We start from the raw sequence: 230,183 nt of genomic DNA, 5'->3' as shown, positions 1-230,183 counted from the left end.
AGGAAACGAGGCAGGAGAAATGAAATCTGGTGAGGGTGCCAGGAAACACGAGCAGGCTGTTCCCTGCCAGCGGGAGGCTGGCGCAGCCCCAGGGGGGTGCGGGGAGGTGGCAGAGCCCCGAGCCCACCCAGCCCCTGGGCAGGCCCCAGCAGAAAGGAGTCTGGGACTTGCTTGGCACGGAGGAAAAGCTTTGGGGAAGTTGGTGGATGTTGCACTAGATAAACCCGCTGGTCTCTGGTGGGTGGAGCAGCTTTTTTCCTGGGGGGTGGCTGGGGAGGGGCTCTTGGATGCTGTGGTGGCTGCAGGGTGGCACAGTGGGAGATCCCATCCCATCCCTTTCCATTCTGTCATGTTCCATCATCTTCCATTCCCTTTTTTCCCATCTGTCCCCATCCCATCCCACTGTGTCCCATTTCATCCCATCCCATCCCACATCATCCAGTCTTCATCCATCCCATCCCCATCAGCATCTGACCTTACAAAGCCAAGGGGGAGGCTTTGCAGGCCCCAAGCCCCAGGTCAGGATCATCCCCGTGCCTCAGTTTCCCTGCTGGAGCAGCACAGCCTCAATCCATGCCCGTGGTGGAGGGGATTTTGGGAAAGGCTGAGCCTTGTGCTGGGGATTTCACTTCTCAGCTGGTGAAAGGGAGTTGGGATTCCCTGAGCCCCCAAAGCCCGGCCCAGCCTCTCCAGCATCATACCAGCCCTTGCCGTGGGAAGGGGCAGCTTTTGAAGCTTTTGTGTGTTGGGAACAGCCAGAGCAGCCTTAAAGCAATGAGCTTTGCATGAGTTTGAGTCTTTCCTTTGTATTCTTTTCACTCTGGGTTTTTATTTGTTGTTGTTGTTGTTGTCCTCATCATGATAAGGCCGAGTGTGGAGAGGTGAGCGTGGGTGAAGGAGAACAAAAGGCATTGTTCCCTAGAGAGGTTAGGACGTGGATTTCACCAGCTCACAGCACTCTTGCAAAAATCTGCTTCGATTGGGGTGATCTGTTTGTAATGCTTATTTTAACTCCTCGTTGGTGGGACAATCTTTAATTTTCTGAAGCTAGCACAAACACCAGCCTTTCAGCCACCTGCTGCACCCCTCGCTGCATGTTCCACCCACCCCTAACCCAATCCAGCACACCCCAAACCCTCCGTGGCAATGCCCAGCTTCCCTTGGCACTGGAACTGTCCAGGAGCGCCCTTGGGGCCGTTTGGGGCAGGTGGGTGTGGGAAACGCTGAGCCCTGCCCTTGCTGACCCCTCCCCTGCAACGGGGACAGCCCTGGGCTGGCCTGCTGACCCCAAAAGCAGGATGGGCTGATGGTCCCAAAAACAGGCTGGGCTGATGGTCCTAAAAGCAGGATGGGCTGCTGATCCCAAAGTAGGATGGGCTGCTGGTCCCAAAAGCAGGATGGGTTGATGGTCCCAAAAGCAGGATGGGCTGATGGTCCTAAAAGCAGGATGGGCTGCTGATCCCAAAGTAGGATGGGCTGCTGGTCCCAAAAGCAGGATGGGTTGATGGTCCCAAAAGCAGGATGGGCTGATGGTCCTAAAAGCAGGATGGGCTGATGGTCCTAAAAGCAGGATGGGCTGCTGGTCCCAAAAGCAGGATGGGTTGATGGTCCCAAAAGCAGGATGGGCTGCTGATCCCAAAAACAGGCTGGGCTGCTGATCCCAAAAACAGGCTGGGCTGATGGTCTGTCCCAAAAACAGGCTGGGCTGATGGTCCCAAAAGCAGGATGGGCTGCTGGTCCTTAAAAGCAGACTGGCTGCTGATCCCAAAAGCAGGATGGGCTGCTGGTCTGTCCCAAAAACAGGATGGGCTGATGGTCCTAAAAGCAGGAGGAGCTGCTGGTCCCAAAAGTAGGATGGGCTGCTGGTCCCAAAAATAGACTGGACTGCTGGTCCTTAAAAGCAGACTGGCTGCTGATCCCAAAATCAGGATGGGCTGATGGTCCCAAAAGCAGGCAGGGGAGCTGTGCTGACCCCAAAAGCAGGCAGGGGAGCTGTGCTGACCCCAAAAGCAGGCAGGGGAGCTGTGCTGACCCCGCAGGGGCTGGGGCTGTGCTGTGCCCATCAGGGCTGGCTCGGGGGTGTCTGTGTGTGTCCGTGTATGTACTGTAGATATCGACACTGTATAATACCCCACTCACATATACACGTAGAGAACTGTAGCAGTTACAGACTTTTCCTGGCTTTTTGTGGTTTAAGTCGATTCTTTTTTCTGTTTTTTTGTTTGTTTGTTTTTCCCCTCTCCTCACTTTTTTATTTTGGTTTTCTTTCCGTGTTTTGCTTCCATTGTATCTGAATCCCTTTCCGAATTGGCAGATGCCAAATCTGGATTTTTATTCCTCGAGACAAAGGAACTGCATCTATTTTAAGATGCCTTTTTGTTTTGTTTTTCTTCTTTTAGTTTTCTTTTTCTTCTTTTCTTTTGTTTTTCTTTCTTGTAAGCAGGTGGTTTGGAGTAAAGAATAGCTTTAGCAATTCCCAATACTTAGTGATGGATGCCTTGGCTATGGGATACATAGATTAAAAAAAAATGACATTAAAATTTAGAATGACAAAAAAAAGATAAAAGATAAGGAAAAAAATATCTAAAGCATCAATAAAGTTAAAAATCTATTTTTGTACAAATGTAATTTTATCCCTTACCATATCCTTGGATATTTTCTTTCCTGGATTGTTTTGTTTCTTCTACAGAGATTGTTATAAACTCTCTCTATTTTTTCTCTCTTTCTCTCTGTAAGTGTTCAGCCACAGGGATCTGGAGAAGAGGGAGAAACTTCTGACCGTGTTTTAAAGGCTTTATATGAAATCTCTTTTGAAATAATTTTTTTGAATGAACTTTTTATTTTTTTTCCCCCCCACTTCCAAAATCTTTTTGGGGATGGGAAGGGGGCGGGAGGGAGGGGGAGGGCTGGTCTGGGGGGTGTCTTTTGTCACGTATCTCTGGCGTTCCCGCAGGTCTGTTTTACTGTGAAATCACTACCGTATATTATTATTCACTTCAAAAACAACAAAAAAGGTTAAAAAAAAAAGAAAATTGAAAAAAAAAACCAAAAAGAAAGAACTGCTGCTGGAAACGCCAGTATTTTGAGAACAATTGTATTAGAATCGTGGAAAAAAAATGAGAAGAAAAAAAAAAGAGAAAAAGAAAAAAGGAGGAAAAAAAAAAAAGAAAATATATGAGCATTTTAAATATAACCCAGTCCAAGTCCTCGTTTATTCTTTTTGGTGTGTCTCGAGTTATTCACTGAGGGGGCTGTCCCCATCCCAGGGCCCTGCAAATCCAAGGAAATCCCGGCTGGCTGTAAGGCAGAGCAGCCCCAGCTCTCGCCAGGACTCTTTCCCTTTTCCCCGGCTATTTCCCACGCGGGATTTCCCCATCCCTGTGCCCCTGCCGCTGCCCAGGTGCCCGCAGTGGCTCCGGGGTGCCCAGCGATGGCATCTCAGTGCCAGCCCGTCCCTGCCCGGCTGGCACCGCGGTGACCGAGGCCACCCTGGGGGGCTGCGGGTGGCGCTGTGCCCGTGCCAGGGCTGGGCTCTGCGGGCACAGAGGGAATCCCCATTTCCCGAGGTCGGGATTGAAGGCTCTTGAGGTGGCATTCCCTGTCCAGACTTGGGTGTTGATTATTTCTTACCAGTGTCACAGCCTCACAACCATGAGTTCGGCAGCTTTTCATTAGCAGGGCACAAAATGGCTAACTAACTCTTGTTACAGGGTCTTCTAAAACTAAACTATCCAATTAAGAAAGGACACCTGGATTATTTTCACTTTTAACCCAATAACTGATCCCCCCAAGCCCGCAATGTGGATTTTTCTCTTCAGTCCCATCACCCAAACCCATGAAGAAGGAGGAAGGAGGAAGAAGAACAACCTGCCTCCACCCTAAAACCTCCGTCTTTCTTCATATTTATTTCTATATTCTAAAACCCCAAACTCTTAAGTTTTCCACCCTGTGATGCTACACACTTCTAACCAACTCCACACCCATAATCCCAGTGCTGTTAATCAATTTTAAAAGCCTGTTCCACGACCTCAGGTCAAATGCAGTGTTCTCCTGTGGGTCTGTGCCTTTCAGCACAGAAAGTTTAAAATTCTCAGCATCCAGGGTTCCAAAACTTGGGGGCACTTCCAGCACGGGATGATGGAGATGGATGATGGAGATGTTCGCTAGCCCAAATCCCTCCTGGAGTAGTCCCCGGAGCAGGAGCGGCGCTGGGAGCAGAGGGTGGGAGACCGGGAGCCTTTAGGCTGCGCTTAACCCGGATTTGTTGCCAGGTGTAAAGGAGGTAGAACTCGCTCTTCTCGGGTTTCCAGCCGGGATAAATCCTCCCCCGGCGGAGGGAGATGGAAAATCAGAGGCTCAGCTGGGTTAGCGCCGATCCGTGTTTTCTCATTTGGGAAAAACGAGGTTTTGTCGTTCGGGAAGCGCTGGCAGGAGGTTTGTGGAGGGAAAGGGAAGGGGCACAGGGATTTTTTTACCCAAAGCTGCCCATTCTCACTCCCTGCCCCGCTTCGGGAGCCCGCAGGGAGCCGGCAGCACCCGCCCGGCCACGCTCCCATCTCCAGCTGCACAGGCTGCTTGTGTGCCTCGTTAACCTCCGGGCAGCACTCGGTGTTTGGAGAGTAAATATTTACCTCCCTCCCGAGGGTTTTTGTCCCCTTCTCTCGGGTGGAGCGGGCTGGGATGTGCGGGGCAGCGCCGGGATGCTCCGTGGGCTGCCCGGGTCACTGCTGCCCGCTGGTTGGGAAACCGCATCTCCCTTTGAAAATATTTTATTTTTTTTTTTTCCCTTCTATTTTTAACGATGCTCAAAAGAGAAAAGAAAGCAAAGCCGAACTGGCCACTGATTTTTGGTGGGTTTTTCTTTAAATCTTGTGTTTGGTTCCTGCTGTGTTTTCTGCTTGGGGAGCACTCCCAGAGCCCCAAACCTGGGAAGGGCTCTGCTCTCCCTCGAGGAGGAGGAGGAGGTTTGCACCTTGGCCAAGTCGCTGCTGGTTTTCCAGCTTCTGCAGGGATCAAAGTGCCTGTTTTGACTCTCCTCCCGATTCCTTGATACCAGCAGATGATTGTAATGCAATTAAACCTCTCACCGGGCTTTTGTTGTGTCTCCGGGCTGGGCGTGCGCGGGATTCACCCTTGCCCTGGGAGCAGCGTGGAGACATCCGAGCTCAGCGACGGCACACGGAGAGCTCCGGGGCTCTCTCCTTTATCAGGAACACCACGATTCCTTAAATCCTGAGCTCTTGGAGACGTGGGGTCGGAGGGGACTGCAGCTTCCCCTGCGAAATGCCATTCTCTGTGCTCCGGGCGCTGGAGGGGATGGAGAGTGGGAGATGCTGAGCTGGGGGTGCAGGGCTCGCTCTTGGAAAGGCACGGCTTAATTTCTGAGCATTCCCAGTGCTGACAGAGATGGAGTGGGGGTGTCAGCAGAGTGTTTGGAAATCCTTAAGAGAAGGGCTGTGATCCCGGCCCTCCCCGTGCCTCAGGTTTGCGGCGAGGAGGGGACTCTCCAAACAAATCCAGAGAGACGAGCTCTTTCACTGGTAATTTGTCACTTCATAATTGCCGAAGAAAAGCAGGTTGGTTTTCTCCTCCTGACCTCTCTCAAGCAGCCTTTTCACCCCAGCTGGCCCCGGGGCCGGGGTCGGGGTCCTGCCGTGGCCTCTCGGGGCCTCCTCCCCCCACCCCGGGGCCACAGAGGGCACCTCGGCCTTCTGCAGCGCATTTCCCGAGTGACATTTCCATGGATGTCCCCATGGCACCAGCGAGCCGGAGAGACACCCAGCCCCAGGCTCGCCCCTGAGCGGGTGGGAATGGAGCAGCTGGGAGCACCGGGAGAGCTCAGAGCACCTGGATTTCAGCTTCAGACTCTGCTCCAAATCAAATTCGGGAGCTCAGCTGATGCTCTGCCATGCCCCAGCGCTTCCCCCTCCATCCCCAGCCGCCCAGGGCGGGGTGGGAATTGCGCTCCAGACGTTTCCAGGTGGGACTTGGGGCTGGGAAGTGCCGGGCGCTTCTTGTCGTGGGAGCTGAGCGCGGCTCAGCAGGGCCGGGCTTGCGGAGGCGGCTGCGGGCCAAGAGGCTCCCGGAGCGGAGCTGATCCCACCGGGACTGGGGGGAGCCCCCGGGGGCCGGCCTGGCCCGTCCGAGCAAAGAGCAAAGTGCTGCTGCCATCTCCCGACCGCAGCGAGCCGGGCTCGGGATGCCCTTCCCCGGCCCGGGATCCCGCTCCTTTTGCCGGGATCCCGCTCCTTTTGCCGGGATCCCGCTCCTTTTGCCGGGATCCCGCTCCTTTCCCCGGGATCCCACTCCTTTGATTGGAATCCCACTCCTTTTCCCGGAATCCCACTCCTTTGCTTGGAATCCCACTCCTTTTCCCGGGATCCCACTCCTTTGCTTGGAATCCCACTCCTTTTCCCGAGATCCCACTCCTTTGCTTGGAATCCCACTCCTTTTCCCGAGATCCCACTCCTTTGCTTGGAATCTCACTCCTTTTCCCGAGATCCCACTCCCCTGCCCGATTCCCTCTCCCCCTACCCAGCTCCCGTTCCCTGGGGCTGGAATGAAACAATCTGTAGGAAAAACAAAAAATAATTGTGAGGTTTGTTTTGGTGGGTTTTAAGAGGGTTTTTTTTTGTTTGTTTTGTTTGTTTATTCTCTTTTGACCTCACCCTGCGAGGCTGCGGAGATGAGGAAGTGAAGCTGTGCCTCTCTCACTCCACAGTGCCCCAGTCAGGTCCTTCTGAGCAGTTTTCTGCCCCTAAAAGATGTTTTGCTCTCAATGACTTCCAGCTCCTTTCCTCCTCCTTGCCCCGGCTCTGGAATTCCTGTCCTGACCCTAAAATTCCTGTCCTGACTCTCAAATTTCCTGCTGAGGCGAGTTGCACAGACCAACAGCCCAAACACTGAATCTTGACCCATTTTAACTCATTTTCCATCCCCGGGATGCCCGTGCCAGCTCTTCCCTCGCAGCCTGACCAAGGGTTAACAAATTCTCATTTGAAGCATCCCCTAAACCGAGGCTCTTTCGTTTCCAAAGAGCCCCAGATCCCAAGGCACGGGCGAGAAATATCAGCCACAAAAATTTTGCATCTCTCTGCCTTACAACACTGGCAGTGAAACCTTGTTTGGCTTTGGAGGCAAGATTTTCCATCGCGGGCTCCAGGGCTGCTCAATTGCTCTGAGCCCACATCTTGTTTTTCTTCTGACAGAGTGAGGTATGATTCTTGGCTCGGTGAGCCTCTGCTAAATGAAAAGATGCTTTAAAAGCTCATTCACTCAACACTCACCCCAAAACCCAAGGGGAGGGTCAAATGGAAATTCGCTGAAGTTATCAGCCAGGCTTTCTGCTGGATTTCTTTTGTGGTGGGTATTAGGCTGAAGAGCATTAAATGAAGGCACAAGTGTTTGCTGGGGTGATGGTAAAGGTAGAAAAGCCCGATGATTAAAGCAGCCAGGGCATTGAATTTATTTTCTTGTGAAAAGCTCGTGTTTGAGTCATTGTGATTCCTGGGGACTCAGCTCTCAGGGTTCATTTTGTCTGGATCTTTTAATTTACAACATAAAAGCCTCCTGCTTTTAAGGAGAGCAGTCCCATCCTTGTGTGAGTTCACAGGGGAGCTGAGGGATGGAGGGGGAATTTCCTGGCCACCGAGTCAAGAGCAGACTGGGAAGGGTTGGACTCGACGGTCTCAAAGTTCTTTTGCAGCCTGGGTGATTCTGTGACTCGCTGGGGTGTTCCTGCTTTGCTGCTGGGGAGCTTTGCAGGCTGGAGTCTCTTCCTGGGGCTCCCAGCTCCTTCCTGCCCTCTCGGGGGGCTGCTTTCTGCTCATCCTGGTTGTGGTGGAGAGGGATTGGCATTCCTGCCCCATCCCAACCCACTTTTCCCATCCTTATTCCTCTACCACGGCATGTTCTGACAGCCAGAGGTTTCCAGAGGTGGAGGAGGGTGAGGATTGCTGAGATGAGAGGGGAACCAGCACTGGGCAGGCACAGGGCTCTCCTTCCTAGCCAGAGTGTGGGCTGTATTTTCTTGATTAAAAATGGGATTTTCACCTCTATGAAATGTTCTTGACTACTCAGGATATTTTCCTGCTTGCAAGGGAGAGGGGAAGGGATACAGCACATCACTGGAGAGTGGTGTGGCAATCAGGGCTCTGTGTCACCAGGAGGGGCTGCAGGAGCTGCAGCTTCATCTCCACAGCAGGGAAGCAGTTCCAGGCTCCTGGAAGAGCCTGGCAGGGCTCACACCACGCTGCAGGCAGAGGAAGCCTTTGTCCCTGCAATGTCCCAGTCCAGAGCGAGGGAAAAGCCTTTCCTCAGGCTGGCAGTGAAACGAATTCTGATCCCAAAATGCCACAGGAAGAGCAGAGAGGGATGGCACCGCCCTGCTCCCCCTCTTGGACTCCGTCAGCCCCCAGCCAGAGTCCTTCATCCCTGCCCTGTGCTCATTCAATCCCTGCCCCAACCCTGCTTCATCCTTGTCCCAGTCCTGCTCCAGCACTGCCTGATCCCAGTCCCATCCCAGTCCCATTCCTCTCCCAACCCTGCTTCACCCTTTTCCCAACCCTGCTCTATCCCAGTCCCATCCCTGTCCTGTCCCTGCCCCAATCTTTCTCCAGCCCTGTGCCATCCCTGTCCCATCCTTTCTCTGTCCCATCCCTGCCCCAACCCTGCTCTATCCCTGTCCCATCCTTGCCCTAGCCCAGTCCCATCTGTACCCCATCCCCATTCCATCCCTGTCCCACCCCTGTCCCAACCCCTCTCCACCCCTGCCCCGTCCCTGTCTCATCCCTGCCCCAACGCTGCTGTATCCCAGTCCCATCCCTGTCCAATCCCTGCCCCATCCTTGCCCTATCCCTGTCTCCCTGTCCCTTCCCTGTCCCGTCCCACGCTCTCCGGGTGACAGGGAGGTGGCGGGGCCGGGGTGGCTCGGCTGCTCCCGGGTGTCCTTCACCCTCTGCATCCCCTCCCAGCCTCTGCCCGAGGAGCCTCCCCGGCCCGTGGCTCCCCGGGACGTTGCCTAATCCTGAAACTGGATCCTCCCGTCAGGCTCCGCTCGGATGAGAAAAGCTTGCTCTGGCCTGTCTGCTCCTGCTGCGGGATTGTTTCCCTCCTTATGGCAAAGAAGAGAATTTCCTGCTGTCTGCAGGGTGGGGGTGGCTCCCCAGAGCCCCCCAGGATTAACCCCTGCCTGGAAGGCTCTGGTCGTTATGTGCTGAGGAATTTCCTTCTTTCTTTTTAGGGGACCACCTGCCCGTAGCACCTTGCCCTGCTGGACGTTCCCACCTCTCCTCTGCCTTCCCAAGCTCTCTGCTTGGCCCCTCTGCAAGAGGATCATTGACAGGAGATTCCTTCCAGCCCATGGATGTGCCCCCCCGAGTTTCAAAGCCACGACAGCTCAGTGCAGCCAGTTTAAACTCTGTTCTGACACAGCCCCACGTCCCCAGGCACAAATCAGATTTTCTGGAGACAGCAGAGACACTTGGGGACCAACTTGTGGCAGTGAAAGGATCAGCCCCAGGAAATATTCTGCAATTCCAGAGCCATTTGTACATCCAGCCAGCTGTGGATTCACTGGGCTCTGATACAGGATGCTCCAAGAGAAGCAAAATCTGTAGTGGAGTAAGTGAGAGGGTGAATTAGGGCCAGCTGCACAGGGCATCCTCACCCTGGGCTTTAGGAATTCCCTCTGGATTGCTTGGTATTTTGTGGCCAGCCCACCCCAGCATCATTGCAGGGTTCTGGAGGCTCCCTGAGCCCCTCAGCCTGCACACAAGCAGCAGCAAGGCTGGCAGCAGACACAATTTGTGGCTGGCTATTTGCTGTTGTCACTCCAACCATTCCACCTGCCGAGGCAATAAAGATGAAAGCCAATAATAAGCAGGCAGGCATCATTTGAGGGGGGGAAGGCTGTAATTTACTGTGCCAGGGCTGCAGGGAGTCCATCTGAGGCTGGGTTATTGACAGCAAGTCTATATGGGTTTGTTTCTTATGGTACTTACGTGTGCTCGGAGCACTTGAGGGTGACATTTTTAAAATCTAAAAATATATAGCCGGTAGCAAACTTCCAGCAGCATGGAAGGGAGGGGAAGGATTTATGCCCAGAACATTGTGAACTTTAAGGAAAGTGTGTTTGTGGAAAAGGTTTTGAAGGAGAGGGGCAAGCTGCAGACTCTGCTGCTGGCTGGTGGTGTCACTGGGGGTGCTGGGTTTTGCTGAGGGGCTTTATCCAGGGAAAACTCTCATATCTTCCCAGGGATGTAGATCAGGAATGCTGCTGGAGCCAGGGAAGGTACAGGCAAATCAGACAAAGGAACCAGGTGCTTTTGTACTGGCCTGGGTTGTCACCACTGAGGCAGGTTCTAGGCAGAGCCCCGGGGGGGTCTGTGCTCCCAGAGGGTCATTCCCAGGAATGGGAATCAGCTGGGAGCTGATCCTGCCCCATGGTTTCTATTCTGGACCAGGCCAGCCCGAGGCTGAGGGCAAACCAGGCTGTGCTGAGAGCTGTGTCTCCTCTCATCTGCCCCAGAGCTCTGTGTAAAGAAGGGGTTTAACCTCAAAGCAAGAGGATTTGGATTTTATTTTTCTTTTTTCTGCCCTAAACAAGCTGTAACCTTGCTGAAAGCATCACTTTCCCTGGGACTACAATGACTTGATCCTGCAAATCTGGGGACCCCATGATGAAGAGATGTCACCGACCCTTTCCTGAGGAGATTCAATCCATCCTTCCCTTCCCGTGGGGGAGGGAGGAGGTGGATCCAGGAAACACAAGGAATGAGTAATCTCTCTCCTGCCTCTGCCAAGGGACCAGAACCAGCCCCACGAGCATCCCTGCTGCTTGTGAGAGCTCTGGGGTGTCAACAGGGTTATGATTTATGGCAATCAATCCGTCAACCTTATTTATAGCAGCAGCTCCATGTGGGATTTCACACATGAAGATTGGCTTGCTCTGTGGCCTCCCTCCTGCCAAAATCATCCCTGGGCTTCCCAACCTTCCTGGAGGCTTTTGTCTTGTCTCTAGCCTGCCCATGTGGGGAGCTGGCATTCCTGCCCCATCCCAACCCACTTTTCCCATCCTTATTCCTCTACCAGGGCATGTTCTGACATCCAGAGGTTTCCAGAGGTGGAGGAGGGTGAGGATTGCTGAGATGAGAGGGGAGCCAGCACTGGGCAGGCACAGGGCTCTCCTTCCTGAGAGCGTGGGCTGTATTTTCTTGATTAAAAATGGGATTTTCACCTCTGTGAAATGTTCTTGACTATTCAGGATATTTTCCTGCTTGCCAACTGTTCTTGTCAGAGCCCTTTCCTACCCTGCTGGGATTTTGCCTGCTCGTTCTGCTGCTCGTGGGTGTCTCGGTGTCCTCTGGTCCATCCAGGCTGTCCCAGCTTTCCAGGACCTTGGGGCATTCCAGGTGTCTGGAAAACACTGTTTTCCTCTGGGGGACTTTGAAATACACAGATATTTTCAGATACAACCCTGAAATTTCAGAAAACACACGGCAAAGAAAAGGAATGAGGAGACAGGAATGAACCCCTGATCCTGTGACAGGAGAAACGAGTGGGGGTCTCGGGGATTGTAATCATGTTTTCCCTCTGATTAACTGGGAATGGGCACCTTGGAAACCCTTCTCCCTGCCACGAGAAGTGGTGGCAGCGAGGGAAAGTGTTGCGGACTGTGTTTAAAGCTGAACCTGCTGCCGGTGCTCGGGTCAGCCCCGCTGATGGATGGAGCCCTGGGACCCGCTGCCTGTAAGAGCCAAATCACTTACCTTGGAAATGCAAACCTTCTGGAAAGGGAATCAATAATTTCTGGAGCCTGGCTCGTGCTGACACGCGGCCCCAGTCCATGGGAAAGGAACCCTTTGTTAATCTTCCTCGAGAGGCACACGCAGCTCCTATAAAAAGCTTCTGAAGTCAGTAACTAATTACAGCCTGCACCAGGCTCCAGCCTGTCACCCCCGACAGCTCAGGGGGAGCAGGGGCTGCTCTGCTGCTGCTGCTGCCCGGGATGATGGACGAGCCCGCACCAGCTCCTGCCTTGGCTCTGAAAGAGGAAGAATGAATGGGCAAATAAATTACAAATCAATTATTAAACCTTAGTGGCGTGCGGGGCCCTGCTCAGCCCTGGTATCAAATATACATTTCTAATTAACTCAACAACTCTTGGCTAATGGGCACTGGGTGCTGCCTGCTGCTGGAAATAAGGATTTTTGGCACGTGCTCTAAACTGAGTATTTTATGTCTCCCTCCATGCCCAGGGACGCAGCGAGGCCACGAGCGTGTGAGGACCCTTTTGATGCACAGACAGCACTGAGAGACCCCAAAGCTTCATGCTGGGACTCAGGACAGCCCTGGGCAAGCTGCAGCGTGGTGCAGAACAAATCCAACGTGTCCTGAGGGATCCTCAGGCACTCGCTGAGCCCCAAATCCCTGGGGAAGAGGGAATGCAGGGTGTTTTCCTCCCCTCCCTGCTTGCTGGGACTGTCTGTCAGCACTGGGAGCTCTTGCCATGAGAATCCCCACGCACGGCCTGGGACCTGCCTGCAGTGTCTAGACAGATCCCAGGCCAGAAGTTCTTCCTGGAGCACGGAGAAAATCAAAGGACTTGGCAGATGGATGGCTGCACTCACACCCACCCCTGCGATCCTCGGATGCGTCGTGTCCTCCAGCTCTCAGGATGATTCCAGAATCACTGCAAGGTGGGACAGGGCTGAGAAGCCCCCCAGGGCATTTGGCTGCCACCAGGGTGAGGATGGAGGGTGATTTTTGGGTTGGAATGGGTGCCAGGCCCCTCGGGGGAGCAGAACCTCGGGGGGATTCGGCGTCTGCACCACGGCAATATTTCTGCAGCTCACTAATCAATTATGATTCTCAGACAAGCTCCCATATGGTGCCTTTATAAATCACTCTCTCCACTTATCAAGCCTGTCTTGTTTGCCTGACATGAGCTGTAAGGAGGGTGGTTTTTAGGCTAATGTTAACTCAAGCACGCAGAATGGGATTTATTTATAGAGTTTTAGAAAAGTGGTTTCTGAAGAGCCAAAATCTGGGTCCTAAGGAAATAACCAAGGGGCTGGGGACTGCTTCTGCCTGAGCACCAGCACGGCAAGGCCTGGGCTGGGAATAGATGAACTCAGCTCAGAGATCTGGGCAGGGCAGCTCTGTCCCCCTGGAGCAGTTCTCCATCCCTGTGAGGGCCTGTGGGACCCTGGGGACAGGCAGGACACCTGGGCAGGACACTGAAGGTGAGGACTTGGAGGGGCTGAGCAGAGAGCTGGGACAAAGGGTCTGAGTGGGGACAGGGCAGAGAGAGGAGCTTTTCACCTCCCAGTGTGAGCAGAAAACAGCACAAGGGCTTTGGGGGCTGAGCTGAGCACAGGGGAGAGTCCTGGGGGGTGGCAGGGCCATGTCCCCTGGGGGGTGGCAGGGCCATGTCCCTTGTGCCGGGCCGGAGGGAGCAAAGGCCAGCCCGGAGCGGGTCTGGGGCTGGGTTTGTCGCACACCTGAGCTGTTCCCGGCTCCCTTCCTCCCTCACTCCGGCTCTCTTGCTCCCCCCAGTGCGCTCACCCGGCTCTGGAGCATCCCCTGCTCTTCCACTCATCTCCAGGACCTTACCGAGCCCAGGATGTTTCCTCCAGACATGAGGAAATCCCTCTTTTCCCAGAGCCCCCCTCCTACTCTGCAAACTCAACTCTTCAGCTCGAGAATCACTTTTTCTGGTCTCATTTTTTCCCCCAGGTATGTAAATCCCCATTTTTCCTGCCCTGAGCAATCTATGGCACAGGAGCAGCCTCCTAATCCGTGGCTCTGTCTCTTGGCTCTTTTTTAGTTGCATCACTCAGGATATTCTGCTTTATTTTATCAAAACACACAACCCCCCTGCTCTGTTTGCAGATTGGCTTCTGCTTGAGAGCTCCAAAATTTGCCATTCCTCTCCTATTAATACACACCCAGTTCTTTCCCCACTGGTGAGATTCTACAATTCCAGCTGTGTTTTTTTTTGCCTACAGCAGCTCTGAACTGCCCAAATCCTCTCTACTTTGCTGAGAGATTTCATTTTGGTGCCTGGTGCTGCAGGGAGCCCCTCTCCCACACTTCTGGTTCCAGTATCCTCGATGCCAGGAGCGTGTGTAGGGATTCTATGCTGAATAAAGATAATTTCCCTCTTTCCCATGGGAAAAATCCAACCTGAAAGGAAAATCCAGCACATCAACTTAGGAACCTCCCTGGGCCTGCTGCATTCATGGGATTTGCATGATCTGACAGGGATAAGCTTATGGAAACCAGTGTTAGGAAGCAGGATCAGAAGGCAGTGGGGTGGACAGGTTTCTCAGGAAGCCTCAGGAAGTTCCCAGTGACCACCCAATGGGAAGATCCTTTGTCTATTATAAAATAGTTATTTTTACCTTTTCTATAAAAATTACCTCTAGTCTTTTTTGATTAATTGCTGAAATTATTATTAAAGCTCATAAAAGATGTGTTGAATTGACCAGTCGAGATCCTGAAAAAAATTGTTTTAGCTGTTCAAAATTAATATTTCGAGTAGTATCTTGCCAACAGTTATCAATTACAAACTACTATAGCTGCTTTTACAAGGCAAGTGTCTTATCATTTACCAAGTCACCCTTTATTAAAAAAAATCAAGAAATACCTCAAAAAATAAAAACTAGTAATAGATCTTGTTATGCATCTCAAAATTCCCTTCCTAGTGCCAACAAGCCCTAGCTTGCCCCTATTGAAGCAGATTTGGGGCAGGATGGGGGAAGGCTGTGGCTTGTTAACCTGACATCAGGACCACGTCAGGAAGGAAGATTTTAAATCTGGCTCTGCAGAGGTCAAGAACGGGAAAGAATTCCCTCAATTCTGGTGCTCTGCTCTTGCCCTGGCTGGGGAAGCGGCTGCCGTGAAATCCCAGCTTGCAAATGGCGGGGTCTGGGATTCCGTGGGGTTCCCTCGGGGTTTTTTTTGGGGTTCCCTCGGGGTTTTTTTGGGGTTCCCTCGGGGTTTTGTGGGGTTCCCTCGTCCCGGGGTCCCGCGGATCCATTCCCGGGGCGTTCGGGATTTTGGGGGCTGCGATGTCCTCGCGCCGCCACCGGGTGGCGCCCGAACCCCGCGCATCCCCAGCGTCTCCATGGCAACGGCGGCCGTGGGTACCGCCCCTGCATCCTCATCCTGCATCCCGCATTTCCTAGCTCAAATCCCGCACCCTGCATCCCGCATCCCCTAGCTCAAATCCCGCACCCTGCATCCCGCATCCCCTAGCTCAAATCCCGCATCCCGAACCCTGTATCTGCATCCCCTAGCTCAAATCCCGCATCCTCATCCTGTATCTCCCATCTCACATTGCCCATCCTTCATCCCAACTTCCCCATCCCGCATTCCCCCATCCCGCATCCCCTTCCTGCATTCCCACATCCCCAATCTCTCATTCCCCCATCCCACATCCCCCATCCCCCATTTCCCCATCCTGCATTCCCACATTCCTCATCCTCCATCCCCCCCCCATCCTGCAACCTCCATCCCGCCTCTTCCATCCCGCATTCCCACATCCCTCATTCCCACATTCCCCCATCCCGCTTTCCCCCATTCCCACATCCCGCATCCCCCATCCCACGGGGTTGCAGGAAGCCCTTCCTGGCTCTGGAATTGCCCCAGGTGTGGAGGCTGGCTGTGCCCGGGGCATGTGCTGGTGCTCAGCCCGCCTCGCTCTGCTCCTTCCCTGGGCCGTGGCGAGGCTGGGACAGCTCCCGGTGGGGTTGGGATGGGATGAGGGCGAGTGTCCAGCCAGATCTCCGTGCCCCAGCAGCCTCAGGCTGCGCCTCCCGGCACTCCCCTCCTCTGGCTGGGAAGCTCCTGCTGCCACGTGGCCTTTTCCACTCCAGCATCCTGCTCTGGGCCTCGCTCTGCCTCTTGTTCTCCTTTTTTTCCTCAGGAAACATCTGGAAGCTGAGCGAGAAACATTAAAAGGGGGGAGGGGGAAGAAAAGAAAAGAAGAGGAAAAAAGCAAAGGGGGAGGGGATCTTGGGAGCACCATGTGATTTCACTTTCCTAAGACAACTGCAATTATGCTTTTGAGGCTTTACCAGTCACTGTAGATTCAAACCATGCTGAGTGATGTCAGTGGGAAAATATGAAGGCCCTACTGGCTGCTCAAAAAAAAAAAAAAAAAAAAAAGAGAAAAACCTCCTTTTCTGGCATTTTATTTCCCATTCTGAATCAGAAGAAGGGTGTTGTCCAGATGGATTTCTTCTTTATTGCTTTCCTGGGCTTGGTTATGTCTTGCTGATCCTGTGGGAGAGGGGAAATGCCTCCTGGATCCCTCCAAATGATCTCCTCCTCTGTCCTGCTGCTGTCTGCATCTGCCACAAGTCCCAAAATCCTCACAGACTGTGATGGGAATGGATTTCCCCCAGCTCAGACACATCCCAGGCTGGGCTCTTCTTGCCCATACTGAGCAGGGGCCATTAAATTTTGGAAGCTGGTGAACGGGATGAGCAGGAGATGTCGATCCCAGCTTAGCAGCCATGAGAACTCCTGTGTTCAGGCAAGTTCCAGCTAACCTGTCTGCCTGACACTGGGCAGTCTGGGGAGTTTGGGAAGTGGTGAATGTGGTAGGTACATTCCTCTTCAAGATTTTTTTCATAGAGGAGCACAGAAGAAAGAAAGAGAAAACAATTTCTATTTCTACTCCTTGTTTTTCTTATGTAGAATGTGTTTAGAAAATTGTTTACTTAGGGTAATTGCTTAATTAGAGTCTAGTGAAAATTGTTTAAGCCTAATAACCAATCAAATCCACCTGTGTCTAGACTCAAGAAAAGGTCGGGAGTTGTGAGTTAGTTAAATAAAAGACTTAGAAAAAGTAAGTATGTAGTTTTAGTATTTCATTTAAATAGTCTATTAATGTATTATAGTATAGTTATAATAAAGAAATCATTCAGCCTTCTGACCTGGAGTCAGACATCAGCAATTCTTCCCACCAAGTTCACCTACATTTACAGTAGGTGAATCCATGGGGAGCCTGGCACTGCAGAGCCAGAGCCAGCCCAGCTCCAGCACAGAAAGGTTTTGCCAAAAGCTGATCCCCAAACCTGCTGGAAACACCAAAACCACAAATGTTCCTGGGGAGCAAAAGCAGCAGGGTTGCAAGTGTGGACACAGGGACAGTTGTGGGTTTGAGCAAAAGCAGACACAAAAACCTCTGGCAGGGAGAGAGGGATGTGAAGAGCACCCTCGGGTGGGGAGCCAAGGAACAGAACTCCTGCAGAGGAGGAGGATGAGCCCAGCAGCTGGGTGTGGTCATGTGGAGCCTCGGACTGGCCTGGCAGAGCCCTCAGAAGCAGGAGGAGAGCTCAGCTCAGCAGGTGCCAGGTCGTGAGCTGTCCCTGGAGCACGACAAGCATAGAAACACAGAGGAACTTTGGAAATGCCTTTTAATCCTGTTTAAAGATGATCTGGGACATGAAACCACGTGCTGAGGGCTCCTCTAGGCTAAATCAGAGAGTCAGAGCACCAAGGAATATCCTGAGCTGGAAGGGACACCCCAGCAATCCCACCCTGTGCCTCAGAGCTCCTTCAATTCTGCCAGCCTTTGTGCTGTGCCCATCCCCTGGGCATCCACGGAATTCACAGAGGCCGTCTCCATTCTCCAGCTGGGGCAAGGCAGGAGAGGAAAGGTTTGAGTTTGTCCAGTATTTGCCAGAACAGACGTGGTTCCAGGTGTCACTGGGATCAAATTTCTTGATTCCTGTGGCTCTTGTGCCTGCTGTGTCCTGTTGAGGGGACAGTGCTCCATGAGCTCCCCGATTCTGCATTCAATCCACGCAATCACTCCCAGCCCAGCTGTCCTGGGAATGTGTGTTTTCCCCGCCCTGACCTTTCCAAGCTGTTTACACTGCTCAGGAGCGATGTCCTGAACCTGCTACAAGATTTTTCAGTGGTGAGAGCAAAGAGCATCCCCTGACATGTGTGCGGAGCTGCAGGTCAGGCCTTTGGACAATGCACCGCAAGCACCCTGCCCAGGCTGCTCTCAGCATCCTGAAAGCCTTTGCTGGCTCTTCGCAGGCCCCCAGGGGGAGGCAGGAGTGCAAATGAGAATTCCAATGCTCTCCAGCTCCTCCTTGCAAGGGATTCTCCTGTCCAAGCACCCTTTGTGCCACACAGACAGCACTGAAATTTTATTGAGGCACCTGAGTCCCGGCAGTTCCCATCAGCTGGGTGTTGAACAGGAGGTACCCAACCCCTCAAACCCCCTCCAACCCCCCGTCTTTGCTTTCTGAATCACCACATGAAGAAAATGTTATTCCTTCAGTGCTGCTCTTGATGCAGGCTCTTGCCCTGTGCTATTGCAGCTCGGGTTACAGCTCCAGCCCCCCTGGCTGGAGCCAAAATTCATCCTAAACCGTGGATGGAGACGAGGCAGGTGAGGTGAGGGTGAGGGCACTGCAGCCCAGGCCTGGCTGAGCACGCAGAGCAGCCCTGGCAGGGCTGGGAGCTGGAGGTGCCCACCAGCCCCATGCCCAGTGCTGCTCCTGTGCCTCCTCCTCATCCCCTCCCTCCTGAATCTCCTCCCTCGGGGCTCAGCCCCAGCACAGCACCCATGGGTGCTCAAGCTCAAGGTTTTTGGCTCCAAAAGTGCTTTAAAACACTGAATTCCCCTTTGCAACCTAATCAAAATGTTCTCCAGGACTCGGATTACAGCAATTAACTCATTTCCATGTCCCCAGGCACATCCTGCTCACTTGCTCGGGCAAATTTAGGAGAAGCATTTGGATTTCTGTCTAACTCCCCATCTCCAGCTCTGCCTTTGGTGGCTGGGAACTGAGCCTAGACATGAAATAATGAACTCAAACCCTTCCATGCATTGACCAAAGAAAACAAGCTGTCAACTAGAAATATTCCCTCTCTTCTTTTGCAGGCACACCAAATCTCCTTCCCATCTGCAGGCATCGCTCTGGCGGGGAGGCAGCAGGAGTAACTCAGCATGAAATTGTCAGCGACAGCATGTGATGCTGTTTGGAGAGCATAAATCAGTCTAGGAAATGAAAAGCATGATCTTCTCTCTCTTTCCCCCAGGTTTGCTCAGCGTTTTATCCCTCTGCAGGGATGTTAGGAAGGAGATTTTTTTTGGCAGCTTAAACCCAAGTCCAACATTTGTCGTTAGGGCCTTAATTATGTTCAGTCTTCTCAGTGCTGTTTGCATTAGGCCATAATATCTCCCTCTCCTGAGCTCCAGTGACTCCACTCGAGCATGAAAGTGCTGCTGGAGAGGCTGAACCTCTCCAGGTTTTTCAGCTCTCAGCTCCTGGCTCAGCCTGGAGAACGACAGGAGCTGGGAAACTTCACCTCCTTTCCCACCACAGAGTCTGGGGTGGGGGATAATGTCACAAACTGGGCTGAGATCTCTGGGTGTTGAGAACTGAATGAAGGTTTGGGAAGGGCAGGTTTGGGCAGAGGCTCCCTGCAGGTGCCAGGGGTCTCAGAAGCAGGAGGAGCAGAGCTCAGGCACGGCTCTGCAGCAGCATTCACAGCCTGATAGGACTGATACTCACTGTGAAACAGAGGAACTCTGGAAATGCCTTTTAATCCTGTTTAAAGGTGATCTGGGACATGAAACCACATGCTAAGGGCTCCTCTAGGCTAAATCAGAGCACCAAGGAATATCCTGAGCTGGAAGGGACACCCCAACAATCCCACCCTGTGCCTCAGAGCTCCTTCAATTCTGCCAGTCTTTGTGCTGTGCCCATCCCCTGGGCATCCACGGAATTCACAGAGGCCGTCTCCATTCTCCAGCTGGGGCAAGGCAGGAGAGGAAAGGTTTGAGTTTGTCCAGTATTTGCCAGAACAGACGTGGTTCCAGGTGTCACTGGGATCAAATTTCTCAAATCTTCCCACCAAGAAGCACCTGGGTGGTGTGGTTGGGTCACCACAGGCTCTTCAGCCTCCTTGTGCCCTGGCATTGCCACTCTTAGGGTTCAAATCATTGCCACTTTTAGGGTTCAACTCATCCCCCTCAGCCTCTTTTCCTTCCCCTAACCCAAACCAGAGCTGATCCCCTCACTCCTGGGAGCTCTCCCTGCTCCAGGAGCTGCTTGGAGCCGAGGCTGTGAATTCTCCAGCAAAGCACCAATTAGTACCAATTTTCCCAGACAGCTGCTCCCATCTGCTCCGGGGGTTGTTTGTGTTTGTGTTGTGCAGGGAGCAGATTTTTTTTGCTGAACTCACATGGTTCTTGCAGTTGAGTTTGTCACAGTGAGATGAGCCATTTAATTTGAGCAAGTCCCTTCTTTATTTTATTTTATTTGTGCAAAGAGCCTCCCTGAGAGTTTGGGCTTTGAGTGGGTGATGCTGCTACATCCACCAGAAGTGGCTGCCCCATGCCTGGAAGTGTTCAAGCCCAGGCTGGATGGGGTTTGGAACAACCTGGTTTAGGGGAAGGTGGTGTTGCACCTCGCTGGGGAGCAGGATGAACCAAAAAATCAGTGGAGAGGCCTCAAATAGAAATATCCCCCAAATTCCAACCTTTCTGACCAGTGAAGGGTTATCCTGAGCTCCTGCTCCAGCAGCCCCACAAGGCTGGACCTTCTGGACTCTCCCATCATCTGGGTTGCATTTGGGATCAGCCTTTGGGATCCCAATGTGGGATCAGCCTTGCATACTGAGGTCATGGCCCAGAGAGCCACGAGGCCTGGAGGGGGTGATGGGATGGGTGGGGAGGGCCAGGAGGAGGAGATCCCCATCAAACCTGCTGGCTCCTGCAGGGAATTCTTGTGAGGGCAATGGGAGGTTGAAGTGTGAGCTGGAAATGATAATGATAATAAGTAAATAATCAGATTTTCATATAACATTGATGCTCTTCAGGACCAGGTTGCTCCAAGCCCATCCATGTCCTGGTGCATGTTTGTGACATTCACTTTCTCTGGACAGAGAGACATCATTCTCTCTCTCAGGAGAAGCACAGAAGAGAAAACAATCTTTCTCTCTGCCCCTTTGTTTTCCCCATGTGGAATGTGGTGTGGAGATTGTTCACCTGCAGTGGTTGCTGGGTTGGATCCTGGTGAAGGTTGTTTGGGTCAGTGACCAATGGGATCCAGCTGTGGCTCGGGCTCTCAGCAGAGTCACGAGTTTGAGTGAGTGAGATAGGTAAGAAATAAGTATGTAAAATAAAATAATCTCTCTTTAAATAGTATATTAATGTAATATAGTAGAGTTTTAATAAAGTACATGTTCAGCATTCCAAAGCCTTCTGATCTGGAGCCAGACATCATAATTTCTTCCCTGAGCTGGGGCCCGCCGCATTTTTTAACTCTACACGCTCATTTGGTGACACAGAGTTGGCTGCTGTGACATTTCTGTCCCCACCGAGTGCAGGGTGCAGCACCTGAGCCCACAGAGGGATCCCACATCATTCCAGGGTGGACAGCACAGGCAAAGCATCCCATCCCAAAAGATCTGTGCCAGCCTCACCTGGGAGCCTCTGTCCACACCAACCCCAGAGTGCGCTTGATGAGTAGTTGCATCTCTCAAACAAAGAGCTGGGGAAAAAAAACCCTAAACCCAAAAAAGGACACTAGTATTACAGACAAATCAACTCCCTCTTCTTGATCCTCATGAGGAAGTCTCAAAATTCTGGATTCTGGAAGGGATTGAGCTGACAGGGAATGAGCAGGGAATGAATGGAGCTTCTGTTGGGTGGGAAGGGCTTGGATTTCAGCGCCGGGAGGGGCCCTGGTGTACAAAACAAACAAACCACTGTGGCTCCTGAGCACAAGCAGTCTGCTGCTCCAAAAGGGCCGGGGGAATTCAGCACCTGATGTCAAACTCGTCTCTGTTTGGAGAGGGAATTTAATTTAACAAATGGAACCTCAGAGACGGGCAAGGCTGAGCCCAAAGCTGTTGTGTTTTGGAGCTGCTTAGGCCAGGCTGGTGAAGCCCAGATGGGACTGAAGGTGGCCACAGCTTGTCCCCGAGACCAGGCAGGACATTGGGTGCCACCCCAGCTCTGTGCATCCCACCTGGACTGGGGGTGACCCCTCTGCCCAGTGCCTCCAGTCCCCTTTCTCCCAGCTCCAGCGGGACATGGAGGATGCATCCCGAGATGTCACCTGCATCTGCTCAGGGGCCAAACCCTGGAATTCTCAAAGGAATTTAAAACATTTGAAATTTGAAATTTCAAATTCAAATTGAATCAAATTTCAAATTCAATTCAAATTCCTTTTTGAATTTTCAAATTCTCACAAAATTTTCAAGCTTGAGAATTCGAAAATTCTCAAATTCAAAAAGGAATTCTCAAATTTGGAATTCACAAATTTCTTTCTCAAAGAAAGTTATTTTCTTTTCTAAACAAAAGAAATGACCTTATTGTTGTCTTTGGCAGCTCCATCTGACTGCCAACAAGCCCTGTGACCACCCCTTCCCTGTTTATGTGACACCATCCCAGCTCGGTCTGCCGTGATTAGAGCGGCCCTTTTTTGTTTGGACTGCCTTAATCTTGCCGGTTTTTGAATTGCTGATTTTTATAAACACTTTAAAGCCCTGGATGCTCTGTTTCCTCGGAATATGGCACTAACCCAGCAGAGCTAAAATCCGATCTGGACAATTCCATAACCTCGATGGCTGCAGTTCCTGGTGCTGGGAGCCAGCACCCCCCTCCTGCCCTGCTGCTCTCGGGGTCCAGTTGGAGCTGCAGCCAAACCCAGCTCCGGGCTGCTTTTCCCTGGCTCTGGCAGCAGGATCCATGTGGAAAACACTAGATGGCAGCTTGAGGCCACGTGTGACCATCCCCGTGCCCAGCCCCAGAGCAGGGCTGTGTGTGTGGCATCGCTGCTGGCACTGTTGGCACTGCCAGGGTGCTCTCGGGATGCTCCCGCCTTTCTCCAGCTCCACTTCTGCCTGGAACTTCTTCAAAACTCTTCCCCTGGGGCCTCTGAACCTCAGCCAGCTTTGGCAGGAGTTGGCAGAGGTTTGGGAGGAGGTTTGGCAGCTCTGCAGGCGAGGGGTAGCCTCGACACTGGGTTTGCAGAAATTCGGGGATGGCCTGAACACGGCAGATTTAGGGAGAGGGTTTTGGTAACCCTTGTGCTCTTTGTCACTTCTGAGCTGCTCAACACGACCTGGAAAGAGCCCAGGGAGCGGAGCAGGTCCCACGCCCCCAGGGCAGAGGGAACTGCATCCCAAAATGCAGCCAGGCATCCTCCAGTGCCCCCATGAGCCGTGCCAGAGCACCCCAAGCAAGGCGCCCCACAAACCAGGACAAACTGGGATTTCTGTCCCACAAAGGGCCACTGTTGAGGAACAGTTTTTCCTTCCTCCTTTTAGGACACCTGTGCAAACTGGATTGCTAGATTTCTTACTCTCCAGGGATCCAGCTGGCACATGGGGAGCTGATTAGAGACATTCCAGGGCTTTTTAAAGACAGGGACAAGAGGTAAGGCACAACACAGGCAGTGACCAGGGTGTTGTGCACCTGCAATGACCTTTGTAACTGCTCTGTGTCTCCAAAGGCTGCCAGGAGCTGTGGAAACTGGGGAGCAAAGCAGGGAAGTGGGATACAAAGGTCTAGGCTTTAGGTCAGCGTGTGATAGTAAATATCCCTGCAGCTCTTGGATTTTGGGAGCAAAACATCACTAAAATAGAGGAGGTGGGAGCTGTGGGGTGCTGGGTCTCAGCTCAGAGCTGAATTCAGTGCAAACTCTCCAGGAGATCGGCTGGATCTGAGGTTTTTATCTGCTCTTGGGATTTTGACTTTCAAGAGCAGCCAGGGGTTGGGATGTGGCTTTTCCAGGCTGATTTTGCAGCTTGGAGACGTTTCACAGCCAGGGCTGAACTCCTGAACTCCTCCACGCTTCCAGAGCTGCAGCCCAGCCCTGGGCTGGCCCTGGCTCCTGTCCTTGGGGACACTGGGGACGTGGCTCCTCAGGGGTGGCTTTTTCCACCCGTGCAAGGGCTTGGACCTCACAATTTTGGGTGCCAAGAGCTGGGGGAGGCAACCAACACTGGGACATTATCCAAACAACCAACAATGATGGCAAAACGTGTGTTCAGCCTGGGCATCCAGAGTAGCTGATCCAGGGATGTTCAGACAATATTTAGTGCAAGATCCCCAGGGAAAAAGGGAAATCCCTGGGTTTTTTGAGCAGTGGAAAGGGGCTGTGATGAGATCTTGCAGCTGTGGGGGATTTAGGTTGGAAGGGACCTTAAAGATCTTGTTCTAATGGGCAGGGACACCTTCCACTAGAGCAGGTTGCTCAAAATTCCATCCAACGTGGCTTTGAGCACATCCAGGGGTGGGACAGTCCTTCCAGGGCTCTTCCCCATGGATCTGGAAGCCCTGTAGGTGCTCAGGTCCTTGTGGGGCCCTGGGGTGTCTGTCAGGAGCTGCCGTGGCCGTGTGTCAGCAGAAGGGAATGTTCTTCTCCAGCATTTTCAAGGCAGTCTGACAGTCAGGATCCAGATCTCATGAGTCTCCTCCCCTGCACATGTGGGCTCCACCACGGCCAACATCCATCCCCCGGTGCCAACAGCAACACGGCGTCTCCTAGCAATGGGAGCAACCCCACCACAATAAACCAGTGGGACCAGTGCCCCGACAGCAAACCTGCATCCACTCAGCCTGCCTGATGAGGATTTTCCAGCTCTGTCCTGCAGGGAAAGCAGAGGGAAATCATTTGTCTGAGGCTGCCTCGAGGTCAGGGCTGCGTCTGCCTGTGCCTCTCACACCTCCTCCATCCTAATTGTCTTTCCCTGTTCTTCCCCCGTTTATTTTTCCATTAAAGATTTTTTTTTTCCTAATGGTCAGGGTGGGTACATCCCACACACAAGCTCCTCCTTGAAAAATTTGAATAAATGGATGATCCTGGATGCCCTCCTTTGGCACAGGATGGATCCTCTGCCACAGCCAGGGCAGCTCTCTGCCCTCAGGAAAATATTTCATCTGCACTAAGGTGACTTTCCCAGCTCTGGTCATTTCTGCTGTCTTTCAGCTTAAAAAACACTCACAATTTCCAAGGATTTAACGTCTCCACCTGCCTTTAATGGGACTATTCTCACAGCTATTGCTGTAGGTAAAGACTTCAAGTCAGCCAATAATTACTCCCACGAAAGAAACGCTGTTTTCTTGTCATGTTCCATTAAACTGGTCACAGCAGGAGCCAAAGAATTAACGGCCTTATTATCTGGCCTACAAAATAAATCATATTAGCGAGGAGAGGAGCACAGAAGACACCAGGGGTGCTAGTGCTTAATGTGTTTTAAGGGATGAAGGTGGCTTTGGGAAAGGAAAGGATCAGGGGAAGATGCTGGGCAGGGATGTCCCCTCCCCGCTGGGATGTGCTGGGGTTTATTTTCCAGCCTGGGTAACTTCCCTCAGCTCCGCGCAGGCCTGGCTGGGGTGGGTGTGTTGTGGGAGGTATTTTTGCTGTGGGAGATGTTCCTGGGCTGGAATGCCCCTGATTTTCCCTGATTTTTTCCCCAGCTGAGAGCTGGGGAAGTGGATGTGTGGCAGCCACGTGCTGGCAGCAGCAACCCGAGGCTAGTTGGATTAACGAGCGTTGTTGTTGCTGCTTCCCCTCGAGCTGCAGAACCTGGCAGCCTCAGGATGGCTTGGAAGAACATCAAATCCCCCAAAGAGGAGAGACAGAGCTCCAGCCCTCCCCCAGCACTTCAGGGCTGGTGCTGGAGAGGGTTTGGAAGAGCAGTTCCTCTTCCAGACACCTGCAGACACTCAGGAGTGAGCACATCGCGGGGGGCTGAGCTCCTCCTGCCCACGGGGCTGATGTTCCTCCTTCCTGGGGCTGATGTTCCTCCTGCCCACGGGGCTGATGTTCCTCCTTCCTGGGGCTGATGTTCCTCCTTCCAGGGGATGATGCTCCTCCTGCCCTCAGGGCTGATGTTCCTCCTTCCTGGGGCTGATGTTTCACCTTCCTGGGGCTGATGTTCCTCCTGCCCTCAGGGCTGATGTTCCTCCTTCCTGGGGCTGAGCTCCTCCAGCCCACAGGGCTGATGTTCCACCTTTCTGGAGCTCATGTTCCACCTTCCAGGGCCTTAGGATGAAGAGATTTGCTCAGTGGAACAATGCTCAGCTCCCGAGCTTCCCCAGTACACGAGGGATTTGGCTCACATGGGGACACTGGATCAGGGCTGTGTCTGCACCAGGCACTGGGAGGCCACCATGAGCCAAATCCAGGCCAGCTCTGCCTTGGATTTGGTGCCACACTTCCCTGGGACACAGCTTTAGCTGGGAAAGCAAAGTCAGGGCTGACTCCATCTGTATTTCCCTCCTGGCCTGAGAAGTTTCTCTCTGGCTCACACGTCTCCCTGGAATCCCAAATGTGTCAGGCAGCCCAGGAGAGCACAGAACAGAAAGGGAATAAATCTTCCTTAAATTGCTTCAAGTTTTGAATTTTTTTATTTATTTGTTTTAGGTCCTTGCAGACCAAATGTTCTCCCTCCTTTGTGGATGCTCAGAGTAGCTGTGACATTTGGAACAGCACCTTCCTCTTCTAAGCACCAGCCTGGCAGGTTCATGTTTACACACCTGGGTCTGCATTGATTTCTTTACCTGTTTCAGGGCTGATATTGCTGAAAAACTTCAGCTTTGAAGACCAAGGGCCTCTGCTGATTTCTTTGCAGCTGCAGCCTGATGGCTTTCAGCTGCTTTGAGTGATTCTTTAATTAAGGGGTCGAGGCCTAATGGCACTTCAGGGTTGAAAAATGTCCCTTGACACTTGCAGGGTACTCCCAGCATGTGGTCCTGGTCCTGTAAATGTTATTTCACTGGAGGAATGACCTCAGGTAAGGACAGGGGGACACTTTGGAGTGACACCAGACAGGCCTGAGCACGGCTGCTGTTCGGGTAGGAAATATCTCCATGAAATCCAGGCTCAGGAGGAATCCCTGGATCCCAGCAAACCCCCTAAACCTACTTCCTTTGCCATTTTTAAAAGTTTATTTAATATTTATTCAATTTCTTTCATGTCCATTCAATTACTGCAGGCACTGGAAATGTTGTGGCTTGAGTTTGTTTGTGGGGTTTTTTTGGTTTTTTTCAAAATGTTCTGCTTTTCCCACTCCCTGCCTTTCCTCTTATTCCATAGAGGCAACAAAAAGCCAAATTGCAGGAATGAAAAGGAAGCCAAGCCGCCTTGTTAAGGCTTTAGGATTCACTAAATATTCCCACAGTCCTACCTGGGCACTGGGAAATGGAGTAGGATTGAGGAAATATCTTGGATTTCTTTGGACAGGGAAAAATTACAAATCTAATGCCCTCTTGTAGTTCCTGACAGAGCGGTGGCAGGGCTGGCTCATCTTTGGGTTGTTTTGGGGTAGGAAAGGTAATGTTAGGAATTTAGGGCTCATAAAATTGCTGAGAAAATCTGAAATCAACCCAGTGGTCCCCATTACTCAACATCCCACCCCAGCAGTGACTTCCCACTGGGAATTTCCCAGGGGAAGTTCTCATCTGTTAGAGAAAGTGTCCTAAAATTAGGGAACCACAGCTCCCCCCTGCTTTTGTTTCAGTCCTTCTTCTTGGAGGGGGAAAATCTCTCATTCCAAAGAAATCCTGAGCAGATCAAGCCCTGTGAGCCTCTTGTGGTGCTGCAGGATCAGCATCACTGCTGGGATGGCTCTTCAATATTTTCTTTTTTTTCCCATGAGAAACTTTAACAGCGCCAACTTTTCTGTCAAAATAATGACTGCAGGATTTCTACAGAGATTTTTTTGATTTGAAGTTTTCATCTGAATGCCAAAAATCAGTAAAAAATTTAACTTTAAACAATGAGGGTGTTTTTTTTTTTTAATTTATTTTTTTATTTACAGCTTTTTGGTGGGGAGCCAAACTTATTTTCTTTGGGAAAAGTGTGAGCTGAGTGAGGGCAGAGTTCCTTTGGTGATCTCTTCACACCCCAGGAGGAGGATGCTTGCAAAAATAACACTCAAGGGTTGAGACTGCAGAAGTGGGATCAGCTCTGCAAACATCCCCCAGAGGGAGCATCCACAGGGATCCTTCCTGCTGGGATCAGCCTTTCCTGCTCCTTCTGTGGTCATGGCCACAAGAAAAGGGATTTATATGGACGCAGCACAGAATCCCAGACTGGTTTGGACTGGGAGGGATCTTAAAGCTCATCCCATTCCACCGGCAGGGTCATCTTCTTTATCCCAGCTTGCCCCAAGCCCTGTCCAACCTGGACTTGGCCACTTCCCCATTTGCAGCAGAAAAAGTAGAAAATGTGACCTCACACCCCGAGGAGCCCCTGGAAGATTTCCTCAAGCTGGGATGCAGGGGAAGGAGCGAGCGGAGATTTTGGCAGGAAGGCCCCACACATCTGCAGGCCCAGCACTCTCTGCTTATGTCTCACTTTTTCCTTTCTCAGTGTCCACTTCAGGCAGAGAAATGGCTGAGAAAAGAAGAACCAGCAGCTTTTTTGGCTGCAGGCCTGGAGAGGATCTGCCTGGTGGCTCTGGGTGCTGTGGGGGGGCTTCCCGAGCTTTCTTTTCTCCTGGTTCGTGGTTGGGAGTGGGATGGAAGGCAAACATGGACAGCAGTGCCTGACAGCTGCTGCTGGGACTGAGGGCTCAGATGCCGTGACAAGGGAAGGGCTGCAGAGGGGATCTGGCAGCTTCTCCTCATGTTTTTGGGAGATTTTCCCTCCTTATTCCAGGCTCTGCTCAAACCAGGGTGCTGCTTTTGGCCTTGAGAGCAGAGGCTCCTTAGAGGGGCTTTTCTTCCTCCCAACCAAACACGGATCTATGAAAAAGCACAGCTCTGCTCTGTGCCAGGAGCTCCATTTCCTCCAGGATTTCAGTAACTCCATTTCCTGGGAATCTCTTTCCAAGGGCTTTGTGCTGATCCTTCCTCCCTTCGCTGTGGGTGTTTGGGGCGAGCGCTGAGACTCCTGGGCTGGAACCACATCCAAGCTGTGCCTCCACACAGTGCTTCCTCCAGGCCCTGCCACTTCTGCTGAGGTAAAACAAAACCTGGAGAGGAAAAACAAATCCTGGAGGGGACTGGGAGCATTTTCCCCTGGGTGATTTCCACTGGGATGTGCACATCCAGCTCCCATTTCCATAACCACGGAGCAGGTGAGTGTCAGGACGCAGTGGGAGCATCCCCTGGTCCAACACCCAGCCAGGCTGACAGAGGTCTGGGCGGTGTTACCACACTTTGCACAGGTCAGGGCTTCTAGAGAGAGAGACAGGAAGGTGCTGCAGGCAGGGAATGGGAATTTTGACTTGTTGCTGCTGCTTAGACCAAAAAAAAAAGATGGAAAAGCCTCAGTCCTCAGGCTTTTTTTGTGGCCTGGACAATGTGAGTTGTGCTGAGTGCCTGGAGGCTGCTGCCTTGCATTCCAGGTGGGAATGCAGAAGGACACATAGGAGAGGATGGAGGGACAACAAGCCCACAGAGCTTGGAGCAGAGCTGCCGTGTGGCAGAGGGCTCCAGCAGGAGCGTTCCCAAGCCCTGGGATCAGCAGTGGGACAGAGGAGTAAATTCAACACATATTTTCCATTCTCAGCTCTCCACTCTGCCCCTAACCTGATCCCAGTTAGAGACACACAGGCAGCTGCCAAGGAACTTTTATGACTCACTGGAAAGGGAGCGTGCAGCAGAACGGGCGCGCTCGGATCCAGCTGTCTCCTCTCTGGTGTTGTTTAGGGAGGACATTTGTGCTTGCTGAGCTCACCTAGGAAAGGGCCAGCGGGCCTCTGGATACAGGGAAAACTGGTCCTCAGCCCAGTCTGGGAACAGGCTGTGTATTCCTTAAAAACAGGGAGAGATGGAGCTGGGCTGACAGGGAGCACAGCTCAGGATTTGGGGAGTGGGCAGCAGCCCTGCTCTGGGGGAGCCTCCCTGGCACATTCCCTTCACCTTCACAGGCTTGAACGGAGCCATTCTCCATTCTCCACTGTCCCCAGACCACCTGGGAAGTGGAAATCCCTGGATTTGGCAGCTGTCCTTTCAAAGCCCTCACCTCTCGCAGAGGGAGAAGCTGAGGGCATCGGATGCACCCTAAAAACGGGCTGGTGTTCAGCAGCAGGGCTGAGTGACACAACCGAACCTTGCCCAGGAAATCCAGGTTAAATGAGACCTTAAGCGCATCTGGGTCTCTGGCAGCAGCCAGATTCTGCTGCTCTGTGTTCCTGCCCCTATTGAGTCTCATCCCTGTCTTTAGGAACAACAGATCCACCTAAACCCTGCAGAGTGAGACTGAAAATCCCTTCCCAAATGCTTCCTGTTATTTTAACTCCAGTGATCCGTGCTATAGCCACGATCCACAAATTGCCTGCCTGTCCCCTGGTGTGCTTTAGTATGTGGGACAAGGTGTGTGGCATGTCCTTAGCTGGAATTGGGAAAAAAATCCAGGAATGTGGTGAATATTTTGTGTTAGGAGATCAGAGCCTGTCAAACGAGGCTTTGTTAGCGAAATGCATCACTTCTGATTCCAGGGTGGTAGCAGAAAGCAGGAGGTTTTTCTTTAAAGCCGTGACTTTAAAACAAAATAAACCAACAACCCTACTCCTCGTGAGGGAGAAAAGCAAGTTTTTGGTGTCTCTGCATTGCTCAAAATGTGGTTCTACAAAATGTGGTCCTGGGAGAAGCCCCAGGACCAGAAATCCCTGTCCCAGGCAGGGTTGATTTTTTTTAGGCAAACCCCTGACTTCTAAACATTCTACTTTCATTGTGTAACAGGCCACATTTTCCCTCAGTACCCTGAAAATTTTCACGGAGTGGAATTGTGCTTTTCCCTCTCATCCCTCAGATTCAGTATCTGCAGCACAACTTGGACTTGGCTTTTCCACTTTCTGAATCCTGCCACTCTCTTAGCTCATACTTTCACAAGATTCAAATGAATACTGTGAAAAAAAAAACAAACTGAAATTTCTCTGCATTTAAACGGTGGTGGAAAATGGATCATTAGGAAAATGTGACAGCAAGACCCTTCCTAGAGGAAATGCCATCGTGTCCCCTGACAGGCTCAGGCAGGATCTTGCTGCCACCTGCCTCCTCTGTAGTTCCAGGGCAGGGATTTCCAGCACCCTGCAGAGTTCCCCATCCTCTGCTGCAAAAAGGGTGCTGGAAGCCCTGGGATGAGCTCCTGGAAGGGTTGTGCCAGAGGCTGATGTGAGGGAGTGGGAAGGGATGGGTGAAGAGCTGCATTGCTGATCTGGAGAGCTTGGACCACCCAGGATCTACCCAGGGATAGGATTCCCTAATTTCCCTGCTGCTAGTGATGCCTCAGGTTTAGCTTTTATATTTTTCACATTCTGTGCTGCTTTATTGTGTGGGTCTGAGATTCATATCAGGGGATGGTGAGCTCTCTTCACAGAGCAGGGAGACAAAACAATTCCTTCTCTAGCTGGAGACCAAGGACAGAGGATCCAAATCTCAGGCCCAAGAGCAGAAACAACGTCGGCTGAAGAGAGAAAACAAGAAGGATGGGACTTCATAGGCTAAAGCTGTAACTGGACAATTAATTCCAATATGCAAATGGAGCAGAACTTAAAAAAGTGAGAGCCCCCATGAGCGGTTGAGCATTTTGTGGCCATTTTGGGTTGTGCTGCCCAAGGTGGATCCAGTGAGGCCTTTTAATAAATCCCTACTTTATCCTTTAGCTCAGTCTAGTCTCTGTTCTAGGTCAGCCTTCCCACGGCATCACCAGCACTCCTCCCATCCCTCCCTGGGGGTGGAGTGCCACTCACAGCACCCAGCAGAGCGGTACCCAACCCATCACGGGAGCCGAACGCGGCTCGGTGGTACCGAACCGAGCACAGCCCTGCACAGCCCGGTTCGTGTCGGGCTCTTGGGTTAGGGTGGGGTCCCCGCGGAGGGGACAGCCCCGGGCCCGCCGCCGGCATCACTAGATGGTGCTCACGGCTGCCTTTTCCCGAGCTCCCGGAGCAGCGGAGCCGCGCCCGAGGATGCTCAGGGGGCTCCTGGGTGTCGCCGGAGCCTTGGGAGTCGTTGCCATTAATGACAACATGAGGAAGATGTTTCCCCTCTCTCCGCTTGTCCCCAGGCTGTCATGGGGGAGGGATAGGGTCGAGGTGCTGTAGGATGTGACCCTGGGGTGTTCACGGAGTTTTGCTGCTCCTCCCAAGGGTCAGCCCCTCTCCCCAGACTCCTGGGGCTCCGTGAGTCAGTGCAGACAGCCCTGCACCACATCCTGCGGGACAAACCCACACAGGAGCAGGACACGCTCAGGGCACTCACAAGGAATTGCTTCCTCATGACTAAACATCGACGCACAGGAAAAAAAAATGAACCATGAGCATCAATTTAATTCAAAGCCATCAGCGAGGCCCCAGCCCAGAGGAAAGGCTGCTGTGGGTGTCGTGGTGTGAAGCAGATGCAGGGAGAGGGGCTGGGTTTGTTGGTGAGGGTGCCCCAAAGCAGCTCCTTTCTAAGAGCTGATGACCTGGGTGGCAGGGAGCTCGCTGAGGTGGCCTCTGCTGGGACAGCTTCTTGGCTTTATTTTTATAAATAATGAGCTATTCCTCAGCAGCTCGTTGGGGCACAAGGGAGAGGAGCAGCTGGGACTGCACTGACATGCAAAACTGGGGGGGAAGTTCCAAACCCGCTCTGGCTCCCGGCAAGTCCCCAAGTCCCCTTCCCTGGGCACAGTAGAGCACGAGTGGCTGCCAGCCCACAGGCTGCAGCTAATTAAAAATCCATTCCAGCCTCAACTGGGACCTTCATTTTGCTTTATCATACCCTTCCTCCTTGGCTTTGAGGTTAGAAAAGCACCAGCACCACACAACATCCAGAGCTCTGGTGGGCAAGGCTGGGTGTCAGCCACCCTTGGAATTTTGTTAGTGGATGAATTGAGGAGCAAATGAAGCTATTTAGGTACAATTGTCACTACACAGTCCTGCCATGGTCAGGAAAAAATTCAGGCTACATCACCAGCAAAGTTCCTGCTGTGGGATCTGATTTGTCCTTGGTTATGCCAGGACTGGGCTGGTGTTGGGAGTGTTTTCAATCCCTCCATAAAAATGTCTGGGCAAAGCAAAGCCTGCCATGCAGAGCAGAAAGAGAAGGAGTGGGAAGGACAGAGAGTGCTGGCCATGGGGACACGCTGGCCTGGAGTGAGCTGGGAGGGGAAGGACACAGCTCCAGGAGAAATCTGAGGGAAAACCTAAGGGAGCAGAAGGGATGAGCCAGGGTGAGTTAAATACCCGGCTTTTCACGCTTTCACCCAGGACTGGAGCAGATCTGGCCCAATTGCAGGAGCATTTGGGATGGTTTTGGGGAGTGCAATGCCCATGGGATGGGTATCCCAAAGGGTCCCTGTGCTCTGTGGGCACTGAGAGCTGCCTGACCTCCTGCTCTGCCCTGGGAATCCAGGGAGAGAGGGAAAAGGAGCGGGAGCAACATGAGTGAACCCAAATGTGTTTCCACTTAGCTGCTCCTCCGAGGCCAAATGATGTAACTCCCGTGAAGCCCTGCAAGATGTTGGCAGGAGGAGCCCAGTGACAACTCCAACTGTAAGTTCCTGAGCTAATGAGCACAAAAGTTGAATAAAAATAATAATAATAAAGGGCTTTTTTTTTTTTTTTTTTTTTTTTTGGCCTAACACAGTGATCCTCTCCGGGACTGTTTTCTGAGCAGAGAACAGTGCAGTGAAGGGAAAATTCCAGCCCCAAAAACTCCTCTCCTCTGGGTCTAATGGGGCAAAGCCAAGAGGCCACCACCCATCAGGACGAGCTTTTCAAACCAATGGAGTTGGGTTTTCCTCATCCTGAGGAGATGCTGAGGCACATACCTGCTGCAGAGGAACCTCCCTGCCATCCCCTTCTCCAGCCTTTATGGAGTTAACCCCAACCATTCCTCCTGAGGCTGGGTTTTTCTCTGTGTGTGTGTGTGTTACCAGCGAGGAATGTTTTACTACAGCTCTCCACACAGCCACCAGCCTCCAAATGGACCATGTTACAGGAGAGCTAAATATTGTGTCAGGGACCATGTGTTTCTTGTAAGACGGGCTTGAGCCACAACTGTGTAGGAAATTGTTTATCTCTCCCCCTTCTCCCTCTGCCTGCCTTTATCCTCCCACGGATTGCGTGGATGGCCGGGGCGCTGGCGATGGGAACTGGTGATGTCTTGGGGATGCTGGCGGGATTTTTTTACAGCTGGGACTGTAGGGAGGGCAACTGCAGGCCATGAAATGTCCCTTTCTGCTGGTGGCATGTCCCTTTCTGCTGATGGCATGTCCCCTTTTGCTGGTGGCTTGTCCCCTTCTGCTGGAGACATGCCCCTTTCTGCTGGTCACTTCTCAATTCTGCCCAGTGACACAGAAGTCCTGCTCCCAAGGGCCACAGGTGGCTCTGTCCCTAAATTTGGGTGCCATGAGGGACACTGGGAATGGCCAACACCCAGATGGGATGTGGCTCAGCACCACAACTGCCTGGGGAACCTCTGTTAGGGGGTTTGGATGGGGCTGCTCCAGGTGTGCACAGGGAAATTTGGCCACAGAAGATGTTGCAGCCCCAGGCTCAAGGTGGAGATGAACCTCCTCTGCTTTGCTGGAGATCTTGATGGCTGCAGGGTGGGCTACAGAGCCAGAGGTTGATGCAGAAGTAGAGCAAAGTGTCTGAAAATTTATTTATTGCTGCTGCAACCAACAGGGAGCAGAGCAGGGGCTGCTGCCCGTGCCATGGGTGGGACACGGATGCCACCATGGGGGGGGTGAGGGCTGGACTTGCACTTCCACTCCTGACTGGCAACTCAGCAGAGGCAGCACAGCAAAACCCCCTTTGCCTTCCCTGAGGCAGAGTCAGCAGATTTGAGATTTGTTTGTTCCCTGCACTGCTCTGCCAGAGGGATGTGAGGGAAACCTGAGCCCCTGGTGCCTTCTCTCCTTGTCCTTATCCATCCATCTCGACGCCGTCCCCAAATGGAAAAAGGCACTTTTCCTTTTTACTGTCTCTGCTCTCTCCTGGCCACGGCTCTGTACAAAAGCATAATTGTACATAAACATCTGATTTCTTTTATTTTGCCTCAGTAATAGCTTGTAGCAACCCTTTCCAACATCTATTAATGCTGTGCTGTGTATTAGATCCAGACTGCAGAGCCCCAAATGTGACTGTCTTCCAATAAAGTGGGGGAAAGGCTGAACCCAGATCAAACATTTGCTCCCTGGTCAGTTTTAGATACAGTAAAATCTGCATCTCTATAAATTTAGCAAAGGATCTTGCTTTTAAACACCTTGGACTTTTCTCTGGGTGAGATATTGGAGATGAAGCCCAGCTGGAGGAGACTGATGATCCCTAAATTTCAGTATCCCAAGTTTCAGGCAGCTGAACCAAATGCAGAGCTCAGAAAAGGGGCAGCACTTCCATTGGGAAATTGTCTTTCTCTGGCCAAACCCAAAAATCCACCCAGGTTCTAATGACATAAAGGCATGGTAACCCTGACTGCATCTCTGGGAATGGGAAAACCAGCCAGAGTTCAAACGTTCAGCTGGTTATAAAAGTTGGGAAGTGCCCTCTGCCCTTCCTTGTTCGGACACCATCAGGGTACTGCCCCAGATTTTTAAAATATGAGGTTCTTCTGCATAAATAAACCATAAATCTTCATTCTCAGCTCTGTTTTCTTCCCTTGGAGCATGACAGCATCACTGGCAGTGGCTGGTGTGAGATGACAGTGGCAGCTCTGGACATCCCACTGCTCCCTCAGAGTGATCCAACAGATGATCCTTAATGAGAAAAGGACACTGAAGAGTTTGGCTTGGAGAGAAGAACTGTCTGGGAAATCTGCTGGGGCTGTCTTGAGGTATTCAGGCTTTGTAGGGCTGCTAAAAGCCATCAGATTGCTTTTCTTCTCCAGCAGGAGCAGCAATTTGGGGATTTCCCTGGCTCTGCTTTGCTTCTTGCTGCTGTCACTGGTCTAAACTGGGCTGGGTGAAGGAAAGTGGCTCCTGATGCTTGGGACTGTTAAAAAGCCTGACCTGAGCCATGAGCTGGACCAGCCTTTCAGATGCCAACCTGCTTAACCACCAGCCAAATTTATTGGGCTGCAGCAGGGAATCTTCCCCTTTGTTCCACCTTTGCTATTAAACAGCTTCAGAAAAAAACCACTGAGCTCATTTCTAGGAAAGAGAACAACCCAAATCTTGGAGCTGAGCAGCAGCAGCAGGGAGCCCATCTTCAAACTGCATCTCCTCAGCAGCTTCAGAAGCAGAGCAGCTCATTTTTAACACCCTACATAGCTTTTCAGCAATGATTAAAGCCCCTTAAACGTGCACCTTTTTCATCGCAGGCCCCGCTGCTGACAGGGTGCCAAGTACAACAAACCCCATCAGAAGCGCCGTCCCTGTGATGGATTTAATTGTCCTTCTCTTGTTTTCTGAGTGAGGAGAGCTGGAGGAGGAATAAAATCTGGAGAAAAATGTCCATCCTTGTGCAGAAATAAACCACTGAAAGGCTGTGGAGGAGCCGGCCCGCAGGCACAGGCACTAAAAGGAACACGGGGAAATAATGCCTTCAAATCCTTCCGAGGCCATTCATCACCATGGCTGCAGTGATCATCCCAGCAATAAATTCCCTTATCATCTGATTGGAATCTGACATGAATGCCCTGCCTGTTGTTTCAGAGGGAGATTGGCTGGAACTGGTGGGTAATTGGTAGGAAAAATCGCTGGCTCTATCAAAGATCCGATACCAGTGGAGGAGTTACACCACGAGAGAGGGGGATTAGACAAATCTGTATACCCCAAGGGGTTTATTCATCCTGAATAAAGGTGTTCCCTTCCCAGAGCCTTCCCCTCACACTCTGATTCCCCTTCAGTGGCATCTTAACATCAGAATTAACACTGGCTTTTTCCCAGTCAGGAAAACGAGCTGCTGTCTGTGCACAGCTGTCTGTAAAAATGATTAAAACCTTCTCATCAAACTCCCATTAATTTATGCATTTATCTCTAAGTTGTCTCAGCAAAGACAACTCTAATTTCTTAATCATTCACATTACTCCCAGTGCTTCTGCAAACACCTCTGCTCTGCAAAATTTTTCACAGACAAATGGTGCCTGATTCACGTTTTGTTTCTGTTTCTCTGCTGGAGAGACACGATTGGTTTATTAACATTTTTCTTTGCACTTGCAGGTCAACTTCCTGCCTGCTGTACCCAAATAATTGAGCCCAGGTTTGCAGGGAGAGCCTGCAGCCTAAACCAAAAATAGGACAACTGGAGTTCTCTGGAGAGTGTTGGGGCAGAGCCAGCAGCAAATCCAGAGGTAAGATCCTGGCTTTGCTGCAACAAACAATCCCTGTGCCCTGACTCGATGGATCTTTGCCTTTCTCAAAGGTCTCTCCTGCTTTTTCCTTCCACTTCCCAGCTCGCAGGAGACAGAATTTTGGTGAGCACTCCTGCTTTTTAAATGAGCTCCCCAGAGGATTTTCAAGAGCAAAGCTGCAAGGCAAGGCCGCAGGAGGACTGAGGCTGCTGCAGGAGCACCAGCACAGATTCCTAATAAACCATCTGCATTCCTTGCACGGCTCTGACTGCAACTCCCCAGTGTGTCCTTCACCTTTCTGGGAAAGCAGAACTGGTGAGGGTGGTGGGAAAATTGCTTCACTGGAGCCAAAAGGGGTTTTGCAATCAGTTTTAGTGGAGCCAGGGCTGCTTTTAACCCTGTGTGTTCCCATCTCTCTGGACCACCCTGTGGGCTGCCAGCACTTTAAGAGTGATGGAGGAAAAATAAATTATTCCTTTTTCATACAGATTCTCCCTGGGTGGTAGGGATGGCCCCAAAGCCTCCCTCTTCAAAAGCCTGGCTTTCTCTGCAAGGATCCTGACAAAATCCACCTTCCAGACTTGTGAGCCCTGGAATGTGCCAGGCTGGGTGTGAGCACAGGATGATCATCCTTGTATCCTCTGTCCTTGGCTGGGAACAATCTGTTTCCTGCCCATGGCATCCCACAGGATGCCAGGATTTGGTGACAAAACACCCGGCAGCAAAATCCTTCCAAACCCAGAAAATTACCCGGGGAGAAAATCTGGCTGGAGCTTTTCTCAATATTCTGTAAACCAGAGGTTTGACATTGGGCTTGGGGCAGGGACAGAGCGTGAGTCCCCGAAACAGTGAGCAGAGCTTGGAGGGACGGATGGAAAATTTGAGCTCTGCATGAGCAGCATCTGAGACAGGAGGCTGGAACAGCTGCCCCGGCGCTAAACCGTCCCCTCTGATGGCTTTAGCAGCGGCTGGGACGTGATTCCTACATGCCTGGTGCTGATTCCCGCATCCCTGGTGCTGATTCCCGCATCCCTGGTGCCGACTCCCACATGCCTGGTGCCAATTCCCGCATGCCTGGTGCCGATTCCTGCATCCCTGGTGCCGATTCCCGCATGCCTGGTGCCAATTTCTACATTCCTGGTGCCGATTCCCGCATCCCTAGTGCCGATTCCCGCATGCCTGGTGCCGATTCCCGCATTCCTGGTGCCAATTCCCGCATCCCTGGTGCTGATTCCCGCATGCCTGGTGCCAATTCCTGCATCCCTGGTGCCAATTCCCGCATCCCTGGTGCTGATTCCTGCATCCCTAGTGCTGATTCCCGCATGCCTGGTGCTGGCAGAGGGAGGGGAAGGCGCAGGTACCGAGCTGCGGCTGTGCCTCTCCTGCAGGGCTGCAACCTGGAGCTTGGATTCCTTCCTTCCAGCCGTGGAAAAGTTGTTCCCTACCCCAGCAGGGATGGAGCCTGCACATCCCGACGCTGCTCTGCTTTTTATGAAAGGCTTTCCATGCAAAAAAAGCATCCCCAGAATGAATTAAAGGCCGTTGTGGTGGCCACGTTCCCGCGTGCTCCTGGTGCTCTTCACTTGACTCACCAACGAGGAAGCCAAGATATTTTGTGGAGGGTGTTTTGAAAACACTTTAATTGATCTAATTCATAGCCAGAGCCCATGCTGGACTTGTCCCCAGGATGGTGTTCAATCCCTGGTTGCCTTGAGCCCATGGAGATTGTGTCTTGTTCTCTCTTGGCTGCAGCCCTGTGCCTACCCGGGGACTGGGTATTCTCTGCTGGTCTTTGAGGCCATCAGAAGAATGAAAACATTTGTGACAGCCTGACCCAAGCTTCAGTTTCTCCTGGCTTTGTTGAAAGGCACGTTGTCCACCGCAGGCAAACCCAAGATGAGCACACTGCAAAGAGGCCAGAGAGTTCATAAATTAAACCTGGAATAATTGCAATATCCCTGCAAGAACAGTTTTCTTATCTTGATTTTCTCCTTTTTTTTTTCCTCTCTATCTCCCCTCCTCCACCTTGGATTAATCACTCCCAGACCAGGAACCTTCAAAAAGATTTGTTTGGAGATTTGGCTGGAGCTCGTAGTGGATGAAGCCTTCTTGCTTTCCCTACAAAAAGCAGAGCCCGTTTAGAGAGGAGAGAGAGGCCCAGCACTAAAATCAGAACCCAAACAAGATGAGAAGTAGAAAGTTCCCTAAACCATCTCTGGCTCCAGCACATTTCCAGTGGATCCTCTTCCCAGAGGCTAGAGTGGTGGAAATTGGGGATTTAATGTCTTTCTCAGCTGGAAATTCTAATGGAAAATGACCCCAAAAAAGACCAGAGTCCCATCCCAAGATGCTGTCACACTAAGCAGGGGCAGAGATGGTGCCTGGGAAGGAAATATCTCATTTTTTTGATGGTTTGAGTCATCCTGGTTGTGAAAATCACACAAGTGTTGGCTCACATGTACATGAGGACACAGAGCAAAGTTCTCCTGAACCCTTCTCTCCACCTCTCTGTGCCAACCTACAAACACTCTGAGGGGGTGGCACAGCAAATGAAATGTTTTAGCAAAAAATAAACACCACAGAAATGAGATTTACATATGTTTTCTAGGAAAAATACCAAATTTTCTCTGTTAAAAAATGAAGGCGTTGGAAACCAGTTTGTAAAAGGGATTTGCCATGGGATTTGCCTGTACTGGCTGCTCTGGAGAACTCCTCAACTTTCTGTCCCAAAGGGAAGGTTCCTGTGGATATTTGATTGAGGGATTTGTGCAGGAACAAATCCTGGTCAGGGAAGTAACTGGAGCCTTCCCTGAATCCAGCAGTGGGAGAGGAAAGTTTGTGGAATGCAGAATTCCCCTCAGCTTGTTCCCAAGGAAATGGGAGGCATGGTGATAAATGAATTTCAGGAAGCCTGGGGGTCCAGCCTGGCTGAGGGAAAAGCGGCTGGTGTCCATCCCAGCACTGCAAAGGCGATTTTCCACTCGCACACCCGACTATAAATCAGCTCTAAATGTACTTCTGCTGACATGCCAAGCTTTGCCTTGGATGTCATTCCACAGGCACATGCTCCTTGGACCGCAGGTGATTTGGTTTGATGAAGGAACCTCCAAGAGGGGAGCTTTGGTAGATATCAGTGGGAGATCTGTTGGATTAGACACCTCAAATGGATGCCAGCAGAGACTCCAACCCACCCAATGGGAATCTCTGCCTCTGAAGCAACCTGAGTCTGGAAAAACCACGTTGGAAATCTCTTAAGAGGTTTTTGATTAATGCAAATTGATCTTTTAATTTTTTTATTTTTTTTTTTTTTTTGCAGCAAAGTAAAGCTTTGGTTTCTATTCACCTCCCCCTGAGGCTTGTTGAGTCTGAGGTTTCTTTGCTGAAACAAGCACAGCTTTTCTTTTAGATAGGACAAAAAGTATCCCATTCCTGTATTCCCAAAGAATTCCAGTCACCAAAACACAACCAAAGACGTGAGAACAAGTCAGGCACTCCAGGCTCCTGTGGGCGGCAGGAAAGGAGAAACTGGGGCAAAAGTTGAACCAGGATTTAATTTTATCTGGATTGATTCATCTGTCCCTAATTAGTGACAGCTTCCCAGGGCATGACGTAAGAATATGCAGAGGTTTTTAAGGAATAACTCTGGGCTAAGATGAAGTGTAGCTGTTCTCAGAGAGTTATTTTTTACGCCAGCAGAGATTTGGGCAGTCAAAGATGAAAAATAGATGAAATTCCACAATCACACATGTTGGAGACTAAAATCTTTTAGCGTACAATTCTGCCTTCTTGCCAATTTATTGTGGAAAAACGAGTAATTTTTCCATATCCTCTGGTTTAATATCTGTATTTAGTTCTACTCCTAAAACTGCACAATTCATGGCACTGTGCGGAGGGCCGCTGTACAAAAACCCTGTATGATTGTTCTGGAAGTTCCAAAACCAGCTGGAAAAAAGTGGTGATGTTTAATGGCACTTCAACAAAATAAATGAAGCAGTTAGCTAAATTAATAATCTCTATTTTCTGGCTTTTCATGGCAACAATATGAGACTGGGCCAGAGGCTGATCTTGCTCACTTTGTGCTGCACCTTCCCTCTCCCCTGTGTCTCCTGTGTTCCCAGGCACACCTGCAAGACCAATTCCACATATTCCACCTCAGGTCTCCATGCTCATACCCTTGGAATCCTTCCAAGCTGCTTTTCTGCCCACTCCTCCCCCTCCCCGAGCCAAGCTGGAGATCCAAGCTCTAATTCCCCCCTACAAACGGATCCCTCTGGTGCCCTGACCATGTTCTGCTATTTCCACGAGCTGTGCAACATGGGAGCTCCTTCTCCTGCTTCTGACATCCATAAACCCCCAGAATCTTTCCCCAGAGTAGGGGAAAATCAGGATTTTGGGCTCCTTCGGGCTCAGGGATGCTGCGCACGGCTGCGGCGCAGCGGTGCGGGACCAGGCCGGGACACGTTGAGCAGATGGTGGTTCTGGCCTGCAGCTGAGGCCTGAATTACTGTGCTCAAATCCCATCTTTGATACACTTCCAGCTTTTATCAGATGGTTCCACTCAAGGTTTGGCACGGCTGATGTGAGGGGAAGGCCAGGAGAGCACTCGAACAGCGAGAGCAGCTGAAGGGCCCAGCACAGGAGAAGGGCCCTGTCCCCGAGGTGCTGCCACCACACTGAAGGGGGGACTTCCCTGACTCCTCCAGCACTTCAATATTCACCCCTCTGTGCAAAAAAAACCAAAAAAACCCCAAAAACAACAACAACAAAAAAAAAACCCAAAAAAACAACACCAAACCTCCAGCACGGCAGTGCTTACACAGCCTCTTCTCCCCCCTGCCACATCACACTGCACGCAGCCTGCCCGGGCGATGTAAATCAAAGTTTCTGGGAGGATTGAGAGCATGTGAGTGTTTTCTGGGAGTTAAAAGCATTTCTTGCCTGGGTTTTGGCTCTGGATGACCCCTGCTCCTAATGCACTCCTCACTTCATTCACCCCTGCCAGTGCCAATGCTCTTATTTATGACTTCAGTAATGGCTTTCTATCAGCAGGCCCTGGAAAGCTGCTCCTTCCACAGAACATTCCTCCAAGTAAATCCTGCCCCGGGAGTATTCCCAGTCCGAGCTCAGTCCGGGGCCTGCTCAGGGCAGAGGAGAGGACTTTCAAAGGACTCCCACTGAGTTCAGCTGGCTCAGACCCCGAAAGAGCACACATCCACACCCACAAAGCTCTAATAAAGGGCCTGATGGAAGCTCACAAGGAGGAATCCAAACCTCTCCCAAAGTGTTCAGGAGGCTCCGTGGTTGTTTTGCCATCCTTTTGCTGCTTCACATGGACCACAGGGTTTTACCCCTCAGGAGGGATCTCAGGCAGCCCCACAAAGCTGACTTAAAATCCTTCCACAACACTGAGCCTGGGCTCTTTTTTCTCCCTTAACTTAAAAGCCACAAAAACATCGAGAAATGCCTGTGCAGGAGAATCAATCACACACACAGGAACCTTGTGGGTCCGGTGAAACTGCCTGTGCTTTCAGCCTTGGCAGTTTGTTCTCCCTCCTTTTGGGAGGCAGCACAGACATGTTTTCCATTTGGAATATCCCAGGGGTCTTGCAGCTCATGCTGAGCCCTCAGAAGCAAACAAGCCACTTTTCCCAGCAGCAATCCCAGCTACAGCTGAGAAATGATGCTTTTTTTCGCCATACCCAGACTGACACTTGGTTCAAGCCACTGGAAAGTAGAGACAGAGGGTCCAGCCCAGAGCAGGCCCAACAAAAAGAGAAATCAGAACATCTTTAGCTCAGTTCTTCACCATCTCCCTCAGCTGTTCTACAGGCCAAGCCCAGCCCTTTATTGGTGTCATTTACTCAGCTGTCGAGTGGGGGTTAGGCTTAGGGTTAGTTTTAGGCTTAGGCTTAGGGTTGGGTTAGGGTTAGGATTTGGGTTATGGTTAGGAAAAGTGTGATATCCTTCAGATGCCTTAGCCCCAGCCAGGTGTGTGAACATGAAGGTGGCAAAAACCTCCCAGTTCTGCTACCTCAAGCTTCCAATTACCACCAGTCCCACTAGCACACATAAAATGTGTTTAATTTAAATGAAAAATTTAAAACCATATTTTTTCTGATTTTTTCCTTATTTTTTTGTGCTCATTTTAGCCTTCTCCATTCAGGTTGCTCAGGTCCAGCCCCTGCAAAAGCCAGCACTGAGGATGGAAATTCCTCAGGGAGGAGGAAAACCCAGCAACCAGGAGGGGAAGGAATTTGCTCCCTCCTGAAGGACACACTCCGAAGAATTGTGTCAGCCAAGTGTGCCCAAAAGTCCTCATGGGAATCATTCAACATGTGGGGGATTTTTTTAGGCTGAAGTCTGATTATATCTAGTTGCTGTTTGATTTTGGTCCTGTTTCTGTAGCTATTAAAGGAATTGTTAAAATGCCTCTGCTAAAAGCCTTTCTTCTTTTTTTTTCTTTTCATCTTTTTCTTAAATCATCCTGGAAAAAAAAAAAAAAAAAAAAAAAAAAAAGGGGTCATGTTGCAACACTGGGAGTTCATGAATGGCCATTAGCTTCCAATGATCCTACAACAAAGACCCATGGGAAGCATGATGTTCTCCCAGAGCTGGTAACTGACGGCCCTCGAATTTTGCAGAACTGAGGAGAATTCTGCTGGTTGTTAATGAAACCCTTCCGGGCACGAGGCTCAATTCCTGGGGGGAGATGGGAGCATTGGAGAGGTTTGCAAACAGGAGGGAAGGTGCCCTGGTTTGGAGGGAGAAAGAAGTGATATTTTTTGTATGTTCCCTAGGGTACAAAAATAGCCCTGGTTTTGGAGTTCCTCATTATTTTCCTTTCCCTTGCCCACGTTAATTTTATATTTTGCCCATCTCATAGAACCAGCAGAGAGAGAACTCTGGCATGGCACTGGTGAGTCCAGGAATCCACTGGGAGCTTCCCTTGGCCCAGCTGGTACCAGAATCATCACCAGAAGGTGTCCTGGTCTGGGGAGATAAAGAAATGATATTTTTTGTGTGTTCCCTAGGGTACAAAAATAGCCCTGGTTTTGGAGTTCCTCATTATTTTCCTTTCCCTCGCCCACGTTAATTTTATATTTTGTCCATCTCATAGAACCAGCGGAGAGAGAACTCTCAGGGCACTGGTGAGTCCATGACTCCACTGGGAGATTCCCTTGTTACCTGGATCATCATTAATTATTTTTCTCGCCCCAGTTTTTATCACAGCTGTCCCAGGAGAGAATTAAACATCCTGTGTGCTCCAAATCTAGCAAGTTCTCATGTTCTGATGGCCTGCAGCAAGGCCAAAGGCCTCCTTTATCAGCTCCTCAGAATCCATACACACACCTTTGAGCCATCCCTCCCAATGGCTTTTCCAGGGTTTGTTTTTCTATCGGAAAATTGACTTTATGTTAAGGTGTTCATCAGGCTTAGGGAGAAAAGAGTAAAGATTTCCTGTCCTGGGAGATTCCTCCATTCCCCTGTTTCATTTGGAATGAAGAGCTGGATATGGGATTGATGCTGAAAGGTGGAAATATTTTTTAATATGTCCACAGAAATACTTTGGGTTTATTCAACATTTGGTAAATACAAATCCCCAAAAAAAAAACAAAAAAAAACCCAAAACAAAACAAAAAAACCCACCAAAAAAAACCACCACCACACACAAAAAAATAATTTAAAAATGTTTCTTTCTGGGCTTTGCTATTTCAGCATAATTTTCCCAGGAGCTTCTCCCTTTTCTCCCTTCCCATGGGATTTTTTGGGGGTTGGAGCATTTGGAAGAAGCTCCTGGATATGAAGTGGGTGGAAAAAGCAGTGGAAGGACTGGAGAGGGGCTTTTATGGCTTCTTTACACACATCCTGGAAGAGATGCCAGGGGAGATTCCCAGGCTCTCCCAGCTCACCCAATGCGACGTCCCTATGGAGAATGGAGGCAGGAGAGGCCTCCCAGAGCTGCAATATTCCCATTCCTGAGTTTTGTGTCCTCCAGAGGGGACCAGGACCACATGAAAAGTGTCCTAAGCATGGCGAGCCACAAACGGAAAGCTCAGAGCAGGGAGTGATCCCAAAAAATACAGGATTGCAACGCCAAAGGGACAGGATAGAACAGGAGCTGGTGCCATCCCAGCCCTTGGAAAACAGGGAGCTTGTTTGCTCTGTATTTTTTTCCTTTTCCCCACCTCCTTTTTCTCTTTGGCTTCTGCCTCTGCTCCAAGAAGCCAAATGAGCTCATGGTCTGAGGCTCCCGAGCTGAACATGAGCAGAAGGAAGATGACATTGGCTGGAAAGAGGAGCAGGAATGGAGCTGTTAGACATCCTCCTTCCCTCTGGCACTGGGAGGGAGCAGGAACAACCTCGGGGCATGGACACACGCACAACAGCCCCCAAAACCACCTCTGGAATTGTGGGATCATGGAGTGGTTTGGGTTGGGAAGAACTTTAAAGCTCATCCAATCCCACCCTCTGGGCAGAGACACCTTCCACTATCCCAGGTTGCTCCAATGTGGCCTTGGACAATTCCAGGGATGGGGCAGCCACAGATTCTCTGGGCAATGTTTTCCATGTGGTTTCGTGGCTGCTGCTCATTCCCACTCCAAAAACACATCACCTCCTTCACCTGGAACATCCCACCCCATCCAGTGGGCTTTGAGATGATTCCCCAGACCAGAAGATGGGAGCTCAAATCTCAGCCAGGAATCCACAACAGAGATTTGAAAGCCACAGTATTCCAGCTGATTGCTTATCCCAAATTAAAATCCCTTTGAGCTGGTGGCTGCTGCCCCTCTGGCCACTGAAGCCAGCATGGATATTTTTATCCAGGCTCTTTGGAGCAGGATAATGATATGGTGGTGCCTCCTCCCTGCAATTCCATGAGGTCTCTCCTGCATTTGGAAGACGATTCCAGCCATGGCACTTCCATGCTAAATAGCAGGAGGGAAAAGAACGAGCTCTTGATTAAAATCTGTCTAGACAGTGACAGCCTCCTCTGTTTTTAGGTCTCAATTTAGATGACCAAGGTATGGAGGGATTGACATCACTTCCCAAAAATCTGATCAGGTGATGCTGATGGATGCAGTTCTCATGGCCACTCCTCAATTTATCAGCAGTCTTGGGATATTTGGTGCTTTCCTGGTGGCCCCCAGTGGCTCCCAGAGCAAATGGGACCTGTAGAGGTGGAATTTAATCATGGAATCATAGAAGAGTTGGAGTTGGGAGCTAGAAGCTTTTCAAGGTGGGACAACACTGATATTAAATGGGATATTTTGAGACATCTCATGACTTTTGAAGGCTGGGGGTTGCTGTTCCCACAGAAAAGACCCTGCTGACTTTCAGACCATTTGTGTAGCTTAAAACTCCCCGAGCCCAGAACTTCCAGCTGCCTGTGGAATTTCTTCCCCAACATCCACCCAGCTCTCTGAAGGGAAAGGCTTCACACAGGACTGATGCCCCAGGGGACTCCATGTGGCAACTGAGCCTTTCCACTTGCAGCTCAGCTTTTCCAAATCCCAGCCATCCTAAGGATAAACCCAGTTTGCAGCCTGGCCTTGAACTGCTGCTGGCAGGACACATTTTTTAGGCTTAGCCGAAGAGTAATTTACTCTGCCTGTGGAAAAGCATCAGGATCCCAATCAGCTGTGTTCCAGGTGGCTGTGACAGCACAAAAACCCTGATCTGGGGACACTTTGAGGCCACATCTCCAGTGCAATTCTCACTGGTACTCACTGTGATTGGAAAATTAAGTCACTTAATTGCCCCATTATTTAAAGTTGTTGAGCAGAGGTGAGTTGAGGCTGCGTTTTCCATCCCCTGACAATCCTGGTGAGTGGTTCTGCAGCTCTCAGCCCTGGCTTTGGTTACAAACTCCACAATTATTGGCCTCTCAACCACTCCTTCGATCTCCACGGTTAATCTGACTGAAATTCTTTGGGCTCCACGAAAAACAAACAGTGGCATGTGAGTAGGTGTAGAGAAAAGCAGGGTCTGGAGTGTTTGGCTATGGAATTGCTTCTGCCACAATCAATTTCTCCTGCAGGAGATCCTGATTTGGCCAGGCAGGGGCTGCTGGGGGTTGCTCAGCACTGTAAAAAGCAGTTTATTGAATGGTGACTCTCTGATCTGGTGAACTAAACAAAGGGAATTAAAGTGAGACACTAATTGAGATGTAATTGAATTTATATTAATTCCTAAAAGGGTTAGAAGGAGAAAATCAGAGCTTTTTGGTCCTGGTAGAAGAGTTGATTTGCAATTGCTCTACTGACCAGTGGCATTAAAAAATGACAGGATAAGAGGAAAAATGAGGAATGCTGTTCTTTTTCAATTCTTCTGTTCAGTTGGCCTTCGTGGCTGTTTCTTTTTGAGAAGTGCTCCATCCCGTGAGTGTGGAAGCAGCAGCAGGCTGGCACTGCTCGTCTGGAATAAAGCTTCCTGAGCTCTGTGGAGGTGGTGGGACTGCAAAACCTTAATGAGAATCCCAAGCTTTCCAAAAGTGGCTGGGAAGAGGGGTAAGGAGGCAGCACAAAGTGCTTTTCATCCAGAGCTCAGGAGCATGGAATGACTCAGTGTGTGCTGACTTTTGTGCCTGAGATGTCTTCAAGCCCTTAATGATTCCTCCATCCACAGGCCCACGGAGAAGGGTTTAATGTGCTTTAGATATGAGTCACAGTTCCAGCCCTTCCAAGGCAGAGAAACCCAGAGAAAAAGAAGGAAAAAGAAGAAATGGATCTTTATTCTGCCTGGGGATGAGTAACCCCAGGCACCCTCTAACTTTCATCTCAAGTGTATCATTCAAAGCCAGCCTGGGGACCCTCCCAGTGCCACACCACGCTGGAGCCACAAGGCCAGGGTTATTTTGGGAGCTGTGTCTGGCTTTCCAAGGCCATGATCCCTGCTCCCTTTCCCTGTCATCATCCCAGGCTTCTCCTAGCCCGGGACCATCCCAGTGCCTTGGATGACAGCTCATTTCAAAGGCAGACAAGGCTTCCCACAGCTATTGTCCTGTGGCTGTCTGCATATTTGAGCCCTTCCCTATTCCTGCTCCCATTGGAAGCTCTGAACTTCAGCTGAAGGCACACAAATTAAACTTTGAACTAAATAAAAGACACCCTACTCCCCCCTCCCCATCCAACCTTTACTGAAATACTCTTTAAAAACAAATCCTGATAAATTCTAAACTCAAAACCATCTGGGTTTCCAAGACTCAGGAAATTACAACTCCCATTCTGGAAATAAAATACATGTTTGTCCATAGATTGTATTAATTAAACCCTATAATATGGAGAGAGACCAGGGAAATGCTTTCCTGCTGGCTGGCAGATTTGCATAGTAATTTATTATCTCACCAACTGTTATTATATTATTATTATCATTATCATCATCATCATCTTTTCCTTCATGTCTGCTGTGACAGACACAGTGTCCTATGCTGATCAAGAGAGCGAAGTAACTGGTTTCAAAGTGATCTAATTATTATTGATCTGCCCCATTTCCTGCTGGGGAATCCCAAATCCTTGTAGATGTGCTGACTTATTGATTGTAGGGTTTGAGCTTAGCAAGGAAAAGGTTTAAGACTGAGTGATAAGCCTGGAAATTTAGAAAAAAAATTATAAAATACTTAAAAAAACAAGCAGTGGCTGGGCTGCCTGAAGGTGCCAGATCTGCCCTCCAGGGCTGTGGTTGTGTCCCCCTACTCCTGTCCCATGGATAATTTCCCATCTGTGAAGCACTGGATGGAGAATTCCCTCATGGATAGAGCCTGCCCAGCGCCACCGTCCCTGCTCCTGAGCCGGGTTCCTGCAGCTGCCAGCCCAACAGCATGGTAGGAAATGCCACATCAGAAACATTCCAGCCACTGGGCAAAATACTCTGGGGATTGGGAAAAGTGCAGACTTCAGTTGTTCTTGGTGGGGTTTGCATTTTTTCCTGCTGAGGTGAAGGGCACGGAAAAACCACGGTGCTCTCTGTGGTCGGAGTTATTCCCAAAAACCAGAGCAGTTTCTGGTTGTTAAATCACTCTGAGCTCAGGGAAGGTGGGGTCAGTTCGTCCAGCAATAAACCCAGCACCCAGTGGGTGCAGGAGCTCCTGGAGCTGCCCTGTCCCAGACCCCAACCCTTCCTCAGAGGAGAGGACTCTGAGCAGCCTCGGCAGCAGGAATTATTTGCAAAGACAAGGCTTGAACTTGTGGATTCTGAGCAGAGGCCAAATTGTCTCAGACTTCAATCCATGCCTTCATTCCCCAGTTGTGTCAGCCCATCCTAAGTTGGAGAAGTCACTGCCAAAGGAAATCTGGACACTGATTTTGAATTCCAAACCCTGGAGCTGGTGACAGTTGTATCAAGAACTATGAAAAAATGTAGGGAAGATTTTCACAGCCAATTTTTTCTGCCAGGATGCAGGTCATGGTGTTCAGGTGCTCCAACACCAATACTGATTTTGTGAGGTATTTTTATGGCATTTTGCTGTGCCTATACAATGGGGAAAGGAGCATTATTTATTCAGGAGTGATCTGTAGGAAGAGCACGTAGCAAATCCAACTTCTCATCCTCATCCAAGGGGCATCAAAACAACGTTTGGAGCAGGAGCAGCTGTGAGCTGGATGTGGAGTGCCCATCCCGGTGTTTTTAGGGAAGGAGGATTTCGGGAGGCAGCCAAGAAACGTGGCAGTCTGCAGCTGTCACCGCCCTGCCACGGGAGCAGCCCCAGCTGGCCGCAGTGTGTTCAGTTGCCCGGGATGGGAACGTGGCTGGCATCCCACCCCAGCTCCCTGCCCTCCCCACACCTCAGCCTGGCTTCACCCAGGCTTCCCCTCCCTCAGAGCCCAGGCGGGATCCCTTCCCTGCAATTAACGGCCCAGGAACTGCAGATTCCATGTGGAACAAGCTGGAATCTGGTGAGAGCTCCCTCCTCTCCCCGAGCAGGGCGTGTTGAGCGAGACAAAACATCCCACTCCCTCTCGTCCCTTGTTCAAATAAATGTCAGCTCCTCTGATCAGCCTCTGTGTACAAGCACACAGCCAGCAGGAGAAAATCAAACATCAAAAGGAAGGAAAAGCCCCGAACAGGATATTGCCATCAATAGGAGCTCTGGGGATGGAGATGAAATGGAAAATTGAGGCTCAATCCGGCTGAGAGAAGTTAAAGGCTCCCTTAACCCTTGAGCTGACATGAAAGGCAGGAGAGCTGGGAAAAGCTCAGGGTTACTTCTTGTTCCACAGGCATCTGGGCCATGCTTTTCTCAGGAATTTGAGGGAATTTGGCACTTAAATTCCTTGGAAAGTAATGCCACAAGTGCTTTGGGAATTGCCGCTTTAATTGCTGCCACAGATCCAACATGGCATTGGGGAGAAACCAAATTTCCTTCATTTTTCTCTGGCCATGATTTTTCCGTTGTTCTTTTCCTGGTGGAAAGAGCTCTTTGTTGCAGTGAGGAGGGGGAAAAAATAAAGGATTACAAAGATGAAAGGAGCAAAGGTACAGGACAAAATTTTCTGCCAGAATTTTTACTTTGGGCTGATAAATAAAGAAAGAACTAAAAGAAGTCCCTGATGGAGAATTCCTGGCAGCTTTAATGTCACAACCTCTGACCTTTGGCCACATCAGCCAAAAGGCTCCTGCAGACAGCTCGACCTATTCCCAACTCTGTGCTCTGGGCACTGGGTCAGGATTAATCCACCCTTGACTGGGAAATCAGAGCCCAAACCCAGTCCTGGGGGTCAGCAATCCCACCCCATTCCCACTGAGCTGGACACCCCAAGCAAAGACCTTGCCCAAAAGGGCCTTGACCCCCAGCTGCCACCTGAAATGCACAAGAGGTTCAGATTCATCCTTAGAAAACTCAATTTATTTTTCCTAACATCTCTTTTTTGTTTATTTTAAGGAATAATCAGCCATTGAGTTTGTATTAAGGACTGTCTCTTCTGGCACATTTTTATCTGACAGAACAAAGGGATTTATTTCTGCAGTGAAGAAAGAGAAAAAGAACTCGTAAAGGCGACTGTAATTCTGTCTATTTGAAGTTGTTTCGAGCTCTGAGCAGCCTCAGATAACTGCAGGAGTTGTAAGTGTGGAAGGGACTTTTATCTCACTGCCTGGATAAGCATCTCCTTGACTTTATCGGGGATTTCTCAACATGAGGCTCTTGTTTAATAACAGGAAGCAACATCATAGAATGATTAATGTTGGAAAAGACATCTGAGATCATAAAGTCCAAATTCCCAGGTCCAAATTCTCCCCAGGATTTGGGATGAAAACCTGGCTGGCTGGTGGGGGACCCCTCTCCCCAGAACAGATCCATCCCATGGGATGGATTTGGGAGCACAAACCCATTTTTTTTGCTGGCTCTGGATATTCCCAGCACTCCAGGGAACCTCAGCACAGAGAAAGAGGAATAAAAGAAGAGAAGAAAGAGGAATAACTCCGTGCTGAGGCTTCCTGGAGCAGGGCAGGGTGAGCAGATTCCATTCCGACCCAGACAGGCACGTTCCCACCAGGAATTGGGTCTGGCTGTCCCTCGCTCCGGCTGCTCGGACCGTGCCAGTTCTTAACCAGCACCACTTGCTTGGCCTGAGCTGACCCCGCCAGTACCTGGAAGCAATGAAACAGAGAAGCCACGGAGGCAAAGGGGTTGTTATTTAACAGGTTTGATCATCAGGGAAAAGGGAATCTGGACCCTCACTCTGAGATTCCCGAGGTGCTGGAGCTCGCGATGCTGGGACTGCAGGAACACAACCCTGTCCCTGTGCTGCACCCACAGCCCCCTTCAGTGTTTGTGGTCCTTAATTTCAGGTGTTCCACTGGCATTGCTTCCCCGGTTTTGTTGGAATAGCCTGAATTATTCCCTGTTGCAGCAGGATTAGGACAGAGTTGATGAACTACAGGTTTTCCTCAGGCATAAATTCCCATCTGTGCCTCGCTGCCATCACAGGCAGAGCAGTTGGGATTGCACTGGGAATTTTGGGCTAAAACACCCCAGAGGGGCAGGAGGAGGGTGGGGGTGCTCAGGATGAGCAGTGGACACATTCCCAGTCCTGCTGTGCCTTTTGGGGTGCCAGCCATGCATCTCAAAGGTGGTGACACAGGACATATGGAGCTCCAGGTTCCAACATACATTTTCCAAGAGCTGTTTAAAACATTCCTGTGCTGCGAGTAATGTGCTGGAAAGGAGCCAGCCCCAGGGATGTTTCTCTAAACACGTCATCCCTCACTGCTCTCCCACCTCTGAAGGATGTGGTGTTTCCCTCTCCTGCTGTGGAAAGCCTGGATGTCACTTCAGATTTCGCCGAGCCATTAAAGCCCAATTTTTCATTTTTATCCAACCTTCAGATTCAGCACAGTCCACGTCAGGAAACCTCTAGAGCTTTTCCATATCGCTGGTGCCTTGAGGAGATTATTTCCTAGAAAAAGCCTTGGATTTCTCCAGCTATGCAAACATTCCCTGGACATCCTGTGTGTGGATGTGATTAAATCACAGCACACACACCCATTGCATTGGGGGCTTCTGCTTTTATTTGTTAGAATTGTCACATTTCCTCCTTCCAGCCTGATTCCAAAATAGCTGAGTGCCTTAAAAATGGGCATTGAACCCCTAAATCCATCCTTTAGGAAAAAAATAAACACCCAAAGTTGTTCAGGAATAGCAAATAGTTAGGAACAAGCTCTAGATTTCTATTTCTCTAGAAGCAGCAGGATTTGTGGATGCTGCCCTAAAGGAGGGGATAAATGAGAACATGGACAGAGGGGTTGGGGTTTCTTGAAGGAGATGTGCAACCTGGGGCTCTGCTCTGGTGAAAGGTGTGGGAGTTTTAATCCCTATTTCCCTGCCCTGCAGCATCCATAGGTTTCACAGGTGGTTCTTTCTCCCCAAATCCTGGGGGACCAGAGGGGACAGAGTCATTTTCTAGGTAGCCCAACAAGCAAAGAGCTACACAAACCCTGCTCATTGCTTATCAGGGTGTGTTCAATTAGAGTCACAAGGCAATAATTTAGGACTAATTTATATTTTATCCTAAAATGTCATTAAATTCTTTACATCCAAGCAGAGACCAGCAGCTTCTGCTGTGCTTTGCTCTCCTGTTGCAAGCATGAAACTTCCCTTTTAATAGATGTTTTCCCTCAGAAATCCAGAGTGAACCGATGGAATTAGAGCAGGACTCACGTGTCTGTGAGGAAAGGAATATCATTAAATCCAGTTTGCATTCAGAGCAGGCTGGAATTAAATCTAGGGGTGGAGCCAAATATTCCAGTTTTATTCTAAATGCTAATTCGAGTCTGGGGCTTCTTTGATTGAGGGAACAAGGGAAAAAAAAACAACGTGCAGTTTCCACAGACAAAGAGAATTTGTTTAATTTGTTGTGAGAATCCCTCTCTGCAAAATTTCCAGCTCTTCTTGACAGAGCTGGAGCGTCCTTCCCTGTGTTCTGGTGGGAAGCAGCTGTAAATCCACCGTGCTCCTGGGATGATTGCAAAACTTCCATGAAACCTGACTCACAGTCTAAAAATGTGCCTGTGGAATGGTGATTGCATCATGTAGGTGCTGCAAAGCCACCAGAAATTCAGGAATCTCCTGTCCTCATCCACACTCCTTCCTGCCACGAGTTTCCTCCTCCTCCAAGGGACTGGGAAACACTGGAAGTGCATCTCCAGGAATCTGCAGTCTCTGCTTCCCCTGCGGCTCAGCAGCAAAAGGATCTGGGATCCAAGAGCTCAGTTCCAGCTCTTGAGCTTATTCCTGCAGTGGAGCAGAATGTGGGAGAAGGGAAGGGAGAGGAGAAACATCTGGAGGTTGGTTGGTGGCAGCTCGGCCCTCGCTTGCAGGGAGAGGAAACTGCCTTGTGGATAACTGATAGGAGAGTTTGCTCAGTGGGGTGCAAAGGGGAATTCCTGAATGCCAAGAAAAACACAGGGATTCCGCAAGAAATAACACCCAGTGGAGAAAGGCAGCCAGCTGCTTTCCAGGGATGGGCACCCTCCATGGGGATGTCCTGGAGCATGTCCTGGTGTGCTGGCATCCTGCATTCCATCCCTGGGCTCCACGCAGCCCTTGGGAATGTGAGCATGGCATGGCCAGCTGCAATTTCTCACATTTTGTCCATTTTTGGAGCCATCTTGCAGCATCTCCCAGCTCCTTTGTGACGTGGAACCAACAGTGAGGGGGAAAGAAAGGAAAAAGGAGAAAGGAGAAAAAAAAAAAAAGCAGCAAAACAACACCATTTTCTGTGACCCTCCTCTGGCTTCTGCCTCCAAAAAATCCATCCATAAGGATCAGGTCTCTGAGTGAGTGACACTGTAATTTGGGTTGTATTAAAGCAGCATGTTTTCCATGGACAGCATAGAAAGGGATGAGAACCAAGAACCTCTTCAGCTCCCAACGTGTGCCCCAGATGCCATCACAACATCTGTGACAGGCAGGCCAGGGGACTGAAAAGGGGGCAGGAGGGCTCAGCTAATTGAAACCATCATTTTATGATAACCAAATGTCCCACGTCTTGTGCATCTCCCTGAGATGGCAACACAGACTGGAAAAAAAAAAAAAAAGAAAATGAGAAATAATAATAAAGCTCTGTCCGAGATCAAAGGAGCTCCTGGAAAGAAGAGCCCAGTTGTCCCTTGAGTGCATCTGGGCTGCAGACAGCCTCTGGAAAAGCCTTTTCCTTCATCCACGAGGCTGAGGAATGCTGTCTGGGTGCTTGGAAAGTGCAGGGGCTGCTTGGAGGAGGCTCTGTGTGAAGGGAGCTGAGGCACCTCAGCGTGGCTTTTGTCACCTGTCCTGCCATTGCAGTGGGGTCCTCTGCTCTGGAATTTTCAGCAGGAGACACAGCTGGTGCTGTGGTACTTGGAATGCTGATTGGGCTGGGATGGGATATAATGGACAATTGGGGAGTGGCATAAAATGGGCAGTTGGGGAGTGGCATAAAATGGACAATTGGGCAGTGGGATATAAGTGACCACTGGGGAGAGGGACATAGTGGAAAATTAAGGAGTGGGATAAAATGGACAATTGGGGAGTGGCATAAAATGGATAAATGAGCAGTGGCCTAAAATGGATAAATGAGCAGTGGGATAAAATGGATAATTAAGCAGTGGGATATAAGTGACAGTTGCAGAGAAGGAGATCCAGTGTGGCCCTGGTGCTGGAAACCACAGCTCCCTGTCACTCCTGGGATGCTCTGAGGTGAGCAGCCTTCTCCAAACTAATCCCTGTTAAGACAATGTGCTCCTTGAAAGCTTCTTGGCAGGAGCATTCCTTCATCCATGTCCTGGGAGCCCACAGCTCTGCCCACACCTGCTCCCAGCCTGGATCTGCTCCAGCAGTGCTGGGTGCAGCGAAGCTTTCCCTGCGGAGCAGGAGGTGCTGTCCACACGAATCAGGATCATCCCAGCCCTGCTCAAAGCAGATGTTCCTCTTGGGATGGCCCTGACACGTTCCTGTGCAGAACATCTGCTCCCGCACACCCAGCTGCTGCTGCTGCTGCTGGGGCCACCCTCACCTTCCTGCTCCCAACAGCTCCAAGTGCCCAGGAACCACTCAAAAAATGGCTTTGCCTCTTCAAAAGGGAGCTATTTCCCTTTGTGTTTAAGCTATCAGTGCTCTGCAGAAGGGAACAGGTGGTCTGAGGATCAGGTGGTCTGAAGGAACCCTTAAAGGCTTTAAACTGACAGAGATTTGGGTTAGATGGGATCTTGGGGAGAAATCCTTCTCTGTGAGGTTGGGCACAGGTTGGCCAGATTTGCTGTGACTGCGTCACCCCTGGCAGTGTCCAAGGCCAGGCTGGACAAGGCTTGGAGCAGCCTGGAATAGTGGAAGTTGTCCCTGCCCCTGGAACTGGTTGGAACTGGATGATCTTTAAGGTCCCTCCCAACCCAAAACATTCTGGGATTCCATGAACTTTGCTGTGCCCAAAAGGGATTGACCTGATTTGTCCCCAGAAAGGCAAAAGGTCACCAGTGTGCCCTAAAACACAGCCCAGACGAGCCCTCGTTCCCTGAGGAAAAGGACCAGCCCATTTCCTCATGACAGGCTGAATCCCGACACAGGAGAAATTAAAAATAACATGTACATGATTAGTGGAAATGAGAAACAGAATATGGAGGGGAAAGGAGAGACTTGTTCCTCCAAATTTGTCCTTGATTTGGCCCTGCGCTGGCAGCCTCCAAGGATGCATCTGTCCCTTGCTCATGAAGATATTTCCGAGGAAAATGGGAAGGCTTGGATGATTTTGGAAGGCGTCTGATTGCACCAGATGGTAAATATATATTTTTTCAGTCTCCTGGGTGGCTGCCCTGTGAATCACCTAACAAGGTTTTATTGCTTTCTCCTGCATCCCTTGGCAAATTTCTGAGTGCAAAAACTTGGTTTTGTTTGCATTTATAACGAGGCCTTTGGAAACATCTGCCAAGAGCTCAGCTTCTCAACCAGACAGAAAACCCACTTTCCTTTATGATATTTCAAACAGCAATTAAAGTGACAGACCATCTTCTCCTCCTTCCACGGGCAGAAATTGGGGAATGGCCTCTAGAAATGCAGAGTAACTGGAAGCAGAGCCTGCTCCTATGCGAGCATTGCTGTGAATACAGAGCATGACCAAAACCCCTTTATTAAATGCACAATGAGTTCAGCAAAACCGTTCTGAGATATTGGAAAATTCAAGTCCAGCCCTTGCGTTTCATCAGCTGCAGCTAGAGTGCCTCAGCACAGATGGACAGGACCCAGATGGCAACCTCAGCTCTGGAATTTGTCCCTGCTGCTCCAAAGGGAAGGGAAGGGAAGGGGATGCAGGGCTGGCTTTGAAGCCGTGGGAGCTCAGTGCCACATGGACACTGTGAGCTCCTCATCTGCATGTGACCGAGGCACGACCCGAGCCCTGGTGACATGGCAGGGACAGGGTGCTGGCAGTGCCATGGGAGTGTCCCTTTGGGATTTGTGATGCCACTGTGGGATGGGGAATGACACAAATGGGGGTGTCACCAGAGCCAGACCAGCTTTGAGGATGGAGTTTGAAGAGGGAGAAAGCTCTGGGAAAGTGGGATGAGCCCTTCCCTAAAATCAGGCAGTTTTTTCTTTCAGCAGGAGGTTAAAGGTGGTGAAGCAGCTTCACCAAGAGCCCTTACAGGTCTGCAGCTGAGTTTTGTCTCCCTCCCAATGTGCTTCTGCTCTGAATGCAGGAATCAAGGCCACCTTGGTGCCTTCCACATTCCCATGACAGATTCCCTTCCAGGTGCCAAGCTTGGGATGAGTAACATTCTCCGAGTGTGCATCAGTTTTATCACGTCCTGGTGAGCCAGTGTGTGAGGAGGAGGAGGAGGAGGAGGAAGAGGAGAGCTCTAAACTCGTGCCTTATTCCTAACTTTTCATCCTCAAGCCTGCTGGGTCTGGCTTGGCACTCAGTGGCAAATTGGGGACAAGGCTGCACAGAGGGACACCTTTAATGAGCCCCTGGCAGAGTCCCCAGACCAGAGACAGGATTTGGGGATGACAAGGTGCAAGTGTCAGGCCAGAGAGGCACTAAAGGCTGTTGGAGAAGCCACAAGAGGGGGAACAAACAGATTTCACCCAGCCCTGTTTGCTCACCTCTGTTCAACCTTTTATCCTGGGTGCAGCTCATGGCAAACTCCTGGAGACTTTTCCAGCCCTTTTCCAGGGAAAGTTGAGTGCAGAGCAGCCGGGTGGGCTCCATCCCACCCTGCCCTGCAATTCCCAGCTCCCTTCCCTGGGCAGGGACCTTCAGAAAGCCCTGTGCAGTGCTTGTGTTTCACAGACATATGTTTGTAAAGCGAGCAGATGTTGGGAATGCTGTCTGCCAATTCTCTCTGGTTTTACCACTGCTCTGGGAGCTTTCTTCTTATTTATTACCTTGGAAAAGCAGGAGCATGGCATCAGCCTTCACAGAGATGCATTTTACCGATCCCACCTTCTCCTCCTCCCCTTGCCCTGCACAACAGTTTCTCCTTTCCCAACCCCCTGGCATCACCATGGGCACTCAGATCTGGGCACTGAGGGAAGATTTGCATCCTCCCTCTTCTATTTCCCCCTCTCCTGCTCCCCATGTCACATTTTGGCAGGGCTCTACCAGAGAAGGAGGGAGGCATTTTTATTGCACACGCAGCTCTGTGTATCCTTTCCTTAGCATTTGTTTTTCCTAGATATACATGTGTTTATCCCCAGCCATTTCTGCAGGCAGAGATGTTAATTTGGCGTCCTACGTGGAAAGTCTGAGGCATCTGATCAGAATCAGCACAAGCTTCTGGGAGCTGCTTGCCAGCTGAAGGAGAAAGAAAAGGCCAATATTAAAAAGAAGCCTTTCCTTAATCAACTTAAGCACTGCAAGCATAAACATTTTAAAACACTATTAACTGCATTTGGAAAGTCCTGGCGAATCAATAAAGTGTGGAGGTGAAAGAGTGAGGCAGAGGCAATGAAACACCAACTTCGTGTTGTTTTCTTCGAGTGCCCTGGCAGATCCAAGCTTTAAAAATCCTCACCCTACCCTCCATGGCTGATTTCCTTCGTGCAACCTCCAGTGTTTGCTTGGGCCATGACCCAGAGTCCCTCAGAGTCCTGGGGCTGGGCTGCAGTGGGGCTTTCCCCCAGCACTGGGTGCTGCAGATGCTGCAGGAGCTGCAGCTGCTCTGCCCTGAGGCAAAGGATGTCTTCAGTGTCACCCACAGAGTGTCACCACCAGCTGAGGGCTTGGCAGCTGCTCTTCAACAATTCCTGTCCAGGACAGAGGTGGAAACCTCAGAGTCAGCCCTCTCTGCACTCCTTCTTTAGGTTTATCCTAAACCACTTGGGCCAGATGGGGAGTGTCACATCTAGTCTGGTTTAAATTGGATATTGGGAAGAAATTCTTCCCTGGCAGTGTCCAAGGCCAGGTTGGACAGCGATGGGAGCAACCAGGGATAGTGGAAGGTGTCCCTGCCCACGGCAGGGGGTGAAGTGGGATAAATTTTAAGGTCTTTTCCATCCCAAAGCAGTCTGGGATCCCATGATCCCACTCCACCCTTACTCCCACTGGTTTTAGAAGTCACGGAGGCAGAAACTGGATTCAGAAATTCTGGGTTCAGAAACTCTGGGTTCAGGCAGCTCACCCTCCTGCTAAGGAGATATTAGTGACCCTGTGGGCTCTTCCTTTTTTCAATCCTCTGGATTTTTTTCCCCTCACAAACGCAGGTTTGTCAGATCCAGAGCTGCAGGTGCGAAACGCAGAGGAAGCCAGGCTGGGAAAAGATCACCATCTTTCCAGAGGGAATTGGAGTGTCTCAAGGAGGACTTTCCTGATCATGCAAAAAGCAAATCCTCCCCAAATCCCCAGCAAATGCTCCAGGGACATCCAGAACCCTCCTGGCTGCTGCCATCCCAGAGCAAACCCTGCCTGTCCCCAGTCCCCACCCACCGCAGCCCCAGCGTGGTGCCCTCCCTGCAGGGCATGTGTCAAAAAGCCACCTTCATTTTCCTGACATGCTTTTCCTCCTCCCAGGGCTGAATTAACACCAAATGAGGCCCAGATTCCTCTGTAATTAAGGGCCTCTGTTCCACATCAAGCTGTCCCTGAAGATCCTCCTGTCTCAGGGGAACTTGCCCGCTGCTTCTCCTTCTCCTCCAACCCCATCATCCCGAACTTCCTCTTTCTCTTTCCATCTCCTTGTCCAATTCCCGTGGGACCCAACCTCATCTCCCCCCTGTGCTGTCAGCAGGGATGGGAGCACACAGAGCTGATGGATTTCTCCCACCACTTCCCCTGTTCCCTGAACCGAGGAGGGAGCACATGTTTTTCATGAATGAGAAAGCAATTGGAAGCCATGCAAATAAAAATAGCAGCACCAACCAAATCTAACAGGAAAAATCATGCCTGGGAAGGCTCAGAAAATCCTTGTTCTCTCTTTTCCCATGCAAGCTTTATTTCTTTCCTGCCTTTCCATTTTCCAGCCACCAAACTTTGAGGAATCTCAAGAAAGGCTTGGCCCATGGTGTCCTAAAGAGAAGGGGGAAAACCTCTGCAAAGAGCTCATTTGCGAGGATGTGCTTTTATATCCATGTGATTTTGCAGGTTGCGGTAGGATTAGGGCTTGTCTCCTCCACTTAAGCTCCAGCACATGTTCCTGGCTCCCTTGGAGGCACCGCTGGACAGCCCATGCCAGAGAGAGCTCCAGAAACTCGACCTTCTCCTGAACTTTGGGGCTATTTTCTCCTCTGCGCCCAACTCCGTGCAGGCAGCGCTGTCTGGCCAGTGCATCCTGGCCCTTTTGGATGGAAAATGTGTCAGCCTGCAGGGGACTTTGCCAGCTGTGTCCCCGACAGCGCTTCCCAGCCTGCTCCTGCTGCTGCCTCGCTCCACGAGTGGCCCTTTGCAATCCCTGCTCTGAGGGATCATCCTTTGGCATCTGGGGCCAGCTGGCCCATGCCCAGCTGTGGCAGGCACGTTCTTCTCTCTCTCAGGATTTTTTCATAGAGGAGCACAGAGGAAAGAAAGAGAAAACTATTTCTGTTTCTGCTCCTTGTTTTTCCCATGTGGAATGTGTTTGGAGAATTGTTTACCTGGGGTGATTGCTTGGCTGGATTCTGGTGAGGATTGTTTGAGCCTGGTGGCAAATCCAATCCACCTGTGGCTGGACTGCTCAGAGAGGGTCACAAGTGGTGAGGTAGATATGGTAGTTAGAAAAAGTAGGTTTGTATCTTTAGTATCTCATTTTAATAATATATTAATGTATTATAGCATAGTTATAATGAAGATCTCATTCAGCCTTAAAACAAGAGTCAGACATCAGCATTTCCTCCCACTGGGTTCACCTGCATTTACAATGCCCAGCTTTCCCCCTGCAGCCACCAGGATTCTCCTCCACGCAGCAGAACTTCATGGGGGACTTTTCCTTTTCTTCCCCTGGCAGAGCTGCTCGATGTTTTAGTGGTGTTTTCACCCATCTCCCCGGGTTTTCGTGCAGGGTTTGGGGTGATCCTTCTCCCTCCCCTGGCAGCAACTGGGGTTGGATTGCTGGCTGTGCTCCAGCTTGGGCTGGAGATCAACCCAGCAACACTTCCAGCTCAAACCAGCGGGATCTACCCCAGCCTAAGGCGCTTTGTGCTGATATTTCAAATTCCAGCACTGAGGATCTGAACGAAGCTGTAATTGAATTTCACAGCAACCTCAGCTTTGTTCCTGGGGTCACCAGCACTCACAGGGGATCCCAAATCTCACCAGGCAAACCCCACTACGGAATCCCTTCCTGGAAGGTCAGGGACAGCCTCAGTTCTCCCAGGCCACTTCCCTGTTTGTTCTGTGCTTGCTGCCTCAAAGGGAGAACTCTGCCTAAGTGGTGCTTGCAGTAACCCCATTAACGAGCCTTTTAATTAGTGTCCTCTTTTTTTGCTAAGTAATTGCTGCAGCGTGAGATCCACTTGGGAGATGCAAATGAGCTGGAAGGAGGAGGATGCTGAGAGGCACTGGAGGAGCTGAGTGTTGCTGTTAATGCCTTCTGACAGCCCTGGGAGGAGCAGCACAGGCAGGAACCTGCTGGATTTGGAGGGTTTTCCTTGCCCTCACCTGCCCCCGGTGCCAGCAGGGCCTGGGCAGCTGCCACCCACCTGCCAATGGCCACTGGTGCTGCAGACATGTCACAGTTGGAGTGCAGAAGGGGTTTGAGTGGCAAAATTAATTCTGCAGAGAATCTGGGGTGTGGGACAGGGAGAGGTCTCCGGGCAGCAGTTGGAATCACTGGGTTGAGCAGCCTGGTATTGTTAATCCTGCTAAAATTCCCAAGGAAAAGATGGGAGAAGGGTCTGGAACCCCACTGTGGGGCTGGGGCTGGTAATGCTGCCCCAGGTAAAAACGTCTTTGGGATATTCCCAGCTTGGCTGAGCTCTGCTGATGCACAGCAGTGCTGTGCAGAGCTCCCAGCAGCAGGAGCAGCGTTTCCTCTGCCAATCCAGTGGGTTTTCCATGAATTCACCTCTCACTGCTCTCCTGGAGGCTGCACCCACATGTGCCTCAGCTCTGCTGCTGCTGCCTTTTATCCTCTGCATCCCTGAGCAGAGCTCACAAGTGATGCTTTGTGCCAGAGCTGGACAAATATGAAAGCCCCGTGCTCTGCCACACAAAAGGAAAAAGCCTCATCTCACCTCCCGTGTTTTTCCTGGAAGTGGCAGTGCCTTTAATGCATCCAATAATTGGAATCACTTCTCCCCCTCTGTTTGCCTTGGCCCTCGCAGCTCACGTGCAGCAGGCCAACACAAACCTGTGTGCACCACAGGAATTCCGGGCACAGCCTCTGCCACGGGCTCAGGGTGGGGAATGACTCCCAACATCCACGGCCTGGCTCTGCTCTGTGGGTCTGAGCAGCTCCAGGTGCAGAGGAGCCAGGACCCCACTGGCCAGTCCTGCTCCATCCAAAATCTGGGAATATTCACTCCCAGGGACTCACCTCCAGGGAACCCCTCAGCTGTGACATCAGGAATGAGAGAATCAGGAATGGAGTTTGGATTTGTGGGATATTTTGCCAGGAATGAGCCAAGGCTGAGGAGCACGTGCTGGACTTGGAGCTGTAAGGGATGTTCAGGACAGGAGTGGGATGATCCAGCCCCCAGCAAAGCCAGCTCCTGTTCTCCTCTGCCTGCCACTGGTGCTGCTGCTTCATTGATTTTATTGTCTTTTTCCTCTGTGCAGGTCAGGACAGAGTTTGGGATACCCAGGGCCAGGAATTCCCTCGGGATGGCACTTGGGAGTGAAGGACCCATGGGGAGGTGCCTGGTGCTGATGCTGGGGAGGAGGAGGAGCAGCCAGTGCCCATTTTGGTACCAGAATTGACCTGGTGTCCACGTGGAAGGTCTGAGAGTGGCCCGTGGTCCAGAGGGGTGGGTGTGTCCCTGAATTCCTGATGGGATATGGAACAAGGAACTTCATTTCTGAAACTGGGATGTGCAGGCAGATCCTTTCTCCCCTCTGACATGGGAGAACAGATCTTTGCCAGGCACTGGAAAAGCTGCTGTCCTGGGCAAGGTGGGTGCTGGACCACAAACCCAAGTTATTAAATAAATATTTATTTTTCTATTCAGTGAAATGTATAGACATTTATTTATTGAGGATTGGCTGGGCTATAGGCACAGCCCCCTCACAGATTTGCTGCGTTTCAGCTGGTATGGTTTCAATAATTGGCTAATATTTTTAAGAAATCTATAAAACCTCTGCTATTAAATCCAGTCCTTGGTTTATTAGAAGACATTCAGAAAGCAGATGTCTCTAATGCCTGAAGAAAAAATAATCTATGAGGGATCTCTTCTTAAACTTGAATCCACGAATGTATAAAATCATAGTGACAATTATTATCTGTCATCAAGCACACAGTAATGACACAGAGAAACCATAATTTGTAACTTTATAACACACATCATTCAGAAATGAAGACAAATAAGGGAATTTCCCTGAGAGCAGTTTAAGATTTCGCCAGACCAACATGTTTAGGTGTCTGTGCATTTTGAGGAGATTTTCAGACAAACTGGTGGATTTCTCAAGAAATTGTGCAGTTGTGGAAGCCAGCCTTACTCATGATTGCTGGTGATTATATTCCTAAAATTGGGGAAGCCCCTTGCTGCTGTCCCAGCCTGGATTTGTGCAGAAATTCATCCCCTGGCTGATTTATTTACAGACACACCAACATCACCTTTCTCCCAGGCAGGAAATTATTGTCCAAATTCTTGCTGGAGAAGAACCACGTGGTTTTCAGATGATTTTTTTTGTCTGAGAATGCAACCAGCTGAGGTCAGCCCTGCTCTCAGAGACCTGAGCAAAGCTCCTAAATATTCCTCAGGGAATTATTTTGGTATCAAAGGGAAGAAATCAGCCCTGGCTGTGAGCACATTCCTAATGATCGTCCCAGCACCTGATCCAGCTCCTCCTCCTCTGTGCAAAACACATCCACAGGAAATAAAAAAGGGAAAATAGGCCATGCTTTCCTTGCAGGGAGTGTGATTAAGCTTGGAAGTGATTCCCCAGGGATAGAAAGTACCCACAGCTCTGGAGAATTGAGATGCAGAAGGGAGGAGATGCTTTGCTCACAGCAGCTCTGCCCTACACGGGAGTCTGGGGTCTCTGCACCAGCTCTCAGTGGGATTTTGGACAAGAAGAGACTCAGTTTGTCCCAGTTCAGCTTCCAGTGATCCCAGTTCAGCTTCCAGTGTGACAACTTTTTTTTTATAGGGCCAAATCAGTGAGATTTGACCACGAATGCAGGTAACCAAATCCACCTGCAGCCTTTCCTGGCGTGTTTAGTGGCATCTGTGTGGGATTGGGAGTCTGGAGGCAGCCCAGGTTCCCCTCCAGCAGCTCCAGCAGCACAGGGGGTGTGGGGGGCACTGCTGTGGATTTTTTTTAAACCCTTGATGTGAATAAAATAATTTCAAATCCCTTTAGAACAGCGTGAGGAGACACCACCTGATCTTCCCTACTTCAGTTTCATCGTCCCTCAGAACTCCCAAGCCCATGGACAGCACCCAGCTCCACAGCCCCAGCATTGCTGTCACCAGCTGAGGCTCTGCCCACAGCAATTTTGCTTTCTTGCTTTGCTCCTAGGCTGGTGCTGGAGCTTTTTTGGCTCGCAGGCAGATTTCCCTTCCAAGATTTCCATGTTGGAGGACTGTTTCCCTAATCCCCAATAGTTGCAGATTATCTCCAGCCAACTATTAATCAAAATCAGGATCTAGCACTGCCTGCTTGTGCTGGTGCACTTGAGCACGTAAAAAAAGAACTCTTTTTCCTCTGAAGAAGCACAGTTGTAGTTTTTTTCATCTGTCCCTGATTCCTTCAGCAGCTCCTCATCCCCAGAGCAGCCACATTTCTCCTTCAAAGCTGAATATTGTACTAAGATGCCAGCAGGACCAAGGGGGGCTTTAAAAACACGGGGAAAACAAGCAAACACCAGTTCAGGGAAGGCTTCAAAAAAGCCAGAAAACAACAAAGAAACTTTCTTATATTTTCTCCTTCCCCAGCCTGCTCCTTCGAGTGCAGGAGAAGGAATTGCCCTGTAAAACCCTGGCATATTGATGGGCAATTAACTCGTGCACTGACAGGGGTTATGGAGCAGGAGATGGATTTTTACAGCCCCTTCCATATGCCAGGGTTCCAAAAGCCTTCCTGGAGAAGTGAATTAGATGCCACTGATTTTTTAGGGTCGCTGGCTGGAACAGCCCCTTCTGCTTCAATCGTGTTTCAAGGTTGGTTGGCACAGAAGAGGAATCCCACGGGAACAAGAAATCCACTTTAGAAGAGTCTGGCTCCTCCACTGACCTGGGAACAAATTCCACACACAGGGCTTGTCCTGGGGTAGGGATTTCTCAGGTTTCCCTTCCTCTGCTTGGTAATTAAATCCATTCTGGACAGGCATGGCCACAGACTGGCACCCAGGGACCTGACACTGGGGAGTTCCCCTAAAAAAGATTAATTTTGGGTGCACAAAATGCCAGGAGGAGCTCTCTGGGTGCTGCATCCTGGAGAAACATTAAAATGCAATCCCAATTGCTACAGGAAACAAGAATCTTTCCTCCCATGGCAGCACCTCACTGGGACTGACTGGCAGATGGAAATGCTCCATGACCCCACTTTGGACTCCACCAACCCCAAATCCTCAGGCAGGAATTCCTGCTCTGGGTGACCCAGCTGCATCCAACCTTTTCCACCACTGCAGACCCTGTACAGGGGTTTATTTCTCAATCCCACAGTTTTCTGCTGGGACTCCCACCAGCCCAAGCTGCCTCTCTATTTCCATCTCCCCAGGCTAAAAAGAAAACCCTTCCCCAGCACCCCAAACTGGAGGAATTTCTGCTGCTTTGTCAGATTTAATCCCAAACAACTCTTTTCCTCCAGCTGGTCATGAACAAGTGAGGATAAAGCAGCACAAAAATAATTTCCATAATGATTCTCCCTGGGATGGGATTTGCATTTGTCCTGCTCATCCTGAGAGCTGCCCCAGGGAAGGTGCTGCTGTCAGGCTGGCACTGGATACCTGTGAGGAACCCACTGCTGTCCTCTCCCAGGCTGGGTGCTCTGCAGAGCTGCCAGCTCGCTCCAAAAAGCCAGCAGGAGACAAAACCCCAGCCTGGGCCCAAAGCTGTGCTTTGAGTTTTATTCCTGGAGAACTGGATGCTCCTCTCCCTGTGCCAGCCTGACTGGGGGCAGCTGCATCCTCCTCCCAAAGCCAGCAGTGATCCAGAGCCTGGGGAGCAGTCACTGGCACCAGAGGCTTCTGGAGCAGCCCTGAGGATACTGCTCAGGCTCTGGCTCTGTCCCTGAAGCTCCTGGCAGGAATTTCACACCCTCCCAGCCCTGCTTTGAAGTCAAGGTGTGCTGGGATCATCTCCTGGGGAGGTTTTAACAAGGTTTTGCACGAAACCCAGCTGAAAATGGGAAGTTCCCATAACATCATCATATAATAACCATGAAGGGCTCAATTTGTAAAGGCTGGAATGGTTCTACCTCCTCTATTTACCAGCCAGCAATTATCCTCACTCGAGTTACTTCTTATTTAGCTGCTCCCAAATTGGAATGAGCAGGAATGGCATTTCCTTGCTAAAGCATGGAATGGAAATCCTGTCTTAGCTGAGGAAGCACCAGACAAGCCCCAGCTCTGGCTGCACCCTCCACTTCCAGCAGAGACCTGACCTGGGCACAGGCTGAAGAGAGGGGGATGATTTTAGGGAATGTTGTTATTTTTTTTTGTCACACCGGAGACACAAAATCCCGCTGGGCTGAGCAAGCTGAGCTGCTCCAGAGAGGGCAAATCTTCTCCTGCAGCTGATCCATCCATTCCCATCCTTTAATAAGGGATTTTTGGGGATTCCTTGTGGGCTCCCAGCAGGGTCAGAAGGAGCTGCCAGAGGGGACTCACCCAGCTGAGGTCAGGGCTGGTAGAACAGAGCCATTTGCTCATTTTTAGCCCAAGCACAGAGCAGTGAGAGCCTGCCAAAGGTCATGTGAAGAGCAGAGAGCAGAGCTGAGATGAAATCCAGGCCTATGGGTTTCTCAAGGTCGGGACTGAAGGCACTTGAGGTGGCATTCCCTGTTCAGACTCGGGTGTTGATTATTTCTTACCAGTGTCACAGCCTCACAACCATGAGTTCAGCAGCTTTTCATTAGCAGGGCACAAAATGGCTAACTAACTCTTGTTACAGGGTCTTCTAAAACTAAACTATCCAATTAAGAAAGGACACCTGAATTATTTTCACTTTCAACCCAATAACTGATCCCCCCAAGCCCGCAATGTGGATTTTTCTGTCCAATCACAAAACATCACCCAAACCCAGAAGAAGGAGGAAGAAGAAGGTGAAGAAGGAGGAAGAAGAAGGTGAAGAAGGAGGAAGAAGAAGGTGAAGAAGAAGGAAGAAGAAGGTGAAGAACAGCAACCTGCCTCTGCCCTAAAACCTCCATCTTGCTTGATATTTATTTCTATATTCTAAAACCCCAAACTCTAAGTTTTCCACCCTGTGATGTTACACACTTCTAACCAACTCCACACCCGTAATCCCAGTGCTGTTTATCAATTTTTAAAGTGCTTTCCACAGCCTCAGGTCAAATGCAGTGTTCTCTTGTGGGTCTGTGCCTTTCAGCACAGGAAGTCTAAAATTCTCAGCATCCAGGATTCCAGCAAGACCTCAAGCCTTGACCCAAAGGCTGCTCTCCCACGAGTCAGCATCCAAGGGAAAGCACCAGAGCTGCTGGGTGAGGGTTGTGCCCCAGGCCTGCAGGGGACTCTGCCAGCAGGGCTGAGCCTTCCCCTGCCCTCCTCTTCCAGGGTGGCTCCTGATGTGTGGGAATCAGAAAGACAGAAACTTCCACAGACCCTGAAGGGTTTGATCTGCAGCCTTGGAAGAGGCTTCGATTGATGTAAAAATACAACACACAGCTATTAAGCAGAAAAATCATAAACTTATATTTTATATACAACTATACTTCAACTTTTACGTACAACTATACTTCAGCTTCCAAAATATACAACTTTCAGTTGTGTATTTTATATACAACTATATTTCTATAGTTGTAAGTAAGAATATGCCTTAAGTAAGTGAGAAACTGTGCTGATAAAGTAGTGAGGGGTTTATAATGTAAGGCTGGGGTTGTATGGAATTAGCTGGGAGTTTAGAAGTTATAACAGAAGCCAATGTGTGCGAGTTAGAAACCCATTAGATAATCCTCAGTGCAGTAGAAGTAAAGGTGATAGGCTAGAAAAGCAAAATAAACCCTGTAACAACTGTCCATTGCTTTAGAAAGTTCTGTATTGCCTTGCAACAGAGAAACTTGCGACTGCTCTTGAGCTATGGCCGGATTCTTGCTCCTCTAAAATCTCACAGCCTCTGAGGCTGATGTTTATCTGAGCAAGAAATTGTTCTTAGCTTGAAAACAGTCCCATCCCTTCATTTCTAGTGCTGACACTGATGTCCTGAGGGATGAGCTCCAGGGGGAAACATCCTGATGGGATGGGACTGGGGGGGCTGCAGGGCAGAGGGGACCATTGCAGTGTTTGCTGTGGCTGCAGCAGAGCCAGGGAGGCCCTGAACCCTCCTGCAAGGACAAGCTCCACCTTCACCTCTCACCTACGTCAGAATTACCTCATGTTCATAACCCCAGGAATTTCCAGCTGGCTCAGCCAAGCCTTTGCACTGCTAAATTAAAGTTTCTACCTCTGCCTGGAGAGTTATTTCCCCTTTATAAATTTTTTTTTTTTAATTAACAAATTACTAATAAAGCATTGTGCTGTAGACACGTGGTGGGTTTGGCTCCGAGCATGGCGGAGCAGAACAAGCACAAACATCAGCTCGTGAGCACATCTGGCTGCAGGTCTGGCTACCAAATCCTGCCCTCAGCACTTGCCAGAGCCACTGGAAGGGCTGAGGGATGTTTTTACAGGAGACAATCCTCCTTCTTTCTGCCCACAGCTGCTCCAGCCAGGCCCTGCTCCGTGGTAGGATGATGGGTGCTCCCTTCCTCTCCTAAAACTGGGATTTCCTCAGGAAACTCCTCTGGAAAGTGACTGCCTCTGTTCAGGGGTGTTTGGGGAAGTGTGGGATCAGCTCCTCGTTCAGAGGGTGCTGCAGCAGCAGGGGAGGGCTCCAGCCTGGGAATGAAGGCAAAAGGAGAATTTTCTTTCTTAAAGCTCCCCTAAATAATTTCCTGCCCAGGACAAACCCTGAGCCAGCCCCGTGCTGCGAGGCAGGAGGCACAGAGACCTCCCAGCTTTGGAAAGAAAGGAAAAAAGGCACCAGCAGGGTTTGAAAAACCATTTCTAATCCTGAAAATGTGTCACCTTGTAGAGTTTAGCCAAGAGAGGCATGTCCTGGAGCTCTGTTCCCTCCGTGTCAGCTCTTTCCACCCTGTGTGGGGGGATTTTGGGATGCGTGTGTCCCTCCCCTGCCAGCTCCCTGTGAGAATGAATCCATCTGTCCTGCCCTGCCTGTTGAATGTTTCTCTTCTGCGGAGAAGTGAGACACTGACTTACACTTTCCAGCACGCTGGGACAGTCTTTTGGCCTCCAAACACTCCAGAAGAATGAAAAGGTCTATTTACAGTAGCAAAAGCTCCATCTGTTCCCTCCTGGGATGGATTTCCTGCCCTGGGATTTCTGAGCAGGCTGCTTTCTGTCTCACAGTCAGTGTCTTGGCAGCTCCATCCTCATGCCAGGTATTACATTTTTGCATCATTACCATGGGATTTATTTCTCCAAGGTTTGTGGGACCTTTGTTTTGAGGGGGAAGGGAGGGAGGCACTGCTCATCCCCCATTCCCAAGGCCTTGGGAAGCTGTGCTGCATCCCAAGCACAGCAGATTTCCCATTGTTGGAGTAATTCTGCTCATGGATTTACAATCTCTGAGCTAAAACTGGGCTTGGAGCTGAAGCTTGGATTCCCAAAACTCCAGGCTCGTGTTGCTGGAGGTAGTAAAGGGATAATAAAAGCCCAGAAGAAATGCAAATCCCAGCTGGGAGTGGGATATTCCAGGTCACAACTGGGATGTCACTTCTGTCTCATGGTGCCACTTGTGGAACATCAATCCCTGAGGCGTTCAGGGTTTCTTCCTTGCAGCTTACAGATCCTGCAGAACACAAATTTTCCATGACTGAGATCCCTCTGGATCCCAGAGTCCCTGAACTTAATGATTCCTAAGGCTGAGCAGCTCATAAATTTCCCAGTCCATTAAATGGATTGCCCTTGTTAAAAACCCAAACAACATCCCAGCTGTTCCCTGTGTCCATCCCAGCTCTAACAAGGGGAAAAAGAGAGCTTTGTCCAAGAGCCTGGAGGGCTGGGGCTTTTTCCATAGGATATCTTGGAGGGCTGCTGGATTCATTATGGTGTTTTGGAGCTGCAGGATGTGTTTGGCAAGGCAAAAATTCCCTTTTTCTCTCCTTGCGTCAAAAGCTGTGAGAAATGCAAACCTCTTGGATTGTTCTGGAAGGCAGGGAAGAGGATGGGGTCTATTCCACAGGGTGGGATTGAGCCTGGCCCTGGCTCTTCCCCGTTGTGTGTTGTCAGCTGGAGCTGCACTGTTGTCAAACCTCTGGAAGGAGCCGTGATGGAAATGGCAAAGCCAAGAGTAATTCAGCTCTTGGAGGAGGCTGATGTGCTGTGCTGTTTTTTCCTTGGAAAAAATTTAATTAAACCTTCCTAAATATCCTGAAAATGCTCATGTTTGGCTCTTCCACAGATGTGGAACAGAAATATTTGTATTTTTTTAAATCCATATTCATGCTGCCTGCTCTCCAGAAGTTCCAAATTTTTATGCAGGATTTTAACAAGCTCCGGAGAAAAACATTTTTTATGGCACTCGCCTTGTCTTTCCACCTTCCCCTGAAGTGTGGCAGGAATCTTGTCTCTCACCTCTGAATGTGGGGATTTTTCCAGACTAAATCCAGGGAAGAGACACTTCCAAAACCCTGGGAAGAGACGGTGGCAGTGCCACGAGGCAAAGCCACGGCAGGGTGACAAATCTGAATGATTTCAGCATCTGTGGCAGCAAGGGTTGGGGTGCTGCTCTTCCCCTGGCACAGATGTGATTCTCAATTTCCCCTGCACCCCAAAAGCTGCTGCAGTCACTATGACAGCTGGGAAAGGGGGGACACTGCAGAAATCCCTGCTTTTTTTTGGGAACAAACACGTGCTGAGTGCCCAGCAGAGGCTATTTGACAGTGCTGCTGGCGAGGGATGCCCACGGAATTATCAAAATCTGGACTTTTCAGCCCCTCCTGCTGCTAACAAAGGCCACAGATTATCTCCTGCTCATATTCCTGAGCTTTAATGGGAGTGATGCTATGGAGAGCAGCTCTTTTCCTCCTCCCCAGGGTTCTGGTGCCAGCAGAGCACTTGGGGAACAACAGAGCTGCTGTTGGGAGTAATAATATTAACAGGCTGCCACGGCAGGGCTGCCAGGGCTGAGCTCACCCTGGTAATTGCCACTTGGCTTCAGCACAGCCCTGGAGATGCTCTGCCTGCTTTGGGGCACCTTTACTGGGCAGGAGGGATGGCACTGGCAGTGCTGGGCTGGGAGGGAGGGCTGGAGCCTTGGGAGGGAAGGGAGAGCTCCTGGCTGGGAGAAAAGCCGCCACGAGAGGGGTGAGGTGGCTCCAGAAGGGTTTGCAGCCCAATTCCAGCTGGGGAGAGAGGTGGGAAATCAGTGAGAGAGGCTCTGCTGGGCTGCTGAGGTGCTCCATGGACATGGAGAGCTCCACATCCATGTGGAATCCCTGGAGACAGCATTTGTGGGATGCTGGGCTCATCCCTCTTCTCTTCAGGACTTTCTCTTCGTGCCCATGCTCTCATCACACACCACTTCTCCCCAGCTGCTGAGATAAATCCTGGGAATAATCTGCCCCAATGGCTCAAACTTCACCCCAAACTTTCTCTTGATTACTGTGCTTGATTCCAGATGCATTTTTTATCCTTGGTGCTGATTCTGCTCTGTTGTTTGCATAATTCCCAGCAAAGTTTTGTTTTGGGCATGAATTTCCAGGATCTGCAGGAGAAACCAACTTGAGTCCCACTGAATGGACATTTTGAACAGCAAATGTTGGTCTCAACCCTGCTAGAAAAACTGAAATTCTGAATTTCTGAAATTCTGAAGTGCTCGGTGCCTCTGAAGGCCACAATTTCTTACAAAATCTTATCCTGCTGTATCCATGGGGTTTCAGGGAATGGAAATGATGAGGGAGACACAGACATGGTTTATCAGATGCTGGCAGCAGCTAAAACAGCCCCAGCCACGTTTCTATGGCATCCCAGGGGGTGATGGGGGCGGTGAAATGAATCACAGGGCAAAAATGAGCAAACAGAGGCACTGCTGGGATCTTGAGGGAGCTGCTTTGGGATGCCAGAGGTTCCCCTGGGACACTGGAATTCCTGCAGTGTCAGGGTTTGGGATGTAGCAAGGAGAGTGCAGGGCTGGGCTGGCTTAATTCCCACCAAGGGCATTTGTGGGATAATGATTTTACAGGGGAGCACAGGCTGAGGTTTTGGTGGATTTCTTTCCAACCTGAGTGAGGAATTTGCTCTGGCTGTGCTTGAGGAATACAAAGATTCAGAGGTTTTGAGTTATTCGCTGGGGGATGCAAAAATGCAGGTGCTGGAGAGGACCAGCATGTTGGGAAAGGGTTGGACCAGCACATCTGGGATGTTCCTCACACTAAAACACAGCTCAGCTACCACAGAATGTGCCAAAAATCCCTAAATTCTGAATGATGTGACTGAGCAATTTCAATTCAACACTACCCAGGCACCCAAATCCTGCACCCCAAAATTAGCACTGAATTAAAGCCCTCCATGCCTGAAAAAAAAAAAAAAGCCACTCCTGAGTTTTCCCTGCCTTGGATTGGATCAAGTGAAAAGCCACAGGTGGAAGATTTGCAGGATATTTTTCAGAGCTGTCTGAGAATGATTTTGACGTGTTTGCTTCCTTTGGGGTTGGCAAGCTCTGCTTCTCTGGGACTGAACTCTGTGGAAACTTCTCATTTCTCTTCGCTGCCTGGGGAAGGGGGAAGCCAGGTGTAAATCTGTGCTCTGAATCAGTTCTGCAGCTCCACATACCCCAATTCAGGGCTTTTCTCCACAGAACTTCTGCAGCCAGCACAGAAAGTGCTGCTCAGCTTCGGGGGTTGATTCACTGAGAGCCAGTGGGAGAGCTGGGAAATGCTCTCAGTTTGTTCCCCAGGCCAGTGGCTCAGTGAGATGCTTTTCCCTGGGTTTCCATGGCCAGCTCCCACTCCGGGCAGGAATCCTGCACATCTCATTGCTGGAAATTCTCATCCCAGTCCCCGCTGCTGTCTCCTGCTATCTCCCAGGCTAGACTGCTTCCTGCTGCATGGAGACAAATCAGCAGAGCCTGTGGGAGCCTTGGAGTGCCTGCCCCTGCTCCAGAGGGTTTTTTTGGGAGAAAACCTCGGGATCCAGCAGGACAGGTGCTGCTCCCGCGGGCTCCGTGCTTCCTTTCCTTGTCTCCTGCAAACCCGATTTCCTCCCCTCTCACATCTGCTTTCCACATTTGCTGCCTCATGCTCCATCCTGGGGTCTTTCAGAGGAGACTTGACGTTTTTTTTTAAAGTTTAAAAGGTTTGTTTTCGACTTACTCTACTTCGGAATCACAATTTCTCACGGGGTGCATCAGATTGAAGTGGTCCTGAAGAGCTCAGAGGGGAAAAAACCAGCAAATTCCCCATGGAGTCACTCTGTGGAGTTTGCAATCCCCAAGGATGTATTAAAAACCAATCAGATTAGAAAAAAAAATTAGGTTTTTGGGTGCTTAACCCAGCAGAACCCTCCTGCAGGTTCCTCAGTGCTGAGCAGAGGCAGGAGAAAGAGTCCTGATGAAAAGTGAAGCTATCTGGAAATGGAGGGGCCTTTGCAGTGGAAGCAGCTGAGAAAATGGTTTGTTTAAATCATTTTTTCCTCAGGAATTGAGCACAATTTCTAAGCATAAAGAGGCTGTTGATGTGTAACAGTGAGGAGTTTGGAGTAAAAGCTGTTTTACTGCAGTGCTGCAGCACTGGGTGGAACAAACACAAGGATGGGCACAGCCCGAAGGCTTTCCTGAGTTATTGGTGGTGGAAGCATGGCCAGGAAAAAAGGAAAATGTGGCATCTGAGTCTCTGCAGCCAGGGAATCAATCCCTGCTTGTGGAATTTGTTAAAAGCTGGAGTCACCTGCAGGAATTCTGTGTAAGGCGTTTTATTCCAAGCAGGAGGCCGCCCCAAAATCGGTGGGACACAGAAGGATTTAAAGACAGATTAACTTTTGTTATTCCAATATTGTGGAGCCTGAACTAGGATTAGTCTCCTCCCAACATCTTTAAATGTCAAAGGAAAGCTTCAGCTCCCTTTGGAGGGGGAAATGCCATCCCAGAGGTGTGAGAAAAGCAAGGAAAATCAGGAAAATTGTAACGCCTGTGACGGGATTTGCCAGGCCTTGATGGTGCCAGGAGCTCTGTCCTGGAGAAGGAAATGCTGAGACAGATCCCCAAAAACCTCCCGCAGCTGATCCTCATGGGACAAACCCTTCCCACAGGACAGAGAGCCCACGGGAGCTCTGCTTGCCCCTAACTGCATTTCGGGGTCTGTGCGGAGCCCCTGCACGAGCTCAGCTGCCTCTCCTTGCTGACCCACACACACCAGCTTGCAGGGGGAGATTTATGAGCAGCATGAAATTGCCATCCTGGAAAAGCCCAAATCTGGGCTATAAATAGGGAGGGGGCTGGAATATGCACAGGAATAGGGAACATCCCCTGGGAACAGGGCCTGGCTCGGTGCAGGACAGCCCTGCTGACCCAGCTTGAGCAATCCAGCACTCTGAATGATTTTATTTTATTTTTTTTTAAGCTGGCAGGATGCCACCAAACCTTCCCCTAATCCCTCTCCTTGCAAGGATGGGAATAACATCTGGCCAGGCTGACAGTAGTCAGGCTTTGGAGGAGCTGAGAGCTCTGAAAACTGAACCTCCTCGAGCCTGGTGTGCATTTATCTTCCTTTGCAGGACATTAGCAGGCAGAGTTTGTTTTCAGTGAGTTATTTAGCAGAAAGAGGGATTAGACCTTGGGCTAGCATTGATTAACCCCTGCATGTTGAGTTGTTTAACAGCATAATGGATTAGTCATGTTTGCTGCTGACCTTTGTCAATTGAATCCTTCAGCTGGAGCTCCTCGTCTGGCTTTTTAAAATACACAGCTCCTTAAAAAAAAAAAAAAAGAAAAGACAAAAAATATGGGATATGTGCTAAAATATCCCTGGAGTGAAGAGCTGAGCACAGAACTGGGGTAAAGAGTCCCAGAATTTCTGGTCTTGAGTTGGACATGGCAGGAGTGGAGCCCCGTTTATGGCACTGGCAGGAACAGGTCCTGAGGGCTCTGCAGGAGCGGGGCATGGATCAGATGGAAAAGCATTCCTGGAAAGGAATTGGGTTTTCTGTGGGTCTTGGAGGCTGTAGAGTGGAAATCCAGTTAGCAATGGGATTTATGGTCATCCTGGCAGTGAAATCTGTCATGTTTGGTGATGAGGAGTTGACTTTTTAAAGGAAGGGATGGGGCAGAGGTGCTGAGAGCAGAAACGGCTGAAGTGTTATGGCCTTTGATGGAAGCAAATTAAATCAGCTGAGCATCTTAGCTCATCTCAGCTCTGGCTAAAATATAATAAAAAATTCCCATATAATCCTGCTGCTGAGGCCAGGGACCCAAAGGAGAGGAAAAACTGCTCAGTGGGACCAAACATGACACCAAGAAAAGCATCTTAAAGTGCAAAATGGCAATTGAAGGGCTGCCAGGATTGTATAAAGAGCTCTCACAGAGATCACATTTGGACCCAGGAGAATGTCTGAGCTGAGGGTGTCTCCTCAGACCTTCCATTCCCTCAGCAGTGCCACAAGAAGCTGTTTCACTTGACTTTTTTTAACAAAATACCTTCCTGCTGCAGCCAGGAGCTCTTTCTGGGCTCGTCCTGCTGCAGTACAAGTCGGGTCAAGGAGTTTGTTTGGTTTACTAAAAACGATCCTCCAGTTCAAACAAAACTTAATTTGTGGAAGCCCCGTGTCCTCTGTGAAACACGAGCCCCTCTGGCCTCCTGATTTATGAACCCAGAGCCATGGGGAAGCCTGGCCAGAGGAAAACGAGCTGGGGACAGGGACAGGAAAGGCACTGGGGCAGGAAACGGGGGAAAAGCACCCAGAAAAGAGGACCCACAGGGATGGGAGGTGGAACGAGCTGGCAAAGGCTCTGCTGGCTTTGCTTCTGTGCAAAGGGAGAGTCTGGAGTTTAGCAGAGGGCTTAGGGCAGGTCTAAGGTAACCCCGGGCTTTGGATTTGTCTCTGAATGTGGAGAGGTGGGGAAGGATAATAAATCTCCAGCAGCGTTTTGAGGGTGTTTTGGGGTGTCCAGAGGTGGAAGGCACTCAGCAGAAGCTCCTCTCCTTTGACTTTGGAAGGCACTGGGAGGGAACTTCCCTAGTTTGGGTCCTGGGAAGGAGCAGGTGCCAGCTGGGTGTCCCAGCCTCTGTCCCATTCCTCTTGGGGGAGCTCCAGTGCCAAATTCCTGTTGCTGGGATCACCAGTGGTGAAAACCCAAACACCTGGTCCTGATCAGGAGCACGAGAACCCATCCCTGTGCCAGCTTCACTGTGCTGGTCTCTATTCCTTAACATTTAGGATTTGGATACCTGGGGGTTCTCTCTAGAAATCTGCCGAACCCCTTAATGACACCAGTGCTGCTTCCCAGGCTTAATTAAATCCCCCCAAAAATGAAATTATAACATCCAGGGGGAGCTTCAGTCTTTTTAGAGCTCTCCAACCCTTTGAGGAGGGGGCTGCAGGTAAAAAGAAAAAGCAAATCAATGTTTGCCTGTTCCCTGATGCTGTTACCCCAGGAAAGAAGGATTAGGGCTGGTTTTTCATTGGATCAGCGACTCAAAGGGATGGGAAATGCTGGTGGATAATCTGCACTGCTGCTCTTGAAGATGTGTGGCCCCTAACCACCTTGGACTTCTCAGAGAAATGCAGAAATATATTTCAAAAGAAGTAAAGGTGAGGTTTCAAGGTGCTGATGTGGTCTGGGAACAAAACAAGGGCTAGATTTAAAAAATAATTCAGCAACAGGTGAGCAGCCCATCGGTGGGTTCAGCTGGTAACGACCTCAGTGGATACGTGGGTGCTGGATCCTGGAATTCCAGCTGAAATAATGGATTTTGGGTGCTGGATGCTGGAATTCCAGCTGAAATAGGGGATAGTGGGTGCTGCATCACAAAATTCCAGCTGAAATAATGGATATGTGTTGCTGGATCCTGGAATTCCTGCTGAAATAAGGGATAGTGGGTGCTGGATGCTGGAATTCCAGCTGAAATAATGGATATGTGCCGCTGGATCCTGGAATTCCTGCTGAAATAAGAGATAGTGGGTGCTGGATGCTGGAATTCCAGCTGAAATCATGGATATGGGGATGCTGGATCCTGGAATTCCTGCTGAAATAAGGGATAGTGGGTGCTGGATCACAAAATTCCAGCTGAAATAATGGATATAGGGATGCTGGATCCTGGAATTCCAGCTAAAATAATGGATATGTGCTGCTGTATCACAAAGCCCCAGGTGGAATAATGGGTTTGGGGTGCTGGATCACACAATCCCAGCTGGAATAATGGATTTGGGGTGCTGGATCACACAATCCCAGCTGGAATAATGAGTTTGGGGTGCTGGATCACACAATCCCAGCTGGAATAATGTGTTTGGGGTGCTGGATCACACAGTCCCAGCTGGAATAATGGGTTTGGGGTGCTGGATCACACAATCCCAGCTGGAATAATGTGTTTGGGGTGCTGGATCACACAGTCCCAGCTGGAATAATGGATTTGGGGTGCTGGATCACACAGTCCCAGCTGGAATAATGGGTTTGGGGTGCTGGATCACACAAAGCCAGCTGGAATAATGGGTTTGGGGTGCTGGATCACACAATCCCAGCTGGAATAATGTGTTTGGGGTGCTGGATCACACAGTCCCAGCTGGAATAATGGATTTGGGGTGCTGGATCACACAATCCCAGCTGGAATAATGGGTTTGGGGTGCTGGATCACACAGTCCCAGCTGGAACGAGAGGCTGAGGGCCGGGAGCAGGAGCAGAGCTGGCAGGGGTGCCCTGAGCTGCTGTTTTGGGTGAATGTGGGTGGATGAGCTTTGTGTGACCAGGGGGAAAAAACGTCCCTGACTTGGAACCTGGTTCTGGCTCTTCCCAGAGCTCCCCAAACTGGAAAACTCCATGGGGAGAGCAGGGATCTATGGAAAGGTGATGTGGCTGAAGGTGCCTGACTGGAAACACTGGGCTGGGAAATGAAAATGAGTCAGGGCAGAGCCCACTCTGAGCTGGACTGGGTTCCTCGAGTGATTCATCCCCAAAAATGATGGCATTTTTTTTCCCTTTCTGTATTTAGGGAGCAGCTGAGCCTGGGAAAGGCTGTGGCCTCTTGTCTGGAGTGCTTTAGCACAGCTGGGTGGTGCTCCCTGAATTCTCCTCTCCTCGTTTCTGAGCCACTGCTCCAGGTACGGAGGAAAAGCCACCAAATGGAAGGGTTTGTCACTCCAGAAGAGTGAAATGAACCTGGAATCCTGGGAAATCAAAGGGGAAATCAATGGGCCTCTCTTTTTTTTTTTTTTTTTTTTTTTTTTTTTTCTGGAAGTTTTGTGATGTGGTTAATTGACAGGAATATTAGAGACGGGGAAAATGGGGATGAAAATTGGTTGCTAAAGGGAAATCTGTAGTCATTAAGTTGATTTTTTTTTTTAAGGGCAACTAGAGGATGATGCAATGATGCTTTAATCCAGTCCTATACCTGGGAATAATCCCCAAATTATGGTGGTTGGGGGTGTGCTTGGATGACCGTTTTCCTTGGTTTTTCTTTGGTTATTGATGTATTTAAAGAAGCTCTTTTTGCTGTTCTTGACCAGATTTAATTCCAGCTAGGCCTTGCCCTTCCTGATCTCATTTTTCTTATTCTCTTAACATTTCTCATCAATCAAAATGAACACCCCAGGGGTGTAGAGGAAAATTTTGGGATCAGGCACCCAAGCTGAACCTCTGGAGCTGCTGCTGGGCAATTTGGCTCCGTAAATTTGTGACCTTTAATCTTCAGTCACGATTCTGATGGACAAAGTGGGGCTGGAAAATGAAGTTTGTGGTGTTCAATGAAGCCCTTGTGGGGTCAGGGGGAGTTTAGGAACTTCTTCAGTGCTTGACCCTTGTGGGGATCAGAGGGAGGTGGCAGCTCCTGGTTTCACACAACACTTTGTGTATCCCCAGGGATTATCTCCTGGAGTCCAGACAGATTATCTGGGTTTAGCCTGAGCCACTGCCTGCAGAGCAGAGGGAGAGGGGGAATTCAGCCCCGGGATGGGAGCAGGGAATGGCAGCTCCTCCCTGGCCCCAGAGGGCAAGGACAGCTGAGTTCAGCCTCCTCACGGAGCAATTTATCCCGAATTTCACGGCTTGGGATGGCTCAAGCACATCCAAGGCTTGGCCTCATCACGGTGGAGCTGGAGAGGAGGCAACAAGGCTGGAAAAAGAGGAGGAGTGGAAAGTCTGTCCCCTTTATAAAGCTATTTCCTCTCTTCAGCAGAGCTGTGAAACATCCAAACATGCACAAAAACAAACCCCACCTTGTGCTGCCTGCTCCTTCCACGGACAGGGCTGGTCCTGGTGCCACCTCATGGCAAAAAATCCCATTTGAATTCCCACTGGAGCAGCTGGGATTTGGGAGAATTGGCTGCCCAGCTCCTGCTTTTTGGCCTGCAAAGCCCCAGAAGGTGCTCAGCCTCAGGGGAGTGGGAGTTTGACTTTCTGTGTGTTGTGATTTTTCTTTCTGGGGGAAAATATAACTCTTGAAAGAGTTTTCCCCCTTTTTTTTTTTAATTTTTTTTTTTTGTTTGTTTGTTTGGGATGTACCTGCTGAATGTTTTAATTGTGCCTGGGTTCTAATTAGAGCATTAATTATCTGTTCTACCTGAAAACCTGTGGCATTCTGCTGTCAGTGATGATGGGCTGCCCATCACCACCCTGTAAAAATGTGGATTTGGGATTCAAAACAGCATTTTCAGGAAGGTTTTGGGGGAAAATGCTGCCGCTCTGCATGGTGGGAATGGGTGTGAACAGCCCTGGATAATGCACTGAACTCCTTGTTCAAATTAAAGACCACCCAGAGCTCTGACTTTGGGGCAGTGTTAGGATTCCAGATGTGAAGTTTCCTCTGTGGATAAATGGAGTTTCATTTGCCAAGCCTCTCCATCCAAAATGTCTCTTTAGGGTTAAATCCTTGATTTTTTAAAGCTGAATTTGGGAGCAGTCCTTTCCAGGCCAGCAGGTGTGGGATTATAAATCAGGGTTGGGATTTGGGATCTCATTTGGGCACAGAACAATTGATAAAAATTGAATTAATGGCAGAGAAGCAATTGTGTTTATAAACTTGCAAGGAGTAAAGGCTGGCATTAAGACTGTGGAGGGAAAAATGTGTATTTTATAGATGTGTTCTCCTCATAAATGGTATTGGAAATCATTCCTGAGAGCAGCTGCCTGTCCTAATTATTTATACAACAGCTCAGGTCATTTTAACTCCTCATTTCAGCCTCTTCCCCTCAGCAGGCCATGGGATATATGACATCCATCATATTATTGATAACTGGTTATCAATAGTTCTTTCAAACTTATCCCAATCCTTTCAGACTGCACAACAATGGCGTTTTGGCCGTGCTGCTGCTGATTTCATGGCATATCAATGATTTTTTTGTTTTTTACATTACCTATATCCCTTAAGCCTTCTTCTTTCTTTTGAAAGCTCACAGACCTCTCCTCCATCCTACAAACACCACCCAGCTGGTGGTGTTTGGGCAGGAAAACACTTCCACAAACTGCTGTCCCTAAAAGAAATTTGGCCCCCAGCCCCTGCTGTGTTCCTTTGGCTGCTCAGCCATGACCCTGGCTGCCTGCTGGAGGGATTTGGGGTTGGGATTTGGGGTTGCCATCAGCCCCCCCAGCTCGTGTGACCCCTCCTGGGGCTCCCCCCAGCTGATCTGCTCCTCTCCCACTGCAGGGTTGGCTCCCAAAACTTGGCACGTGCCTGCTGGAATTTTCCAGTTTGCCACCAGGAGCTGATTTCTGCATTTCTGTTGCTGTTGAGGAGGAGCAAACAGGTCTGTACACGCTCCCAAATCACCTGGGAACTGAGACTTCCTGCTCAGCAAAAGCTCCTGGGCCAGGTTTTCTGCTTTGCATCTGATCCGGGTCCAGGTTTGGATGTTTTGGTGTCAGTCTGGAGCAGGAAAAAGGGAGCTGTGGGAGTTCACTGCTCTGGGCTGCTTTAATTTCCTTGTCTGCCATGTTTTGGTGCTTTAGGTACCCCCTTCCCATGGCTGAGTGCCTCTGGAAGGGCAGGGAATGGCTGGGAGTGGTGTCCAGGGGCTTGGGATTTTCTCACTGCTGGAGAAGACAGTCCAGGTGCTCATTCCCAAACACTGAGCTGCTTGTAGGGCCAGGAATCTGGGAGGGGAAGTTGCAGAATCCTGGGGGCATTTGGGGCAGAAATGGGACCCCACACCTGGCAGGGTGAGCAGGCATCCAGGGAAATCCTGGACTGGGTGATTTCCTTGGTGCCATAATCAGGGATGATTTGGAATCACAGGATTAGAGAATGGTTTGGGTAGAAAGGGACCTTAAAGATCATCAAATTCCAACCCCAAGGGACAAGGGAGGGGATTTGCAATCCACAGGCTCTGCTGGTGCTTTCACCACCCTGGTTCCAAGTCCAAATTCTTGGGATACTTCACAGTCTGAACACATGGAGGGGAGAGAAAGGATCTCCATGGTGGTATGAAACAGCTTCTGCTCCATGGAGGCACTGGGAGCCTGCGGGAAAGCCCAGCTGGGAATACCGGGATATTTTGGAGCAGGAGAGAGGATAGATGATGTCAACCCCAGGATACTGGGATATTTTGGAACAGGAGGGAAGATGGATGGTGTCAATGCTGGGATATTGGGGTATTTTGGAGCAGGAGACAGGATGGATAGAGTCAATCCCACAATATTGGGATATTTTGGAGTAGAAGAGAGGATGGACTGATTCAATCCCACAATATTGGGATATTTTGGAGCAGGAGAGAGGATGGACAGTGTCAATCCTGGGATATTGGGATATTTTAGAGCAGCAGAGAGGATGGACAGTGTCAATCCCGGGGTATTGGGATATTTTGGAGCAGGAGGGAGGATGGAAAGTTTCAATCCTGGGATATTTAGAGCAGGAGGGAGGATGGACAGTGTCAATGCTGGAATATTTTGGAGCAGGAGGGAGGATGGACAGTGTCAATGCCGGGATATTGGGATATTTTGGAGCAGGAGGGAGGATGGACAGTGTCAATCCCGGGATATTGGGATATTTTGGAGCAGGAGGGAGGATGGACAGTGTCAATGCCGGGATATTGGGATATTTTGGAGCAGGAGGGAGGATGGACAGTGTCAATGCCAAGATATTGGGATATTTTGGAGCAGGAGGGAGGATGGACAGTGTCAATGCCGGGATATTGGGATATTTTGGAGCAGGAGGGAGGATGGACAGTGTCAATGCCAAGATATTGGGATATTTTGGAGCAGGAGGGAGGATGGACAGTGTCAATGCCGGGATATTGGGATATTTTGGAGCAGGAGGGAGGATGGACAGTGTCAATCCCGGGATATTGGGATATTTTGGAGCAGGAGGGAGGATGGACAGTGTCAATGCCGGGATATTGGGATATTTTGGAGCAGGAGGGGGGACAGATGGTGTCAGCCCGGGCTCCACCCCGTGGGTGCTCAGCACAGGTGCCTGTAGGGCTGTGCAGGTGCTGCCCTGGAAGATCTCACCTCCAGGCTCCTCCTGGAGAAGGAGCACGGTGTGATTTGCCTGCCAGCCTCCAGTCACCTAGTAACTCACAAAAGGCAGGCCTGGAAGGGGTTTTCATCCCGGGATTTGCCCGGGAGTGCCGCTGGCACCGTCCCCACGCGTGCTGCGCTGCCTCTCCCCGCCCTGCCCCGGGGCTCGCAGGCTCTGCCTCTCACCTCCGCCCGCTGAAAAGCTCTTTCAGCAGGGAATCTCTTCCTGCGTGTGGCTCACTCCAGCTTTTCCAGTTTCACAGCGAGCCTGGGAGCTGGGGGAAGGTATCTCAGCAGGGAAAGGGAGGGATTTCCTGCAGCTCTTCCCCACTGAATCCTTCGGAAATGTTCCCTGAGTGGAGTGGGAGCATCCCTTTCCCATCACTTGATCCGGGGGGTTTGGCCTCCTTTTCTCTTAGGTTTTGGTGTGTTTGGTATTGATTATCCATCCAAATAACTCTCAGTCCACCAGGTCAAAGATTTGGGGCTAAAACTCCTCGTGGTGCCGGGTTCTTCCATCACACAGCCAAAATGAGGGACAGGATGAGCCGTCCCAAACTCCTTCACTGTCCCTGCACGGGACATTGTCCTTCATGTCCTTGCCTTGAGTGCTGGGTGACCAAACCCCCAAAAAATTGGAGTCCAGGGTAGGCAGAGGATGGGAATTCAGCTCATGGAAGTGTTTTTTTTCCCGGTGGATGGTGAGGGCCTTAATTCTGCTGCTGTGCAGGGAGAGTGTGGAGGGCTGGGACGCTCTGGTGTGGCCCAGGGTGTGGGGTAGGGGTGACATCAGTGCTCTGGGGAAAATGAGCTCCAAAGGAGCTGGGACTGTCACCTGGATGTGACATCAGTGGTGCCAGCAGTGGTGTTCAGGTCTTTGATGGCACTGACAGAGAAATTGTTGACACCAGCAAGCATCTTCAAGGCATCTATTTAAGGGAAGGGGCTGGATTTTGTTGTTTTTCCTTCTCTGGTCTCCATTTAATCGGATTTTGGTTTTGTAGAGGAGTCTGCAGCATTGTGGGCCAGCAGTGTGATCTGTCCTCTCCTGGGACCTGAGGGATGGGGAAGTGCAGGAAAGGAATTGGAGCTTTTATTTTTCTATAGAATCAGAGAACGACTTGGGTGGGAAGGAACCATAAAGATGATCCAGCTCCAACCCCGAGCACTGCTCTGATCTTGCAGTGCCAGAACACTGAAAGTTGGTGTTTTACCAGCATGGCTTATCAGTTGTCACTGGTGTGGGAAGGGTGGGGACTGAGTGACAGTGACAAAAAGAGCCCCAGGACCAGCAGCTCTCTGTCCCTTCCATCCCTTCCCTGCCAGAGGTGGATTTTGCCACCCCAGCAATCCTGGGAGGGAAACCCCTTCCCTTTCCACTCCTTGTTTGCACTTTTACCCTTTGCACACAGTTCTTTTTGTGCCAATTCCTTGCATTTCCCACAGCTCCCCGTGCCCCATCTGATGGGATCACGGAATATCCTGAGCTGGAAGGGACCCACGAGGATTGAGCCCGATCCTGACTCCAGAATCCCACCCCGTGCGGGAGTCATTGAGGTTTGGGGCTGGGACCACTGCCTGGCCACCTTCTGGGCATTCTGCTGTGCCACCCCAACCTCCTGTCACAGCTCCAGCCATTCCCTGCCACCAGGCAGCCGGGGGGACGGGGATTCTTCATTTCTTTTTTCTGCCAAGGTCGGGATTAAATGTGTGAAATGGTATTTCTTGTTGGGACTCAGATGTTTATTAGTTTTCATCTACATTACAGTCTCACAAAGTGTGAGTTCTACAGCACTTCTTTCTAACAAGTTAAAAATTGGAGCCGTCTCTCTCTCTCTCTACAAGGTCTTTTAAGGATAAACTGTCTAATTAAGAAATGACACTTCAATTATTTTTACTTTTAACCCAATAACCAACCGCTCGTGGCCCACAATGCGGATTTTCTTAACCAATTGCACAATATCACTCAAACTCATGGAGAAGAAGGTGAAGCAGAAGGACCAGTTTTTGCCCTAAAACTCCCACTTTGCCTTATGTATATTACTATATTCTAAAACTTTCAGTTTTCTACCATGTGATATTACACACTCCTATTCAAATATACTCATAATTCTAAAACTTTCCATTTTCTACCATGTGATATTACACACTTCTATTCAAATATACTCATAATTCTAAAACTTTCTGTTTTCTACCATGTGATATTACGCACTTCCATTCAAATATAATTCTAAAACTTTCAGTTTTCTACCATGTGATTTTACCATGATATTACACATTTCTATTCCAATATACTCATAATTCTACAACTTTCAGTTTTCTACCACGTGATCTATTCAAATATACTCATAATCTCAGTTCTATCATTCCATTTTGGAACTTTTCACCACAGCTTCAGGTCAAATGCAGTGTTCTCCTGGGGGTCAGTGCCTGTCAGCACAGAAAATCTGAAATTCTCAGTTTCCAGGCTTCCAACAAGGGGACATCAACGCTGCCCCTCCCGAAAAACGCAGGGAAAAGCGCGGAGACGGGGAAGAGGCGGAAAAACTCCGTCTGCTGCTATTCCAGCGGGGGAAAAAAGCGAGGAAAAATTCGCTTTTGGGGGCCGGGACATCCCGCTGGAAGCGGCGGCGGGGGCGGGCGCTGGCCGGGCTGGGGGGGCCGCTCCGCCCGGCCCTGATTTGCTGCGCTGCTCCGAGATTGACAAACTCCTGCCTCGGGTTTAAAAGAAGGGGGGAAAAAGGGCGGTGTGGGGAGAGAAGGGAGAACTTTTCCGGCAGCCCGGGAGGAGCAGGCAGGGCCGGAGCTGAGCGCGGCGGAGCCCCCGCACCCTCCGCCCGCCCCATGGCTTTATAAAGGGCTGCTCCCCGGGGGGGGCTGCCGGGGGGGCTGAGCGCCTGCTCTGCGCTTCTAGAGACAGCTTGGATTTGGGTTTTTTATTTTTTTTTTCTTTTTTTATTATTTTGATATTTTTTTTAATCCCCTCCTCGAGCTGTCCCGAGCTGGTGCCCCGTTTTTTTGGGGAGCATGGATACGCACACGCGGTGGAAAAGGCGCAGTTGGATACGGAGCTGCTCGGTGCCCGCTGCGCTGGTGCTGTTGGGTGCCCTGTCCCTCGGCCGGGCAGGTAAGGGGGGTCCCCGAGCCCCCCCAAACCGCGTGGGAGATGCTGCGGGGTCGTGGGGGAGCGGGCAATGGGGGGGATTTGGTGCGGGGCAAAACTCTTGGCTTTCCTTCCTCCCGTGCATTCCAGCAAAAATGGAAAAAAAAAAAAAAAAAAAAAAAGAAAGAAAGAAAAGAAAAAGGAAAAACCACCCAACAAAACCCACCCAACCTCCTTTAGCTGCCCGAGTCTCTGAATGCCATTTGTCAGGGGGCCCGTAAAAGGGGAAAAAACTTAAAACAATTCTTTATTCGCCTTCCTTGGAGCAAGAGCTGCCTCTTGCCGGGCTGCTTTTTCCGGAGGAAAAGTCGGGGATGAGTTTCTGGAGGCTCTGGTTCTTTCTGTCTCGCTGTGGATATATATGTGAATGTATATTTAGTCCCCTGGAAACCTCCGGGCTTGCGTAGTTCCTCCTCCTTGAGGAGCAGAAAGTTTTTTTGTCCCGCAGGAATCTGCTCTCCCTCCGCACATCAAAGCTCGGGACACAAAAGCTTTGGAGCTGCTCGGGGACCCCAAAGCTCGCTGCCCCCTGGCCAACCCCAATCCCGCAGGGTTTCTCCCTAAAACCGGGGCTGAGTGCCGCAGGAGGAAGCTCTGAACTTCCAGATGTGCAGCAGCACAGAAAACCACTGGAATGTCATTTTTTTCCTCCCCCCTAATCATGCAGAAGAGGGACTGAACACATTTCTGCTTCCCTTTGGGGTCGTGCAGTTTGTTTCCAGAGCTCTGCTCCCCACATTTCTGCCTCCTGGGAAACGCCAGAGCGGAGGGAGATTTTGGTGGGGCTGCTGGAGGAGTTTTCTGGGTGTTTGCAGAGCCTTTTCCCGGCTTGTGGTGGACACTTGGAGGCATCGGCGCTGCCGAGCTCTGCTCGGGTTGGATTTCAGGGCAACGACTGCGGAGCGGGATTTGTTGGCCGAGCCGAGTTTTGAAATCTGCAAAATTAAACTCGAGTTCTTCAGGGTAACTTGAGAAGCCGAGAAGTGCCCTGAAGAGCTGGGCTGTCTGGGCTCCAGCCTCTCTGCCCGAATTTAGTGTTCTCGGGCTGTTTTCTGCAGGCTTTGTTGGGTGTTAGCAGCACGAACAGCAGCGGGATTCTCTGTGTAAAGCAGGGATTGCCAATTATTTTCATTTCTGGCCTCTTCAAATGACCTTAAGGAAGAAGAGGTGGGCGTTGGAGGAATGCTTCCACTAAGGCTTCGCTTGTGGAGGCTGAGCAGGGTGGGAAACTCGATGAATAAAATGTCCTGAACATCCCTACAGGGAAATTAGGGGCCAGTGGGAGATCCCTGAGTTTGTCCTGCAGAGGAATTGGGATGTTGGAGCACTGGAGTGACACCAGCTCCTCTTGTCAGGCCGCCCGCTCGGGTGCTTTGTATCAGCTGAAAGTTGAATTATCACCAGACCGCTCGGTTTCGAAGAAAAAACAATTTATTCCTTTCACTTGTGCTTGTGCTGAGGCTGTAACTCTCCCAGAGCATCCTCAGGCACTTCCCTGTCTGTGTTTATCCTCCCAAAGCGCTTTTTGAAGTTACCAGGTGACTTTGGAAGCAGCTTTTGGGGGCAGCTGCCGGAGCAGAGGATGGCTGGGAGCTTTAGTGGGGCCAGCGTGCAGCTCTGAGGAATGACTCTTGTGGTGAAAGGCTTTGAGTTTTCCTAATGAGCCGCCTAATAGGACATCAAATCATTTGGGTGAGGGAGGAGCCAGACTGGGGCTGCTGATGGCATTGACTAATGGTCTTGATGGCTTTTTTTTTTTTTTTTTTAAATTTTTCCACGTTGTCTTTGGTTTTGTTGCAGCTCAGTGTGTTTTAGTTTCAGGATAGCTGGTTTCTCTGTGTAGAGAGGTGAAATTTTCCCTGTGATCTGTGGGATGGCATCTGGCACAGAGGACTTCCAGCAAATAACAGGGAAATAACAATGTCAAAGCTGCCTCCCACCACTGCCCATCCAGCTCAGATTTTCCCATATTTGCACAGATGATGTCACACCAAAATCAAACCCACAGACAAAGCTGGAACCCCTCTCTGCTCTTACAAATCCCTGTAAAAACCGAATCGGGTTTCTGGGTGAGACTTTTTTGGATGCAGCAGTTTCCTTTAGTGGCAAAGAGCAGTGAGGATCCAAACTAAAATAAAAATGCTGGAAATTATGTTGTATCCTGTTACCTTGGCTCTTCCCCAGTCACCTAAACGAGCTAAAAAAATCTTTATCCAGCCAGTTAAAAGAGAGGCTTATTCAAATACTTTGCCAATCAAAAGTGTTGATATTGTTTTACAAGAAGAAATCTGACTTTATAAGTCTGGAATGGGTGGCAGTTCCAATTTCCCCTGTAAAAGCTGGGTCAGTGCACTGCCAGGTTGCAATGGGAATTTGGAAGTTAAAAGCACCCAGCTGTGGGACAAGCCCTGGCCAGGGGCAGCAGAGGTCTTGTCTTGCTCTTCCAGGGGCAAGGAGGAAAACTCCGTGCTGAGCATTTCAGGGAATTCCTTCAGATTTGGGAATGGGAGGAGTCCCATTTCCAGTCCCATTTCATTTCCAGTCCCATTTCCAGTCCCATTTCATTTCCAGTCCCATTTCATCTCTTTGGGGTAACTCTAAGGTAAAACCCACTGGGGAGTCACTGATTTTTGGTGTGCACACAGGGACAGCAGCGAGGACTCACCTGGCTCTGACCAAAATGTGGTTTTAATGGCAAGTTTAAATAAAAAAGCTGCCTTGGTGTTGTTTCTAATGTTTATTGTGTGCCCTAGGAGAAATCAGGAGAGGCTGGAAGGGGGTTGGGAATCCTTATTTTGAATGGATGCTGTCCCTGCCCTTTAGGATTTGGAATTGGAGATGGATTTTCCAGGTTTTCAGCACTGCAGGGCTTGTGCTGATGTCTCTCAGAACTGAGGAGGGACTCAAATATCTGCTCTCCCCCTCTCTGAGTGCTGCAGGTGTGGAGGTGGGACACCCCTGACTTAATTTGAGTTAATTTGAGTTAATTTGGGTTCCTTTGCCCTGAGTGTGGCTGCAGCAAGGGGTTCAGCACGGAATCCCTGGGGTTGGAAAAGATTCCCAAATCACTGTACTCAACCTGGTGCTCAAAGGGTGCTCAATTAAAACCCAGCAAAGCACAGCTTTAATTCTGAAGGAGATTTTCCATTTTCCCCGTTTTGTTGCTGTCCCAGAGGCCCTGAGTGGCATAGACATGGCCCCATCAGCCTTGGCAGTGCCTGGCTGCTTTTTGCTCTGCCGTGGAGCTGTGCTCAGCTCCTGATGCTGTCTGTCCATCCCTGTCCCCAGCCTGTCCCCAGGGTTGGCATTCACGCCTGCTTGGAGTTAGGATTTGATTTCTAACAACCAGGAGGAATTGCTGTGGGCCATGCCCCGTGTCAAGCGGCATTTAGAGATGTTTTGAGTTTTGCCTGGACTTCAGGAAAAATCTGGCAGTGCTTTCCAGGAAAATGCTCTTCACTCTGAAGGGTTTATCTGCTGGGCAGTTAAAACTGGCCTTTAATTCTCTCATTAATCACTTTTTGTCTCATGTCCTGATTCCTGGACCTGCTGGACCTGGCTGCTGGGGATGCCCTTCCCAGAGGGGTGGTGGATGGAGGGATGGATGAGGGATGGATGGAGGGATGGATGGATGATGGATGGATGGAGGGATGGATGGATGATGGATGGATGGAGGGATGGATGAGGGATGGATGGAGGGATGGGTGGAGGGATAGATGATGGATGAGGGATGGAGGGATGGATGGATGGATGGATGGATGGATGGATGATGGATGGAGGGTGGAATGGATGATGGATGGAGGGATGGATGATGGATGGATGGAGGGAGAGATGGAGGGATGGATGGATGGATGGATGATGGATGGATGATGGATGGATGGATGGAGGGAGAGATGGAGGGATGGATGGAGGATGGATGGATGGAGGGATGGATGATGGATGGATGATGGATGAGGGATGGATGGATGGATGGAGGGAGAGATGGATGGATGATGGATGGATGGGAGGATGGATGGGTGGATGATGGATGGAGGGATGGATGATGGATGGATGGAGGGATGGATGGGTGGATGATGGATGGAGGGATGGATGATGGATGGATGGAGGGATGGATGGAAATTTCCTGTGGAAATGTGGAAGCCTGCAGGGAGCAAAGAGCTGGGAATGCTTCCACAGAAATTTAGGGGCTTTCTGGCCCTTTCAAACCTGGCCTGGGCAACTTCCAAGGATGCAGGGGCAGCCACGGCTGTGCCAGGTCCTCCTCACCCTCACAGCCAGGAATTCCTTCCCAATATTCCATCCGAACCCATTTTCTATCAGTTTAAAGCCATTCCCCCTCATCCAAAGCCCCTCACAAATTTTCTTCTCAACACTTGAAGGGGCTCTGAGGGCTCTCTGGGAAGAGCAGCTCCATTTCAAGCTGGTGCTCTGCTGTCATGGGAATTAACTTTCAAGTGACAGGGGAAATCAGGATACCAGGATAAATCTGGCATTTCGTCCCCTCTGTCCCCACTCGCCCACCTCTCCTTTGGCCTGCTGAGTGTAGCTGGAGTTTGATCCCCAGGGTGCAGCAATTGTTCTAGAAAATGGGTCATTTGGCAGAGAAAAGTATAAAATACTGCGTAAAGAGTATAAAACATTACATAGCTGGGTATAAAATATTGTTTGGGTCCTGTGCAAAACGTAGGTGTCAGTTTTAGTACCCAGATTTTGGTAAATGGGAGGCGCTGGTTAAAGTGAGAAGAATTCTCTGGGAAATAAAGTGAATTCCCCTTCCTTTTCCCTCCTCTCTTCCATGGGAGAAGTTTCTTCACTTCCAGCCTGGCCTCACTTTATATCAAATATTTTGCTCTTCCTACTAAATTTGATGTGATTGGGACTGAATTTTCAGTCCTTTAAAACACAATAAAACCTTTGTGTGAAACAAAGCAACACCAAGGAGGGGAAGAATGAGCAAAATCAGGGGAACAAAAAAGAAATAAAAAATTTAAAAAAGGTTGAGACATGAAAGAATGGAAACATTTTGTTGAAATCTAAAGTTATGTGGAAAAAATTGGGTTGGCAACATGGTATAATTAACCACTGGTTACTGTTGGCAAGTCCCAAGGCTCTTGAAATTCAGCCTAGCACTGGCTGAAGCATCCAAATGATGTCGTGGTTTCTCTGTGGACGTGTCTGGAAAATCTGTGGAACTAAAATAAATAAATGAAGGAACTACACAAAAGGCATTTTTGAGGTTGGTTGCTCCAAGTCTGGGCTCTACTTTTTTTTTTTTTCCAGAAGCCAAGAGGATTCTTAACATCATCTGGAAGCTTTCACAATGTTGAGATGTCATTTTTTTTAAAGGAGGAAAGTTGTATTAATGTATTTACAACAGAGTTTTTCTTCGAGTTTGTGTAATAAGCCTGAGAGAAAACAGAGAGTGTGGGGATGAGTGAGTGGAAAAGCTGCATCAGGGCTCATTCCTAAACTCTGCTTTGGATTTTCTCCCAGTCCTCAGGCAAACCCCTGGATTTCCCATGTCCTGGGGGCTGATTCTGCAGCCCTGTGTGGAGCCTGGCCCTGAGGGGTTGCTTGAGCACGATTTTATTGCTGATGTGCCAATAAAATCTGTGTTTTCAAGCAGCTCCAGGAGTCTCTTCCCATCCCTGAGCCACAGGTTGTGTTGGTGATTGGTTCTTTCTATTTTAAAAATGCTTTTCCTCCTTGGGATATTTTTTTTTCCTGTTGGGCAGCACCAGAGCCCCTCACCCAGGAAATCCAAGAGGTTGTTTGGATTTTGTATTTAGATTTGGGCAGGATTTTTACAGACTGTATCAAGAGCACTGTGCTGTTCTGTTGGCTACTCTCAGAATCCTTTGAATTAGATCTGTGAAGGAAATTTGGAGCTGTTTTCCTAAAGAGGGATGTGCTGGATGTTTGGTGCCCTCTTCTTCTCCATCAGCACGATGAAGACTGGAATTATCTTACCTTCAATTTCTATTTTATGCATTTATTATTAAATTCATTTCTTATACAGATTTTTAATACATATTAGCCTAAATCTCCCTGCCAGCTGGGAGTGACCCCGTGTGCCACCCCTGCCTGGATCCAGCTGTGCATCTGCAGCCAGGGCCAGGGGAATCCTTTCAGAATAAATACAGCAAAAAGTCTTTCCTGGGCTCAGCTTTTCAGCAAACTGCTTCGAGGCTTTTTTTTTTTTTTTTCTTTTCCCTTCTCTTTCTGCTCCAGCTTGCAGAGGAGGAGAGTTTGGAGTGCTCAGGAAGGAGCTGAATGGGAAAAGGGAGGTGACTGAGGGGTCTGCTGGAGTCCCTGCTCATCACTGTCAGGTTTAGGGGCTGGATTTTGTGTTCCTTGTGCCTGTCAGCTGGAGCTGCTGGTTCTGAGTGAGGAAATCCAGCAAGGAGCCACGCTCATGAGCCTGGCTGGCCTCTCCTCCTCTGCTTTTCCTCCCTCCACCCCCTTTTTTGTTTCCAAGACAATACTGGAGTAAGAATTCACTGCAGCCGAATTCCTGGAGATGACACTGCCAGTTTCCCAGGATCTCTCATCCTTCTGCAGCGTTTTACACAGGGATTTTTTTTTTTTGGTGCAGCTCATTCAACTCTCAAATATGAATTAAGCAGTTTGTTGGATTTGTTTTTATTTTATTTTTCATGCTGGATGTGTGCAGTGAGATACCTACTGTGTGTGCTCTTGTGTGCTGCAGGGCTGAGATCTGCTCCGAGGGCCGTGGTTCACCAGCTGAATAATGCAAGCATTGTTTGGGTGCCCTTATTTCCAGCTTGCACCATTAAAAGTGAATAGAAAGGTCAAGGAGATGAGTCACAGTGAACACAAGTGTCATTCTGCTCAGGAGAAACGGGGAAAAGGAGCTTCCAAGCGAGGTGTTTCAGCTGGTGCCAGCTCTGCTTCGCTGGACTCGCAGGGAAAATGAGAGGGAATATCAAAATAGTGACTTTTGAAGGAGGAATAACGTGCTCTGACTCTGTGTTGCAGAAGGCAGAATAAATTGCTTTTATTAAGTTAAATTATATTACATTATTACTATACTATATTAGAATTAAGTTATACTAAAATGATACTAAAGAAAAACTCATGGCTGTCTCCAGACAGTCACGACACAGCTTTGACCTAATTGGTCAATTAATCTAAACAACTATTACTGGTGTCTAATTAACAAATTACTCTTTGGCAAACAATCTCTATAACACATTTTACATGTGCTAAACACCAGGAGCAGCCAATGGAGATAAGAATGGTTTCCTCCTTTTCTCTGAGCTTTCTCACTGCGTCTCACAACTTCTTAGGAAAAATCTTGGGAGAGAGAATCGTGTCTCTCTCTCTGTTCAGAGAATGTGAATGCCACAAGGAAATCTTGGCTGGGATCTGCTGGAGTGGCCAAGCACCTAAAAACCCCAGCGAGGGGCTGGAGCTGGGCTCTGGCAGATGCAGCGGGCTCTGCTCGGAAAATCCGGGCGATGCTCTGGAGAAGCTGGGCTTGGAAAGCAAAGAGCTGCCCTGGGGAGGGTGGGCAACTCTGCTCCCCTTGGGCAGCCACTGGCACCCAGGAGGAAGCATTTGAGATCCCCCCAAGTGCACAGGACGTGGTAATGTGCTCGCAAGCCCTGCTGAGAGAACATTCCTCGCAGCTTTCCGATGGGATCCCGAGTGCCAGAGGGAGAAATGCGCTCCCCTGCCCTGCCCTGCTGCCTCTCTTGGAGCACGGGCACCCCCGGGGGGCTCCCCGGGACCTGTCCCCCTGTCACAGCGGGCAGCACACGCCGGGGGAAGCAGGAAAACATCAGGATGAGCGTTTGGAAGGCAGCGAGAGCAGCGCTGATCCTTCAGGGAATGCCCTGAATTTGGGGACTCCTCCAAATCCACCTGGGAATTCCTGATGCTCAGCCAGAATCACCTTTCCTCGGCTTTCCCAGCCAGGTGGGGTGAAGGTGCTCTTGGAGAGGGACCTGGGACAGGGACACCGGGAAAGGACGAGGGGGAAGGGATTGAAACTGCCAGAGGGACATTGGGAAGGAATTGTTCCCTGGGAGGATGTTTCAGCCCTGGCACAGGTGCCCAGAGAAGCTGTGGCTGCCCCTGGATCCCTGGAGGTGTCCAGGGCCAGCTTGGAGTGACCTGGGCTAGTGGAAGGTGTCCCTGGATGAGCCTTAAGGTTCCTCCCAACCCAAACCATTGTGTGATTCCATGATTTTCCCTGAAATTCTGGTGGGATTTGGAGTGGTGGGGTCCCCATCTCTCCCTGCAGCATCCCAGGGAAGGAGTGGAGCAGGAAAACATCAGGATGAGCGTTTGGAAGGCAGCGAGAGCAGCGCTGATCCTTCAGGGAATGCCCTGAGCAGCCCCCAGGCAGCAGATCCTGTGTTCGAGGCATGGTATTTTCCAGGGAAAACCCTCCAAGGGGCATTTCCAGGGAGGTTGGTTCCCTGCTTCAAGGCTTCTCCCATGGATTGCAGCACAGCTCTGCTCCCAGCATCTCCAACCCCCTCATCCCTCTGCAGAAATCCTAAATTTCCACGGAATACCAGCACAATCCCAATGTTTCACCCACAAGGGTAAAACAAGGCTCAGCTCGCCAAAATCAGCTCCAGCCCTCAGTCAGCTCTGCTCCCACCATCTCCCTGAGGGACTTCTCATCCCTCTGCAGAAATCCTGAATTTCCACGGAATACCAGCACAATCCCAGTGTTTCATCCCAAACCAGGCACAGCCCCCCAAAATCAGCTCCAGCCCCAGTCAGCTCTGCTCCCAGCATCTCCACCCCTCTCATCCCTCTGCAGAAATCCTAAATTTCCATGGAATACCAGCACAGTCCCAATGTTTCACCCCAAACCAGGCACAGCCCCCCAAAATCAGCTCCAGCCCGAGTCAGCTCTGCTCCCAGCATCTCCAACCCCCTCATCCCTCTGCAGAAATCCTAAATTTCTGTGGAATACCAGCACAATCCCAATGTTTCACCCACAAGGGTAAAACAAGGCTCAGCTCGCCAAAATCAGCTCCAGCCCTCAGTCAGCTCTGCTCCCACCATCTCCCTGAGGGACTTCTCATCCCTCTGCAGAAATCCTGAATTTCCACGGAATACCAGCACAGTCCCAGTGTTTCACCCCAAACCAGGCACAGCCCCCCAAAATCAGCTCCAGCCCCAGTCAGCTCTGCTCCCAGCATCTCCACCCCTCTCATCCCTCTGCAGAAATCCTAAATTTCCAAGGAATACCAGCACAATCCCAGTGTTTCACCCCAAACCAGGCTCAGCCCCCCAAAATCAGCTCCAGCCCTCGGTCAGCAGCACTCCCCTTGCCCTTCCAGCCCAAACCATTCCCTGTGATTCTGTTGCCTCAGCAGCAAACCCGTCCCAGTTCCCAGACATTTGATATCCACTGGAATTCTGGTGGAATTTTTGGCCACCTCGGATCAAAGCCGAACTGGCAAATTCATTTGCAAAGTTGTTTATGGAAATTAGCCCCGATTAGAAGGACAGGGGAAAGGGTTGGCTTTGGTTCCCTGGTGAAGGTGTGTTTTGAATGTGCAGAATAAATCAGGATTCTGAAGCTTTCTCTCTTTTTCAGAGGAATATCTATTTCATACCAGCAGTGTGATTTCAGAACTGAAAAATCCAATGGCTAGAAATCAAAAATTTCAATATTCCTCTGTACTTTCAGGGCTCAAATGCTGCCAAAACCCCAAAGGAGTGCTGGACAGTGTGCAGGGGAGTCCGTGGCAGCACACCACGATCCCAAATGCGCTGGGGCCGTTTCCTTGCCAGCACGGGGAAAAGCAAAGAGCCCAATTGATAAACCCAGAGGAGGGTGTAAAAAAGGAAACCCACAGGTAGAGGAGGCCAGGATTTAAACTCCACCCTCTTAAAAAGCCATGAACAAGCCCTGAATTCCTGCTGTGCCCTGGCCACTGCTGCTGTTCCAGTGCAATTCCCTTTTTCTGGCCTGGTCCCCAGCTCATCCCACCCACTTGGCACAGCCCCCCCAGCTCCTCAGCCCTTGCACACGTGCAGCCCACGAGCCACATTCCCCTTGCCAGGCTCTGCCAGTGCTTCCCCAGCTGCCCGGGGCAGGATTTGGGCAGGAAATTCAAAAAGCTTCGTTTACAAAGGGGCATTTGCAGAGGGGTGGGCTGTGCTCAGCTCCAGGTGCCCTCAGATCCAGGAATCTCTGCTCCACTCCTTCCCTGGGATGCTGCAGGGAGAGATGGGGACCCCACCACTCCAAATCCCACCAGAATTTCAGGGAAAATCATGGAATCACACAATGGTTTGGGTTGGGAGGAACCTTAAGGCTCATCCAGGGACACCTTCCACTAGCCCAAGTCACTCCAAGCTGGCCCTGGACACCTCCAGGGATCCAGGGGCAGCCACAGCTTCTCTGGGCACCTGTGCCAGGGCTGAATCATCCTCACAGGGAACAATTCCTTCCCAATGTCCCTCTGGCAGTTTCAATCCCTTCCCCCTCGTCCTTTCCCTGTGTCCTTGTCCCAGGTCCCTCTCCAAGAGCACCTTCACCCCACCTGGCTGGGAAAGCCGAGGAAAGGTGATTCTGGCTGAGCATCAGGAATTCCCAGGTGGATTTGGAGGAGTCCCCAAATTCAGGGCATTCCCTGAAGGATCAGCGCTGCTCTCGCTGCCTTCCAAACGCTCATCCTGATGTTTTCCTGCTTCCCCCGGCGTGTGCTGCCCGCTGTGACAGGGGGGCAGGTCCCGGGGAGCCCCCCGGGGGTGCCCGTGCTCCAAGAGAGGCAGCAGGGCAGGGCAGGGGAGCGCATTTCTCCCTCTGGCACTCGGGATCCCATCGGAAAGCTGCGAGGAATGTTCTCTCAGCAGGGCTGGCCGGGACCGGGAGAGGCACATTATCACGTCCTGTGCACTTGGGGGGAGAAAGTCCCTCACTCTGCCTCTCTCAAATGTTTAAATTAAAACAAGCTGGCTTTTCTGCAACTCTTGGATGCTTTCCCTGCTGACCTCAGGAGCTGGGATGGGAGGAGGAGCCAACAGACCCGAACTGCCTCTGGGTTTTTTTGTAATTCTGGGTGTTTTTTTTTTTTTTTTTTTTTTTTTTTTTTTTTTTTTTGGTAGGGGGGTCTTTTTGATATTTTTTTGGGGGGTTGGGGTTTTTTTTCTTTTTTTTCTTTCTTTTTTTTTTTTTTTGGTTTTTTTGGATTTTTTTTAATCCCCCCACCAAGTCCTGAATCCCTGCAGGATGCAGAAGAGCAGAACAGCGAGGGCCATATCTGCTCTGCAAACATCCATTTTCCCCTGTGCTCTGCAATGGAGGAGCTGTGTCAGGAAGCTGTGAGGCTGGAGGCAGCAGGCACACGCTTTTCCAAGCACAGACATTCCCACAGCACACTGGGAGAGGCTGGGCAGGATCAGCCTCTCACCCCTAAAGCAGGACAGCAAAGCCAACGTGCTCCAGAGCCTTTGACCCCATCCCTGAGGATGCTGGATCCTTCATCCCCAAAATTCCCAACGTGCTCTCTGTGCTGGGAGTTCTGCTTGGACTTGCTGATCCTTAAGATCTTTTCCAACTTCAGTGACTCTGAAAGTCATCCCAGGGTTCTGCTCTGACCCTCTGACACTCAGGCTGAGTTTTGTCCTGGCCCAGGGCCCCTGGCTGGGCAGAAATGGGATTTTGTTTTGGCTCCCTGGCTGTGCTCAGGCTCTTGCAGCACTGCCCTGGTCTACGTGGAGCTGGGGGTGGATCCAGGGCTGGGAGCAGCCTCTGGTGTTTTTGGGAATTTGGGCAGGGAAGAAGCACAGCAGCATCGCTCCCCAGTTACAAAACTTGCTTCATCTCTTCCTGCTGCTGCTCTTTGTGCTGCTATTCCATGGAATTTTAGGATTTCTGCAGAAATCCTCCCTGTGCTGCCCACGGGAGTTTTGGGGAATTTTCCCAGGATTTTACAGCCCTGGGTGGGATTCAGAGTAGGAAAACACAGTGGGATTTCTTATGGCAACAGGGACAACACCAAACTGATCCAGACTTTTCCTGTGAAATAGGAACCAGAGCCAAACCCAGAGCTTGGTTTGGGTGTGGAAATACCCATAAAGAACTTTGGGCTCCTCGCTTGAAGGGTTATCAAAATCCACACCAATAAACCCCGGGATGCTCTGAGGCAGAGGCAGGGCACAAGTTAAAGGTGTTCTGCACAGCATCATCACTCCCCAATTACAAAACTTCCTTCATCTCTTCCTGCTGCTGCCTTTGCTGCCCACGAGAGTTTTGGGAGTTTTGGGGAATTTTACAGCCCTGGGTGGGATTCAGGGTAGGAAAGCACAGTGGGATTTCTTATGGCAACGGGGATAACACCAAACTGATCCAGATTTTTCCTGTGAAATAGGAACCAGAGCCAAACCCAGAGCTTGGTTTGGGTGTGGAAATACCCATAAAGAACTTTGGGCTCCTCACTTGAGGGGAATCAAAACCCACACCAATAAAATGCTCTGAGGCAGAGCCTGAGTTCAGGATGGGATGTTCTGAGGGGTGCTGAGAGCCCAGCAGGGTTTCCCTGCCTGCAGCTCCCTTCTCCAAAGCCTTGGCCAGACAAGCCGGGGCCCTCCTTGCCCCGGGGACGCCGATCCCAAGCCCTGCACAAACAGTGAACTCCTTTTAGCAGCACGCTGCAAATAGCTGAGCCTCTGCTGCTGCCCCATTCTTGTGGCCTGGGATGAAGCTTTTTATGGATTAAGCTGAAACATCTGCTTTTGGGGGAGTGAAATCTGCCCCGGACTTTGCTTCAGCTCAGGAACCCAGGGTGGGATTTGGGGCTTTGCTGGGGTAGTGTTGATGATTTTTTTCTGACGGTGGCAAAAGGCCCAAACTCAATTTTAGTCAATGGGAAGTCTAAAAATAGATGTGGGAGATGAGAGGGAGCTTCTGTGAAACTGGACTTGGGTTCTCTGATGCTGAGTATCAAAAATGCCCCAAGAAATTCATGTTGGGGGAATTTCCTTCCTGTTTTATTGAGCCAGGGATGACAGTGGAGGGAGTGCTGGTGCAGACAGGTAAGGCAGGCCTGTGCAGTGTCAGCTGACACAGGAAAATGTGGAACATTCTTCTGGGAAGTCAGGCCTGGTTGGGAATAATCATTGGGGAGTGCTGGAGGTGAAATATCCCAGAGTTATTAACCCAGAGTTAAGGGATGGGTGTGAGGAAGGACCTGCTTTGAATTTGACCTGTAATATCCTGGGGTTTATATTAAATTATTCCATTCTTTGTGCATGACAGTGATGGGCTTACAGCTGGACCTTTTCTGTATCCATGTCCTGGTGGGTTTGGGCAGGAGGAACCAGGAAAAGGGCAGAGTCCTTTCCAAACTCCCAGAGTTTGGAGTGCTGCATGCAGCTGATGTTGTATTTTCTAGGAAGATTTCTCCTTTCTCCTTGCTCTGGAATAACCTCTCAGCATGCTCACGGAGGGATCACTCTGAGTGACCTCTTTGCATTTTAAGGACAACATTACTTTTCCTGTAGCTGTGGAAAATCTCCCTTCCCTCTGGGTTCAAAATGAGGGCACAGAAAAATGTACTCAGATCAATGTTAAGCCCAGTACTAAGTTGTTTATGTGCTGTTTATTTAGTGATGAGGAGAACATAAGAAATGCCATAAGAAATCCACAAGAAAATGCCATAAGAAATCCCACTGTGTTTTCCTACCCTGAATCCCACCCAGGGCTGTAAAATCTTGAAAAACTCCTGTGGGCAGCAAAGGCAACAGCAGGAAGAGATGAAGGAGGTTTTGTAATTGGGGAGTGATGATGCTGTGCAGAACACCTTTAACTTGTGCCCTGCCTCTGCCTCAGAGCATCCCAGGGTTTATTGGTGTGGATTTTGATTCCCTTCAAGCGAGGAGCCCAAAGTTCTTTATGGGTATTTCCACACTGGGTTTGGGTCTGGTTCCTATTTCACAGGAAAAGTCTGGATCAGTTTGGTGTTATCCCTGTTGCCATAAGAAATCCCACTGTGCTTTCCTACCCTGAATCCCACCCAGGGCTGTAAACTGCTCCTTGTAGGAATCAATCTTCCTAAAATACAGGATAAAATACCCTGATAACTCAGCATCTACCTTGTCTCCAGGATCCTGAATATTTCCTTCCCTCATTTCTCTCCCAGTGCCTTTATCTCCTCAGTGTGCAGGGATTGGTGTAAAAACACCAACCACGACTTCTCCCCAGAAATGGTTGGAATTGTCACCCGTGCTTTTCCCGATGCTGGAATTGTGCTCCTTCCCTCATTTCTCCCAAGTGTCAAAGCCAGTGGAAGGAATGGCTCCCGGAGCTGAAGGGGCAGAGGAATTCTTGTCTCAGTTTCACCACAAGCAGAGCTGGAGGTGAAAGGCAAACTCTAAAGTGTGACCCCAAAGATTGGGATTTGCAGCAGGATGGACCAGGTGTTAAAGGGGAAAAATGGGGTTAGGCTTGGCAGGGAGGGAATGTCTGGCAGGGAAGGATGGACTGGGGAGTCAAAGATGAATTTTATCTTGGATTTCTTCCCAGCTGTGCATGGCAGGGATGCAGCAGCTGTCCTGCTTGTTCCTGACATCCCACTGCTCTCCAGGGAGTTCTGTACCCACCCCAAATCCCCTTCCTTATCTGCAAGGAAATGATGTTGTGGGGCTTTTTATTAATACTCATGTCCTGATGAATCCTCAGGCTCTTTGGGGGTAGGAATCACCCAAATAAAGCTTGGACCTGATGATCCTTGAACCTGATCTTCCATAATTCTATGATGATAATTCTGTAATTTAAAGCTGATCTTACATAATTCTGAGATGATAATTCTGTAATTTAAACCTGATACTCCATAATTCAGTATCTGCAGAAGTTGGGCAGGGTTGTAGGGAAGCTGTTCTGGTCAGAAGCTGGCAAAACTCCAGGGATAAAAGCTGGATTTGAGTGCCCAGGTCAGGCCAGGGGAGGACTGAATTTCAGCTTAAACAGCTCTGAAGGAGAGCTCTGAGTTCCTGGCACACCTGGAATTCAGGTGGGTGAGTCTCCTGGGGCAGTGGAAGCAGTCACAGTGAATTCCTGCTCCCTGCTGTCCTGCTCCTGGTTCTGGGAATTCTGCAGAGCCCCGGGGAGTTTCCTGGCATTTTGTGCAGCCTCTGGGTGAGAGGCAGAGCTGAGAGAATTCCCAGGAACAAGAACCCTGATTGTGCTTTCACGTGGTTATTTTGCACCCTGCTTTTGCCTCATTCCATGTCCTTGGAAGGGCTTTCCTGGAGAATTCCTCACAATGAACCTGTGCATTTCTCAGGCACATTTATCCCTCTTTTCTGATGATATCTTACAGCATTATTTAGGGAGATGCTCAGTTTGCCATGCACCTGGCGGAAATGCCAGCAGAGAATTTGTGCCTAATTTTTCACCATTTCTAACCTCATTTTAACCATTTTAAACCCCATTCCCAATATTCTCTGGGCTGATCCTTCTCCTTCCTCAGTGACCATTTTTATATTATCCCAACATCATCCCAGCCCTGCCTTGCTTTACCACCCCCCCAAAAATAAGCAGCCCCATCTCCTTTTGCCCTCTATTGTTCCTCTCTTTTGTGCTAGGTACAGTAATGCCTCTGAGCCACCCCAGGGCTCCCTGCTTCCCATCCCTCTCACAAAGACCCTCTTTTCTCCTCCTCTGGGGGCTTTGGGGCTCTGCAAAGGACCCTTTGCTCCAGAGGAAAAGAGCCCCTGCTTTTTTGTAGCTGCCACTTTTCCCTACTCCTTTAATTAGACTTTATCCCACTCATCTTTTTGTTTCCCTTTGACCCTGCTTTTGGGTTTTTTTTTCCTGCAGGGAGGGAAGTTTTGGAGGAGTTTGGCAGCTCCTTTCCTGCCTGGCTCACATGAGTCTTCTCCTTCTTGGGTTAGGTTGGGAGGAACTTTAATTCCAAGGCTCCAAACTCTCCCAAATATTGCCTGTTTGTGGGGTTGCACACTTGGAGTTCAGTTTGGGAGGAACTTTTAATTCCAAGTTTCCAGACTCTCCCAGATATTTCCTTTTTTTTTGGGCATTGCATATTTGGAGTTCAGGTTGGGAAGAACTTTATTGCCAGGCTCCAAACTCTCACAATATTTCCTATTTTTGGCATTGCACACTTGGATTTCAGGTTGGGAGGAACTTTAATTCCAAGTCTCCAAACTCTCCCAGATATTTCCTGTTTGTGGCACTGAACAGTTGGAATCCAGGATTTCTTTTCAGCTCTTTGAGTGGCTCCCCCAAATTTTTGCCTCCCTGGATGTGTTGATGCTGCTGTCCCCAATGAAAGTGAAATACACATAAATATTCATGCTGGTGGCACCTTCCCTCCTCCTGCTTTTCCAAACACAGGCCCTGACACCTCCTCATGCACCCCCTGCCATGTCTGAGACCTTTCTCCAGGTGAGGGATCTGTGCCTGTGATGATTCCTGCTCCTGCTGGCATTCCAGGGGTTGATGATTTACCCCCATCAGCATCGCTGGTACAGCTGAGCTGTTTTCCCACCTCATCACCATCTCATTCCTCAGAACCCCCCAGCTCAGAGCCCTGGCACAGATTTGGGTGGGAAATCACTGCCAGCTCTGTTGGCAGTGCCCAGGCTGGGGCAGCCTCTCTCAGCCACCCATTCCTGCTTGTCCTGCCAGCCAGGTTCTTTGGGATATCTCTGCAGATCCTCCTTCAACCCCTGCCAAAGTCAAAGCCTCTCCTCCCTCTTCCTGTGCTGCTGCCTTGGTGTGGCACCTGTGACACTCCTGGGGTGGTTTTGGGCTGGCTGCATTTCCAAAATCACCTTGGAGTCAGCTGCCATAGGACAGAACTATTTAGGCTGGGAAAAAACCTCCCAATCCCAGCACTAAACCACGTCCCAAAGAGCTCTGTCCTTCCAGACCAGCCTTGCCAGCACTGGGAGGGGTTTTGTGGTCCTGCTGCCTTCCCCTGGCTGATGTTTTGTTGGTCTGAGTGTCAGGCTGTGCTTGGCACACGAGAACAGTGTCTGGATCTTGTTTCACCTCGGTGTCTTCCAAAGCCAAGCCCCACTCTGGGGTGCTGGAGGAGAAAACCTGGAGGTGAGTTTGGCACAGCCAGCTCTAGGCAGGACAACAGCTTTGTGTGGATTTTTGGACAGATTCCTGCCCCTTGTCACCCCCGCAAGCCTGGGGTCCTGTCAGAAACTGTCCCAGGGCCATGGGGACATTGGTGGCTGCCCCCAGGGAATGACAGGGTCATCCCAGGGCTCCTCTGGGAAGCTGAGGCAGGTTCTGGTGCCTGGGGTGGAGTTGATGATGCTTTTGGGGTGAGAAAACTCCCAGTTTCAGGTTTATAAAGCATGTGTTTAATTAAGCCTTAATGAGGCATGTGGGTGATTAAGGAGAGCTCTTCTGGTTGCTCAGGTCAGCAGGGCTGGTGCTCAGAGCTGCTCAGGAGCTCTCTCTTCACTCTCCCTGGCTCCTGTGACCCTGCTCAGGGCCTTTGTGTTATCACCCAGCTTATCAGAGCAGAGGAAAGGAAATTTAGCAGGAAACTTTGGGAGCCTTTGAAGCATTTAAAGGGGTAATGCCCAGGTGAATGCCCTGTGCTGTGGAGAGAGCACCTGAAGAAGGGGTTGATGTATCAGGTATTGAATTCTTTGCTACTTTTTACTCCTCTGTTTTCAACCTGCTGCTTTTTTTTTGCACCCTTTGGAAGGGTGAGAATGATGTGAGCACTGCTTGTTCTGTAGCCAAGGCATGGGCAGAGAACAAATCAACCCCACCCTGCTCAGTCCAGAGATGTGGGATTGATCCTTTGGAGCTAAACACCTCCTGTGGGGCTGCAGAATTCAGTGCAGGAGCAAAATCTCTCAGCCCTGGAGCTTGGGGCACTGATTTTGCTGCTGGGGTGCCCAAGGTGGCTGTGTTGGATCTTGTTTGTGATTTCACTGCTCAGCACCCTGTCAATGAATGGTTTTGTGCTGTGTTCTTAGAGAAATGTGATTTTTTTTTTTAATTGCCCATCTCTTATAGCCAGGTTCTGCCAGCCTCATTAAGGAAACTGCCACGGAGCAAATTGGGATTGTTGGAAAGCAAAGCCACATATTCTTCCTCAGTGGGATTTAGGGTCTGGAAGAGTTCTGTGGGGAGCATCTGGCTGGGCTGGGCTTCTGCACAAAACCTCCCCTCTAAAAGCAGATTTATTTCCAAAGCTGGGCTCTGTTTGTTTCCCTTTTGAGAATTCAGTTGTCTGATGGCAAACTGGCTCTTCAGCGTTACCAAAAAGCAAAATAAAATCAAAATGTGGTTGCTGGTCCTTCCCTGCGAGACAGTAATGGGAATATTGAGTTTTATCTCTTTTTAAATACATTTCACAAAATTGGAAGGGGTTTAGGAGCCAGCACCTGAAGCAGCGATAGGAATACTGACTTTTATCTCTTTTTTAATAGATTCCAAAAAAAAAAAAAAAGGGAGGGATTTAGGAACCAGCACCTGAAGCAATGATGGGAATGTTCAGTTTGATTAGCTCAGCGATGGAAATGTTGAGTTTGATCACTTTTTTAATAGATTTGAGACAATTGGAGGGGATTTAGGAACAAGCACCTGAAGCAATGATGGGAATGTCGAGTTTTATCAACTCAGTGTTGGGAATGTTGAGTTTTATCATCTCAGCAATGGGACTGTTGATTTTGATCACTTTTTTAATAGATTTGAGACAATTGGAGGGGATTTAGGAACAAGCACCTGAAGCAATGATGGGAATGTTGAGTTTTTATCTCTTTTTAAATACATTTCACAAAACTGGAAGGGATTTAGGAACGAGCATCTGTAGCAATGTTGGGAATGTTGAGTTTTATCAACTCAGTGATGGGAATATTGAATTTGTTCAACTCAGTGTTGGGAATGTTGAGTTTGATCACTTTTTTAATAGCTTTGAGACAATTGGAGGGGATTTAGGCACGAGCACCTGAAGCAGTGATGGGGATTGGAGGCTGGAATGAGTTAGGAAGGGAAAGTCCCCTCTGGAGACTCAGCACGAAGGGATTTAAGTGTTGAAGATTTGCTCAGATTGGTGAATTTAATCTCATTTTGTGTAGGACTGGAGAGCCCAGGGCTGCTTTGGGTGCCCTGCAGGAATTCTGGGAAAGGCTCATCCCAAAAGCTGCTGTGTGAAGCAGAGAGGCCTAAAAATGCCAGTTCCAGGGTTTCAGCCTGGACCAGCAATGAGTAGGAATTTCTGACCTTTTTCTCATCAATTTTCCATTTCCCAGAGGAGACAGAGCCCTCCCTGCTCCATCCCCTTGTCCCAGTCCCATCGGGATTTTCCCAGGGCAGGGACATCAGCCCCAGCAGCACTGACAAGCAGAGCTCCGTGATTTTTATAACTGTCATTGGCCCCTAATTAGATGTTTGATGCCAAAGTAATGATCATAAAAGGCTCTTTATTTCAAACAAACCCATGTGAATAATTCTGTAAATATTTGTCTGGGCCAGCCTTGGGCTGAGTCCTGGGAAAGCTTTTTGGATGAGGCTCTTGGCTATTTCTTGTTGGCTTTTCTAGGAGCATATTTCAATTTTTTAGATGCTATCTTTGGGTTTGAGTCCTCCTGCACAGAGAATGGAAGACCTGAAATGACATCTCAGCTCTTAAATGCAGCAGATATTTCCAATGTCACCTTGTAATGAGTTTAATAGGGAATATCTGAAAGGAGGGAAGGGAAAGAACACGCAGCTGTGACCCAGATTTCCTAAAATCACCCCTTGGAACCCCGTTGTGGAAGCTGTGGCTTCCAGGCAAATGGAGCCAGTGTTTTATAGGAATATTGGTGAGGAAAGTTCCAGCAGCTCTTGGATTGGTAGTGAGGCATGGGTTTTGGGGTGGCTTTGCAACCTGGGAGGAGTTTTGATCCCCATGAAGGGGTTTGGATCCCTGTTTTGGAGGTTTTTATCCCCATGGAGGGTTTGTCTCCCATGGAGAATTTTGGATCCCTGTTTTGGGAGTTTGGATCCCGGTTTTGGAGGTTTTTATCCGCATGGAGAAGTTTGGATTCCGGTTTTGGGGGTTTGGATCCCCTGGAGGGATTTGGATCCCTGTTTTGGGGGTTTGTATCCCATGGAGAAGTCTGGATCCCAGTTTTGGGGGTTTGGATCCCATGGAGAAGTCTGGATCCCAGTTTTGGGGGTTTGGATCCCATGGAGAAGTTTGGATCCCTGTTTTGGGGGTTTGAATCCCTGTTTGGGGGTTTGTATCCCCATGCAGAGGTTTCTATCCCTATGGAGAGGTTCCTATCCCACGGCAGGTGGGATGGGGAGGGAGGAGCTGGCTAATTAGCTCAGTGATTGGGCTCCTGAGGGCTGTTTGTAATGCAGATGCCGCTCGGGGCGGTTAATGGGGTCGCCTTTCTCCCCTAATGACCGAGGAGCAGAGATCACAAATTTCTGTCAAAGCTGGGCAGGAGTTTCCCGGCGCTGCCCTAATCCCTCTGGATGGGCTCATTTGATGGGAACAAACCCTCTCCCTGAACCAAGGGGAGGAATCCCGGGATTTTAACGCAAAAAAACAAACAAACAAACAAAAAAAACCCCGAACAAACAAAACAAACAAACAAAACAAACAAACAAAAAAAAACCCACCCAAAATGTGCCATTTCTGAGCTCAGGCAGCAAGGAAATGCACCCGTGTTTTATTTATAATAAAGGAAAGGAATAGGAGCTGGATGTTGTGCTTGGATGAGCTTCTGCTGCATGCTTGGGATCACCAGATTCTATATTATCATAAAAACCTCCCCTGGCCTACAGTAAAATAACATTCCCTGGCGATGTTCACAAGGAAATCCATCCAAACACCTAATTGGGAGCAGGACCTGCTGGATAAATGCGGATTAGAAGTGAGAAAACCACTCGGAAGGAGGAATTGGAGTGGCGAATTTCTCCCTGCTCTCCAAGACATCCCTTGAGGGCATCTCAGCTCCTTGGGGGCTGAGCAGGGATGAAATTCAGTTAATTCTGGGCTTTTTTTCCTCCTGCTCTTCCCCTGAAAGCAGCACCTGTGTGGTGCAGTGTGGGTTATATAAACTCGGGATTTAATGCCCTGGAGAAAACTTTGGGAAACAAGCTTCAGAAACACTTCTCGTGAAGTCAGGCAGGTATTAATTTGAAATTTGCCTGCTGGCTGTATTTTTTGAGGAGAATCAGATATGAACTAAATGCACCGAGTTGGTTGGTTTAAGCATCTGCAGGAAATAATTGGTTTTACATTTCTGTCCCCGTGTCGAAATAGTGGAGTGTAGAGCGGGGCTGGAAATAATTCAAGGTTGGGCTTTATATTTTTTTTTTTTTTAATCAGCCAATGAAATATTTAAAAATGAAATTACTTCTGCCTGCTCCCATTAACTTTGCAGACAACTGAAAAACCTGCAGTGCATGAAAATGAATCCCTGTATTTTTGGGAGCATCCCAGCCGAGTTTACCTGGGCGTGGGGCAGTGCCCGCCGGGGGATTCGCTGCCTTTGAAGTGGTGATGTGATGTGCGAGGCTGAGCCTCAGCCGGGGTTTAGCGGGCTGGAAGTGATGCTAATTCTGCAGGTGCTTGTGTTAATGTGCTTAATTAAGCCCAGGGCTGGCCCATCCACTCAGCACGGCCCTGGGAAGGCTGGAGAAAGAGGTTTATTCTGGTTGTTTCCACCAAATTTGCCCGTTTTGGCTGCGTTTTCCAGATATCTTGGTTGAGAAAAAAACTGCTCCTCGCCCTTCTTGTGTCCTGTTTCCTCACAGGACGTCCTGATCCCATTTCTCCAGCATCTCCCACTTCCCCTGAGTGCTGCTGGAAGATGCTGAGAGGGAACAGAATCCTTTGTTGTGGTTTCTTCCTGGGCACAAAATTCCATTTAAAAGTGGCTTTATGATCCTTTTTGATGCCCCTGAAGTGTTGAGAGATGTATTTTGGGTTGTCCTACAAGGTGTGTGCTGGAGCATCCTGCTGCGCTTCCACCGGCTCAAGATGGGGGGAAAAACCCCCAAATTGTTGCTCACTCTGTTCCCAAAGTGCCCTGACACCCACGGAGGCTGCTGGCTGCATAGGAATCCCATAGGAATCCCATAGGAATCCCATAGGAATCCCATAGGAATCCCATAGGAATCCCATAGGCACGGGCTGGGATTTCCTGGGTGGAGGACACCACTGTGAGTGTGTGGGATGGCTCCAGCCTGCTGCAATAATTCCCACTCCAGTGACACCCTTGGGATGCAGGGAGACCATCACCCACATAAAACAACCCAGAGGGCTGCAGGGATTTGGTTTTACAGGGAAAATCCCAGTTTAGCTGCTGATTTTTGTTCCTTTTTGGGAGGTTTTGAGAGAGGCCATGAGGAGGAGGCTGCTGCTCACACTCTGACACGGCTCTTAGGCCAAGTCCCTTTTATTCCTTCCCCTTTCCCAGATGATCCTGCCAGCTTGGGATGCTTTCTTGCAGGAATAACTGTTCTGCACCCCATTAAAACTGGCTGCAAAGCTTCTCGTTGATTTTAATGTGCTGCAAGCCCTAATCAAGCCTTGCAGGGCTTTAAGTGGTTGATTATTACAAATTGCTTTGAAAATGCAGCTCCTGTCCCAGTGCCAGATTGTCTGGGAGCACTGGGACTCTTCAGAGCAAAGAGAAAAGGTTGAAATTTCCTTTTCCACCTTCAAGTGCACCTGTGTGAGAGCTGCAGGAGGCCCTGTGCTCAGGAATGAATCCCATGGCAGGGGAGAGAAACTGGAAAGGGAAGAATGAATTCCTAATATCCCATCTAACCCTGCCCTCGGTGGGTTCTAAGCCATCCCCCTTGTCCAAAGTCCTGGAAAATGCTCCACCTGCAGAGGAGGTGCCAAGGTTTCCCCAGGAAGCATGGCAGACTCCTTGGATGTGATTTACATCTCTTGGAAATCTCTTTTTCCATCTCCAGGTGCTCCCTGAGAGCTGAGGCAATCCAGGGACCTTGCAATGATGTTAAAATGGGATTTTATGAAAAAAAAAAACAAAAAACCAGAGCCTGGGGGTGAGTGGGACAAAATTTTCATCCCTTTAGGGCTGGTTTTAAGGAGCTGCTCCTAAACCCGTCTGTGGATGTGCTGAGGGTGTGAGTCTGGGGCTTTCACAGCTCCCAAAATTCCAGCCTCCGTTCACCCTCAGTGGTTCAGAGGGCAAAGCTCCTGCCAGGAACGAAACTGGGGCTGGAGCACTTCCCAAAATGTCACAGTGACCCAGAAATTCCTGCTCCATGTGGAGGGGGCAGCTTGGAAAGCTCTGCTGGATGGGGGCGGGATGGGAGGAGAGCAAGGACAGCCCCTGGAGCTGCTGATTCACCTCGTTCCTCTGATCCCACTGTCAGGATGAACTCCTAAAAAATCCTGGGCACGGAGCTGTCAGTGGTGTGGGTCAGAGGGTGGCTCAGGCTCTGCCCTGAAAGGTTTTGTGTTTCTTGCTCCATTGGATGGGGTTTTTCCCTCAAAAAGGAAGAATTTGTCCCCTAGACCTGCCTTGGGGGCATTTGGGGACAGCCAGGGAGGATCCCACTGATCCCTGCCGGGGTGTGGAGCTGCCCAGGAGCAGGGAAAGGGAAATGCTGTGACATTGACATTCTCGGGACAGGGAGACACAGTTCTGTCTCTCAGGAATTCTTGGAGAAGCACAGAGACAAGAAGAGAGAACAAGCTTTATCTCTGCTCCTCTGCTTTCCCCATGTAAGATGTGGTACAGAAATTGTTTACCTGAAGTAATTACTTAATTAGATTCTAGTAAAAGTTATTAAATTTCAATAACCAATCAAATCCAACTGTATCTCAGACTCTCAGCAGAGAGTCACAAGTTTATTAGTTAGATAGGTAAGAAGTAAATCTATATATAATATATTATGTATCTATTATAATATATATTTTATCTATATAATAAATATAAAATATATATTTATATATAAAATAATATAGGTTAGATAGGTAAGAAGTAAATATATATATAATATATTATATATCTATTATAATATATTTTTATATATAATAAATATATACATTCATACAAATATATATTTATATATAAAATAATATAGGTTAGATAGGTAAGAAGTAAATATATATTTAAAATGTATATATATTTATATATGTAATAAATATAAAAAATCTAAATATATATTTAGATATAAAACAATGTAACATATATTTAAATAGCTTTTTAAATAGCTATATTTAAATAGCTGTAATTACATATAATGTAATTACATTACATTATATGCTATAACCTTCTAATGTAGAACCAGACATCATCATTTCTTCCCAGATCTGGGGTTCACCACATTTTACTATAAAATGCTGTGCCTTGCACCCTCAGAGCTGCCCTTTTAGGGACCCCACCACCCCCTCTCCCTCTTCCCTGGGGGTTTTCATCGCTTTTTCCCCGGATTTGTGGTGGTGTGGGGGGAACGGCTCCTTGGAAGAGGAGAAATCCCCAGTGTGGCTGCTGGGCTGGGTCCAGGGGTGGGTTTGTCCTGCAGGGTCATGTCCTGGCTCCCAGGCTGGCATGGGACAGGGATTGTCCTGGAAAAGCTCATCCTCGTCCTCAGAGCCATCCCTTCACTGCTGGGTTCTCCCTCCCCCTTCCCAAGGGAGAATCCCAAACCCTCAGCTCTTAAAACAAGCAGGATTCTTGCAGCCCTTGAGCAGGGCTGGGATTTCCCCTCCAATCCTGGGCGTTCGCCTGATTTCTGGGCGTTGTGTCTGTATGTTTTGCATGGAATTTGCAGCAGATTGTTCCATGATATTCCATGAAGGATAACCTTGCTCTTTGCTCACTGTTAGCTGCTCACACCATGGCCTTGCTACAAACACAAATGATTGATTATTAAAAAAAAAAAAAAGCATTTCTGCTCAAAGGAACAGGGATTTTTTTGATTCTTTGAATTTCATGGAGGCTCTGAGCTGCTCCAGTGTCAGTTCTGGGTTTCTTTCTTTTCCTTTTGGGATTTTTGTAGGATCGTTCCAATCTGACTCTGCATAATGGTTTCCTTTGTTCCCAGTTGGGACTATTTGGGCTTTTTTTAAAGGAAAAATAAATAAATAACGGGATGTCATGAGTCATTGGTGAAGTATTCTGCAATCTGGAGCAGTGTGAATTGACACAGCTCTGTGGTAGCTCTTGGGAGGAGCAGATCAGTTCTGGCCCCTTCCATAGCTGCCTTTTATGTTTTAATTCCCTCTATTCTACCCCTTCCTAAGGAACAACCTTGAATATCTTCAGTCCTGCAGCTCGCATTCTTCAGTTCTTCTCCTTAAAATGCCTTTTCTCTTTGCCCAGATAAATAATTGTGTTTTACTGGGCTGCTGGGATGCTGAGGAATTTAAGAGGCTCTGTTAAGCTCATCCAAAGGATGCTGGAGCAACACCAGCTGGGGCCTGATATCCTTCTTTTAGGCTCTGTTTTATTTTAGCCTCTGCCACCCTGTTTTAGTCAGTTGTCCCAGGGCTGCAGCCAGGCCAGCTGCGGTGAAAAGTGTTTAGATAAAGAGTCAAAATTGTTGAAATCCCAGAAGCCTGAAAAGGAGACTCCCAGCTCCATTAAAAAAAGCATCACTAAGGGGAAGCAGCTTTCAGTCCTCACTTGCTTTTATTTCTTCTGGATCTGACACAGGAACTCTAGGAATAATAGAATATCCCTAAATTAGGATGTATTATATAAATACCTCTTGGTTTTAATTCCAAATCTAAGCCCAGATGTTCAAGGCAACCTCTGGGGAGTGAGAAACCCGGAGCCCAGGGAAAGGGCTCTGCCCTGCCCGGGCTGGACCCTGCAAAGGCAATAATTGAGTGTTTATTTAGGGCTAAAAATATCTTGGAAAAGGACTTGAAGGCTGGTAAAACTGGAAGGGGAAGGGTTTTTTTGGAGCAAAGTGGAGCACCAGTCCCTGTGCCATGGGGATTCTCTGCTTCTTCCTGGAGGGACCCCGACCTTGGATGGGTTTTGCAGGTTGGGATTGAAGCTTTGAGGTCACCAATGGCTGCTCTGACCCCTCATGGCTTGGGCTTCTGCTGGAAAACATTCCTTTCCCCTTAAAAATATGGAACAGCTTCTGTGGGAGGGTGGGGAGGTCCTGGCTCAGGTTGTCCAGAGAAATTGTGGATTCCCCGTCCCTGGCAGTGTCCAAGGCCAGGCTGGACAGCGCTTGGAGCGAGCTGGGACAGTGGGAGGTGTCCTGAAATTCTTTTCACTGCTCCTGAAATGGAAGATCCTTATTGGCTTTACTTGCTGGCAGATAAATTACAATTTTCTCATGTTGTTCATAGACAGCAAAAACCAAAGCTTTACTTAGAGCAAATCTGCATCCCTGGGATGCAAATCCCCAGCCTGGTGGGACTGCTGGGAAATGGTGAGGAAGTTGCAGAGGGCACCTGGAATGAGCTGGGAATGCTTTTTCATTCTTCACCTTACGGCCTCAAACCATTGCACACAAACCACAACGTGGTAAGAGCTGCCTCACAAAGCCCTGGAGGTTTTGGGATCTCCTTTGCCTGCTCCAAATCTGAATGTGGAAGAAAATTCTCCTGTTGCAGGCTGCCCACCCCTCCTGCAGACCCCCAGATGCCTCAGAAACAACAACAGGGCAGCTGTGAACAGTAAATTTGTGTCTCCGGATGAATTTTTTTCCACTTTGAAGGGAGGTGGAAGGCAAAAAGTTGAGGAAAGATTCCAGGAAATCCCCTGAGTTTTGTCACAGAAACCCAGACTGGTTTGGATTGGGAGGGACCTTCAAGCTCATCTCATTCTACCCCTGCCATGGGCAGGGAATTTTCCCTAGACCAGGCTGGGCAGAGCTCAGCTTTAGAATTCCCTGCAATCCAGACACTGTTTAAAAGCCTTTTAAAAAGTTTTTTTAAAGAAAAAACCTTTAAAAGGCTTTTCCTTTTGTCCAGTGCTGCCCAGTTCCCTGCACTGGGAGAACTGGGCCAGCACTGGGAATGTCTGTTCCCAGCACCGGTGATGCTCAGTGATGAGTTTAAACTCTGTGGGATCGGGATTTAATTAAAGACCTTGAAAGATGAGATTTGTTTTGAGGTCTGTTGCTTGCAATTTGTAATTTTTCAGGCCCTGGGAGCACGGATATGCACAAGGAACACAACAGTGACTTATGGCAGTGTTTTGGGGTTGTTCAAGGTGTTAAAAATGATTATTTCAGGCATAAACATGGCTTGGATTGATGACTTCTGGCTGAGGCTGGGATTTTCAGTGTGCTCTGCAGGAGCTGCAGCTCCCGTCCTGCACTGAATTTCCAGAGCAACATTTCCACTGGGTTGTTGGGGTTTTCTGTAGGGGTTTTTTGTTGTTGTTTTGTTTTGTTTGGGGTTGTTCAGTTTGGTTTGATGTTGTTTTGTTGTTTTTTTGTTTGGTTTTTTTTTTTTTTTTTTTTGAGGGGAGAATAATAGTTAATTCTTTTTCCTTATTTTCCCTTGGCCAGGGAAGATGGATTTAGGAGGGGAAAGCAAAAATTAGGATGGGGAAATGAAACTTTGGGTAATGATTGAGTGGAGAAAACATTTCCCTGACCTGCAGTGGCTGAAGCAGGGCTGGTTGTGCTGAGCTCTGTGACTGACAGGTGTAATGGATTGAAATAAAATCCTTGTTTGTTATTGCACATATCCTGAAGGATCAGCAGGGTTTAAGGCATCTTTTCCTCTAAAAATTTGTCTTAAAGAACAGTCAGAGGAAGGAGAGTTGGGAATGAGGTTTGCCCCCAGGCACAGGGGGGTTTGGTGGGCTCAGATATTCACTGGTGAGTGTTAATAATGGCTTAAATTCTGATTTCCTTTGGAGTTCTGGGGGGTTTTTGGACCCTGGCTGAGTCCAAGAGGGTGGTTTGGCCGTGGTGGTGGTGGCAGGTGGATGTCCAGCCCAAAGCCAGGGTTTTATTTCAAAGAATCCTGCTTGGTTTGCTCTAATATTGAAGTGGGAGAAAGAATAAAATTTCTGTTGGCCACTGCTGGGTGAGGGTGGAGTTACAAACTTCACACCAGCAGCCTCTGATGCAGGTTTTAAAGGGTGTTGAAAGAATTAGGAGTCAGGTGATCACAGAAATATGGTGACTAACTGTGGTGATGGAGGAATTGGGGATTTAATTCCTCTTTTTGCCACTGTTGGTTCATCCTCAAGTCATTCACGGAATGGACTGGTGAAGGTGCCATGGGCAGGGACACCTTCCCTCACCTTCCCTGCTCCAAGCCCTGTCCAGCCTGGCCTTGGATACTCCCAGGGATGGGACAATCCCTTTGTTCCACATTTCCCTGGACATGAAGAAAAAGCCAAACTTCTGGCACTAATTTTTATCTCCCTGTCCCTTCCTCCAGTGCTCTGCCCTGTTGTTTCCTCTCTGGGCATTGCAGAGCACATTTAAGCCCTGCCACCTCTGCTGAGTTAAAATGAGAAGTCAAACTCCTTTTCAGTTTTATTCCAGGGCTTTGCAGGTTTTTGGTGCAGCCTCTGGCCTGATTTAGGTCTCATTTGGGGCGTTTGGGGTTTGTCTCTCTGTGTGCTGGGCACGCTGAGCCGGCAGGGACCGAGCTGCTCCCTCTGGGGAGCCCTGTGCACCTCGAGCAGAGAATGCTCCTGTGTGTGATGCTGCACAGGGATGTTATTCATCACCCAGAGAGTTAAAAGGAAGCTTTCATAAAGCACCAGCTCCTTCAGCTCTCTCAGATGGAGGCCAAGCCCAGAGCACAGCTGTGAGAGATCCCCTGGAACTGGCTCAGTCAGGTCTCTGTCCTCCTGTGCACGGTGCCCTCTCAGCTCCTACACGAGCTTGATTTGGATTGCAAAGCCAGGCTGAGCTTGGATTTGGCTGCAAAACCCCGAGGAAATAACTGAACTGCCTGGCTGGGCAGGAATGAGAGCTGCTCCTGTGTGCAGCTCGTCTTTGTGGGCAGAGCTGGGCTTCTCCTGCTGCTGAGATCCTGCTCAGTGACCAGGGTGCTGTGGGGCTTTGGTTCTTCAGCTGCTCTCTGATTTCCAGCAGAGCTGGGACACTGGTAGAATGCAAGCATCTCTGAGCTCCTCAGAGAGAGAGATGAATGCAGGGCTTGAATTAAAGCCTTTAGAGAAATTAAGGTATATTAAGCCACGTAGACATGAAGTAGAAGTGTAGGTTGAAGTTTTAAGTAAGTGGAAGTGTAAGTTATAGTTTTAAGTAAGTAAAAATACATTTTAAGTGCCTTAAGAAACTGCATTAGCTAGTAGAGGCCCCAAGGCCTGGTTTAAAGTTCAGTAACTTACCTCCAGGCATAACAAAAATGAACAGAGGTGCTTCCCTCCCCTGCCTGGTTTCCAGTTGCTCTGGGCAGCACCAGATTGGTTTTCTGCTTGAATATCTCACTCTGACCTAATTCATCATGGTCTGGGGGGCACAGAGGGTGTTCTGGGGAGTGGGGATGAGCTGCAGTATTTGGAGGCAGTGCAGGTGCTTGGATCATCCTTTAGAGACACAGAATGCCCCACCAGGGCACTGGGGATGGGTTGGGGTGGCTCAGAGGAGCTGGTGGCTCCTGGAGAGGGTCCAGCCCCCCTGAAGCTCCACCAGTTCCCACTGCAGAGGCACTTTTGTCCCCAGAGATGAATCCATGCTGAGGGTGTATCGCTCTGCAGATGCTCCTGTTCCTGCAGGCACCTCTGGCTGGCTGATGTGCACACAGAGCTCCAACCTCCCACACCTGGCATGGGGACCTAGCTGATGTCAGGAGTCTGGAATTCACATCCCTTCCCCCTTTTCCCCCCCCTCTCCACCCTAAATAAAAGTTGGAGGCAGCTTAGGAGCTGGCTGCTCTGCAGTTCTTGGAGCACAGGGACGTGGCTGGAAGCAGGGATGGAGATTTATTGCATTTTGGTTGCTCGGACACAGCTTGGGCTGTAGATGTGCAGATATTTTGCGTGGACTAAAACGTGGTTGAAGGCAGGGGGAAGATCCAAGTGGCAAGGACAGCTTAGACAAACGTGTCATCCATGCAGTGCCTGATGAGGATGAGGGATGAGGAAATATTGCAGCTGTTTGCTGCTCAGGCCAGGCTCCCTCTGCTCCTTTGTTATCTGTACCGTTCCCTTGGCTTTGCCATGTGTTAGTAATCTCTCATTGAGAGCCCAATTTTTTAGGATTGTGGAACATTTTAAGAGCTGCCTAACAATGGACATCCATTTTTCTGTGCAAACATTGGGCTGAGCTTCTTGATAACCAAAATCTCTGATATTATAAAAGCTCTGTTCGTGTTCGCTCTTCCAGCTGCTGTTGGTGCTGATGGACAGGATGCAGCCAGGTGGGATGGGGTAGAGAATGAGAAAAAGTGTTAAAAAAATATATAATTGTGGATTGAGATAAAGATAATTTAATAGGTAAAGCAAGAGAATCAGAAAAAAATGTTAAAAAATAATTGTGGGTTGAAATAAAGATAATTTAATAGGTAAAACAAGAGAATTGTAAAAAGTGGGGGGGAAAATAATTTTAGGTTGAGATAAAGGTGGTTTAATAGGTAAAGCAAGGAATTCTTCCCCCCATGGGCATGCAAAGCAGGGCTTTATGACAGGTGATGATTTTTTGGGGAACACAAACACCACCACTTCAAGTGTACCCCTCTTTTTCCCACTTCCCACCACACTGGGCATGATTCCATAGGGCATGGAATATCCCTTGTGTCAGTGGCCCCTCCCAGCTCCTTGTGCACCCCTAGGCTGAGGAAAGGGGAGCAGAAAATCCTCTGAGTCTGTGCAAGCCCTCCCCAGCAGTGATGAAAACATCCCGGTGTTTTCAGCCCTGTGTTCAGCCCAGATCCCAAATGCAGCCCCATATCAGCTGCTGGGGGGAGATTTAACCCTCCCCCAGCCAAAACCAGCACAGCCCAGTTTGCTTTGGGCGCTGCTGGGCTGGTTCATGATTCTGACACCTTTTGGCTCCAACTACTGAGTGAAAATTCAGAATAATTTCATTTAAAGGTTTAAAGTCAGGTCTGGCTGTTCCCCTTCTGGAGCCTCCACCTCTGCTGAACAGATTAGGAAGTGAATGAGATGCAGATTAGGAAGTGAATGAAATGCAGATTAGGAAGTGAATGAGATGCAGATTAGGAAGTGAATGAGATGCATCACTTGCATGGCCTAATTGATGTCCCAGAGCACTGAACGTGTGGAGGTGAAGCTGCTCTGCCTGTGCTGGTGTGGGATGTCAGGCAAGGTCTCTTCATTAATTAGAGCCTCAGGAAAGGAGCCTTTTGCTGACTGCCTTTAGTCAAAAATTCAGATTTTCCCCATTTTCTGTGAAGCATACGTGGATTTTTGGCCATCCAGCTGCAGGTTTGGGTGCAGGAATTTTGCTGAATATCATGGAATACCTGGGGGATGATGTGGTGGGAATTGCCTGGACTCGAGCTGCCTGAGGATGGCTTGTGCAGCATCTTTGCCTCCTCACCTCACTTCATATCCCAAAACATTCCCTGGAGGTTTTCCTGTCATCCCAGGCACCCTGGTTTATTTATTTATTTATGATTATTTATTATTTTGCACCGTCTCTCTCCCTCAGTGAAGCTTGCTTAGATGCTTGTTTCCAAATAACTTTTTGCCTCAACTGAAGAATGGGAAGGTTTGTATTGGTGTGGTGGGAAATTCCTGATTTTACACCTTTCCCTCAGATCAGGAATTTCCTGCCTAGTGCTTATCTCCAGGATGTCATGAGAGATGGATGCTGGCTGAAGACATCCAGGAAAACCCAGCTCCTGGGACAAGCAGGGCAGTGCATTCTGCCCCGTGCCCTGGTGCAGAGAGCTGATGTGCTGCTGCTCTCTGCCCTGAACCTTTGACCATGTCCTGCTCTGAAGCTGCCATTAACCTTGGACTGAAAGCACATTTCAGCTGGGTTTAAGGTTCTGATGGTTGATTTGTGTGTTGCAAGCCTGATTTGGAGCCCAGCAGTGCTGCTCCTGTTCTCTCCTAATTCTTCTCTCTCCTTTTCTCTTTGCAGCTGAACCTGCAGACCTCTTGAAGGTGTTAGATTTTCATAATTTACCTGATGGTATCACAAAAACCACGGGGTTTTGCACAAGCAGAAGATCTTCAAAAGAAGCAGATGTTGCTTACAGAGTAACAAAAGATGCTCAGCTCAGTGCCCCGACAAAGCAGCTGTATCCTGGTGAGTACAGCTCTTTATTTGTCCCATGGAAATGTCTGATTCCTTCCTTTCCCCAGTGTGCTTGCAGTGGTTCTGCTGTTTCAGGGGGCTGCCATCAAAAAATATCCTTTTATCCCTGTGTTTGCACGAGGTGGTGGCTGTCACTGCAGAGGAGGTGGCCAGTGCCAACTCTGCTCCCTCCCAGAATGGAAAATTCCTCCTCTCTCATTCTCAGAGGGTGGCACCCAGCTGGGGGCAGAGGCAGAGGAGCCCAGGCTGGGTTTTGTTCTGTGCCTGGGGAGTGCCAAGCACAGTGGGGTCTGGTTCTGTCTCTCCTAACACAAATAATCACCAGACAGAAATAACAGGCTGGCCCACAGGAACAGATTTCCTGAGAAAAGTTGTTTGAAGGGATGGGATGGGAGGCTCATCAGAGGAAGGCACAAAGCCCTTGAAGAGCACTGCCCATTTTATTGCTGCCTGAGCTGAATTTTTCAGGCCAAGGCCATTATCACTACGTGTTTGTAAGAAGAAGACATGGACCCAAACTCCTCCCTTGCACCACCAGAATTCTTCCTTCCCAAGCCACCCAGGTGTCCCTGTTTCACCTGGGGGAAGGCTGGGATGGGGCATGGAAGGGCTGGAATGAGAAAAGTGCCTTTGCTGAGGCAGGCTTGGCAGGATAGGAAGGAAGCTGCTTGTGCCGGTGTGGGAGGCACACACGTCCTCCCTCAGGGCTTGGGAGGGGATGAATGGATTGGCTAAATCAGAGCTAATGGGCTGTGCCACCATCAATGCTTCTTAATTAACCCAGGCAGCCCTCAGCCCCAGCCTGGCAGAGGCATAAATGAAGACTTTGAGGCTGGGCTGAGGATGTGCTTCCAACCCTCCCCTCCTGTGCTTCCCTTGTTGTTGAGGTTATTTCCAACCTTCATCATTATCCTGCTGTGACAATAATTGTATTTAATCCACGGTGAGCAGGAGCACAGGCTGTGTCTCACCTAGAAACTGAGCCTGATGTGAGGACACCTGAGAGCAGCATGTGACAGGCTGGACATCATGGCATGGGCAGCCCTTAGCAAAGGAGCTACTCAGTCTGGCCTAAAGCTGGGTTTAAATGTCTGCAGAAGGGCAAACCAGACCCTGAATTTGTCTTTATTGGTGCCCAGGGCAGGAAAGTTCTTTCTGATCACAGACAAAGTCATTGTGTGCCCAGCTGGACAGGCTGGGCCTTCCTGTCCCTTCGTGTCATGTTCCTGAAATGACTTAAAGCTTTAGGCCTGGTGTCCACAAGCTCAAAAGTGTTCAAAGGAAAGGTTCCAGTTTGGAATATTCAGCTGGAGTGGATTTGGGAGCTCGCCAGTGGTTTCTGTAGCCACTGTGAAGTCTTGCCTGGTCACTGTTATGTAACAGAAACCAGCAAACCGAGGTGAACTGAAGGAGTAAAAACAAGGCTGCAACATTCTGGCTGATTGTTTAACAAGGGGATTGGATCACAGCAGGTCTGCCATAGGCAACACAAGCACAGAGAGCTGGATCCTGGTCCCTGGAGAGAGCTGAGTCCTGGAGAAAGCTGAATCCTGGTCCCTGGAGAGAGCTGAGTCCTGGTGCCAGCAGAGAACTGAATCCTGGTCCCTGGAGAGAACTCAGTGTTGAAGATTTTCTTGGTTGCCTCTTTTATACCTTATCACTTTTATTTCCTCGCCCTCACTGAGTTCTTGGTCTGCATCTTCCTCGGGAGAGAAGATCTGGATGGAGTTATGGAGCAACTTTTCCATCATTTCATCTCCTGGACAACCATGGGGTGTTTGGAGCAGCTCAGTCCCACATTGAAAACTTCCAGAGTCCTTGAGGCTCCTCTGCTGCTTGCTCAGGAAATAGAGAAGAGCCAAGTGAAGAACTCCCAGTGTTTCCCAGCAGATCCACAGATGTTTCCTCATCTCTTTAACAAGATTTGACTTCAGCTCCCATCCCCAAATGAGAGAGGGGATAAAGATAACAAAGTAATTGCAGGGCAGCATCCCAGGGGAATGTGGTTTTAGGGCTTTTGTGTCACCAGGAGGGTGAGTTGGAGCAGAGCTTTCCCTCTCTGCTCCACAGCACCCTTGGCAAACATGCTCTGCACAGAATATTTTGTGCTAATTAGAAGTTGGTGCTTTTCTAAGAGGTAATTTCACAGGCTTTGCATTCTGCTGCCACAGCCAGCAAAGCAAGATATGTGTGTGTGTATATATATATATATATATATATATACACACATACAAAACTTGTTTTTTCATGCTCAAAAGAGTGAAAAAAATCTGCTGAGATGCTTTTTGTCCTGGCTCCCTGAAGAAGTCCTGCTTCCCAACAAAATCTGTGCTTTTCCAGAAAGAAAAACAAGAGAAAAAGAAGCAAGAAAGACAAGTGTTTCAGTGGCAGCCAGCAAAATGTCACTTGTGTGCTTCCATCAAATTTGCAGTTGTCATTTGCCTTCTCAGGAATCTCTGTTAGAGCTTGAATAGTCACCCCTGAGAAAAACAAGTCATTGCACAGCTGAGAGTCTCCTCAGATGAAGGAAAAGGCCAGAAATTGGTGACACCACTGGAAACCAGCTTTGCTTTGAAGAGGAAAAGTGTAAAGGCTCAGGAAATGCCACCTCTCTCTTTGTGTTTGTGTCAGGAACAGGATCAGCTCACTGCTTGTCTGACTTTGCAGTTCAGCAGCTTCAGCTTTCCTGCCCTTCTCAGGTCAGGAGCAGGACTCTGGTTTAGGCTGTGTTTGGCTACACCTGGGTTAGGAAGAAGGCCTCAGGAGTAGGACTCTGCTTTAGGTTGTTTGGCTACACCTGGGTTAGGAAGAAGGTCCAAACTTGCCCCGTTTTGAAGACCACGAGGTTCTACAACAGCCTTTATTCACCGTGCTCAAGCAAGAAGATGCTCAGCCTGACTCAGGCTCATCCATTGGAGCATCCCATGGATTCAGCCATGCCCACCCTGGAGCTCCTGCAGCTTCAGCATGACTGGGGGCTCCCCTCTGTGCTGTGGGAGGTCCCACAGGGCGAGTTTGGGAGGCTTTGACCACGGGGTGGGAGGAGGATGCCAGCCAGACCCAGTCGTGGATGCACAGCATGTCCCAGCGTGAGCTCGTTTGAGGAGTGAATCCAAGAGGAGGACTCCATCCCAAAGCCTTTGTTGGGGGGGTGTCTCCATTGTTTTGGAGGGATTTGGGTCAATTTCTCCCTGCTTGGTGTATTTATGGCCGTGTATTTATCAGTATTGGTGTGTGTGGGGATGTGTTTTCATCCCTCGTTCAGCAGCCCGGGTCATTTCTGCCTCTGACAGTGCAGGCATTGTTATTTTGCCAGGACAGCAGAGCAGTAACAGAGTAATGTCAGCTATAATTCATCCATTATGATTATTTGGGTTGAGAAACTCGCATCACCATGGAGACATTTTGATAATAATGAAAAAAAAAATTAAAAGCAGCTTTTTAATGAGTTGGCAGCTTGGCCAAGTTGAAAGGTACTGTATTGTGGGTTCATAATGAAATTTTGGACATGAACTATTTTACATAAAAGGCCCAAATCTGTAGGCTGTAATTGGAGCCAGGAAGGCGTATGGTCCTGCCTCAGTCCTCCAGGAGGGTTTGTGCACAGGGGAGGGAGATAAAGCTCAGGCCATCCTGTGGGAGGCACCAAAATCAGAGCTGCTTTTGCCAAATATCTGGGGCTGAGTCCTGGGGATAAATCAGAATATAATGGCATTTAATTCCTGACTGGAAGGCCTCTCTGCTGCTTTCCTGCTGCTAACCAAATGTTATTTACCCAAAGTGAGGGGGATTAACTTGGCACAAAGTGTTTCTCCATAGGTATCCTCAGTTATCCCCTTGGAATTCTCCCTTTGCTCTGCAGCAGTTCCAGTTTTGATGCAGCTCCTTCCTCATCCCCTTCCCTGCTGTAGGCAGATAAATACATTAAAAGCACTCTGTTCCCTAAAATGAAAGCACCTCCCAGTCAGAAGAGGAAGAGGATGAGCTCAGGGCTTCTGTGTTTGAACTCCAGCTTTGCTTGGTGCCAAGAACTCCCCACTGCCACGTTCCTCATCCCCTCCCTGGGTGAAAACCCCCTCTAGGAAAAACCTAAAGTAGTGAAGAAAATCTATTTGAAGCTTCTGGGCACTGTGCTTGTTGGTTTTTGTGGTTTATCTGGCTGCACATCTGCAGTTTAAACAGGATCTCTGGGTTCCCTGGGTGCCACCAGGGCCACACGTGTCACAAACCCCACGGTGGGGCTTCTGCCCTGCTGTGGTGGAGGATTTCTGCAGAGGTACAAAGCAATCCTTGGTTTGGAGAGCCTGGACATCCAAAGGGAGACTCCCTGCAAGCCCCACACTCTGAAATGCAGCATCAGGGGGGTTGTGTGTATAATTTGATCAAGAAATCTTCTTTATGAATGCTCTGGTGGTTTTCAAGCTGCCCTGTTTGGGATGTGCATGCAGGCTTTTCCGTTTGGGCTCATTGTTTTTCAGTCTGAAGGGCAGAGAAAGCCAAAGAGGGGGGAGGAATTTGGGTTTCTGCAAGAGGGTGATGCTCAGATTGAAACTTCAAATGTGTTTGCCTGGCTTTGCAGGTTGACCCTGTACTGACAGACTTTAATCCTCCAAACCTTGCAGAAATAAAGACAGAAATCACCTGTGATCAGACACAGCTCCTTCCTGAGAGGAGGAACAGACAGGAAATGAGATGCTGTTTAATAAGCAGACAAATTAGCATTTTCTGTTGATTGCCAGATTTATTTCCTTTTTCAGATTTTTTTTTTTTTGGTGTGTGTCTGCAGCAACCCTGAAAGCCAAAACCACCAAATTCTCTGTTCTCATCTGGAATGAACAAATCCTGATGCAGTTCTCTGCTCCCTTAAATAAAAAACCCTTCAAGATTGTATTGATGCTCGATTTTCTCTGTCCCTTCAACAACTTAAATTTATTTGGAGCACCCCATGGAAGTTTTTACCTTGTGTCCTAAAATGCTTTAGGGGAGCTTCTTTTGGAAGGGTTGGGTGCAAATAATACAAATTTAAGCCAACGACTTTTGTAGAACTTTTGTTTCCCCAGCACAGGGGTTTCACCCCAGAGTATTTAGGGAAAAGTCACATCTTCACCTGGCCCTATATAAAGGTTAAGGGCTGCTGATGTGCACACATCTGGAGACAAACCAGCCATGGCTTCTCAGACAACAGGACTGTTGGTGTAGGGATTATTTCTGAGGAAACCTCACTAACCTCTTTGCTTTTCCACTCCAGCTTCCCCCTTCCCAGAGGACTTCTCCATTCTAACCACTGTAAAAGCGAAGAAAGGAGGTCAGTCCTTCTTGATCTCAATTTACAATGAGCAAGGGATCCAGCAAATTGGTGTGGAGTTGGGTAGATCTCCTGTATTCCTGTATGAAGACCATACAGGAAAGCCAGGCCCAGAAGACTATCCTCTCTTTAGAGGCATTAACCTAGCAGATGGCAAGTAAGTGACATTTTGTGCACCAAGGAAAAAACAGTTCATTGTTTGTATCGATGCCAGCATGTTGAACATTGTATAAAATAGGAATCGTGCCTGTTGAAATGTATTTGCACGCCCCTGGCAGCTGACAGGTGCCCCAGTCTGTCATTTTGGCCTTTGGTGAATGAATTTGACATCTGTAAGAATTGTAAATGGGCAGTCAGTGCTGCTTTCTGGTACTTGTGGGGATAGGAACATTGATTTTCCTGCAAAGGGCCTTAAAAAAAAATCAGTTTGTCTTGCAAAATCCACGCTGAGGCTTGTGCAGGGCTTAAAAAGAGGGTGGAAAAGGGAGACAACGGTGTGGTTTTATCCCTGCTTCTTGTTGAAGCCAGAGCTGGCCCTCTCCTGCCTGATTTGGAGGGATGAAAGCTGTCAATCAGCACTTCTCTTGCCAACAACCCTTTAGGCTCTGCCCAGGGAGGATTTCCACGAAGGTTCGCAGAGCATCAATTCCTGAAAGTTCATTTTTTGTGCAATCATTGCCTTGTCCTGCAAAGCCCGGGGCTGTGCCTGACACGTCTGTGGGCTGTGTTCTCGCAGGTGGCACCGAGTGGCTCTGAGTGTACAGAAGAAAAACGTCACCTTGGTTCTGGACTGTAAAAAGAAAATCACCAAGTTCCTGGACCGGAGCGAGCATCCCATCATTGACGTCAACGGCATCATCGTGTTCGGCACCAGGATATTGGATGAGGAGGTCTTTGAGGTGAGCCACAGCAAGGAGCATCTCTGGAGCTGTTCCACAGGGATGATGAGACCCTTCCAGCTCGTTTTTGAAATTTTTGGGGGGATTTTTTCCATAGTAGAATGCTGTTGTTTGTGATTTTTAAGTTTTTATTTCGACTTTTCGTAGTATTGATGAAAACTGGGGGCCAGGTGGCCTTGGTGGAGTGAGCTCCTCTGGTTGTCTGGTTTCAAGCCCTTGCTGGGGTTCTGGACCATCTCTACGCTGGGATTTCGGAGCTCTTGGCACATTTTAACTGGGAAGGGCTCACAAGGTTTTCATTCATCCCCGTGCTGGGATTTAGAGCTGCAGGGGCAGTGAATGAAGGCTGAGGGAAGCAGCTCCCTCCCAAGTCCCAGCTCACCCTGGGACTGTAGGAATTTGCTCTTTTTCCATTCATTGGCCACGGATTCCTGGTTCTTTTGCTCCATGACATGAGGGGACTCTCCTTGACAGCTTGGTTGGCTTGGTTGTCACCTCCCACACTCTACTTCCAAAGGCAAAGCAAATTCCTGAGGGGTGGGACGTTCCCGTGAGCTCCTGTGATGGAAGCAGAGAGGCAGAGCATTATTTATAGACAAGGTACAGATGGGAGAAGCTTCTTCCCATAGTTCTGCATGTTTAATGTCTGCATTTCCCTGGCAAAATCAACCTTTGTGCTCTGCTGCACTTGTGAGGCTTTCCTGGGGATGAGAATCCCGTTCCTGATCTTTCTTGTGAGCTGGAATTGCTTCCTAAAACCAACACCAAGTGCAATGGGGTGTAAACCAAGCCCTGTTGATCTCTTGCTCTTTATTTTTATGGAATTTATTTAGAGGAAGAGCTGGATCTCCTGGGCCTCCCCAGCCCAGCAAACGGATGGGAATATCTCCTATCCCTGGCTAATCAGAGCCATAGCAAAGCCAGTTCTTGCCTGCATTTTGCTGTCACTCAGAGGGAAAGTTCCAGTCTGTTTAATATTACCAACATCTGGGAGCTGCTCTGCTGTAAACAGAGCGGGAATACCTGGGCTGAAAATATCTGCCAAAATCCCAGTTACAGAGTGAGGCCTGGATCTTGAAACGGTATTAAATTAAGAGACATTCCCTGGGAAGTTGAACAATTAAAATGGAAAGTAAAATCTGGGTTTAATGGACATTGGAGTGTCTTTGGCAAGTGTTGGGTGTTCTGCCGAATATTTCAGCACTGGATGCTGTGTTTTGACTTGTTGTATAAAAGTGGCGAGTTCTTCTCCAGCTCAGGTCTGGGAGATCCACTGGAAGGACTTGGTGTCACAAGCAGGCTGGATGAAAAACCTGCACTTTCATTTTCTGAAATAACAGGATTTCCATAACTGCCCCTGAAAGCTGGGGGATTCCCAGGTGACTTTTAGGGCTCACCTGATTTTGGGACAGCTGATTCCTCTGCCAGGGAGGGAACTGAATCCAGGAGTTCATGGGTGCTCCCTGCTCCTCTTTTAGCCCTTTCTGTGGCCATGGCTCCCTTGCTGAAAAGACTTTAATCCCTGAGGGGCTGTGGGACTGATGCCTCAGGGTTTAGCTTTTCTATTTTTCACATTCTGTGCTGCTTTAGTGTGTGGGTCTGAGATTCATATCAGGGGATGGTGAGCTCTCTTCACAGAGCAGGGAGACAAAACAATTCCTTCTCCAGCTGGGGACCAAGGACAAATGATCCAAATCTCAGCCCAAGAGCACAAACAACATGGGCTGGAGAGAGAAAAACAAGCAGGATGGGGCTCCATAACCTAAAACTGTAATTGAACAATTAACTCCAATATGCAAATGGTCCAGAACTTATAAAAGTGAGAGACCTTACGGCCATTTTGGCTCATTTTGGGTGTAGCCCTGGCTGGGCTCTTGTGCTGCCCAGGGTGGATCCAGTGAGGCCTCCTAATAAATCCCTGCTTTATCCTTTAGCTCAGTCTAGTCTCTGTTCTAAGTCAGCCTTCCCAAGGCATCAGAACCTCCTCAATTTTGGGGTAGAAAGGAGCCTCCTTGCTTGTTCTGGCTGTGAGCTGCAGCTACAAGATCTTGCTGGAACTTATGAGAACTGGTAATTAGAAAATACCTTTTTTTCCTTTGTCTTATATGTGCTGATATTACACAAGATGGATAGAAACCCCCTCTAGTTCTGATATTTATCCTTTTTTTTTTTTTTTTTTTTGGTCACCTCCTCACGCACCACTGCAACCACCAGCAGCTTTAACTGGGGTGGAAGAAGCTTTTCTGAAGGCAGTGGACTAGAACCTAATTTCCTTCATATCTCAGCAACTCCATTTCCTTTGGCCCCTCCTGTCTCCTTTCTGCAAGGCTAAGCAGAAAGTGTGCAGGCTCAGAACAATGGGTTCCATTTCTGTGTTCCTGGAAAGCTGAGGATTTCTGGAGCACGTGCAGGAGATGAAGCTGCTGCTGTCCCACCCAGTCTGCAAACCCCAGCTGAGGAGGTTTTCTGCTCTGATGTGTTTGTCACTTTGGCTGGAAATTAAAATAACCCAGTGAGGTGGGGGTGGGATTGGAGTCAGGGCTGGGATTGCTCTGTCTCACCCAGGAGCTGGGAATTCATATCCTCCTTGTCAGGACTGAAATCAACCCCAAACCCTTTTTGTTTTGGAAGCTGTAATAATTGAAAGGCTGAGGTTCTGAGGGGAGCAGCTCAAGAGCCTGGATGGGAACTTCCTCACTCGTGTTCTGCTGCAAAAAAAACAAACCAAAAAAAACCCAAAAACCCCACCAACAACCCCAAAAAAAAAAAAAACCCCACTTTTAAAAAGCCTAGCAGGAAAGGTTAGAGCAGTTTCAAAATATTTCTCTAGCAAAACATTCTTCCAGTGGAAAAATGACTTCCTCTCATTAAAATTCAATTAGCTGGGAGGCTCTGAGGGTCTCTGTACGGGACTGGGAAGGGTTGAAAAGGGGCCAAGCCCCTGAGCCCAGGTACAAGTTGAGTTTTGTGCTGGGGTTGTTGTAAACAGGACTTTACAAATGTAGGATGGGTTCTTGCAGGGCTGGGAGGTTTCAAGCTGTGTCTGAGGGGATGAGACTGCAAAGGGTTTTGTTTTTTTTGGGTTTGTTTTTTTTTTTTTTTTCAGGGAGAGAGGGAAGGACAAAAATCCAGCCCGTGGTGGGGGATAAACTTTCTGTGCTGCAGTCAGAGGTGCTCCTGTGGTGCAGCAGCACTGGGGGGAGTGAAGTCATGTGAATGTGTCTCAGTTTTAGAGGGAAAAACTCCTTTTCACTTGCTTTCCTTTAAATATAAATTAGAAACCAAGCCCTGGTGGTTGAGTGTAGGAATAGAGAGAGGGGGAAACTTGGGGAAGGCTCTTTTGCAGAAAAAAAAAAAAAGGCATTTTTCAGCCTAGAAGCCAGAGAGACTTCCCAAACCATCCTGGGGATGCCCATTTTCTGCCCATGCTCTGTCAGCCCTGGATCCCAGCAGGGAACAGGGGAATCCCATATCCCACAGCTGGGGGATCTCTGTGGGGGGAAAGAGCTGCCCAAAGTCTGGGGCAGGGAAATGTTTCCATTCCTGGGCTGGATGGGCTGAATTTAACCCCTTTGTGGGGCTGTCTGGGGGCTGGATGGGCTGAATTTAACCCCTTTGTGGGGCTGTCAGGGAAGAAGTTCAATGAGAAATTTGGTTTCTGCAGCAGGGAGGGGCCCAGCCCTGTTTTTCAGCTCTGTGTTACTGCAGTGATGAGCAAAATGAGCTTTGTTCAGACCTTGCTGTTTCATTTTCCTGCTGGATTTCCCATTTTGTCCCCTGATTTTCCAGCCAGGGACTATTGTGTGCTGATGAAAGTCTTGTACAGCCCCTGGCTCCAGAGCTGGAGTTGGCATCATTAAATTGTGGTGTGGACATGGGCAAAAAATTGAGTAGGTTTTGGCAAAATTGCTGAGGGCAGCCTAGGAACGAGTGACTGCTTTTGCTGCCAATTTTTTTTGGTTCATCTGTGTAAAATTTTGCAGCCTTGGCCCACAAGTTAAGTGGGGTTTTGACCCTCTTGGTTTGCAGCAGTGCCTGGAGTGGCTGAACTGACTTTTCCCATGTGTGGAAAAGCTCAGGGCATGAATATATTGCTTTTTAAGGTCATTTATGGCTCCTTTAGAAGACAAGAGGAGTTAATTTCGTGCAGCTGAGTGCCATAACTGTGTCTCAGTGGTGTAGTTGGTGCTGTAAAACCTAAAAAAGTGGATTCGTCAGATCTCAGCACCTGTGGCCAGAAGGGGCTGACAAAAATTGTGCCAAAGCCTGTCCTGGGATGGGACACAGCACCCTGGAGGGTGCTGAAAGATGCTGCTTTTGATTTCCTCTTCTCCTTTGTGATTTTTTTTTTTGTTTGTTTGTTTTTCTGAAGACCACGAGTGAAATCAAGCCATCAGAAATGGAGGGAAAGCAATTTGGGATGAGCCAGAGAGGCCGGGCAGGGTGCCAGAGGTGCTCTTAGGGCTGCTGAGAGTTCCAAGGCAGCACAGGACAAAGCAGGACAGACACATCAATGCTCCCAGCCCAGACATTGGGGCCCTTCAGCTGCTCTTGGGGTTCAAATGCCACCTCTCTTTTCATCTTGGGCCTTGTTTACACTTAAAAAACCAATTATCCCTGAGGTTGATCATCCCAGATTTTATTTCACTCTCATCAGGGTGTCCTCCTTCCCTCCCCAGCTCTTGGCTGTGGTGTTTTCATCTCTGGGAAGTGCTCTTATTTTCAAAGTTGTGTAGGTTATTTTACTCTGAACTTGTAAGGTTGGATCAAAAGCTTTTCCTTTAGTGGCAGGGGTAGAAATGAAAGTACATTTTTGTGCATGTGCGTGCATTTTAAGGTGTGTTTTACTGGTTTGGGGGATGGAGAAGTTTCAGAACCTCCTCTTGCAGGCAGATCTGCTGTTAACACATCAAACAGCTCTGTCTACTCCAGGAGGAGATTCACTCTGCCTCTCCTCCCAGGACTGATGTGCTGGGGTGCAGTGAACTTGGAAAAATTGGTGGTAATTTAAGTTAGACTTTTTCAGCTCCCAGGGACAAATCAGTCAGGTCTAAATCCACATCTAATTCACATTTAGACCCAATTTTGCTTCAGCACCTCTGTCTTGGCTGTTCCTGGTGGCAGGAGGGTCCTGTGCAAACATCAACAGGAGTGCCAAGGTGTGGGGGAGCACTTTTGATAGAGGAGAAGCAAGAAATTCCCTGATTCAGGAGGAATTTCTTCATGGAAAGGGTGGTCTGGCATTGGGAATGGGCTGACCAGGGAGGTTTGGAGTCCCCATCCCTGGAGGTGTGCAGGAAACACCCGAATGTGGCACTCAGGGCCCTGGTTTGTGACAAGGTGGGGGTGAGGCACAGGTTGAACTCTGTTTTGGAGCCTCTTCCCACCTAAATAATCCTGGGATTCTGGGATCTTCAAAGCAGCAGCATCCCCACAGCTCCCCTGAGCTCAGAGCTGGACCCATCACATCCTGCAAGACCTGAGCCCAACCCAGAGGCTCAGGAAGGACCGGGGAAAGCCCAGATTAATGAAGTTTTCGTTAAACTTCAGAAAAACATTTTTAAAAATGAGTGGTTTTTACTAACCTGGATTTGTCTGTCAGGATGCACCACGGATCCATGCTCCCATTTCTCTCTCCCTGCCTTGGCAGGCTGCTGAAAGCAGGTAATTTACAGAGCTGGCTGCCTGCTCTGCTGGCCCTGCCAAATCTGATTTCACCTCCTTTGCTGCGCAGTCTTTCAGGGAGTGCAAAGAGGGGATGTTTTACACCACCACCATATACCACGGTGTGAGAGGATGGAAAATAAAACCTCCTGAGCCAGCATTTAGGGATCTTTATTGAAGATGTCTGTAGCTTTCCTCAGCCTCCTAATAATTCTCATTTTGCTTGCTGTTTTTCTCGTCATTCCTTCTGCTTTGCCTTTTTTTTTTTTTTTTTTTTTTTTTTTAATTTTGGGTTTTTTTTTTCCAAAGGATCCTCTTTAAAATGGTGCACTTGAGACATATGGATTAAATCACAGCTCTGGGCTCTTCCAGGAGAGCAGTGCTGCCTAGAAAATGTCTGCAATTATTGAGGATTATGCCTCTGGATGGGTTTGCAATTAACGGGGAGGTTTTTGGGGCCGCAGTCCAAGCGATGCAGTCGATCTGATCAAAAATGTGAAATTTGGCCCCGTTTGGCAACACCTCAGCCACAGCATCACCTTACACAGGTGCCTAGGGACGTCATCTGGTTTTATCAGGGAGGGAGGGGCAGCACCTGGGCCAGAATAAGAATTGCAAACCAGCTTGTAAAAGCGACTCTGTGCTTTCATGTCCACCCCAAAGTGGCGCTGGCTCCTCTGACCCCTCAGTGCCAGGTGCCAGCGAGGAAAGTGAGAGCCTGGCTGGAAACATCAGCTGGATTGTTTGCATACACTCTGCTGAAACTCTTGTTTTCCATTTCCATTCGCTGGGTAATTGCAGGTTCAGCCATCTGGCCCGCACTCAAGCTTGGTGACTGGGTCAGCCTTGCCTGTAATGATGGAGCCTCGTTAGTCATGATTACAAAATACACTTTTTTTTTTTTTTTTTTTTTCACGGAGATTTTTTTGGGTTGGTTTTTCTGTGGGCTGTTTGTTTTTTATGGTTTGGTCAGTGGTAAATTCCATTTCATAAACTGTCAAAGCAACTGTGTTGGCCTGTGTGGATAATTAGTGCAGTTTGCTGGTATCGAATGCCTGTGGGCCTCTGATAGCTTACAAAGCACTTTATTGTTCAAACAGATCATAAAAGTGCTTTTATTGATGTTTCAAACACTCCTGCAGCCTATCATTTATCTTTTCAGAGTGCCAAGTGAAACATCAGCCTTAGGAAGCTGCGTGGTCTTAGAGCTTGTCCAGATTTAAGGCCCAGTTTTAGGAGGTGCCACCACCACCACTGGGGGTGGAAAAGATGAATTTTTAATGTTCTTCCCGCCCCAAACCAGTCTGGGATTTGGTGATTTGGGCAGTTTTGGGGTCAGGATGGCACTGTTGAGGGTTGTGTTGGGTAAGGGTGGGAAATGCTGAGGAAATGGAGCGCTTAGGCCTGACAATCCCGGATTAATCCCCTCTGGGAATTCCTGGTGGAGGACATGGGACCTCATCCCTGTCTGAAGAAACACTGGCACCCTGCTGCTCCTGGGCACTGCAGCTGGGATGTGCCAGTGGAAAATCAACACTTTTTTGGATATTATCCCTCAAATAAGCAGTTTGTAGCCTGATGGTTGGGTACCAGGGGCTCCCGCAGAGGAGCTGGTTTGGAGGAGCATTTTCCAAAGGGATGCTGAGGGGAAATTGGGATATGCCACGGGCAGGGATGCTGCAGGGCTCTCCATCCCTGCTGGCCTGGAGGGGACAGGCAGCTTGTGTCCCCTTTCCCTGGCCTGAGGTCCCTCCTGCAGAAGGGGGCATAAAAACCGGAGGAAAACCGAGCGATCTCTGGGAGGCAAAAACTCATCCTTTGGAGCAATTTCCACCCCCCGGGGACTCTGTGGGATTTGGGGAGCTGTGGCTGGTTGTTCCTGACATCCCCTTGTCAGAGCTGTGTGTTTCAGTGCTGGCAGGCAGCAGCTCCAGGCTCGTTTGGGATGATGGATGCTCCGAGGTGCGGGGTCATTGCTCTTCCAGCCCTGGCTCCGTTTGGAGTTTGTTTCCCCCCTCCTTGGATGGGAGGAGGGGGATGAATTTCTTCCATGGAAAGTCTGAGGAGCAGGAGGCTGATTGCTGAGCCCAGACAGGCTGATGTAATGCTGGAAAGTTGCTCCTCTCTCCAGTGACATCATTGCAAGGCTTGCAGGGCTGCTGTGGACAGGGGGATCTGCAGGGACAAGGATGGAGTTTCAGGGGCAGGAAAAGCACCACAAAGGGATTTGGGAAGGAGCAGCAAATGGATGTGTTTGGGAAGGATGATTTTCCTCAGCTTGAGCAGTGGGGAAAAGCCAAACCCTTGTGCTTTGGGGGAGAAGTTTCCAGCTGAACGTTTTTGGCAGCATCCCTGAGTGAGATGGAAGAGGGATTTTTGGGAGCAGAGCGTGACAGGGAGCCCTGGCCCAAACCAGGGCACATTCCCCTTCCCTGCTCACTTGGGAACCTCGTTCTATGTGGGAGGTTATTCACCAATTAGTCCTATTTGCATTAAAGTTAATTTTTTTTTCAGCAGAAGCCCGTAAATATGAAAAAAAATCCTTTCTTATTTACAAAAGGGTGGGTGGGTTTGGATTGTTGCAGTGGATTTGGAGGAAGTAAAGGCTCATCTGAGCCAAACCCCAGGATCTGGAGGAAGAGGGTGATGAGGCTGATTAGGGTTTGTGCCCTTGTCAACCTGGTGGTGCTCAAGCTGCTGCTTCTCTGTAATTTCAATCTCTTTTGCTATTTTCCTCCCTTTTTTCCACTGTTCTGAGGCAAGGACAGAGTAAAAACCCTTCCCAACCTACAGAGCTCTGGGCTGACTCCGTGTTCACCCCTTCCCTCGTCACTCAGGCCCGAACAAATGAAACACATGTTCCTCACACATGGTGAGGTTTTTCTAGTCCTTTTTTTTTTTTTTTTTTTTTCTTTTTGGAGGCGGTCTGGGCTGCCTGCCAGAACCCAGAGGAAAATCCAAGCCCACTCCAGACATCCCCAGCGTGCAGGTGTAGTCCTCACCCTGAGCAGGCTGAGATGGAAATGTTCCCAATAAACACATCCCCCCGGGATGGGAGCTGGAAGAAGGGATTCCTAATGATTTCTGCAGAAGATTGGATGAGGATTGGGGTGTCTGGGAGTTTTCTATCCCCTGTAAGAACATGGAAAAAAGTCCCTGACAGTGGGCTCGTTGTTCTGCTCACGCAGCCAGCGCTGGCTGGGGTTCAGGAGGTCAGACCTGCTTGAACAAGCAGAGCTTTGGCCACTGCAGGGAAAAGTGTGGGGAAAATCAGTGCTGAAAGTGACTTTTGGGTGCTGTTCTCTGCTCTGGAATGGCTGCAAACACTGCAAGGTTCTCCTGAGGCTTTGATGCCTCGCAGGAGCAAGTTTATCTGCAGGTTTTGTTTGCCCTTCTCCCAGCTTGCTGCTCGGAGAGGTGAAATCTGGTCTGGGGATGCTCAGAAGGGTGAAATCCAAGGGTGAAATCTGAGCTGGGGATGCTCAGAACGGTGAAATCTGAGCTGGGGATATTCAGAAGAGTGAGATCTGAGGGTGAAATCTGGGCTGGGGATGCTCAGAAAGGTCAAATCTGAGCTCTGGGGATGCTCAGCCTGCACTGCACCCAGTCCTGTTCCTTCATGGGTTTGTTTTGGAAAACCTCATTTCTGGGATGAATTTCACTCCTGCTTTTCAGGCCCCAGGGTGCACAAATGCAGCTCCCTTCCTTGGGATGAAAATTTGGGGCACTATTTCATGGAACTATGCAGGTTTTATGCTTTTAAAAAATCACAGAAATATCAGCTTTCTCCAAAGATCATCCAAGTCCAACTCCAAGGCAAGATTTCTTATTTTTTTTTAATGGTGAATTTGAGGTGGCAGATGCTGCATGGAATAAATGAAACCCAAATCATTTTTCATGGCCAAAAATTAAAAACCCAATTGAAAAAATACTTTGGGGTGTGAGCATTGGCAAAGGGCACATTTGAGTTTCCTGGAAAAAGAGAGAGGAAGGTGTGTGGACGAGAGGTGTCGCACCTATGTTTGCACACCAGCTCAGTTTTCCATTCCCAGCTCTTTCCCTAGCAGCCAAATTTCCAGCAGTGGTGGGAATTAGCAACAGGAACCTGCACAAAGCCTCCTCCTCGGGTGGTCCCAGCAGGTCCCTGTTCCATGGTTGGGTGATTGTTGCCAGCCAGATGCAGGAAAATCCTTTTCCAACCAAAAGTTGGTGTTGAGTTGCATTTTCTGAGTGTGTCAGCAGATCTCCCCAAGCTGAGGGGTGTAATCCCATTTTTATCCCCAGATAACTTTGGCAGCCAGGTCTATTTTCCCCCTATTGCCTTTAATCCATAAAACCTGGATTCTGTGTTCACCTCCTGGGGCAGAAAATGTTCCAAGTGCTGATTAAAAGCCTCTGTGCACACAAAACCCCCTTGATCCTGAGCCACCTTGGTGTGGAGGAAAGCTCAGCGTGGATCTTGGGGGTGGAAATCCTGTCTGTGGGGCCGAGGAAACAGCAGCTCCACTTCCAGAATAATTTGGCTCTGAGAGGGGAAAAAAATTGAGTAAAAGCAAGTTTTGGGTACCTCAGGAGGCTCCAGCTGCTGTGGGGTGGCAGCTGGAAGCCCTGATGTGCTCTGGAGTCCAAGAGCCACCCTCTGGCACTGGGAGTGAACCCAGGTGGAACTGGATCATCTTAAAGGTCCCTTCCATCCCAATCCATGCTGGGACCTCAGGATTTCTTTCCTGCCCTCTCCCTTTCTGTCTGAAGAGCAGCTGCTCCTCCAGCCTCTCTTGTTCCCCACCTCCCCCAATTCCTCTCTTTCCCTTTGCATCCCCGACCTCCACTGTGGCCAGAGGTGGGCATGAAACCCTCTGGATCTTTGGGATCAACACCTCCCAGGCAGACTCTGTGACCCTTTTTTTACACTAAAACCCGAGCAAGTGCCTCCACTTTGGCTCAGTGAGTTCTCAAATGAGTAAATCAATCCCAAAGCTTTGCTTTGCTCCGTATTTTCCACTGTGAGAGACCCCCTCACAATCCATCCTCCTGTGGGCAGCAGAATTCCTAATTTTCCAGAGATGAAAGGGAAATAAATCAACGTGAAACCAGAGCCAGGGAACGGTGCAGAGGGGGAAGACACAAAGGAGCAGCTTTGTGCTGGCCTTGTAATGAGGGGGAATCTGTTTTTAAACCATCCCTGATGGCTCACACATATGTCATGGAAAAAGAACTCCTCCAGGAAAGCTCTGGGTTATTGGCTGATTATTTGATTTGGAGGAAGAGGGGAGACTTGGAACAGTGTGAGCAGGGCCCGGGTGAGGAGGTGACATCAGGGGGACGGAGTTTGGGGTGGGAGAAAGGCAGCACTCAACGGGAGGGTGAGGGGGAGTGGGGTCAGGTCTGCAGGAACAAGGAGCCAAGGGAAGGCTGGGCAGCCTCGAATTTGGGATTGTGGGGAGTTTTTGCAGACTGTGCCTCCTCTCCAAGGAAAACTCTGCCCTTTCCTGTGGGCAGCCTGGCTAACAGGGCCCTGCTCAGATGCTGGGCTGTGCGTGGGGACAGCAGCCAGGCTGTGGGGCTGTTGGAGCCCTGCTGGGCTGGGATGTCACCTCTGCAAGGTGACAGCAGAGTGGTGCCACACTGCTGCCCACCTGGTGCTCACAGAGCAGTGGAGGACAAGGGGAAACTGGGCCTTGGGTTTCTTCCAGGGCTCCCTAATGAGTGGGATGAGGAAAAGGGAGAAAAATGTCTTTTTGCGGCTGGCCTGTGGAGCAGAGGGTATTGAGTGTCAGTCGGGGTACCCCACACACAAAACCAGGGGATTCTTTCAGAATCGCTTCTGGCCCCATCCTCTCCCCAGCCCAGCATTATTCAGTGCCAGTTCCAGGGCTGGCACGGCAGGGCACACAATGCCAGCCATTCATTTGGCCCCATTCAGTTTGCACAGGCCTGGGCTGGGCTTTTGTGGGATTTTTCTTTTCTTTTTCTTTTTTTTTTTTTTTTTTTTTTTAATTTCCATGCTGGACACTGAAGGTCAAGCTGACCCTCTCCTCCTTTATGTAAATGCCTCCCACAATGTGCAGGCCATGATTTAATGCAGCTTTCCAGAGGGTCTAAATGAGGTTTTTGGGATGCTGTCCGTGGGATTGAGCCTTGCTTGGCACATGGGACACTCAGGGTGGCTCTCAGGGACAGCACCGCTGTGTCACCCTGTCCCACTGCTTTGTCCTTGCATGGAAATTTCTTTTTCTGACTGTCAAGATGAGGCTAAAATTGCAAAATGCCATTTTTAGGAGCTCTCTGAGTTATTCTTCATAAGCATATCCAGGCAAGCAAACGTTTTGAGCAAGGATAAAGAGATTTCTTTTGGTGAATAGTCTCATTTGCTGCTTCAGAAGCATAATCTGACTTGATGCTTCAATTAGGGAACAAAACCACTCCGTGTGAATGTACCTGAGCCAAATCAGTTCCTGTTGGAAAAGAATGGGAAGGAACTGCTGGAAAAGACTGCAGCTGAGGGGTTTTATCACACTGGTGGTTTGTTAAAGCTCTGGAATAGAGAATAACTAAAAGAAAGGGTAAAAAACCCTCCATGTTTGAATTCTGGAGAGGTATCTGAGGGATAGATTTGGGGGTTTTGAGGGATCTCTTGCTATGAAGCCCCTCTCAGGGGGTGGGATTAATATTATAAACAGATGGAGGCTGCCTTGATTATAAAAAAAAAAAAAAAAAACACCCTGAAAACTCACTTTTGAGCAGCTTTTCAAGGATTCCTTTCAGAGGTATCTTCTGGATTTCCACTAGGAATTTATCCTCTGGAGGGGGAGAAGTAAAAACCAGCTGTGCAGGGACCACACCATAAAGGTCTGGATGTAAAAGCAGTGACAGCACAGCACATGGTGATTGTGGGACCTCTATTCTGAGGGCTGTAATTTGTGTGTAGAATGACATAAATGCTGATTTGGAGCCACCAAATGAGGAGTTTGAAGGCAGAAATCACAGAGTGCCAGGCTGCTGTGTGGTCATAGAGGGGGAAAAAATAACTCCAAGGAGTGTTTGGAGGGGCAGGAATGATTCCAAGTGTGTTGGGCAGATGGAGCAGCCACTGGAAGGGCTCATCTGAGGTCACCTGGGTGGCAGTGCCAGCCTGGATCTGCTGACAGGTATCCACAAAGCCTTGGATCTGCTGTATCCCATGAAATCCCTCTGGAATCTGCCTTGGCTGGGACCTGGACATGCTCCCTTTCCTCCTCCATCTGTCTTGGGGCTGGAAAATTGAGGAGAACGGGGTTTTTTTTTTCTATGGATAGGCACAAAGGCAAGGAAAACTGCTCATTTTGTGGTGCCTCAGCCCATCTTTTTCCAGTGGCTGTGGGAATTGGGAAGCTCAGAGATGCTCTGGGATTAGCCAGGCCTAGATTCCTTCTAATTTGTGTCTCGTGGTTGCCTCAGCTGCTGGTAGGGACATGAAAGGGGTGGTGGGGACATTAAAGAGATGTTTGGTGCGTGCCTGGGTCTGATCAGATGGGAGCTCACCACAGACAAAGCTCCGGGATGATTTCTTTTCCTGAGCTGTCTGTTTCCATGACATTTATAGCAGTTTAATTATCCCAAGCCTCTTTTCCCTGTCAGAAGTGATTGAGATCAGCCATCAGACAGGAGAGTTATTGGGAGAGACAGCCACACCTGCGGCTGCACAGAAGGATCACCCAGGGCTTGATTTTGGGGGGAAAGCAGCCAAAAAAATGCAGTGTTATCCTAATGAATTAATGAGAAGAGAGAGCTTCCTCATGGCTGGCTCTAAACCTTCAGCTGAAATCACTCCACCGGGTTTCTGGTGCCCACGAGGTGAATATTTAGGGACGAACAGTTGTAAACACAGAGTGGGTTGCTCCTCTGGTGAAGGGGTTTCCCTCTAGGAAATATCTACAACAGCTCTACTCCAAGTCTTTCCTCTGAGTAGGATCCTCGTAGGGAGACATCCAGCCCTGCCTGAACTCCTTGTAGGGGTTAAAAATGAGCTGGTTGGGACTGGAGGCCCCATTAAGGCCCCACACAGGAGAGGTCTGCACCTACCCCAGGTGTGAGCGCAACATCCCCTTCCCTGGGGCATGGTGTGGCTGTGCCAAGCACACCCCAAACCTGCCTTCCTCTCCTTCCAGCTCTTCTCAGAACCCAGTTTCCTCTTTTCCAGTCCAAACTGGACAGGGGGAACAGCAGCTCAGACTCTTTGCAGGTCAGACTCTCCCAGGGTTCCTGGGAGTTTGGGAGCAGCCAAAGGAAACTGAGGCACCTTGGGAGGGTTTACTGCAGGCAGGTTTTTTACCTTTTTTTTTTTTTTTTTTCCCTTCTCCCCCTGAAATGGAAGGGACAGCTTGCCCAGCAGCTCTGGACTAAGGCAGCAGAGGAGTTCTTTCTTCCAATCAAGCCTGGTTTGTGCATGGGTTAATTAGATCCAAATGAGATCCGGCGTGAGGTTTCCATCCCAGGGCAGTGAGAAGCTCAGCCCCAGCTCCTGTCCTGCAGGAGTGACAGAAACCTCCCAGAATTACCCAAATCTGGGTGTTTTTCCCTCTCTCAGTGGAGGAGCTGGTTGAAGTCAGCGCTGCTTGACATCTGGAGGTGTCACAAGGACGAATATCCAGGCTTAGAAAGCCAAAATCAGCCTCAGCCACGCACTCATGGCATCACTGAGATCCCTCAGGGTTATCAGCACCCAGGGGCATATATAAAAATAGACATGTTTAAATATAAATTAAAAATAAATAAATCTATTTATTAAATCTAAATTATTAAATAAATCTATTTATTAAATAAATATATATTTAAATATAAATTTAAAATAAATATAAATTAAATATATATATTTAAATATAAATATATTTATAAATAAAATCTATTTATATTTTATAAATATAAACCACCTCTGAGGGTGACCCACCACGCAGCTGCTGCTTTAGAGGGAAAATATTCACTTCAATGGGATGAAATTTGAACTAGAGTTTAATAAAAACCTGTGGTTCAGGTTCCTGGTTCTTCACATGTGTTTCTGATCTGCTGGGGGTGGGGGGGGGGTCAGGCCATCTGCTCAGAGCACACAATTAAAAAAGAAAAGTTTAAAACTGCTCATTTTGCAAATATAAAGACTGACTTTGCTCTCCAGTTTCATTTTCCTATTGTGATGTTCTCTCTTTATTGGGGTGGAGAGAAGTGGGACGTCTTCTTTCCTTTCTTTCTATTCTTTGCCCTTTAAAAACCTGAACTATGCCATTATTTTCCCCCCTCTTTGCAAAAGAGCTGCAGAAACCTCCCTTATTATTTTTGCCTCCCTTATTATTTTTGCCTCTCATATGATTTTTTCCTGTACCTGGCCAGGGTGGGGAGAAGGAGGGAATATAAAGCAGCCTTTTGTCCCAGCAGCCCCTCTCCCAGTCCAGCTCCCTTCCAGACTGGGACTGCAGCCCCATCCTGCTTTCCGTGGCCAGAACTGATTGTTGTGCACCCAAAAACCCCGGGAGATAAATTGTGGTTTGTTCAGCAGACATAAATATATAAAAATAGCCAAGCAGAGTGGCTGAGCAGGTTGTTGATTTAAGGGTATCTTTCTCTGGGTGTTTTTAGCAGCTTTATTGTTTTTTTAAAGCACCTTGGCTGCCTTTTCCCTTTCCTGCAGTCCCCACTGCCTGGCTGCTTTTCTCTGGCTGCACCTCCTCATCCCACAGAGGTCGGTGGGGAGAAATGCAGAGAAATCCAGTTCTAAGAAGGACATGGAAAAAGGGAGAAGTCAAAAGCAGGGGAAAAAGAAAAGTGAAAATCAGGGAAAGTGAAGTGGAAGTGAAAACCCAAATCTTGCCAATATTTGGTCCCAGAGGGCTGCAGTGGTGATGCCACCAGGATCTCAGGGCTGATGTCAGGCAGGAGGAAAACCAGAAGCCACAGCATCATTTTTCCTCAGGGTGGGTCCTGCTCTCTGGTGGAATTCCCTGCAGCAAACACTAAAAAACCACTAAAAAGCCACTTGTGTGCTCTGAAGGGGAGCACACAGCCCACGTCTGGTGGATTGGAGCCCCAGACATGAGTCAGGGGACAGCTGGACACGTGCCCTGCCTGGGAGGGACCTGCCTGGCCCGGGATGCAGGGACAGGACATTCAAACCTCACTCCACTTTTTCGTGCTTGTGTTCCCTACCTTAAATCTTCCCATTTTCTACAGGAAATCCCAGCTGTGGCTCTCGTGCAGCCTGGCTCTGTCCCCTCCACGCCAGGCTGGAGGAGGGCTGGGTAGGACAGCCCTGCTGAGGGATGCTGTGCCCTTCCCTCAGTGCCTTTTCCAGCTTGGAAAACCAAAAAAAAAAAAAAAAAACCCTGGAGAAATGCACTGCTAGGGTGCTCAGAGTTGCTCGTGGTTGTGCTTGCTAGGGAGTGTTTGCTTTAGGGTCATTGCCTCTGGGGGTTATCTGGGATTGGGATGGGAAGTATCCACCTGGAAGTGAACCTTGTGTTGGTGCCTCCTGCCCTGCCGTGGAGCCCTTGACTGGTATTTGGGTGTTGGCAGAGCGACAGCTTCTTCAGGAGCTTTCCAGAATTAGCAAAGCCATCTGGCTTTTGTTCCCCTCTGAGGGAATGGCTTGTCCTTCCCTTGCAGTGAGGAGTCCTTGCTAAACTGCTCCACCGTTGGATTTGGAATGGCACACAGACAGACCTAAAGTGTTCTGTGGCCTTTGCTCCAAAAAAACTCTTCATTTTAAGTCATAAGTCTTAATTTAATTTTAAACAACAGCCAGGAGGCTGCTGATCCAAGCATGCAGCAGTTATGGGTGGGAGAAATAGGATTTGGTCTTGTGTTGGGGCAGGGCTGGGTGCTGGGGACAGCATGGAGAAATCCCAGGGTTCAGGGAAGGGGACAAGGAGGGGACAGCACTACCCTGTCCCTTCAAATCCAGCAGCCAGGAGGAACAGCGAGTTCATGGACCCTCACATGATGGGAAATTGCCTCCCTCCCTGGGATTGTAAACCAGCAAGGTTGAGAAATTACCAGAGAGGTTAATCACCACTGAGCCAGAGGGCTGCTGCTCCTCTTGCTGCTGTGGCCAGGGGCAGAGGCTCGTGGGCTGTGATAACTGCTGTGTTTGTGCTCTGCAAGCCCAGCCTCAGGGATGCTCCTGGCTGGGCAGGGGCTGGGGCTGCAGGACTGGGCTCAGGGTTTCATTGGAGTCCCCACACAGAGATGCAGTGAAAAAGAGAAACTTTCCCCAGCCCTCAAGAGGGTTTGGAGCCACATTTCATGCTGGTGACACTTTTCTCCCTGCTCTGCTTAATGAAACCTGTTTTTCCCAAAGAGGGCTCCTGAGTGCCCAAAGCAGCAGGAGCTGTTCTTGTGGCAACCCCAGAGCAGCCCCATCCAACCCTGAGCAGGATGGGGACACAAACATCCAGCTGGATTTAGCCAAACCACCAGGAATTTGTAGCTGAGTCACGGCTGTGTGCAAGGCAGGCCTTTTTTCTTTTTTAAAATTTATTATTGTTTAGGCAAACTTTCAATGATTGCCTTCCCATTTTGCAGTGCCCAAAGGAGGCTCTTTAGGCACCAGCTGCTCTGTCTGGTGGGGTCACTCCTGTCTATGGCTGGCCAGGAGAGGGCTCAGGACATGGAGACAGGGACTGGGGGGATGGTGGGGCTTTGTTTGACCCCCTTGCTGCAGTTTTGCTGCTCTTCTGGAGCTGCTGTGTTTAAAGGAGAGACTCTGGGATGCTCTGAGCACCTCCAGCACCTCTGATTTTTTGGGGTTTCCATGTGGCAGAACTGTGGTGATTCCTGGGCCTTTGCTGATGTCTCCAACACCACTTTCACTCCAGGCTGGAGCTGGGCTGTGAGAATCCATGGGAAGTGCTGGTGACAGGATTTATCAAGTGGAACATCTGAGGGCTGCCAGGCTGGCTCCAAGACAGGGATTAGGGGTTTTGGAGGCTGAGCTTCCACTTCATCCTGGAGCTGCATCCCTGCCCCTCTTCAGCCTCTGACTGGGTTTGGGGATATGGAGTCAGGGAGTTTGTCAGGATAAATCTCAGTGATTCCCAGTAATTGGGAAGATTTTACATTATCATTGCTCACCTTGGGCCTGTGTTAATCCAGTTGAAATGCAGGAGTTTCCAGAAGCCCATCCAGCGGGATTTACTCTTAGGGATGCTGCATCTCAGACTTTTGGGGTGATGCCCTAACCCGAGTCCAGTTAATGATCAGTGGGAGCCCTGAAGAATCCCAGGATTTGGGGAGCTGCTGCCAGTGCCAGATGAAGTCACTCTGCCCCTCCTCTCCAGCTGGTTTTTTTTCATTGAACCACAACGATTCCTCTGAGTTCCTGAAGTTGATGTCATTGGAAGTGATGTGACATTTTTTGCACACATACAGAATAACTGTTAAAAAATGCTCCAGAAAGAGCTTTTCCAGCCTTGTCTGGGAGCTGGCTGGGGAGTTGAGTTAAACTGGCTTTGATGGAACTTAATCCATAAAGCAAATGAGTCATCAGGCATAAATGGCTTTACCATAAATGTCAGGCAGATCCTTACTAGTCCTGACAGTTAGCACTTCCATCTGTCTGGTGGAGCAAATGAAACCCTCACAACTCACAGTCCTGTTCAGAAATGTGCTGTCCTGCCTCTTCCTCTTCACCAGAAGTTTTAGGAATAAAGGCCAAAGTGTGATTTATCCCCTTTTTTAAACACTGCCTCTCCTAACCTAAAAAAAAATGGGGTTATTTGCAGGCAAAAAAAATTTATATTTTTATTCTCTGCTTCAATTTTTTTTTTTTTTGCTAAACCAGCAAAAGATAACTGAGCTCAGCCTCTGGATGCTACCAAGTGCTCCAGTCACTGCAGAACTTCCTTGAGCTTTGTGCCCAACTCATTGCCAGGCCAAAAAAGAACTTTACCCACTGTATGAGTGGCTGGAGGACACTGCTGGTGACTTCTACAAAGCAACACCAGAGTGTTTCCATCTTGCTCCCTGCCTGAAATAACTCATTACTTGAGAATAAGTCTTGGATTTGGCTGGTCAGGCCTTTAAATCACTTTACTGGTGCATTTTTAAGTTGTCTCTCTTGGAAAACCCTGTCCCACACAGAGCTGTGCGTGTGGATTAATGGGATCTTCGTTAGCGCTGCAAAAATCCATCAGGGAAGGGGATTTTGGGGTGGTTTGTGACCAAAACAGGGAAACAAATGGACACTTGAGGGAGGAATGGGAGCAGGGCTGGCTCCCCTTTGCCAGCCAGGATCCCTGGGCACAATTTATTAGCAGCAACACACTCGAGAGGACACAAAAGGCTCCCGAACCTCCCAGCGCGGCTCGCTCTATTTAAAGTCGGCTTTTTAAATCACAGAAATGGGGCTCTTGACAGCAGAGCTTTGTGCAGCTTTTGTGAGGTGCAGATAGTGGGGCTTTTTATTGTGGCCTAAATTAGCCCATTTTATTGTTTGGCGCTGAGGGATGAGGTCAATTGACTGGGAATCTTGCTAACAAGGTTTTTACTCCTGTCTGCTTTTTACAAGTGTTAGCACGGGCTATCCCCCAGTGCTGGGTGCTTGCTGGGAATGAAACAAAGATGAATGGGCTGAGCTCTCCTCCTTCCCCCTCCCCTGAGCTGCTCAGCCTCTGTGCTGGGGCTTAGCTGCTCCCTGGGGCTCTCAGTTGTCCCAAATTCAGTTCTCCTGGATTTTGCATTGGTTCAGCCTTGGTTCTCCTGGATTTTGCATTGGTTCAGCGTTGGTTCTCCTGGATTTTGCAGGCTGGAACAGGACAAGGATGAACTCTGGGCAGGGTGATTGATTGGGTTTGAAAAGGAGAGGGGAAATAGCAGCCTGTGGAGCGATGCTGCTGGAGCGTGGTGAGCTCTGACGGAGCCGTCTGATGCTTTTTCCTGGCGCTCCCCACATCCCAAATTTATTCAGTTACGCACTGATTTCCCCAAGTTCTTGACCCAGAATGAGCAGGAAGCTTCCCCTGCTCAGCCTCCCCCTCTCACTCAGCAGAAACTGTGGGGCCCACGCTGTCCTTTGAGGTCCAGTTTTCTGCTGTGGCCGCAGGGATTTGCAGGTGGTTTTTTTCCATATCCTCCAAGGCTGAGCATGCCCAAACTCCTGCAGGGAAGCAGGGTGGGATGAAGGATTTCTCCCCATGCATAGCTCAGGAGCTGCCATCAGCTGAGACTAAAAACAAACCCAGCTTTAGCAAATTCTCTTCTGCTTAACCTTTGGCACTGCGTTTAGCCAAGATGCCTTTCCTTGCTTTATCTGTTCCTTGAGGAAACGCAGTTCCAGCCCTGGTCACTTATGGGATGCAGCCTATCAGCTCTCCATGAGGTGTAAATCCAACCTTATCAGGGAGAAAAAGCTTTTTCAGCCTCCCCTGCCTCTTGGAGACAAGTCCCAGGTCTGCTTTGGGGCTGGTTTATTTCAGCTTATCCCAACAATGCCAGGCACTTCCCATCTTCCCATGGAAAACGGGGAGCTTTAAGCACCTGAGGGAGAGAAGGGCCCAAATGGCTTAGCTGGGGTGTCAGGGAGGGGTGGCCAAGGTCCTGGGGGCAGAAATAGCAGCTGGAAGGGTTTTCACATCAGCCACAGATTTCCCTAGCCGGGTTGGGTATTCCCTACTGGAGAGAATTCCAAAGGAACGCGTTTGGAGCTCTGGAGTGCCTTTGGAGACAGGAATGGTTATATAATTTATGGCCTGAATAAGCCCATAACACCCCCATTACCCCCACCTCAGGGCTGGGGGGTGTCCTGGAGGTCCCACCATGGCCCAGTTCCCCCGTGTGTCCCATGGGCAGGTGGTGGCCAGAGCTGCTTGGAAAAGGGAAATGTTCTACAAGGCAAAAAAACTTGGAATTTTTTTATTTTCCCAATACTCTCAGCCCAGTTTTGGTGGTTACATTGCAAAAGAAAAAGCTGGAATAGTAATGGCAGGACTGGATTTATATTAGCAGAAAAAAAAATAAAAAGGGAAAGGGAAGGAAAGATGTTTCTTGTTTTAAAAATGGAAAATTGAAAGCCACTTTGCAGACATTTCTGTTAATTTTGTAAAGGTTATTCACTGGAAACAATGACTAATGAGCTTCAATAAATGCTCTTTGAAGGGTGACTCGGGTAGGTCTGAGAGGTGCCCAGATGTTCATGAGCTGCTGCAGGGAGGGAAGTGACAACCTGGGAATGGAGGAGGGAGCTCCAGGCAGCTCTAAGCTGCTCCTTCCCCCCAGTGCTAATGTGTCCAGGAACCTCCTTCCCCAGTGGATCTGTGCCCAAAATGTGAACAGCATTCCCTTTTTTGGGGGGAAGTCAGTGGGACACATCCATGATCCAGCGACACCAAGGCAGATTTGGCCCAAAATTTCAAAAATATCCTTTTCCACAGGGCTGTTTGCCAGTCTGGCCAGGCTCCCTTTGGAGCTTCTGGTTGCTATTACTGCCCAAATCATCCTCCCAGTTTTGTTGTAACGCTCCTGCTTTTCCCCCTGATGCTTTAGCCATGTTTGTCTATTATTAAATAAGAATTTTTTTCCCTCCCCTAATTAAAGTATCAGCTCTAAGCATCCAAGTAGTAAAGTCTTATGTAACTGTCTGCTGAATGAACTGGATTTTGGCATCGTGGTTGAGCAGTGTGGTGGCTCTTAGGAAACTCAAGAGCAATTTCTGCTCTGACCTTCTGGCTGTGGCTGTGTCGGGCTTCAGGGAGCAGCTGCTCCATTAACCAGCCCTGGTGCCTAATGAGCTTCCTCTGCACCTGGTTTTTAGTATAAAAAAGCCTCCCTTTGGCTCTTTTCTGGGTTTATCAGATGCATTTCCAATCTCTTGCTGTGTCTGTTGTGGGTAGAACATCGAGGTGAGGCAAGATGTAAAAAAAAGGGGGTGATGTGAGACCAGCTGGTGGGCTGGGAGAGGCAGAGAAGTTTTGAGGCCAATAAGCAGCTTTTGGGAGTGGCCAGGGTGACTCTGCAGCCCTGCACAGGACCAGGTGGAAAGGAGTTGTTTTATTGCTGATTTGGGGGATAGAAAGCTCTTTTCTCTTTGTTTTTCCTGCACCTGCCTTGCTTGGGGCTGTCAGTGCTGTCGTACTGGGTGATTTCTCTTTTGGAGAGGTGGATTTGGGGCTGGGGATGAAGCACAGTGGGTTCACACCTTGTGGAGCAGCCCAAGAGAAGCTGCTGCTCCCTGGACATGGAGCTTTTCCCCTGGCTCATCTCAGGGGATGTGCCCATGTCAGGAAGGTGGCCCTGCCATGTCTTTTGCTATTCATTTCTTTGTGTTTCTGGCTTTGATTGCAGCCTCGGGCTGGTGTCTCCAGGAGCACCACCCATCACTGACCCTCTGTGCTCCCCTCCCTGCAGGGTGACATCCAGCAGCTCCTGATCGTGGCGGACCCGCGGGCAGCCCTGGAGTACTGTGAGCACTACAGCCCCGACTGTGACACCGCCATCCCCGACTCCCCCCAGTCCCAGGACCCCAACCAGGATGAATACGTGAGTCTCTCAGGATGGTTTGGGGTGTAATCGTCAATATTTGTGTTTATTTCACCCTTGCAAACACGTGGCTCCTTCCTCCCGCTCAGCTTCCCCACGACTCGTCTCCAACATCCGCGACGGAGATTGATTTTAGGATTTGCAGGTTCAGGGTTTGGCTCTAGGGAGTTTCCCTTCTTTCTGAGCTCCTTCGATTTCCAGAGACGGAAAGGAACATCCTCTTGGAGCTCAGAAACACAGGAGAGACAACGTGAGCCAAGTGTGGATTAATGACCTTCCCTGGCAGCTCCAGTCCTGTCCAGACCAGCACCTGTTTCTAAATTTCCAGTTATGCTGTTGGACTTGTAAAAGGATTAAACAGTTCTTTCTCAATATTCGGTGAAACAACAGGTGTTAAAGGAGGGAGAACCTCCCTTCTTTTTCCCCTGGACTTGCTTTGAATCTCATTTTGGCAGAAATGCTCCCAAGTCATCCCTAGGAGCTGCTGTGCCCAATAATTTTTGTGCAAAGGGTTCACCCCAGGCCTTTTCCATAAGAAAAGGGAACACAATAAAAAAGGCTGGTGCAGGATGCATTTGTATGTTTGCTGCCCAATCAGAAATGTCTGGGTGTGGCTGAATTTAATGAGCATCACCTGAATGTTGCCCTTTTTAAAGAGGTCTCAGCTCGCTGCTGTTGCTGTCTGGCATGCTGAGCCACTCTCTTAGGCTGATTTGCTTTCAGCTGAGCCCAGACCTGCAGGGTCAGGGAATCCCTATGAACCAGTAATGCCATCAGCCTTCCCAGTTTATCTTTGGGATTAAATTAATCCAGCACCTAAGCAAGGCTTTGGGATGCTCACGGTGAGGCGCAGCCCCAGGGAAGCACCGCGACCGCTCTGCCAGCACTTCTGGAGAAACAATAAATAAGACAAATAAAACAGCACTTTGGTGGAAATCTGTGGCAGCAGGAAAATAAAACATCTCTTTTGGAGCCAGCAGTCCAACAAGAGCTGGCTTGTCCCGAGGCTGTGTTGCTCCATGTAGGAATAACTCCTCCACGCGCCGGCGGCCGCTGCCAGGGAGAGCTGGGCTGGCGAGGAGCGGGGCCGTGCCCGCTGGAACCAGCTTTTGTTTGGGTTTCTTGCTGAGGAATGACTGATGCCTTGTGGGAAAGGCTGCGAGGATCTGCTTTTCCAAGGCCTCCAGCCTGCAGGCCTGGGGCGGGCGGGAAGTCACAGGGATGCTGTTAGTGCTGGAACAGTGCCGGAGCGGCTGCGGGGCTCGAGGGCTTTGTGCCCCTCTCTCAGGGTGTCAGATCTGGGAGGTTTCAGCAATCCAAGGTTAAAAAAATACCACAGAGTTACTGGTTTGGGTTGGAGGGATCTTAAAGCTTATCAAATTCTGTCCCCTTGCCAGGGCAGGGTCGCCTTCCGTGATCCCAGGTTGCTCCACATCCAACCTGGCTCTGGGCACTTCCAGGGACGGAGCAGCCACAGCTGCTCTGAGTGACCCATTCCAAGGGCTCCTCACCTTCCCGGGGAGGAATTTCTCCTAAATATCCCATCTAAACTTGCAGTGTGAAGCTGGGATGTCCAAAGGAGCTGGCAGGGACACGCTGGGTGCTCCCACCCCATTTCCTGCTTCTCCTCCTCTCCTTGCAGTACACAGACGGGGAGGGAGAAGGTGACACTTACTACTACGAGTACCCCTACTACGAGGATGTGGATGAAGCTGTCAAACCAGAAAGCCCCACCACCAAACCCGGCCCTCCTGAAGTGGCTGCTGGAGAGAAACCCGAAACCAAGCAGGTACCGAGGCGGGTCCTGGCAGGGGTGTAGGTGCTGAACCTTTGTAAAAGGGGAGGATGATGCAGAATGATTTTGTTCCTCTGATCGTGGTGTTTTATTTCCTACGTGTGACAGGATTTTCCAGCTCCCACAGCACCCCCTGAGAGGGGGAACCCCGGGAAGCAGCCCAAGGAGGACGGAGCAGTGGATGATCCCCTGGTTGATGAGTACAACTACGAGACCATCAACGAGGAGTATTTTACCCCAATGCCCTATGAGGATCTCAACTACAACGAGGAAATCGATCCCCAGGGTGGCCTCACTGAAAATGCAGTGGAAGCTGAACTCCCCACAAGCACTGTCGTCACCTACAATGAGACTGATGTAATGTTAATTCATTAATTTTATTTTTTTTTTAATTAACTCTGCTGTTTCATAGCCCTGGAAGCAAAGGAGACGGGAGCAGGCAGATGGTAAATCCATAAGTGGTTCAGGCAGCTGCAGGGAGAGGAAGTTTCTTGTAAAATGTTTTCACTCCAGATTTTTTAGGGTGGGGAACACAGATATTTAGAATTTGGTTAAGGATTATTCCCCTGAAAAAAGCTGCTCACATTGACATCTGCATTTCCTCGGGTGAAGTGGTTGTCTGACAAAACGAGAAATGAGGGTTGCTGTTAAAATCACAGTAAAAGCCTTTTATCCCCAAGTTATTAATATAAATCCTTAAAATGTTAATTTGCTGGAGAACATCAATATTTTTCATTTTGCCATTTCCACTGAAAAGCATTTTTATGTTTTTCAGTTTGGGTTTGTTTTGGTTTTGTTTTTTTGTTTTTTTTTTTTAAGAAAACCATTTTTAACCCTGGGACAAAGGCTTGATTCCAAAACTGCTGCATCCACCTGGTGTGAACTCCTTTATTCTGTGCATGGATCTGCTCAGAGCTGGTATCAGCCCAGACCCCACAGCTTTTTCTGCTGGAATATTTAACTTTTACTCCCCCACACTTCAATATCCTCCAGCTGAAATGCTGCACTCAAAACTCTCCTGTGCTTAAGACTTGCCCAATTCTTGCTTTTTATGTTGATGCTGAAATAGGCAAATATTGGTGAGACTGAGATGAATTTTTGTGGGGCTGGGGGCTGTGGAGCTCACAGAACAAGGAAATAATAGCATTAAATGGGCAAATCCTTCATTATGCAGGAGCAGCAGCAAGGGAATCAGTGGTGGGATAACATGGAATTGTTCTCTGAACAACCTGCTCTAGTGGAAGATGTCCCTGCCCGTGGCAAGGGTTTGGAACTGGATGAGCTGTAAAGTCCTTCCAAGCCACACCATTCCATGTTTCTGTAATGCTTCCAAATCCCATCCTAATTCCCAGGAAGAGCGTAGGGGTGGTTTCTCCAGTGGAGAATTACTTGTTGTGGGGCTGTCACAATTCCAAGGCTGGCAAAAGAGACAGCAAAAGTTGGCCAGGATCCCTGGAGGTGGAAATTTGAGGGAAAAGGTGTCAGGGGAAGTGTCCAAGCAAAGATCTGAGCAGCTGGAGTGAGGCAGGTGCAGATCCAGCCACCCCAAGGGCACGGGGGGATCCAGTCCAGCCAAAATGTGGTGGAGGAGGTTGGAGAGCCCAAAATGATGCACAGGGAGAAAAGGAAAAGGCTCCAGGAATCGAGGGAGCCAGCGTGAGGGAACCCATGGATGGGAAAGTTTTCCATTTCCTGACCAAGAGCCAGAAATCTTTGGCCATGCTTGGACTTTCTAAGAGGGAGGAATTAAAGATTGGATAGAGGGGCCTGAAATAAAAAAGTGGAAGAAGAAGGAGGAGGCTTCAAGGGCCACTTTAGTTGTTAAGGAAAGGAACTAGAGGAGGAAAGTTCAGGCAGGCAGCTGCCCACTTACTCCAAATATCATCTTTCCATGCAAATAGACCTGAGGACCTCAATTAAAATAACAAACCAGACATTTTTGATATTCATTTCATGCAGTTTGCTGTTACACTCAAATCCTTAGAGGCAGATGAGATTTTTTTATATTAGGGTTTTAAGGTATCAAAAGTGCAAAACTAGGTGAAATATTTCTGCCAGGATAAAAGGGGGGGGGAGTGTGATAGTACCAGATCCATTTGAACCAGCCCAAAGGGAAAATAATCCTGACTTTTCCAAGTTTTCCAATTAAATTATTGCCAAACTATAATTTCTGCCAAGGCCAGTTGGTGTTTGCAGAGGTAAGAGAAGGTGGGCTGGTGAGTACCTTAGTTCTAGCCTTAATCTTAACTTAAAACCTCCTGAATTTAGACCCAGATGTTCATGTTTATGAGTTCTCGGCAGTTTTGGCATAGAAAGAAGTCTGGAAGTTGTGATGACACTGAAGTGACTTTGAATTCGTGGCAGTGAGGAGCTATTTCTCCAGGAAGCCCTGGAAATAGTTCAATTTCTGGACTATTTTGGTCATTACCTGGATAGGAAAGAAACCAAATAAATCTCAGCAGCACATGTTGTTCTCTGCAGGGCTGCTCAGAGCGAGGGGTGCCAAAGGCCTGTGCCTGCCAGGCTGCTGGGACCACAGGGATAAGGAGAGCAGCAAGGAAATTCTGAGCCTTGTCTGGATGTCCTTGCTGTGCTCCGTGGCATCTGAAAGGATTCAGAGAGGATTCAGGGGTTGAGGCATCAGATTTGTAACAGCTTCTGCTCCTCGGATGAGCCCAGGCGCAGGTTGAATCCCGGACTAAACAAACAGGAGGCTTTCACAGAAGTGAACTTGGGTTTTTCCACATTTCCTGCTGAAATTGGACACTCACAGGGACACATCATGGGTTTGGTGTCCATCTGAAATCTGGGAACGGATGTGGGACTCCTTGGGCTTGATAATCCAGGGTCTCCAACACCAGGGCTGTGAGAGATGAGGAGGATTTGGAGTTTGAAACTTCCACGACCTCTTTCTTCAGGCATTTGGAGTTTGCAGGATCCTCCTGACACGAGCTTTGTGCTGTGTTTTGTTTTCCTCACTCCAACTTTTCTACTCTCAGTGTTTTACTGGGGATCAGTGAAGAAATCCCAGGGAAAGCCAGGGTGTATATTTGACATGAAGCTTCTCCCATCTGTCTTCCTGCTGTTGGAGAAGTCACTGGAGACTTAAAAATTCCAAAATTTAACTTTTCCCCAGGTTCTCCCCTTGTCACTATTATTATAAAGCATCTTCAGTTTGCAAAAATCACCCCCCTTAACCTAACAACACTTTAATATTCCAGCTAGGAGAGAATTCCAGCCTGACCCATTGCTGCTCTTTCCTTTGCAGGCTCCTCAAGGAGGGGATGACCTGGATAAAGATTTCACTGAGGAAACCATAAAGGAATATGATGGGAATTATTATGACAATTATTACGACCGGACAGCCTCTCCCGACATCGGCCCCGGCATGCCGGCCAACCAGGACACCATCTACGAAGGGGTGAGAGGCTTTCTGCTCCATCCAGCAACATGCTTCTTCAAAATCTTGCTTCTTCCATAATATAGAGCAGAATTAGTGCGAAAAAACAAGGATTCACCCACCCTGCAACTTGTACTTAAACAAGGAGGAGCTGCCATGGGTCTTTCCTGCAGGAACCTCAGCAGGATCTCCAGTTCCTGTTGGGATTGGTGATGGTGATGGTGATGATGGCAATGTCCTCTCTGACTGTCTGGCTTTTCCCTGTGTCCCACAGATCGGTGGCCCACGGGGTGAGAAGGGGCAGAAGGGGGAACCTGCCATCATTGAGCCGGTAAGGAGCACCTGAGTTTGGGGTTTTGTTGGGTTTTCCCTCGTGGAAAAAGGTGGAAAAAGGTGCAGGGAATTTTTTTTCAGTGGGACAGCTGGGAGGAAAACTTCCCATGAAAGAATTCCCTGGTTCATTTAATCTAAAACACTGGAATTATATAATTTTTTTTAAAGCTTCAAGGAGCGACCTAAATCATGAAGGAAGTGCAAGAATTCCCATGGAATCTCTCGTTTAGCAAAATAAAACCTGGGACTGAAGCATTAGGAAGGGAGCAGGTCTCATCCCTCAGGAGTTTGGGAGCATCCAGGTCATATCCTGCCCTGAACTCCCAGTTTGGGGCTGGCTTTAATTGGGCCACCAATGGGAATAATTTTATCCCAGTGGGAATAAAAGGGATATAAAATAAATCCCTGCACAAAGCTTGGAGAGGTTTGCTCCTGCACCAGCTCCACAGTCCCACCAGCTTTTCCTTTGTGTCCTACCCGGGGTGGCACACTCTTCCTTTGCAATTCTGGCCTGGTTTTGAGGTTGAATTTCCTTCCAAAGAACAATTCCAAGCTCTCTGTGCCCTCTGAATTCTGCAAAAGCTGTGGGTGCCCAACCAGCACCTCGAGGTGGGGAAGGAGCTTGATGGTGGGGCTGGCTCAGGGATTCCTGTGAGCAGAGCAAGAGGCTCTTGGTTAATTCCCATTTTTTCCCCTCTCTGTGTGCCAGGATGCCCCAGGTACCCCCATTCCTGCTCCTCCTAGGCTGGAATTGGGGATGAGATCCTCTCACCCACCTGCCCCAGCCCAGTCCCCGCGGGCTGAGCTCCTGCTCGCTGCACACCCGCAGCTCAATTAACCTCATTTTCCTTGGCAGAGGGCCAGCACAGCACCCAGCTCTGCAGCAGCACTTCCCATCGTTCTGAGGCCATTATTTCCCTTGGAATTTTTCCTCCTTTTCCTCTTTCACCTGAAATTTCTGCAGATGCTGGGGAGGAGAGCCAGCTAGAAGCTGAGGTGCTGTAGCGTGGCTCCAAAACTCCAATTTAGTCCCTTATAAAAACATTTCTGACCTTTCCTTCCTTCCCTTCCTTTCTGGGTCTCTCACTCTGCAAACAAAAGGAGGAGCCAGCGATTTCCTTATCAGAGGGGTGGGAAGGGAAGGGGGGCAGCCAGACCCCACGAAGATGATGGCAGAAACCCAGCCTGAGAAGCTACAAAGCGAACAAAATAGTTAAGTTTAATCATCCAGAAAGAATTTGGCCGCCTTTGCTATTTCAAAACACTGGAGCATGGATGGCTTTTGCCAGAAAGTAAACAAGACCAAATGCTGCCTTGTCCCTCTCCGTGCAGCTCCTCTTGAGCAGGGAAATTTGGATTTGCTGCGCTCTTTAGCTCTTTTTTTTTTTTTTTTCCCAGTTTTTGATGGGAGCTGCGGGAGAAGGGAAATAAAACCCAAGCACAAAGTTGGATTCTGCTGGATTTTTACTCCTTCCCCTTCAAACCCAGCTGTCCTTCAATCCTTGCTCTGTGCTGACACTTGCTGGAGGCAGCAGGGCAGGGCAGGGGCAGGAGGGATGGAGAGGAGGGATGCAGGGATCCCAAATATTCCAGCTGTGGGGTCATCAGGCTGCTGGCACCTCCTCAGAGCCCTCTGTCCTTTTGGGGGGGACCCTGGTGCTCCCCTTTAGGGAGGGTTTGCTCAGCACCTCTGAATTGCAACAGGATTTGGGGCTGGTTTTGGGATGTTGGCTTCACTTGTGGGTGGTGTCTGAAGTGGAAGCCTTGCCTTGTTTTCCCCTGGGACAAGCCCAAATCCATGGTTGGCTTGCCCCCCTCAATGGGATCACCCCACTGGTGCTGTCCCTAAAACCCTGCCACGTTTCCATCGCTCCCATTGATGAACATCCGTGGAAACAGAGGAGGTTTCCTGCCAAGGAGAATCTCCAGATGTCCCCAAGGCCCCAGCTCGACATAAACCAGCAGATAAATATGGGAAGATGCCAAGGATGTTTGCATCCCAAATGGACCAATTATCCCTGACCTTTCCCCCTGGGGAGGACTGTCCTGGGGAGCAGACCTTGGTGCTGTATGTGCTCACAGCAGCACCCCAAAAACCTCCTGTGTGGGCTGGGGTTCTCTGCACTCTGATTAATTTCTGGTTTGGAACCTGTCACACCAGAATGTGTCATCGCTGCTCCCAAAAGGATGGATTTTGGGGTGTCCATGTGCTGAGAGCTCAAGAAGGATGGATTTTGGGGTGTCCATGTGCTGGGATCTCAACAAGGATGCATTTTGGGGTGTCCATGTGCTGGGATCTCAACAAGGATGCATTTTGGGGTGTCCATGTGCTGAGAGCTCAAGAAGGATGGAATTTGGGGTGTCCATGTGCTGGGATCTCAAGAAGGATGGAATTTGGGGTGTCCATGTGCTGGGATCTCAAGAAGGATGGAATTTGGGGTGTCCATGTGCTGGGATCTCAACAGAGATGGATTTTGAGGTGTCCATGTGCTGGGATCTCAACAAAGATGGATTTTGGGGTGTCCATATGCTGGGATCTCAACAAGGATGGATTTTGAGGTGTCCATGTGCTGGGATCTCAACAAAGATGGATTTTGAGGTGTCCATGTGCTGGGATGTCAAAAAGATCCATCCAAAATCCATCATTTTGGTGTCGGTATGCTGGGATGGATTTTGGGGTGTCCATGTGCTGGGATCTCTGGGGTTTCCCTGCAGGCTGCAGGACAGGCGTGTGCAATTCACCCCTAATTCCCACCCAGTGAAATATTTCCATGGCTGAAGCTTCAATGGGCATGGGGTGAAGCCCATGACCTGAATTCCTCCCTGGTGAGGAGCTGCAGAGCCTCTTCTGTGGTGGCAGCAGCAAATTTCCCCTCTCACATCCAGCTGCAGTGGGAGCCAGATCTTCTCTGAGATTAGAAATGCCTTGGAAATGAGTGTGGACACCAGGAAAGGCAGGAAATAGGGCTGACCATGCATTTTTTGGTGCAGACACCCTGATGGAAGGTCATGGCAGGCTGTTTTAGGTTATTTTTTTGCTCTGGGCTCAGGGAGTATGGTTTTCAGGGCAGGAATGCCTGGATTTTCCTGCAGACATTTCAGATTCGTTCAGCTCGGTTGGAGTGGGGTCAGCTGAGGCTTTTGGCACCAGAGCCTGAGAACAGTTTAGGGTGACCCCAAAGCAGCCCCTGCATGGCTTCTCCCACAGATTTTGCTCATCCACAGATTTTTACAGGAGTTCACCCCTTAGGAAAAATGTCCCTGTTTGCCACAGGTGAGCTGGGAATTGCTGACTCAACCTGAGCTGCTTTATTTCTGACCCAGAGATAAAAGGGACAGAGCTCTTCCCAAAGCATTGCCCTGATGCCTTCTGGCGAGCATTTTCCAGGTGGATTGGGAGGTTTCTTTCCTGCCTCTTACATACTCATGAGGGGGAAAAAAAGAAAAAAAACAAAAACAACAAAAACCCAAACCTTAATTTTCCTGAGTGCATGACAGATCTGACCTAAAGTGATGACAAAATATTTAGATTGAAGAGGCTGGAGGAACAATATCCCAGAATTTTTCCCACACAGTGATTTCCTACATTCACAGAGGAAATCACAGCGTGCAGTCTGCTGGAAAAAAATCACTTAAAAACCACCTTGCAGCTTGACTGCTAACTTCTTCTTAAGCTCTTTAGGGCTAGGAACAGCTTTTTCCTGAAGCTCCAGCAGCACCGAGGCTGGACAAAGTCCAGGATTTGTTTTTTCCCTGGCTCTGAGCAAAGGGAGAAGGCTGTGCTGGGGAAGGTGATGCTGTGCTGGGAGTAAGAGCTGTCCTGTGGGATTTAAATACACATTATTTGGTTTTTCCATGATCTTCTGCACCTCTGGGAGAAGTCATCCAGAGGAAGTGGAAACCCTCCAGCTCTGGAATGTCTCCATGCAGCAGCAAGAGCTGAAATATTTAAGAACAGATCAAGCACTGGGCATTTCCCTGTGGACAAAATGACTTTGAGGATGTGTCTAATCACTTTTTTTTCTTCCTCTTGCTCAGGGAATGCTGGTGGAAGGCCCCCCTGGTCCTGAAGGCCCAGCAGTAAGTGGCATTTTCCCCCTGCTCCGGGGGTGGGATGCTGTCCCCGGGCTCTCTTGCTCCCATCTGCCACACACGTGCACAGAGAGAGCTTTAGGGTGGATTTTGTGGTGCAAAAATAAACAGAGAGCTCGAAATCTTTTCCTGCTGCTTGTAGAAATCTGCTACAAATAATAACACATTTTCGTGGCTTAGGTTTTTTTCCCCTCTTTTCTCTGCCAGGGCCTTCCAGGACCTCCAGGACCAACTGGACCCGTGGGTTTAATGGGTGACCCAGGGGAGAGGGTGAGTGGCTGTGGTTTTCTCCTCTTTGCTGGAGTTTTGGGTGGGCTGGTGTGGGCAGAGTGGGGCTGTGGGGTATCCCTGGAGCCTTAAAATCCTGTTGAAATCCTGTTAAAATCCCGTTCATCCTCTGAGAGCAACTCCCAGAGGAGTTCATGGTGGGATACAGAGCAGGGATCTGCATCCAGGGTTGGGGAACAGCTCCATTACTCAAGTGCATGAAGATATTTTCCAAGTTAAAACCAACATTAAGGCTGCAAACCTGCTGCTCTCTGCCTGTGCCCTTTGGCCGCTCCTCCCAGCATGGCACTGGGAAAACTGGAGGGGCAAACACACAAAGAGTCATCAGCACAGGGAAATGGAGCTCAGCTGGGATTCTGCACCCTCATTCCAGCTCTCCTGGGAGTCCTGGCAGAGGGTTTGGCTTTGCTTTGCTCCAGGATGGTCCTGGGATCATGCCAGGGTCTCTCCCTGTGGCATTTCCGTGTCCCATGCTGCTCCCAGAGGGAAAGGAGCCCTTGTGCAGCACTTCACCTTTTCCCTGGGTGGGTTATGGCTCTGTCCCAGCCAGCAGCAGGCACTGACTGATGTTCTTTAACATGTGAATCTGTTATGGCAGTGCCACAACTCAGGTTTGGGTGTGGCTGTAAATCACTTTTGTCCCTGGCAGCCTCTGCTTTGTGGAGTGCTGCTGCAGAGCCTCCAGCTTTGGGGTGTCTCCTCAAAGGCAGCTGCTCCCAAGGGCTTTAGGGGATGGTGACCCCAAATCCCACACAGCTCTGTCAGGGTCATGTACCTGGATCAGCAGTGATCTGTGTTTGGGAGCTGCTGAACTCAAACCCCAGGTCAGTGAGTGCAGGAGCAGCATTCCAGCAGCAATCCGTGTCCTTGGAAATCCCAAAACGTCAACCCCACTGTCCTCACACCCCGAGCTCACCCTGCAATGACCCCAGGACTGCTCCTTTTGTTCCTTCCCCTGGCAGAGGCAGCCAGGTGAGCTGGGTGAGGAGCTCTTGCTGCTCCCAGCGCTCCTCCAGCAGGAATTTTGGCCTGACATCTCATGGAAAACTCAGCCTGGCTTTGCACAGAGCCCAAGCTGGCTCAGCCTGGGCTGTGACCAGAGGGGTGCCCAGTGCCCTTGAGGGGGATGGAGAGAACTGCCCAGCAGAACTGGGCAGAGCTGGCAGGGCCACAGCAGGGCTGCAGGAGGGTGCAGGGGACATTTCCCAGCAGCAATCTCACCAGTAAATCCATGGATTTCGGCCTGACTGGGGAGCAAATCAAGCAGAGTTTGGAGCTTGGCTGATGCCTTGGTGCACCCCGGTGTGGAGGGAGGTCAGGGCTGCGTCCAGAACAGCCCCTGGAGCACTGCTGGTCCCTCAGCCTCCACCCAAATGGCCAACCAACGTGCCTGCAGGTGTGTCTGTGCAGGCAGGCTCCGTTTGAGGTGTGTTTTCCCTGGAAAGCACAGCAAGGAGGGAGCAGCAGTTCCACAGATCCCGGGGGATGCTCCAGAACACACAGCATCCCTCTGCTGGCACTGCTGGCACCCAGCAGATGCAAACACCTCAAGAGGAAGGCTGCTCTTATCAGCAAACACTTCCCCAGTCTGATCCCCGAGGTGCTGAGCAGCTTTCCTGGCAGATAAGGCAGCTCCCTGGCCGTGGCAGGCTGCTGATCCTTCATGGATCCAAGAGCTGATTCCCAAACAGGGAACCACATCCTGTTCGCATCCTGGATGCCCAGAACAATAAACTGTGGTGACCAGACACAGACTCTGTGTGTTTGTAGGGCTTCCCACTCTTCTGGCAGATTTTTTGGCTTGGACAAGGTGGGGAAAAAGGCAGTGGGGAAGGTCTGGCTGGCTTGGGGTGGGGTGTGCTCTGATGTGGCTTCACACAGCTGCTTGTTGTAAATGCAGCTCAGTGTTTGTGGCCTTGATTACAATTTTTTTTTTGGGTAACCTAAGACCCAGAAAGAGTAGAAGGCAGAACTCGCTCCTTTCCAGAAGACCAGAACAGGATCTCTGTGCTCCCAAGGATCTCCCCTTGGCCTTGTTTCAAATGCTGCTGTGGTGCCAGAGGTTTGCTGTGCCTTCCTCTGCAGTGGCCATGCCCGTGTCCCCTTTTCCTTCTGGTGTATCCACACAGCAAAATACAACCACTGAGAGGGACAGAGCCACTGCTGGCCCACGCTGGGAGGTGTCTCCTGAGGCTTTAAGGTGTATTTGAGGAGATCCCTGAGGTGCTGGGGCATTCCCATGGCACTGTCCCCAGCCTGGGCACTGCATTTGTTTGAGGTCAGGTTCTTCGTTGCCTCCTTGGTCCCTGGGGCTTGGCTGGAGCCCTGTCAGCCACAGGGACCTGCACTGCCCCTTTTGCCCTGGAGCAGTGCTGGGAAGACCCTGCCCTGGTTTGCACTGCTGCTGTATTTACTGATGGAGCAGTAATAACATTTCTGGAGGCTGTGACATGATTGAGGACGAGGGGCCCTGCCTGTGCTCCATCGATCTCTACCTGCCAGCTCGGAAAGTCAATCCAGGCTCAGCCCGTGGGGGCCTCTAGGCCTGGCTTAACCCTTGTGGCACTGCACTGCCGCCCCAGCACAAGGAGCTCTGCAGCCTGGGTTCACAGAGGGTGGGTGAGCTGGGCGTGGTTTGTATTTCTCAATGGTCCAGGGCGAGCCCTAAAAACACTAATTTGGCTTCTGAGTATTTCCCGGGTGCTGTTCTTCCCTGTGGCCTCATCCCTGTCTCGCTTGTCTCCCTCCAGTGATGCCCTGCTCTCCCTTCTCCTCCTGCATTCCTGGCAGGCTGGATGCTGGCCCTGGGGACACAAGGCTCTCTTTCTGTCACTTGTCCAGGCAGATGCAGATATTTGCTGGCCAAGCTCCTCTGGAACAGCCCTGCAAAGCCAAGCAGCAGCAGCAGCCACTCTGTCCCCAGTGCTGCTGCTCCACGCCCTGCAATGAGAGGAATAATTTGCATTCTAGCACAGGCTGCTCCTGCCAATGTCCAGAACAGAGTGTGACCCAGCACAGGGTGCAGAGAGAAGTGATGAACTCGCAGGAGCTGCAACTGTATTAGAACCCTCCTTTTCAATTAGAGCAGCTCCTCTTTTAATTTGTTTATTATTAACCCTGAGAGTGTAGCTCATGAATTTACATGACCCTTCCCCGTGTACAGTGAGGAACATTCCCTCTGCCTGCATCTGATAAAGAGATTTTTTATCTGCTCTCAGGCAGGTGCAATGGATTAATAGCCCAACAATAGTCAGCTCTGTTAATATTGGCCAACACTCATTTAGCTCTGCTTTATTCATTGTAAAAAAAATAATTTAAAGAAAAAAAAAGAAGGGCTTTATTTATTTAAAGCTTCTTCCTTGATCAGTCATTTCAGGAGGCACAGAGGAGTTTGTGTCAGCAGCAGAGCTGAGGAGCAGCCTGGCTGTGGGAGGTTCCAGAGGGCTCAGGATGCTTTGGGATGACTTAGGCAGCTTTCCTGGAGCAGTGGGAAGAAGGAAATATGGCACTGAGGAGAGCAGAGAGCTGTTCCATGGGGGCTCCAGACTGGGGGGAAGGAAGTGGGAAAATGTGTTGTTTTGAAGGGGATGAGCTGCAGCATTAGAGCAAACTGCAGCTCCCTCACCCACCCCACCGCTTGTTTGGAAATTTGGGTGTCTGGGTGCTCTGAGGGGGGCAGCACACCCTGGGGGAAGGCTCATCACAAAATATCTTCACCTTCCAAAACCATCCAGTCATTGAATCCCAAAGGAATTACTCCCCTGAGCACAGTTTTGCCCCTCAGAAGTGCAACAGGATCCCTAAAAATCCTGATCTGGCTTCTGAGTGCTTCCAGGCTGCTGCTTTTCCCAAGTGCTCCCTTCACTAGGAGACCCCCAAAATTGCAAGAAACATCTGCTGTTATGTAATTTTCTAACCAGGGCTGAAAAATAACCAGGCAGAGAGAGAGAGAGAGAGACACTTGGTGAATGTTAAGGCTCAGCACCGTGGGCTGCTGGTCCCACACAAACACCCCCAGGTTTCAGTTTAACCATTCCATGGAAATGTTACCCCAGGGTTTGCTCTCAGCGCGGCATTTCAGAGCACTGCAAAAAATGCAAGCTGAAGTTCCCATCCCTGGCTGCTGTGTATCAGCAAATGCCCATTTCCAGAAGGAGAGCTACACAGATTTACACCCAGGCCCTGGCAGGCTGCATTTCTTCCAGGCATTCATGAATTTAAATTTCCAAAGTGCTTTATGGGTTTGGTTTTCCTCCATTTCATTGCCCACCCCCCACTCTCTGCTGGTCCATTCCAGCAGGAAAAGACCTCCCACACCCAGCCTGAAACAAAAAGAGGCATTTATGGATAAAAGCACTGCATCAACACTTGTCAGGAGAGATAAACAAGCTCCATCATAGGCAGGGCTGGCGTTATAGGAGGAGAGGGAGAGAAAAGAAAGTTTATCATATAAAACAAGCCTGGCCTAAATTATTTGTGCCATTTCTGCTCCCACGGACAGATCTGGGACGGGATCTCAGTGGGGTCAGGGATCTCTGGTTTGGGCCAGGCTGAGCAAACTGTGGATGTCCAGTCTGCCTGGAAAAATGGATGTGCTGGGGTGTCCTGCAGCCCCCCTGGGCTGGGATTTTTTTCCTAGTGTTTTCCTGCTGATCCAGCCCTGGGAGCAGTGTTGTTAATCCAGGCTGGTCGTGGTGCCTTGTCCTTGTGGGGCTGGGGACAGGGCCAGCCCAGCTGGGGACACCACAGCCCTGGCCAGGCTGGGGCAGGGGCAGCTCCTCACCCCCTCCAGGGCTGGGCTCTGATTTATGCTGGAAACTTCAGCCTGAATGTTTTTTGTTTGTTTGTTTTTTGTTGGTGTTTTTTTTTTTGTTTTGTTTTGTTTTTTTGGTTTTTTTTTTTGAGGGGAGGGAATGAGGCAATCATGAAGTTGGATATGGAAGAAGAGGGAGCAGAGAGATGTGGGGTGCAGAGTTCTTGCTGGAAAGGTGTGGGGCAAGGATAATGCACCAAATCTTTTGGTTTGGTGGTCTGTTGGGTTGTTTTATTAAAATATTCTGATTTTTAGACACTTTGTTACCTATTTGTCTTTCCCACCTTTATCCACCTCCTTTATGGGGTGACCTTAGGGCTTCCTGGCTTTTTGGTGTCCCCATGCCTGAGATTTGTGGCAGGATTTTGTATTTACGTTTTTTTCTGGGGTCTGAACAGGCTGCAGGCAGGTTGAGGAGAGCAAGAACTACAAAAATGTTCATTGCTTGCCTTCCAAGAGAGTCAGTTCTCTATGAATTGATTTATTGTTGGTGTTTCCTAAATAAAGGAGTAGCCAAGCCCTCAATCCCGAGCTGTTGGCCACCAAATGAGCTCTGGGGCTTTTCTTGGCCTTGCTGGGATGTGGTCAAATCCCTGTTGCCTTAAACTGCCGTGAAAATTGCAATTAGCCACACACATTGGTGTCACCCTCATTTGCATATGGGATCAGTGGATTGAGGAGGAAATCTGGGTTAACCTCAACTTTTTGCCAGGGAAAATTGGCCATGTTTGGATTTGATCCTTTATGGCTTCATCAATAGATCTTTGACTGCCCACTCGTTGCTTCAGTGCCAGTTAAAGATCCTCCACTGGTGTTTCTCTGTGGAGATCCATGGATTTGGGCTGATTTACAGCCCCTGACAGGATCACTCCGCTGGAGGTGGAAGGAGCCTCAAAGGACTAAAATAATAAAAATTAAAATAAAAAAAAACAGAAGAGAGAAACACGAAATGGCCCAGCTGATTGAATGCGTGCAGGAATGAATTTATCTCTCTCCATTTCTCTCTCACTGACCCTGAGTTAGGAAGTTTCATCGATTTTGGGGTTTTTTTTTAATAGGTTTTAACAGATCCAACTCCAAACATTGATTCTGTTAACTTGGAGCATGGCAGGGACTTGGATTGCTCCAAAACTGCACAAGGCAGACCCTGGAAATAGCAGGGGCAGGATGGGAGAGGAGGGAATTAAGAAAATTGAAGAAAAACTGGGATTCCCACCAACTCAATCCCTGTCATGACAATATCGTGACATAACCGGAGCTGTTAATGTCTGGACAGAACCAAAATGGTATTTTAGAAGTTTATTTTAATTTCTTCTTCTTTCAGGGCCCACCTGGACGCCCAGGTCTCCCAGGAGCAGATGGATTGCCAGGACCACCAGGGACAATGCTAATGCTGCCTGTGAGTGCAAACAGAACTAAAAGATTATTAAAATGAGTCAGATTTCTTGGTTTTGCTGTTGTTTAATGCCCCTTCTTGCAGAAATCTCCCGTCTCCTTTACCCCAAGGGCATGTTTTCCATGAGATAAAAGATGGATCTGGATGGTTACTGTTGTAAATTGACTTTTTGCAAAGCACTGGAGCTCCCTCACTAGTCAAAAGCTCAGACAGGTTAAAATTTCCAGAAGTGATGGATAATGATAAAAATAATGGAATATCCCAAGGTGGAAGGAACCCACAAGGATTATTGAGTCCAGCTCTTGGCTCTGCACAGGACAAGCCCAGAAATCCCACCCTGCACCTGAGAGCATTGTCCAAACATCTCTTGAATTCTGAATAAGCTGCAGTGTTTCTGACTGGTCAGACAGAGATAAAATCATGAAGAAACAACTCAAGACACCTCCAAGAGCCAAATTTCCAGGCAGAACCTTCTGTCCTATACTCAGGAGCCTCTAACAGCTCTTCAAAGTGCCAAATTTTTAATCACCTGAACAAATCCACTTCTTTTAATGACCAGTGGCTCTTTTGTGTTGTTCTCCTCCTCCTCCACAAAGCCAGCAAGTCCCAAATCAGCCTTGTTGGTCCTGGGAAACTAAAGAAATGTCTTTTTTGATGTGAGGCAGCCAGCTGCTGGAAATAAGCACTTGGGTACCAGAGGGAAGGAGTTTTTAGGGAAAAACCTCAGCACATTGTCCATGCTCCAAAGGGTGAGCCTGGGGAAGTTCCTGGCAGGAGCCTGGGCCAGGAGCTCCACGTGGAGCTTTGCTGGCCACCACAGCATGGTTGTTGGCCACTCCAGGAGCCAGCCATGGGCCTGGGAATTGAATTTCTTCACGTTTCCCTGCCAGGCTCGTGTGGTCACACACCTAAAGCCAGCTGAGGTGAAACAGAGATGACAGAGCTGTCCAAGGAGTTTCTGCAACCAGGAGTGTCCTCCTTGCAAAACCTCCCAGCTAAGGCAGGAGCAGGCCAAGGAAAGAGGGGGGTGGAAGGAAATATTAAACTCCTTCTACTTCAAAGTTGGGGAAATAAAACATTAATATTTGGGGGTTTTTTGAGTGCTGAAGGCTCCTGGCTTGAACAGCAGTGTTTGGACAAAGTGCCACGCTCCAGCAGCTCCGCTTTGTCCGGAGCTGCACAAATAACCTGAGGCAACCCCAGCTCCCCAGAGCCTCCTGGGCACCAGGCAAAGCCAGCCCTGGGAGAGCAGGGAATGCCAGCCCTGGGAGAGCCCCTGTTGGTGCTGGCTGTGGTGTGTGAGGTCCCCGAGCCCACAATCCCCCTCATTGTTGCCACCCCGAGCTGGCAGCGCGTGGGAAGCGCTCGCTTGGCGGCCCTGAGCCGGTGACCCGAGGGCACTGGGGTTACTGGGGTGGGCTGGGAGGGCTGGGATGGGCTTGGGGCACTCGTGCTGAACGGAGCTGTTGAGGCTCAGGCTGGGGAGGGTGGAGGGACAGAATTGTGACCTGCTTTGTCCACCTTGTTCCCACCAGTTCCGCTTCAGCGGAGGAGGCGATGCTGGCTCCAAAGGACCCATGGTGTCTGCCCAGGAGGCGCAAGCCCAGGCTATCCTGCAGCAGGCCAGGGTGAGTGCTGGCAACTGGGAGTGCCTGGCATGGCTCTCAGCAGGTGCCTGCAAAAGCAGAATAAACCCCTCACATCTCTGCACGCACGTCCCCAGTGCTGGTGGTGGAACCTCTCACCTGCCATGGGATTGCACCTGCATGATTTGGGTTTTTATTAGCAACCAGCAAGGCTCCAGCTGATGGAAAGCTGGTTTTAACTTCCTGCAGACCTCTGGCAGACCTGCTGGCTTCGGTATATTTGTATTTTGAGGGTGCCTATGAGCAGCTGGGGGATGTGCTCAAAGCACTTTCTTATTTTTGTGTGGTTTTCCCCCCAGCAAATCCTAATAATGAAACCTATGTCACAGATAGAAGCTGTTCCCAGCTCCCAGAATCTCAACAGGCAGATTTGTAATTTAATGTATTTTTTTGGGAATACATGGTGACCATCCCTGGAACATTTCTTTCCTCGGCTGACCATATTGATTGATGTCCAAATCATCCCTGTCTCTCTGGTGAAACAAGATTGGCACATTCCCAGCACAACTCCTGCTCCCTGCCTGGATGGACACCTCAGTGGGAAAGGCTTTGCACTCGTCTGTTCAAAATAAAACTTCACTTTTAGCCAGTGGAGCTCTGAAATTGCTCTGCCCTAGGTGCTTTCCTGAGCGCTGACGTTAAAAACCAGAGATGCAGAAGGAGCTGGGGGAGCACCACAATTCCCAAACTGCTCTGTTTGCCCCCAAGGGACCAAATTCTGCTGCAAACACACCCTTGCCATGAAGGAGAAAACTTTTTAGGGTGGCAATTCCCAAAGACAGGCAGCTTTGGGGCTGTTTTATTTGGGGACAGCTCCAGAGCCCACATCTGGCTGCAGCTGAGATGTGTGGTTGGAGCTGCTTTGTCACTCTGAGCTGTTTGCAGATTTTAACAGATTTTTTGGGAATAAAATAAGCCAAAAACTTGATTTATTTCACCCTTAGGTGGGATAAAATCCATTTGGATCTCCCCCCATGGGTGGCACCTGCCCCTGTTGGGTTTTTAATGAGATGTTTGCTTAGCTGGGAATTTTCTGCTTTCCATCCTTTTCCAAAGGGGTTGGATTTTTTACAGATTCAGGCAGAGTCCTGATCATCCCAGCCACTGCATTTTCCTGTCCATTAACCTTGTGCTGCCAATAATATCCTGGATTATGTTCCTGGTGTTACCTTGTCAGTCTTAATTTCCAGCCTGCCCAGCATTTTTCCATCAGCATTATATTTTCCTGGGAAATAGAGGGTTTGACCTGATAAACGTTTCATGAGAAGCATCTGCTTTCTCCAACTCTTTGCTTTTGTTCTTTTTTTTTTTCTTCTGCCTGCTGACAATTGTGATTTCCAAAAAAAAAAAAAAAAAACAACCTCCCTCCCATCATTCAAAGTCCCTTTTTTCTTAAATTTCCAGGTTTGGGGAAAAAATTTAAAACCCTAATAAATCCCGGGTAACTTTTGGACTATGGATGAAAAGTTGAATATTTCTAGAAAGGACAAAAATCAATTTTTTCATGAACTTCAACATTTTGGCTGAAAACCACAATGCAGAAAGGGAAATAAATGTCATTTTTGTGAGAAACTATAGGATATGACAGGATTGTAAAACAGGGTCCTGCATCAAGCATAACCTTTTCTTTTTCTGGGTTTATTTTTCTCGTTATCACTGCCGTTAATTGCATTATTAGGTTGATTTATCCCCTTAAAATTTGGCTTTCATTAGGCACTGAATGTTGTTGCAGCCAGCAGTGGCTCACAGCATCTCCCTTTTAATGGGGTGTTGTAAAAAGATGCCACAGAACCCAGCATTTGTGCAATATTTCTGCCATTCCAAGCGCAGTCACTGGGTAGATTTTAATTACTGGAGTACACAGATAATTACAACTCTTTGGAAGTGTTGGATTGTCACGAGGGAACAAATTGTCTGAGGGATGTTTTAAAGCATGGCCCAGCTCCATTTCCCACCATGGAAATTACTGGGTTGATGCATGGTTAACACGACTCCTTAATTATGGAGCTAAAAGCCCCCTGTGTTCAGTTTGAATTGGAATTCAGTTTGGAGGATGTTAACCAAAAAAAAAGGGAAAAATTCCTCTAAAATGGAACCACCAGGACAATAAAGGAAAAATTCTCTTGAACTGAAGTGGGGCCATAAATATTTATGTTGTCTCAGCAGATTCATGGACAGTCCAGGGGCTTTCATAGAATAACAGAATGGTTTGGTTGGGAGGGAGCTTAAAGCCCATCTCATTCCAAGCACTTCCATGGTCAGGGACACCTTCCATGATCCCAGGTGGCTACAAGTGTCCCAGCCTGGCCTTGGACACTTCCAGGGATGGGGCAACCACAGCAAATCTGGGCAAGGAGAAGTTGTTTGCCTGTTGTGGGTGGGACAGTATCTGGAATTCCCAGGGGGTATGGATGTTGCTCCGAGGGTTTGTGGGTGTGGAGAGGATGGTGTCTGGTGGCTCAGTGGTGGCTTTGTCACAAGCTGAGCCGTGTTTGTCCTTCTGTTGCAGCTGGCACTGAGGGGACCAGCGGGACCCATGGGCCTGACGGGGCGGCCGGGCCCGATGGTGAGTGGTGGAACTGGGGGATGGAATTGGGAGGATGGAACTGGGGGATGGAAATGGGGGGATGGAAATGGTGGGATGGAACTGGGGGATGGAAATGGGGGGATGGAATTGGGGGGATGGAACTGGGGGATGGAAATGGTGGGACGGAATTGGAGAGTGATGGAATTGGGGAATGATGGAGCTGAGGAGTGATGGAACTGGTATGGATGGAATTGGGGAGTGATAGAATTGGGGAGGATGGAAGAACTGGGGGGAGATGGAACTGGGGGGAGATGGAAATGGGGGGATGGAAATGGTGGGATGGAAATGGTGGGATGGAAATGGTGAGTGATGGAATTGGAGAGTGATGGAACTGGGGAGCAATGGAGCTGAGGAGTGATGGAACTGGTATGGATGGAACTGGGGAGTGATAGAATTGGAGAGGATGTAACTGGGGGGATGAAGCTGGGGAGTGCTGGAATGGTGTGGATGGAGCTGGGGAGTGCTGGAACTGGGGGGGATGGAGATGGGGAATGATGGAGATGGTGAAGATGGAACTGGGGTTGCTGGAATTGGTGTGGATGGAGGTGGTGGGGATGGAACTGGGGATGCTGGAATTGGTGGGGATGGAGCCAACCCAGCTGCTCCAGCTTCTTGTGGGCTCTGGGTCCATTAATGGCTTTTCCTTAATGTGGAATCTTCTTCTCTGGCTCTCTTGAGGAAAAATATAATAAATCCTCTTCTCTATCCAAAGGGACCCCCGGGCAGTGGAGGACTGAAGGGAGAAGCAGGAGAAATGGGACCTCAGGTGAGTGTGGAACTGGGGGGAGCTGGAGAAACGAAGGGTGGAGCAGCCAGTCCTGCCTGAGAGGCTGTTGGGAAGCAGGGATTCAGTCAACCCATGCCAGCTGGGAGCAGGAAGCTGAGGGAACACGTGTTTGGCATGGAAATGTCCCTCCAAATGTCTGAATGCAGGCTCTGGACATGGTTTTAAGGCAGCAGTGTAAAACTCTGCAGTTCCCTTCCTGGAAAAACACCCATGGAGGAGTCCAGGACATAAAAGAAAATTTGAAGTGTGGAGAATTCACTAATGCTCAGGATATTGTTCTTCCAAGCCTTAAATCTTGCATTAAGGGAAAGTTCCCATTTTCTGATGGCAAGGGAAGTGATTTATGGGATGCATCTCCACCACGTGCTTGCAAAAGCTTCCCCATGGACAAACATCGACAATTCCTGCCTGGAGATGCTCATCCCTGACCCTTCCCTGGGTGTTTGGAACCACGAGCTCTGCTCCAGGGATTCATTTTGAAGCCCTGGTGGCCCTGAGAGCCCCAGCAGTGCCTGATGCGGGCACTGATCATTGCGTCTGCTCCTGGTCCCTTGAGGTGACATTTCTTCCTCTCTCCTTGATTCTCTGCAGGGTCCACGAGGCATCCAAGGTCCTCCCGGTCCTGCAGGAAAGCCAGGCCGCAGGGTGAGTGTCCTGGCAGCTGTGCTGAGCAGGCAGGAGCTGCAATTCCTGCTGGAAACTGCTCCTGCTGCCAAACAATTCCTCTGCACCGAGGGCGTTGCACAAGAGCCGGCTGGAGGCCAGGCTGGGCTTGGCCAGGCCCTCTTGGCCATCCAGGAGGACACAAACCAGGATGAGAGTTAAAATCTGGGAGGCTACAAATCAGAATGGGAGTTAAATCTGGGAGGGCACAAGGATGGGAGTTAAAATCTGAGAGGACACCAGGATAGGAGTTAAAATCTCGGAGGACAGAAGGGTGGGAGTTGAAATTTGGGAGGACACACAGACGGGAGTTCAAATCTGGGAGGACACAAACCAGGATGGGAGTTCAAATCTGGGACACAAATGAGAAGGGGAGTTGAAATCAAGGAGGATACACATGAGGAGGAGAGTTAAAATTTGGGAGGATGAAAATGAGGATGGGAGTTGAAAAGTAAGAGGAGACAAACAAGGATAGGAGTTGAAATCTGGGAGGACAAAAGGATGGGAGTTAAAAACTGGGAGGACAGAAATGAGGAGGAGAGGTAAAATCTGGGAGGACAGAAACCAGGATGGGAGTTAAAATCTGGGAGGACACAAAGAAGGATGGGAGTTAAAATCTGAACAGTGTGGGGGGAATTCAAGGCTGCCCATCCCACTCTTTTATCCCGGGTGTTTGGGCTCCCTGGTGTTGGGGTTGTAGCTGCACAAATGCTTTGAACTGTCTTGGAGTCCTCACTCCTGGCAGTGTGTGAGGAGAATACAGTCCCAAGAATGGATCAGGTGTAAATCCTGCTCTGTTTCCATCCCTAATTCTGATTTTTATTTCACACCACCCTCTGGCTCACTGTGACTCAACTTGCCAGAGGAAGGAACGAGCAAGTCTTGTGTGTGACCCACTTCTGCCTTCCTGGAAACAGAAACTCTCATTCCAATTTGCAGCCATCATCATTAGCATCTCTTAAAATGTGCTGGGAGATCATTTTTTCACATAAAAACCAACAACCATGGCCCATGTAGTGAAGTGGCTCCGCTGCCATTCATCTCCCACCTCTCATTGGCCCCAGGATGTGGCTTCAAACACAGAGCAGGGATTTTTCCCTCACCAAGAGAAGCTGCCTGACTTAAATAAACCCTCACTCTGGCTTAACTAAACGCTGTCTCAGCCCCAGTTGTCCCTGTGGCCCTGTGTTACCCTTTGGATTTGACTTTGGTGTTCTCTGTTGCAGGGACGAGCTGGCAGTGACGGTGCCCGGGGAATGCCAGGCCAGACAGGACCAAAGGTAGCGCCACGTTTTTATGGATTTTGGGAATCTGCACCTTCTCTTTAGCAGGAATGAGCTGAGGCACCCATGGAGAAGGAGCCCAGCATACTTGGAGGAGGTTGTGAGGTGGTCCAGAGGCTCCTGTGAAGGCATGGGAGTTAAGAGAGGGAAGTTAAACCCACTCCTGGAAGGCAGAATAGCAATTTTCCCTTTTCTTTTCCCGTTTTCTTAATGCCACTTTTTTAAACTGCTGGATGAAATATGCTGTCATTGTAGAACAAATACTTTAGAATCCCAATTACAAAAAACAAACACAAACGAGTGGCTGGAAAGCCTCTAGAGTAGAACCACGAAAAAGCCACCTCTTAACCAGGTGAGGAAATGGAGGTGTGGTGAGGAATTTTAGTCCCCCATATTATTTTTTTTCATTGAAGACAAAAATCCCTTCATTCTGCTGCGATCTGCTGGAATTACCAAGCAGGAAAGAAGCTGCTGTGCTGGAAATGGAACGCAGGGAGAGTTTGCCCAGGGAATGGTGCCTTGGAATGTTTAAGCACTTTATTGTGGAGATACTTAAGGCTGCAAGAGATGGGGGGGGTTTGAGACAGAGACGGGAGAGCACAAATCATTTACCCAGCAGAGTGCTGTGATGAAGCTGTACCCTCAGGGAGGGGCTGCCAGGCAAGGAGGGGATGCAAAACCAGCAGTGCTGGGAAGGAGGGGGGAATGCACTGTGTGAAAAACACCTTCACTCTCTGGTGAAAGTGTAAAATGTTTAGTAAAGGGACAATAGGAGACAAGGAGCAAAGGTTTTGCGGCTGGGAGCAGCTTGGCACTCAGCTAAGACTATTATCTTCGGGGATACCCCTTAAATACTTTTCCCCTTACATCAGCCTGTTGCATATTCATAGATCCTTATGCATAGTAAACTTTTTCTCTAAGCTAGTTTACATATTCCAGTAATTGTTTAGCATGGCTCCTCCTTGGATCTGCTTTTTTAGAGCATGCTATTCCTTGGTTGTGGTTTTAGCTTTTTTTTCTTATCATTATCTTTAGTTTGGGCCTTGGTGCACACTGCCTTCAGAGGGTGGGTGCTGATGGTTGGCAGATCTCTACAGGTGTCTGTTGCCCTGATTTTTTAAAGTGTTAAGTTTTCTTTTATAGTTCTTTTGAAAGTTTTCAAGTTCTCATAAAGCTTCTTTAGCCTTCTGAAAATGTTTACATATTTGAGAGTCAGAGTTCCCACACAATTTCATGTATAAACAGAATAGTTTACATATTTCTCTGTGGGTAGAGAGAAATTATTAATTAATCTTTAGACCAGTGTGGTTGGAGAGGTGGTAATTCCATCCTCCAATCCACAGTCACCTTTAGAATTCTATAAATACCAGATGTTTGAATAAACCTGGCTCTTTTTCTCTTTTAAACCTACCAAACTTCTGTGTACTCATTTCATGTCCGATAACAACAGGTGTGCTCATCCTGTGTTCAGTGGATGTTACCCCATCCCAGCAGGCATTTTAACACAAGCAGCTATTTCACTAAGCTTAATTAGCAACAGAAATAGAAACCATATCCTTAGAACAAAGCTACTTTAGCACCACACACACAAAATCCATTTTAGTATCTCCAAAAAGCCAATATTATGATGTGTGCCTATAACAACTGTGAGCTCAGGCAGGGAGATGCTCTAGGAGCTGCCAGAAGGAGAGGGCCGGAGGTTAAACCCTGCTGCTCGACTCACTGAGTGACAAGGGAGCTGTGAAAGGGAGGAGCTGGGGCTGTCTCAGTGATTCACACGTGAAAACACACGAAGTTCACCCTTCAGAGGGGAAAAGGGGCTTTTCTCTCTCCTGGGTGTTGCTCCTTGCCCCTCTCTGGCCATTGGAATCACCCAGGATTTGCAACCCCCTCTGTGTCCTCTCTCTTCTCTGAGGAGCTGAGGCTTTTAGGGAACAACTCCTTCCTGTCCTGGTGTCATTAAAATAACGTCCAGAATTTATTTCTCTGTGTTTCTTTCTTTGGAGGGTTACAAAGGATGGATGGGGTGGTGGGAGAGCTCAGCTGCTGGCAGGTGTGGGGTTACCACAGTTTGCTCATTGCAGTCATGAATTCCATGGAATTAAAGCGAAATAAATCATTGGATTAGGAGAACCTGCCTAGAAGGGAGATGAAAAAATCACCCAGAGAAACCCTGAAATCCACATGGGAAAGCATTTCAACTGGGGGAAGAGGGAAGAGTTTGCCAAATGACAATGTGGTAGTTTTTACATGAGTTAATAAGAACTTTTACCCTAATTTTATCCTAATTTTCGTTACTCTCTCTTTTAGTTACTGTTAATAAATTTCTCTTTAAACCCTTTTAAAGCTTTAAACCTATTTTAGCTTTCTCCTAATCCTACCTCACAACAAAAAATAAATACACTGTTAATTAACCAACACTAAAACCTACCACACTCATTAATACACCATCCAAAAAATCTCAGCATTAACAAAATCTCAAATTAACAAACCAAAACCAATACAGACTTGGAGGTGATTTTTTTTCCCCTTGTTTTAATCCATAACTTTGAGATCATCCCTGGTCTGATGGAAGGTGAAGGCTGAATGCCTGAGAAAATCGATCCCTCCTTGATACAGAAAGGAAACACACAGGAAGGGTGCTCAAATAGAGCTGGAAATGCGTTTTAAACTGGTTTTGCTTTCAGGGTGACCGAGGCTTTGATGGCTTGGCTGGTTTGCCTGGTGAGAAGGGAAACAGAGTAAGTGTTCTTCCGCTTCTGCCTGGGATGAAACCTTGGGAGGAGGAGGAGGCTGGGAGGGACTGGGATGAGGCACAGGAGAGGATGAGTGTCCCCTAAGAGCCTGTGGGATGTCACAGCACCCTCACATCCCAGGGAGCTGCAAAATCCCTCTGCAAGATCCTTCTGGGGCTGCTCCAGATTGGGATGGGGAGGAAAAAATTACCTTAACATAATGCAGCCTAAAAAATCACAGCAAGAGGCAATAGCTGCTGTTGGACGGGGTGGGAATTGCTTGGAATGAAATGGGTTCAAACTCTTCACTTTATGATTAAAAATGGGGGGAAAATGGGGGAAGGTGGTTATTTTGGCAGGCTGGGTGTCCCTCCCCTCCCTGGTACAGAGAAAGAGGCAGCTCTGAGGGCACAGGGACCTCCAGCACAGACAGAAAAATCAAATCCACACCTTGGTTCCTCAGCATTCCCTGGTGGTTTCCATTGCCAGAGTGTTTGCACCTTCTCTGAAGCATTCTCTGCCCTTTTTTTGCAGGGTGAGCCAGGCCCCCATGGCCCCCCAGGGGCTCCTGGAGAGGATGGGGAGAGGGTAAGTCTGCCTGGGGATTGGAAATTCCTAAGGAACCCCTGGAAACAAGAAGCAGATGCAGCATCAGGCAGAGGCATGGCAGGAGCTCCCAGTCCTTGAGCCTTCCCTGGGAGGGAAGCAAGGCAAGGAGATGGGAGCTGAAGTGGAAAGAATAATTTGGCTTTAAATTTGGCTATAATTTTGGCTTTTTTTTTTTTTTTAATTTTGGCTTAAAGATCTGGTCAGGAAACTCAGGTTTTGTTAAAAGAAAAAAGAAAATGGCACAGAGAGTAAATTATTGCTCACTGTGAGCAAAGGATCTCTTCTGATTTTCTGAAATCCAGAGGATTTTCAGCGAGATTTGGGGAGCAGAAATTCCAGACAAAGGCAGGAATCAAAGATTGAATTGTTCACTTCTCCTTCAGTCAATAACAGAAGGTGTTTAGCAAAGCCCAGCCTAAGTGATCCCAGCTCTGGTTTAAGGGGAGAGCTTAAAAATGCTGGTGTGGTTCAACCTGAGGAGCCAGTGTGGATTTCCCAGGCTCCAATCCCCTTCCACGGTGTTTGCTTCCCACTTTGGGCTCTTGGTGTCCCTGCACAACTCAGATAATCACACCTCCCTTGCCCCAGCCTGGGGGGATGGGTTAATTCATTGTGGCTGTAAAGTGCTCTGGGGGTGAGCAGAGCAAAGCTGGAGGGGGAATGTGGGAACCCAGCACATCCCTCTGGCTGCCCTGGCTATCTCCAGACCCTGGCAGGGGACTCAGAGACCTTGGCATGAAGTCAAAAACATCTGTGGCTTCGGTTTTAGCCCGTGGAAAAAACTGCCAACTCTGGATGAGGAATTACAAGCCACAAGGGTTTGAGTAGTGTGGTAGTTGAATTAACACAGGGTGGAAAAGTAGAATTTTAGGGTTCTTAGAATGGGCTTCAAGGGGACAAGATGGAGGGATTTGGGTGTGTCCTGACCTTCTTCTCCTTTGTCTTGTCCTCCATGTCTTGCTGTGATGGTGACACTTTTCTGTTGGTTTAAGGTACAGACACACTGTCCAATATAAATGACAGATATTGGCACGTTATTGTAAACACGGCACACAGAGTTTTTGGTATAAAATGTGAACACCGCCCTGAGGACAGACAGAATGCCATGGCCGACCTGCTGGACAGAGCTCAGCAGGGCAGAGAGAGAATGTGATAGATAAGGGAAAATAAACAACCTTGAGAAGCCGACCCTGCGCATCCAGACTCCTTCTCTGGCTGCACGGGCTGGGAAACGAGGACTTTTACACTCTTGGGGTCACCTCGACACCCGGACCCCGAGAGGGGAAGGAGGAGAGTCAGATCTTGAATCCCAAAGGGAAAAGGAAACAATTCCAGGAGGGCAGGACTGGGAGCAGAGCATGGAGGGATCAGCACAGGAGGAAGGTTGCTGGGCTTGCTTTCCTAAGGGGGAGCCTCAGGTTTGGGGTGATTTAAAAGCAACTCAGGGGAAGCACTATTTGATAATTTTGGGGGTTTATCCCAACAGGATATGGGAGAGGAGGGATGAAGGATCACCCTTTTGCTGCTTCTGGTTTATCTGAGGAGCTCTGATTTGGCTAAATCACATTCCCACCCTGCCTTGCCATTCAGTTTGGTGTTAAATCTTGTGGTTGTTGTCTCACCTGCCCTGAGTTGTGTCTACAAACCCTTGTCTGGTGGCAAATTCCATCTCTCTGAATATCAGCAGGAATTCTGAAGTATCCTCAGGCCTTTTTAGTCCCTGGTAAACTCCGTTTCAGTCCTCAGGTTTCCAAGGTCTTCCTTAGGCACAGAAGCCATCAGTCATCCAGAGAAACTGCTTTTCTGTGTGAATATTATTACCAAATGACAAAACCCCTGTGAGGTGGCTGAATTAAAACTGATTTTTTTCTGTCTCTTGCTGCTTCTCTCCGTGCCTCTGCTGCTGCCCAGGGAGATGATGGAGAAGTTGGACCCAGAGGTCTCCCTGGAGAACCTGTGAGTATCCCCTTCCCCTTTCCCCAAGCACTGCTTGGGGCATGGATTTGGGATGGAAAAGGCATTTTTAGGGCTCTCGTGGGGCAGCTTTGCCCTGAGATCCTGCAGGGATTGAACTCAGCTTGAAGCTCCACATGAACAATTCGAGAGTGGCTGTGCTGGAACAACTCTGCTTTGCTTATTTTCATTAATAATTTTCACTCATTTTCATTCCCACAAAGGTGGAAGTTCGTTTGTTTGTTTGACTGTTTTTTTTTTTTTTTAATGAAGAAAAAATCTCATTGATTGCTCAGAAAAAATCATAACAGTAAATGTAAAACTTGGATTGATGTCATGTTTTTCCTGCCTGTATCCTTCTCTCTGGTTTGGGATTGAGGTAATCAGGCTGGAGTAGAAATTAGGTGTGGTAAATAGATATAAAATAAAGTTTTTGTGAGTGTTCATAGCAAATTCCAGTGAGAAAAGGGTTTTTTATCTCAGGGCAGTGGCATCTTCACCACACAGCTCCTACACACTTTGTCCTGTGCAGTGTCAGTGACTCCTGATAAACCTCAGATTAAATCCTGCCAGGATTGAGCTCCAGGAGACTTTTCTCTCTGACTTCAGTGAGGGCAATATCCTGCTCCCAGTGCACAAAACTTCCTACATCTGCACTTTGTCAATGCTTGGACCCCACGTGCTGTGGAGCAGCTGGAGGAGGAGCTGGCAGTTCCTGGTGTCAGGAAGGATCTCAAGGAGGAGATCTCAAGGAGATCTCAGTGGGCTTGGACAAATTCTTTGGACCGAGCCAAATAAATGCTTTCAGGGAGAATCACACTAAAAAAACAAACAGACAGGCGGTCAATGAAATACTCTGAAAAGGCATTTTTCCCCTAATTCTGAGTATTTCTCATTTTATGGGCACTGCAAACTGCTCTGATTTCTGTAGATCTGGCTGTAGATTTCTGTGTAGTGCAGTTGTTGGCTGCTGATTTCATCCTGAATGCATTTCCTTTGTTAGGAAAAGAACATTCTCTATAATTTCTTTCAAAATCCCTGATTTTGTTGTGCTAAGGCCCAGCGTGGTGGCCTGAGATTAATTGATGGGAATTGCTGGACACAGTTCATGGGAGAGAGGGAAGGGTTGGCATTTACAGACTCGCTGGAACTAAATTATAGACAAGATGTCTGATTAACTTCTGGGAAAGATTAATCAACTCAGCTATCTCCTTAGCACATGTCCAAGCAATAACTTATGGCTTATTAACTCCCTAAAAGCATTTATGTGCTCAGGTAACACAGCAACAAAAGAGGAGCTTAAATGAGGGGAACACACGCAGGGAAATTTATTTTTATTTCAGCAGCATGAGTAAAAATCTCTGGGATGCCCAGGATAAAGGATTCATCTGCATTCCAGGGAATTTTGCTGTAAATACACCAAAGAAGGTCATTCCAAATGGGGCTGAAAGCAGTGGTGGGGCTTCAAAATGGGTTTCCCTTCATCCTGCTCCATTTCCTTCCAGTTGCCCTCACCAGTGGAGGTTCTGCTCTGGATTCATGCAGGGCTTTAGCCCAGGAAGTCTCCAGTGGCTGGGATAGACCCTTGGATTCATCCAGGTTTTGCTGGAAACTGCAATCTTTTTTTTGAAGGATCTGAATCCCCACGACCTCCAAGACAAGACATTTCATTGAAATCTCCTATTCCACGCTGTAACATTTCATTTTAATTCCTCAGCCCTCTCTGCATCATAAAAAGGAGGCTGAGGAATATTTGGGCAGACAGATAAAACTGCCCATCAATCAAGAACAATTTTCTTTCCTCCATGGCAGGGAAGGAACTCCATCCATACAAATTCCAGAGTTCCCCTCTTTTCAGGAAAGGGCTGTGATTAAAAGCTGAGCTCTCAGTGAGTGCTCACAGGGCCCATCCCTTTCCTTCCACTCCAAACCCCCCTGAAGGCTCCAGGAGGGGTTGGGCTGGGATTTCCAAAAATTCCTTTGGCAGGAATTCCAATTCTCCTGCCGTGTTTTCCTTGTTCCATGTGATGCTCCAATCCCACCAATGTCAGCAATGCCAGGTTAAACCTGATGAGAAAGGCAGGAATGGAAGGAAAACACCAGGAGAGCAGAAGTCCTCATGCTGGAGGACCCAAAACCTTTTAAAATGTACATTTCTGGAAACCTTTCCCAGCCTTGCTGAGTTGTGTGGATTGTCCACGATAAAATCTCAATCTGGAGGGATTTTTGGGATGATCTATTGGTGTTATCAGGTCACCCTTCATAACTTCCCAGCTGGAAGGACTTGGCTGCAAAGAGTGTGGGTTCCAGGGTAATCCAGGAGTAGGATTAAATTAATTAAAAACCAAGTTGGTTCAAGGGGAAATTGTTCCAATCCAAGGAATAAATGCCTGTATTATTTAGGTCTATAACTGAGGGGTCTGTGCCCACAGGATTTCTCTCCCAGTTTGTAACTCAGGGAAGCTGCTGCAGCACCTGCAAGGTCCTTCCAAATCCTGCTGTGTCCATGTCCGGCGTGATGCTCATGCTCAGATGGGAATTCTAAACCTTTTTTTTCCCCCACAGGGACCCCGAGGACTGCTGGGCCCCAAGGGACCCCCAGGACCCCCGGGGCCACCGGTGAGTTCCCTGCTGCCCTCCCCAGAGCCTTCCAGCCAAAAACCCCAAACCTCAGCCATTCCAGCAGATCATCCAGCTGCATCATTTGCCACATCTGGGCAATGAAAAGCAGTGGTATCCCAAAAAGAGCTTGAGACAGAGTGAAAATTTAACAGGGTAGAAATCCATCTGGATTTAGGTGAAATGTGCCACTTTGAGCTTGCTAGCATAAGTAAAATATGCTGTTTAGTCTGGTAACTTTGCCACACTAGTAAAACTGCCCCAACTGAGGAGAAAGAACGCGAATTTCCACGCTGAAGAGATAAGAAAGGCTCCTCGGACCTTGAAACAGGTCAGAGTGACCCAGGAGTTCTCTCTGTACTTTCTGACAAAAAACTGGGTACAAGTGTAACTAGCTGTAGGTGTAATGGGGAAATCACCAGAATGAATATGCATGAACCCATTGTGAAATTCTATGCATATGTAAATTAGTAAAGGATAATAAAAAAGGATCTGGAGGCCTCAGGGGCACATGTCTTTTAAAGGGAACGATCCCCACACGTGTCCAGCGCTGTAATAAACATACTGTTCCCTTCAAATCTTTATTGGAATTGTGGGGTTTTGATTTTTCATCCACGTTTCAAGCTCGTGGCTCAGAGTCTGCCTTCTCCCCCATTTTCAGTAGTGTCACGTCCATGCAGGGCAGATTTGCCCCACCTGAGTAAATATGAATTCCTTGCTCAGGCTGGAAGGGAGGAATGAGAGTTATTAACACAGTGCCTTTGCTATTAACTCCTGCCTCAGGGCTCTGAAGCAGTTCCTTCCTATTCCAGGCCAGAGCTGAGGCTGGAGCATGTGGGATTTTATTCAGGAGACCTCATCCCTGGAAATGCTGATGCAGGCGCTCTCCCTAAATCTCTGCTGCTTGCTGCAATCCCAGGCCTTAAAATCCCAACCCCAAAGCTAAAGGGGTCAGGGTTTGATGGGGGACATTTTGTGGCCTTTCAGCCCTCTTGGGATGTGAAGGCAACTTTGCTGTGAGCTCCTGGTGCTGCTGGGATTTAATCAGGATTCAGGATTTGCTCCCATACTGTCCCATCTCCCACGGACGGGATGTTACACCCCACAGGATAAAAGATTATCCTGGAGAAAAGGAGGCTCAGGGAAATCTTATTCTCTACAAATCCCTGCAGGAGGATGTGGGGAGGGGGATCAGGCTCTTTTCCCAAGTAATAAGGACAGGATGAGAGGAAAAGTTGTGCCAGGGAAGCAAATTTCTTCCTGGAAAGAGTTGTCAAGCAGTGCCCAGGGAATGGTGGAGTCACCATCCCTGTGATTCAAATCAATTTTTCAAAATTTCAAAAAATCAAAAAAATAAAATTTGAGCAAGTATCCAAAGCCCACGTGGATGTGGCACCTGGGGACGTGGCTGGGTGGTGAACACGGTGCTGGGGCCGGGTTCATTCTGGATTTGATGATTTTAGAGGTGTTTTCCAAGCTGAACAATCCCATGATTCTGAAATGGTGCCAGGGGGCCGTCTCCACATTCCCCTCTCAATGAAGGTGCTCAGGGAGTGTTTGACTCCAGGTGATTTTTGGTTTGGCACAGCTCTGTCCCCTTTACCAGCCAGAGATTTTTCTGTCTTTTCCTTTGCCACTCCATGCCTGTGGGATGCAATCCAGCCAGGATTGTGCCAACCGTGCCTCCCAGGCAGGTGAAACCAAAGGGGAAAGCACTGAAATTACTCTAGAAATTCACCTGGATTCATGGAATTGGCTGCTTTACCAAACACCTTTAGGAAATTATTCCCTTATTCCCTTGCCACGTGGTCCAAAGGACTTCTTGATTTTTTAATTATTTTTATGGCAATTTCCCTGCTTTTTTGGTGTGAAAGAATGTGATATTTTCTTACTGCTGTGTTTTTTAAATCCTTTCAAAGGGTGTGGCTGGCATGGATGGACAAACAGGTCCCAAAGGGAATGTGGTAAGTCCTCCCTACAAATCTTCACAGGCAGTTCAGATTTTCTATAGGGCAAAATGCAAAATTATGTTAGATTACATTTGCTAACTGCTTTTTAGCCTGGTCTAGGTTCCTATCAAAGCCCATAAAAAACACCAGGCATATCTTCCTGCAGCAAATGCATGTAAATTTGTTTTAATTTCTGATGGAATTACACATTATTTCTCCATGAAAGATGAAACATTTTCCTCGAGATGTGTGCTGGGCTAATGCATATCAAAGTAGAGGCATTTAACTGAGAGGGAAAAAACCTTTCTGGGATGGGAGGGGATGGGATGGGATGGGATGGGATGGGATGGGATGGGATGGGATGGGATGGGATGGGATGGGATGGGATGGGATGGGATGGGATGGTTTGGGATGGGAAGGTTTGGGATGGATTCCCTGGAGAATAAATGGAGAGCCAGGTGGTGTTAGAGCCTTGCTCAGCACCTTTGGGCTGGAAATCCTTGGGGAGGACTCAGTGTACCTTGAAGTCACTTCCCCCATCCTTTTCCCAGTGGGAAAAGCTGTTTCCAGGAGCTCTTGGAAGGTCAGAGAGGGTTCAGGGAGCTGTGGGAGGGTGTGGATCCAGCTCAGGTGTATCCAGGCAGTGGGAATACAGGGATACAGCTGGGGAAATCCAGGAATTTGTGCTTCCAGCTCCATCTCACCTTTCCCACCTGCCCTTGTCTCCTCACAGGGCCCTCAGGGCGAGCCAGGGCCCCCAGGACAGCAGGGGAACCCAGGGGCTCAGGTAAGAACAAATCTTCTTCTCCACAGCTGGGAAAAAAAGGGGGGAGAGTTCAGCATGAGAAAAGGGAGCAGCATTTTGAGAGGTTTGGCTTGAGGAAACATTTCCAGTGCAAAAATCATCCTGCAAACACCCCCGGTGTGGGATCCCCCAGCTCTCACCTGGCTGTGGCACAGCCAGAGCAGCTCCAGGAAGTCTCTTTGGCCAAGTCACATCTTGTGGCATGTTTAACACCCCACTGTGCACTTCCTGCAGAGCCAGGTGGACAATACAGATATCCAGGCTTTTTCCTTGGCTCTCAGGGAATCCTACTCCTCAGAGCATCCCTGTTTCCCTCCTGGGCTGAGCCTGGCTTCCCACAGCCCCTGCAGCTCTCCAGACACTTTATTGCCCCTCACAAGACATTTTGGGAATGAATGGAGCTGGGGAAATGCCCAGCCCTCACAACACTACAATAATGCACAGCCAAGATGCATTTGGAAAGAATAACTTGCTCCTTAACGACCTTAATTTTTTTTTTTTTTTTTTGGCTTTTCACAGGGTCTTCCAGGTCCACAAGGCGCCATCGGTCCCCCAGGAGAGAAAGTGAGTTGAAATTCAGCTCTGGATTCTCCTCCCTCAGCCATGGATTTGCACTTTGCTCCTTCAGCTGCTCCTTTGCCCCATGTGCAACATCTGTTTGCAGCCGTGGCCATGAAAGTCTAATGCCTCTCATTCCAGACAGAGGAGAGATCAAGCCAGCTCAGTTTACCTCTAATTCATCATATTTGCATTAATTTCCCCTCTGAGGAGAAACATTTTGAAGGCAGCCTATGGTAAAACATGAGGAGAGGATTGGAAAATGTCTTTTTCTGTGGGTTTTGGGAGTCTGAGTGGGATGATAATGGGAAGAGCCCATGGATCCCTTCCCTCTGCCTCTGATTTTCTGGCTGTCAGCGTGGGGTTGGTGCTGGCCTTGGACCAGCAGGATTTAAAGGAGAAATTTCCCCAAAGGCCTCTGGGACCAGTAGGATTTAAAGGGGGTGAATTTACCCCAAGAGCTCTGGAACCAGCAGGATTTAAAGGAGGAGAAGTTTTTTCTTCAGAGGGGTCGTTCAGGGTTTTCTCAGCTCCCACAGAGCAAGGACACTGTGTGTGTGTCCCCTGCTTGTTTGGAGTGGAATTATCAATAATCCCCCTGGAAGGAGCACACTGACAGCTCTGTCAGACAAGTGGCACCTCCTGATGTGTAAGAAATCAGCAGCTGCTAATTAAAAGGTGCTCATTGTGCAGTGTTAGAGCAGCCACTCCCGTCAACTGGGGCAGCTCCTCTCCTTTGCCATTTTTCACCAAAAAATGGGCATTTCTTGGTCCTGGGAGCCCAGAGTTTGGTATCCTCACCTTGTCCTCACCCAGCTGTGCAGCACCCCGGGTTTTTGGCAGGCTGTGGTGCCTGAAGCTCCCGTGGGGCTCTCATTGCTGCATCCTGCCTGTGTGTCAGGTGTCCCGGGATGCTGCAACACAGAAATAAACGGGTTTCCCTCCAAACTGTGGCAGCTTTTCCACCTCTGCAGCCTCTCACAGCTGGGAAAAGCAGGAAATGTGGCTGGAAATCCCCATCCTCTGATGCTCTGGAGGCTCTGATTGATTTTCTGTTTGGTTTTAGGGCCCTCTGGGCAAACCTGGTCTCCCTGGCATGCCTGGTGCTGATGGGCCCCCGGTAAGTGCTGCTCTCCTGCTTCCTGCTGGGCTTTTCCTGCCTCCACCCTGGCATGGCCCTGGGCTTGGAAATGAGAGCCCAGGCTGGGATCTGAGCCACTCACAGCTCAAAGGGAAGGGTAAAAGCAAGAAAAGCTTTTTGGTTGGAATAAAGGAGGTTTAATGTGGAGATAAAGAGTTTAGAATGGAAATAGAGTTTAATATGGAAGAAAAGATCATTTAATATGGAAAAAAAAATAATATGGAAAAAAACCAAACATCCTACAAGGTCAGCTCACCCTCCTTGGAGGCTGGGGTCAGTTTGGGAAGCCCCATCACAGCTCTGCTCATCCTGGGTACTTCTCACCATCTCCTCAGGCCTCTCTTTCCCCTCTCCTTGCTCCTCCCCTGAGTTCTGGATGCCAGCAGCTCCCCAGGCAGGGATGGATCCTGTGTGTGTTTATTCCCAGCCCAGCCCTGCCTGCCCTGCCCTGGGTTTCACAGAGGTGATAAGAGCAGGGGGAAATTCCCTGTCAATGTTCCGTTCTCGCAGCTTCCCCCTCTCTAATCCCACTTTTAACATCATTTGCTCCTTGCTGTAGAAATCAGAAATCTCAAAAAAATCACTGGCCTTTCAACCCCATCTCATTGTTACCCATCTCAGAGAGACATTCATTTAAGAATGAAAAAAAGAGAAACCACAAAATTGTTTCATTCTGCAAATGCAGAGCACGGCTCGAGGAAAAAAAAATTAAAAGAAAAAAAGAAAAAAAAGAAAAATTACGTTTCCCACCCTGGGATTATCATTCCTACAGAGGGCACTTGGAACATCCGTACAATTGTTAGCTGAGTCAACAGAGCAGCTCCAGCAAAGCCCAGAACATCCCTAAATCTGTAGGTTTTGATGTGAAATTCCTGCAGCAGCCTCCAGGGAGGTTCTGCTGGAGAAATTCTATTTTTAAGCAGCCTGGAGGCTGTGGAGTAGCTGCAGAGTGGCTGTGCATGGACAGCGACCTTTCCCACAGGTGGGCAGCGTTTGAGGGCTTGGGTTGCTCTTTCCAAGGATAAAAAGGGGTTATGTTTATAGAAATCTGTCTTGGAAAATCCCTGAAAATCCCTGAGGGCCTCACTCATCAATTTGTGATCTCAGGAGCAGCCAGTGAGATGGGCACGGTGAAAATGGGGGTGATTTAGTGCAGGGTGAGCCAAAGCTTTGGAAATCCTGCTGCAGGTTCATCCTGAGCTAAAGGCAGGAGTGGTTTTATGGATCCTTTGTGCCCTGGTGCTCTTGGTGCCATTAAAATCCCAGGATTTTAATCTCAAACTGAGATTTGAGTTTTCTCCCCCGTTTTGCTGATGGAGGAATGACAGCTGGCATTTTGTTCCTTTATTAAACTTAGGGAGTCTGGCTTGTCTGACATTCCCTTCTGAATCTGATGATGGAAAATGCTCATCATTTTCTTTGTTATATAAAGAAATTACATATATATATAAAATATATATTAAAATTGTATATATAAATATATATAATTATATCTAAAATATATAATTATATAAATATATATTTTTTTATATATAGATAATTATATATATAAATATATATTTAAAAACTGTGAATTTAAAGGAGTTCAGTGAAGACACCAGAGAGTGCAGAATGCTTTAGAGCATCTGGATGTGCTTCCATCATCCTTTACAAAGGTCCCTGGGTGTGCAGTGAGTGCCCTTCTAGGGGTCACTGATATTGCAGATATTGCCAAACCAAAAGTTCTTTTCCATCCCAGCTCCATTTTGGATCCACCTGTAGGGAAACCTCTCAGAACCACTTTCCTGGATTCCCCATTTCTCACTGACCCTCCCAGCTCTACCTGGGGAAATTCACACTTTGATTTTTCCTGCCTGCCAGCCCAGCAAAAGGCCCTAAGGGCTGGTGATGAGAACACGTTGGGAACTCTGGGATGCTGAATTATTCAGCATCAAATCCCAAGAGGAATGCTGGTCAGCCTCCAGCCAGCCTCTGTCTAGCAGGGATGCAGGTTAGCTGGGCACTTGTCATGGGATCTGCTGCTTCAGTGAGGGGCTCTGACCAGTCTGGGCATCTTGTGACCTTCACAAGTTTCCTGCCACCAGGATTTTATCTGTTTTCCTTCCTACCAGCAAAATCCCTGTGCTGCTTTCCTGCTGAACTCCCCCAGGTGTTCTGCTGTACAGCGAATATTCCAGAATGCCTCGTGCTGCTTTGCTGGGAGGTGCTGGAGGGGGAAATTAGAAATAACACCAAGGATCCAAATACTGTTCCTTTCCCTTTGGGAAAAGCAAGGTGGCTTCAGGGAGGCCACTTGTGTCAGTAGGAGCTTCCTGCGGAGCAGCTGCTGTCTGACAAATAAATCACAGCTACCAAAGCATTAAATGTGCTCTAAATCCCAAAATTGAATGTGCTCTAAACTCCAATATTCTCTTTTCTTTGTCTCTTTTATCCATAGGGTCATCCTGGCAAGGAAGGTCCTCCTGGAGAGAAGGGGAGTCAGGTAAGTGTGCACAAAACCCTCAGCTCTGCCAAGAGGGTCAGGGCAGCTGGGTGGAGATGGATCTCCACACGGATGGCCAGAGGGCAGGGGAGGTGCTGAGAAGCAAACCCAGCTGAAATCTGAAAGCTGAGCCCAGATTTTCTCTCTGGGTGTCTCTTGTGAGCTACTCCCAGCTCCCCTGGCCAGCAGTGCTCCACAGACCAGCCCACACCAAAACTGAACCTGGGAAGGGAAGCTTGCTCTGGACAGACACAAATAAATATCCTTTGTGGCACAGGGAATGTAGAAAATAGATTTTTTTCCCTCCTTCCCCCTCCAAGTCCCTCTTTACCAATATATTTGAGATTATTGCCAGAGGCCAAAGCCCTTGAATTATGCACTGGTCCATCTGTCCAGGAGATTTGCCAGCTGCATTCCTGCTGCAGCCCAGGCTCCCAGACAACACTGCACTTGTCAAAAGCCTCTGCTCAGAGTTCAGCCCAGCTGGGTGGACATCCAGGAGTGCTGGAGCTGCTGGACACAACCACAGCTGGATTTGTCCCACTGGTGTCACAGGAGGCTGAAAATTCCAACCTTTCCTCTGGAGAAATGGAAATGGTTTGGGGGTGGTCCCTCCTCTCTGTGATCATCACCAGGATGATTTGGAAGCAGGGAGGCAGCAGAACATGTTCCTGCTCGCTGGTTTTCTCCAACCCAAAACACAAATCATACCTTGTGTCTAAATCCCCTTTCTAACAAGTTGTTTCTATCCTGACCCTCCTCATCCTCCCTTTGCTGTTGGATGGATTTTGTCATCAGCTCAGCGCACCACACCTGCTGCACTTAATGCTCCTGCAGCTCCCTGGGCTGGTTTGGGCTGTTTTTGAATTTTTTTGGGCTATTTGGGACTGTTTTCAGGTGGCTGCTGCCATTCCTATCCATGTGGGAAACAGGGAATTTGTTTCCCACACCTTCTCCTCACCACTGCAGCTTTGGGTTGGTTTTTGACGTGTTTTTCTTGTTTGCATTTCATCCCCTCAGGGTCCCCCAGGTCCTCAGGGCCCCATTGGATATCCAGGACCACGTGGAGTCAAGGTAAGGAGATGCAGGAGCAGTGTCCAGGTCACTGGAATTCTCCAGCCCGTGCTGGAGTTTGCAGAGCTACCATTAAACATCAAAGAAATCAGAAGTCACCGCAATTAATGGTGATTTTTAATTTCTTCACTCTAAACCTTGCCCCTACGCTGGTAACATCTTGGTTTCTCTCTCAAGGGAGCAGATGGAGTTCGTGGGTTGAAAGGCACCAAGGGGGAAAAGGTGAGTTCAGTTTGGGCTGTGTTTCTGCAGTTTCTGAGCATTTTTGTAGGTGGATCCCACAGGATCTTCCATGGGAAGTTTTCTCCTGCACAAGGGGTTTTCCTTGGGAGAAAAAAAGGGGGACTGAGCACCTTTCCTTCATTCCTGCCCCTCCCCAGCAATTCAGCAGCAGTTTGAGCTTGGGATCTCCCAAACTTTAAAACTTTCTGGGAAGTGCTTTCACTGCCTCTCAGGGATTAGCTGTAGGATGAGATGCATTATTGATTAATCTGCAATTAAACCTTCTTGGCTGAAGGAAATATTGCAGTGTCCTGGAGGCTGCCTAGGAGCAGGTGTAAAACCTCCTTCATGAGAATAAAACCAGTTCTACTTCAGAAATAATTGGTTCCCAGTGCTGCCAAGGTCCTGTTGTGCACGTTGGGCCTGCTTGTGATGCTGGCTTGCAGCAAGGATGGAACTCAGGGCACATTTGGGGACACTGTAGGGGTTCCTTGAGGTTTTGGGTGGCTTTCCATCCCTGCTTGTGCACTCCAAGGACTTGGAGAAGGCAATGTGTGGACCTCAGCTTGCTCTCCCTGGACAAATGAGGCTTGAGAAACTTTCTTTTTTTTCTTTTTCCCCATCTCTACACCTTGGGTCATCTTTCCCCTCTCCATTTTCAGGGTGAAGATGGTTTCCCTGGCTTCAAAGGTGACATGGGCATCAAAGGAGACCGGGTGAGAGTCTGGGACCTGTGGGATCAATCCAGCAGCTCCTGGTGAGCCAGGAGAAGGCTGTTCCCAGCATGGAACCATCTCCTGCTCCCCTGTGTGACAAAGTGACACTGCTGTCCCCTGTGCTGGTGCTGGCAGTGCCACAATCCATGCCAACAGCTCAGATTTCCCAACAATTCCCATAATTATCCTGCAGTTGTTCAGCTCAGCCCTCAAACACTTCCCAGGGCTTGCTTTGCACATCCAGGTGAAGTTGAAAGGGCTGCAGTCAGAGCTGATGAAGGCTAGTTTTGTGGAGATATTCCCAGTGAGGATGGGATAATTTTGTGGATAACACCTGGATTTTGTGGGATAAAACCCCGGGCCTTTGGTCACAGTCCACAATTTCATCTTCCCTGAGCCTCCTGCTGAAGCCCAGCTTTCTCCCAGAGCAGCTCCATGGAATATCTGCTGGCAGCAAACACAGGATCTGGGACCTGCCCATCTAATTAACACTTCTCTTGTAATTAACAGGGGGAAATTGGCCCTCCTGGCCCCCGGGGTGAGGATGGGCCTGAAGGTCCCAAAGGTCGCTCTGGCCCCAATGGAGATCCGGGTCCTCTTGGGCCTGCTGGAGAGAAGGTGAGCCCAGGATGGAAATTCTCTGTTTTACACTAATCCCCAGGATGTTTGGGAGTCTCGGGGTGTGGACAGTTTTAGGGCAGAGGGGGGAAGAGGAGCTGTGGGAGTTTTGTGTGAAGGTGGGTTTAGGGCAGCCACATCGAGGCATTGGTCTTTTTGGGGTTATTTGTTTGGGTTCAGATAAAAAGATCAGAGGGGAATAAGTGGAGAAACTGGAAGTTTAATTGAAATAAATTTCAATAAAAGTCCAGTCTAATTTCAATAAAACCCCAACCATTCCTAACAGTTACAGTGCTCACTCTGCATGTCCCCGTTGGGATTCCCTCCGTGCCCGAAAGTTTAATTCCACCCAAGTCCCATCTGCTGCTGGCTTCCCCTCTTCCTGCTGGCTCTAAATCACTTTTCCTTCTATTCCAGGGAAAACTCGGCGTGCCAGGACTGCCTGGATACCCGGGCAGGCAGGGCCCGAAGGTAACGGGCATGGGATGGGATGGGATGGGATGGGATGGGATGGGATGGGATGGGATGGGATGGGATGGGATGGGATGGGATGGGATGGGATGGGATGGGATGACATGGTTTGGGATGGGATGAGGAGGTTGGGATGGGATGGGATGACATGGTTTGGGATGGGAAGGTTGGGATGGGATGGGATGGGAGGATGGGATGGGATGGGGAGGTTTGGATGGGACAGGGAGGTCTGGGATGAGATGAGATGAGATGAGATGAGATGAGATGAGATGAGATGAGATGAGATGAGATGAGATGAGATGAGGAGGTTTGGATGGAAATGGGATGAGAAGGTTTGGATGAGATGGGATGGGGAGGTTTGGGATGGGATGGGAAGCCCAGGAACACAGCCTAGCTCAGCCCCCATTTGTGGGGCGAGGTCCCTCCTTCCCACTCATGCAGGACAAAAATTGGGCTGGACAAAAATAGCTGCCAGCCCTTAGCTGGTGGAATTCAGGGGCTGGTTGTGCATGGCTTCAGTCCCAAAGTGGTGGGAAGAGCTGGAGAAGGGCTGGGATGTGCAGGGATGGCTCCCTGGGAGCTTTCCTGCTGCTAAAAGGCATTACAGTCCTTCTCCTTGGATTAGGGTTCTTATCTTCCAAGACAGCATAATCTAATTAATCAAGGGGAATAGCTAATGACTCAGGGTCTCCCTGAAATGAAAAGAAAGCTGCCATTTGCATATTTGCAAACATCCTTTTAGCTTCTCTCCACACCCACCTCCGTTCAGGCCATTTCCAAGGCATTTTTTTAAATTAAAACTGTGAATTCCACTCCATAAACTCAGGCTCCAGCCCAGATTTCACATGCCCTGGAGGCTTTGGGAACTTCTGTTTTTGTTAACTTTTTTTGTAAGAATCGTATTTTATTATTCATGTTCACTGCTTTAAAAAAAAAAAAAACAAACCAACCCAGGCTTGTTTCATTCTGGAGACATAATTATCTGCAAGAGATTGTTTCCTGCTTGTGGTGGGGCTGGTTTATTTTTAATTTACATTTTATATCTGGAGTAAGGTTGGGGGGGTGGTTTTTTGCATTTTCTTGGACTAATCCATATTTTAAAAGCAGCAGCAGCAATTCTCCAGGCGTTGACATCAGAAAAGAACAAGCCAGGAGTTAAATTTTCATGTGCACCACAGTGACTTAGGAGCTAAAATCCCAAATCCTGCCTGGGTTCCCATCTCAACTGTGGGCTTGGGTTTTTGTGGTGACTGCTAATCAGTAGTGGGTATTTGGTTTTGGTGTAGTTTTTGGAGAAAACTGAATTTCGGAGGGCACCCCTGGCCTGATGGTTTTGCTGTTATTGGAGGGAAGTTCAAGGGACAAGGTCTGGGAGCTCTGGGGATGGCCAGAGCTGCCCCAGGGGTGTCCTGAGCCTCTCCCTCCCTCTCTGCTCTTCCCCCAAGGGCTCCATCGGCTTCCCAGGATTCCCAGGAGCCAACGGAGAGAAGGGCACACGGGTAAGAGCTGCTTTTCCCACTGCCTCACTAATTTCTTTCTCTCCAGAGAGATGTGGGCATCATTCCATTGCTGGGCTGCTGCTCCAGAGGCTTTTCCACTGAGGAATTGCCCAAAAAGGCTCATCCCAGGATGAGGTTCCTGCTGCAGGGCAGGAGGATGCTGGGGATAGCACAGCCAGCAGCTTCCCAAGTAAACGCTGGGAATTTTCCCCTCAGGATATTTTAAGAGGCTCCTCTGAACCTGAATCCTTTGCTCAGGGCACAAAGAGCTCTTTAATTAACAGTAATTATTAGAGATGGCTGAGTCTGTTCAGGAGCAGCCAGAACCATCTTTCACCGAACTTGAAATTCTAAATGCATGGCTGAGAGCACTCTCAGTGCTTTTAATAAGCTGCTCAAAATTCAGAGACACCCTGAAAATCAGGGGGTTTCATCCCCCAGCCTTGTCTCTGCCTCTCACCCCACCTCCACAGCCTTCTCTCAGAGTAGGGATTGTCTAAATATACTGATTTATTTTTTATCTGCTGCAGAACATGCTCGAATTAAAGGATTCAGAGTACAAACAAAGTCATTTTCTGCACCAGCTCCGGTCACAGTGACAAGAAGGGGGAGTGAGGACAGCAAGTGGAATTAGTTTCCTTTTTACTCTCATTTAAATAGAAATGACTTCTAACAGTCAGCTTTGAGAGGAGCCCAGCAAATATCAATCACTTTGCACTGCATTAATATCCCACCATTGCAATTTGAGTTCTATCCACCCCTCTTTTTTATTAGTTCATTTCATTTGGAATTACAAATGCTCATCCCCATCCTTCCCTCTGCTTTGGCTGAGCAGGAGGAGGGAGGCCAGGAAATCCAGCCTGGAATTCCCCCCTCCTTCTCAAATATCCAGCAATAAAACCCCTGGGCTGGATTTTTGGGAGGTGTAGAACAGCAGGGGAGGGATGTGCTGCTTTCAATCCCTGCACATCCATGAATGATTCTATTCTGGGATGGAATCAAATCCATCTGGGAGGGGAGGGGAAACCTTCCAGGGAGTGGAGAAGGTACCAGGACCTGGGCATTTCTGAGGCTGGAACAAACCCTGAGGGGGTTTAGGCTTGAATTTTGGCATTATCCAGCCTGAAAAGGACTGGGGAGGGAGCAGATCTGATGGGAAAGGGCCCAGCTTCAGAACCAGGCCATGAGAAGAGAAGAAAAGGCAAAAATTCAGCACTTTCATCACTTATATTCCAAATGAGCTTTGTGCCTTTAATGGAGGTAGTGAGGATATTTAGTTACACCCTTGGCATGCCACACATTTATTCACTTCAGGAGCTAAAAAAGGGCTTTTTAACTTTTCAAACGTTGATTTATTTCATGGTAATTCCAATTTTTAATTTTTTTTTTCTTTTCAGTGGGTGATTAGACCATTTCTACCATTTCATACCAAATTAATCAACCTGTATTCACTTTATCAGTGTGGAGAGAGATTTTCATGGACAAATCTTCCCATTAGCAACAGGAGCTTAGCTTGGAAATTTAAGAGTAGCAGAAAGGCTGATTTTCAGTAACAGCTTTGCTATCCATCTATGGGTTTTTTTTCCTCCCAAGTATCCCATTTGAAATAAGAGAAAAGCCATGATATACAGAATTATAGGCTGAGCTGGGGTCACTGTGCTCCAGTCCTCATCTTAATTTAAACCTCGTTGAGTCAGACTTGATAAATCCCCCTCTGCTTCTCCTAAGACCACTCAATTTGCTTGGTTTATGAATGTGTTCACATGGAGTCAAGAAATAAAATTTATAGGTGTTTTTTCCCTCCAGTTCATTGTGGAATAACTCAATTTGGAGCTGCAAAAACCCCAAATCATTTGTTTGTCTTTTCTTTATCACAATATCCCCATTCTGCTCTTCAATTCCCTGGTTAATGTGGCCAAAATGATGCAAATCCCACATTTCTCTGCTGAAATGGAGCTCAGCTTTTCAGCTTGTCGTTTCAGCAGCACAAAGAGTCTTCCCAAGGTATTAAATAATTCCAAACAACAGGTGAAAATCAAAGGTGGAAGGGCAGGACCTGCACAAGCAGCTGAATTTTAGTGCTGAGGTGCTGAACAACAAAAGTTCAGCTCGTGGCTGTTCAGTTGTACAAAAAAGGACTGGAAAGGTAAAAATGGGAAGGGGGAAAAGGGATGAAGGTGATTGGAGGATGAGTCTGGGAAAAGGCTGGCAGAACTTGGATTGCTGGAGGAGAGAAGCTTTGGGGTGAGCTGCTTGTGGCCTTGCAGAACTGGAAGGGAACCTGCAGGAAAGATGGAATAAAGCTGTTTAAAGGAGCCTGGAGTGACTTTGGATGGGGCTTGGAGCAGCCTGGGATGGTGGAAGGTGTCCCTGCCCATGGGAATGTTTGGAATGAGCTGAGCTTTAAGGTCCCTTCCAACCCAAAGCAGCTTTTGATTCTCTGTTTGGTGCTTTTGGAGAATTCTGACCCATTAAATCCCCCAAGAGCTGCTCATCACCGAGCCCCTCCTCAGCTCCAGGTGGGCTCAGCATCTCTTCAAGACCTGCTCATGAAATCAATAGTTAAACATGAATAATAAATCTTATTTTAAGAGCTGTGTTCTGCCTTTAGCAAAGGTGCAATAGATTTCCCTGCTTGCCCAGGCTGACAGAGCCTGGGGGGTGTGGAGCTCCCCAGATCCAACTATTTCTTGGTGTGCCTGGAAAATAATCTGAATTTAGCTGCTTTTATGTCAAAATCCTTGTTTGAAAAATACAGGTCTGTGTACATTTACAGGGAATATAAATTCTTTGCAGCTGTACACAGGGCTGAATGCATGACTAATGACAGCAATAAGCAGGGGGAAATTTGGCTTAAAAACAGAATTGTGGGAGAAGGAGAGGAGGGTGGGGGGCTACCTGAGGGGAGGCAGCACCCCCTCCTCCCCACCTGCTCCCAATTTACCTCCCAGAGCTCCAACAAAACCAGCTGGAGTGCTTTAAAGTGAATTTTGCCATTAATTAAAAAAAAAAAAAAAAAAAAAAAAAAGCCAGCAGGCTTTAATAAATGGAGCTGCAGAACAAGGAAGATTCAGCAGGACTAATTTTAGCAGCTGCAAGAAAGTTGATGGTAAAGTTTTGCAGCTCCTGTTTTATGTTCTGCTGGTTAATGAGTGTCAGAGCTGAGCAGGCTCCAGCGAGGTGATGGATTTGGGGCAGAAAATGGCAAAGGGATATTTTAAGCACCACGGGAATCGAGGTTTCCTCTCCTTTCCTGCAGAGGTGATTGGTGCCATTAACAGGCTGCAGGTCCACAGGGGCAAAGCCAAAACCTCTCCGTGGTTTTCTGGCCACTTGACACCAGCCTAAACTGGGCTTTTAGGCCATTCCTTTGCTTTTAGGCACAGCTTAATGTGCTGCCAGGTTTCTTTCCAGCAGGCTGTGCCTTTTCCATGGCAGGATTAATCCCAGTCCCCATCCAGGGTGCAGCTGGCAGGTCTCGTGAGCTGCTGCCAAACAACGCCTGGAATTCCTTGTTTAGCTCCGAGTTAGGGAAGATTTGTAAATATGTAGGGCAGCTTCATTGGCCTGTGTGCAGGAACTCGTGTCACACCTTCCAAATCCCACAGCAACCCCTGGAGCAGTGGGGTGAGGAGCCTGCCCCACGTCAGGAACAGGGATCAGTGCAGGGAAAAGGGATTCTAGGTGTTGGGGTGGCAGAGCTGAAGAGATTGTGGCTGGGTTTTTGGGATACTGAGGGGGTGGCCTCATCTTTGAAAGCATTTTGGGGTTTTAAAGGACTTTGAATGCTGCTCCCAAGGAGATTCATTCCCTCAGAGAGCAGATGTGGTCTGGGTGTTGAGATCACTGTCCAGACCTGCCCAAGAGCTATAAATTCAAATAAATACAAGAACCAGGAGGTGGAGGGGAACCTGCTGCTGACTTTTTCATGGCAGATGAGAAGCAGAGAGGTTCTGAGGCAGTGTGGGTGTGACAGGCTCTGCTGTGGGCTCCTCTGCTGTGCTGCTGGCTCCTAATCCCTTCTCCTTTTCCATTCCAGGGCACTCCTGGCAAGCCAGGTCCGAGGGGGCAGCGTGGTCCGACGGTAACCAGCCAGTTCTTCTTCATCCTTGTGCCTTTCCACACCTTGTCCTGTCCAAAGGGAAACTGGGATGGGTTTTGTGTCCTCACTGGGGGGATCTGGCCTTCAGCAGCTGCAGCTAAGCCAGGGGCACACAGATTTGGGGCTGGTGTCACCACTGAATGTGGTTTAAATCTTTCTGATGACTTTCCCCTTGCTGCTGCTGGGATGATTTGTTGACCCTACGTAGCTCAGGTGCTTGGGGCAGCAGAAAGGCCTCAAGTGTCACCTTTTGTGTCTTTTCAAGGGTCCACGTGGGGAAAGAGGCCCCAGGGGAAGCACTGGAAAACCTGGCCCAAAGGTAAGGCTTGGGGGAGCCTTTGGGGTGGTGTCCTAACCAGGGCTGGTGTGGAGAGCAGCTGGTTCATCAGCCTCCATCTCCCTCCTCTCCTTTACCAAAGCTGAGCCCTCCTGAGGTTCATTCCCAGCTCAGTGGCTCGTAGCCCAACTGCAGAACACGTGCCAGGTTCTGTAAATGTGCTGGCCCAGGAGCCAGCAGGACTTTGAGGGCACATCCAGACTGGAGACCAACACAACCCCAACATCAGCACAACCCCACAGCCCCTAAACCTCCCCTAACCCCTTGGTTTGGGGATTTAAATAGAGTTTAAACCCCCGTCCAGCCCTTAGGCTGTGTTGTAAGTGAGGGCATGTGGTGCTGTTGGTCTCCAGAGCCTGGCTGAGCCATTTTTGCCTTCCCACTGCTGAGCCAGGATTGGCCACCAGGCAAAATTGGGATTTTTCTCCAAACCAACTGATTACCTGAGCATTGATCACCAGGCATGATGGAAGCAAAGCTTTTGTTGTGAGAGGTTGCTGCCAGATTTACAAACAAATGTCTGGGCTTTGTGCTGGCATGAATTTCGGATAAATCCCTCCTCTTCAGGGTGGCATTTATCTCTCTGAGGGAGGCCACTGTGTGGTGGAAATATCCCAATCTCCCCAGGATTTTTATGAAGGGATGTGGGGGGAACAAGCAGCTGCTCATTTGTCACTGGCTGCTGTTCCTGCCACAGAATTATTATTAGAGAGGGCTGGGGGAGTTGCTGGGGTGTGGTGTCACCGTGGGCTTGGTGCCATCTGAAGCCTTTGCACACAGAAGTTGTGATGCTGATTTGGGTATTTTTAAAATGCTCTCTTGTTTTTTTTCTTCCTAAAAGGGCAACTCTGGTGGTGATGGCCCCCCTGGTCCTCCTGGAGAAAGGGTAAGATGAGCTGAGGGGTAAAGCAGCACTCAGGCCAGTGCTCCAGTGCTCTGGCAGAGGAGGTGGGCTGGCAGGGCTCAGGGGTTTTTGGCAACGTGGATCCTCCTGGGTGCCCTGTTAGCAGAGAGGAGTGAGCAGGAGCCAGGATGCAGCTCAGCAAAAGGAAAAAAGGAAAATTCTGGTTAGAAATCCAAGGTGAAAGGTGCTGGTGTGGACAGAGGTCCCCCAAGCCACCTCCAGCACTTAGGTCCCATCTGAGCTCTCCAGGGAAGGCTCAGGTAGGACTTTGGGTGTCCTGTGGAAGCATCGCTCATGGGATAAGGGAGAAGTGCCCCCTGGATGACTGCAGGCAGCCAGAATTTCAGGCAGTTTCTGGAGGATGTGGTTCTCCAGGACCTCCTGCTGCTTTCTCCAGGTCACAGTCAGGTGGGAAATCCTGAAACAATGGCACTTTCGTGATTTTCCCCACTTTTCGTTTTTTCCCCCACTGGGTTTTGCTCTGTTTGTAATTTTTTCTACACAATCACCCAGCATTTGCCTTTCCAGACCTTTGTGCTTACCTGCTGCTCACACAGAGGCAATATTTCATACCAAGTGTTGCAGGTTCCTTAACCAAGTTCTCTGGCTTGTCTTTCATCCCAGGGACCACCAGGGCCTCAAGGACCGACTGGATTTCCTGGACCAAAAGGCCCCCCTGTAAGTAACTCAATTCCTAGGACATCCAAAGGGATAATCCAGCCTTTCCTACCCAGCCTGAGCTGATTGCCTGACAAGTTCCCAAGAAAAGGCATTACTGAGACATGCTGATAACAACCCGATGGTTTCAGATTTTAAATAGCCAAGTAAATTGCAGCTGATTATAAATGTTCATTTCCTACTGACTCAGGATCTCTGGGATCTTTTGTGGCTGTTCTGTGCTTTGTTTGCCCTCTGTGGACGTGGAGGACAGCACAGCACTGCTGTCTCTGCAGTTGTTGTACACTGGGGGCGACCTCAGAAGTGATTTGGGGGTGATTTCCTGAGTGTGGCGAGCAGCTCCTGTGGGATAAATCCTCTGGGAGATGTGTGGGAAGGAAAGGGTGCAGCTTTTAGGGTTCTGCACCTCCATTTCCCCGTGAAATAGCTGGGAGCTGAGGCGAGCAGGGCTGATTCAATATTTGTCACAGTTTTATTACTGGGCACTCGATGATGCTGCTTCTCCCCCTGCTTTTCTGCCACAGGGTCCTCCTGGGAAGGATGGATTGCCTGGGCACCCAGGACAGAGAGGAGAAACTGTGAGTAGCCAAAAAATCTTGGCCTGGTCATTACTCCAGAGCCTCATTTTGGGTTCTCTAAACCCTCCTGTGCTGCTGGGGAGGTGCAGCCCCAGTTTGGATGGTTTGGGTTCCCTGAGGGTCTGTCTCTCCAGCTGCTCAGGGTGCTCTGAGGGTAGCAGCCCATTTCTCCCCACTGCCTTCCCCAGCAAATGAGCATTAAAAAGGTTTTGCACATCATGCATTTTTTCCCCTCAGCTTATCACACAATTTAATTAACTTGCCTGGCATTTGCTAAGCGAGGCAGTGCAAACAGTGCTCAGCCCAGCACCAGATATTTATTTACACGCCATAAGACTGATTTTAAAACAAGGGGGTTTTGTGGTATTTTTGAGCCAAGTCCTCAGGTCAGGATTAACTTAAAGGTGAAGAGTTTTCACCAGCCAGAGCCTGACTGACACTGAGTCTTCCTGGAGTCTTCCATGACATCCAAGGACACCTCCAGCCAAGGTGGAGGGAGCAATGAGAACTTTGACAGCACCTGCTGTCATCAGCTTCTGAGACTGCAATCAAAAGCATCAACCTCCAAGTCTGTAGGACTGAATGGAGAATGGTCTTTTAATTATTTTGGGGTCTGAAAGCTCTCCCTAATTGCTTTCCTCAATTTGCCTCTCCCAGGAAAGAGAATCTCTGTTAACCTGTGCCATCAACCTTGCAGAGATCAATTTCCCCTGCAGACTCAGGCAGCAGAAGTCCCCTTTTTGTCCCCTTTTCCCCTCACAGCGCCAAAATGCAAGGAGAACAGCATAAAAATGAATTAAATGCTCTTTCTACATCAGTAGTCTGGTCAGTGCCGTGTATCTTCGTGCAAGATTGAAATCTCTGTGTCAAACACTTCCCTTTATTTAAGTTCCCATTCAGCAGCAAACAGGCATGCTGAGATATTTGGCCATATTAGATTTGCAAAGATTGGCTCTAAAAAAAAACCATAACAGATTCTAAAGCCTCTGTGCCCAAGGCTCAAAGAGTACAAAAGGAAACCCCTTTCTTCAGGTTAATAAGGAAAGTCCTGCACAGAAATGGTCTTTGTCTGTGATAAGAGTTTAAATTGCAGCTTCGTTTCCCAAGGATATTTTGCCATTTCCCCATCAGTGACAGGATATTTTCTGATCTGCAGGCAGCCAGAATAGCATGGAGGAGTTATTTAAGCATGACAGGCTAGCGTTGGCATGGGATTTATCTGATCCTCCTTTGTGGCAAGGAGAAAATAGCCCGTGTGTCCTAAATGCCATTCCTCAAGCTTTTCAGCAGGCTGGAGTAACAACCATAATTAATGTGCTTTTTAAGGAGTAGCCTGGGAGAGCCAAACAATTGCAGTGGTGAGAGTTCCTCGTTGTCACTCTTCAAAGTGCCATTGGAAGGAGCTGTCATGGAGACTTCCCTGCTCATCAGCCTTCTGAGACAAACACGGCTGTGGCTCCTTTCAGCAACTGTTGATGGAGGAGATAAAGCTTCACTCAGCCCCCGTGGGTTAAGCTGCCCCTGAGCTGAGACAGATCCAAGCCTAAACCAGCACCAGAATGAGGAGCAGGATGAGGGAAATAGCTTTTAAGAGCTACTCAGCATGAAGAAATTCCCACTGATTTTAATAGCCATTTAATAGCCATTAATGGCATTTTTAATTGCCATTTCCTCCATGGTTTTATGAGCATAACAGATTTTTATAGATATACATATATATGGCCAAACCACGACAACTCCATCCAAACAGCAGGGCTGAGCTTTGAGAATCCCTTCTTCTTCCTCTGTTTCACCCTTTATAAATGCACAAAGATATTTTTTCCCACTTTCTGTTTGATTTCTTACTTCCTTTTCCTCCGGGTGCCCACCCTGGTCAGGGGGTTCACTGGGGGAGGAACAGTTGGTGGCAGTGTGACCCTCACAGGAGGAGTCCTTGGCAGAAGTGTCACCTCTCTGTCTTTTCCCTTTCTCTAACAGGGTTTCCAAGGCAAGACTGGCCCTCCAGGCCCCCCTGGTGTCGTAGGGCCTCAGGTAAGAAGCAAATGCTCACCCCTGCAACTGGTCTCCACTGGTTCAAGTGGAGCTGCTTGTGCAGCAGGGACTCCTTTTCCAGGGAAGGCAAAGCCTTGTCAGGTGGCTTTGAAATTCCTGAGGCAGGTGTGAAATCGCTCCCGTGGCCCCAGCTCACCTTGCTGAGGGCTTGGGATGGGGTTTAGACCGACGTAAATGAGGCGGTGTAGGGTGAGAAACCAGCTGAAAAAGACAACCCAGCTGAAAAACACAAAACATCTGAAAAACACAACCCAGCTCAAAGACCTGGAGCAGACAGAGAGTTAAATGAGATCTCCAAGGGCTGTGCAGCTGCTGGTGGTCAGGGCAGAGCAAACGTGGTGCCAGAGTGCTCTTCCGTGTCACTGTGAGGAAAATCATCCCTCTTTCATCTGAAGTGCTGCCAGGTTCTGTCAGAGCCGGGCTGGTTTGCTTTCAGTCACCTCGAGCTCTGTGGGAACAAGCACCAGCACAACTTTCAGTGAGCCTCCACTGAGCTGGACTGGCTTTGGGTCGAGTCTTCTTCCCTGAATTGCTGGGGAGCAGCTCTTTAATTAGAAAGTAATTAATTTGTCCTCTTTAATGACACCATAAAGTCCCTGATTTGTAAATTCCTTGATTAGGGGCAATTCCCTGACGGCTGTGTCTGTCTTCTCAAGTGCAAATGAGGTTCGGTGGCAATTTGGTGGGGCTCTGCTGGGCGTAGTTGCTGTGATCTGTGGCTGCTGAGATGCTCTGAGTGGCCCCCCTGCAGCAGGACATGAGTTACAGCCCTGTCCCCAAAGCCACCAGCGGGCAGGGACACCGTGGCTTTGTGCATGTGGCTTTTGTCCTCCTAAAAAACGAGCCCCTGGGGAGCCCTCTGTGGCACTTGTCACCCTGAGTGCCCTCGGAGGGCACGGAGGCAGCCGGTAATTGCCAGGGAGTACGAGCCTCATGCATTATTTATGCCCCATCCGAGCAGGAATCAGCCGGCTTGGAGAGTGCTTAGGAAGTTTTCAATTAGAAAGGAAAAGCTAAGCAGTAATAGTTGTGGTGGCAACATCTCATTTGGGTGAAATTTGGGCTCACTCCAGAGGTTCCCAGTGCCTCCAGTCTGCCGAGGGTGATGTTGGCCACTTCCAGATCAAGGTGCCTGTAGATGCCAGAGGGGGAATGTCTCCAGGGATTGCTGGTGGCACTGAAAGGCACCTCTTCCATCCCATTACAACCCAAAGGACTGAACTGATACCCTGCACTTTTCCCTTCCTCAGTTGTTCTGCCAATACCCACCCCATTTTCTCTCACTGTTTTTTTCCAGGGTCCAACTGGTGAGACTGGACCCATGGGCGAGCGAGGCCACCCAGGCCCTCCAGGTCCCCCGGGTGAACAAGGTCTTCCTGGTCTCACTGGAAAAGAAGGGACCAAGGTAGGGACTGGAATTCACCTCCATGTTGCCTGTCCCTCCCTGGAGATGGAGAGAGTGATTCAGAAAAGAAATGAAGCTCCTGCCTCATCCCATCTGGAGGCTGAGGAGATGAGCTGGGCCTCCATGGAATGTGCATTTATCCTTGTCCTTGCAGGGGGATCCTGGTCCTGCTGGCCTCCCGGGGAAGGATGGTCCCCCTGGATTGAGAGGGTTCCCTGGAGAACGAGGCCTCCCCGGCCCCATTGTGAGTACAGGCTGCTGGCTCCCTCCACCTGGAGAATTCCCAGCTGGTCCAGTTGTCCACCTCCCCAGATGACTTTGTTTTCCTTCTTCCAGGGTTCTCCGGGGCTGAAAGGCAACGAAGGTCCCCCAGGCCCTCCAGGCCCAGCCGTGAGTATCCCTGTCCTTGCAGGCAGCACCATTTACAAGCTTGGCAGGGCCAGACCAGGGTTAGTCACAGCTCCAGGCTTTATCCCGATTTTCCTGACTCCCTGCGTGTTCCTTTCTTTTACAAGCCCTGCGTGTAACAACTCAGTCATTTTGTGGGGTCAGCTGTGGACGTACGTGACAGGCTGAGGGAACTGCAGGGGTTCAGGACATCCAGGATTTTGCTTCTAATCCACCTGCTTTCCCTCTGGAAGTTGTCTCCACTTGAGATCCCTGCTCAGGGCCACCCTCCTGGAAGGAAACATTCATCATCCAACCCTTCCTGCTGGCTGTGAAGTGGCTCATGCTCTTGTTCCAGGCTGTTTATGTGTCCCCAGGAACTGAGCTCTCTGCACCATCCAGAGGAGAATCCAGCCCTTCCAGGGATTTTAATTCAAAAAAATTATCTGCAGGGCCCCTTAGGCCAGTGGTACCAACATTTCATGTGGCAGTTATCCCATCAAACGTGCACAAACATGGATGAAGAGCTTGGATTTCTCTCTCTCTGGGCATGGGTGAAGCTTGATACTGCAATTAAAGCTCCTTTCCTCCTCCTCCTCCCAACAGGGCTCTCCTGGGGAGCGCGGCCCTGCAGGATCAGCTGGTCCTATAGGATTGCCAGGGAGACCTGGCCCTCAGGGACCTCCAGGACCTGCAGGTGAAAAAGGAGCTCCAGTAAGTACCAGCATGGAGATGAACAGTTGTGGGACAGCTGGAGATGTGTGCAGTGGGGAGCTGAGTGTGGAACCAGTCCTTGCGGAGATTTAAATGATAAAAAAAAAAAAAGGGATTCAATTAGGAAGGAATTCAATTAGAAAGGAATTTTCTCATCTTGAGCACATCAAACTACTGAATGTCAGCTGCTCAAGTGACACTCCTGTCAAGCATGGCTGTGACCCCAGGGACCTGTGTGTCCTCAGGCAACGAGAAGGCCTGGGGGCTGAAAAGGTGACACAGCCTGTGTCACCTGCTGGTGACAAACAGCCAAAGGCCAGGCCTGTGGGCAGAGAACTGAGCCAGCTCCATCAGAGGTGGCTTTGGTGATGTCAGGCTGCTCTGGTGGTGGTTGATTGATATCAGAAGTGTTTATCAGCCAGGCTTGCTGGTTTGTTAGAAACTCCAGCTGATCCACAGGCGAGAATTTCCTGTGAATTAGTTTTAGGAACATCTGTCCTGCTGAGTACCTACACCATGTGTCAGTCAGGGCAGGGATGAATAGGCAATTTATGTGGCATCGAATTTATTTAGAGGAGAGCACCCAGGATTCAGATGCAATTCAATCATGGACGAGGAAACTGGAAAATATTCACTCTTCAGTTCCTGTAAACAAACAAATTTGATTGAAAACTCCTGCTCAAAGGAGTACAAGTAGATGTTGACACAGAGATTGTTTTATTCCCTTCAGGTGGTTTTTTTTTGTCCAGAATCTCAGGATGGGCCTCCTGAGAACCCCCCTTAGTTGGGGCTCAGCCAGGGAGGGAGCAGCAGAGAGTGCTGGGGCAGCCAGGACCAGAATCGGCAAAAAATGGCTCGTGGGAGTAAAAATTACTTGGGGTCTTGTTTGTCATCCAGGCAGAGATGGCAGAGGGTTCCGATTAAATCAGATTATGTTGCTGTAGCAGTGAAATTGCAGCTGTGATCTGGGTATTCACTGCTTACATTTGCTTGTTCTTTTCATTATCCCTCAAGACAGAAGTTTTGTTTCATTTCAGACAAGGAGCACAGATGAAATATCAGCTGGAAGCAGCTTTGCTGTTCCTGCCCATCCAGCCAGGAGTCATTAGCAGCTGAATAAAACCTTAATGGGCTCGGTGGAAGAGCTCTGGGTGTGACCTGCCTGTTTTTCTGCTTCCAGGGGGAGAAGGGTCCCCAAGGACCGGCTGGCCGGGATGGCATCCAGGGCCCTGTGGGACTGCCGGGCCCGGCAGGTCCTGTTGGACCTCCTGGAGAGGATGGAGACAAGGTGGGGACAGCTCCTGCTGCGTGGGGTCACTCTGGCAAGGAACTGGGCAGCCTTTCCACCGTGGTGCATCCCACAGTTGGGTGGGATGTGCTGATGAAGGATTTTTGTGGAACTCACGGTCCCGTGGGATGAGCAGCAGCAGATGGGGCTCTGTGTGCTCTCCCAGCCACAAAATTCCCTGAAATCCAGGTTGCCTCCCCCAAACCTGTAGCAGGTGCCTGCCCATAGATACTCAGCCTCTCCAAATTAATTCCCTCTCTCATTAAGCTCCTCTGGAGTAGAGGATTCCCAGGAAACATCAACTGGGACAAATCCCTTGTGGCTGCTCAAAGGGTCTCCAAGGTGCAGCTTCACGCATGGCGTGGCAGCTGAGGGATTGTAGGGTGGAAGAGGGTTTGGTTGCACCTGGAGTGGCCAAATCTCTGGAATTATTGAGCCCACTCACCCATTCAGTCCCTGTGGGATTTGGGGTGAGGATGCAGACACGCAGGGCTGTTGCTGGGATGCTGAGATGTGGAAGTGGTGATGGATTAATGTTGTCCCTTGGTTCCTGACAGGGTGAGATCGGGGAGCCTGGACAGAAGGGCAGCAAAGGTGACAAGGGGGAGCAGGTGAGTGGAGGGGACTCTGCTGTAGCTGCTTCTCTTGAGTCTGCTTCGTTGTGTGACTTGCTGGAAATAGAAATTAAATTTATATCGTTTTCTAATGTTGATTCATCTTCTGTGCTTCATCAAATACCCACATGATGTAAAAAAAGAGTGAGAGCCTCAAGTGGGAGCCTCCAGCTCCCAGGAACACTGAGATATTTCCACATCACCCACCTAGCATGGAAATATCTGTGAAACACGGGCAGTGTTGCCATCAAAGTTGGGTCTTTGGCTGAAGTTCTCTTTCTGATTTAGTTGAAGATGTCTCTGCTCATGACAGAGAGGTGGGCCTGGAGATTTTTAAAGGTCCCTTCCAACCCAAACCATCCTGTAATTCTGTGGTAATTCCAGTTCCACACCCTTTTTGTGCTGCCCAGAGCCTGAGGAACATGAGTTTCCCAGGAGTTAGGGCTGAGTGCTGACATTACTTTGCTGCAGCGAAAATGTGTTTGGATGTGTCTGCTCTCCACTGGCACCAGGGCAGAGGAACGCTGGGGTGTCCAGGGAGGCCTGACCCTGTTCTCCATCTCTCTTTTGGGAATTAAGGCATATTTAATGGAGATTATATTGAAGGAGTTCACTTTTTCCAGGTGAATTTGTCACTGTGCTCCTAACACTGATATTTCTTCTTTTGTGACAGGGTCCCCCAGGCCCCACTGGTCCCCAGGGCCCAATTGGTCAGCCTGGCCCAGCTGTGAGTATTGCACCCTATTAACAGAAATCCCTTTTTTTTTTTCCCCAAAAAAAAAAGCCTCCTGGGAAGCACTGAGATGATTCCTGCCTGGCACTGCTGCTGCCCAACACGAGCAGAGGGGGTGGTGGGATGGGGTTTGTGTGACCCCACGTCTATCCTGGGCTGAACAGACCCTGTCCTTGTAGGGAGCTGACGGAGAGCCCGGGCCCCGAGGACAGCAAGGCCTCTTTGGGCAGAAAGGTGATGAAGGACCCCGAGGTTTCCCCGGGCCCCCCGGCCCCGTGGGCTTGCAGGTAATTCACAGCAACCAGGGAGGGTTCAGGGTGATGAGAGCTGGGGCCCAGCTGAGATGCTCACAGCTAAAATTCATCCTCTGCACCTGCACAGGGCCTGCCTGGACCACCTGGGGAGAAAGGAGAAACAGGTGACGTTGGGCAGATGGTAAGGGGCTTCTGTATTTCTTATTTATATTATATATTATATATTATATATTATATATTATATATTATAGTTATATATTATAGTTATATATTATATGTTATATATTATACATTATAGTTATATATTATACATTATAGTTATATATTATACATTATAGTTATATATTATATATATTATTGTTATATGTTATATATCATATTAATATGATTATATTACTATTATGATATTATTAAATATAATAGATATTATATAATTTATATATTATATATTTTATCTATTTTTATATTTATATTTATTTTATATTTTATTCATTTATATATTCTTATTTATATATTTTCTCACTGACATTGCTCTGAGAAACCCATCTGAAATTTGTCCTCCCTTCCTCTCAGGGCCCACCAGGCCCACCAGGACCCAGAGGTCCATCTGGGCCACCAGGAGCAGATGGTCCACAGGGTCCTCCTGGAGGAATAGGAAACCCTGGTGCAGTAGGAGAGAAGGTAAAGCACCCGGATGAGCCTGAAGCAGGAGTTTGCTGCAGCACTCGTGCAGTGGCTTTGCTGTGCCAGCAGAAAACTCATCCCCCTGCAGAAATGTGAATATTTCCATCCTCTTTTTCCATGTGCAGGGTGAACCTGGGGAATCTGGTGAGCCTGGACTCCCTGGCGAGGTTGGCCTGCCGGTAAGTGCCCCCTGGGGAAATCCACACGTGGATGTGCTGGAGAGGTGTGGATGGGCATGGGGCAGCAGGGACTGAACCAGCCCTGTCCTGGATTTGGGTATTGATGACACATTGCCACGTTCCTGGGTATTTATAGGATCACGTTTAGTCACCAAATCTGGGCTGCCCACGACTGAGCACCATGAACACCACTCAGTCCTTGTGGGAAGGGACTGTTAAATCATGTCCTTGTGTTTGGAGACACAAATAGAGCTTCTTGCTCAGAATTGATTAAAGGATAATTAGAAATCAGTTTTTTTTTTTCCTTGATAATAAAAGTTTTTTTTTTTGCCTTTACAGGGCCCTAAAGGTGAAAGAGGTGAAAAGGGGGAAGCAGGTCCCTCTGGTGCTGCTGGTCCACCTGGTCCTAAAGGCCCACCAGGTGATGATGGCCCCAAAGGCAGCCCTGTAAGTACCCCCCTCAGGCTTGCCTTGCCTTGCTGTCAGAGATTTCTGCATGAAAAGATGTTCCCAGAGATATCTGTGGAAATTTAAACTCATTTCCTAACCATTGAATTGTTCCTCTGGTGATCCATGATCTCAGCCCCCTTCTTTAGGATGCTGACAAGGGAAGGACCCTGCTGTACCATATTTCCCAGAAATACTGGAATTATCAGTGCTTTTTGCAGGCTGTCAGGAATCTCACCCCATGGAGAGGAGCTGCAGTAGGAGCACTTTGTGTTTATGGCTTTCCAAGGTCTTCTGCACCAGAGCAGAGCTTCCAAAATAGGATCAAGGAGATTTATTGGATTTGGGAGCTGTACCTGCACACCCAGCTCCCTGCTGCTGCTGATTTCTCCAGCTCTGGTGGAGCCAGTGGAGCTCTGATTTTACCAGGGGACAATGGTACAGGGTTTATCTTGCAGGCTCCTCTGATGCCTGAAATTCATGATGAGATAAGGCAAGATGGCACAAAGAAGCAGAGGAGGCAGGGGAGTTTAGTCATCCCTCCTAACAGATGGGATTTGGGATATCTGTGATGGGTTGCAGGCTGCTCCTGGAATCATGTGAAGCACCCGACAGACATTGTATGGGGAAGAATGGTGAAGTGTTTCAGTCATTAAATGCTCTGAAAGGCTCCTCCTGTGCAAAATGTCACACATTTGCAAAAGCAAAACCTTCCAATCTGCACATTCCCAAAACTGGGAGGATTCTGCTGTCACCCAGCCAAAGGATTTCTGAAAAACTGGGATGGAAGTCCCAGCATTGCCTTTGGAGCTCTGGTAGTCAGGATGCAGATCTGGACTGGGACAGGGTGAAAACACTGCAGCTGCAAAGATGGGTTGTGGTTGTAGAAATTGGGATTTTACTCCATTTTACTTTTGGCTCCCCATGTTGTCACTGATGCTCTCCAGGTGCCACATCCCTGACTTGGGAATATTCTCTCTTTGCAGGGTCCAGTTGGTTTCCCTGGTGACCCTGGTCCTCCTGGAGAGCCTGGCCCAGCTGTAAGTATTGGTCTCACAGAGCTTCCCCCTCCTGGGGGGTGAAACTCAACTGTGCTGCTCATTCCCAGCAGCTCCCCTGGCATTTTCTCTGTTCAGCCACATTCACACCCTAAAAACACCTCCTTGTTCCTTTTTCCCTCCTTTTTAGGGTCAAGATGGTCCCCCTGGTGACAAAGGTGATGATGGTGAACCTGGACAGACTGTGAGTACCTGAAGAGATGAGAGCTGTTCACCAGTGCCCCATGGCTCTGTGTCAGCTCCAGGGACACTGAGCCTCTCATTCCCACCAGAATTTCCCAGTGGGAATTGCCCACTGAGGAACTCATTCCCTCCTGTGTCATCTCTCCCTCCCTCCCTCATCTATCCCTCCCTCATCCATCCCTCCATCCCTCCCTCCATCCATCCATCCATGGGTGGGGCACTCATGGCTTGTTCCCCTCCCCTCTCTCCCTGCAGGGTTCCCCTGGGCCCACGGGAGAGCCAGGCCCCTCTGGACCCCCTGGAAAACGGGTGAGTTGGCTTTTTAGGAAGATTTTCCCAAAAGCACTTCCATTAACTTTTTAAAAACTCATGGTGTTACTAAGCCTACAATAAATGCTGTGTAAATACTGTGTAAAATGTGTGATAATTAAAAAAAAATAAAATTATGCACCATCCAAAATCGTTAGAAATTGATGGGAAGGTGCCATGCAAATCCCATAGATTTTTTTAAAAAAGATGTTAACAGCCCAAAGAAAATCCAAGGATGAGGTACTCCTGCTCTTCCTGCCTTGCTGGCAGAACCCAGGGATTCATTTAGCAAGGAGCTAATTTAAAAAGCTTTTCAGGGATATTTGTCTCCATTTTGTCTCCTTCCCTGGGGCTGGAGCATTGTTTTGCTAATTCCAACAGACCGTTGCAGATCAGCAGGATCTAATTGTGTTTTCCATCTATTCTGGGCTTTCTTTAGGGCCCTCCTGGTCCAGCTGGTCCTGAAGGAAGGCAAGGAGAGAAAGGAGCCAAGGTAAGAGCTGAATGGGATTTCACTTGTGCTATATCCTTGATATTCCAAGAGGATCTCCCTCTGCCAAGGCAGTGTGTTGATTTTGCTGCGTGTTACAACAAATTAGCCTGAATTTGGGGCCACTGGCCTCAAATCTGAGCTTATGTTTCAGCCCTTAACAAGCTCTGTGGAGATAATTAGGGCTTGGTAAGGTCATGGGAATGTTTTCCCTCGTTTGAAACATCCAAGTGTTATATTTGGCAATTTAATGTGCTGTAAATAATGGGGTGTGCAGAGCCCCGTGTCCTTTCCCAGGGCAAACACGGCATTAATGGGCTGGGATTGTTTGGGTGGGAGTGCTGAGGAGATGGAGATGGCATTGGAAATTACAGATCCCGTTGTGGCAGCACAGGAGAGGGAGGATGGATGGATGGATGGGTGTCCCTGAACCCAGGAGAGCTCAGAGCCAAGGGTGGCTCCTGCTGGAATTCAGGCAAAGCTGGAAGCTGAAGGAGTTTGGAGAGTGCCTGAGGTGGAGGGAGCAGCAGGAAAATCAAGGAGCAGGAAGTTTCATGTGCTTTGCATGGATCTGCATCCACTCTGTGACATCCTGGCACCCTCTCACAAAATCATGTTCCAGGAATCATCCAGCAGTTTCCCCAGTCCCCACTGGAGCAGGAGTGTGGAGCTCTGCCACAAAAGCTTTTTGTCTGTTGGCAAATAAAAGCAACACCCAGCTGAAGTGGATGGGGAAAGTGGAAATAGAAAGGGAGTCAATTTTTTAAAATTCCCTTTCTGAACTCTCTGCTTGGAAATGACACCTAACATCCCAAAACAAATCCAACACCCTGCCTCTTCATCCAGGGGGAAGCTGGTTTGGAAGGACCTCCTGGGAAGACTGGGCCCATTGGTCCCCAAGGTGCTCCGGGGAAGCCTGGCCCCGATGGCCTTCGTGGGATTCCTGGTCCAGTTGTGAGTATTCCCAGCCTGAGAAAGCTCAGGTTTTTTCCTGTATCCCACCTGGCTGGAAGATGCCTTTTCCCAGTGTTCTGTCTGTGCTGGAATGCCTGACAGCAGATAAAACATATTTCATGGGAATAATGGACTGGTGAATATCATCTCCCACATGTTTCATTTGAGTCTTGGGTCTTCAGGCACTCTCCAGGAGTGATTTTCCTTGACCCACAAAGTTCCTTTTCCAGCAGAAATTTGAGCATGGAAGGGAACATAAATCCTTTTGCTTTTGTCATCTGTGAAAAGCCAGGACAAATGTTCCCTGGCACAGGTGAATAATCAGAATATTCCCAGCTGGGAGCACTGCTGTCACTGGGAATGAGGGAACTGCCCTTTTTTACAGGGTGAACAAGGTCTCCCGGGATCCCCTGGCCCAGATGGTCCTCCAGGCCCAATGGTATGTCCAGAGCATCCAATTCCAGGAGTTTTTGAACGGCATGAATGAGTGTGACATGAATTCATTCCCTCTTTTGTTTCCCCCTTTGTCCCAAAGGGCCCTCCGGGTTTGCCTGGTCTGAAAGGAGACTCTGGTCCTAAAGGGGAGAAGGTGAGAATCCACACAGGATCCCATTGCCTGATCCCTGCTGGGGTGTGGGGGGACAAATGGCACTGCAGAGGGGTCCTGCAGCTGGCAGGACAAGGCTGGGGAGTGTCACCAGCCCCAGGGACAGCTTTAGAGGAGACCTGGAGCACTCTGAGTGTGCCCCAAGGAGCTGAGCTGTGGGTGAGTGTGGAGGTGCAGAGCCCTGGCCCATTTTTGGGGTGATTCTCCACCCTATAAATTTTTCTGTCATGTATATATATTTATATAACCCCAGGGAATGAGCAGCTGCTCCAATGCAGAGGTTCTTTCTATATTTGTAGCATTTTCTGCTGTAAAAATCTCCCATTTATGTCCACTCTGCCACTTCCACATGTCAGGGATTGCTACAAACTCCTCTCACCTCACTCAGATATTTGGGCTTGGATCTAGAAATGTCTTTGTGCTCTCTCCAGTCAGAAATCCTAATTAACATCTGCTGTTTTCCCCCAGGGTCACCCAGGTTTAATTGGTCTCATTGGACCTCCAGGAGAGCAGGGAGAAAAGGGTGACAGAGGTCTCCCAGGCCCCCAGGGCTCAGCAGGACCCAAAGGAGAGCAGGTAAATAGTCCCTAAAACTTTCCTGGAATGTGCTTTGGAGCACTGAACCCTCGAGGAGGTGCAGCATTGCAGAGATGGGCAACCCTGGCAGGAGCTCCTTGGCAGTTTTTGAGGGATATTTTCTGTATTAATGTGGTTTATTCTATGTGTGAAACATGGATCTGCTCCAAAATGACCCATTTTAGTGGGAAGCAGATTCTCAAGGGTCCTATGAAAGAGTTGAACAGGCTTGGAGGGATGGTGCCGTTAAATATTCATCTGAAGGGCTGATGTTCAGAAGTGTGAGCCTAAATGAGATAGGAGATTCTTTGTCCATGCTCTAAAAACCAGGTGAAGCTCCAGACTGGACTGGAATCCCCCAAAACTGGGTGCTCACCTGTGAGCAGGGATTGGAGGTGTAATTTTAGGCAGAATTGCAGATCAGTGTTGTTTTCCTGTTATCTTTTAGGGTATCACAGGTCCCTCTGGACCCATCGGACCTCCAGGGCCCCCAGGATTACCGGTAGGTGACAACCAATGACCTTGGAATTCCCTGGGAGCTGCACAGGCCCTCAGGAGCCACTTTGGTGCTCCCAGGAATGCCCAGCACAGCCCTGGCTGTAGGAGGATGGTTTTGGGGGTTTTTTTTGGGTTTTTTTTTCAGCTGAGCCCTTTAAAAACCCTTGGATGAGTTCCGGGAGTGCTGGAAGTGATGTGAGAAATCAGAGAAATCTTTCCACCTTGTTTCCCTCCCCCTTTCTTTTGGAATATCCACAATCCCACGGGGATTTCTTGCCCTTTTTTGTTGATTTTTATCATTTTTTGGATGCCCAGAGGCCTCGTGCTGCACCCTGGGGTGCCCAGCTGGGTGTCCTGAGCACGGAGCTGGGCTCAGCCCCACGTTCCAGGAATCACCCAGCAGTTTCCCCAGTCCCCACTGGGGCAGGAGTGTGGAGCTCTGCCACAAAAGCTTTTTGTCTGTTGGCAAATAAAAGCAACACCCAGCTGAAGTGGATGGGGAAAGTGGAAATAGAAAGGGAGTCAATTTTTAAAAATTCCCTTTCTGAACTCTCTGCTTGGAAATGAGCTGACTCCTTTCTGTATTTGTCTCTCCACAGGGTCCACCTGGTCCCAAAGGTGCTAAAGGCTCCTCAGTGAGTATGGACACAGCTAAAGGAAGAGGTTGAGGGGTTTTTATTGAGTGTAGGACACCCTGGGACTCCTCTCATCAGTAAAATGAATGCAATTAGCAGAGAGGACTTAGCAAACTCTGCCTTTCCAGGCAGCCTAAGCCCAGGAATGATAACTGGGGAAGGTTTCTGTGCCACCACTGCACTTCCCTGAAGAGCAGAGCAGCAGAGATCACAAGGAGCAATCCAGTGCTTAGTCCTGAGGAGAAAAGCTGCTGCTGGAGAGTGGAGGGGATTAAAAATAGCCCGTGAAAAACGGGAGGTGGGAAGCTGGAAAGTGAAGAACTTGGTGAGAAATGAGACTCTGGAGCTTCGTGGTGCAGACCTGCTGTGCAGGCAGCTAAAAATTCCTCTTTTGGGCAACTTCTTAGTGTCTCTTAGCCATCCAGAACTCGATGTTTTATTAATTTGGAGATTTTTATTTGACTTGCAGAACTGTTGAATTGATTCAGAGAGTTAAAGATTTTATGCATTCTGTAGGAAGCATAAGAAAAATCTGACTATAACTCTAGGTGTTTGATCTTTTCTTTCACCTAAACACCAAAAATAACCAAAAATACCATTTTCTTGGGATGTGGGAATAGGGAGACTCCTCTTGTGTGCCTGAAGGGACAAAAATGAAGTTTCATTAGTTAAAATAATGTTTGGGATGTGATAAAAGTAACCAGGTGAATTCTCCTGACTCCTGATTTTCCCTTGTTTTTCCACCCAGGGTCCCACAGGTCCAAAGGGTGAATCAGGTCTTCCTGGGCCCCCAGGGCCTCCTGTAAGTAGAACCCATAAGGTGAAGCATGAAACGAGGCTCAGACTTCATGGGTGCTGGAATTTGGGAAGCAGAAAAATCTCTGGGCAAAAATTCCTTGCCAATCTTAGCCATGGATTGGAATGTCTTGGAGACACTGGGGGAGAAAGGATGGGAAGGATGGATTTATTAATGGGAAGCGGACAAGGGAAGGTGGCAGGGGACGGTGGAAGGTGGAAAAATGTTGAAGCCAGAGGTTTGATCAGCACCATCCATGGCTGTTTTCCATGTCCAATGTGTATTTTGGGATGTTGCTGCTTTGTCCATCTCTCATGTCCTTTTCCCAATGGAATGAGGAGTTGTGGTTTTGTTTTTTTTTTTCCCCCAAAAATCAGGGTCCTCCTGGAGAAGTCATCCAGCCCCTGCCCATCCAGGCTGCCAAGAGGACCAGGAGGAACATTGATGCCAGCCAGCTGCTGGACGATGGCAACACCGACAACTACATGGACTATGCTGATGGCATGGAGGAGATTTTTGGCTCCCTGAACTCCTTGAAACTGGAAATTGAGCAGATGAAGCATCCCTTGGGCACTCAACACAACCCAGCACGCACCTGCAAGGACCTGCAGCTCTGCCACCCTGATTTCCCAGATGGTGTGTCCCGGGATAGAGGGGGTGTAGGGAATTCTGTTTCCAGAAGTGAGGGTTGGAAGAGCAGGAATTTGGGGAGTCCATGGGGGGTGTGGCTGGTGGAGAAGGAATATGTAGAGCTGGACTGGATATCATTGGATAGGCCTTTCAGCTGAAATGTTCTGTTCTAAACATGGGGACATGGGATGAGAAACCTTCTTCAGCTGGCACCAGAGCATGGCCAGTTTTCAAAAACTACATATAAATAATAACCCATGAGAGGTGAAACATCCCAAGTGAGGAGGTTGCTGAAGTGCCCTCTGAGCCGATCCTTTCTTCCCTTCTCTTCCCTCATCCAGGTGAATACTGGGTTGATCCCAACCAAGGGTGTTCCAGGGACTCTTTCAAAGTTTACTGTAATTTCACAGCTGGTGGAGAGACCTGCATCTTCCCTGATAAGAAATCTGAAGGAGTAAGTGCACACCACCTTTGTTTTCCCCTCTATCCTGGTGATAGATGGTTTCCTGATGTGAATATTCATAGACAGCCAATTGCACAGCAGCAAGGAAGGATCAAAGATCCAGAATGTTCTTTTGTTACACCACATTACATTCTGAAATAATACAGAATATGTTGACAAAGAGAAAATCAGATTTAAACTGTAATTTGGGACAAACCTCTGATGGTTTCCCAGGTATAATAAATGCTAAAACCTTAATTTTTTGGACTTTGTTGTCCAAGGCAGGAGTGTGTGTTGGTGTAGGAACTGGGAGCTCTGTTTAACTCATTCCCTCCCACAACCCTGCTCCACTGCCTGCATGCCCAAGCTCCTCTGATTCCCCTCCCTGTGTCTACAGGCAGGGCAGATAAATGTTTACCTCCTGTCATTTTTCCTGCTGTTCCCTGTGGGTAAATGATCCTAAATGATTGCAAGCAGGCTCAGAGCTCTCCCTGGCACTGCTGCACAAGGTTGATGAAGTTATTTGTGTGATGATGCTCTTAGCTCAGCCATAGCCATCATTTTTGTCCTGTATCCCTGCACTCTGTTTTCCAGAGCTGCTCTTCCCGCTGCCTGGGGACAAGCTGTGGCACTGGCCAAGCAGAAACACAACAATTCAGCCTGGGGGAGTTGTGCCAGTGTCACAGTTGTGCTCCAGCTGTGACAAAGCTGAGCTGTTCTCCTGCTGCATTTCATCCACCAGAAATGCATGTCAGCACAGCACAAACCACACGCGACATAAATCCTCCCTGAGTTTTTCTTGGGGCTGTTTAAAGAGGAGATGGATTTCCTCTTCCTTTGCATCAGTGAGCTGTGTTTTTCCTCAAAATCTGACGGCTCAAAAAGCAGAGTCTGGCCATGATCTTGCAGGGGCCTGAGCTCCTGCTGTGCTGGTTCAGCGAGGGGCTCTGTGGAGCTGCAGCACTCCTCAAATACAAATTTCATGCTGGGATCCGTAAGAAAAAACTTCTCCCATCCAGAGGGATGCAAAGAGCCACCACCCCAGCCCTGGGTGGTGGCTGAGTGGGTTTGTGATGAGCCAGAGCAGAGTTTCAGCCGTGGCTGCTCTCAGCTCATCCCTCCCCCAGCACAAGCACTGGGATTTGCTCTGCAGGTGACATCCTGCAAGGGGAAGGACAGTCCCCAGTCACCTGTAGCTGGGCTGCTGCTTTTGGAGAGGTTTCCAGTACAAATGAGGGCTTTGTGGGAGGCTGAGGGAGCAGCCACGCTCCTTCCTTGTGCTCTGACTCAGCTGCTGAGCTGGGGCTGCCTTGAGGATGCTCTGATGGCTGAATCCTTGTTCAGGTCACTCTGGGTACCTGGAGCTCCATGCTGTGTGTCCAGCACCTCAGGCAGGCAGAGGCTTTTCCTTAATCACATCCTTTGCCTTTCCCAGCCCCACAGCTCCTGGATTTGGCATTAGAGAGGCACCGGGCTTCTCCAGCACCAGCACTGCCCTCCACATGAAGATCCGTGCACCTTTTCCCATCCATGCTTCCCTTTTCCCTCTCTGCCTTTCCCTTTAATTTTCCTGCCACTGCTGGATTTGCATCCCAAGTTCCTAGGAGGCAGAGACAGCCCTTAGCAAAGGAGGCTGGTGCCAGAGCAGCACCACTCCATCTCCTCTGCTTCAGAGCCACCTCCTGCTCTCATTACTGATGTATAAACATTTATATTAAAAAAAAAATACATTTTAAAGCAAATTGGACAGTTTCAATAAGACATGCAGACTCTGGAATGAAAGTAACCTTTTTAATTTTGATTTTTTTTTTCTTTCTCTCTTCCCTCCTTGCTGTCCACAAACTAGGCTAGAATTACTTCCTGGCCCAAGGAAAACCCAGGCTCGTGGTTCAGTGAATTCAAGCGCGGTAAACTGGTAAGATGCATCCTGGTGCTTGCTGTTTCCTTTAACCCCCTGTCATATTTTACAGAGTAAAATGGCTCGTTGGCCCAAAGAACAGCCTTCCACATGGTATAGTCAATACAAGCGGGGGTCCTTGGTAAGTGGCTAACCCTGGCCCTCAATCACCTGCTTTGGTATGGCCACACTGCTGCCCTCTGCATGCCCGACTAACCCCCCTCCCAGGCACATGGAGATGTTTAAGGTGGAATGCTGAGAGAGACCCCAACCCCACTGGGGGGGCTTTGTTCCAGTCTGCCCGGCTGGGAACTGGGAACTGAGCTTTGACAGGGGGGTGTCCTGGGGACCCCGGGGCAGGTTTGTCTGCACTGAGCCCTGCAGGAGTGCTGCATCCCACGGGGGAGTGCTGCATCCCACGGGGGAGTGCTGCATCCCACGGGGGAGTGCTGCATCCCACGGGGGAGTGCTGCATCCCACGGGGGAGTGCTGCATCCCACGGGGGAGTGCTGCATCCCGCAGGGAATTGTGCATCCCACAGGGAATTGTGCATCCCACGGGGAATTGTGCATCCTGCAGGGAATTCTGCATCCCACGGGGAGTGCTGCAACCCACAGGGAGTGCTGCATCCCACGGGAAATTCTACATCCCGCAGGAAATTCTCCATCCCACAGGGAATTGTGCATCCCACAGGGAATGCTCCATCCCGCGGGGAGTGGTGCATCCCGCGGGGAGTGGTGCATCCCGCGGGGAGTGCTGCATCCCATGGGCAGTGCTCCATCCCACAGGGAGAGCTGCATCCCACAGGGAATGCTGCATCCCACGGGGAGAGCTCCATCCCACAGGTAGAGCTGTTGCCGACTCCTCCTCAGCCCCCATTTTGGGTGTCCCCATTTTGGGTGCCCCCATTTTGGGTTTCACCATGTTGCTGTCCCCTTGTTGCTGTTCCCCAGCAGTGCAGCCTTACCCCAAGAGCTGAGAGGTCCCTAAAATGCTGCTCCAGCCCCGAGCTGGCACCCAGGGGGTGGAGCTGCTCACCTGTGGCCTCTCTAGGGCAGGTTTGCCCCAGAGGGTGGATTTTGTTCCCCATATGGAGATGAACCACGCTGGGGACTCCCATGCTGACCCCAGAGCTTGGGAGAACCAAAGTCATTTATTTAAAGGAAGATTTCCAGCCAAGCCTAGTGGAAAGGAATTTGCTGAGTCACAGTTAAGGATTTTTTTTCATGGGGGAAAAGCTGTCTTAAGGTCAAACAAGGCGTGATGTCAGCAAGGCATAAAGCAGGAAAAGCTCTGGTTTCTTATCTGGTAACAGGACATCCACATTGGGGGAGCTCATTCCCACAGACCCAGGGCTGGGTAGGGATGTCAGATTTGTGTCTCAAGCCTCAGAAATGTCCCCCTGGCGCATCAATTCCCGCAGAATTAGCGGGATGCGCGGAACGAGCTCGGTCAAACCAGGAGAATGTGGGAACAGGCAAATATTCCATAGATAAAACCAGCCTGCCCAGAGGCTGGAGATGCTCTGCTGTGTCCCACTGAGTTGTCCCCTCCCCAGGGCAGGGGGTTCCTGCAGTGCCCCAACTTCCACCTTAAAGGGCAAACAACCCAAGCCCTGCGTTGTTTCCCACATTTGCCGCATTCCATTGCCACTAAAACACATTTTGCTCTGATTCTGCCCTCGAGGAGGACACGGCTTCTGGGGCTTCTCTGCATCACCAAATCAGGCTGCAAAGCCAAGGCTTCAGCCTCCTGGCTCCTTGGAGGGCAGCTACTCATAGCTTAATTACAGAGCACTTCATCAGTTCGTGTTCCAAGTACCTCCACTTCTCCATCTCCCCTGCTTCTCTTTTTCCCAGCTCTGTTAGAGGTTCAGTTGCCAGCCTAGAGCTTAGGGCTTATTCTCTTTTAGATAAAAACATTTCTGGTGCTACTTGGAGCTCTTTGTTCCATCCTTTTGTGTTGTCATTTTCCTGCCTTTTATTTTTTTTTTTTTTTACCTGTCCTGCTTTTTCTATTTGGAAAAATAAAAAAGCTACCAGTATGTGGAAGACCTACCTAAGCAAACCACAAAACAGTCAAACACACAGGCCACAAAACTTTTATTTATTTATTTATTTATTTAATATTAACTCTGATTTTTCCTTGGTCAGTACTTGGAACCATGAGATTGGCAAATTGAGGAGACATTTACCTGGTGGATCCAAAATCAGCTGAAATTTGTGTGTGGATGGGCAGAATCAAAAGGAGTTTGAGTTCCCCTCCGGGTGTAACCCTGCTCCTGTTACTCCATGGAGAAGGTCCTGGTGTCTTGGGGAGCCCCAAAGCTGAGGGGAAATTTTCCAGTGCTGCCAGGGGCTCCATATATTTCCTGGGATTGCACAGCTGGGCAGATGCTGCCTTTCTTCTGGAGACACCTAAGTAAGAGGGATGCAGTAAATATGAAATACAACCAAACCAGCTGGGTTTGATGCTCCCACAGCATCATTCATCAATGCTGCAGAGCCCTTGGAGCCAATTCCTTACCTTTCCTCAGGATGCAGCCAAGCTGTGTTCAGAAGGATAAGAGGCTTGCAGATGTTTTCTCTGTGTGTGTTACACACAATTCCCAGAAGTTCTAGCAAGGTCTCCATCCCATCCCATCCCATCCCATCCCATCCCATCCCATCCCATCCCATCCCATCCCATCCGTCCCAGCCATGTGACACCTGCCAGCACAGAGAAAAGAGGAAAGGATTGGATTTCCCCCAACTGAAATTGTGCACAGAACCAGCTCCCAGTGGCTCCACTTGGAAAGCTGGGACAGGGCTTCACAAAATCTGCACAGGCTGAACAACAAAAGACCCCTTAAAAGGCAACCAGGCTGCAAAACAAGCACTGCTTTGAAATAAAACCAAATAAGAGAAGGTCCTGCAGCTCAGTAGTGCCACACTGGCCGTGTGACAAGCCCTTGGCATTTTTTGTCCCCTTCCTTCCACGTGCTGGTGGCTTTCTGGTAGCTCCTCCTGGCATGCGTGGCTCTCTCCTGGTCAGTCACATTTAACTCTCAGGAGGACAGTGCAGCAGCATCCTGACAACCGGTTGGTATCTTTGTTTATTTGGATTATCTCTTTTAATTCAGTGTTTTATTGTGGTTATGAATCTCTTCTACCATTTGCAGTCTGCACCACAACTCGAGGGTTCGTGGTACCTGGAGGAAATCCACGCTGGTTGGGTGCCTGTGTTTGGTTCCTGGTTGTTTCTAAAGAAACCCTCAGTCCATCCAGGGCAGTAGTTTGGAGATGCCACCTCAAGCACAGCCAGTTCATACCTGCAAAATCTCATTTTGTGGGCAGTGAAAGTCCCACAAAGTCCTGAATCCCCCAAGTGCTGGGATTTGGTTTCAATAATTTTTTTTTTTGTAGGAATATATTCTCCTGCATGGGAGAAAAAGGAGCCTGGTGGGCAGAATGGAGCAAATCCCAGTGTGCCAGACTGGGATGCACAATCTGTGTTCACAACAGGACAGCAAATCCATTTTCCCTTTACCTGAGCAGAGCTTTTCCAACCTGGGCTGCCCCCAGTCCTCGTCAGCAGGGCTCATGCAGCATTGCTGCAGTGCAAAGATTGCTTCAAACCCCAGGAAAAAGGATGGGGAATAGCCCAGGGTGTGCAGAGCAAAACACCCCCAGCAGTCAGAAATCTGTGTCAGACAGGACAGGAAAATAAAGCCCTGACCCCTCACAGAAATTCGCCTTCTCTCCTCTTCAAAAGCTGGAGAAATACGCTCAACATTGGCTCAACCTTGAGGCATATCCCCAAATTTCCAACCTCTTGAAACCAGGGCTGAAAGCCCCTTGTCTTTTTTTCCCCCTGCCCTCCTTAGATTTAAATATTTTGCTCACACCCTCACCCCATCCAGCAGGAGAACAAAGAGTTCCTGGGCGAGCAGAGCAGCATCTGTGGTGACACTGGTGTCCCTCAGATCCCCTAGCTCAGGAGCAGTGTCTGTGGTGACACTGGTGTCCCCCAGGAGCACCCAGCTCAGGAGCAGTGTCTGTGGTGACACTGGTGTCCCCCAGGAGCAGTGTCTGTGGTGACACTGGTGTCCCCCAGGAGCAGTGTCTGTGGTGGCACTGGTGTCCCTCAGAGCCCCCAGGAGCAGCATCTCTGGTGACACTGGTGTCCCTCAGAGCACCCAGCTCAGGAGCAGTGTGTGTGGTGACACTGGTGTCCCTCAGAAGCAGTGTCTATGCTGATGACACTGGTGTCTCTCAGGAGCAGTGTCTGTGGTGACACTGGTGTCCCTCAGAGCCCCTGGCTCTGTTTCCCTGTCCCTCACTGCCCAGTGTTGTCCCTTCTCCCCCTCCCCCAGCTCTCCTACGTGGACTCGGACGGGAACCCCATCGGGGTGGTGCAGATGACCTTCCTGCGTCTCCTGAGCGCCTCGGCCCACCAGAACATCACCTACAACTGCTACCAGTCAGTGGCCTGGCATGATGCCACCACCAACAGCTACGACAAGGCCATCCGCTTCCTGGGCTCCAACGACGAGGAGATGTCCTACGACAACAACCCCTACATCCGAGCTGCCCTCGACGGCTGCGCGGTACGTGGGGGCTCCTGGCCTTGGGGACACCTCGGGGACACCTCTGTCCCCTCCCCTGCTTGCTCAGCACCATCTTCCCCAGAGCAGATCACCCCCAAATTTCTGGTGCTTGAGGGTTGTCATGGGAGACATCGCGTTCCTCTCTAAGTTGGAGATAAATAATTCCATGGGAATCCGTGATCCTGCTCGAAGTCAGGGGGAGCTGCAGCACCTCCAGGAGTCAAATTAATCTGATTCATCCAAATTATCTGCCTAAAAGTGCTGCTTGCTTTTAAAAGCCTCCCTGTGCTTTTGCTCTCACCCAATTCCTCACAGGGGGAGAGGCGAGTGATGGCGCCCGCTTGGGTTGGAAGTTTGCAGGGTTTACTAAGGATCTTTGTAACTGCTTTCAGAAATTCTTGGAGGCAAAGCAGGAAGGGTTTGGTTGGAATTTTTGTTCTTGCAGGTCCAGGAAGGTTCTGGGCTGCGCTGCTAATGGGGTGCACCAGCTCAGCCACAATTTCCAAAGGTGCCTCACCTCCTCCCTTTCCTTCCAACTCCTCTTAGAAGCTTGATTTGGGTTTAAACTCTGAAAATTCTGCCCTCAGGAGATAAAAATTTGGCAAAGCAGGTGCTGCCTGCATTTATTTTGAGCCCCAGCTTGCTGGTGTAAAAACATGCATAATTCCCACCCTCTGGAACTGCAGCGCTTGGAGCCCACGGGACAGAAAGACTGAGATGTTTGACAGAAAAAGCTCCTCTTGTAATTTGAGATTGAAACGCTTCTGTTCTGGCACAAACAGATTTTTTTACTGGTGGAGCAATGAGGAAAATCGGATTAGAACTTTAAACACATTCCTGGAGAGGGAAAGGGCATCCAGCCCCCTTCTGGAAACACTCAGGAGAAGTTTATCCTCAAGTTTTTCGTGTCTCCTGCAGACATAACATCCTTGGGAAAAAGGGCCTTCTCCTCCCTTCCCCTTCTGAATCTCAGGGTTGCTGGAGGACCACGTGTTGCACATTTTAAAGTGGATGAACCTCCTGAAAACCTCTACCTTTTGGGCAGATAAATTGGATTAATCTCCTGCCCTGGCAGATCATGCTGCCCAAAGCATGTGCGAGATATTTGAGAATCATCTATTTACTTAAAGGAGTTTGGGGTTTACAATTGATTCTCTACATTAAAGATGATTTTAGTCTGACCCTTAGACCCAAAAAAAGGCTGGTAGGAATTTAGAGAACTCCACCAGGAGTTTAGAGGTGCTTTTATGCTTCAACCCATCCAATTGCTCGGCTGTGCTGGGTTAATGGTTGGACTCAATGATCCTAAAGGTCTTTTCCATCCTAAATGATTCCAGGATTGAGCCCTGCCCTGTGGAGATGAGGTTGGGCTTCCCCACATGGTGTTGCCCCAGAGGTCCTGCTGTAGTGGGGAGGTTGCTGAAGCCAGAGGAGCTCCAGGGCTGATGTTCTCCCCATAATTTGAATACGTTTTTCCTGAACTTCTAGCCCTTTCTCATAGCTGTGCTCCAGCCTGTTCTCCCGAGCCACACAAATCACAGGGAAAATGTAGAGCCCAAAGCTGCTCCATAAATTCTCTTGTTTGTGCAGCTTTGTATGCCCTCAGGGGGTATTTCTGCTCCTCTAATAATTATTTATATTTTGGAAAGAACTCCGTGGCCACCAGGCATGATAAAAAGACAGCAGCACCTTGCGAATTCCACCAAACTTTAAATGTGATCTTTTCACTAATATATTCAAATTAAATTGCTACCATTTGCCCAACAAGCCAGGTGTGTCCAGGGGGAGGGAAAACAACCTTTCCACAGCCACAATTTTTCCAGGCTCCCATTCCAGCTTGGAAATATGCTGGAGCAGAGGTAGAGTGTCATGATCTGCTTCTGCTCCAAGGTCTGGGCATCTCCCAAAGGTTTTTCAGCATGTGTGTTAAACGTGCAAATAAATTTGTTTGGGTGTTGATGACTCCGATTTAGATCTAAAAATTCCCAGGAAAAATCAGCACCACATTCCCAGCAGAGTGGTGGTTATTCAGTTGTGCTGATGTTGGCTTGGAGGCATCCTCAGAGCTCCTCTTTCCCTCATTCCAGGCAAGGAAGGGCTACCAGAAAACCATCCTGGAAATCAACACGCCCAAAGTGGAGCAGGTCCCCATAGTCGACATCATGTTCAATGACTTCGGAGAAGCGGCACAGAAATTTGGATTCGAGGTGGGACCAGCTTGCTTCCTGGGCTAAAAGAGCCACCTGAACCTAGTCTCCAAATGAGCAACCTCGTAACCTCATTGCGCCATTTAATTAAAAACAAAAAAAGAGAAAAAAGAAAAAAAGGAGAAAAAAAAGAATTCCTCGTCACATGCACGGTCTGAAACTGGACAGCGATGGGTTATTATTTTTTTTTTCCTCCCCTCCACCTATTTTGTTGTGTCCCTGGTTTTGCCCCAGCCCCTCTGTGCCCCCTCAGCCATTCCCAGGATGGATATGGAATCTCATGACCGACAGCCACATACGGAGACCTGGCCCTGTCCCTGCTGCCACCGCTGCTGCCCTGCGGCCACCGAGCTGAGCCCACCTCCAGCAAACTCCTCCTGCCTTCTCCTCTTCTTCTTCTCGCCAGGAAGCGTTTGTTTGTTCCTAAGGAAAAAAAAAAGGAAAAAACTTGAAATTCCTCGTGTCCAGCTCGATGCTGAAGTCCCAGCAGTCCTGGATCTGAAGCTCCTCAGAGGGGTTTTGTTGCCTTCCACGAGGTTTGGATCAGCTCCAGCAAGGAGATGCCACGGCCAATTCCAGAATTTTCCGTGTTTCCTCCGCCGAGTTTGCCTCGTTCCACATTTTCCAAAGTGCTGACTCAAGGTCACACTGGGCATCTCTTTGCCGTGTCTTAAAGGTGCTTCTATTTTTGTATGTTTGTGAGTAAATATTTGTGTCGTATTTTATTTGAAATGTTGGAATGTTTCCGCCTTCAAACCATGCAAGTGACCTTGTCTGTATTAAAGCCACCCCATCCCAGCCGAGCTTCCAGCTGGGAATGAAGACAGCAGCTCCTGTCCCCACTTCTGCCTCTTCCCAGCCCCAAACTGGGATCTGGAGCCTTGGAATTACCCCCAGGAACAGGTGCAAACCAGCCCCCTGAGCCACAGATGCCTTTTGGAATAATTCCTTTCAAAATGAGGAAATTAAAGCCACTTTTTAACAAATTCCCTACAAATCCCCTGATCTAAAAGCAGGATCTGCATTGAGTCTCTGCCTTTTCATCCACTTGCTTAACACCCATATTTTAAATTAATTCTTCTTTTTTTCTTTCAGCATTCCTTTAAAATGATTAAGAATTAAACCTGAATGCATTCCCAGTGGTGGATCCCAGTGGCAGGGGAAATCCATTTGTCCTCTCTGAATATCAAGAATAAAAATAAAAACCAAAAAAAAAAAAAAAAAAAGAAAAAAAAGGTGCTTTTTATAGTTATTTTTACATATCTCTGTGGTGCTATCTGATAACTTTAACACAACACTGGGGATACCCTGCCACTGGCCAATCTCCCACTTGGCTTTTTAGGCACTTTCAGGCAGATTTTGGCTGCTGATAAATGCATGGCACCTTCTTATCTCTTCTGTCCAAATCCTGCTCCTCTCCTTCATTGGATGTAGAAAAAAACATTAAATGTCCTTACTAATTTTTTTTCTTTTTATTATTATTCTTACTTCTTCATTTTCCCAAGGATATCCATGTCTTTTCCCAGTTGGAAGCAAAGCAGATTGTCCTCAGTGGCTGAACCTTTGTGGTGCTAATTTATGTCGATGTTGGGTGTCCTGAAGCCGTGGGGGTGCTGCCCGCCCAGCAATCCGGGGAATTTGCAATTTTCCTGCTCTTCCCACTTTTTTGTATTCCTTCCACGGCTCACAACGTGCTGACACCCTCTTCTTTTCCCATTTATTTTGTCTCCTTGCCCATTTTCCTCCTTCAGGTCTCTCAGCTGGAAAATAACTGTTGCAAGGTGGGGGTTTTTGTAAATTATTATTATCATTATTCTTCGGCCTGGAGCGTTCAGCTCAAGGTGGATTTTTCACCACCAAGGAAAAGACATCACATTTACTGTGAAAAAAGCCTATATATGATGTCTTTTCCCCCCTCCTGCCCAAACTGAGAGCAGCAGCATCCGAGGAAGGGAGGCAAAGCCGTGCTGGAGGGAGCGTCGATGCCAGCGGTGCTTTTTGGAGGAGCCGTGTCCATCCCTCTCCCTTCTTCTCCTGTGCTCTCTCCCACTTAAGGGAATTAAAAAAACCCCAAAAGGTGCTACCCTAAAAACTGCAGACTCCAGGCAGCAGAGCAGTGAAAAGGAATTTAGGATAATAAATAAGGAATTCAGCTTCTCAGTCACCTTGGCAACAGCGGGAAGGGCAGGAAAGGTTGCACATCCCAGCAAAGCCATATCCTGATATTTCTGATATTTGTCCACGCCTGTGTGTCTGCCCAGGTCATGGGATTCTGGTCTCAATTTTCTCATCAAGGGAGCTTTTTTTTTTTTTTTTCCCTTTGATTTCTCTGCTTGAAGAAGAAGAAAAAAAAAAAAAAGAAAAAATAATAAAAATTTCCTCTGTTGAATTCCACAGTGTTGTAATTGTACTGAGCTCCCAACTGTTCCGATCCCCCCCAGACCACTTAGCTACGGTATATTGCAATAAAATTACTACTTGTATTTGCAGACCTTCTTTTTGTGTAATTTTATTTCCCTCCTCCCCTTAATATATATTGACTTGAACAAATGTTGATAAGAAAAATAAAACCTATGGAAAAAAAAAACCCCAACTTTTAGTACATAAGGCCCTTTTTAAAATATAGTGTCAAATGCAGTATTGTACATTTCTTCAAAGTCCAATAAACATGTCATAAAATTTAAGTGTAATGCCCATAAGAGCTATTTTTAAATATTTTAAACCTGTGTAATAAAGGAATAAATGTAATAGATTTTTTTTTCAATAAATCAAGTTTACTGTTTCCACCTAAACCCCCGTGATGTTGAATCTCTTCTTGGAGTTGATTGCAGCGGGATTTCCCCAGGACCCCCCTGCCCTGTGGAGCCTGGAAAGTTCATCAGAGGAGCAGTGGAAGTGCTTAAAGGTAAAGAAATACTGTAAAATACAATCCTAACCCATCATGGGGAGAAATTCCAGGCCTGGAATTGTTTCTTTGTTGTTTTTTTTTTTTTTTTTTTTTCCTCAGTGAGAAATTCCAGTGCAAAAATCCAACCCGGTTTTGGTGGCTGGGATGTGGAGGAAAAGATTATGTGGCCACCAGCTCTTCACCTTCTCCGCAGTAGCAGAAAAGTCACCAGAGAAGTTTTCTGATCTTCTCATCCCAAGACAAATTCAGGAAAAAAACATTTTTCCAGCTTCTCGGTGAGCTCCTCAACCCCCAGTTTCCCATTTTTGGCCCAAGGACTGGGCTGTGTGGAGGGAAACACCATGGAGGACACTTTGCTTGTGCTCTTCTCCTCCTCTCCTGCAGGTTTCACTCCAAGATCCTCTGCAATTCACTGTGGGAAACTGCACCAGTGGCTGCCCCCGGATCTGAGTCACTCTGGTTCTCAGGGGCTCCTTCAAACACCCCCTGGTTGGTGCTGCAGTTCCAGGAGATGCTGGACCTCCAGGAGGTGATGTTTGGAGCATTGCAGGTGGGTCAGGGCCCACAAGCCCGGCTCTGCAGTGACCAAGCCAAGCTCTGTGTCCAAAAAGCTTCTGCCCTTCATCCTTTGGCTGCAGAGGATCTTTGATGATCTTCATTTTTTGCTGAAAGGTGTCCAGAAAAGGAGCCAAAGTCACAGATTTGGTTGGGGTAGGAGGGAAATTGAAGAACAGGCAGCTCTGTGGGCAGGAACACCTTCCACAGCCCAAGGTGCTCCAAACTCCATCCAAGCAGGACCTGAAATGGTTTAATCTTTAGTCATTTAGTCTGTCATTAACTTCTAGGAGTAGTTTTGAGAAATCTTGGGGTATTATGGCCAAATCTTCATCCAGATGAACCCCAGAAATGCAGAGGTACCACAGCTGCAGGAAGAAATGAGGGCGAAATAATTTTATTTACTTAAACCCAGCTGGAAATGCTTTGCTTGCGCCTTGATCGTGCTTCAAGGTGAGCCCAGCCCCATCTCACCAGTTGTGATTTGCACTCAATCACTGATGCTTGCAGCGAATGCCTCGGCGTTGAGGGAAGCTTTGATCTGCTGTTAGGGAAAAACAGAGATCTGAGGAGGGATCTGACTGTTTCTGGCAGTGCCAGACACAGGAGCCCTGGCAGATCTTTCACCTCTTTTCCTAGAACAAAGTCCATGATTTAGTGCTCCAGCTCCCAAGCTGTAACTCCAGCAAGTGAAATACTGAGGGGAATTTTTAGAAGAGCCACAGAAAGAGCAGCAGGCTATTGAGACAGAGTGTGAGCACACAAACCTGCTCAGTTATGGGGTGAGGATGGGGCTGCTCATCCCAAATTCCAGCAGCAGCTGCCTCCCCACCTCAGGGATCCTACAGGGGCAGGACCAGGAGCACAAACCTCAGGAAGCAGCAAAGGGAGGATGAAAAGCACCAAGCTCAGCACCCGGGGGGAGCAGAGCAGCACCCAGCCCAGGGAGTGGGAATTATCCAAGGGCAGCTGATCCCAGTGGGGATTCCACAGCTCTTAAGGCAGGGAAGGGGAGGCTGCAGGGCTTGGGGCTGCTGCTGTGCCTTGCCCTGCATGTGGGGTTTTATTCTAAATGCCCTGGGCTGGGATTTCTGCCCTGCTGTGTGAGGAAAGGAGGTGAAGGCTGCAGAGTTTTCCCCACGCTGTTGGTTCAGCAGTTGCCTGAGCTGACCCAGGCACGAGGATGTGTCCATGTGCTTCCCACTGCTTCCAGGGGTAAAACAGGAGCTGCTCTGGGATTTGCTGTCTGCCTGGGAAATGGGAACTGTTCTTTGGTTTGGTTTTCAGCCCTGCCCTGGAGGAAGAAGCCCAGCCCCTCGTGCTGCTCTGTGACTAGTGACTACCTACCTTTTATCTTGGATTCCCTTGGCTTGCTTGAGTTGGACTCGATCATCTTAAGGTCTTTTACAGCCTGAAGAATTTTGTGATCTAACTGGTGGAGCACTGGCTGTCCCTAAAAAAAGCCCATCCTAAATTATTTGTAGGAGTGGGATAGAAAACAGAGCCAAGAGGCTCCCACCAAACACAGCTCCCCCAGCCCTGCTTTGACCTGGGGCTGCACCAGGAAGGACCAGCACATCCCAGTTCCTCCTGGAAGCTGGGAAAGGGGACGAGGTTCACAACCCTGCCATGTCCCACACATTGGGACCACAGCTTTTGCTCTCCACAAGCTCTGGTTGGGATGCTTCTGCTGCTGTCACCTCTCCAAGAGATGTTCCTCCCCCATCTCCTTAAATCCTGTGTTTACAACAGACTGGCAAAAATAAAAATGGCCAGAAGAGGAGCGTTGGCACTGATTAAATTTAGAGACCAGATCCTGGGCATCCCCTCCTTGTCTAGGTGAGTTGTGGCAAACAAGAAGAGAAGCTGTGAATGGGTGTTGTATACAAAGGATTGAGCAGCCTGAGTGCCACCAGAGCTCTCCTGGAGAGACAGAAACAGCAGGACCAAGTGGGAGGCTGGAATGAGGAGGGGAGAGGATTGTGCATGAATTAGCATGGAGAAAATATGCAAATTGTTGGGTAGAGTGAGGCTCTCATGGCATTCAAAGGAGCTGGAGCTATTCTTGTCCTTCAGCTGCTTTTTCTCCTGCATCTTCTCCCAGCCAGGCTGGATTTGACTTGGGTTTGTTTTTATTAATGTCTCAAGCAAAGAGTAGAATTGATCTGACCCACAGCTCTGGGAAAAGGAAAAAAAAAAAAAAAACCACAAAAAAAGTCTTATGTCTTCCTGTGAGAAAAAACAAGCGAGCTCGAGGTGCCTCTGGCAGTTCAGCACCACCTGTAAATTAATCTAAAGAGTGCCCAGAAAAGCTGAAGCAGTGCAAGTCAGATGTGTCCCCTCTTTTCACACCTTGCCCAGGAGCTGTGCCTCTGTAAATTACCTGCTCTGGCTTTCCAGCCAGACAATTCCCCTGTTTTTTTTATCTATTTTTTTAACAGGACTGCTCAGTGCTGAGTGTGTCACTTGGCACCATGAGCCCCGTGTCCCTCTGTCATGAGGATTTATCATAATTATCCATCAATTATTGTATCCCTGCATAATCTGGATTTTCCCTCCTTTTTATTTTCTTCCCACGTGCTTTTCCTTTAAGGCAGGAGGAACCTTTGAGGCCAGGCTGGGCTGATGTTCCCAACATCTGTCAGGGGCTGTTTAGGCAGGGCTGCTCCCCTGCCATTGTGCAGTGACTCAAAACCTGCCTTGGAAATAATCCATCCTTCTTAATTCCTCCTTCCCTCAGCACTTCCAGCTCTGGGGAATCCAATCCCTTTTCCCATCAAGGAGATCTTCTCTGGAAGTGCTGGATTACGGGCTCTTGCACTGAAAATCCATTTTGCTTTTGATCTGAGAGCAGAAGGAGTTTAGCACACTGTATTTTTATTAATGTCACCTATTGCCACTTCATTTATTCCTTGTAACTTCTCTGCCTGCAGATCTTTCCCATCCTGGGGCATCGTGGCAGCAAAGGGATTTTCTCCAGAGGCACAACCCCGGTGCTTCCCACAGGTCCTGCCTGCTCCTACCTCGGCAGCAAACAAAACCCAACTCATGCTCGTACTAACAGCTTTCCTCAAACAGCCCCGAGCAAAAACAAACACCCCAAAGAAACCAAACACAGAAAAGCCTTCAGAAAGCAGCTGTTCCCCTCCTTCAGAGAGGAGCCAACGTGCTTGTTCCTTCAGAGATGCACAACGAGGGGAGCTGTGAAGCGCTGAAATTACATCTTGTAAGGCGCCGGCTGTCACGCTCAGAGGCACCCCTGGATCTGCTGCTGCACAGCTGAACAGCCAGAGCCAACGTGTCAGCGCTGGCACTCCGTGTTCTCATCCTGCCTAATTATTAATATGTTAATTTGACAATGAGATGTTGTTCTTTGTGGAAAATTTCCCGCGCCACGCTTGGATTCTTTGGGTTTCTTTTTTTGCGGCTGCTTCTCGGCTTCCAGATTTCTTGTTTTCTCCGTTTTCTCAGCCCGGGCAGAGCAGAGCCTGAGGGATCTTTTTGCCATATCCTTGGAAATGTCCAAGGTCAGGTTGGATGGGGTTTGGAGCAAGCTGGGATTGTCAAGGTGTCCCTGCCCTGTCCCTGGATCAGCTCTAAGGTCCCTCCAACGCAACCCACCCCGGGATTCTCTGCTTCCCTGAGCATTCCAAGGTGCCAAGTCAGGAGAGCATCGTGCTGGTGCTGCTAATTTGGGAATACCCCACAACCAAGCCCTCCTGAAGGTGGATGGGCACATTACCATAGTTGTGTCGTTGCCTGGGGATCCAGAGGGAAGAAATGCCCTGACTGTGCCTTTTTAAGTCTAAAACGTCACCTGTTCAGCTGAGCAGGGACCAGGAGCTGCTGGGGGTCTGCCAAAGGTGGTCTCACACATCCCAGGTGTGGTGATGAGTCCGATCTCTTCAGGATTGAGTCACAAATTCACACCCAAAGCTCTCCTGGGGGCTCCCAGATGGAAAACTGGTCTGGGGAAGTGCCTCCCTTCAGCCCCATCTCCCCCAGAGCTGAAGGTTGGGCCCCACCTGCTCCTCACTGCCACCAGCACGATGCTGAATTTCAGGAGGGAGCAGCAGCCACTTAAAAAAACCCCAAAATTGTCCATTTTTGGGATTTTCCCTTCAAGCAGGTTGATCCGAGACCCTGTTAAAACAGAAATCAAAAACCTGCCAGACTCGGAACATTAATTAAGACACACAACAGGGAGAGAGGGGGAGAAGGAAGGAGGGGAGCATCCATTCAGGAATTATCTGCTCCACGAGGCAGCGTTCGTGGCTTCCACACACATCCATCATTTTTGGGGAGGGGGAAAGCAAGAAATTAAATCCAACCCCACAGGAAGTTTGTCCACCACCATGGATTTAATTTCCCAACTTGCATCAGGCAAAGATTAACCTTGCTGAAGGGCACCAGTGGAGCGGGGAGGAGTGCACAAATTAATCCCTGCTATGAGTTTCTTCAGGAGGAAACACTGAGCAAGATTAAATATTTATTGTATATAAATACCTTCTTTCCCACCTCCCCCGTTTCCTCTCCTGATCTGCATTTCAGGCTCCTTCCAGCAGAGCCAGTTTGCCCAGCAAGAGTGCAAGGGTTTGTTTTTCCTCCTGGATGAGGAGGAAGGTTTGAGGAATAATTCATTTGCCACCTTGATTTTTCCCTTTCCTCCCCTCCCGTGATTGATACCGTGGCACTTAAAGGGGAGAAAATCAAGTTGTGCTGATCTATGACCAGACAGTATTTATTCTCATAGAACCTCATCTGCAATTTTCCTCAGCATCTCCAGAATTAAAATCCCTTTGCAATCTCTCCAGCTGGCTGAAAATGTGCCATTTCCCTGCCTCCCCTCCTCGGGTGTCTTTTCCCTCTGATCAGGGCACGCCGTTATCGATGATGTGATTCTGCTTTACATTCAGATGCTTCTGGGGTTTTTTGGACCATAAATAATGTTCCTGTGCAGCTCCGGCAGAATCATTCTGAGGGTTTGGGGCTTTTTTTTATTTTCTTATTCCTTTTCCTTCTCTCTTTCCCTTTCTATCTTTCTTTCTCCAGCTCTTGCAAGGGGTGATAAATTCATCATTTCTTCCCCCGTAGCAACCGCCGACGTGCAATATGGAGCCCATTCCTTCACACCTGGGTTTAGGCTCGGGGGTGACCCTGTAAACAGAAAAAAAACCACCTCTTTTCCATGGATCCTGGGCTTCCTAGGAGGAACAAACCAGCCTGGAACAGAGGATGGCTCAGCACTTTAATCCTAGAAAGCAGCAGAGAGGCACAGTGTCCCTCTGTTGTCCCCAGCTGGGGACAGCCTGCTCCATGCTGGGGGCATTGCTGGAGAAGAGAAAGATGAAAACTGGGTTTTTTAGAGATTACTATGTTTTCCATGGATATTCCTCCTTGATGGGATGATGGGATTTGGGCTGGCATGGCTGTGCCCTCTGGATCCTGCCCCAGCCTCCTGGAGCAGAGAAGATGAGACAGCAAGGCTGCCTCGCTGCAAAACATTTATTTTTAGGGTGGTGTTTTTGTTTTTTTTTTTTCTGTCTAATTAGAAATAGACAAGCACCTGAAAGTAGCTGGAGATGAACCATCCCACCAGGTCCTTGCACCTCTTGATTCCCCTCTCCGTGACCTGGAGAGTCTCTCCCTGCTCTCTAGGGCTGCTGGAGCAGGAACTTCTCCAGGCCACCAGTTCCACCTGCTGACCTCGGCTTGCTGAGATAAAGTGAGCTCAGGGAGAGGAAATGGCCCTGAGACGTGCCTGGAGCAGGTTGGACTGGAAATTAGGAAAGGTTTCTTCACTGCAAGGGTTGGTCAGTGCTGGAAAAGCTGCCCAGGGAAGGGGTGGAAGGGTTAAAAGACACAGGTGTGGCACCTGGGGACAGGGTTAAGTGGTGGCCTTGGCAGGGCTGGGTTAAAGGCTGGATGTGATGATTTTCCGGGGTTTTTCTGTGATTCCATGACCAAACCCATCCTGGGGGCTGCAGTGAGAGGACACTGCAGGTACCAGGAGCCGGAGATGGTTTTTGTCACTGCTTTGGAACTCTGGGACAGATCCCAGGTGGCTCCAGCTGAGTGAGGGGGGTCAGGACCCCCTAAATCAGCCCCAGCGTCACTCCAGAGCTGGTGGAGTGAGGTCATGGAGGGGACACAATTCATCTTCCTCTCCCCACTCCAG

The 230,183-nt window shown here is 49.1% G+C and overlaps 1 protein-coding gene and 1 long non-coding RNA gene across 3 annotated transcripts; both read left to right on the top strand.

The window, feature by feature from the left end:
* The first annotated feature begins 24,548 nt into the window (after positions 1-24,548).
* On the top strand, positions 24,549-25,714 carry LOC137486416 (uncharacterized). Its single transcript, XR_011005723.1, has 3 exons — positions 24,549-24,682; positions 24,794-24,938; positions 25,575-25,714. It is a non-coding gene; the product is annotated as an uncharacterized lncRNA (long non-coding RNA).
* Positions 25,715-86,084: 60,370 nt separating this feature from the next.
* Positions 86,085-223,334, top strand: COL5A1 (collagen type V alpha 1 chain). Of its 2 annotated transcripts, none has more exons than XM_068211093.1 (66): positions 86,085-86,223; positions 118,241-118,408; positions 123,666-123,879; positions 124,459-124,621; positions 146,651-146,782; positions 148,425-148,571; positions 148,686-148,934; positions 151,846-151,998; positions 152,252-152,308; positions 156,349-156,390; positions 156,610-156,672; positions 162,828-162,902; positions 164,435-164,527; positions 167,055-167,111; positions 167,845-167,898; positions 168,511-168,564; positions 169,809-169,862; positions 172,553-172,606; positions 173,135-173,188; positions 175,121-175,165; positions 177,728-177,781; positions 179,701-179,745; positions 180,464-180,517; positions 181,055-181,099; positions 182,160-182,213; positions 184,672-184,716; positions 185,737-185,790; positions 185,968-186,012; positions 186,675-186,728; positions 187,239-187,346; positions 187,764-187,817; positions 189,263-189,316; positions 193,356-193,400; positions 193,684-193,737; positions 194,597-194,641; positions 195,284-195,337; positions 195,862-195,915; positions 197,893-197,946; positions 199,265-199,372; positions 199,527-199,616; positions 199,709-199,762; positions 200,366-200,473; positions 201,654-201,761; positions 202,319-202,372; positions 203,049-203,102; positions 203,288-203,395; positions 203,490-203,543; positions 203,936-204,043; positions 204,172-204,225; positions 204,565-204,672; positions 205,659-205,712; positions 205,861-205,914; positions 206,169-206,222; positions 206,662-206,715; positions 207,559-207,666; positions 208,052-208,105; positions 208,202-208,255; positions 208,742-208,849; positions 209,298-209,351; positions 209,947-209,982; positions 210,731-210,784; positions 211,156-211,414; positions 211,750-211,862; positions 213,821-213,889; positions 218,102-218,335; positions 220,423-223,334. In XM_068211093.1, exons 1-66 carry the CDS (start codon positions 86,124-86,126, stop codon positions 220,567-220,569), a joined length of 5,514 nt encoding a protein of 1,837 aa, XP_068067194.1. In that variant the 5' UTR covers positions 86,085-86,123; the 3' UTR covers positions 220,570-223,334. The 2 variants fall into 2 exon arrangements, with proteins under 2 accessions (XP_068067194.1, XP_068067193.1); XM_068211092.1 differs by lacking the exon at positions 213,821-213,889 and adding an exon at positions 213,697-213,765.
* The last annotated feature ends 6,849 nt before the right edge of the window (positions 223,335-230,183 follow it).

Source organism: Anomalospiza imberbis, chromosome 21, assembly GCF_031753505.1.
Source record: "Anomalospiza imberbis isolate Cuckoo-Finch-1a 21T00152 chromosome 21, ASM3175350v1, whole genome shotgun sequence".
NCBI lineage: Eukaryota > Metazoa > Chordata > Aves > Passeriformes > Viduidae > Anomalospiza > Anomalospiza imberbis.
Note: the sequence above shows the minus strand (reverse complement) of the source record. Positions and strands in the feature narration are given on the sequence as shown.

Excerpts from the sequence above, each read along its gene's own strand:
- COL5A1 (XM_068211093.1), top strand. The coding sequence starts at position 86,124 with ATGGATACGCACACGCGGTGGAAAAGGCGCAGTTGGATACGGAGCTGC. Across the intron at positions 146,783-148,424 it reads ACCCCAACCAGGATGAATAC|TACACAGACGGGGAGGGAGA; the intron begins GTGAGTCTCTCA and ends CTCTCCTTGCAG. Across the intron at positions 206,716-207,558 it reads AAGGAGAGAAAGGAGCCAAG|GGGGAAGCTGGTTTGGAAGG; the intron begins GTAAGAGCTGAA and ends CTCTTCATCCAG.